General features: G+C 44.4%; 5 protein-coding genes and 4 pseudogenes across 7 annotated transcripts; 3 read left to right on the top strand and 6 right to left on the bottom strand.

Annotated features, from left to right (window-relative positions):
• Positions 1–17,362: 17,362 nt before the first annotated feature.
• Positions 17,363–18,187, top strand: LOC123792779 (large ribosomal subunit protein eL8 pseudogene; annotated as a pseudogene).
• Positions 18,188–37,776: 19,589 nt separating this feature from the next.
• On the bottom strand, positions 37,777–37,934 carry LOC123792791 (putative ribosomal protein eL39-like 5; annotated as a pseudogene).
• A 9,954-nt stretch (positions 37,935–47,888) lies between these two features.
• On the bottom strand, positions 47,889–48,251 carry LOC148108359 (ubiquitin-ribosomal protein eL40 fusion protein pseudogene; annotated as a pseudogene).
• Positions 48,252–49,873: 1,622 nt separating this feature from the next.
• CCR4 (C-C motif chemokine receptor 4) lies at positions 49,874–54,487 on the top strand. The gene is made up of 2 exons (XM_045798138.2): positions 49,874–49,920; positions 51,997–54,487. The coding sequence occupies exon 2, from the start codon at positions 52,044–52,046 to the stop codon at positions 53,124–53,126; it is 1,083 nt and encodes a 360-aa protein (XP_045654094.1). The 5' UTR covers positions 49,874–49,920; positions 51,997–52,043; the 3' UTR covers positions 53,127–54,487.
• A 5,198-nt stretch (positions 54,488–59,685) lies between these two features.
• Positions 59,686–60,838, bottom strand: LOC123792793 (E3 ubiquitin-protein ligase RNF138-like; annotated as a pseudogene).
• Positions 60,839–77,352: 16,514 nt separating this feature from the next.
• On the bottom strand, positions 77,353–160,512 carry GLB1 (galactosidase beta 1). Of its 2 annotated transcripts, none has more exons than XM_045798300.2 (16): positions 160,378–160,512; positions 137,401–137,570; positions 135,944–136,094; positions 135,331–135,391; positions 133,415–133,509; positions 127,459–127,639; positions 124,929–124,987; positions 123,512–123,633; positions 123,386–123,426; positions 118,509–118,621; positions 105,689–105,763; positions 103,389–103,478; positions 99,981–100,094; positions 98,558–98,689; positions 96,585–96,839; positions 77,353–77,933 (listed from the first exon to the last, which is right to left on the bottom strand). In XM_045798300.2, exons 1-16 carry the CDS (start codon positions 160,453–160,455, stop codon positions 77,664–77,666), a joined length of 2,007 nt encoding a protein of 668 aa, XP_045654256.1. In that variant the 5' UTR covers positions 160,456–160,512; the 3' UTR covers positions 77,353–77,663. The 2 variants fall into 2 exon arrangements, with proteins under 2 accessions (XP_045654256.1, XP_087726190.1); XM_087870064.1 differs by lacking the exon at positions 160,378–160,512 and adding an exon at positions 160,084–160,208.
• TMPPE (transmembrane protein with metallophosphoesterase domain) lies at positions 146,628–160,502 on the bottom strand. 2 transcript variants are annotated; one of them, XM_045798302.2, is made up of 2 exons: positions 160,378–160,502; positions 146,628–158,154 (listed from the first exon to the last, which is right to left on the bottom strand). In XM_045798302.2, exon 2 carries the CDS (start codon positions 158,043–158,045, stop codon positions 156,702–156,704), a length of 1,344 nt encoding a protein of 447 aa, XP_045654258.1. In that variant the 5' UTR covers positions 158,046–158,154; positions 160,378–160,502; the 3' UTR covers positions 146,628–156,701. The 2 variants fall into 2 exon arrangements, with proteins under 2 accessions (XP_045654258.1, XP_045654257.1); XM_045798301.2 differs by lacking the exon at positions 160,378–160,502 and adding an exon at positions 160,084–160,165.
• Positions 160,513–172,021: 11,509 nt separating the features above from the next.
• CRTAP (cartilage associated protein) lies at positions 172,022–193,648 on the top strand. The gene is made up of 7 exons (XM_045798304.2): positions 172,022–172,577; positions 176,470–176,619; positions 179,378–179,549; positions 184,412–184,540; positions 188,129–188,274; positions 189,221–189,304; positions 193,284–193,648. The coding sequence occupies exons 1-7, from the start codon at positions 172,107–172,109 to the stop codon at positions 193,335–193,337; spliced, it is 1,206 nt and encodes a 401-aa protein (XP_045654260.1). The 5' UTR covers positions 172,022–172,106; the 3' UTR covers positions 193,338–193,648.
• An 8,700-nt stretch (positions 193,649–202,348) lies between these two features.
• Positions 202,349–259,871, bottom strand: SUSD5 (sushi domain containing 5). The gene is made up of 5 exons (XM_045798139.2): positions 259,739–259,871; positions 249,644–249,821; positions 244,653–244,771; positions 225,521–225,709; positions 202,349–206,359 (listed from the first exon to the last, which is right to left on the bottom strand). Exons 1-5 carry the CDS (start codon positions 259,827–259,829, stop codon positions 205,056–205,058), a joined length of 1,881 nt encoding a protein of 626 aa, XP_045654095.2. The 5' UTR covers positions 259,830–259,871; the 3' UTR covers positions 202,349–205,055.
• Between the last annotated feature and the right edge of the window lie 23,988 nt (positions 259,872–283,859).

Below are 283,859 nucleotides of genomic sequence, written 5' to 3'. Positions count from 1 at the left end.
CCTTTTCTTCTCCTTCCTTTCATACTTCTTTTGCTTTGATTAAGGATTTTAAAAATTTTATTTATTTATTTGTCAGAGAGAGAGAGCACACAGGCAGGGGGAGTGGTAGGCAGAGGGAGAAACAGGCTGCCCGTTGAGCAGGGAGCCCGATGCGGGGCTTGATCCCATGACCCTGGGATCATGACCTGATCAAGGATTTTTAAAATTATTTTTGTCCTATTATTTTTGCAGCTACACATCCTTTTTCATATTGTAGTGGCTACTAGTGACAGATCTATAACTCATGGAGCCTGAAGCCTATACAACTTCCACGGCTCTTTTTATAAAAATATAAACACAAAATTACGAATACAAAAATAGGTATGGAAGTGAATATGCAGGATGGGAAAAGTCACAACTAATTAGAACTTCTAAAATGCTGATAAATACCACAATTATCACAAAATTAAAGGGAAACATTTATTATTAACTGTCAACACATCTCTATAATACTTTCCCCCCATATATTTTTGGCCCCAAACCCTTTAATTGCCTCTTCATGGGGCAACAATGTATTAAAATCTCATGTTATTCAGAGGGAAAAGAAAAACCCTCTGGCGGGGTTGATTTAAAATTTGTTTTTTCTTATTCTTGATCATTTAGGAATATTTCTTTCAGCTTCAGAGCTCATGCTTGTGAATGTCTCATCTCGCTTGTTCAGCGTGCTCAGGATGGGGAGCGGGAGAGAGCCGAGCCGCGAGGGAACGGCAGCCCTCGTCCTGCTGCACAGGGTGCGCACTGTGGCCCAGCAGGTAGTCCCGGTCCCCCTGCTCCTGGGATTCCTCTTCGGCTGCATCCTCCCTCCTTGTCTTGGATGAGGGGCAGGAACTATGAAGGTAGTCTTTGAGTTGGAAGCAAAGAAGCCTTTAGCAGAAATCCTTCTTGGGTTAAATGCATGGTGTGCTTGCTCAGTGAGACCCGCGGTGGGCTCTTTGCTGCCGACCGACACAGTGAGCGCGCTGGCTAACCGCGCACCTGCCTGCAGCTTCAGGACCACCACCAGGGCGAGGCTGACTCCCTTCCTGAACAGAGAAAAGATAGACCTCAGCGGCTTTGTGGTAAAACTGCATCTGGTCATTTTCCAACAATTTTGGAAAAATTTCAGTTAGTATCTTTTTTTTTTTTTTTTTTCCAAGTGAGCTCTATACCCAGTGTGGGGTTTGAACTCACAATCCAGAGATCAAAAGTCCAATGCTGTACGGACTGAATGAGCCAAGCACCCCAGTCTATCTATCTTTTTAAATCTTGCTTCTGCCTCTCTCTTCTTAGGAGTCTCATTAAATGTATGCTAGATCTTCTCATGTATCATCTGTATCGCTTACCTTTGCTTCTGCATTTCCATCTTTTGTCTTTCTGAGCTTCATTTTTGGATTTTTTTAAAACCTATCTTCTAGTTCACAAAATCTCTTTTAAGTTGTGTTTACCCTGTTATTAAACTCATCTATTGAATTCTTTTTTTTTTTTAGATTTTATTTTTATTTATTCGACAGAGATAGAGACAGCCAGCGAGAGAGGGAACACAAGCAGGGGGAGTGGGAGAGGATGAAACAGGCTCATAGCAGAGGAGCCTGATGTGGGGCTCGATCCCGTAACGCCGGGATCACGCCCTGAGCCGAAGGCAGACGCTTAACCGCTGTGCCACTCAGGCGCCCCTCATCTACTGAATTCTTAATATTTAGTTTTTATATTTTTCAGTTTGTGAATTTTAATCTGCTTTTTTTTTTAAATTGTGGTTAAAAAACATAACATTAAATTTACCATCTTTTTTTTTTTTTAAGATTTTATTTATTTATTTGAAGAGATAGAGAAAGCCAGCGAGAGAGGGAACACAAGCAGGGGGGGTGGGAGAGGAAGAAGCAGGCTCATAGCGGAGGAGCCTGACGTGGGGCTCGATCCCGTAACGCCGGGATCACGCCCTGAGCCGAAGGTAGACGCTTAACAACTGCGCCACCCAGACGCCCCTAAATTTACCATCTTAACCGTTTTTTTTAAAGATCTATTTACGTTGAAGAGAGACAGAAAGAGGTCGAGAGAACAAGCATGGGGAGGAGCAGAGGGAGAGGGAGAGAAATCCTCAAGCAGAGTCCCTGCTGAGCGCAGGGCCTGACATTGAGGCTTGATCCCCACATACTGAGATCATAACCTGAGCTGAAATCAAGAGTGGAAGCTTAAACTGCTGAGCCACGCAGGCGTCTCATCTTAACCATTTTTAAGTTACAGTTCAGTGATGTTAAGCACATTCACGCTATTGTACAACTGATCTCTAGAACTTTTTCATCTTGTAAAACTGAAACTCTATATCCACTAAACTCCATATCCATTAAACATTAAAATCTCCTCTCCCACACCCCTTGGCAACCACCTTTCCACTTTCTGTTTCTATGATTTTGACTACTTAAGGCATTTCATATGAGTGAGATCGTGCAGTATTTGTCTTTCTGTGACTGACTTATTTCACTTAGCGTGATGCCCTGGATGCTCACGTGTGGCATGTGACAGGTGTGACAGGACATAATACTTCAGTTTATGTATATACTGCATTTTCTTCATTCACTCATCCACTCATGAACATGTGGATTGCTACCTCTTGGCTCTTAGGAATAATGATGAAAGGAGCATGCGTGTGCAAATATATCTTTGAGAGCCTGCTTTGAATTCTTTGGGTATATACCCAGAAGTGGGATTGCTGGATCATATGGTAGTTCTAGTCTTCGTTTTTTGAGCGTTTGCTATACTGTTTTCCATAGCAGTTGGACCATTTTACAATCCTACCAACAGTGTTTTCCTCCTTTCCTTTGCTTTTCTCCTCCTTTCTTGTTCCTTCTTCTATTTTTTTTTTTTACTTATTTTGAAATAATTTTAGATTTACAGAAAAATTGCAAAGGTTGCATAGAGGGTTCCTGTATTCCCTTCACCCAAAGTCTGCTAATGTTAACGTATTTATCAAGCAAATACATTAACATTGGTTCAATACCATTAACTAAATTACAGACTCTTCTTGGATTTCACGAGTTTATCCACTACTGTACTTTTTCTGTGATGGGCTAGTTTTATTATTAGTCATCACGTCTCCCTAATCTTCTCCAGGCTGTGGCAGTTTATCAATTTTTCCTTGTTTTTCATGACTTTGACACTTCTGAGGAGTATCTTCAGATATTTCCTCACTTGGGATTTGCCTGGTTTACTCATGAGTAAACTGGTGTTTTGGCGTCTCGGGGAAGAGTATCTCAGAGGTCAGGCTCTTCTCATTGCCATTGCTGTTGCTGCTTCTCACTGCTGACAGGAGGCTCATGTTGTCAACATGGTTTATCAACTAACCCTGCCCTTGGTCAAGATGGCGTCTATAAAGTTATTATTTTTCTTTTCCATAATTTATTTGTTAGATTATTGTTTCTGTTTTAAGTATAATGAATGTTTTGCTAAATAAAACTCTTATTTGGTCTTGGTTTTACTCAGAGGAATTGTGAACCTATGAGATTCTCTTCAATAGTGGGCAGTCTTGTTTTCCCTATTAACTTTCTTATTGGCTGTCATTAAACCCTGAAATTCTCCATAGAAGGCCCAAAAACTTACCAATATTTTAATGCAGAAGGACTTGAAATTTTCATTTTTTGGGGAAAATGGCTTCTAAATTTTAACTTGGAAGGTGGTTAGAATATTCTTAAGAGAAGAATTTTTTTTTAAGACTTTATCTATCTATTTGACAGAGAGAGAGCACGCACAAGCAGGGAAACAGCAGGCAGAGGGGCAGAGGGAGAAGCAGACTCCCTGCTGAGCAAGGAGCCCCATATGGGCGCCATCCCAGGATGCTGGGATCATGACCTGAGCCAAAAGCAGATGCTTAACCGACTGAGCCACCCAGGTGCCCCTCTTGAGAGAGAAATTGTATTTACATGACATTAGAAGTTCATGTTTATGTTAAGAATCAAATATAAATTGGGACACCTCTCTCTGACAAATAAAGAAATCTTAAAAAAAAAAAAAAAAGAACCACATGCAAATTATTCATGGTGTTTGCACACTGATCACCAAATATCAGCCAAATCTTGAGTACAAAATAAGGAAAGAAAAACATGTCTAAATTTTTCCCTTTATATCACACTGACCACAATAAATACAAGAACAACACAGGGTGAGATGCTAGGGCACCCAGTGGTTGAAGTAGACAGTACAGCATCCAGGTATGGGATGGCCTTGGGTTTGGCCTGTGCAGCTCAGAAAAGTGGTCTTTCCTCATTGCCTCACTCCCCAGCATTAACCATTTGCTCCCCCTAAAATGCACAAAATGCCACGTCTTTCATTAATTGTAAAAAGTCAAACTTCTTTTTTTAAAAAGTTTTATTAATCTATTTTTAATTTTTTTGTATCTGGGCCATCTTAGCAGGCTGGTGAAGCTCTTAGGACCTCTCTTCTAAATAACGTCTTTTTGTTTTTGTTTTTTGTTTAAATTTACTTGAAAGAGAGAGAGAGAGAGAGGGCATGAGCAGGGGGAGGGGCAGAGGGAGAGGGAGAAGCAGACTCCCCGCTGAGCAGGGAGCCTGACATGGGGCTCAATCCCAGGACTCTGGGATCATGATCTGGGCCGAAGGCAGACGCCTAACCAACCGAGCCACCCAGGCGCCCCTTCTTTTTTTTTTTTTTTTAAGGTTTTATTTTTAAGTAATCTCTACACTAAGTGTGGGGCTTGAACCATAGAGCCACAGAGCCAGTGCTCTGCTGACTGAGCCAGTCAGGCACCCCTCAAACTCCTTTATTATAGAAATTAGTGAAGTAATTTTAAAAATATGTTATTTTCTTGATTGTAAAGAACCATCAAATAAGATTGTCTTTCTTCAAGCTTAATTTTGTGTGTTCATTGAATTAGCATTTCCCTGAGGCCTTCTCTGGGCCATTTCCACAGAGGGACCTCCTCCGTAGGTGTTCCTCCTATAAAAAAAAAAAATCTACTGTTGTCTTTTTTTTTTTTTTAAGATTTTATTTATTTATTTGACAGAGATAGAGATAGCCAGCGAGAGAGGGAACACACGCAGGGGGAGTGGGAGAGGAAGAAGCAGGCTCCCAGCGGAGGAGCCTGATGTGGGGCTCGATCCCATAACGCCGGGATCATGCCCTGAGCCGAAGGCAGACGCTTAACCGCTCTGCCACCCAGGTGCCCCTACTGTTGTCTTTTTGTATATAAATTTGTGGGCTTTATTTCTCGTTATGGACTTTCTATATCCTTTTTTTTTTTTAATTCCAGTGTAGTTAACATACAGTGTTGTATTAGTTTCAGGTGTACAATACAGTGATTCAACAATTCCATACATTACTCAGTGCTCATCATGGTAAGTGTGCTCTTAATCGCCTTCACCTATTTCACCCACCCCCTCACGCCTTTCCCCTCTGGTAACCATCTGTTTGTTCTCTGCAAAGAACAGTCTGTTTTTTGTTTGTCTCTTTTTTCCCCCTTTGTTTTGTTTCTTAAATTCCACATATGAGTGAGATCATATGGTGTTTGTCTTTCTCTGACTGACTTATTTCCCTTAGCATAATACTCTCTAGATCCATCCACGTTGTTGCAAATGGCAAGATATCATTCTTTTTTTATGGCTGAGTAATATTGCATTCATCTATCAAGGACACTTGGACTAATTCCATGATTTGGCTATTGTACATAATCCTGTAGTAAACATAGGGGTGGGGGTGCCTGGCTGGCTCAGTCAGTGGAGTGTGTGACTCTTGATCTCGGGGTTGTGGGTTCGAGCCCCATGTTGGGTGTGGAGCTTACTTAAAAATGAAATCTTTTAAAAATAATAAATAAATAAAAACAAACAGGGTTGCACATATCCTTTCGAATTAGTGTTTTCGTATTCTTTGGGTAAATACCTAATAGTGTGATTACTGGATCATATGGTAGTTATATTTTTAATTCTTTAAAAAAGATTTTATTTGAGAGAGAGAGTGAGAGAGCGTGGGTGCAGGGGGAGGAGCAGAGGGAGAGGGACACAGGGCTCAATCCCAGAACCTTGAGATCATGACCTGAGCCAAAATCAAGAGTCAGATGTTCAACCAACTGAGCCACCCAGGCACCCCCTATTTTTAATTTTTTGAGGAATCTCCATATTGTTTTCCAGAGTGGCTGTACCAGTTTGCATTCCCACCAACAGTACAAGAGGGTTCCCTTTCTCCACATCCTCGCCAACACTTGTTTTTTGTGTTGTTGATTTTAGCCATTCTGACAGATGTGAGGTGATATCTCATTGTGGTTGTTTGTTTTATAAGATTTTATTTTTTTAGGTAATCTCTACACCCAACGTGGGGCTCGAACCCACAACCCCGAGATCAAGAGTCAGATGCTCCACTGAGCCAGCCAGGAGCCCCCTCATTGTGGTTTTGATTTGCATTTCCCTGTTGATGAGTGATGTTGAGCATCTTTTCATGTGTCTGTTGGCCATCTGGATGTCTTTGGAGAAATGTCTGATCATGTCTTCTGCCCATTTTCTAATTGGATTATTTGGGTGGTTTTTTGATGTTGAATTTTATGGATATAAGTTCTTTATGTATTTTGGATGCTAACTCTTAATCAGATATGTCATTTGCAAATATCTTCTCCCATTTACTAGGTTGTCTTTTAGTTTCGTTGACTATTTTCTTTGTTGTGCAGAAGGTTTTTATTTTGATGTAGTCCCAATAGTTTATTTTTGCTTTCGTTTCCCTTGCTTCAGGAGGCATATCTAGAAAAACGTCGCTATGGCCGATGTCAGAGAAATTACTGCCTGTGCTCTCTCCTAGGATTATTATGGTTTGAGATCTCACATTTAGGTCCTTCATTCCTTTTTTTTTTTCTTTAGAGAGGGAAAGAGAAGTGGGGATGGGCAGAGGGAGAGGGAGAGGGAGAGAGAGAATCTTAAGCAGGCTCCACACTCAGCATGGAGCCGACATGGGGCTTGATCTCACAACTCTGAGATTATGACCTGAAATTGTGTCAGATGCTTAACTGACTGACCCACCCAGGTGCCCCTGTCCTTAATCCATTTTGAATTTACTTTTGTAGATGGTGGAAGAAAGTGGTCTAGTTTCATTCTTTTCCAATGTAGCTGTCTAGTTTTCCCAACACCATTCGTTGAAGAGACTGTCTTTTTCCCATTGCATATTCTTGCCTCCTTTGTAAAAAATTAATTGACCATAAAATTTTTTGTTTATTTCTGGGTTCTCTATTCTGTTCTATTGATCTATGTGTCTATTTTTGTGCCAGTACCATGCTGTTCTGATTACTACAGCTGTGTAGTATAACTTGAAATCTGGAATTGTGATGCCTCCAGTTTTCTTTTTTTCTTTTAAAGATTTTTAAAGTTTACTTGAGAGAGAGAGAGCACAAGCCAGCAGGGGGTGAGAGGGAGAGGGTGAGAGGCAGAGGGAGAAGCAGGCTCCCGCTGAGCAGGGAGTCCAGTTCGGGGCTCAGTCCCAGAACCTGGGATCATGACCTGAGCCAAAGGCAGACACTTAACCAAAGGAGCCACCCAGGCGCCCCTGTTTTTCTTTTTCAAGATTGTTTTGGTTATTTGGCATCTTTTGTGTTGCATACAAATTTTGCGATTGTTTGTTCTAGTTCTATGAAAAATGCTGTTGGCATTTTGATAGGGGTGGACTTCCTATATTCTTTCATAGTGCCCTCTCCTCAACTCAAGTACTGTATGCATTCAGAGTGAGGAATGAATAGTAGATGGTGTGGAGGTGAGCAAATTCAGGGACATAAGCCAAGTCCATCTGGGATCTAACTTCATGCCTGACCTGTAGCATTCTTCATTTGGGTGGGGGCCGTGTTCATATCTGCAAAGGATTTGGGTGTGTTGGCTCATTCTTTCTATTTCTTCCTATTCTGGAAGTGGTAGTTTCATTTAGGCATTGTCTAGGACAATTTAAAACCAATTATAGTCACTAATACAACAAAATAAAAATTATAAAAATAAATAAAAATAAAACCAATTATAGTCTTCCCAATTAACTCACCATTTCCAACGTTGGCCTTCCCCCCCAACAAGACTATGATTTTTAAGAATTTTTTTCAGAAGATTTTATTTCCTTGACACAGAGAGAGAGAGAGAGAGATCCCCAGTAGGCAGAGTGGCAGGCAGACGGAGAGGGAGAAGCAAGCTCCCCACTGGTGAGAGAGCCCGATGCGGGGCTCGATCCCAGGACCCTAGGATCATGACCTGAGCCGAAGGCAGACACTTAACCAACTGAGCCACCCAGGTGCCCCAATGATTTATTTTTTTAAGGCAGGGTTATGATTTACATTTACTCTTGACCCTCTGTGCCCAGCCTAGTGCTAGAATGAAGGTACTTCTGGAAGAAATGAGGAGAAGGAGAAGGTAGCCCTTTAAGAGGAAGATGTATGGAGTTTGGAGCTGGGTTTGGGAACAAATACTTCCAGCAGCATTGAGAAATGTGAACGTGACCTTTTTAGTCCAAAGTCATGCAGACACATGGTTTTGGTTGGGTATTCACACATTTATGCCTGGTGGGTTCGGTGATGTGATGTGTTTCTGCTCGACCAAGCCCTTTTGGGGCCTGCTAGGACAGGTGGCCTGACAACTTTGTTTTCTTGGGTGGGGTAATTTCCTGGTGTTTCACTCAAAAGATGTCAACTTTGATTTTAGTGATGGAGGCTTATCCTGGCAACTTTTACAGTTAAGCATTCCCAACATGTTTTAAAATGGCTATCACATGTAACATCCAGAATTCTATTTATAGTAATATGTGCTATCCTTGTTACAGAAGGATAAAGACGGAGTATTTTCTCGGACTGTGCTGTCACGGAATCTGAAATTTTTTATTTCCAGCTCTGTGTTCTGGGCAGGGAGAGACCATACTGCCTGGGATTTCAACAGCAGCATGGACCACCTTCTCCCAGATGAGTCACTGGTTCTCCGTGTGGGGCTGGCCCGGAGACTGGTGCTTAGTAAGAATGGGCTAGGAGGGGGCCTCTATCCCGGACTGATTTACCAGGTCTGGGAACTCAGTTTTGGAATGTGCCCACCATATTTGGGTTCGATGTGGGAATGAGGAGACAAAGGGTGAGGGATCCACCCAGAACACACTGGCCCACGCCCCTTGTGCGAGGAGGGCCGGGCAGGTGCCAGCATGTCGTGGTTCTCAGCCAATTCCAGCAGAATCCTTGAGAAACAGGCTGTGTCAGGATTCCCGCGCTGTTATCGCTACACCTGCCACAAAACAACAATGTCAACTCTCCCGGAAAGATCTCCCTTCAGGACATTTTTCCTAAAGCATGGCAGACTAAGAGGCAGGCAGAAGCCAAGCTCAGAGGAGGTAACAGTGCTGGAGACAGAGGAATGGCCGGGTGTGTGCCGTTCGTAGGTGGGGGGGTTTGCCTGGTTGGGACACAGGCCGTGTAGCTCCCTCTGGTTTCAAGAGCCACTCCCTACTCATTTGGGTTCTTTTCTGCTTCAAGTCTTTTTATTCTTGATCATGCCAGATATACATGTATCTGTATATATGACCATGCAATGCTCCGGGAATCCCTGGAGCCACCACACTTAACATGCTGTAAAACTGAACCCATCTTCTCTTTTTCCCACCAACTGGTCTCCCTTAGCAGCCTCTTCATGCCCGCCAGGGATGCTTCCATTGTTACCCTCTCACACTAGAGGCTTTGGCATGCCATTTTATTTATTCATTAGTTATTCAATAGTCGAATATCCAAATATTTGTTGCATTTTCTTTGTTTTCTTTCTCGTTTTTTATTAGCATTTATCAAAAGCTTAAGTTATCTTGTTTATTTAGTTGTTGTTTTTTTTTAATCTCCTCCCCTTCTGGGCTCATTCACTGCCCTATTCCCGGGGCCCAAAGTGTCCAGCATGAAGCAAATAATACGTAGTTGAAAAATGAACAAACAAATCTATGTAAGGTATTTAGAATTTTGTAAGCAAGATACATTTAAGCTAATTAAGGTTTTGCTTTCGTCTGCCATCACTTCACTCTGTGCATTGTCTGCTCTAGAACAAATCTTTCTTGAATGCCTCTACGAGCCAGGCACCGTTCAAGGTGCTAGGAATACTGCAATGAGCAACACGGACATGGCCACATGCTCCCTCATCACCCACCCACCAAAGCCAAAGCGCTCGGCTGAGCTCCAAGGACCCTCCCCCTTCCTCAGAGCCCATTCATCCTGCCCACAGGGAACTCCTGGTGGGTGGGTGATAAGGGAGCAGGGATGGCCAGAGGTTGGGAGCCTGGTTCCGTGGCAGGTTCAGGAAGCTGGGGTGAAGGTGAGTGACTGAGAATCAAGAGGCAGGCCCATGGGGAGACAGGGGTAGGTGGTGATAGCGTGAGCTAAGAAATCCAGAGGGGAAAACATGCCAGTGGGGATCTGGAAGGCTTATTGGTGGAACCGGAGGTGGAGAGGAAATGGGAGGTTCTGCCTCTGACTCAGAGGACCAGCAACTTGCCTGAGGTCGGAGAGGAGCCCCAAACCCAGGGAGGTCTGATTCCACCTGTGCTCAAGACCCTTCTCTGTTCTGGTGTTGGTGAGTCCAGGGAGAGCTTTTCTCCTCCTCTGTCCCGGATCTTGCCATCCAGCCTTCAGGAAAGACCTCTGTGGGCTGAGGCCCAGATATCCCAGCTCTCTCAGGCCCTAATCCTGACCCTGCCACCTCCTCACCAAGGGAAGCTGTCTCTCCTCTGGGCTCCCATTTCTCATCTACTCTGCACCTGCCTGACATCCCCGAAAACCATCTCCTCTCCTGGGTCTCACTTCCTCCTGGGTTTGCCACTTCTGAGCAAACCAAGGCCCTGAGCCCTGCCCTGCCTTACCTCACGGGCCTGCCAGGGGCCTCAGAGCCACGGAATGCCCGGAAGTGGCCACATGCGGGGAGTCAAGTGTTGCTGTTAGTTCTGCAGCACAGTGAACAACATGGGTATGAAGGGGAAGGGGAGGCCCTGTCCAGCACCTGGTCCCCAAGTCTTGGCATCACCGTGACCTTGGATGGGTTATTTCACCTTTCTCAAGTGGAAACTAGAGTAGTTCTTGTGCAGGATCGCGGCAAGAAATAAGGAAATGACGAATGGAAAGGGCTTTACTGGGCGTTTAAACCTCGGTGGCTGGTGGCTTCCTACTTTGGGATCAGGCATTGTCCCACTCTAGCTGTTGGCAATGGGACAACCCCTTGACCAGTGGTAGGTTTGTAATCTACTCACATTCAGGAGGCATCTCTGAAGGATGGTGTTGGTTTGATAGACTGGGGACCCATTTCATCCCCGACCCCTAGTGCTGCAGCACTGTTCGGTAGGCCCACTCACTGGTCACTTGAGATGTGACAATAATCAGACCCTATAGGCTTGGAGTTGACAGCTGTACATGTGGTCATCCAGTCACCAAAGATACACAGGTGGCAAGTAAGCATTTAAAGGTGTGCTCAGCATCACATGTCATTAGGGAAATGCAGATTAAAACAACAATGAGTTACCACCACACACCTATTGGAATGACTAAAACCGAAGCACTGATAACGTCCAATGTTGGTGAGGATGTGGAGCAACCGGAACTCCCGTTCACTGCTGGTGGGAATGCAAAGCGGCACAGCCACCCTGGAAGACAGTCTGGCAGTTTCTTACAAAACTAGCCATGCTCTTATCATATGATCCTGCGGTTGTGCTCCTTGGCACTTACTGAAATGTCCATACAAAAACCTGCATGCCCAGGTTTATAGCAGCCCTGTTCCTGACTGCCAAAACAGATGTCCTTCAATAGGGGAATGGATAAACTGGTACGTCCAGACAATGGACTATCACTCAGCAATAAAAAAAAAATGAGCGCTCAAGCCACAAAAAGGCGGGGAGAAACCTTAAATGCACGTGCTAAGTGAAAGAAGCCAGTCTGAAAAGATACAGACTGTAGGATTCCAACTGGAAGTCAGTGTTGGATATAGATTGGTAGCTCTGAAGTTCATTCAATTTGGGAGCCCTCTTTAAGAGAAAAAAGTACAGAACTACAAATACAAAGTTAGATTAAAAAGAAATATTTCTTAATTGGCCGCCAGGTCAACTACCCCTATGGTTGCCCCCCTAGTCTGGGATGGTTCCATAACCCAGGAAAGACCCTGCTATCCAGCTGAGGAGAAACAACGGGCAACGGAACAGGGATATAGACTCCCAGGCAGAGGATGGTAGGCTTTACCTGCCAACTCCAACAGCAAAGTGAACCCCGAATCTACCACTCCAGAGTCAAACCCTGGGCCCCAACAGGGCCTAACAAGGAACCAAAATTCCTCTGTAAACCCAGAGAGGACCTCAAACTAGTCTTGATCCCATCAAATTGTAATCTCTCACAGGACCCCTGGCTGTCCTCGGTCTTGCATTGTGCTTTGGGCCTTGCCTCCTAAATGCCCTAACCCGCTTTTATCTTCCAGAATAAAGGTCATCAAACTCCAAATGGTGGTGGTTCAGAGGGAGCCTCACATGGAAGTCAAACCAGACATCTACAGGGGACCCCTTGATAGATCCGGGTGAGAGGAACCCTGACTGGTTGCAACGCCCCGGTGACCAGCAGGAAGTAGCTAGGACCGGTCGTTGCCCTTCTTCCCTAGAAGCAGTTAGGATTACCTCTTCAGAGGCGGGAATGATAAAGGATAATTGGAAGGCAGGCAGGCAGGGACAAGGGGCCCCCACCCTATGAGGAAACTACCCTTAAAAGGATTTTACACCACCCTGGAAGGAGACCTCCACCCTTTCCCATATGATAGATAGGTGACAAAAATCTGATTGGGTGACGGGTGCAGCCCACCAACAAGCCCATAAAAACCTCTAGACTTAGAAACTCCAGTGGCAACCCTTTCGGGTCCCCTCCCTTCTTGGGAGCTTTGTACTATGACTTTGCAATCAATAAATCGCTCAATAAACCTTAAAAATTTTTTCTTTAGCGTGTTACAGGAAATCATCACAAACTATAAATCTGAAAAAGCTGAAAAATACCACAAACGTCAAAAATCTTCAAAAATAATACACAATTTGTATTGTTCACAGCATTTTTATAAAAATGTACCCCCCCACATATTTTCTACTGCATATACTCTGATTATTTCTTCCTATAACAATGTTTAAAATGTTTTCTACAGGGGCACCTGGGTGGCTCAGTCGGTTAAGCATCTGCCTTTGGCTCAGTTCATAATCTCAGGGTCATCGGATCGAGCCCCTCATCAAGCCCCTCTCTGAACCCTGCACAGAGCCCCACATCAAGCCTCCAGGCCTGCATCAAGCCCAGAGCCCCACATTGTGCTTCCTTCTCAGAGGGGAGTCTGCTTCTCCCTCACCCTCTGCCCCTGCCCACCCCCTCTTCATCCTGTGTGTGCTCTCTCTCACTCTCTCTCCAAATAAATAAATAATCTTAAAAAAATGTTTTCTACAGAGAGAATATAGAGGTAGTTCAATCTTTCTTCTAGCATGGTTGATCAAAACGTTTTCATTACTGATAGTTCAGAAAAATTTCTTTCAGCACCATGGTTCATTATGCCTTATAATGTGTCTTGCGAATTCTTGAGATTTGTCAAATTGTTGTCAAATATGAGAAACCTGTATAATGCTTCTTTCATTTGAGGGGTAAAATCTGGGGATCCAGTAATTAATCTTAAATATTATTTAAGTTGGTGATACCCAGGGGCAAATTGATTGTTGATGTTGCCATGGAATGGCCTGAATTTTGGATTGGGCCCTGAACCTTTGCCTCATGTTAGGAAGGTAAGACTCTTGCTGGAAGCCATTCCTGTACCATGACAATTAGCAGTGACTTAATTATACTCAGAGGTGATGAGGGACCACATAAATATGTCCTGTTAAATGCAATCTAAGTGTATTCCCAGCTCAATATGCCCTTAGTTGTGTCCCCCAAAATGTCAATGGCCACCCCTGAGCCTCTGACACGAGATGTGCAAATTCCGAGTGGGAAGAGAGCAGCCTTAACCAACTGCAGTCAAGCTATCTTACTTTTCTGTTTTATTAAATACAAGACATAATTATGTGCGCACTGCTGCACTGTGGAGAAAAATCTGAGCTTCATAGAAAACTATAAGCTACAACACGTCTTCTGCATTAGCTGATTCTGATCGTATGCGAGCTATTTAACAACTCCAGATTGTAGACAACTGAGAGCAATGCAAGATGATTTTTTAAAAATATTTATTTATTTATTTATTTGAGAGAGAGAGAGAGAGAATGAGCAGGAGGGAGGAGCAGAGGGAGAGGGAGAAGCAGGCTTCCTGCTGAGCAGGGAGCCTGACATGGGGCTCGATCCCATAATCCTGGGATCATGACCTAAGTCAAAGGCAGATGCTTAACCGACTGAGCCACCCAGGCGCCCCAATGGAAGATAATTTTTATTTTTTATTTTTTAAAGATTTTTTTTATTTGAGAGGAAGGGAATGCGCGCACACACGGAAGAGAGCATGAGCAGGGCGAGGGACAGAATGAGAAGCAGACTCTCCACTGAGCTGGGAGCCCCATGTGGAGCTTGATCCCAGGAGGCTGGGAGCACAACCTGACCCAAAGGCAGATGCCCAATCACCTGAGCCACCCAGGCACCTGTAAGGTAATTTCTGTATGTTGAAATGCAAATGAATTCTGCCCAGTGGAGGGAGCTTTGTCTCCATGTGTACATTCACTTCAATATTCCTGATCTATAAATGCGTCTGTTGTTTTTCCCTTTGACCTAGATATAACATCTGCCCAGTTCCCTCACAATGCTTAAAATAAAATCTTTAACATGTTTATTTTATATTTGTATGAAAGTCATACTTTCACTTAAAAAAAATATCCTTTAGTACTAGGGTCCTCCACAGGGCCTTCAAAGGAGCCCAGGCAAATTGTGAGGGAGAGGCCACAAACGGTGAACTTTACAGGTTTCATGGTAAATCTTCCACTGGAATTACAGATTCAGGTAAAGTGTGCAACATGAGAAGAAAAAAGAAGCATAAGTGGACCCACTTAAATGGGATGGACTGAAGAAGCAAACACTGTTGGAAGAAAGCCAGGAGTGGTCAGTGCCCTGGAAAGCAAAGGAGCATAGATTTTAGAGAATTAAATAATGGAAAACAGTATAAAATGCCTTGGGTTCAAGGAAGAATGGAGAAGTGGCAATCTGATTTGAAAATTAGGAGACCAAGGCTCTCCTTAACAGCAATATTGGGACAAAAGTGAGGAAACAGCCATGCATGGGGAGTGGATGGAGGTGGACAAAGTGAGTACAGTGAGCATGACCTCCTATTTCTAATAACTTAGCAATGGAAGGAAGGACCGAGATACCCCAGTAGATAAGAGCAGACACATGGACTCAGAGGGAATTTTCCCCTGTGACATTTCATATCATCACTGACATTTTCAGGTATCTGAGAACATCTAAAAAAGAAGTTTTAAAGAAGGAAAATGCCTATAATTTATAAGGAGATTATCATCATTTAGTTTCTACATATAATAGGTAAATGTGTATAATATATAAAATAATAAATATTGAGCCAAAGTTTTGTATATACATAAACATGATACAAAATTAGAATCATACTGTATGTATAGTATAAGAATATACTCATTACTTTGTCATATCTGGGAGAATGTTCTCATTTAAGATCCTTCCAAATCAGTAGCTTAAAGACTGTATAATATTCTATGTTGTGAGTGTTCATAATCACCTGATTCATTCTTTATTATTTGGCCTGCACTTTATTGATAATTTTTCACTGTTTCGATACTGCTGTCATGACTTTCCTTTACATTAATCTTTTTTTAAAAGATTTTATTTATTTATTTTATTTTAGAGAAGAAAGAGAGCGGGGTGGAGGGAGGTGCAGAGGGTGAGGGAGAGAATCTCAAGCAGACTCCATGCTGACATGGAGTCTGACGTGGGGCTTGATCTCATGACCTTGAGATCATGACCTGAGCTGAAACCAAAAGTCTGATGCTCAACCAACTGAGCCACCCAGGTGTCTCTCTTTTACATTAATCTTAATGATTAGTTCTAATTCATTCCAAAAGAAAAATTACTTTGAAGTAGAATTCTTGGGTCACACAGTACATGTTCCTGGCCTTTAATACATAGTCTCAAATTTCCCTATAAATAGGCTGACCCAGGTCTCTCACAAGTATGTGAGTGACTGTATGCTTATATCTCCCTTATCAATGAGAATTTTCATATTTTAAGAGTATTTGCCAATTTGTTAGGCAGATGTTGCACTATTTTAGTACATTTGATGGAACATTTACCATAAGTTTTTCTTTCACTCTTCCCATAAGCTAAGACTTCATTGTTCTTTCCGATTTTGCTAACCATGTTCTTACTTATTTAGAAATTGGTTTTGTATTGGGGAAAGTGGTGGTCGTTGGTGATTTACACAAGAACAGAATCCATGGAGTTGTGGAGACAAACCCAGACTGAACTGGATAAAGAGAGAATGGCAGGTGAGGACCACAAGCACAGACTGCTCTTCTGATGAATTTTGCTCTAAAGGAAAGCAGAGAAACTGGCTGTAGTGGAAGTGGAACATGGGGTCGAGTAGAAGTTGGTTTTTTTTTTTTTAAAGATTTTATTTATTTATTTGACAGAGATAGAGACAGCCAGCGAGAGAGGGAACACAAGCAGGGGGAGTGGGAGAGGAAGAAGCAGGCTTATAGCAGAAGAGCCTGATGTGGGGCTCGATCCCACCACGCCGGGACCATGCCCTGAGCCGAAGGCAGACGCTTAACCGCTGTGCCACCCAGCCGCCCCAAGAAGTTGTTTTTTTATATGGAAGTGACCTAGCAGAAAAGAGACACTGAGCAGTTGTTGACCTTAGTAAGAGCAGAGGAGGGCCATGCATTGTAACAGGACATGACGCAATGCAAGTGGGTTGGAAGATTTGGAAAGTGAGGTGGCTTTTCTATTTCTCAATGAATCAAGAAATGGTCAAAGCTGAAACGGGAGGAATGCTGGAATTCTGATGTAAAAGGAGGTAGGAAATGGTGTTTCAGAGAATGGAAGAGTAAACTGATGCGAGAAATCTAGTAAGACTGCTAGATAATGGCAAGGGCCCATATAAGATTCATGATTAGAAACTAGATGTGAGCTCAGTCTACACACATCTATTTTTTTTCTCCCACCACATTAAGCTGCTCAGATTCAGGTGACAAATAAGTAGAGTTAAATTGACTAGGGTTGGGGTTCTACAAGGTAAGAGGATTTAGGAACAGAGAGGAAAGGGAGTTGATGATGACTGAAGTGAACTGGTATAGTGATGGGGCCATAGCATCGTAACTAGGTGGAAAGCAGGCAAAGAAACAAAGCGGGTTATGGGTAGCAAGAGCGATGAATCACTGTCTCCTCCAGCCATCCAAGATCCCAAAAGGAAAGAAGGCTAAGGGGAAGAAACTGGCCCGGGTCCCTGCTGTTGTGAAGAAGTTGGAGGCCAAGAAGAAGGTCAATCTCCTGTTTGAAAAAAGGAACAAGAATTTTAGCATTGGATAGGACATTCAGCCCAAAAGGGATTTCAACCACTTTGTCAAATGGCCCTGTGACATCCAGCTGGCAAAGAGCTATTCTCTATAAACATCTAAAAGTACCTCCTGTGATTAACCAGTTCACCCAGGCCTTGGACCTCCAAACAGCCACTCAGCTGCATAAACTGGCCCAAATACAGACCAGAGACAAGCAAAGAAGAAGCAGAGATCGTTGGCCCAGGATGAAAAGAAAGCTGCCAGCAACGAGGATGTCCCCACTAAGAGGTCGCCTGTCTTTCGAGCTGGGGTTAATACTGTCACCACCTTAGTGGAAAACAAGAAGGCTCAGCTGGTAGTGATTGCACATGATGTGGATCCCATTGAGCTGGGGTTGTCTTCCTGCCTGCCCTGTGTCATGAGATAGGAATTCCCTTACTGCACTGTCAAGGGGAATGCCAGGCTGGGGCATCTGGTCCACAGGAAGACATGCACCACTGTTGCCTTCACACAGGTTAACTTGGAAGACAAAGGAGCTTTGGCTAAGCTGGTGGAACCTATCAGGACTAATTACAATGACAGATATGGTGAGATCTGCTGTCACTGGGGAAGCAACATCCTGGGTCCAAAGTCAGTGGCTCACATTGCCAAGCTGGAAAATGCAAAGGCTAAAGAACCGGCCACCAAATGGGGCTAAGTGTACACTGTTGAATTTTCTGTACTTAAAAGCAATAAAAAGTTCTCTTAAAAAAAAAAAGGAGTGGCGAACCAATAAGTTGGAGGCCACAAAGGGGTCAAGTCATTACTGGAGAAGAGCTATTAAGACGAGTGGTAGGAAAATAGGAAGTGGTTTTTGGAGAGTAGGATGCTTGAAATGGACATGTGAGAGGTGGCAAAGTTGATAATGACCAGGTGGGATGCAGAAAGGATTGATGAAAATGAGGTTGAGGAGGGTCCACGGTACTGGAGTGAACATCAGTGATCATGGCTGAAAAGCACGATGAAGAGTAATGTAATGAAAGAGCAAGACTGTAGGCCACGTAGAGTCTTCAGTGAATGAAGGGATTGGCAGACTGTGGGTAGATATGACTGCAGTATAGAGGTGGCAGAGTCTGATGGCCCATATTTCAGAGGAGATGGGCATTTGAGGGAGGAGGATAGAGACATGATTGAGAAGTGCAAATGAGCAGCAAGGGGGTTATCATTTTCTCCTCCAAATCCTTTAGAACCCAGTGTTTGAGAAAGAACAGCCACTCTAGAGAAGATTAAAGTCGGTGTCTTTAGGGGATAGTGAGATTTTAGCATTTTTTTTAAAATATTTTTTTTTATTATATTATGTTAGTCACCATACAGTACATCCCTGGTTTTTGATGTAAAGTTCTATGATTCATTAGTTGCATATAACACCCAGTGCACCATGCAATACGTGCCCTCCTTACTACCCATCACCAGCCTATCCCATTCCCCCACCCCCCTCCCCTCTGAAGCCCACAGTTTGTTTCTCAGAGTCCATAGTCTTTCATGCTTCATTCCCCCTTCTGATTACCCCCCCTTTCTTTATCCCTTTCTTCTCCTACCAATCTTCTTAGTTCTTATGTTCCATAGATGAGAGAAATCATATGATAGTTGTCTTTCTCTGCTTGACTTATTTCACTTAACATTATCTCCTCCAGTGCCGTCCATGTTGCAGCAAATGTTGAGAAATCATTCTTTTTGATAGCTGAGTAATATTCCATTGTATATATGGACCACAACTTCTTAATCCAGTCATCTGTTGAAGGGCATCTCGGCTCCTTCCACGAGTTAGCTATTGTGGACAATGCTGCTATGAACATTGGGGTGCATATGGCCCTTCTCTTCACTACGTCTGTATCTTTGGGGTAAACACCCAGTAGTGCAATGGCTGGGTCATAGGGTAGTTCAATTTTTAACTTTTTAAGGGACCTCCACACTGTTTTCCAGAGTGGCTGTACCAACTTGCATTCCCACCAACAATGTAGGAGGGATCCCCTTTCTCCACATCCTCTCCAACAATTGTTATTTCTTGCCTTGTCAATTTTTGCCATTCTAACTGGTGTAAGGTGGTATCTTAGTGTGGTTTTGATTTGAATTTCCCTGATGGCTAATGATTTTGAACATTTTTTCATGTCTCTGTTAGCCATTTGTATGTCTTCATTGGAAAAGTGTCTGTTCATATCTTCTGCCCATTTGATGATTTATTTGTTTCTCGCGTATTGAGTTTGAGAAGTTCTTTGTAGATCTTGGATACCAGTCTTTTATCTGTAGTATCATTTGCAAATATCTTCTCCCATTCCATGGGCTGCCTCTTAGTTTTTTTGACTGTTTCCTTGGCTGTGCAGAAGCTTTTTATCTTGATGAAGTCCCACAAGTTCATTTTATCTTTTGTTTCTCTTGCCTTTGGAGATGTGTCATGAAAAAGGTTGCTGTGGCTGATGTCATAGAGGTTGCTGCCTATGCTCTCCTCTAGGATTTTGATGGATTCCTGTCTCACATCGAGGTCTTTCATCCATTTAGAATTTATCTTTGTGTATGGTGTGAGAGAGTGGTCAAGTTTCATTCTTTTGCATGTAGCTGTCCAATATTCCCAGCACCATTTATTGAAGAGACTGTCTTTTTTCCACTGGATGTTTTTAACTGCTTCGTCAAAGATTAGTTGCCCAAAGACCCGAGGGTCCATTTCTGGGTTCTCTATTCTGTTCCATTGGTCTATGTGTCTGTTTTTGTGCCAGTACCATGCTGTCTTTGTGATCACAGCTTTGTAGTACAGCTTGAAATCTGTCATTGTGATGCCCCCAGCTTGGTTTTTCCTTTTCAACAATTCCTTGGCGATTCGGGGCCTTTTCAGGTTCCATACAAATTTAAGGGCTATTTGTTCCAGTTCTTTGAAAAATGTCATTGATATTTTGATTGGGATAGCATTGAAAGTGTAGATTTCTCTGGGTAGCATGGACATTTTAACTATGTTAATTCTTCCGATCCATGAGCATGGAATATTTTTCCATCTTTTTGTGTCTTCTTCAATGTCTTTCAAGAGTGATTTGTAGTTTCTAGAATATAGATCCTTTACGTCTCTGGTTAAGTTAATTCCAAGGTAACATATGATTTTTGGTGCTATTGTAAATGGGATGGATTCCCTAATTTCTCTTTCTTCAGTCTCATTATTCATGTATAGAAATGCAACTGATTTCTGAGCATTGATTTTGTATCCCACCACATTACTGAATTGCTCTATAACTTCTAATAGTTTGGGAGTGGATTCTTTTGGGTTTTCCATATAGAGTATCATGTCATCTGCGAAGAGAGACAGTTTGACTTCTTCTTTGCCGATTTGGATACCTTACATCCCTTTTTGTCGTCTGATTGCTGTTGCAAGGACTTCTAGTACTCTGTTGAATAATAATGGTGAGAGTGGGCATCCTTGTCCTGTTCCTGATCTTAAGGGAAAGGCTTCCAGCTTTTCCCCATTGAGAATGATATTTGCTGTAGGCTTTTCATAGATGGTTTTTATGAGATTGAGGAATGTACCCTCTATCCCTACACTCTGAAGGGTTTTAATCAGGAAAGAATGCTGTATTTTGTCAAATGCTTTTTCTGCATCAATTGAAAGGATCATATGGTTCTTGACTCTTTTCTTGTTGATATGATGTATCACACTGACCGATTTGCGAATGTTGAACCACCCTTGCATCCCAGGGATGAATCCCACTTGGTCATGATGGATAATCCTTTTAATGTACTGTTGGGTTCTATTAGCCAGGATCTTGTTGAGAATTTTGGCATCCATATTCATTAGGGAAATTGGTCTGTAATTCTTTTTGATGGGGTCTTTGCCTGGTTTGAGGATCAAGGTAATATTGGCCTCATAGAATGAGTTTGGTAGCTTTCCTTCTGTTTGTATTTTTTGAAATAGCTTTAGGAGAATAGGTATTATTTCTCCTTTGAATGTTTGGTGGAATTCCCCCAGGAAAACCGTCCGGTCCTGGAGTTTTGTTTTTTGGAAGGTTTTTTATCACTGTTTCAATCTCTTCATAATTAATTGGCCTGTTTAAGAAATCAATTTCTTCCTGTTTCAGTCTTGGTAGTTTATAGGTTTCCAGGAAGTCCTCCATCTCTTCCAGATTGCTTAATTTATTGGCATAAAGCTGTTGATAAAAGTTTCTAATAATCCTTCCAATTTCATTGGTGTTGGTTGTGACCTCTCCCTTTTCATTCATAATTTTATTAATTTGGGTCCTTTCTCTATTCTTTTGGATAAGTCTTGCCAGTGGTCTGTCAATTTTATTTATTCTTTCAAAGAACCAGCTTCTAGTTCTGTTGATCTGCTCTATTGTACTCCTGGTTTCTAATTCATTGATTTCTGCTCTAATCTTGATCAACTGCTTTCTCGTGCATGGATTAGGCCTGTCCCTCTGTTGCTGTTCCAGCTTCTTGAGGTGAGAATATAAAAACTGCATTTTAAATTTTTCTATTCTTTTGAATGAGGCTTGGATGGGTATGTATTTCCCCGTTAGGACTGCCTTTGCAGTATCCCGTAGGTTTTGGACCGTTGTGTTTTCATTCTCGTTGGTCTCCATAAATTGTTTAAATTGATTTTTGATTTCCTGGTTTATTGAATCATTCTTGAGCAGGATGGTTCTTAGTCTCCAAGTGTTTGAGTTTCTTCCAAATTTTCCCTTGTGCTTGAGTTCCAATTTCAGAGTGTTGTGGTCTGAGAATATGCAGGGAATAATTTCAGTCTTTTGGTATCTGTTGAGACCTATTTTGTGACCCAGAACATGGTCTATTCTTGAGAATGTTCCATGGGCATTAGAATAGAATGAGTATTCTTTGGTTCTGGGGTGTAGTGTTCTATGTATGTCTATGAGGTCCAACTCGTGGAGTATGGCATTCAAAGCTCTTGTTTGTTTGCCAATTTTCTGCTTAGGTGCTCTGTCTATTTCTGATAGTGGAGTGTTGAGGTCCCATACTATTAATGTATTTTTTTTAAAGATTTTATTTATTTATCTGACAGAGATAGAGACAGCCAGTGAGAGAGGGAACACAAGCAGGGGGAGTGGGAGAGGAAGAAGCAGGCTCATAGCAGAGGAGCCTGATGTGGGGCTCGATCCCATAACGCCGGGATCACGCCCTGAGCCGAAGGCAGACGCTAACCGCTGTGCCACCCAGGCGCCCCTATTAACGTATTTTTATCTATATGTCTCTTTATTCTGGTTAAGAGTTGGCTTGTGAGGAGTGCCTGGGTGGTGCAGTTGTTAAGTGTCTGCCTTTGGCTCAGGGCGTGATCACAGCGTTCTGGGATCGAGCCCCACATCAAGCTCCTCCGCTAGGAGCCTGCTTCTTCCTCTCCCACTCCCCCTGCTTGTGTCCCCTCTCTCACTGGATGTCTTTCTCCATCAAATTAATAAATAATATCTTTAAAAAATAAGAGTTGGCTTGTGTATCTAGCTGTTCCCCTGTTGGGGGCATATATATTTATAATTGTCATATCCACTTGTTGGATACATCCTTTAAGAATAATATAGTGCCCTTCTGTATCTCTAATTATAGTCTTTAGTTTAAAATCCAATCTGTCTGATATGAGAATTGCTACCCCAGCTTTCTTTTGAGGTCCATTGGCATGAAAGATGGTACTCCATCCCTTTACTTTCAGTCTGAATGTATCTTTGGGTTCGAAATGAGTCTCTTGTAGACAGCAAATGGATGGGTCATGTCTTTTTATCCAATCTGCAACCCTGTGGCACTTTATGGGAGCATTTAGGCCATTTACGTTGAGACTGATTATTGAGAGAGATGATTTTAATGATGCCATGTTTCCTGTGAAGTCTTTGTTTCTATAGATTGTGACTTTCTGTTCTGTATCACTCTTGAGGGCTTTTTACTTTTATAGAACCCCCCTTAATATCTCCTGTAGGGCTGGTTTCATGGTTATGAAATTGGTCAATGACTGGCGATTCAGGAAGGTCTTTATTTCTCCATCAATTCTGAACGACAGCCTTGCTGGATAAAGGATCCTTGGCTGCATGTTTTTCTCTGAAAGAGCTTTAAAAATGCCCCCCCAACCCTTTCTCTCATTCCAGGTCTGTGTAGACAGGTTTGATGTAATTCTGATAACTTTGCCTTGGTACGTGAGAAATTTCTTTGCCCTGGCCGCTTTCAATATTGTATCCTTGGATCTAATATTTGTGAAATGCACTATGACATGACGTGGTGTAGGTCTGTCGTGGTTGAGCTTGGGAGGGGTCCTTTCTGCCTCTTGGACACAAAAGCTTGGTTCCTTTCCTAGATTAGGGAAGTTTTCAGCTACAATTTGTTCAAATATCTCTTCTAGACCTCTGTTTTTCTCCACCCCCTCGGGGATGCCGATGATTCTGACATTGGAACGTTTCATTGAGTCAGTAATCTCCCATAACCTACATTCTTGAGATTGGATTTTTTTGATCCAAGTTTCTATTCTAACTTTCTCTTCTACTAACCCATCCTCCAATTTGCCGATATGTTCTGCCTCATTCACCCTGGCCGTCAGAGCATCTAGTTTTGACTGCATTTGCTTCATAGAATTTTAAATTTCTGCCAGATTCGCTCTCATTTCCGCCCTTAGAGTTTCTATATTCTCATTAACATTTTCGTTAATACTTTTTCCAAGTCTACACATCATCTTGATCATTGTTACTCTGAACTCCATTTCTGGTTATATCCATATCCATTAGCACTGTGGCAGAGGCCACAGACTCATTGTCTTTTCTTTGCTGGGGGGGGGGGGATTTCTCCTTCTTGTCATTCTGATAAGGAGAGTTTGCAAGGTTGTCTAGAGCCCAAATTATTGACCGGAACCCAGGCCGTGCACCCTTGTTTTATAGGGATCTTAGGGATGTGGGCTTCTTGATTTTTCAGCCTGCCTTCTGGGGGAAGGGCCTGCCGAGCTGATACTCAGGCAACCCTGTTTGGGTAGAGTCTCTGTGTCCCCTGCGAGGGGAGATGGGGATGGGCACACTGTGAGCCGGTATTTCCAGGCTTTTGTTCTCTGGTGGCTTTCCCTGGCGGTCTGCTGTGCCTCTTCTGAGAGTCAGAGCAGCAGCGGCCGAATCCCAGCCTCTGTCTCAGAACAGAGGGATTGCAGCCCATTCTCCACTGATGTTCTGGCCACTTTAACTCTGTTATTGTTGGTGCTGCTCAACCCTGCAGCGTCCCGGGATGTGCGCCCCACACCCGGCATCCCAGCCCTCACTTCCAGGGCCGGTGTGTCTCTGTCCTTTGTGTTTCTAACGCCGCCAGCCGCCCCCGCGCGCTCCCGGAGCTCCCGGTCTCAGTCTGGATCCAGTGAGTGCACTGGAGTTCCGTGAGAAGTCTGGTTGCTCGCGCTCCCCGCTCACGGTCACCGTCTGTTTTCTCGAGGGTGCCAGTCCACGAGTCCACCCGCTCCCCAGGGCAGGTGGCTACTGCTTCCCGTTGCCCGAACACGGCGGCTCCCTCCCCCTTCCGTTTATCTGCCGATATCTGTGCATGGTTTCATGGCTCCCCGCTTCGTACCTCAATACTCAGCGCTGGAGATGTTCATTTGTAGAGATCCAGATGCATCTTCCTGTGTCTCAGGCTGGTTCCGTGGATGTTCAGGCTGGTCTGGTACCTATCCAGCTTGAATCAGGGGACCGGCTAAAAAAGGGGTCCCCTACTCCTCTGCCATCTTAACTCCTCCATCCCAATTTTAGCATTTTGTACTTAGTACCTTGAAAGTGAAGGAAACACTGAGACAAATGGTAGAGGACATAAGTGTGGGTGGGAGAAGGTGTTCCTGATGAAAGGTCATGAGGTCAAGCATGTACAGTGGAAGGGTTTGGGAATGTTGGGCTTTTTCCCAAGGTTGAGCTGCCCTCCATAACCCAGTTGCCCCCCTCAGATGCCTAGCCCAGTCCTCTCATTTCAGAGACAAAAAGACTCAGGATCCAGAGGGGAAACTGCTGCAGAATGTGTTCCCTTCTCAGTCACAGGTCTGAGGCCAGAATAAAGTCTGAGGGGTCTTCTTGTTCAGCTCTATCTGTTCCTCCTGGTATGGTGACCTCACCCTATCCAAACCCATTTTCTTCATGCTACAGAACACTTCCTGGGGCTTCCATTTGCTGGGTCCAGTTTTGCCAATGCCATCTTGAGCTGCCCCAAATCTGGAAGTGCCTACTCCCGAGAAGCCTTTAGGTAACAGAAGGTGCCATCAACCCCCCTCCCACTCCCCAGCCCTGGAACTTCTCCCATTCTTCAGGTTAGGGAAGTGATAAGACCCTTTGTTAGGTTTATCTGCTTCTACCTACAGTTCAATTTGTCCAACAACCCTAATGAAGGCTTTTCCATCTTCCTCCCTTCTGCTGATGAGAAAGCTGATCACCGAGGGGTTCATTCTCTTCCCTGAGGTCACGCAGCATGGCAGCACTGGAACCTGGCTGTGAATGAAGCTCGCCCCCGACTCCAAAGCACTTGCAAGTCGTTTCTGTGCATTTCTGCCTCCACTTCCTGGTTAGTGTGACAAACTCCCAAGGCAGGTCAGTCTCAATGCAGGGTGACTACAGGTCAGATCCTCCTAGGCTGGTGGAGGCTTAGAGGAGAGATGGCATTGAATTGATCTTTGAATGAAGAACTGAAGTCAACTGGGAAGGAAAGCAACAGGGCATTTATGGAGGAAGGAACAGTGTGAATCAGGGGGAGCTCTTCTGTAGTTCTCAGCCTCTCGTTATTTATTCACAGCGCTGAGCCCTGACAGAGCACAAGGGTGAGAACTGTAGATGTTCTCGTGGCTCTCGCCCCGGATGAACCCCTAAGACTTGCCTCCTTTTCTTGGCCTTCACTGGCCACAAGGCTGGCACCCCTAAACATGTCACCCCAATCCCGTTCCTGCAGCTGTCTGGGCAGGACATGGAAGGACATGCCCCCTGGAGCTCATTTGGCTCTGATTGGCTGTGAGACTCGCGCCTCCAGGCCAGCCACTGAGAGGGGACCATCAGTTCTCCCTTGCCTCTGATTGGCTGTGCTAAGCATGTGCACAGATGCGCCCCTAGTTGGAATCTGAGAGCTCAGAAGGCGGTTAACCGCCCACCACCACAACGTTCCTTTTTAGGCTTGTTGGGTACTGACAGGTAACCGGGCTGAGGAGCCGCGGGCAGCCAGTCTCCAGGATGCGGGGCCAGCGATCCTGAGCCATTTCCCCTCCTCAGTGAGTCTCTCTAACTGTAGCTGGGGGTGGGCTGAGGGGTGGGGTCCGGGCTATTGGAGCCCCGGTCTTACCTGGCTTGGAAGGTTTACGGAGGGGGCTGGGAGGATTAAAATCAGTAATCCGCCATCGATCCCCTTTGCAGTAATTGGATTTGCCCTTTGATGAACACTTTGGCCCTTTTCTTCTTCCTCCTCCTCTTCTTCTTCTCTTTCTCCTTCTCCTTCTATCTCCTTCTCCTTCTTCTTCTTTTTTAAGATTTTACGTATTTATTTGTCAGAGAGAGAGACAGAGCGTGCGCAAGCGGGGGAGAGGCAGGCAGAGGGAGAAGCAGGCTCCCCTCTGAGCAGGGAGCCGGATGGGGGCTCGAGCCCAGGATCCTGGGATCATGACCTGAGCCCAAGGCAGATGTTTAACGGACTGAGCCACCCAGGCATCCCATTTTGGCCTTTTCTTAACTTCACATGATGCATTTGTTCATAATTAGAAAATAATGCATATTTGGTTCTTCAGATTTTAAGAAAAATTGGTTGTTACCCTATATAAGGTCCCTCGGGTGCAAAGAGAAAATTGGCGGGTGTCTACTATCCTCACTTTGATTGGAAGGGAGAATTGTTAGGATTAAGCTCCAAGAAGGAGCTGTAGCAGCATTCTTGGAAGAAAAGGAAGACTAACTTTTGAGGTAAAAGAAAACCATCAGGATCTCAAAAGATAAGGAAAACAGGAGTTGACCACCTCATAGAATGTTTCTAAGGGCCACCTGCGAGGTAACACCTGGCAACCACTAACCTGTTCTTAGTCTCCATCATTTTGTCATTTCGAGCATGTTATAAAAATGGAACCGTACAGTTTATAACCTTTTGAGACTGGCATTTTTCATTTGGCATAATTACTTTGCAGTCCAGCCAAATTCTTGCATGTATCAATACTTGTTTTCAGGAGAGGTTGGGGTTCTTTGTGGACCCATGGCCAAAGTGAAGTGATATGGGCTGACTCTTCTTAGCCAGATCTTAGGGGAAGAAAAGATAGCCCAGAGCACAGGCATTGGGTAGTAATCCAGACTCCATCACTTACCAGATTTATAATGTTGGCATGGCTGCTAATCTGTGTATATCTCCGTCCCCTTATCAACATATGAAAGATAATGAAACAACCCACCCCATTGAGTTATTGTGAGAATTGAAACAGACAGTAGATATATGCTCAGTAGAGTGTTTATGACAAAGTAAACATTCAGTAGTTCATTTACTAGGATTCTGTTTTTATCCATGTTGTTCATTTCAATGTGAGAACAAGATTGATTAGAGAACAAGATTAGGATACTGATGGCCAGAAATAACTTCAGCCTCTTAATTACCATTATTATGCTCTGACACAGTTAACTTTTTACAATCTTCAAACAAGATGTCCGTCCTCGGGGAGCCTGGGTGCCTCAGTTGGTTAAGCGTCCGTCTTCGGCTCAGGTTGTGATCTCCAGGTCCTGGGATTGAGCCCCACATCGTGCTCCCTGTTCATCGAGGGAGTCTGTTTCTCTCTCTCCCTCTGCCCCTCCCCCTGCTTGAGCTCTCTCTGTCTTTCTCTCAAATGAATAAACAAAATCTTCAAAAAAAAAAAAAAGATGTCTGTCCTTTCTCCACTCCTTGCCTCTGGCCCCACAGTTTTCTTTACCTTGGGAAATAGTCTTTAGCTCATGCATTCTTCATCTGGCCAATATATCTAGCAAATACCAACTTTCTCAGAAGCCTTTGTTCATTCCAACAAACAGCTACTTTTCTACTGTAGAACAAAATTCAATCCAACTCTATTTCAAATACTGTATTATCATATCTTTATCTCCCCCATAGACCTATGATCTTTTACCCTGAGATAATTAATACTCATCTTTAAATCCCCATTGTCCAGCACACTGCCAATCGTATAGGAGATGCTCAGTATAAGTTGTTCCATCAGTGAATGAAAATTAATTCCTATGTAGAATTGGGCACCCCTTGAATTTCTAGGAAAAGATTTATATTTGAAAGTATATGCACATTTTAAATTGGCAAATTGCCCTCTAGCAGTATCGTAATTTCTTTGTGGCTCTGTGATATTCCATTAAGTCATTATAGTTTAGTTATATAATATGATCACTTTGTAGAGCTTTATGGTGTGTTTTGTTTCATTACACATGTAAGCATTTTCATTTATTACTATACAATCTTCAGAAACATAATTTTTTAAAAAGATTTTATTTATTTATTTGACAGAGAGAGAGGCAGTGAGAGAGGGAACACAAGCAAGGGGGAGTGGGAGAGGGAGAAACAGGCTCCCCGCTGAGCAGGGAGCCCGATGTGGGGCTCGATCCCAGAACGCTGGGACCATGACCTGAGCCGAAGGCAGACGCTTAAGCCACCCAGGCACCCCAGAAACATAATTTTTTAAAAAAGATTTTTTCTTTTTAAGTACTCTTTTACACCCAACATGGGGCTCGAACTTACAACCCTGAGATCAAGAGTTGCATGCTCTACCAACAGAACCAGCCAGGTGCCTTAGAAACATAATTTTAATAACTAAATATGGTTGTTGTTCCTCAGTTTAAGTGTTTCACTATTTTTGGGATTTCATTTGTTTTCTCTGTTTTGGCATTCCACATAAAACTGCAGCGATCATCTGTACATAAAGTCATTTCTGTCTTTATGGGGCAGGGGAGGGGCAGAGGGAGAGGGAGAAGCAGGCTCCCTGATGAGCAGGGAGCCCGATGCAGGACTCGACCCCAGGACCCTGAAGGGAATTCTTAACTGACTGAGCCACCCAGGCGCCCCCCCCCTTTTTTTTTTTTAAGATTTATTTTGGGAGGGTGGAGGAGGGGCAGAGGGAGATGAGAGAGAGTACCCTCAAGCAAGCTCCCTGCTGACCTCAGAGCCAATCACAGGGCTCAACCTCCTGAGTCTGAGATCATGACCTGAGCGGAAATCAAGAGTCGGACGCTTAACCGTCTGAGCCACCCAGATGCCCCTGGATTGTTTTCTAAGAAAAGATAACTGGAAATTGGATTACTGGATCATTTTAGGACATTTGATACATAGTATTAGCATGATTTTATTACCATTTAAAATATGGTGAAAATGATAGGCTAAAATGGTATCTCAGATCACTTTTTACATTTTCTATTGGGATATAATATTGAAATTATGCCATCATGATTTATTACCAGTTGCATCTCCTTTTCTGGGAGTTTTCTTTTTTCATTTTGCCCAATATTGAAGTCTTAGTGTTTTTCTTATACTTTTATATATGAACCACTTATATTGTAAAGATATGTGCTCAACATACAGTTTTGAGATTCTATACATATGATATTGTTCTGTGTTCTGAATGTATAGTATTTAACAATCAAGCAAAATTTTTTGCACTCATTTAGCTAATATTCAGAAGTATGAGAAAATAAGTAAGAAAATAGAATATTTAGTATTTTAAGTATTAAGAAATGTGAAGAAGAAAAAGAAAAGCAGAGTGGAGATTAAGAGAACATATAAGGGGGTTGAAACTTTCATTAGGATAACAATGGGAAAACAATTTTTTGGTAAAAACTTGAAGGGAATGAGATAGCTTACTGTACATATCTGAAAGACAAGTATTTGAAACAGGAAACACCAAACACAAAAGACCTGAGGTAGCAACATGCTTGGCATCTTTGAAGCAAAGGCAGACTGGAGAGAGAAAGGGGAGATAGTGGACAGTGAAGTTAGAATATTAAGGGTAGATCATGTAGTCATAATGGGGTGCTGACTTTTCTGTATATTTAACAGCTTCATTTAGCTATAATCCACATACTACTAAATTCACCTTTTTAAAATGCACAATTCTGTGGTTTCTTGTATATTCAAAGAGTTGTACAATGATTATCAGAATTTTATTTATTTTTTAGTTTCAGGAGTAGAATTTAGTGATTCAACACCGACGTACAGCACCCAGTGCTTATCATGGCAAGTGCCCTCTTTAATACCCATCCCCCACTTAACCCATCCCCCACCCACCGCCCCTCCATTATTACAATTTTAGAAACATTTTCATCACCCCCAGAAGAAACCCCATACCCATTAGCAGTCACTCACCATTCTCTCACTCTTTTCTGCCCCAACCCTCTGTAACCAACTTTCTGCCTTTATAGATTTGCCTATTCTGGACATATATAAATGGAATACTCTCTGTTTTTCTGTGACTGGCTTTTTTCACTTACCATAATGTTTTAAAGGCTCATCCATGATATAACATGTACTAGTACTTTATTCCTCTTTATAGTTGCATAATATCCCATGCTGTGGATATACTATATTTTAATCTCTTCATCATTTAATGGGCATTTAGGCTGTTTATCCCTTTTTGGCTGTTATGTATAATGTTTCTATGAACCTTCATGTGCAAGTTTTTATATGGATATATGTTTTTATTTCTCTTGGGTGTATACCTAAGAATGGAATTGCTGGGTCACATGGTAACTCTTTTTAATTGAGGAATTGCCAAAATGTTTTCCAAAATGGCTGCACCATTTTTCATTCCTACTAGTAATATATGAGGGTTCCAATTTCGTCAATCCTTGCCAACACTTCTTACTATTTGTTTTTTTGTTTATAACCATCTTAGGGGATGTGAAGTTGTAAATCATTGGAGTTTTGATTACATTTCCCTAATGGCTAATGATGTTGAACATCTTTTCATGTGCTTATTAGCTGTTTGTATCTCTTCTTTGGAGAAATGTGTATTAGCTCCTTTCTCCATACTATATTTGGTTATTTGTCTTCTTACTGAGTCATAAGCATTTTTATATATTCTGGATACAAGTCCCATATCAGATATATGAATTACAAATATTTTTCCCCATTCTGTGGCTTCCTTTTTCTTACTTTTGTGGTGGTATCTATTCTTAAAAATTTTTATTTATTTAAGTAATCTCTATACCCAATGTGAGGCTCGAACTCATGACACCAAGAATGAGTCGCATGCTCCACCAACTAAGCCAGCCGGGCGTCTCTCACTATATACTTTTTAGAGAGAGAAAAGTTAAAATTATTTAACTTAGTAGTATTACAAAAATACTGGACACTTTGAAAGAATGTTGGAGCCCTTTAGGGATCCTCAGACCACACTCTGGGAATCACTATACTGTTAAGTTAGTTTCAGAAGTAGAATTTAGTGATTCATCAGTTGCATATATCACCCAGTGCTCATTACGTCAAGTGCCCTCGTTTATTTTTAGAGACAGAGAGAACACATGCATGCACACACACAAGCAGGGGTGGGAGTGGCAGAGGGCGGCAGAGAGAGAATCTTAAGCAGGTTCCACGCCCAACACAGCGCCGGACACGGGGCTCAGTCTCACGATTCTGAGATTGTGACCTGAGCTGAAATCGAGTAGGATGCTTAACTGACCGAGCCCCCTGGGCGTCCCAACTTTCAGTTTATTTTAGATGAGTACATTATATCTGTTTTTAACTTTTTAATTCTGATCTCTGTGATGACAAGGCTATACATTCATATAATCAATCAGGCTACGGCCCTTAAAATAACTGCCAAAATGAAGCATTACATTTTAGCTTGGGGGCAAAATCAGTAGGAAAGATCTGCCATATGATGTAACAGCTGGGGTAATATCTTTATCATGAAGCTAATCATGTGAATTTTGCCAGCTTTTTAGGTTATAGTAAGATTTTCTCCCCAAATATTCCAAGCTCCTTCATGATAAGCTATGAGTGCTAAACCATAAGGTGTGTGGTGATCATATGTAAGAATTCTGAAACAGCTCTCAATTTCATGAGAAGGAATATATTTTCATATATAAATTTTCCACACATCTAAGAATGATAATATTTGGATCCTCCAAATTCATTTTGAACTTCTGAATCTAAGTGTTAGATATAAATTCAGATTGAGGGTCGCCTGGGTGGCACAGCAGTTGAGCGTCTGCCTTCAGCTCAGGGCGTGATCCCGGCGTTACGGGATCGAGCCCCACATCAGGCTCCTCCGCTATGAGCCTGCTTCTTCCTCTCCCACTCCCCCTGCTTGTGTTCCCTCTCTCGCTGGCTGTCTCTATCTCTGTCGAATAAATAAATAAAATCTTTAAAAAAAAATTCAGGGGCGCCTGGGTGGCACAGCGGTTAAGCGTCTGCCTTCGGCTCAGGGCGTGATCCCGGCGTTCTGGGATCGAGCCCCACATCAGGCTCCTCCGCTATGAGCCTGCTTCTTCCTCTCCCACTCCCCCTGCTTGTGTTCCCTCTCTCGCTGGCTGTCTCTATCTCTGTCGAATAAATAAATAAAAAAAAAATTCAGATTGAACTAAAAACTGCTTACATTACCTCATAGCACACAACCCATGAGAGGTCCTAGCATGCAGATGAGGATGTGACAGTGAGTTTGGAGTTCACAGTCAACTCTGGAGGCAACTGAAGTGCCGAACAGGAACTCTTAGAGAAGCTGAAAGAAGCTAAAGCATTTTAAAACATACAAAATGGGTGAGTTTTAATAGTATAATTCTAATCTGGTTATCTCCTGGTTTGCAAAACTTAGTTGATTAGCAGATTTGCCCATGAATAAATGATGTTACACTCAAAGTGGAAAAGGCATTTCTTTGCTTCATGATTCTATTTTTATTTATTTTTTAATTCTTTTGGGGAGGAAGAGAGAGCAAGGGCAGGGGGAGAGGGAGAGAGAGAATCCCAAGCAGGCTCCACACCCAGTGCTTAGCCTGACTCAGGGCTTGATCTCACGACCCTGAGATCATGACCTGAGCCGAAATCAAGAGTTGGTCACTTAATCAACTGAGCCACCCAGGTGCCCCTGTTTCATGATTCTAAAATCAGTTTTGTATGTTAAAATATGCTTAACGTAGCTTGACTGACACTTTTGACCAAATCGGTTCCACTTCTCAATTATATGCAGGAGTGATCCTTTCCCAGCACTCAGTAAGCGATTACAACACTTCTTCATTTTCTCCTTAAATAAATCAAGGTATTCAAACATATCTTAGAACTGCTGATACCGTCCGCTTGTCTCATAAAGTGAAATGAGCCCCGTTTCAAAAAATGTATGAAGGAGCAGGGTTTTTATGATCAAGACACACTGTTGTACCATGGATAGCTCTTATTACATTAGCTTATTAGTAGTGCAGGCCGTTGTGTATGTGTGAGTATTGCTCATGTAATAATTTTTGTACCCAAAAGTATATGTATACGGGCACACACACATATAAGCTAACACCCCCCCACACACATATTTTTGCTGGATAATATCTTCACTATCATTTTGTGTTATTACATACAGTTTAAATATTTTCAGAAAAGAGCAAAAGTTAATACTTTCTACATTAAACCTTTTTAAGGTTTTTATTTATTTATTTATTTATTTATTTATTTATTTATTTATTAAAGATTTTATTTGTTTGTCAGAGAGAGAGAGCACAAGCAGGGGGAGCAGCAGGCAGAGGGAGAAGCAGGCTCTCTGCTGAGCAAGGAGCCCGATGCGGGACTCGATCCCTGGACCCCGGAATCATGACCTGAGCTAAAGGCAGATGCTTAACCTACCGAGCCACCCAGGCGTCCCAAAGATTTTATTTTTTTTAAGTAATCTCTATACCCAACATGGGGCTTGAATTTAAAATCCCAAGATCAAGAGTCATGTGCTCTACCAACTGAGCCAGCCAGGCACCCCTCTACATTCTGTCTTAAAGTAACTTTTGATAACATATGAAAAGTGTTTTTTGATTGAAAATGCATTTTGTTTTATATTAGGTATCACTTCTTATCTTGGAATGTTCTCGGATGTTATGGCACAAGGGAACCACGGTGACCATGTGGGTGTAAGGTGCATGCTCAGCCATTCCTATTACATCTCCCTCTCCACACTGACTTCTGTCCCTCACGGAAGCTTCGTACATCCCAACCCCGAGCCCTGTGGGGCTAACATTAAGCACATTCTGGGACTGAGTGTTGCTGTGGGAGTGGCAGGGCAGTGGCAGGGCTGGAGGAGGCTGGGGGAGAGTGAGGAAAGGGGTCTGTATTCCTCAGGGATGGGAGAGACAGTGTTTGACGCCCGGGGCAGTGAGGAGGGAGTAACCCTAAAGGAATATGGCCCAGGGTTTCTCCCACTGCTTCCCCACAGTCTCATTTTCCTTTGTTGCAAGCCTGGGTTTTGCACTCCGAGGCCCCATTATTTGGGTCATTATGGTGCCATTCTTTTCTGACATATTTTTTTTGTTTTGTTTTTCCTTTCCCCTAGACCAAAAAAAGATGGTGGCGACAGAGCATGGTGCCCCTCAGCAGCCTGCTTTCCAGTCTCCACAGCTGCCTCCTGCCTCCCCAGGTCCCCCATCAGGATTCTCAGGGCTGCAGGAATAACATTTTTTTTTTTTCCAATTTCCTTCCTCATGGTGACTCCACATGTCACCCTGAGGGCCATGGTAGCTCTTTCTCTGTAGTAGTTACTGTGATACTCTTTATTCCTCTCTCATATATAAAATGGCAGTATTAAAATTGCTTATACTGAATGTACTGCCATTTCCAAACCTATTTGCATGGTGAGATAAAAACATACTCTTTAAATATACAAATCTGTATTTGTGTGTTTTGTGCCTCCAACTCTGTGTAGCAAGGAAGGGACAGAACCTTGGGTTAAGGAGTGAAGACGCTCAGCCAGGGCTGGCAGACTTCAAGGTAGAAAGTCAGGTAGGAGGGAATTGGTTACTACAGACAGAATTTGGCGGATTGTGTGTGTGTGTGTGTGTGTGTGTGTGTGTGCGCGCGCGCCCCTGCACAGCAGTCCCTGGGGAGGAGAATGGGAGTGTGCAGGGAACACGCCCTGCAGAATTGTAACCCTTGTTGGGTATCTAGCTCTATGGAAGGGACCATTCTTCTTTGGGCTCTAGTTGCTGTTCCATGGAAACTCTGCTGAACATCAACAGTCTCCCACTGTGTTTTTAATAGTGGTTCCCAGGGTCGAACACCTGCAATTTCACCAACAGGGCTACAGTCTGGGGAGTAGTCTGGGGCTTCCTAATAATGTAAAAAGCGTATCTCTGGAACAAAGTCACTGAAATCGGTCTCCATAATTGAATGATTCAACAAGTAAACTCAAAAATCGAATGGTTACATATATGTTTCTCTTGATTAGGTACAGCAGATTAAGAGGCAGGAGTGTTTCCCCAGCCCTGCTCTAGTCTTTGGCACTCTTTATTGGGGGACTTTGAGAAAAGGGATGAGCAATGTTCTTAGATCAAGCATACATCCTCATCCAGACTCTCCCAAGTTGTTCATCACCCAGGGGTTAAGATAGAAGAAAGGGCAATGGGATGAGGAGCCCTACTGCTGGGGTGGATGCTGGGAACAGCGGCTGGTGTTTCCACTCTCCCACTGGTCTCAGTGTTGAGCCATGATTGACGGCATTGCTCACTCCACCAACGCAACCGCCTGGAGGCTCGTCCCCGTGGCACCTGCTTGGCTCTGATAGGCTGCAAGGCTCGTGCCCCTCCATGTGCCATTCAGACAGGGCCCTTGTGAGCTGAGACATTTCATCCTGAAATCTCCATTGCTTGCTATATAGATGTTCAGGAAATCTTGTTAATCACTGAATGAATGTTCACTTAAGAGAACTGGCCATAGCTTAAATTCCTAGGAAGAGATCTCTTGGTCAAAGAATATGAACGGTTTAAATCTGAAACATGTACTGCCAAATTGTCCTGCTGAAAGGTTTTTCCCATTTATATTCCCAAACAGAACTTTCTGTGGCTACATAATGTCCCAACGAGCTGCCTTAGCTTACTTTACATTGTTGTGATGATAGTTACGACATGCTTTGTTACATTTGATATGTAACCCTTTTCATTTATCACTGCATTGTCTTCCTAAACAATTTTCATGCCTATATAAATGGTTCATAGAGTGTTCCGCAGTTTACTTAGCTTTTCCCATATTGTGGAATTGGATTTATTATCATTCTTTCAATATTACACATAAAGGAAGCAGTGATCACCTTTAGACATAAATGTTCTTGTGTTGTTTTCTTAGGGAAAACAAATATTACCAGGTCATTTCATGACTCTCCATACATATCATTAGTGTAATTTGATTACCTCTTAAAGTGTTTGTGAATAGGATGGGATAAAATGGTATCTCAGAATAATTTTAGCTTTTTTTTTTCCTTTTTAGGAAGACTGAACATTATTTCATTATCATTTATTACTAATTGTTTTTTCTATTTGGTGAACTGGAATTTTTGTACCTTTTGCCCATTACTAAGTCTTAAGTGCCTTTGTAATTTCATATAAAGTAGTTCATGTAAGATATTCATTCAGCAAATAATTTTGTGCATTTCCCATGTGTATAACATTGTAATAGGTGCTAGAGATATACTAGTTAACAAAGAAACAAATATCCTGCATTCATGGAGTTTAAATTCTAATGTGTGAGAAAAGAAATAGAATATTCAGTCTTTTATTTGTTTATTTATTTTTAAAGATTTTATTTGAGATAGAGCAAGAGAGAGTGAGCACGCGAGTGGGGGGTCTGGGCAAAGGGGCAGAGGGAGAGAGATAAGCAGGCTCCCCCCGAGCAAGGAACCCAATGTGGGGCTCGATCCCAGGACCCCGGGATCATGACCTGAGCGGAAGGCAGATGCTTAACCGACTGAGCCACCCAGCCGCCAATATTCAGTCTTTTAAGTAGTGATAAGTACTTTTGAATTGAGACACTTTCATTTTTTATATTTTTTCTTCTATTTAAAAAGTTATATTCTATCCTTTTAGAGTTTTCCCTTAAAATTTAAACTACAAAGTTAATAAAGTTTTAATATAGGACTTTTAAAATGTGGGACACTTTAGTTCTGACCATTCTCCTGTTTGATTTATTTATTATTTTCAAACAAAAGTTCTCATATATTTATTACTGAACCAACATACTAGTGCAGAAGACTAGTAACAGAGAAAAGTCATTTCCCCAATAAAACATGCCTATTGTTCAGGTAGTAGTGATGTTTACAGAGTGACAGGATGTGAGCACGTGACCTTCATGCCGCATAAATATGTGTGCCATCTCATGTGCGACCCCTTACAGACCCAGCTTGGTTCTTTTCCAGTGCCTCCTCTTGGAGTTATACCCGATTTTTTAAAATCAATTTTCATCCGAATCCACTGGGGAATGGGACAATTTTGTTCTTATTTCTTGGCCAGGAATCCCTTGATCCCGAAGGTCTTGTGAGAGGACATGGTGAGGAACAGTCGACTGCACACACTGCGACGGCAGAGTGAAGGAGAGAGCTCCTGGTGGTTTGCATTTTATTTTCAAACAATATTTTAATTCTACCTCATATTTACTTACCTTCCAAATTATACAATTTATTCTTGTTTTATTCGGTTAGGTTTTTTTTTTTTTTGAGATTTTATTTTTAAAATTTATTAGAGAGAAAGCCCGAGCAGGAGAGAGGCAGAGGGAGAGAGAAAGGGAGAAACAGACTCTCTGCTGAGCAGGGAGCCCCACATGGAGTTAAATCCCAGGACCCTGGGATCATGACCTGAGCCGAAGGCAGACGCTTAACCAACTGAGCCAGCCAGGCGCCCGTATTCCGTTAGTTTTGCTACAGAAATAAATGTTTACTCATATTTTGCTCCATTGTTGCATCTCACACCTTCCAGGATCATTCATGATTTTCATTATGAAAACTTGATGTTTTAGAAATAAAATTCAAAACCTTTTCTCTGTGCAGTAGGTAAAAAATGCATTAACTGAGAAGCCTTAAGATGATATAGAGACGCTGAGGTCCAATGGATACGAATTTTTTTCTTTGTGGTGCTCTTCCTTAGTGCTCTGATAGATTTAATAAAGAGAAAGGGTAAAAGAAAGACTGATCTTTAAACTTTTTTTTTTTAAAGATTTTGTTTATTTGAGAGAGAGACAGCACAAGCTGAGAGGAGAGGCAGAGGGAGAGAGAGAAGCAGATGCCCCCTCCCCCCAGCAGGGAGCCCAACACGGCGCTCCATGCGGGGCTCCATCCCAGGACCCTGGGATCATGACCTGAACCAAAGGCAGACCCTTAATCAACTGAGCCGCCCAGGTGCCCCTTTAACCTTTTCTTCTTCATTGTTTTACAAAATATTTAAGTAATCTCTACACCCAATGTGGGACTCGAATTCAAGACCCTGAGATCAAGAGTTGCGTGCCCCTCCCACCGAGCCAGCCAGGTGCCCTGATGTCTTTAACCTTTAAAAGAAAAAAATGAGCTTCATGAAACTCTAGCCATGATCCCTTATGTAGGTAATCTCTGCAATTTTATAGTAACTCCAGTTGGTAGAATATTTAAGTTTGTTTTTATTTAATAAAATGACCAAATGGCTAGTATCGAAGCTATTTAGTGTTCTTAGTAAGAATGACAAAAGGCTTACAACCCTTCTGCACACTACAGTGTGGGGTTGTCTCAAGGGAAAGTTGTATACTTGTTTGAGGTGCGAGCTTACGTAGCACTTGTTTCATAGGATTCTTTTATATATTTTAAAGTATATTTTCTGGAAAGAAATGCTGTCTCTGAGCTTTGAAGGCAAAATTTTAAATTTATCATTAAATAACGTTCTTAAATCAGGCCAGTGTAAATTGGGAAACACTACTGTGCCTGCTGCTATCCAGTGGCAATTTTCCCTAAAATAGCAATTTTCAAAGAGTGGTCTTTGGACCCCTGGGGCTGAGAGACAGGAGGTCCCTGTGACCCTTTCCAGGGGATCCACTCATAATAATACCATAACTTTATCTTTTTCACTCTGTTAATATTTGCATTGATGGTGCAAAAGGAGGAGGATGAAGCCGCTGGCACCTTTAGGCAAATTGTGGCAGTACCACAAAATTGTACTAAAAGAGTCCACCCTCTCCTCCACCATGTGATCCCAGTGCCAGTTTTACTTAAGCATATCCTTGAGGACGCAGGAAAAATGGATTCTGTTATTTCTACCCTCGAATTTACATGGAATTCTATCTTACCTGGAAGAATGACTTTCAATGTGTAAGTATCCAAGTAAGTATTTTGTAGACATTTTATTGAGAATGAATGAGGCGAGCCTGTCATTTCAAGTAAAACAGCTGACAGTATTTGATGCTAATGATAAAGTTTGAGCTTTCAAGTGAAAATTGTAATCTTGGAAAACTCATATCCACTACTATGAAATGACAGTTTCTCAATACTTAGAGTCTTCTGATGAGATCAGTGGTGATATTACTGAATGTGATTTGGTAACTAGAGTAATGGCCCCTAAAGATGTTTTTATCTTAAACTCCACAACCTATGAATGTATTACTTTACATTCAAAAGATATTCTGTACATTTGATTTAAGAGAGGGAGATTATCCTGGATTATCTGGGTGGGCTCAGCGTAATCACAAAGGTCATTATAAAAAGGGTCAGAGGGTGAGAAGATGATATACTGCTTGCTTTGGAGATGAAGAGACCGGGAGATGGTCAGCAAATGTCGGTGGGCTCCAGAAGCTGGCCAAGGCAAGGAACAGATTCTGTCCTGGAACCTCTAGAAGGAACCGGCCCTACTAACCCCCAGTAGAAAATGAATTCTGATCTCTGCCAGACGGCCAGAATTGTACTAAATCCATGTTGGTTAAGCCACTTAGTTTGTGATAATTTGTTACAGCAGAAACAGAAAACTAAGATGGTGATATTTTGATATTGTGTAATTGAAGTGGACGATTTCACATTTTCTTAATTTTCATAATTCAGCTTAGACTGAATCTTGGCCGAATTGATCCCATTTCTCAATCATATGCAAGAGGGGACATTTATCAGCATTCAGTCATTCATAACATCTCTCCTTATTTTCCACTTTTAATAAGCCAAAAGACTCAAAGAAATACTATCTCGAAATTGTTAACAGTGCGTGCATGCCTCATAAAGGAAAATGAGCCCAGATCCTAAAAAGATGAGGGGTGAGGAGTTTTGTGATTGGGGTGGACTGTTGGACCAAGGATACATTTTATTACATGAGCTTATCACATCAGCTTCTTGTGTAGGTGTAAGTACGCTCACATAAGTGTCTTTGCACTTGTAAGTGTGTGCGTACACAGGTACACATACACACACACACTATATATATTATTATATAAAGCTGTAAATATTTTCGGAAAATGAAAGAAGTCATTTTGTTCTAAATTAAACTACCATTTTTCAGTACCATTAGAATTACATGAAAAAAGTTTTGTGATTAAAATAAATGTAATTTCATATGCAGTGTTACTTATCTTGGAAAGTTCTCGGATGTTAGGGCACGAGGGAACCACGGTGACCATGTGGGTGTAAGGTGCATGCTCAGCCATTCCTATTACATCTCCCTCTCCACACTGACTTCTGTCCCTCACGGAAGCTTCGTACATCCCAACCCCGAGCCCTGTGGGGCTAACATTAAGCACATTCTGGGACTGAGTGTTGCTGTGGGAGTGGCAGGGCAGTGGCAGGGCTGGAGGAGGCTGGGGGAGAGTGAGGAAAGGGGTCTGTATTCCTCAGGGATGGGAGAGACAGTGTTTGACGCCCGGGGCAGTGAGGAGGGAGTAACCCTAAAGGAATATGGCCCAGGGTTTCTCCCACTGCTTCCCCACAGTCTCATTTTCCTTTGTTGCAAGCCTGGGTTTTGTACTCCGAGGCCCCATTATTTGGGTCATTATGGTGCCATTCTTTTCTGACATATTTTTTTTGTTTTGTTTTTCCTTTCCCCTAGACCAAAAAAAGATGGTGGCGACAGAGCATGGTGCCCCTCAGCAGCCTGCTTTCCAGTCTCCACAGCTGCCTCCTGCCTCCCCAGGTCCCCCCTCAGGATTCTCAGGGCTGCAGGAATGATTTTTTCCGCCACTTCCTTCCTCATGGTGACTCATCCTGTCAGCTTCTCCAAGGCCATGGTGACTGTGTCTCTGTTACTCTCTTTCACTTACTGTCCCCCTCATATGTAAAATGAGACAATAACATTGTTTATACTTTAAAAATATATGACCCTGTATTTATATATATTGTGTCTCCAATTGTGTATAACAAAGAAAGGATAGAACATTGAGTTCAGGAGGAAAAACCCCAGTCAGGACTGACTGAAAGGTAGAAGCAGGGAATTGGTTATTCCAGAGACAGGATTTGGTGGTTTGTGTGTGTATTGGTTGGGTGGGATGGGACGTGGTACAGAGAATATGCCCTGAAGAATTGTGTTTTTTTTTAATTTTTAAATTAAAAAAATTTTTTTGAGAGGGGTGGAGGAGAAGAGGAAGAGAGAGAATCTTAAGCAGACTCTACACCCAGGGCAAAGCTCGATGTGGGATTTGATGTGGGGCTTGATCCCACAACCCTAAGATCATGACCTGAGCCCAAACCAAGAGTAGGACACTCAACTGACTGAGGCTGCCAGGCGCCCCTGCCCTGAAGAATTATAATCTTGGGTGATGAAGTATCTCTTGGGGGAATTTGGAGGAGACAACTCTTCTCCGGGTTTTAACCCATTAGCAGTCTCTCTAGTTATATTGTTATGTTAGGGTCTTGGCGGGGAGGGTGGCTGATTTCACATATGGGGTTTCACACATAAGGCTTCTGGGGGAGTAGGACATTATTTGGAGATTTTTTGAATAATAAAGAACATATTCAGTCTGTCTCTGGAACAGTCACTGAAGTTCATTTCTGCATACTTTATTCCCTTTCTGTTTTTCTATCCCTGTACCAGTACCACCAGTACCCAATAAGGTTATTTTTTCTGTTGTTGAGTTGTTGGAATTCTTCATATGTCTTGGATATTAACTCCTTATCAGATATATAACTTGCAGATAGCTTCTCCCATTCTAACTTCTACCTCCCTTCATGCACAAAAGGTTTAAATTTTGGTATAGTTCTTTAATCTATTTTTATTTTTGTTACCTGTGTCTTTGGTGTCATCTTCCAGAAACCACTGTTAAATCCATCATCATGAAGCCTTTCCACTATGTTTTCCTCCATGAATTTTATAGTTTTAGCTTTTATATTTAGGTCTTTGACCTATTTTGAGTTAATTTTTGTATATGGTGAAGCTAAGGATCCAGATTTATTTTTCTGCATGAGGATATCCAGTTTTTCCAGAATCATTTGTTGAAAGACTTGTCGTTTCCTTATTGAATGATCTTGGCACCCTTTTTGAAAATAATTTGACCATATATGTGAAGATTTATTTCTGGGCTCTCTATTCTAGTTCATTGGTCTGTCTGTCTGTCTTTATGCCAGTATCACACTGTTTTGATTACTCTAGCTTTATAATAAATTTTAAAATAAAGAACTGTGAGACCTCCGACTACAAATCTTCTCTTTCAAGATTATTTGACCATTTCAGGGTCCCTTAGATTCCATATGAATTTTAGGATGGATTTTTAAAAATTATTAATTATCTATTTATTTATTAGAGGGGGGAGAGGCAGAGGGAGAGAGAGAATCTTAAGCAGGCTTCACACCCAGCACAGAGCCTGATGCAGAGGTCAATTTCATGACCCTGAGATCATGACCTGAGCTGAAATCAAAGTCAGATGCTTAACAGACTGAGCCACCCAGGTGCCCCAGGTGGATTTTTTCTATTTCTGCAAAATACACTTTTGGAGTTTTAATAGGGATAGCATTAAATTTGTAGATTGATTTGGGTAGGGCAACAACTTATTTAGTCTTTCAATCCATAAACATGGGATGGCTTTCCATTTATTTGTGCTTCTTTAATTACTTTCAGCAACATTTTATAGTTTTTAGAACACAAGTCTTTGACTTGCTTAATCTAGCAATTATAAGTTTATTCCCAGTATTTTATTCTTCTTGATGTTATTATAAATGGAGTTGTTTTCTTAATTTTTTAAGATTATTCATTGTTAGTATATAGAAATACAACTGATTTTTGTGTATCGATTTTGTATCTTGCAACTTTATTGAATTCTTTATATCTTGTATTTAAAAATCGTGTCTTTTTCTACCAGCTCTGATAGAACCGGTGCTGATAGGCATTCTAGTCATGGTCCTGATTTTGAAAGGAATGGCTTTTGCTATTTACAGTTAAACATTGTTTTTCGGAGATTTTCTTTGTAGATACCTTTATCAATTTAAAGACGTTCTCTTTTGTTCTTAATGTCCTTTGGTGTTGTTTCTCCCCCCAAATCACGAATATTGTTCTACTTATTTAATGCTCTTTCTACGTCAGTGGCTTTTTGCTTTTATTTTGTTAATGTGGTGATTTGCTTTAATAGGTTCTAGAATATCAAACCAACTTTTCATTTCTGAAATGAACTAGTTTGGCCATTATGTATTTTTTCAATTTTAGCGTTTGGTTTATTAGTATTTTATATAGGATATTTACATCAATATATTCATGAGTGAAATTGAATACTTGTATTTTTTTATACAGTTTGGTTATACTACATAAAATGATTCAGGAGTATTCTTTTTTTGCAATTCTGGGAAAAAAGATGCATGAGATTAGACTTATATGTACATTGCATGTTTGGTAGAATTTTCTTTTAAATTTATCTGTCCTGAATATTTTTTTACTTTGTTTTTGTGCAAAGTATTTAAAGTTCTGATTCAAATTTTAAAAGGATTGTAAGTCAGATTTTGTATTTATTTTTGAGCCAATATTGGCAAATACGTTTTCTAGGAATTTATCCATTTTACCAAGTTTTTAAATTCATTGTGATGCAATCATTCATAATGTTTCTTATCCTGTTTAAAAAAATATATATTTATTTATTTATTCGACAGAGAGAGAGAGTATAAGCAGGGGGAGCAGCAGGCAGAGGGAGAGGGTGAGGGAGAAACAGGCTCCCTGATGTGGGGCTCAATCCCAGGACACTGGGATCATGACGCAAGCTGAAGCCAGACACTTAACCATCTGAGCCACCCAGGCGACCCTCTTATCCTTCTTTTAAAATTTTTATTTAATTAATTAGTTTATTTTAGAGAGAGAAAGCGTGTAAATAGAAGGAAGTGTAGAGGGGCTCCTGGGTGGCACAGCGGTTAAGCGCCTGCCTTCGGCTCAGGGCGTGATCCTGGCGTTTCGGGATCGAGCCCCACATCAGGCTCCTCTGCTATGGGCCTGCTTCTTCCTCTCCCACTCCCCCTGCTTGTGTTCCCTCTCTCGCTGGCTGTCTCTATCTCTGTCAAATAAATAAATAAAATCTTAAAAAAAAAAAAAGAAGGAAGTGTAGAGGAAGAGGGAGGGGTAGAAGGAGGGAGAGAATCTTAAGCAGACTCTGCATGGAGCACTGAGCCTGACGCAGGGCTCGACCCAGGACAATCAGGACCTGAGCCAGAAGCAAGAGCCCCACGCTCAGCACTCTGAGCCACCCACGTGCTCCTGTTTCTTATCCTTCTAATCTCTACTTTGTGTTTATATCTCCTTTTGTGTTCCAAGATTGTTTCCTTTTTTCCTTTACTTACCTTCCAAGAGGTTTATCAATTTTGTTAGTGTTTTCAGATACTATAATGGTTCTATCTTACTTTCAAGTTTTGTTTAATTTCTGCTTACATTTATTGTTTATTTCCTCATACCATTTTTGAGTTTATTCTACCATTCCTTTTTCTACTGTTTCTTTTTCTAGTTAAACAGTTCTCATTAATTTTCATCCTTTCTTCTCTTCTGATATAAACATTTAAGGGCTAAATTATCCCCTCAGGACCACTTCAGCTGCCTACCACAACTTTGGATAAGTGATATTTTATTGTTATTCAGTTACAAGTGTTTTCTATTTTCCATTATGATATTTCCTTTGACGTCCAGGTTACATGAAAATGTGTTCTTTTAATTTTCAAATGTGCAGAGAGTTTTAGTTTTCTCCTTAAAAAATCAATTTGTAATTTAATTGTTTGCAATTTTCTAGTTTCTTACCAAAGTTTTGTCTGTGTATTCAAACCTCCCCTGTAAAATGGGTTATTTATTTAAGTGCTTTCTTGATCCAGTTTTGAGGCCCTGGTTAGCGGCCGATCAGTTCCCCTTTTTGAGCAGTCACTTCCTTATCAGCCCCTCTGCTCTGGGGCTACTGTCCACCAGCCCTAATCACTCTGGGACCAGACACCAGAGAGCTAGGGACAGTCCCTCTGCCCCAAGACCTCAAATTATCCAAATTAGCCAATCAACAGAGAACCCATGAAAACTAACTAACCTCACCCTGCTTGTCAAACATAAGCTGCCCCTATAGTCCCAGCTTGCTGCTACTCTGTCCCAGGGTAAGATGCCCTGTGTGTCCCTGCCGGGCAGCCTTCTCTCCTTTTAAACGCAAGTAACAGGTCTGATTCCAGATCTTTGTTGCTTTTTTATTTATTTTTTATTTTTTTAAATTATTTTTAAAGATTTTAATTATTTATTTGACAGAGAGAGAGGCAGCGAGAGAGGGAACACAAGCAGGGGGACTGGGAGAGGGGGAAGCACACTTCCCACTGAGCAGGGAGCCTGATGTGGGGCTGGATCCCAGGACGCTGGGATCATGACCTGAGCCAAAGGCAGATGCTTAACAACTGAGCCACCCAGGCGCCTCTTTGTTGTTTTTTTTAAAAAAGATTTTATTTATCTGAGAGAGAGAGAGCACACACGAGTGGGGTGGGAGGGAGGGGCAGAGGGAGAGGAAGAGGGAGAAGCAGACTCCCCGCTGAGCAGGGAGCCCCAACATGAGGCTCTGTCCCAGAACCCCGAGATCATGACCTGAGCCAAAGTCATGCTTAACTGAGCCACCCAGACGCCCCAAAATCTTTGATGCTTTACTACCACTGCTCTGCAGCTGAGTCCCATGGAGCTCCCCCTGAAGGCCTTGGAAGTAGCTTCCAGTGTCAAATATACTGATTCCTATGGGTTGGTGTGGTATGCGTAGCCTGAGGAGTTGACTTTAACGGTTTTGGTGTTGCTATAAGGTTTGGTACACCAGAGGGCGCTGTAGTCTTATCTTATTGCTTTCCTTCCTGTTGGCAGCCTGTGCGGTGCGGCACACCAGCTTGCCTTGGGGAGGGTTTGTCCTGAGTGTATTTTGCCGGTCTGCTCCTCTCTAGTCAGGTTTGAGTTTTTACTCAGCGCAGTGGAAGATGGTGTGTATGAAAGTGTCAAGAGTGTACGTGTTAGCCCTGACTGCGTCTCTGGCTGTGCTGCCTTGAGCATTCCCTGTGCCCTCTCTAGGTTCATAGCTATTTCCCCATCTATGAAATAGACATTACTAAAAATGTGATCTTTTGGGGGGCAGGGTGGGAGTATTGTTTAGTTGTGAAACCCCTACTGGAGGGAAAACCTATTTAGTGTTTCTCCAGGACAGTTAACGTTATGACTTTGCAAACTTGAAGACTGACTTTCTCCAGGGCAATAACCATTGCAACTTGAAAACCTGAAACACGCTCTTCACCTTAACACTAACTCAGAAATGCAATGTGGCCTACTGAGTCTGCATCCAAATATCTCCTGGATTCCTAGCTGTGGCCCTGGGCCACGTGCCAAGCTCAGCTATTTCATGAGAGAAAGCTATTACCGTGCATTTTATCTTTGCTACTGATTTTCACCATAGTGCTATTGTATCAGGCACCATGCCAAATGCTTTACCAACATCAGCTCACCAGTCCTCTCAACAGTCCTCGTGCAGTGTCATCCCTTTTACAGATGAGAAGACTGAGGTTTCCGTAGCTATGAAGTGGTGGCACTGGGCTCCAAAGCCAGACGGAGCAGGCCTCCAAGCAAGGGCTGTCAACCACCACAGACGCTAGAACTCGTGCTCCCCCGCACTCGGACCTGGGACGCTTCTCATGCAGGCAGGTTCAGTCGAGGCAGCATTCACTGCCTTTCAAGGGGTCATCTCCAGACCCACAACGACCAATGATAACACATGCTCATCGGGACCTCTGGCTGTCACATGTTCTAGAACCCTAAAACCAAACTCTCCTCCCCCAAGGCCATGTCCACGGGGACTTAGGCGATGTGCTCCGATGGGCTTGCCAGTGCTTTCCCAGCCTCCTGCTATGCCCCCACCTCTCTAACTTGTCCCTCAAGGCCTGGGATTCCATGCTAGAAGCTTCCTCAGTCTCCACATTTCTAAAAATTGGGGCGTTTTTTTGTTTGTTTTGTTTTTTACTGCTCCAGTCAATGAAAGGGAAACAATTGAAGCCCCAGGGCCTTGGGGCTTGGGCAGGAGGCCACCCTTCAGGCAAAAGAAGAGCGGATGGAGGGGCCTCATCTGACCTTCTTCTTGGGGTGCAGGTTGTTGGTGTAGCGGCACTTCTTACAGCAGGTGACCGAGTGGGGGTGCAGGGAGCGCTGTGGAGGACCATCTTGCCGCAGTTGTATTTCTGGTCCAGCTTAGGGAGGGGAGGCTCAATGAGGCCACCCCAGGTGAAGCCCCAAGGGCAGGGTGGCCTCTTTCTGGGTATTGTGGTCTGAGAGAATATGGCCACCCTCCAGCCATTTGCTTGCAAAAATCAGACACCGCTGGTCAGGCAGGATGCCCTCCTTGTCTTGCATTTTGGCTTTGACATTCTCCATGGTGTCACCGGGCTCGATCTCGAGGGCAGTTGTCCTGCCCATCAGGGTCTTCATGAGGCTCTGCGTTTCTGCGTCTGCTGCAAGGCTGCCCCCCCCCCCCCCGCCAAGCATGCGGCCACCCTGTTGAAGAGAAGGAGGGTGGCAGGACCTAAAAATATGTGTATTCTATAAATTACCCTGTATAACGGGCCTAGATTCACTGGTCAAGTAGGTTAGGGACTTTTTTATTCTATATCGGCTTCCAGAGCTTACGATGATATTGGCATCGGAAAGCCCCCACGAGTGCTGCAGTGTGGAGCGGTGTTTAACCTGAACCCAAACCCAGAGTTCCCCGTACTGATTTGACCACAGATCTTCACTTCTTTTTCTCAGGGTATCTGTGAATCTGGTTCCCCAGTTACACGCTGGGGATGGCTGCCCCAGCTCAGGTCTCTGGGCCTCAGCTCTGTTGCTCAGGGGCGCTCTTGTTGTGGAGGGCTGTCCTCTGCCTTGTAGGATTTTAGCAGCTTTCCTGGCCTCTTCCCGTTAGAAGCCAGAAGCAGCTCCTCCCATCCCCCCGAGAAAGTGTCTGCAGATATCGCCCATGTGCCCTGGAGCCAAAGAACCCCCTGGGACCCACCACTCTAACTCATGCATTCTTAGTAAAGGCAGTATTGCCCTCAAGGAGGCAAAAACCCTGCTCTTTTTATGTCTCAAGCACTGACACTACATCATCAACAGATGTAGAGTTTGTTCGTGGTATTAATATTTCATGGGGAGGTGATTAAGAAAAAAATAACTGAAAAGACTCTTTGGGAGAGGTAATAACAAACAAAGGGTGATAAACATGGCTCTGGCTCAATTTTTTAGTTCCTCTTCATGCAAATTCCTTAGGAAAAATGACATCTGTGGCTCTTTTAAGCCGAACTGAAGAGCTAAGCAACTGTAGACAGCAGAGGGAAGAGACGGGGAAGCTGTGAGAAGCCGAGGTGATGACCGGCAGAAGACAGGACTGCTGTCAGCCCCGTGGCTGGGACTGTCATGCAAACCCAGAGGGACTTGGCCACGGTTTCTAGGTAGAGGGCTGTGGGGAGGGGTCCTCCTGTTGCAAAGGGGGCTTGAAGCTAGGTTGTCGTGGGCCACGTTACACCCAGTTATCGAATGGGGTTGACTAAAGGCCTCCCATTCCCTCGCAGACACGCACATTGCATGTCTGTGTCTCTCCTCTGGCTACACTTTGTCCCGCATGTGTCCGGCCTCCCCCTCTGACCTCCTCAGACCCCCTTGTTGGAGGGTATGGTGCGTCACGGTTGCCCGCCACCGCACAACCTCCACGGGGATAGAACGAACAGCCCGCTGATCTAGAATAGAAAGATCATTTCCACTGCATGTAGCTGGCCAAAGGTAATTTTTTAAATTAAAAATCCAACAAGTAAATGTTTAAAAATCAAGAAGTTTCTCTTTTAAAAGAAAACTTACTTCGTTTTCCTCTTTAATCTAGCAGAGAGCAAACGTTCCTAGCTTTCAGTTTTGGGAAATGAGTGACTTAGTCACCCGTTTTCTGCTTCTTACTTCTATCAAAAAAACCCGCTTGAACTCAGCATAGATGGGTGAGGGATAGAGCTGGTGCTCACAGGAAGCCACGCGCCCTTCAAAGGCACCTGTCTTTCTTAGCACTGTGCTTCTCGGGCACGCTTGGCACTGGCTCACGGACCTTCCTCAGAACCACTGTCAGAAAAGCAAGGTAAGTGGGGATGGGGCCATTCCCAGGGCCTCAGGCCACACACTGCTTTCTGGACACTAGACAGGTGTGTGGACTTTGGAAGCGCTGTAAGCTGGCCAGCCGCTCAACCAGTCCCAACACTCAGGCATCTCGAGCATTCTGGGGCTCACAGCTGGTTCTTACCTTGGGGCTCACACACCATCTACTTCTACTCACATCCTCCGAGCCCTCGTCTGAAGGGCTTTCACAGATGCAGGGCTATCTCCCTGCTCACATCTGGCCCACGGCCACATGCTCTAAATACACAGAGAATTTTTATCAAACATACACATTTTCCTGCTTCTATCAAGACTCCCAGGTCAAGAAAGCAAATAAGGCTGATGGAATAATTCCCACCATTTACCGGCTGTGTTTACTTTTTTTGTTCTCCTGATAATTTCCTAACTCCTCAGCTTCCTCTATTGCTTAAACTTTCACTGGCAAAATGGTGGAGAGAGACTAGGATTGTTATTTAACTAGAATTGATACTCATTTTACAACATAGTTTCAGGGACCCTGCGATGCCCCAGGTCCTCAGCATCTGTTTGCAGGAGGAAACCCAAATCTGTCTCTTGAGAAACCAAACGTAGTCTGTAGTTCACTTAAGTGTCTGGGGCATGTGGTGGTGAGGGCGGCAGGTAGGGAGCCGTGCGAATTACTGAGCAATGCTGTGATAGGGGACACAGGCTGCCATTAAGAAGGAGGCGAGGGAAGGTAGCCTGGAATCAGAATGCCTTCGTCCCTGAATTGCTCTGATTCACAGGTGAACATGGGTGTAACTTTGAGAGGTTTTAACCTCCTCACCTGCCAATTTAGATAGGAAATGAGGGTGGTTGGGGAGGTAGAGGGATTTCGTTTCTGGCCGTGCTGTGCCTTTTTGAGATCTGTCAGGCTAATTCCCACTGTGATGGGATCCAGTGCACAGGACTGATATTTGCATACAGTTTCGATGAAAAGACCAAAAAGTTCCGTCCAGTTACCATCTGAGTACTGTGAAATTTTCTGAGTTCCGTCACCTTCAGAAGGGCCTTGAGAACACATCTGCTGCATTAGTGTCAGACCGGCACAGAAGCAGCGGGCCACCAGGCCTGGCATGGTCCCATCCAAGATGGTGTTCTAGAATGAACACGGGACTTGGCAGTGTGTGCCAGAGACAACTTGCACCAGCTCAAGACTGCCAAGATTCAGAAATTTGTGAGGCGGTTGGCAGCTGGAGTTTTGCCGTGGTGGCAGTACTTGTGCCACAGAAACTAGCAAACACAGAAATCAGAGTCCCCTACCCCCCACAAGCCCCTACCGGGACTTGGGGCCCAAAGAAAAAGTTCTGCATATAGCCGTGTGGCCTCATTTAACTTCTCTGAATCTTTTATGAGTCATCTACACCACGGTTCGGTATGCTTGCTTGGCTTAGAGCACCCAGCTTTTGTTGGGAGGGTGGTGGGGGACAGGACCCTGTGAGTAGGATTAAATGCACAATACCAGGGACCGTGCTTTGAAATCTATGTGTCAATCTCGCAGGAGAAATCAGAATTTTTATATAAAGGCAAGTGACCAACCTTCTAGCCCAATGATTATCTAAGCAATTACTGAATTTTGGGAGTTACAATATGAAGGTGGAAACATGCATAGATTTTGCATCTTTTTGTTTGTTTGTTTGCTTTTATATCACAAAGGCAGCTTTGGGTGTAGGACTTTTGGGAATCTCAACTGGCCTGCAAATGATTCAGTAACCCCAGACTATTGTTTAGAAATGCATCCTTGAAAACGCCTCCTCGAGAAGGAGGCTTTACTGTCCCCACTTACAAATGAGAACGGAAGCTCCCCTCAGAGGGACAGGAGAGGGGCAGAGCTGGAACTTGGAATCTGCTAACTCCCAGGGGCGGGGTTCTTCCATTTGGCCGCACTGCCCTGTGGGAAATGGAGCCCTTCAACTTGGGAAGGTTGGGAAGGGTGTGTGATGATCTGGGGCAAAATATTAAGCAGCTATGCTCTGTATTCAACACCATTTCGATTTGGTTTTGTTCTTACAGAAATCTTATTTGCTCTTCCCCTCATTAGCTTCTGGTTGGGGTCAGACCTGAGTTGAGGAGCTATTAGATCTGAAAATGAACCCCACGGATATAGCAGACACCACCCTGGATGAAAGCATCTATAGCAATTACTATCTCTACGAAAACATCCCCAAGCCTTGCACCAAAGAAGGCATCAAGGCATTTGGGGAGCTCTTCCTGCCCCCTCTCTACTCCCTGGTCTTTCTGTTTGGTCTCCTTGGAAACTCTGTGGTGGTTGTGGTCCTGTTCAAGTACAAGAGGCTCAAGTCCATGACCGACGTGTACCTGCTGAACCTTGCCATCTCGGACCTGCTCTTCGTGCTCTCCCTCCCTTTCTGGGGCTACTACGCTGCAGACCAGTGGGTTTTTGGACTAGGGCTCTGTAAGCTTATTTCCTGGATGTACTTGGTGGGCTTTTACAGTGGCATCTTCTTCATCATGCTCATGAGCATCGACAGATACCTGGCGATTGTGCACGCGGTGTTTTCCTTGAGAGCGAGGACCCTGACTTATGGGGTCATCACCAGCTTGGCCACATGGTCCGTGGCTGTACTGGCCTCCCTTCCCGGCCTTTTATTTAGCACCTGTTACACCGAGCGCAACCACACCTACTGCAAAACCAAGTACTCTCTCAACTCCACGCGGTGGAAGGTGCTGAGCTCCCTGGAGATCAACATTCTCGGACTGGTGGTTCCCTTGGGCACCATGCTGTTCTGCTACTCCATGATCATCAGGACACTGCAGCACTGCAAAAACGAGAAGAAGAGCAAGGCAGTGAGGATGGTCTTTGCTGTGGTGGCCCTCTTCCTGGGGTTCTGGGCACCTTACAATGTGGTGCTCTTCCTGGAGATGCTGGTGGAACTGGAAGTCCTTCAGGACTGCACCTTTGAGAGGCACCTGGACTACGCCATTCAGGCCACGGAGACCCTGGCTTTCGTTCACTGCTGCCTCAATCCGGTCATCTACTTCTTCCTAGGGGAGAAATTCCGCAAGTACATTGTGCAGCTCTTCAAAACCTGCAGGGGGCCTTTCATGCCCTGCCAATACTGTAGGCTCCTCCAACTCTACTCCCCCGACACTCCCAGCTCGTCCTACACGCAGTCCACCGGGGATCACGATCTCCATGACGCTCTGTGAAAAGTGAAGAGGCAAAAGATGGAGCTGAGCTTCCCATGTTAAGAGCTTAAACTTGTATTATAGTAAGAGTTCCTGAGCAAGTGGCAGGAAGAAGACTTAACATCCACAGCAGGGCATGGGCTTCTCACTCCAAAGTCAGCTTTTCCTCTTGCCACGTGCGAGTTCAGTGCAGCAAGAGTTCAACAGGGCTGTGGCAGCCCTCCTCTCCCCAGGCTTGCCTGCAGGGATGAGTCAAGCGAAGGAGAAGTCAAAGCAGCATTTCAGTGAGGCTACACATAATACTGTAAGGGAAGGACCCTTTATTCCCTTCTAACCTGAGCTGATGGCGTTCTCCAGGCAGGACTGTGGAGCATTGACTGATGGAATCAGTTGCTACTCCTTGCTGCTTGCTGTGAAAAATGGGCCCTTTAATGAACTTCTAGCTTTTGTGGAACAATATAGAAAATTCTGACATGCTGTCCTAGAGTTTTCCTAATAATATATCCGAAGCATGGTATATTCCTGGAAGCCAGGTGCACACAGAAACAAATGGTGAAGTAATGAACCTGGATCTTGGGTCTTTTATTTTAAAGGATGATTTGTTAATGGAAGCCAAACTTTTGATGCTGATTACAAGTGTAACGATGTGAAGGCATTAGCATGGTCTGATTTCCAAACATGAAATACGAGGCATTAAAAAATCCAAACACGTTTGTGGAAATTCAAACACACTTTCATATGCTTGTGAGCATGTTTTGTTTTAATTATAACAGATGAATATTCAAATTTCACAAATAATATGTAGATGCAGATACATTTATTTAGGGTCTCTTGTGTACAAGCAGAGCCTTCAAAACTACAAATAACAAGGGCTAATAAAGTATGACAATGCTTCCTTAATAAGTTTGTGCCTTCCATCAAGCAAGGCGAGAATAATCAACTAAAGGTTATCACTGATGTGGCATAAACAGGGCCGTCAAAATTTATGAAGTTGTGAAAAATGTCATCCTCTCTTTTAAAATATCGGCCTCCTTTTTAACTATTGGATGACTCAAAATTTCAGTCCGTCATTTCTTACAAATCATTTTAATCATATAATTGTTTGACACCATTAAAATAAATCTGTGTTGTTACAGCCTTAATTAATCAGAATTAAGTAAAGACTTTAATCAAGTCGGGGGTAATCCCTTCCCCCAAAAAAACCTGTCTTGCAAACTATTAACTGAGTTATCTGTTTCAAATGCTTCTGTAAGTTTACACGTTATTACATGCTCTACATTTAGAAAGGATGGATTTCCAGAAAGTTGATTTTCAGAAAAGTGATTTTAAAAGGGTAAGTTGGTGTTGCCTTTTAGACAAAAATAAACTTGTATATAGTCTCACAGAGCCTTTTTTCCTAATTCTGCTTGTATTTGGTTTTATTTTATTTATGTATTTGAGAGAACACGAGCAGAGGGAGATGGAGAAGCAGACTCCCCGCTGAACAGGTCACGGGTCTCGATCCCAGGACCCCAGGATCACCACCCGAGCGCACGATAAACGCTTAACCGACTGAGCCACCCAGGTGCTCCGTGCTCGGCTTCCTGATGGGGCTGGTGATCCGCGCTGACGTGGATGTGGCGACGGGGGGGTGGGGGGGCCAGCGGGCCGAGGGCTCCCTGCCGAGGCGGCCACGTGGGGTGGGAAGGGCGGCGCGGGGTGCAGCGGCGGCCCGGGGGCGGCTTCCTAGAAAACCTCCCTCCGCTGGGCACGCCGCCAGGCCTGCAAACCTAGCTCCGCACTCCTGAGCGAGCCCGAGCACATTACTTGGAGCCTCCGTTTCCTCTCAACTGCAAAGCGGAACATTCCAGCGGGATGGAAAGAAAGACGGCTACCCCCTGGTAGAGCCTGTAATGAGACTCAGTTAATCACCGCTGGAGGGAAACTTTAGCGCCCGGAAGCAGGCCGACCGGAAGCGGGGGTTTCACTGTCGCTTGGTGCCTCCGCGCCCTCCGCGCGCACAGTGGTGAACAGGTTGGGTGTAGGCTGCCATCCCTCCTCCTGAGGGGGGTCATCCGTCACCTCAAGTCCCTCAGGCCTTCCCTTGTCCCAAACTGGGGCGGATTCCCTCAGGATGGGGAATTCGGAAACTCCAGTGACACTCAAACACTACAGTCTCACAACACTGACAAAGTTTCTTCCCCGTCAGCTGCAGAAACACGAAAAACAAAGCAGCGCCTTTTCTACACAAAGGTAGCACCACAAACGTGAGTTTAACCACAGGCTCTCCGACTCTGGACCCGTGCCTTCCTTGTGGCGAGGCGCCCAGCTCTGGGCAAGGCCGGCTGGGTGCGGTGTGTGTAGGAACCCCAGCCGTGGCGGTTGTGCAACTGTGAGTGTGCTAGGGGCCGCTGGATTGCACATTCTTAAATGATTGTTTACGGCGTGTGAAGTTCACGTCAACGAGAACGCTGGGCGATCGCCCTGTCCGTGTCTGCCCCACCGTAATACACGCCATCCTCCTGTGAGAAGAAAAACTACAGGGTGTTGGCAAACGGTCTTCAGACCGTTGGGAGATTTTCCTTGAGAAACTCTCTTCACAGTTTGGAACATCGGATGCAATTAACTCCAAATGGTTGAATGTCTATTTTGTGCTAAGCCGGATGCTGGGTTATGGGGAGACCAACAGGATAAAGAAGGAAGCCTGTGGAATTTAGAATCTGATCAAGGGAAAACACAAACACAAGATCAACTCTAATGCGAACAGAGTAACAAACACAATGCTCTGGGACTTTCCAGGAAGGAGAAATGGATTCAATTTCCAATTTTGTCATGCAATTAACCATGGTTTTGATGAACGAAAGGGAGGAAGGACATTCGAGGCTGATGGAAAGGCAGGTGGTGTTAAGAGCATACTGTGTGAGCAGGGAGTAGGGAGTGGTTAGTTTGGGTAGTTAAAAGAGAATATATGGGGGGTGGGAAACAGCAGCAAAATAAACGCTTGCCCTCTTGCCTTAGTTTGGGACAATTCTGACAAGCCCTTCCAATTCTGAGCTCCCCGAACGCTTAGCTGGGGTCTCCATTGCAGCTACACGGCAGTGCAGTTTTTCCTATTGTCCAGTCTTGCTTCCTTCACGCCCCCATAGGTGTTGTTCCCAAGAGGACTCCCCATTAAATCTGCTGTATGCTAATCTCAGAGTCCCAAAGGCTGTTTGCAGGAACCCCAGTCTAAAAGAAGGACTAGGACTTCAGGATCACGTAGGGGCAAATGAGCCCCTAATACACATGGAAATTGACCCCCAGGTGTGGGGAAATCAGAAGGCATAATCTCTGCCCTGGGGATGTCCTTCGTTCATTGCCCCCTGGCCATCAACCCATCTGACTCTTGGTTCCTATGCTTCCATTTGTCAATTGCACCTTTGATCCCATAATTTACCTACCTCACTCCCAGAGGCATATCCCTTTCCACTACTGTTACGGTCACGGGCCATCTCTACCTTTGGTTGTGCTATAGCCGCCTGACATCCTACATTCTGTACTGGTCAGTGACTTCCTGGGCTCAAATGAACCCATTCTTGGGCTCCACCCATTTTTGTGGTCATAACACTCCTTAAAAGCTTATAATGGCTCCAAATTCCCCTTTCAGAAAAGCAGAAATCCACCAAGTGCTTTCGTATACTGAAACTCAATTCAGCTTCATTGTAAAGTAGATAAGGTTGGGTTTACCCCAAAAAACTGAGGTTCAGGGGAAATAATATTCTAATCATGAATTAGACTAACTCCAACAGTAACCACCACCTAACTGCCTAGCAAAATGCCTAGCACAAAGCAGTTGTTCAATTATTTTCTAGTGAATGAGTGAATTTCCTTATCTCTTAATTAAGTCCTCTATACTGGCAATTCAAGTTTCTATTTCACTACCCAAAGTTCAGCGGTCCTCTCTCCAAAATCCCCACTATGTTTCTAATAAAACTTTGTGTGACAGAGTTCAAAGATTGATTGAATTGCCTCCTAGTTCCAGAAATCAGTGGGTGTTCTTTGGGTCAAAAATTACTTCATTAAGACTTTTGCTATGAGCACAGTTGCAGAAGTCTGCATTTTCACCTTCTCCAGGACCTGTAAAATAACAGCAAGAAGAATGAATTAAAAAGCCCACAAACTTCATTTTTTAATATTCTTTTTAAGTAGGCTACACACCCAGTGTGGGGCTCGAACTCATGACCCTGAGATCAAAAGTCACATGTTCTACCGACTGAGCCAGCCAGGTACCCCACAAACTCCATTTTCAGTCACACTTGGAGAGAGATTTTCAGACTTCAAAATATATGTAAAGACTACTAAAAGCAGCCACTCTCAGGCAAGAACTATGGGGGAGAATGTGAAGAGAAGGACAGTCCGAGGGGCAGCAGCATAGACTTCAGACAGCCTGCAAACACATGTTTCCTGAGGGAGGGACGCACCACGAGTAGCAGGAGCCGCTGACACAAACATGCTTAACAATTCAAAGCTAGTCACTAAGAAAAATAATATCGACTGTCATCAGGATAGGATAGAAGTGTAGGAATATCATATTTTATTACCATGATCAGCTCCAAATGCTTCCTGGGCCACTCCAGAGGTATTCCAGCTAAAAGCAGAAGAAAAGAAAACCTGCCATCACTTCTACAAAACATCACACTGAATATGCTACCTCCATGCTATAAGAGGAAGAAATCAGTGGTATAAAAAGTGGGAGAGGGGGAAATTTGACAAAATACCTGACCAGTACCTTTCAAAACTGAATGTCAAGTCGAAGAAATTGTCAGAGCCAAGAGGAGCCTAAAAAGAGAAGACAACTAAACCAATTAGTTCTGGAACGGAAAAGGACATTAGCCAAAAACTAAGGAAATCTGAATAAAGTAGGGGAATTAGTTAATAATATTGTATCAATATTGGCTCATTAAATATAATACACCATGAGGGGAAATTGCATGTGGGGTGTATGGGAACTCCTTGTGCTTTCTGCATGATTTTTCATAAACTTAAAACAGTTCTAACATATAAATTATTTTTGAATTGGAAAAGAAAAGACAAAGCATCTGTAGTTGTGATGATAGTATTGAATAACTGGAAAACTCCAGGGACTCACTGGCAAAAACTATTATGAATAACAAGATAATTAAGTGAGTTAATAGGGGAAAGTGCTAATACATAAAACTCAATTATATTTATATTTACAAATAACCACTAGTTAGAAGAGGTGATGGAAAAACAGACTTGCATTTTGAAAGAGAATAGAAAAAAATCCTAATTAAGATACATATTATATATCTGAAATATATAGAAAATGGGTATAAATATATGAAAAACCCCCACTTTAAAACACTATTGCTGAACACCAAAATGATCTAGATGAAAAGGCCTCGATGCTCTTTTGCAAGAAGACTCAACGTTATAAAAACGTCAGATCTTCCTAAGTTAATTAAATCCAATGTTATTCTTCAAGACACATCAATGGTTCTCTTTAAAAGCTCCTGTGAAAATGAACAAAAAATGAACACTCTGAAAACAAGAGCAATAGGGATGTCTATATTATAAATTACTATGCATATTAAATTAATTAGTTAATTAAAATAGTATGGCAATGCACCAGAAAATGGAGTGGAACAGAATGGGAAATCTAGTATTAGATAAAAACATACATGGGAGTTTAGCATATATTGAAGATGGCATTTTAAATCAAGCAGGGGATACATTAATTTCTTAAGAAGTGAGCCAACTGGACTGTCATCTGAGGAAAAAATTAAGCTTGATTCTTACATCACACCATACATGGTTAAACCTCAAAAAGATATTTAATTGTAAAGGTTGGAATAACAGAAGTTCTTTTTTTTTTTTTAAGATTTATTTATTTATTTATTTGACAGAGGGACAACCAGCGAGAGAGGGAACACAAGCAGGGGGAGTGGGAGAGGAAGAAGCAGGCTCCCAGTGGAGCAGGGAGCCCGATGGGGGGCTCGATCCCAGGACCCTGGGATCAGGCCCTGGGCCAAAGGCAGATGCTTAATGACTGAGCCACCCAGGCGCCCCGGAACAACAGAAGTTCTAATAGGAAAAACAGGAGAATTCTTTCATGATTTTGGCATGGGCAAGGCCTTTCTCAAATTCAGAAGCCTTAAAGAAAAAAACTAATAAATTCAACCATGTGAATATAAAAATATGCATAACACAAACATCACCAAAAGAGAAATCAGAAGACAAACAACAAACTGGGGGAAATATTTATATGCAATTGAACTTTTTCTCTAATAACTAAGTGGCACATGCATGTTTATGCCATTATTCTCAGGACTATTCTGTGTGGTTGAAATATTTGATAATAAAAACTTATTTCATTACTGTGTATCCATACTATGGAATGTGATGCTATTAAAAAGAACACTTTCCAGCTAGATAACCTACTATCATGCAGAAATGTCCACGATGTAGTAACATTTTGATTTTTTCAGACTGCATTACTTTTATTAATAGACACATTGTGTTACTGAAATGGTGACTTCATGTGGTTTTCCTCTTAAAGACAGTACTTGTAGGTACAAAGACCCTGAGACGTCTATAGCCTTCAGATGTTTACTTGAAAAGTTTGATATCGGCTGCCTCCTCTAGCTGAGCAGTCACAAATTCTCCATAATCCAACTGATGCCTTGGATTTAGATGACGAATGAAATTTTTACCAAAAAATTTTTAAAAGTTTTTATCCATTTATTTATTTGAGAGAGAGAGAGTGCTCATGAGCAGCGGGGAGAGGAGAGGGAGAGGGACAAGGAGATGGCTTGGTGAGCGCACAGCCCGAGGTGGGTCTCGATCCAGGACCCTGAGATCATGACCTGAGCCTAAATCAGGAGTCAGATGCTTAACCAACTGAGCCACCTGGGCACCCCAACCAATGAAATCTTTAGTAATTTGGCTAGGATCTCCCCAAGGAAGAGACACACAAACAGGACCCATCACAGGAACTATCTGGACTAGCAATTACAGTTACAGTGATCCAGTAAATGCTGTCTGGAAAAGTGTGATTCCTGACACAAGGGACACTTAAAGGGGATGCCCAGAAGAACTTGTATTCTTGGGGCACCTGGATGGCTCAGTCGGTTAAGCGTTGGACTCTTGATCTTGGCTCAGGTTTGATCTCAGGGTCGTGAGTTCAAACCCTGTCTTCCCTGCAAAGCCTGCTTAAAAAAAAAATTATTAGGGGTGCCTGGCTGACTCAGTCATTTGAGCATGCGACTCTTGATCTCAGGAGTCATGAGCCCAATGCCCATGTTGGGCATGGAGCCTACTTAAAAGAAGAGGAAGAAGAAGAAGGAGAAGAAGAAGAAGTTGTATTCTCTTGTGTTTTTGTGTTATCAGATGTAGATCTTTCACTCCTATGAATCTTGAGAGATCTGAAATTTTGGAATGATAGAGGAAACACTATAATCATCTCGATACTTCTTACAAGATTTGTAATGATGTCTCATGTGGTAGAATTTAATCTGTTTTGCACAGCATCTGCAGCTACCAGAAAACTTTCTCACGATAATTTCAAGGTCTGAGGCCCGTTCAGGACGTGCTCTTTCTCTCTTCTAGTCACACTTCCACAACAGAGGGGACAATGTATTCTGCTTTCTCTCATTGCAGTCAGGCTGGGTCCTCGTAGGTGCTTTGAGCACCTTCTGACAGGGCAGTAGAAATCAGACTGGGTGGGACGTGGCCATGGAGAGGTCCTCGGCCATGAATGGTGGGGGGGATTGGGGGCATGGTGGCACTGGACTCTCTAGGAGCACTACTAACAACCTTTTATTTTATTTATTTTTATTTTTTTATTTTTTAAAAGATTTTATTTATTTATTTGACAGAGATAAAGCCAGCGAGAGAGGGAACACAAGCAGGGGGAGTGGGAGAGGAAGAAGCAGGCTCCTAGCGGAGGAGCCTGATGTGGGGCTCGATCCCACAATGCCGGGATCACGCCCTGAGCCGAAGGCAGATGCTTAACCGCTGTGCCACCCAGGTGCCCCACTAACAACCTTTTAAAAACATGGAAGGATAAACCTCAAACTTAACCCCCAAAATGTTAGTTATTAAAAATTTTTTTTCCAGATTTATCAAACTATTACTGATGTTAGCTATTTCGTAGAAGGAAGAATTATACTTTATATTTTTCAGGCTTCTTTATTTCTTTAAACACACATGGATTACTTTCATAATCTGCCAAAACAATAGAAATATTTCCATTTTAGAAAAGAAGAAAAAAAGGGATCTTCGTGATTATGGAAAGCTGACTAATGAACCACAGAAAGATAGTCCAAAAAAGGGGGCTCACAGGTGAGGTGAGCAGGTGGATGCCCATGCTGACAACACGCCGCCTACACAGATGTCGGTGCGTGAAGAAGATGCTGACGTCAGTGCGGGGACGGGCCGCCGAGTTCATGGGGTGAGATGTGCGCCAAATAGCAGTAGGAGCCTGCCGACTGTTTGCTTTGGTTTGATCACACAGGAGATAAACGGGACTGGAACCGGAGCTCAGCCAGGCGGGAAGACACCCCCATCATCCTGCACTGTACGGCCTCCTCTCCACGGTTGCCGTGGTCACAGGGATTGCTCATAACTCAGATGACATCACCATGAAAACATCACATGTAAACAAAGTGAGCCGTGGTTCAGGTGATGCATTTTGTGGTCCGGCTGGGCTCCTCTTGAGGGAATAACTGAGGAGGAGTTCGAGAGGGTTTGTACAGTGGGCGAAGAGTGAGCTTAAGCTGAGTTAATCACTGGGAAGACTTCCAATCAAGGTGCAGCAAAAGTTCATGGTTTGGGGGTCTTCCTGTCTTCTGAAACTTACTGAGATGACAGATAACAGGTATTAAATTTAAAAGATTGTTCTGTACAAAAGCCACTTTGGGAAAATAGATTGACAGTTCTTTGTAAAGTTGAATGTATACCTACTCTGTGATTCAGGGATTCTAGACCCAGGTATTTACTCAGGTGAAATGAAGACCTCAGTCTATAAAAAGACTTTTTCAAGAATGTTCATAACATCATACTTAATGGTGAAACACTGAGTGCCTTTCCCTTCATAAGATCAGGAACAAGGCAAGTACGTCTGCTCTTGCCCCTTCCATTCATATTGCATGGGAGGTTCTTGGTAGGGAAAAAGAAATAGAAATAAAGAAAAAGAAATAAAATGCATCCAGATTGGAAAGGAAGAAATAAAACTATATCTATAAAATGACATAATCTAAGGAATCTGTAAAAAAGTATTAGAACAGGTAAATTCAGAGATTATAGGAAACAGCATCAATACACAAATATCAATTCCATTTCTGCATATTGATGATGAATAATCAAACGTGAAATCAGAAAACAATTCCACGTACAAGAACATACATAAATTTAACAAAAAAAAGTGCAAGACACATGTATTGAAAAACTAGAGAAGTCCTAAATTGATACAAGGACATTCTGTGCTCACTGATTGGATTTGGTATTTAAAAGATCTTTCAAAAATGTCAATACTTTCAAAATTGATTTTTAGATTTAGTAAAATCCCTATCACAACCCCAGCCGGCTTTTAAAATTTTTTTGAGGGGGTAGAAATTGACAAGCTGATTTTATATAGCAATGAAGAGGATTCAAGAAGAGCTAAAACAACTTGGAAAGGAAATAAAGTTGGAGCACTCACACTTCCTGATTTCAAAATTTATTACCAAGCTTCTGTGATTAAGACAATGTGATACAGCATAAGGATAGACATATAGATCAAGGGATTAGAGTTGAGAGTCGAGAAATATAAACCATCATGTTTATGGTTCATTGATTGTTTGACATGGGTGTCAAGATAATTCAATGGGGGGAAAGAATGGTTTCTTTCAAAACCGGTGTTAGAACAACAGGATATCCACATGCAAAAGAATGAAATTGTACCACTACCGACTCCATACACAAAAAATTAAAATAGATCCCAGATCTAAACATAAGAGTTAAAGCTGTAAATTTCTTAGAAGAAAAACATAGTTATAAATCTTTATGACCTTGGGTCAGGCAAATTTATAGAGACAAAAAGTCGATCAGTGGTTACCTAGGGCTAGGAGAAGAGGGAGATGGGGAGTGAGCACTGATGGGTATGGGTTTCTTTTGGGGGTGATGAAAAGCTTCAAAATGTAGATTGTAGTGATGACTGCACAACTCCGTGAATATACTAAACATCACTGAATCGTGCATTTTCAATGAGTAAATTTTATGGTATGTGAGTTCTATCTCAGTAAAAATATTTAATGAAAGGATGTATATAATAGCTTTATTCATAATAGCCAAACACTGGAAATAATCCAACTGTCCATTAGCAAGAGCATGGATAAACAAGCTTGGTATGTTCACGCAACGGTATGCTACTCAGTAATGTAAATCAAGGAATAAGTCATTTAAAACATTGATATGCCTCAGAAACATATGCTGAGCTAAAGAAGCTGGAACAAAAAGATACATATTGTAGGATTCTACACATATGAAGCTTTAAACCAGGCAAAACTAATGTATGGAGGAAAAAATTACAGCAATGGTTGCCTTTGAAGTATCAGCCGTGGAAGAGTAGAGAGCAATAAACTGGGGATGAAACTTTCCTATATCGTAGTGGGTGTGGGTCACTCGGGGAGATACGTTTATCAAAATGTATTGTACTATACACTTAACAATATGCGTATTTTATAGCATGCAAATTATACACCAATAAAAAATATCACAGACAAATTCTAGGATTAAGTATCTTGGAGGATCAGAACTGGGAAATGAAAGAGAAGTGGTGAGAAAAGCTGAGACCTCGTCTGCTGGGTCCTGGGAGCTGAAGCTGGCAGTAGCTGCTGGGAGTTCTGATCCTGCAGGGAAATTCTGCTCCATATGATATGGAGGGGGGGGGGTTGAAGCCAGAGGCTAGATCGGGGCAGGGCTCTCTCACCTCTGAAAGAAGAGGGAAGAGCTGCTAGTTGGCAGCTGTAGGCCTTGTAGGCTGGAGGATAAACACAGACTCACGGCTAAGATTTGAACTAAGCCCCAAGCACAGGGCTCAGTGGTCAGATCTGTGACGCCCCCACAACTGTAGCACTGGAGATTGAAACCACCAGTATAAGACCTGGTTGTAGACTGCAGCTCTAACCTGCTAACTGGAAGGAGTCATGAGTTGAATTCTCTAGAAGTAGAGCTTGGACAGGGGTTCCAGTGCAAGTGATTTACTGGAAGCTGCTCTGTGGAGAAGGGAGGAAGGATGTAGGGTAGGGAAGGGGAAGAAGGTAAGCAAGGATGTGTTCTGTATTAGGGTTCTCTAGAGAAACAGAACCAATAGGAGGTCATCTATCTATCTATCTATCTATCTATCTATCTATCTATCTATCATCTATCTATCTATCATCTATCTCTATCCATCCATCCACCCATTATCTATCTAGAGACTTTTTTTTTTAAAGATTTTATTTATTTATTTGACTGACAGAGACAGCCAGGAAGAGAGGGAACACAAGCAGGGGGAGTGGGAGAGGAAGAAGCAGGCTTCCAGCAGAGGAGCCTGATGTGGGGCTCGATCCCATAACGCCGGGATCACGCCCTGAGCCGAAGGCAGACGCTTAATGACTGCACCACCCAGGCGCCCCTATCTAGAGACTTTTCTAAGGAATGTTCATGTGCTTATGGAGGTGGACAAGACCCAAGAACTGCAGGGTGAGTTTGCAAGCTGGAGACCAGAAAATCCGATGGTATAGTTCTGGGCTGAAGGCCTATAGACTTGAAACCCAGGAAGAGCCAGTGTTTCAGTTTGAGTCCAAAGGCAGGAAAACAACCAATGTCCTAGTTTGAAGGCACTCAAACTCGTTGAAGGAATTTTGCCTCTTTTACTCACGGGAGCATTAGCCTTGTTTTATTCAGCTCTCCAACTGAAGGGATGAGCCACACCCACACCAGGGAGGGCAATCTGCTTTTCTCAACCTAGGGATTCAAATGTTAATCTCATCCAGACCTTCACCAGAATCATGTTTGACCAAATGTCTGGACGCTCCATGGCCTAGCCAAGTTGACACATAAAATGAACCATCACAATCTCCCTGCATGGGCTCACCCCCATGGGGCCTTCTCAGGCATGAATTGTACCACAGAATTAATCCCACTTTGAGGCAAAGGGTCTGGTCTTTTTTTTTTTTTAAGATTTTATTTATTTATTTATTTGTGAGAGAGAGAGAGAGAGAGAGAGAATAAGCTGGGGGGAGGGGCAGAGGGAGAGGGAGAAGCAGACTCCCCACTAAGCAGGGAGCCCAATGTGGGGCTCGATGCCAGGATCACGACCTAAGCCAAAGGCAAACACTTAACCACCTGAGCCACCCAGGTGTCCCGGGTCTGGTCTTTTGTGTCCCCATGTCAGTGAAGCATCTTCCTAATTAAGCCCAGAGTAGTTCTCTGGGGAAGGGAGCATCAGTGCTCACAGCAGATAGAGGAGGGGCACACCAGCAGGCAAAGGGTTCTGGGTAGGGCACCAACAACATCCTGTACAGAAGCAACCTCAAAATTCCTATATAGGGATGAAGGAGCTCAGAGAGACAGAGAGAGAGAGAGAAACAGACAGACAGAAACAAATCTTTAGGACAAACTAACAGAAAATTTCCCAGTGAAAATGAGCATGCAAATCAAGATTCCATAGTCCAAGGGAAAAAATACAATTCTCAAACAGTGAACAAGATCAATAATCAAAGTAAGAGCTCACTTGAGATGAACTCAATATAATAGAATAGTGCAGAAAATACTTTTAAATAAATATGCTGACCTATTTTTGAGGAAGTAATAACACCCACTAAAATAACAAAAGATTCTAAAACATTTACTGACACCAGGAAGGGCTGATCCTACCAGAGGTGTTAAACGAGATACACATGGGTGTCAACAGTAAACTTCCTTCTAGAACTGAACTTCATTTCTATTTTGAGACCCCAGTTCTCCCAGAGGTAAAAACATAATCTCAGTCAATTCAGTGTCTCACCTACTCCCCCTCTCCTCAGTACCGTGTGGTGTCACAGTTTTGGGAAAGGGACTCCGGTCTTCGTTATCTGTGGATGTCAGTACCTGCTGAGGTGGACCTCAGCGCGTTTGGGCCTCAAGCATCAATCCATGAAGGGACCCGCTGAGTTGACCCGCCCTTGCACCCAGGACTCTCACAGGCTGCTTATCAGATCCTTTGGCACTTCTCTCGCAACACAGGAGACACTCCTTTTTCTCCTGCTTTCTCTGTGGCCTCAGGAGGTTCAGTGAGGCTGTCTAGACCTTCGCTACTTCATACTGCTCCAGCTGGCAGGGGGACCTTCCTACTGCTCTCCACTCCAGGTCTGGCTCCTTGGAACCCTTGGAGGCTGCCCTGGCCCGGGTGTGGACGCCCATGCTCTGCTGCCTCCACCCCTGCACCGAGAGGGGGACCTCAGGGATCTTGCTTCTTCCCCAAGCTTGGCTTTGGGAATGATGGCTCAAAAAGCCCCATTTGCTGAGATAGCAAAACCTCGGTGGGGATGCTATTACGTTGCCTAACCCCGAGGACTTGGTCGTGGGAGGTGGCAGTGCTAGAACTCTTCTTAGGACTCAGGGATGCTCACACAATCTGCCTGTTTTGCTTTCCTTCTGACTCCTCTCCTCCTCCTCTCTCAGCCAGTCAGAGCCTCTAGGGCTTCTTCCAAAGAAGTTAAACCTGGAGGGCAAAGGTGAACATGTGTCATTTCAGGAATATAAATGGGACATGTTTATGTTAAAAACTATTAGAAATTCAGAGGTGGAGGGCGCCTGGGTGGCTCAGTCGGTTAAGTGTCTGCCTTCGGCTCGGGTCATGAGATCCAGGGCCGCAGCAGACTCCTTGCTCAGCTCTCCCTCTGCCTGCTGCTCCCCCCTGCTTGTGCTCTCTGTCTCTGTCAAATAAATAAAATCTTAAAAAAAAAAAAAAAGAAAAGAAAAAAATTCAGAAGTGGGAGTAGACAAGAGGAGAGAAGATAAAAGGATGGGCAAGCAATATGGATGATGGGAAAACGTCCTGTGAAAAAGAGAATATCTCGGGGCGCCTGTCTGGCCCAGTAGAAAGAGCATGTGGCTCTTGATCTTGCGGTTGTGAGTTTAAGCCTCATATTGGGTGTAGAGATTACTTAAAATAAGATCTTTAAAAAAACCCTGGAATAGCTAATCTTCAAAACTACTGAGCTTCTGCTGTTGCAATATAGACCACCCCTAGTCTCTTCAAAGCTTCTAAAAAGTTCTTAAGATAAAAAGGCCCGATGTAGGTGAGGTTTTTGTGAAACTCAAGGGACTCAGCTCCACATTTGAGTCAAGATACTGCAAAAGGGCATGTGGGATGGTGAGATCGTTCACGAACTGAACTAATTCAGTGGAAGCAGAGGCAGAACGTCTAGCCAGAGGAAACTATGAGAAAGTGAGCCCTCCAGGGGTTCACAGAAACTTGGGAAGGTTTTAAAGACAGATCTTATCTAGATTCCTCAAGAGAAGGACACCTGCCCTCACATCTGTGTCAGACATGCCGGAAGGAATGCTGGAGACACGTGGACGCCCTCTTAATCTGTGGACACAGTCACGGAAGCAGTCTTTCACCCACAAAGTGTCGACTGAGAACCTACTAGGGGCTAGATGTGCTGGCCTGGGTACCGAGGATACAAGAATGAAAATCACAGGGAACTCGCGTGTAGGCTTTCTCGGTCAGTGAGAAACAAATACGTAGATTATTACGAGCTATGTGCCATCGAGAGCGATCTAACTGGAGGAGGAATTAGCAGCCACTGCACAAATCAACTTCAGGGCAACCTAGCTCTTGGAGCACACGTGGGAGCTTACTACCTGCCCTACGCATTTCCTCTTCTGCCCCCAAGGCTCACGGAACGTTTGCCAACGTGGTCCTAATCTGCAAGCCTGCATTTCTGGCACCACGCCCGGATATTTATTTGTGTCCTCTGCCCAATTAAAAGTGGGACGTCTCTTCTTTGTCGGTTATTGTGAGCATTGTGAGAACTGCATCGGGAGCCCCCGGCCAAGTGGCAGAAGCTCCACGATGACCACTCTCTGACATCAGGAGAGTACAGGCCAAGTATTACGAACATTGTCGCCAAGACAGGAAATTGCCCCTCATCTCAAAAACCCTTGCGTCAGAGATGGTGTCCAGAGTTAGGACCAAGAACAACAGGCTCTCTTTGGAGAGGGGCCTCTGTCAAAGAGACGGAGATTCTCGGCACATTTAGTGTGAAGATGCAGGGATTTTCAGGGACATGTTTTCTCCAAGTGGGAGTTGAAAAGAACAGTTCTCCCCTACCATTTTCCATAATAACAGCAATCGAAATAAAACAAATGTAAGTTTCAAGAGTTGAGGAAGGAAATGAGCCCGTGTATTGTAGATTTCTACAACAGAGGAATTCATGGGATTCCGACACAAAAGGAATTTTGTAATGAAAATTCCTGCAAGAAGTCCAAGCTTCTACTTCCCTTTCTTTTTAATGGATGAACCAATCCAAGGCTGTTTGAGACAAAGCAGAGAGAGGCAGCTCTGCCCAGTGGAGGCCTTGCTTACCTGCTGGAATAACTGGGGAAGGCTGGGGAGGGAAGGACGGGGGAGGCTGGGCCTGAGCTCTGGCTCTGCCCGTGTTGCTGACTGGCTGTGTGACTTTGAGTCTGCGTTTCCCCTCTCTGGACTCAAAGTTCTCTGCCTTCATGGTACAGATTAAAATTTGGCTATTTTATTTTGTATTTGTATTTTGTATTTGGCTGTTTAGTTCTTTTACAGGTCCGTGAGGTCTCATCATAGTCTCCTATCCCCTGCAGACATTGTTTATTGGTCTTCAAATATTGTATTTATTTTAAAATATGCCTCGTAACTTCAGTATCTGAAGCCTGTGTGGGTCTGTTTCTAGTTTATATTGCTTTGTTTTCGTGTGTGTATTTGCTTATATTTGACTGTGCCTGCTCTTTGACCCTGAAAATTATTTGGGGGGATTTCCCAAGATGTGGGATGAAGCTGCCCTTCTTCCAAAGATGATTTTGAGTTTGGTTCTGTCAGACACAAAGGGGCATTACCAGTTTTGCACGACACTTCAGCTCACAGCCTGATGCTTGGCAGACTACCTCAGTGATGCAAGTTCAGACCACAAATCCACACAAGGGCTAACCTGTGCTCCCAACCGCAGGGGGTCTTGTCCCTTATTCCTGCCTTACTGCACATCCAGGCACTTGTCCCTACATCCCCTGGGATTCAGACAAGGGAAGGCGGTTTCCCTTTGTTCCGCTTGTACCCTAAGGATGAAAGCCCCCCAGTGTAATCTGGGTCTGGCTCCTACTGGACATCCCAACCTTGAAGACCTCTGCCTCATGAAGCCACCCCGACAGTTTCTAGTTTCCCCGTCAGTTTACTTTGGATCGCCAAATGCAAACATGTCTCTAATGATTTATTTATCTCTTTCTTACTATCCCATCAGCTTTTCAGGGCTGCCTGATAAAGCGTTGTCCATTTCTCTTTATTGTTCTATCATTTTTCTCTTTATATATTTTATTTTATGCATACATGTTTAGGACTGATCTATCTCTTTGATGAAGAGTAATTTCAGCATTTTTGTGGTGACTTTCTATTCCTAAAGATGCTTTCAAAATTAAAGTCTGGTTTTCATTTTTGTCTGGGGGGGCTATCACTGCACTTTGGCAACTATGGGGGGAAGGCTCTGGGTGGTGGCTGCTCTGTTGGCCTGGAGCCTAGTGTGAAAACAACAGGAAACCGAGACCCCCAACTGATGGCAAAGGATGTATAGCAAGAATGAGGAATAATCTTGTTTTAAACTACAAAGATTTGGGTGTTGTTTGTTATGTGATGTAACGTAGCCTAGACTGACTGATACAAAAATATTGGGCTAATGCCTCAAAAATGTTATCCTCATTATACAATCATATGAGGCACTTCAAACCAGGTTCCCGGACACCTCTGCACCCCATAGTTCTCAACACTGTCCATCCCCATCACTCACATGTCTGGGACTGCCTTGCTGTCTCATGGCTCTGGCCATCTGCAAATATGGTCGGCTTCCCCCAGGACACTTTCCCCACCCTTTGGGTGGCCAAATCGTACCCTTTAGGCCTCAGTGTAGAGACCTGGGGCAGGTGCAGATGATGCTTGCCCAAATCTCCATCAGGGAATAGTGTACCCAGTCTCCAGCGTCTGTGAGCACTGGTTGCAATCCCACAGATCCTCCTCTTCCCTTGTTTTTGGCTCTGCTCCCTGAGTCCCCCAGAGAACAGCTAGTTCCCCTCCCCGATGATAGCCAGCAGCCAACAGCTGGCTGACATGGCTTTGGGTAACAAGTCTGGCCCCCCTGACTCAAGGTGAGACCAACTTGGTGGTACAGTGAATATGTGCGTTTCTCTGGAACTAGCAGCCTAAGCTGACTTACCGCCTGACCTCAGACATGGGAGTGAACCCAGCCAACATCAGCAGAGCCTGGTCCCTCAAGGGAACACAAAACTGTCTCCTTGCAGCCTAATCAATCAAGGCAACCTGTCTCTAGGGAAAGAGTGGGGGATTTGTGGGCAAGAGACTTGACTTTCAGTTTTAGCCCCCATAATTTGGGGTAAATCACAAGGTTTCCTACTTCTCAGTTTTCCCAAACTACAGATTGGGCTGCATATCACTTGGCTTATTTCTTCAAAATGTTCTTTCAAAGATTCAGTACTGTCTGCAAAATAAAACCTTAAAAGTACTTTACAGATATTCGTTATTGTTGTCATTGTTGTTTTATTACTATTATTAAAGCAACATCAGAGTTTAGGGCAGGAGCCTAGAAACCTCAGAGGAGAACAGATGTGTGGACACTAAGTTCAGGACCCTACCATCTAGGTGGAGAGAGCTTCAATCCCTGCATCATTCTCCACTCCAAACTCTAGTCAGACTGAGCTGCGTGGCATCAGCTTCTGGAATTCTCCGTCATCTCTCCAGACCCTGGATCTCTTCAGGGGCTGCTTCCCTCCCCAAAGCACCTTTTGCTGTCTTCGTTTCTATGTCTTCTCCTCCTCTGACTCCCCACCTGGCTCAGCTCTGGGAAGCTAGCCCTGAGCAAACTGGCCTCCGCATTCCGTCTATGAATAGATCCAGATATCACAGTGCTCTGGTCTTGCCCCCCACCCCCCCACCCCCGACACCATATTCCCAGCACAATGTCGCACTGTCCGTTTACGCATGTCTGTGCTTCCCGAGAGGCAAGAATGTGTCCTACTCACTAGCGTGGGGTTCAGAATCAGTATTGAATAAACACTGAGTAAATGAAGAAAAAAAAAAGCCCACTCTAATGGTTAAAGCTGAGGAGCCCACTCCCCCTGACAGTGATCAGACCCGAAACCCTAGCGCTTCTTCACCGGCACTTCTCAGGACACTTCCTGGTTCAAAGGCCACGGAAAACAGCACAGGTGCACCACAGTGGCCTGAGCGCACTGGAAAAAAGATCCCACTGCTGCGCAAGAACTAAAGTTGAAGCAAATTGGGCAGTCTGCCCCTCTTGCTCAGAAATCTAAATCGAAAGATGTCACCAAAGAAAATAAAGGGGGAAACCCGACTCAGCTTTAAGGGCAGTGCCCACCCTCTCACACCAGCATGACTATGGCTGGTGGCTGGTTTACACAGTGGATTTCTAGTCTGGGTTCAGAGTCACAATTCCTTTTTAGTTAATACCTGTGGGATCACCAGGGGCCAGCTAACCTGCAAAAGAGAGGAATTCAATTCATTAAACACAGGCTAAATGCATGTATTGTGGACCAAGCACACTGCTCTGCCTGTGGGGGCTTGGGCCAAGGGTAAATAGGACTCAGTTCACGCTCAGGCGGTTCTTAGACTTTCAGGGGAATGGACAGAAATACACAAAACTGGCTGTGCTACAACCCAGCACTGTATGTACTTTTGAGAGGGCTATTATTACTATTTTAATGGCCACAAATTCTTTGTCCTTCCTCCTATCAAATGATGGGATCTCTGTGCCCTCTCCTTGAATCTGGGTGTGCAGCAGAGTCCATGGAATTGTGTGACGCCTGAGTCTGGGTCTTATGGGACCATGCAGGTTCTGCCTGGTTCTGCTGGAAAGCTTGCTCACCCTCTGAGAACCTGATCTGGGCACTGGAAGCTGGAGCCACATGGAAAGGCCCCATGGAGTTGCTTCAGGGACAGTGCCACTGGAGGGACTTCAAGTCATCCCAGCCCCGATGCCAGATGGGCGTGAAGGAAACTCCAGATGATTCCAGTATCCAGCAGAGGCTCCAGCTATCACAGAACAAAGACAGGCCATCCTACTGCCCCTGTCCTGATTCCTGATCCACAGAACCACGTACATCACAAAACAGTTGTTTTGTGCCACTGACACAAACGTAATAGAAGTGCTCATATGCAATAACAGACAACAACCAAAACAGCACACAATGATGAGAAATGCCCTGCGGCTAGGAATTCGATCCATTGGCGCTGGAAGGCTTCCCCCCCCAGCCCTGTCCTCCTCTTCTGTAAAGGTTTTATTATGCATAGTACTAGGAGGGGCTGAGTCCTTCCTGGCAGGTTCTTGAGTGTCTTGTGGCCCTCGGTAAGACCCACGGCCATGGGTGGCACAGAGCCATGGCTGCTTCTCTTCAATGGCTGCTGTGGCAGAAGGGCCCTACTTAGATTTTGAGAACAGGAGTCTTTTCCATAGGCTGGGGCTGCCCTGCAATTGCTGCCCACCAATCCCCTCCCCCCTCAGTGTCATGTTAATGCTGGAGGGTCTTGACAGATGACACACCTTTGCTTTCTGTGGAACCTCCTCCTCCGCGGCCAGTCTGTGTCCATGTTTTACACTAGACTCTTTCCCCTTTGCTTCCTTCAGCCAAGCACAGTGCCTGGTCAGGAGAACCAGCTTGTTGAATGGAACACAAAGGGACCCAGGGAAAGGATGGTGTGTTGTAGGTGGCATTTCTTCTCCCCTTGTCCCTCAGGCTTCCAGATGATGGCTTAGCAGCTCCTGTGGAGCAATGTCATAGGAAAGGATCCAACTAGCATTCAGTAAGCACCTACTACATGGCAAGTGCTGTCTGGGGTGCTTTTATGATTGTTGCATTGGATTTAAAACCCCATGAGGTGGGGACCCACATGTAGCAGATGAGGAAATTGAAGCTGATAAGTGAGTCGCCTTTTTTAGACCGCGCCAGTGGTAAGTGGTGGAGTGGGAACAGGAACCTGTGTTTCTGTCTCAGAGCCTGTCCTGTTTCACCTGGGGACGCAGTGCTTCTGCCTGGGGAGTTCAGGGGAATGAAGCTCGTGGGAGGCTTCCTCACATGTGGGAAAGCCCCTTAGGATGCAAGCAGAGCAACTGTGTGGTGGGGAATCTGTTCAGAATCTTCATGGGGCATTTACACAGCTGCTGGGTGTCCAGTCAACAAACATCACTGCCACAGGCTGGAGGGCCAGGGACGACCCAGAACCTAGCGCTCAGTCAGACCAAGAGCAGGGCCAGGGCTCAAACCCAGAGCCACCCCCTCCTGCAGTCTGGACACTGACTGGACTTTCCTCACAGCCCACGAGTGAGTGGCTCACATCAGCCATCTAGTCTATCACAGACCAGACAGAATCCTTCACGGTGACTAAAATAGCGATTTCAGAAAATGACTTTTTTTCTCCTAAGGCAAGAAACAAAGACCACACAAGATCATTTCCTATTTGTGTCATCTGACAGAAGATACATTGCTTGTTGGGGAAACAATGAAAAAACCCAAACTCAGATGAGCACCAAACAATCTCATTCTGAATAAACTGAGTTTGCTGAGAAACAAAGACTGACAGGTTGACAGACGCAAACAGTCAGCCGCTCAGGGTGAAGAGAGAGGACAGAGAACGACTCTGGACAGACCGCACTGTGCCGAGTGCACTCTGCTGCTGCTTCGGTCCTCACTAGCCTGAAAGACGATATTCAGAGATTGGCAGTTTCTTAAAGAGTTAAACACACGTTTACCGTATGACTAAACAATTCTACTCAGGGGAAATGAAAACATATGACTACACCAAGAATTGTATATAGACCTTCACACCATCATTATTCAGAATGCTCCACACCCGAAACAATTTACATGCCGCCAACCGACAAATGGATAAACGAAATGTGTTGTGTCCACACAATGGAATACTCCTCAGCAATAAAAAGGAGCCGATTCCTGGACACACTACAGTATGGATGAACCTCAAACGCCTGATGCTACGTGAGAGCAGTCAGACACGGAAGGCTGCACATCGTGATCCCGGTGATAGCAATTCCTGTAAAAGGCACAACCATAGAGGCAGCAAACAGATCAGCGGTTGCCTGGTGTGGGAGTGGGAATGCACAGAGAACTTTCTGGGGTGAAGTGTTCTAAAACTAGATTGTGCGGATGGCTGCACAGCTGCATAAATTTAGTAAAACTCATCAAACCGTACTTTCATATGGGTGAATTTTATGGTATATAAATTTCTTTTCAATGAAGCTATTTATTTATTTAAGATTTTATTTATTTGAATGAGAGAGAGAGAGAGAGAAAACGCACATGCAGGGAGGGGGGCGGGAGGGGAGGGGCAGAGGGAGCAGACTTCCTGTTGAGCGGGGAGTCAGATGCAGGGCTTGATTCCAGGACCCCCAGATCATGACCTGAGCTGAACTCAGATGCTTAACTGACTGAGCCACCCAGGCATCCCCAATAAAGCTATTTATTTTTTATTTATTTTTTAAGACTTCATTTATTTGAGAGAGAGAGTGTGCAAGCAGGAGCAAGGGAGGGAGGGGGAGAGGGAGAGGGAGAAGCAGACTCCCCACTGAACAGGGAGCATGTCCCAGGACTCTGAGATTATGACCTGAGTGGAAGGCAGGTGTCTAACAGACTGAGCCACCCAGGTGCATCCCTCCCCAAGCTATTTAAAGCTATTTAAAACAAGACGTTCTGTAGGGCATACAAATCTGGGGTACATCTAAACAAGGGTACAAAGGAAAAGGTCACAATGTTCATTACAAGGATGACTGAGAATGTGCTAAAAGTCCCAGAATATTAAAATCAGCTTAAAGATAAATTTAATATAAAAGGTTTACATCGCAGGCAATAAAGGTGCTACTCTTACTATCTTCAGAGGCAGAATCCATACACAGAGTTGAGAAATCAGGAGTGCCTGAAGCCACCTATTTTTTAAGATTTATTTATTTATTTATTGAGACAGAGAGAGAGCAGGGGGAGGGGCAGAGGGAGACAAGCAGACTCCCTGCTGAGTGGGGAGCCCGACGTGGGGCTCAATCCCAGGACCCTGAGATCATGACCTGAGCTGAAATCAAGAGTCGGACACCTAGCCGACAGGTGCCCCATATGTTTTTTAAAAGATGTATTTGGGTAAGAGAGAGTGCACGTGCAAGTGCAAGCAGGGGGAGGGGCAGAGGGAGAGGGAGAATCTCAAGCAGACTCCCTGCTGAGCCCAGAACCTAGCACGGGGCTTGATCCCAGGACTCTGAGATCATAACCTGAGCTGAAACCAAGACTCAGCTGCTTAACCGACTGAGCCACCCAGGCACCCCGAGGCACATCATATTTTAAGAATGGCATCATAGGTGAAACGTATGCCCCTCCGAGGCGGTATGGAGAGCTGGATGGGATGTGAGGAGTCCACGGTGGTACAATCCATGTATCAAGATCTGGTTTTCCGGAACACAACACTCTGGACAGGGGATGTCGGGATGCTGTAAGAGGGATTCCCTCGCACTGACCCAACACTGGCTTTGGATGGAGACAGACCAGATTGCAATCCAACCCCGCCTCTCACTGAAGCCTTCCATATTTTCATCTGTCAGAGGGGCTTGCTGCCTACCGGAGTGTGGCTCTGAAGACGGGGCGGATAGAATGCAGGCACACGCTCTCGCGAGGAGACCCGGCTCCATGGCCTGAGTCTTCTGGAGCCTCGACAGGGAGTGTCGGGAACAGGGGAGGTGCAATTACCAACACACATAATGCTTTGCAAGGAACTGTCTTCCATTTCTTTCCAAAGCTTGTAACAGGGCACAGTTCTGGAGTATCATTCTTTAAGTTGTTGGTGACCAGCAGTGAAAGTAACGAGAACATGGATCCACGCAGCACCTCCTTTGCCCTGCGGTATGCCTCAAACATCAAGTGCAGGACATCGAGACAAAGACGCTACGGAACACGATCCTAAATAAAGTTCTAGGCTCCGTTTGCCTCAACCCAGAGGTTCTCGCTTGGCCAGAGCTCTGGTCCTCCCTGGTGAGTCCCACATACTGAGGTCTGTGAGACGGAAAATGACTATCGTGACAATATGTTGTAGATTGCCATCAAAACTCTTTCCTTTCTTCCTCCTTTAAAAACTTTCACATCTTTTCTGTAAAGGATTTAACACACGGGTGAGCAAAAAAGAAAAAGTAAACCCTCTCTCGACTCTTTACCACCCAGATACGATCAAGTAACGTTTTGGTTTACATCATTCCCATCCTTTCCCGTGGGAACATAAGCATGTATTGATACATTATGTGTGCAGGGCACACCTGGACACTCGCACCGGAGTGCCTGGGCTTCCAATCCCGTCTCTACCACCTACAGCCTGCGTGGCTGGTAAATCGGGGAAGACGATAGTACGTTCCTCAGTTCTCACGAGGGACGAGTGAATGAAATATATAATATGCTCGGAAGGGGGCATGGTGTAGGACAAGTGCCCAACAAATGAGAGCTACTGCCCCATGGCAGGACATGCATAGTCTGCAACGCCACGTCCCCGTGTACCCGTGTGCACACACACTCACGTGTATGCGTATCAACTGTCTGTGTTGCGTGAATATGTGCAGTTCTGATGTCTAAACACACCAACGGGACCAAATTTAAGGTGATCTGCTTTTTTCACACAGCAGATCACGAAAGTGTTTTCATTTACAGATTGACATCAGCTTTTTCGTGGCCACGTGGCATCCCACCATGCAGAGGTGCCACGTTGCGTACACCCTCCATGGCTGGGTTTTGAGTTGTACTTATGGGCCACCTAATAGACATCACAGAAACACAAAAGGAAGTCAAATGAGGATCAGAGAAGCAGCAGTCCACTAGATCAAACCAAGACGATTTTCCATTCCTTTGAACTGCAAGTTAGTGAAGTGGCTTATTCGACCCACTCAAGTCTAGTTACAATTTAAATCAGAACCTATAATTTAATACCTGCTCAACATGAAAAACAGTAACATCATTTGAATACAAATTTTATTTCACAAAAAGACATGATTCCTCCAAAATAAAAATCAGGAACACCTTTAAAGCTTTCATTCCAACCGCACAGGCGCATCGTGCCTTCCCGAGCCACCACGCTCATCACGCGTGCATGGCGGCCCCCGCTGGTGGAGGGCTGGCCGCCACAAGGCTGCCCGGAAACCTCCAGAGAAATGCACATGCTAAATCTATTTTCCAATCGAACTTTCCAGTGAATGCTGGCATTACACGGGGGATATGAGAGGTATGTGTAAGGCGGAAACTCCAAAGGGTCACAGCGGTTAGCCATCAGACATAGTCCATTCCTGACTGTTGATCAGGCAGGTGTGGAGGGGGATGACCAGAGGTCAGAGTGGCATTGATCACCGGCCTGTCCACAAACTCCACGGCACACAGCTCCGGGCCGTTGTCGCCACAGGGCGCGTGCTCCAGTTCCAGCACCATGATGGTGTTTGGGGCCGATGTCACCAGGATGTGCCGTGGTACAAACAAAGTCATTTGGGGGCCCCGTGCTGGCCAGTATCGCCCGAGGTTAAAGCCATTAATCCACACCTGACCCTGGAGAGAGAGAGAGAGAAAACCATCAAGCCCAGGACACGGACGGCCCTGGGGAGCCTGACGCCCGGGGCCAGCAGCGGCAGAGGCAGGAAATGCCTTCGCAAAGGCGCTGAGACCCAGGCCCACACCAGCCTTGGCTCCTGAACCCTGCTGAGATGACTGGCCAAGTCGGGCAGGGGGTGGAGGGCAGAAAACACAAAAAGTTGCCCCAAACATCTGTTCCTGCCTCAGGACAATACATGTTTGGTTCTTCTGACTGGTCAGTATTGGCCAGTACTGGACAACACTGTGGCAGTTTCACTGGGTTTCGCAATGTTGTCCTGGGTCCTGGGGGACTGCTGCCTCCCTGACGTCTCTGTCCACACAGGAGAACTGCTGAGCTGTCCCCAAGGAGACGAGCTCTAGTTCTTCACTCCCCCTTCCCGAGGCAGGTCTCAACCACGGGGTCTGCATGCACGGGATGAGCACAAGGTCTGCAGCAGCTCGGGAACCCAGGTCCCAGGAGCCATCGTCAAACACGGTGGGGAGGCCACGCTTGCTCCCAGGAGCAGATATGAACTTACATGCTGCAAAGACCATTTCTGTGAGTAGAAGCTCCTTCCCCTATAAAACTGAGAGGAGAGAAACGCCTAATGAATAGGGACCACGTTTGGGTGTGTCTACACAGCCCCCCTGCAGGGGCTAGGGTTTGCTCACAGGGGAGGACTTAACAGGTGGCTGAATAAGTGGAACATTCTATTACAAAGAAAGGCAGGGGGGTTGAGGGGAGATCATACACATGAAAGAGAGAGAATGAATACACGGGAGATGAAGGAAGGGAGGATAAAGGGAGAAGGGGACGAGGGAGAAGTAAAGAAAACTAGGGATGTACTGTATGGTGACTGACATAATACAATAAAAATAAATAAATAAATAGTAAAAAAAAAAAGAAAAGAAAAGAAAAGAAATTGCTATCCACAGTGGCCCATATCCTGGGGCCGCCCCGGAGGAGGCTCAGCCATGGAGTCACCTGCTGAGCCCTGACCCCTGCCAGCTTCATGACTCAGCTGCTCACTTGGGGTATTTTTCAGCCTCCAGGTGTCCCCTTTATCCTCACTCCGTCTGAATTTCCTCCCTGGGTTCCAATCGTAGTCCTGCTACTTCCTGGCTACCGGACCTCAGCACACGCTGGTGACTGGGCACAGCGGGAGGAAGCGGCGCGGTCTGGCGGTCATCGCGTGGCTGGCGCTGGGGGCAGAGCCCAGGGAGCGGCAGCGCTCCCCACACTAACATGAGAAAGATCTTGGTGCTCACATGCCTACAAAGGAGGCCAGTGATTGAAAACCATCTGTCTGTTGAATTAAGTCATTTAGAGAAAGGATGACAGTTTCACAGTTCTCAGAACTATTTTACTCTTGTTTTTACCGCGGGATATGCTACCTCAATCCTTCCTACCAGGCATAGGCAATGACAGCTCTACTGGGCTCTTATCAGTTGAAGATCTGCCAGTGCCTTGTTTTTGCAGTTGTAGAGCAGAGCAGCACTTTACTTTGAGGCCGAGGGGGAGACAGGTTCAGAGGGAGAGCGGCGGGAGGGCTATGAGCAACACACGGGCTTCACAGTATGTCCTGACAAAAGCCGAGCCCACTCCGACCCAGTGACGAGGTAGACAGTGTGGAGGTCTGATCCCTTCTCTTGCCTGAAATTCCCTTTCATGAGGATACAAGGGACTGTCCCTCACTTCCCTTGTGCTGAACCGGTCATGTCCTTCTGGAAAGCTGGGAACCGTTTCCCTGAATCCCCTTCGCCAGAGGGTTCTGGGTTCAAGTTGGTTGAAAGAGGACCCTGTTAGAGACTGGGCAAGGGGAAGGGAAGCTGAGGTCATTGCTCTTGGGGGGGGGGGTTATCTCAGACACAGGGCTGACAGAACCAGGGGCACCTGCAGGTTCAGCCTGTCCTCGGTCCTCTGCTCCATGTTGGGCTCGTCTTCCTAAATGCTGCCCTGCAGACCAATTGTGCAGTAGCCTCACCAGGCACCAGTCCCAAAGACCTCCCTGTGAGTTCCCCAAAGTACTACTCTGGCAGCTAGACTTGCTTCTGAGAGCCCCAGGGGCCGGCTTGACCAGCTTGGCAGGGATCTTGGTGTGTCTGCTTTTGACTCCCTGGCCCCTCTCCAACTTTCACTTTTCTGGCTCATCCCACATTTGTGTGAGGTCTCACTCCTCATATCTCACTCACTCATATCTCCACAGACTGCACTGTGACAGACAGACATGACCTTAAACTGCCGATCCTAGTTGCTGATCAAAGTTGATAGGATTTTTCTCCTAACTGCTTCCTTAATTCTGGACACAGCATGATCTAGTCCAGGTATTCTTTTCTCCCCCAAACGATCACCGTGGCCCATTGTGGGCCTTCCACTCCCATACGAACTCTGCCTCCTGGCCCACCCAGATGACTCTGCAATACGTGGGGATCAGTGCCTTGCATATCCCCTCTAACTTTCCCTGAACCCAGGGGTATACCTTCCATGGCCTTGGTTAATTCTAGAAAGCCATGAACTTCTTCAGGACAAAATGTCCCTCCACTCTCAGCTCCTAACAGAATGGGCATTAAATGAAGTTTAAGGTGGCCTAATTGCCCTTCCAGGACAGGAATAAAGCATTTGGAAAGAACAAACAAGGAATTTGGAAAGAATGGGTCATAGGCCCACGCTCTGAAGCCCCCCCGTTGAACAGAGCTCCCTGCAATGACAGCATGTGCCACACTGCCCCACACATTAGCCACATGCACTTGGCAATGGCTACTGAGGGCTCGAAATGTGGCTACTGCAAGGAGGAACTGAATTTTTGCTCTTCATTAATTCATATTTAAACCTAAACAGCCACACGGCTAGCACAGTGGCGGAATGGTGAGAAACCTGGCATTTCATCGTCAGACCACAATGTCTCCGCTTCCCTCCGCCCGCACAGCCGTCTTCTAGAGAAAGTCACAATCGATGCTGTCTCAGGCTCCTGCAGCTTCCTCACAGGTCCCCCGCCTCCCTTCATGAACTGTGCCCAGCTCCAGAATGAAAATCAGATGATTTGTGTGCCCTTGCCTCCGACCTCCTCCCCAAGGGCCAACGACGACTCGGTGCCTGCGTCCTCCCAGCCTGGTCTGCGCCACTCCCCCCACCTGCCCACTCAGATCCCCCCTGGACTTTTCCCTGTCAGCTGGACACACCAAGCTTGCCTCCCTCCCGGCAGTAACTATTCCCGCTAGTAACTGTTCCCGCTGCCTGAAGAGCTGGTCTCCCAGATCCCAAGCCTCCTGACACAGAGATCTCAGCCCCACCAGCACCTCAGGGACAGGACCTGTGGTCATCCTCAATCCTGGGCCTTCCCGTCCACGTCACACACTACCCCCTCCTGCTCTTTTTCTTCTAGTCATTGTCATTGTTTGGTATTTGTATAATTTGTGGGATTACTGGCTTATCAGCTATTTCCAGCACAGACTCTATGAAGGAAGAAACTTGGTCCATCTTGCTCACAGTGAGACTCTCAGCGCTCAGCAGAATGATACTCGGTATATATGTAGCCACACCCATTAGGGAAGACTGGCTGATAATTCTGCCTGAGAACACATTCTAAGAAGGGGTGACATGAAGTCCTACGGAAAGAACACTCCAGGCTCCTCTGCTCCCAGCTTAACAGTTTTAGAGAATCTTGTTCACTGGAAGAAAAATAAAATACTGCATTGCTCCTTGATTAGCGCTGTGATTTTTTAGTTGTAAAAAATTACTTTAAAAGACTCAAATTTTAGGGGCGCCTAGGTGGTTCAGTTGTTTAAGCATCTGCCTTCGGCTCAGGTCATGATCCCAGGGTCCTGGGATCCAGCCCAAATCAGGCTCCCTGCTCAGCGGGAAGCCTGCTTCTCCCTCTGCCCCTCCCTGCTGCTTGTGCTCTCTCTCTCTCTGTCAAATAAATAAATAACATCTTAAAAAAGAAAAAGTCAAATTAAAAAAATTCTACTTAAAAATATACACACTAAAAATGTTCAAAATCATTAGCCATCAGGGAAATTCAAATCAAAACCACACTAAGATACCACCTTACGCCAGATAGAATGGCAAAAATTGACAAGGCAAGAAACAACAATTATTGGAGAGGATGTGGAGAAAGGGGATCCCTCCTACATTGTTGGTGGGAATGCAAGTTGGTACAGCCACTCTGGAAAACATTGTGGAGGTCCCTTAAAAAGTTAAAAATATAGGGGCGCCTGGGTGGCTCAGTCGTTAAGCGTCTGCCTTCGGCTCAGGGTGTGATCCTGGAGTTCTGGGATCGAGCCCCACATCAGGCTCTTCCGCTGGAAGCCTGCTTCTTCCTCTCCCACTCCCCCTGCTTGTGTTCCCTCTCTCGCTGGCTGTCTCTCTCTGTCAAATAAATAAATAAAATCTTTAAAAAAAAAAAGTTAAAAATATAGCTACCCTATGATCCAGCAATTGCACTACTGGGTATTTACCCCAAAGATACAGACGTAGTGAAGACAAGGGCCATATGCACCCCAATGTTCATAGCAGCATTGTTCACAATAGCTAAACCGTGGAAGGAGCCAAGATGCCCTTCAACAGATGACTGGATTAAGAAGCTGTGGTCCAGGGGCGCCTGGGTGGCTCAGTCGTTAAGCATCTGCCTTCGGCTCAGGGCGTGATCCCGGCGTTCTGGGATGGAGTCCCACATCAGGCTCCTCCGCTGAGAGCCTGCTTCTTTCTCTCCCACTCCCCCTGCTTGTGTTCCCTCTCTCGCTGGCTGTCTCTATCTCTGTCAAATAAATAAATAAATCTTAAAAAAAAAAAAAAAAGAAGCTGTGGTCCATATAGACAATGGAATATTACTCAGCTATCAGAAAGAACGAGTTCTCAACATTTGCTGCAACATGGACGGCACTGGAGGAGATAATGCTAAGTGAAATAAGTCAAGCAGAGAAAGACAACTATCATATGATTTCTCTCATCTATGGAACATAAGAACTAGGAAGATGGGTAGGAGAAGAAAGGGATAAAGAAAGGGGGGGTAATCAGAAGAGGGAATGAAGCATGAGAGACTATGGACTCTGGGAAACAAACTGAGGGCTTCAGAGGGGAGGGGGGTGGGGGAATGGGATAGGCTGGTGATGGGTAGTGGGGAGGGCACGTATTGCATGGTGCACTGGGTGTTATACACAACCAATGAATCATTGAAATTACCTCAAAAAAATAAATAAACAAAAATTTAAAAAAACATATACACACTCTGATTATTGCTTCTCTTTAAAAAGTTATGCTGAAATTATTGGGGGCAAGAGGAAAGTATGCACATGTTAGTAGAAGTAGACTCACTCTTAACTCCCAGCTTTTCTGGAGTGAATACCAATGGCTTCTGGGGTTTCATGGGGCTGTCCCAGCTAAAACAGTTCCATGACAAAGTCTGACTTTCTCTGACCATGGCTTGACCTCTGGCAGACTCCCCACTCTGCTATTATCACCAAGGTGATAATAGTTTCAATAAACATTAGGTTCCGGGAAATGTGTGACCTGCTTCTTTGTTAATCAGACAAATGTGTGTCTGTCTGTTTTAAATTCTCTAGATAAGCACAATCCTCTCCTAAGAACTTAAAGCAAAAATTTCAATGCTGTTTTAAGTCACAATTTCAAAATTTTCAAATGTGCGGCAGTGTTCCTTCAAAAACAACAAAGTCAAATTGTGAAAGGAGCCGAGATGCCCTTCAACAGATTACTGGATTAAGAAGCTGTGGTCCATATATACAAGGGAATATTACTCAGCTATCAGAAAGAACGAGTTCTTAACATTTGCTGCAACATGGACGGCACTGGAGGAGATAATGCTAAGTGAAGTAAGTCAAGCAGAGAAAGACAATTATCATATGGTTTCAGTCATCTATGGAACATAAGAACTAGGAAGATAGGTAGGAGAAGAAAGGGATAAAGAAAGGGGGGTAATCAGAAGGGGGAATGAACCATGAGAGACTGTGGACTCTGGGAAACAAACTGAGGGTTTCAGAGGGGAGGGGGGTGGGGGATTGGGATAGGCTGGTGATGGGTAGTAAGGAGGGCACATATTGCATGGTGCACTGGGTGTTATACGCAAGTAATGAATCATGGAACTTTACATCAGAAACTTGGGATGTACTGTATGGTGACTAACATAACATAATAAAAAATTATCATAAAAAAAAACCCCAACAAAGTCTGGTTGAACGCTGACTCTGTCAAACGCTGAGAGAAGTCATGGAGACAGTTGGAGGACTTCAAGTGGAACAGACCAAGGTTCAATTCTCAAGGTTAAAAGGTTCTCCCCCCACACAATTAATGAGTATTTTGATGTTAATTTGGGAGAAAGAAAAGAAAAAGAATTTTTTTTTTTTAAAAAGGTAAAATAGTGAGGGGCTTGCTTAGATGCGATGGTAAAGAGATCTCACTGCACAGCAGTGCCTGGGAGGCAATGAATTCTCTGCTTCCTTTAGACCCAAAAGGGTCTGCGGCTGGTGCGAAACACACTCCCTGCTTCCTCCTTGGTCTTGGGGCAATAAATAACTCTGTGACCTCCCTGTATTTTATGACAGACGCAACTAGAATTAAAGCCATGAAAACATAAAATATTAGCATAAAAGATGAATCACTTCTTTCTTTTTTTCAAACACCACACATAAATTCCTTTCTTTCTCAGCCCCCAAAGTTCCAGCACTGCTTGACCTGTTCAAGAGCACCCCACCTAACAACGGGCATCATGCCGCCTTGTGAATCTGCAGCAAAGCTACAAACTGCTCAGTGAAAACTGCTGTGTATTTGTTACAAGATACCATGCACTCATAATTGCAGGAGACCCCCCCTCCCTTCAACTCAGAGCCTCTTTATTCCTGTTTACACATAATTCTCACAAAATTGTTACTAAATTTTTGAAGCATTTTTAAATTTTATTTATTTTTTCTAAAGTAAGCTCTATGCCCTAATGTGGGGCTTGAACTCATAACCCTGAGATCAAAAGTTGCATGCTCTATGGACTAAGCCAGCCAGGCGCCCCGTTTTGGTGCCAAATTAATATATATTGGTGGAAAGAAGTTTGATTCTCTAGTTTCCAAGCTCACAGGACTTGTGACTAGGAAACAATGAATTAGATGGAAATAGTAGACTTTGTAGGGGGTAAAAATAACTGTAAATCAGGCCCATAAAATATAAAAAGCATTTCAGATTCAGAATGAAAGTAGGGTCAACAAGGCTAAGACTTGTGGCAGGTTGCAGAAATGGCCCCAGTTCTCCGCAGCTCCCCCTATCAAGAGGCAGAATCTGGCTGGTTTAGCGCCTTGCTCTGACCAAAGAACATGGAGAAGTGACTTGTGATTTCTGACCTGGGCCTTAAGAAGCCTTGTACATTGGCATTCCTCCTCTGAACACTGCCGGTCACCACATGAACGAGTCCGGGAGAGCTTACTGGATGATGAGAGAGACATGGCCCGATCTCCTCTGTCACCTCAGTGGACAGACAGCGAACACCCGGGAGCACAGCCCCCTCGCTGACCAGGGCATGCCCGGCTGAGAAGAGCAGAAGAAGGGCGCAGTTTGCCAATACTCAAAATGACGAGCTGAATTGTTGTTACTTTAAACCGCTACGGTCTGATGGTTTGTTATACGGCAAAAGCTAACTGATACACATCGAGGTGCATTAGCATGCTACTTTTCAGTAAAGGAAATGATGTTTATAAACCCAATTTAAAAACAGTAGAGTCATTTTCTAGTATTCAGTTCCTCTTTTACTAATCAGTCACCAGATCCTGTCAGGGCTGCCTAGTGGTATTTGTGCCCCTCTCAGGGTTGTTATAAATGACTAAGTGGAAGGACACACGTGAGCTCTCAGCCCAGTGACATGCAGTAAGCGCTCAATAAATGCAGCTGCTAGTGTAATTTCCCACGGTGGGACCCTCCCCCCGCACACCCCCACTACACTGAAGTCCCAGCTTCATTCTTTCTCCCTGGACCCCTTCTCCAGCAGAGGAGCAGATGTCAGGGCTAATGAGGAGGAAGAGGTCTGTTTTATATGTAGCAGGTTGGAGGTGCCTGTGAGAGCTCCAGTGGCAGGCTCAACACTGGTGGCTGGATGTGGTTCTCTGGGTCCTCACAAATGCTGAGTTGGAGCTGGGAATTGGGGTATTCTGGCACATCTGTGAGGATGACATCCCTTGGAAGTGTTAGAAGGGGACTCAGGACCAAGTCCTGAGGACTGAAGCATAGGAGCTGAAAGAGAAGCCTGGGAAGGAAGAAAGAGGGGAAGGAGACCCTGGAGGAATTTCTCACGGAAGTCAGGGGAAGAGTTTCCAGGGAGGGGGTGGTTACTCATGTCAGACGTTACTTGCCAAGACGTCAAGTAAGACAAGGCCTGAGAAATATCTGGGGGACGTGTCAACAGGTGGCGTTGCAAGAACAGCTTCAGACGAGTGTGGGGGCAGAGGGTAATTCCTCCCCATGGCACCCCGCTTGGAAGTTAGTTCTACTGACTGAGTCCTCTCCCAACAGCTCCAAACCTGGGATGGGTACCCCACCTTTGCATTCCCATTACAAGCACTGAATATATGAATGGATAGCTTTTTTTTTTTTTTTAAAGATTGTATTTAATTAATTATTTATTTATTTAGAGAGAGCGTGAGCTGGGTGGGGGGCAGGGGGAGGGAGGCAGGAGAGGTAGAGGGAAAGAGAGAATCTCAAGCATACTCTGTGCCCAGTGCAGGGCTTGATCTCATGACCCTGGATGATGACCTGAGCCAAAATCAAGATTCTGATGCTTAACCGACTGAGCCACCCAGATGCCCCTGAATATATACCTTTAACTTGCATTGCAGCCCACCTCCTGATTTGTGCAGACTTTTATGTACAGACTCAAGACCCATAGGTCTTCTATAGGATAGCTATTAGGTCTGACAACATAGAGAACATTATTTCATTGCACTGAATGTGGCTTTACTTATGTATTTATTTTTGCTATGTTCCAGACTTCATGGCCACTTCCTCTTGGAGATTAGATGATTAATAAGTACTTGAGGTTGAACATGTCTAAAACAGAGCTTCTGATCCCCACCAGCACCTCACCTGACCTGCTCCAGCCTTCACACCTCAGAAGCTAACCACACCCACCCTTCCCATTACACAGGCCCCAAACTCTGGCATCCTCCTTGACTACTTTCTCTTGAACACCATACAGGATCCTTCAGCAGACCCTGCCTTTTCTTTTCAGTATGAATCTTGCACTTTTCTTCACCAGCACCCAAGCCCACGGTTTCTTGTAGGATTGCTTTACTAGCTTCCCATCATGAATTCCTGCATCAAGCCTCAGCCTCCTATAATCCATTTCCACTGAGAAGTGAGCTTTTCAAGCCAGTCAGCTCTTTGACTTTCTGCTTAATGCCACCACGGGAGTGAGGGGAACCTAAAATCTCCACCTCCTGAGCCAACCCCTCATCTCCCACACTCTACCCCTTGCTCACAGGATCTTTCGCTCTAGGCCTTCGCACTTGCTGTTCCCTGGTTCCGGAATGTTCCTCCTCTGGCTCCTCACATGGATGACTTGGTCTCATCCTTCAGGTCTCAATGGCCACCTTCTCCTAGAGGCACCCTTGACTACTCCTTATGTGGTGGCTTCAAAATCCGTCCATATGTTCTTAACACTTCTCCTTTCAAAAGGCAGAATCTAATCCTATCCCAAGAACAGGGACTGGACTCAATGACTCTCTATTAACTAACCAGATGTGATGAAGGCTATGTGACTTCCAAGGCTCATTTTGGCCTGGCTCTCCCTTTCTTGGATCGCTCCCTCTGGGGAAAGCCAGTCACCATGTCATGAGGACACTCAAGCAACCTACGGAGAGGCCTATGTGGGGAAGAACTGAGGCCTCCTGCCAAGAGCCAGCCCCAACCTGACAGCCATGGAAGCAAGCCACCCTGGAAGTGGGTCCTCCTGAGCCAGTCAAGCCTTCAGATGTAGCCCTGGCTGACAGCTTGACTATAACTTCATGAAAGACCCTGATCCAAACCCACCAGGTCAAGCTGATCCCAAATTCCAGACCCACAAAAACAGTGAGCTTAATAAATGCTTATCATAGTTTGAAGCCACTAAATTTTTGGGTAAAATTTGTTACACGGCAATAGATAACTATTATGCCATATAAGATAGCAAAATCTTCACCCTTATACCTTACTTTAGATCGCATCGTCACATTTGATTTCTTCCTAATTGTTACCACTATCTGAAATTACAGCATTTAATTATGATGTCTTCCCCAGTAGCAGTGCCCTTGCCTTCCTGCTCACATGCTGAATACCAGTCATCAAGTACTTCGTGGTTTCTGGTACTTTCTACACACTGTTGCCATATTTGATCATATCACTTTGATGCTTAAAATTGCCCCTAGTTCTACAAAGGTCTCAAGGTAATATCCAAATTCCTTGATACATGAGTCCATGAAACCACCTTTCCAACTGCACTTTCTATCACTCCCTTCCCGGCTCCTTCTAGGATGTTTTCTGTGACACCAACCAATTCTCCAATTCTCTGGACACCAGACGCGTGTCCAACAATTCAATTATGACATCACCTACCTAGAGCTGGGGTCAGATCTCACAAGTTAAAAGGGCTCTGACCCATACTTCTGAGCTACCACCTACAAATTGGGGGTTCCCATAACCTCCTCAGGTTCAATAATTTGCCTGAATGGTGCCCAGAACGCAGGAAAAGATTTTACTTACGTTTGCCCTCTCCAGGTGTACTTTCCAGGACCTGGATGTGTTCACTCACCCAAGAAGCTCTAGAGTTTTTACAGAGCTCCATCTCCTGCCCCCAATCCCTAGCCCAAGAAGCCGGAGGTTGGGGGGTGGAGCTGAAAGGTCCAATCACTTGATCACTTGGTGTTTCTAGTGACCAGGCCCCACTGGCACCAGGAAGACCAAATGATAAGGGCATTAGAAATTTCAAAAGCAAGATGCAGAAATAATTTACACATATGAAGGGATTTTTGTCAGCCCCTTTTTAAAAAAAGATTTTATTTATTTAAGAGAGAGCGTGCATAAGCATGAGCCGGGCGGCGTGGGGAGGAGCAGAGGGAGAGGGAGATGCAGATTCCTCCCTGAGCAGGGAGCCTGAGGCCGGGCTCGATCCCAGATCAGGACCTGAGTTTAACCAACTGAGCCACCCAGGTGCCCTGTCAGCCCTTTGTTAGAAATCCTTTTATTTCATGATTTTCTACATCTTGAAAGAGGGAATACTTGCTTTAAAAAATAAAATTACTTTTAGTCAGTATTCTATTTTGATTCTTAGCTTTCAAAGCATAATTCTGGTTGAGGGAAGTGGGACATGCTCTGTGCCGCACCCACACCTACCACGCTCATATGCCTGCGGTGGGTGCTGACACGGGACTCGGGCACAGTGTACGAGGGGAGATAAAAAGCACAAATCCACTGCGCGGGCACAACAGGACACTTGAGGTAAGGCGCTCACGACACAGCCAGCACACCGCCGCCTGCCTTAGGAGCTCGTGGTCAGAGAAGAGTTCTGTGCAGACAAAATGCTGGCCTGTGTCTCCTAGAAAGAGTAAAACATACCTGACCACTTCCCACTGTAATCCCAGTCTGATGGTTGGGCATTTAACCAGAAAGCCGCATCCTGGGGCACCTGGGTGGCTCAGTCGTTAAGCGTCTGCCTTCGGCTCAGGGCATGATCCCGGAGTTCTGGGATCGAGCCCCACATCAGGCTCCTCCACTGGGAAGCCTGCTTCTTCCTCTCCCACTCCCCCTGCTTGTGTTCCCTCTCTCGCTGGCTGTCTCTCTCTCTGTCAAATAAATAAATAAAAATCTTTAAAAAAAAAAAAAAGAAAGAAAGCCACATCCTAATCAGAAATGATTTTTTTAAATCTCGTGAATCACCCTTATCAGTGACTTTGTTCACTAAATCAAGGCAGTTTCTTTATATTAACTGAAGAGCACAAGCCCAGAGGCTGGGACAGGGCCTCCCTGACGGAGGAGGGTGGCGGAGGGTTGGTGTGTCCAGAGGCAGGGTCTTCGGAATGGCTCCAGCTTCAGGTGTCATTCGGTCCACCCCTACCCCCACCCCCACATCTGCCAAAGTGTTCATTCTCCCAAAAGTCAGAACTCGGTGCTCTGTGGAGGGATGGCTTCTGTTTGTTCTGCATCTGATGGTCACTCAGAACCTTGGGAGCTGGCTGGGACTGTCCTCAGTAAGAGGGACCACTGTTCACCAGAAAATAACAGAGAACAGAGGGGTGCTTGGGTGGCTCAGTCGTTAAGCATCTGCCTTCGGCTCAGGTCATGATCCCAGGGTCCTGGGATCAAGCCCTGTGTCATTGGGTTCCCTGCTCAGCGAGGAATCTGCTTCTCCCTCTCCCTCTGCCCCTCCTCCCTGCTCTTGTTCTCTCTCTCTCTCTCTAATAAATGAATAAAATCTTAAAAAAAGAAAGAAAGAAAATAACAGAAAACAGTTTGCACTGTCTTACGTGTATGTCCTCTGACCTTCGGACCCATGTGACCCAGGTCCACAAATCCGGTGGATGGGTCTTCTTGTCTGCTTTACTGAGCTGTACTTCACACCCCATACTCATCTCAAATGTACAACCCAGTGGCTGTGAGAACACTGCAGAGCGATGCAACCATCACCGCAATCCATTTTAGATTATTTTCATCACTCCAAACAGAAACCCTGCACCCTTTAGTATTCACTCCCCACTCCCCCTTCCAACACCCCCTTTCCCTGCTCTACACAACCACTGATTTTTCTGTCTGTAGATTTGCCTATTCTGGACATTTCATATAAATGGAACCTTCCACATGTATGGTTTGTGATTGGTTCCTTTCATTTAACATGCTTTCAAGCTTCATCCATGTTGTAACATATATGACTACCTCATTTCTTTTTACTGCCAAATAATTTTCCATTATTACATATATAATAAACATTTTGTTTATTCATTCATCAGTGGACGGACATTCGAGCTTTTCCACCTTCTGGTTAATTTTGGAGAATTTTGGGTAATGCTGCTGTGGCCATTGGTGTACTAGTGTTTGAGGGGACATATACATTCCATGGGCTTTTGGGGTTCTAAACCTTCTGGCACATTTGTAAATATCACGTGTCTATGGACCTTCCAAACGTGCAGGTGCGGCCCATCCATCGGATAGGCAACATTAGTGAGGAGCCCTGTCTCCATCCTTAGCACGGCTCCTCACTGGCCTTCCAGGCCCTGTACGCTGCGGCCCGCCTTGCCGAGTGGCCTGCAAGTCGGACAGACTTGGGGCTCAGGGAGCTGGGCTACCACCTACTTCTGCTCCTCACGCAAGTCCCTCAGCTCTCTCGAGCTGCTCCCCTGCAAACGAGAGGTAACGACAGGGTATCGCACTACACGTGCTCTTCTGGTGATTACAGAGGCCGTGTCTCTGAAGTGTTGAGCACCACGCCTGGGCCAGGCACCCTCGGGTGCGACACCTTGATGACCTGGGCAAGGTGAAGCCTCATGCTTTTCCACGTCTGCACCTTTGCATCTACCGTTCTCTCACTTCAAATTCCCTCCCTGACAAAACTCCCTCTGCCTCTGGTGAAGGGCCGTCTGTCTGTCAGGTCTGCTTCCACCCGAGCCACGCCACTCTTCTCCTCCTTCCTGTCACGCATAGCTTCTCTTTCTGCTTCGCATCCCCTAAAAGTTCTCTCTCTTAAAGCAAGAAACTGATACCACCTGGTGAGCAATGGTTTGTCTTCTCGGCAGCCTTGGCCCTGTAGCCACAGCACCATGCAAAGCCCCTCATCACCAACAGGGCTGCCCGAGGGCCTCCACACCTCCCACCTGCTTTCTTCCCCGCCCCCCCCCCCGCCCCTGGGGCGGGGGTAGGTGCCCAGGGGGTGGGGGGTGGGGGAGCTTAGCAACACAGCCACCTGGGCACTCTTCCACCTGAGAGCATTTACAGAGCAATCGGGTCCCAGGAGATGAGCAGGATGGTGGAGAAGCTTTTAAAAAATGCCCCTTCTGAAGCTTATGACCCAGCGGGTGAAACCGAGGTGCCAGCTGAAGTGTGAGGAGTCTGGGTGGGGCACAGAGGGGGCTCAAGGGAGGGCGGGGCCAGGCCTTTCCTGGATGAAGGGTCTTTGAGGAGAAAGGCTGGTCTTGACAGATGACTGTGTGACGGCCGAGTGGGCAGTGTGAGGGAGTGAAAAAGCATGAACAAAGGAGATACTTGACACAGCAGGACACCAAGAGGGAAAAGGGGACAAGGAAGGAGGGGAGGAAAGGAGGACACAAGGGAAGAAGAACAAGCCCGCTGGCTAAAGTGGGAAGATCCAGAGAGGGTTTTACTTTGTTTTGGGGTCTTAGAGACCCCAGATGTCACTTCTTGGCTGCAACCTGGAAGTTGGCAGAGAAGACTGAAAGGCTGACAAAATTCAGGACAGGAGGCATGAGAGCAGGATCCTGGCCTGGAGGAAGAAGGTGGGGAGGGGATTCAGAGCTTAGACTTCCTCTTAGGGCCACTGGGCAGGAAGTAAGGGTAGAGGCAGAGATAAGTCTGACAGGAAGCTGAGGGAACAAAGGAGTTACACTTGATAGCAGTCAAGGAGGGTGAGTGGGTGGGGGAGGAGTACGGTGGCTTAGGGGAGAGGTGAAGGTTAGAAAGACCAGCTGGGGAAGGGGGAAGAGACCAAAGACTGCTGGGTAAGTTGGGGGACTCCAGAGCCCCAGGAGAGAGTGTGAGGATCCGGGTGCTGATGAGCATACTGGAGAGGCCCCCTGGCAGTGCTCAGTCACTGGTGAAGAAGCAAAGGCCAAGGGTGGACCCACTCAAAATAGAGGATGAACAAGGAGACACAGTGGAAGGTCAAGGGGGCCACTGACAGCTTAAAAAAGAATAGTGGTGATGTCTGGGCCGGATAGGGAAGAACTGTGGCCTTAATGGTGGAGAGTTTCAGGTCATCAATAAGATCCAAGAGCAGGCTGGGGAGACATGAGAGTTTCGGGGATAGAAACACATAGCAAGAGAGAAGATATCACAGCTGAACATTCTGGAGGTATGTTCACCAAGATAATACCATATGGTCGGTCATGAAACAAGTTTCAATAAATTAAAAAGACTGTGGAACCATCACCACGATTTAATTTTGGAACATTTCCATCATCCCAAAAAGAAACCCCCTGTCTACTTACAATCACTCTCCATTCCCACCATTGGCCCCAGACAACAATCAACCTACTTTTTGTCTCTATAGATTCGCCTTCTCTGAACAGTCCATACAAATGGAATCCGACAACACGTGGTCTTTTATGTCTGGCTTCTTTTACTTAGCATGTTTTTCAGATTCATCCACATCATAGCTTGTATCAGTAGTCTGCTCCTTTTTACTATGGAACACTATTCCTTTGCATGGGTATACCACATTTTTTTTACCCACTCATCAGTTGATGGACATTTGAATTATATCCAGTTTGGGGTTATTATGAATTATGCTGCTCTGAATATTTGTGTATAAGTCTTTGGGTAGACGTAAGTTTTCATTTCTCTCAGGTATACGCCTAGGAGTGGAACTCCTCAGTCCTATGGTAATTCTGTGCTTAACCTTTGAAAAAACCTCCAAACTGTGTTCCAAAGTTTTGTACCATTTTACGTTCCCACAAGTGATGTAGGAAGGTTCTCATTTCTCCACATCCTTGCCAACGTTTGTTATTGTCCACGTTTTATTAGTACAGCCATTCTAGTGGGTGTCAAGTAGTACTTCACTGTGGTTTGGATTTGTACTTTTCCAACGATTAATGATGTTGAGAGCATAATGCATGTACTCATCACCATTTGTTTATCTCCTTTGGTGAAACTTGCACAGTTTTTGATTGGGTTGTTTATCTTCCTATGATTGAGTTGTAAGAATTCTTGATGTATTCTAGAAACAAATCCTTTGCTAGACATATGATTTGAAAATATTGTCTCCCAGTCTGTGGCTTGGATTTTCATTTTCTTGATGATTTCATTTGAAAAGCAAACATTTTTAATTTTGATGAAATCCAATTTATCACTTTTTCCTTTAAGGACCATACTTTAGGTGTTCAAATCTAAAAAGTCTTTGCCTAATTAAAGGTCATAAAGACTTTCTTCCTTCTTCTAGAGGAGTTTTATAGAGGAATTAAATTAGAAATCAATAAAAATAAGATGCTGAAAAAAACCCCACAAATATATGAAAATTAAATAACACATTTCTAAATAATCTATGAGGTTATTTTTTTGAGAGACAGAGAGGACATGGGGGGGAGAGGGAGAGAGAGAGATTCTTAAGCAGACTCCACATTCAGTGCAGAGCCTGACATGGGGCTCAATCTCATGACCTTGAGATCATGACCTGAGCCAAAATCAAGAGTCGGATGCTTAACTGACTGAGACACCTACACACTCCAAAAGGGCATTTCTTAAACAGATGTTATGTGCATCTTTTACCCTCTTCTCTTCCAGCTATTTACCTACTTTCCGCCTCTTCCCCTTCAGAGTCAAAATTCTCAAAAAGAATGTTCATATTCAAGTATCCAAGTTTATGTTCACAAGTTTCCTTGCCTCGCCGTCCTCAGTAGCATGCAGTGCAGCCTGCGGACACTCTGCTCCCCTGGCCTGCGCTTCCTGACGGTCCCAGCGAGCTCCTTATGCTAAATCCAGTGTAAGAGCTTCTATCTTCCTCTCACCCATCCCCTCTGCAGTGCAAATCACTCTCTGCCTGCCATGTTCGTGCCTCTTTCCTTCCTTCTGCCTCCTTTCTCCTTAGAGGATCTCCTCTATCCCATGTCTTCAATGACCATCCACACACAGATGATCTGAGACATATATTCCCAGCCCAGACCCCTCCTCTGACTTCTCCCTCCACAGATCCCACAGCCCTCCTCCAGTATCTTCTCTCAGCTGTACTCAAAGGGCTCTCAAATTCAATCTGTCCAAATCTAACTCATGATCTCCCCCTCCTAGCCCATGTTTTCTTCTGAAATTTCTTCTTTCAATAAATGGTACCATCTGCCCAGGTACCAGCCTGGGACCTAAGAGTCATCCAGGATATGTCCTTCTCTTTAAACCCCAATATCTAGGGGCGCCTGGGTGGCTCAGACGGTTAAGAATCTGCCTTTGGCTCAGGTCATGATCCCAGGGACCTGGGATCGAGCCCCAAATTGGGCTCCCTGCTTAGTGGGGAGCCTGCTTCTCCCTCTCCCTCTGCTGTTCCCCCTGCTTGTGCTCTCTCGCTCTGTCAAATAAATAAAATCTTTAAAATACATAAATAAATAAACCCCAATATCCAATCCATGATTACATCTCATTGATTTAACTTCACACATCTCTCAGATAGTTGATATCATCTCCACCTTGGCTACCAGCATCCTAGTCTCTCACTGAGACTACAGTCCAGTCACCAAGATAGCTTTCCCAAATCCACAGGTGCCCTCACCCAGCCCTCTCTACACCCTGGGGTCAGAGAGGTTTCTCCCATCACAATCATGTCATGGTACCCTCCTGCTTCCAAGGCTCTCAACACAAAGACAAAACTTTAATTGGCTTATTCCAATCTCATCTCTGCCCACTTTCTAGTCTTCTCTCTGAACCACACTCCACACCCAAACCCTGTATTTGGGTCCTTTACCAGTTCCTCATGCTCCTCATTTCCCCTCTGACCACATGGCCTTTGCACATGGTATCTCCTCTGCCTGGAACATGTTTCCCTCTCCCTTTTGCCACATTAATTCCTTCTTATCTTTCATATCTCTGTCAAGCACCACTCCCACAGGGAAGGCTTCACTGACATTCCTGACAAGTTCAAATGCCCCAATTATTATCAACGCCTATATTTCTTCTTAGCACTCATTGCAGCTGCAGTCTCGCCATTTAATTTGGATAATTATATGATTTGGGTCTGTCTCCGCAACTAGCATTAAGTTCCATGAGGGCAAGTTGTTGTATCCTTAGCGTTCATCGTTGTATCCTTAGCACCTGGCGCAAAGCTTGGGCACATAGTGGCCACTGAAAAATACTTGTTGAATGAATAACTGAGTCATGGTAAGGTCACCCAGGATGAAAATAGGACTGAAGTAAAGAAGACAATGGTGAAGGAAGATATGTGAACATCTTCAAAGAATAAAGGTGGGGGGGAGGGTGACCAGGCAGTAAAATGGCAAAGGAAGAGCTGAAGATCATGGAGACAGTGGTGGACAGCCCCAGGGTATAAGGCTGGTGGGGTGCTGTGGGGGTACAGAGGTAGGCATGCACAAAAGAAAACAAGTTCTCCCACTGATTCACCCCTTTGCCTGGACTAAATTTTCTTCAAGAGAAAGTGTCCCTCATAAGCAGTATCCAAAGGAGCTATAGTTTTTCTTACAGGAAGCAGGAAAGCCATCATTTGCTCAAGGAATTTGTCAGTCAGTGAAAATGGGGCAGATGGCACACATTCAAGCTGGCCACTGAGTCTCTGAAGATTGGCCTAGGTCCACTACTGAGGAATGGATAAACTAACACGGAGAGCTCTCCACTCCCCAACTGCCACACAGCATCTCATTAGCAGCTCTTTTTGATTCTTTATCAGAAGCTGAAAAGCAGATATTTGAGGCTTGAATTAAAACACTTTCCATGAAGATACATACCTTGGTCCACCCAGGAAACTGGATAAAGGTGTCCTGGGGCAAGTCTGGGATTCCACTGGGAATAGAGAAGTTCCCCATATAAAAGGCCGGCAGTTTGTAATTTGATGAGCTGTGGTCCAAGGGCTTATCATGGCGGCCATTGTTATGGCCATCCCAGCCTCCTAGGTGTTTGCGCACCGCATTCTCAGTGTCCAGTGGGAAGATCATCCAGTCCGTGAGGATACTGGAACCAAGGGTCAGGTTAGAAATAAGACCCTGCAAAGGAGAAACAGAGCAATGAGCTGGGGTGGGAAGCTAAAGGCTTCAAGTGTCTCTGTGTCCCCGCCCTGAATTCTTGGGGAGAGCAAACTAGGATATGAAACAGTAACAGTAAGTGAGACTCAAACTGTGTGTACATCAAAGTGACATCTAGCTTGAGGCCACAGCTTTTGACCCCATGCCCCCAATCTTCAGTGTTTGTTTCAGAGTCATTGCTGAATGGAAGGGATGATGGAATTGGAGGCATGGGAGAATGAATGGAGTCCGGAATGCAGAAGAACATTTAGCCACTGTGAAGGGGGTTGGGCGGACAGACTCTGCCCCTTCATATAACCAGGAGCAAGCCTTGGCATTGAGCCCCTCACCAGCACTCATGGGATGATCATGCCTGAGCCCGTTCACCCCCCGTGGGACTCAGTGAGTCAGCATAAATGAGGGTACTCGGATAGCTGTGAAAGGATAGAAAGGGAAGGATGATGATGGTGAACAGTTGCTCTATTTGTCCAGTGGGGTCAGCAGGCCGGGGTGTCCGCGGCACCGGCCCCTGCATCGAAGCCTATGCTCACGGCTCACCTAGCTTCCTCTTCCCTGCCTTTTACGTGGCGAACTTCTCCATTCCCCGTGAGATCCCAAATCCGTCCCAGGACAACTCTCAGTGCCAAGCCTCAACTGCTCACTTAGTAATTCAATGAACATGAACCAGGCAGCTGTGTACCGGGCTCTTTCCTGGGTACCAGGGACCCAGAGACTACACAAGAATCCCTGTCACTCCACGTGTCAACACGGCCTGTGACAGCCAAGCGGGAAGACCACTAACTACAGCCTGAGCACCAGGACTTCAACAGGGACCTTTCTACTGGAGGTAACGGTTACCCTACACGGCTGTTCTCTGAGAGTGTAACTGCCTTGCCTCTGAGCTGCACCCAGAGGGTCAGGAAATGGCCCCGTACCCTGGTTCTGTCCTCAAGCGGGGGTACCATCAGTCCTTCGATGCGGGCCTTCTCTCCTCCACCAGATGGTGAGCTCGCTGCGGGGAAGCCTGCATCTCAGCATCTCTGCATGCCCCAAAGCACCTTAGGGAGCATCCGGCAGAGTATGAGCTTAACACATGTTGGCCGGATAAAGCTCAAAAAATGTTTTCCAAGGAACATTTGGGCTAGGGCTCGACACCTGGACACGGAGTAACCAACGGGCTGAGAGGCCGTGCACTGAGGGAAAGGCTATGATTCAAGACTTTGTCATGGATTGTCCATACCTAGAAAACAGAGCAGACCAACTGCTAGGCTGGCTTTGTCAGTATACACACAGGCAATATACACATAATATCCTTGCCTTTTGAAAGCGAGGTGGGTTTGTTAAGCAAAGGAGCAGCATGGTGCAGTAGCTTCCTCCTTCTGTTTCTTTCTACCGGGTGACTGAACCTGAACACAAGGGAAGGGTTCTTTTTGCAAAACACAACTTTCTCATCACCTGCAGAGGAAAACAGGTCTTCAAAATAACCCTGAAGCTCTGAAGGTGCAAAACAAATCACAGTAGGTCCACTCGCCAGACTTGCGAAGTGTGCATGCTTTTAAACATTGCTACGTGAACCGGGCTGGAGGAAAAGAATGTGTATGTGAGAGCTTTTAAATGGCTTTACAGAACCTTCCTCGGATGGCACAGTCACAGTCCTGTGAACCTTTGAACCTCACTCCTGACAGTGGGGCCGGGCCTACCTTAAAATCATTGATATATCTGCCATAGTTCACTCGTCCCATGTTCTCCACTAGAAGGTCCAGAGTGGCTCCAGCTTTCCCGGTGATGTTCAGAGTGATCACGTCACTTCGCTCCAGGACTCCCTGGGGCACCTGTGGGGTCAGAGTCCAGTGGGAATGAACTGGGGTGAGAAGGTCCGCAGAGCACGGCTCGCTCAGGGGTCACACGCATTTTCCTGTCTTGAAGGGTCACCGGACTTGGGAGGCAATGCTCTGATGGCCCCTTTGCCCAAGTCACCGGCTGGGTGGTCCAGTTCCCCCAAACACTGCTTCCTAACCAGGCAGCTCAGAGCAAGGGAAGGGAAGCTCTAGGCTGGCTTCCTTGGCTCTGGGGTGTTTTGCTGCACATCTATTTTTAATAGGAAAGGAATGGAGGCAAAAATTCCAGGAGGGGATCCCTGCCACAGGAACTGCTTTGTGTTCTCACAGTACAACAGGCAGTCATAAAAAGTGGCTTCTAAACAACGCAGAGGAATGAGACAAAATCAGATAAATGAGATAAAATCAGAGACTTAGGTGGAGTAGTCTCGCCTCAAAATACTGATATGGTGCATTAACCACGTCCATTATGTAAGAGAGGGAGAAAAACAACATTTTAGCAGCAACATATTCCTAACTTTTTAAAAGGGGAGGTTTAAAAAAAAATTGAAGTTACACTGGCTTAATTCACTAAGACAACCCCTAAAATGGAATTCAAAAAACTGCTATCAGTATACACACGGGCAATATACACATAATATCCTAGAAACTTGCTCCCACTGAAATGAAAGCCTTCGATCACAATCGAATGGAAACATTTTAATTTAAGATTTTCTGAACAAATTTCCGCGGTTAGAAAAATCTCTTCATGTGTTCTTTCACATGATTATTTCAGAGGAAGGAATGGAAATCCTTCCAGTGTGTCTTTGCTGTGTTGTGAGACAAAGGTCTCTGTGTATTGTAGCTACCGTTCTCACGAACAGTCCTTTAGAAAAGGATTTCTCATGCAGGATGAAGGCTCAGGGTTACATGAATCGCTGCTCTGGCATGTACAACATGAACCCTGTTCTCAAGGAGCAAAGGAGACGCGGGCAACATTCTGCGACTGGGCCGAGGATGGCGTGGACTGGGTAGACCGGGAAGGCTTCTGAGAAGAGGGGTGCCTTGAGCACACCCCTCCTGGTTCAGATAGGTGAGGGGGTATATTCCAGACAGAGAGAGCATGGGTGAGGCCACATCGGCAAGCAAGGGGACACAGCCAAGGGACATCAAGAGGACGTCAAGAGGAGGGACAGAGCCCGAGTTTGGAAAGGTGGACAATGGCCTCGAATGTCACATCACCAAGCGCAGACCACACGTCGTCCTGTTGGGGCAGACAGGCACACAGCTCAGAGACAGTTCTTACCCCATCCACGGCGACATAGGCCCGGTCGTGGACTCCACTGAGGGGTGACGACAGGGGTGTGGGGTCACGGCAGTCTTGAGGAAGCGTTGTGCGGTATAGCACAAACCCAAAATACTGGTTAGAAAAAGGTGTAAGAAAAACACGTCACACTTTTTAAAGATAACCTGGTCACTCTGATCTGTGTGAAAGTGATGTTTCTAAAATCATAAGGAATAAGAGGTTTCCCCAGCCTCCCACAAAAATTCAGTCTGAACGAAGGGAACTGGCTTACATTTTTAGATCATACGCTAGCATAGCAGTAATAGCAAGGAACCCAGAAGAGCATTTTATCAGACAACCCTTTCTCACATGAGGAGACCGGACTCTGGAACATGTTCAGTGATTTGCCCAGAATCACTCAGGGGGATCCTATCATACACATCGAAAGGTTTTTTTATGTTACCTCAGAAACACAACACAACAACAAAAAAGACAAACAGGGGCACCTGGCTGGCTCAGCGGGTACAGCGTGTGACTCTTGATCTTGGGGTCGTAAGGTCAAGCCCCACATGGGGTATAGAGATTACTTAAAAATAATACCTTAAAAAAAAAAAAAAGGCAAACAACAACAAAGCCAAGAATGTTCAGTGAAACATCTTCCAGGATCTTGGGCTACATGTGCTCTAACATACAAAACAAGAGTCAACCAGAAACTGTTCAAAGTGGAGGCCGGGGGTGTTGGGGACAGAGGTAGTGAGAGATGGGGGTGTAGCCTGTTGCTAAGTCAGAAAACAGTGGTAGAGATGCTGGTATCCCTGGTCGGAGAGGAAGGCGCCGGTCTATGAGCCCCCGCGGCAACGCTCTTGCGGTGGACTTTGGCCAGGGCGAGCCGGATCAGACCCCGTCACACGAGAGCATCCAACAGCCAGCTGGCATGGTGCAGAGAAAACGTTCCTCACGTCTAGGGCCCAGAAAGCAAGGAAGTGCATCTCAGCAGATGCAAAGGTGATTTGGAGGAGCTGAAAAACACCCCACGCTAACCCATGTTCCTGTGTTGCAGGAAGGGCTGAACTCAAGAAATGTCACTGGGGCCACCACCCAAGTGAGGCTTCAGGCACGACGCCTCCCCTCCCAGACCCCAAATCTCCATCTTTTGTTTCTTTGTTTTTGTTTTTTTCTTTTCAAAGTAACCAAAGTGGTAAGTCCTAACTCAGAGGCTGAGGAACTCTTTGCTGAAGGGCTTCGAGGAGGGGAGTGCAAGATGCAGTTCTCCCTGCGAAGGCGGCTGAGGGGGCCGCAGCGTGGGGTGTGGAGGGCCAGGCAGCTGCAGAGGCAGCAGGTCTGCACCCTACTGTCTGCAGCCGTGCCCTCCAAGGGTTTTGCTGGAAATAAACATTCAGCGGCCTTGCCCCAAACCTGAAAAAGCCAGGCCCACGGGGTCCCGCCAGTCCTACAGCACTGCCTTGGCCAGAGATCGCAAAGCAGAAGGGTCTGGCCAAGAACAATGAGTACAAGTGTCTATATATCAGCCTGGAACTTACTTCCCAGGTCCCAACTGCTCTAGTGACCATGTCTTGTCCGAGGTGCTCCCCCGCGAGGTGAAGGCGGGTTGCATTTTCTAGACAGATACGGACACACAGCCGCTGTTGGCTGGAGCTAGAGCAAGAATTCTGCCCAGTGTTCTTGAGATGAGGGTTCACTACTCATTTTATTGATCACGGAGTTGTTGGAATAAAAATCACAAGTGTAAAAAGAGTCACCGGGGCAAAATACACTAAACTAAGATTAGATATGCCATTGTTTTATCACCTTATTGTTCAGACACCTTCCAGAAGGGGATCTCCACAGAGAGTCAGTTAAAGGGGTTCCAGATAAGTTTCCATTTCAAAAAATGAGGCTGAATTCCTAACTAAGTGTTCAAACTTAACATCACAACAAAGGGACAAACGGACCTCATGGGCATCCTGACACGGCGCTCTGAGACAGGCACATCACCTCTGTCATGTTCATGCCAAAAATGTGTTACTGAATCTAATTGGTGAGGGGCAGTCTAGAAAATAACTGGCCCAAACTCTTTAGAAATGTCCACGTCGTGAGAAAGAGAGGAAAAACAAGACTTGGGGACAGCTACAGATGAAAGAAGACTAGAGAGACATCATAACTAAGTGCAATGTGTGGTCATGGACTGGAGACTGGTTTGGAAAAAAGTGAGCTATAAAGGACATTCCTGGACACTTGATACAGAATGCATACTAAATAGGAGGATTATATCAATGTTAAATTTCTTAAGTGTGACCACTTTATTATGATTATATACGACAATGTCCTTTTTCTTAAAAGATACATGCTGTAATATTTAGGGGTGAAGGGTCAGAATATTGACCACAAACTCAAACGGTTAAAAAAAAGGCAGTTGGGGCGCCTGGGTGGCACAGCGGTTGGGCGTCTGCCTTCGGCTCAGGGCGTGATCCCGGCGTTATGGGATCGAGCCCCACATCAGGCTCCTCTGCTATAAGCCTGCTTCTTCCTCTCCCACTCCCCCTGCTTGTGTTCCCTCTCTCGCTGGCTGTCTCTCTCTCTGTCAAATAAATAAATAAAATCTTAAAAAAAAAAAAAGGCAGTTGACTGCATACATACACTCAGAGGCAACTGTTAACACTTAGTGAATCCAAGTGAAAGTGATATGGGTGTAATTATGCTTTCTTGCAATGTTTTTAGATTTGAAAATTTCTAAAATAAAAAGTTGGGAAGAACATTTTAAATAAATACGAGAGGCAGCTGGCTGGCTCAGAGGGCAGAACATGAGACTCTTGATCTCAGGGTCATGAGTTTGAGCCTCATGTGGGGCATGGAGCCTACTTAAAAGAAAATAAATAAATAAAAGAAATATGAGGCAGTGCCTGGGTTAACCACATACACGCATGCGTGCACACACTGACACACACACACACACACACACACGCGCGCAAATGTGCTCTGCTCTCTGTTCTCTTCAAAAGCCAGAAAGAGAATCTCCGAGAACTTATTCTATTAAGAACACAGTCCCTACACCTTTGAGTTAACAAGGGCAAATAATTAAACTGTCCTTTTTGCACATTAAAATGTGGTTTTCCTTTAGTAATAAGATTAATTAGCTCAGAAATGCACTCAGTTTATAGCTTGCACTACAGAATTATGTTGAATCAGGCTGAGTTACTACCTTATTTGAGTGGTAATAAGAAAAGGGGAGGTGGGAAGATAGGAAAGATGAGCCCACCATGCGGTACTCAGAGCTGAAGAGAGCCTGGAAATCTGTGGTGAATTTACCTGGGATCTGATTTATTTGCTTACCGTTCTGGTCCCTGCGCTCAGGACAGGCCCTGCAAGGCACTGCAGAAAGCACATTTTTATAAGTAGGGAAAGGGTGAAGCATTACCTTTGGAGGCCTACCTGTTTCACCTGGATAAACGTCAAGGGATAAAGGCTTTTTATGGGCCCAGGCGGACACAGAATGTTCAGTGCATCCCCCACTGTCTTTAACTGAAAAGAAACAAAAGCAACATATACTCACTGCCACCCCTCCCTGGCGATCAGGGTGGAGGGTAACACCATTTGCGAATTATCACACATTAGTGGATTTGCCCAAATCCCTAAAGAGACCTAAGTGATTCAAATTCCGTTCAATGCTGCACCCCCCAGTCACCTTCAATCATGTCTATCCACGAGTTAGGGAACTCTTGATGAAGAATGACCGATGGTAATCATAAGGTTTCAAGCATACCTATTAGCAAATACAATCTCCTTTGTATAACAGGCGCTTAAAATGAATGAAAATCAAGGCTCAGAGGCTGCCTCCTCTGTAAAGCCTTCCCCAGCATCCTCGAGGGAAGTAACCATGACTGTGCCTTCCTCCGAACTTGTCTCGAGCATATCTTCCATGCCTGCATCACTGACTAGCTGCTCACCTTTGCCGTCCTTGCCAGACTGTCAGCTCCTTAAGGGCAGGGTCTGTACGGCGTGCTGTCACTCAATACCCAGCACACAGCAGACTCTCCATAAATACTTACTATATGCAGTCCAAATGACTGTGTATTCCTGCACCCCAGGGAGCTTATTCTGATGTGGTAACAAGGATGGTAACAGTTACCAATCACTGAGTGCCTACCAAACTCCAGGTGAGAGCACCTTGCACCACACCTCACTGAATCCTCACACCACCCAGGGAGGCGGCCCTTGTTGCCCCCAAGTTAGGGATGAGGAAACAGGTTCTCAGACAGGCTCACTGGAGCAATGGCAGAGCCAAGATTTGCAGTTAGGTTTGGCTCCAAACCCAGGACTACCTGTGACATGATACTGTTTGGGAATTTTATAAACACTTTCCAGGTTACCTTACCTTACTGATGTGCGGCATCAAGGAAAACAAAATCTTAAGTATAATTCCATCAATTCAGCTACTCACATGGATGCTTTTCTGTTTGGACAGCTAAAGAAATTCAACTCACAGTAAAAGGTTTTACCCTATAGGACCGTGTCATACAGGATAAATTTAGTTCAGTTATATGCTAACTTGCTACCTTAAAATGTACACATTTAGTTACTAATGAGAAGCTATTTCTGCTTACACAATTTTCTTTCATGGTAAACAGAATGTATTTTTGGTACTAAGGTCAGTTTTGTTTTGTTCTGTTTTGCAATGTTGGTGTATCAAATATTTGCAGTTATTTTCTGTTACATAAAAATAAATTACTCACAGCTCCAAAACAAATCAACCTTTGCCTTAAGTAGCAACAGCAATGAAAAAGTAGAAGGTGCTCCCTTTACAAGTGTGACTGAAGTCTGATTAAATTAAATAAAGATTCCTATCAGGCAGACAGACCACATTCTTTGTAGAATGTAACACACGTATCTGACACTAGGTGGAAAATGTTACATGAGTTCAACCAACCATAATATCAAAGGGCTTCAGGAACGGAAAAATTATACAATCATGTTTGGCATTTTGGTTAAAGATAAAAACTTATGCTATTTTAGAATATCAAGATTCTTAAGAAATATGTAACTGCTCGTGGGTTTTTTTTCTTTTTTCTTTTTTTTCTTGTGAGTTAACAGATGTAGGAGTTAGGGATTATAAAAGGGGAAATCCTGAAGACAAAGATGGTCAAAACAAATTGATTTTGGCTTACGTCACTCCTGACAAGGAAATGAAATCTCCCCTCTTTTTCTTTCCTAGAATAAAATGTCTCTCTTATTTATGATTGATTTCTAGCTTTTCCCCTTGATGTCCCATTTACCATATAAACCACAGAGCACAAAAATTAGGACATGATTTTGAGATGGAGGGGAGTATACTAAATTGTGCAAAGATCTATGAAAATGCCCGTGACTTTCGAGAACCTCGAAAAAAAGGTAAATTATGGAAAAGAACCTCACCAGCCATAACAAGGGGCCATGCTATTTCCACAGTTTCCCGAAGCTGCTTTGGATGACTGACCATGGAACCAAAAGGACCTGAGCGATCTAAGAGCGCCCACCTCCCCAGCTCATGCCCTGTGTGCTCACCCTGTCAACCTGCACACATAATCTCTCACCTCTCACGGCCCCGTTTTCCCAGAAACATCACCCACCCCATCAGTCTCACAGAAAACAAAGTCACAGAAAAATAGAACCAAGGCCCCAGCGTAACACTTTCACTCACAACTGCTGAGTTCCACTTCCCCACTCTCAACAGCTCTGTTTATTTGCTCTCTTACCTTCTTCAGAACAACTTTTCCATATGCAAACTTGGGCGTAGACGGAGGGATAAAACCTTCTGGTACTTTTTCAAACTATAAACCAGAGCGGAAAAAGGGAAGATAAAAAGCTGTTAAACCCTCAGAAACACAGTGATACAATTCATTTTTCAAAAGGAGGCTCAAACACTGAAACGATAGCGCTGATAGTGCAGTGATTCTTGGAAAGGCAAAGGAACAGAAAGACTTTCTCCACGACAGGGTCTGGGTAAAGTTTTTACTTCACGTTAAGCTCCAGGAATCATTCAAATAATTCTAGAACAAAAGATTTCGAACCAGCAAGGACAAAGACAGAGAATGAGGTGTTGGCAGAAGACTGGAGTGGGGGGAGAAAAGGAAGAAGGCCCACAGCAAGACTGACTCTGAAGGGAAGCAGCCCCAGTAGGGAAAAGTGTTGCTTGCACGTTAAATCTTACTGATAGATTGAAGTTTTGTATCAGTGTTAAATCTCCTGTGGTTATATAAGAGCATATTCCTACCTATTACGAAACACACACTGAAGTATTTAGGGGTAAAGGGTCATGACGTATGCAATCCTCCAGTCGTTTAGAAAACCCAACGGGGTGGTGAGGGGCAAATGATGAAGCACAGAGGGCAACACTGACATGGGAGAATCTGGATGGGGGACACTCGAGTGCTCTTTGTACTACTTTTAGTCTTGAAACTCTTCTGTAACTGAAATTATTATTATAATTGTTTTTTTTTTTTAAAGATTTTATTTATTTGACAGAGCGAGACAGCCAGCGAGAGAGGGAACACAAGCAGGGAGAGTGGGAGAGGAAGAAGCAGTCTCCCAGCGGAGGAGCCTGATGTGGGGCTCGATCCCAGAACGCCGGGATCACGCCCTGAGCCGAAGGCAGATGCTCAACCACTGCGCCACCCAGGCGCCCCTGAAATTATTCTTAAATAAAAGGTAAAAACTAAAATAAAAATGAAACCTTACTAAATATTAAACACACACACACACACACACACACGAGTCAGAAGGTATAAGTGCCAGGTCTTAAAAGTCTGTGTCCATCTCCAAGTAGGTCACATTATGATCGCTCAGGCTCCTTACATTTCTTCCCTCCTCCCTTTCTCCCTTCCTTCCTGTTGGCTTCCGTTTTTAAAAGTAATTTAAGAAGAAAGATAACAGACTGCCATAATGAAAAGCAAAAGTCTCCTGACTCATTATTCTCTTAGTTCTATTCTTCAGAGGAAATCATTTCAAATTCATTTAATTGCTCCATTTTTGAATCTTTTGGTCTCTAAATAATACACGTACCTGTGATTTCTTATTTGATCTATTTAAAACATTATCATTAATTTCTTTAATACATGAAAATTTAGCTCTGTTGTACTATTCTGGGTATCTCTCTTTCTTGCCAATGTGGTTATATCAGCATTTTCGGTTTCTCTACTGGTTACCTTTGTAGCTTAAATAATATACCTTTATTTCTTAGTTCCATCAATTAAGATTATCCTTTGTATCCATACCTTTTAAGATACGGCTATTTGCATCCTTCCCTGAGCTCTCTTCCCTACTCCCACCCCCAAACCATCAGCTGTACTTCTGCACTGTCAAGGTTAAAACAATCTATCCGGTACCCATACATCTTCCCTTCACCTGTATATTGACTCTAAATTCAAAACCAATCAATAGTGCTCATACTCACATGATTATAAACATTACTCCCGCAAAATTAAGTAGTATATACCGTGATGGCATGTTCTGTCTCGTTCAGCTTTTTGTGTTTTTTTCCCCCTCTTCTGATGTTTCTAATTGCCTTTCTTTTTTCCTGTCTGTCTTTAGGTTAACACCTCTACAGGTTGTTCCGAATTTCCAAAGATGGTATCAAGTTTCTCCAAACACCATTCCCCCCCCCCCCCCAGGAAACTCCCTATTGGAACTCTCAAGTCTTCTTGCTCCAAGGGACTGATTCTCCTCTAGGCTTGATATTCTGGGACTTCATTATTCTCCTGGTTTTAGCTCCTGTTTCTAGGATCTTACACCTACCTCCTTTCACTGGAGCAATCTCAAGTAACTTCCGTATGTGGAAGGAAAATTTTTTGAATCTTTGGATGTCTAGAAATGGCACATTTAGCGGATAATTTGGATGATTGTAGAATTCTATGTTGAAAATCATCTTCTCTCAGAAAGGAAGATGTGTCCTCCCTATTCATCTAGTATGACTCATACTAAGTTTATTGCTGTTCTTTCGAAGGTGATTGGCTTTTTCTCTCTAGAAGCTTGTGAGTGCTTTATTCTGTTTTAAATTTTTCCAAGGGTGTGTTTGGATACGTATGTTTCTTACATTTATTATTCTGGACAACTCAAATATCCTTCTCTGTTTTGGAAAAAAAATTCTTTGATATTTTCTTTTTCTCCATCTTCTCCCCTTAAAGGTAAATTAGACATTCTAGATTGCCCCTCTGCATCTCTCATCTTTTCTCTATTTCCATCTCTGTCTTCTGGTTCTACTTTCTAGGAGATTATTTTTTATTTTCGGGAACTCTTTTTTGTTCTTTAGTGGCTCCTTTTTCAAAGCATCCCATTCTTACATTGTGGAAGCAACATCTTTTCAAACATCTCTGAAAGATATAAATTTGAGAGGGTCTGCTTTGCTTTGCTTAAGGTCTTTCATTCCTGCGCCTGAATTCTCTGTTGCCCTTAGGTTATTTTTCTGTTTATTTCATTTTGGTCTTTCTCTTTTCTTTTACAGGTTTTATGGATGTCCTCAGACAATTGGCCACCCTTGGCCGTCCATTCACATTTAATGATAATGCAAATGAATGCACCAGCATTTGCATAACTATCTTCTCTATGCCAGTCCAGCTCTGTGTACAGGAGCAAGGCTTGCCCAGGGGGGAACTTTGTTTTAGGAACTTTGATTTGGGAGGGAATCAGACATATGTAGGTTCTTTGCTCTCATGCTGCACACTTGTTTTTAAATTCTGGTTTTCTTTTTCTTTTCTTTTTTTTTTAATTAATTAATTTATTTATTTGACAGAGATAGAGATAGCCAGCGAGAGAGGGAACACAAGCAGGAGGAGTGGGAGAGGAAGAAGCAGGCTCATAGCAGAAGAGCCTGATGGTGGGGCTCGATCCCATAACGCTGGGATCATGCCCTGAGCCGGAAGGACGCTTAAGGACTGCGCCACCCAAGCGCCCCTAAATTCTGGTTCTCTGACTGTTAAAAAGATGCTTCCCTGATGGACAGTCTATTTGAAAGAGGGGTGGAAGAGTGCAGGACCTGATGGGAAGTATGCAGCGTTTCATTAGCCTTCTCATTTTTAGCTCTGTTTCATTCTGTCTTTTGTCACAGCTGCACTTCCAGCACCCTGGCTCTCCAGGGTTCTTTAAGGGCAATCTACTCCTGTTACCTGTTTCTACAACCCCCTCTCACACTCACTGGGGACCTAGAGATCCTCATGCTACTTCCTCAGTCACCTCCACCTATTTTTGTTTCCCAGAAAGCTTTTGAAATCTTTCATGCATGGACAGCTTCCCTCATGTTGGCTTCTTTACAAAAAAAAAACCACAAAAACAACCTTTTTTTTTTATCATTTAATAACATTTTGAAAGGCAGAAGAGCTAAGTATGTGGTCAGAGAGCCATCTTGAACTAGAAGTCTTTTATATTCCTAATATTCTATGAATCAGTATTTCTGTGAAAGTTTTAAAAGAGTACATTAAAATGATCTTCATGAGTCATATTAGCATGAATGTGAGGCCAGGGAGTTATTCCTGTTGATCTCAGACAGACAAATGTGAGCTCTCTTCCAGCTTTCCCTACAGTCCTAGAACACATTCATTCTCCTTTGGCAATTTAGCCACCTCTTCCTCCTCCTCACCTCCTGGTCAAGAAAAGCAGAAAATACAAATCCACAGAGGGGAACTGAGAGTAGTCTGATTTGTTTTCTGAGGTCCCCTATTCACCTGCACTTGGTAGTGACCACGTCATATCTAACTCCGAAAGTCAAAGTGGATTCTGGTGTAACTGGGACTGCAATCTCATCTACCACATTGGAAGAAAAAGTCCCTGCAGAGACATCTTTCTTTAACCTCCATTCACCTAACACTGATGGAGTGCTTCTCTGCCAGTTCTGTTGTCTCATTTGCTACTCACAAAGACCCTCAGAGCCAGTATTGTATTTCCTTTTTAGGGGTGAGATTAAGAAACTTGCTCGAGATTATCAAGAGGGCAGGGGCGCCTGGGTGGCACAGCGGTTAAGCGTTTGCCTTCGGCTCAGGGCGTGATCCCGGCGTTATGGGATCGAGCCCCACATCAGGCTCCTCTGCTGGGAGCCTGCTTCTTCCTCTCCCACTCCCCCCGCTTGTGTTCCCTCTCTTGCTGGCTGTCTCTATCTCTGTCAAATGAATAAATAAAATCTTAAAAAAAAAAACAAACATTATCAAGAGGGCAAAGGAGTGAGCTGGGTTCCTGACTCTAAGTCTAGTGTTGTTTCTACAGCTCCATCTGACCTCCTTTATTGTACAACAGTAGTACAATAGAAAGTGCCTGCTATTAATTAAACATAATTCCAAAGACAAAAACACCCCACAAAACCTTTTCTCTTCCAGTTTTCCTGCTGCAGCCCCCCCTTATGCACATATACTATGTAAGGTTAGAGATAGTTTTGTAATTTGCTACTGCTACTTACCAAAAGTACTTTCAGCAATACCAAATATCGATAATAATTTTATTGCATATTATATTCAAATGGATATGACCATCCTTTCAATATTGAGAATTAGATCATTATCAATTTTTGATATTACGAATAACATTGCTATGAACAACTTTATGTTTATAGCATTATCTTGGTTTAAAAAAATCCTTTTTTTGATTTTACTTATTTAATTGAGAGAGAGAACACAAACAGGGGAGCAGCAGAGGTAGAGGGAGAAGCAGGCTCTCCGCTGAGCAGGGAGCCAGACGTGGGGCTCAATCCCAGGACCCCAGGATCATGACCCAAGCCAAAGGCAGACATTCAACTGAGTCACCCACGTACCCCTAAAAGAAGTCTTTTAAATAAAGCCCGAAGTGAGGAGTTACTAGGTCAAGTGATATGAGCATTTTTTATGAATCTTAATATAGTGTATCAAGGGGCGCCTGGGTGGCTCAGTTAGTTAAGCATCTGCCTCTGGTTCAGGTCATGATCCCAGGGTCCTGAGATCGAGTCCTGCATCAGGCTCCCTGTTCAGTGGGGAGTCTGCCTGTCCCTCTCCCTCTGCTCCTTCTCCCCCTGCTTGTGCGCTCTCTCAAATAAATAAATAAAATCTTCAAAGAATATGTAGTGTATACTAAAGTTTCTACCAAATGTCTCTATTTGTTTATGTCTTCCACCCAGTTGTCTATTTGGATTTGGATTTTTTTAATCAGTGGTATGAGACCATCTTCATATTAAGTCTCCACCTGTCTATCCCATATGCCCCAATCTTTGGTCTTTTCTTTTAAATTAGTTTAGTGATGTTTTCATTGATTATCTTACAGTAAAATCCTAATTTTCTATTCAACTAATTTAATGTTTCAAAAAGAAATAGATGCATATTCCAAAACACTGTATCTCAGAACCTTTATTTCTCCATAGTAATTTGTGCTTTGATCATAGTTTTCAAACCAGTCACAAAGTGGTCCTTCTCCAGCCACTTTAGCTGGATGAGTGTAACATAGGAAGCTACTCTTTCCCATCTAATCCAATAGATTCAACAGGGATCTTTTCCCAGGATGTCTACTGTTTTCATTCATTCTTTTAACAAATTCTTATTAAGAAACTACTTTGTGTCAGGTCCTACGGTTGGTACTGGGGATATAAACAACTCTTAGATCATGAGAAATGTGTGTGTAAATAAATCATATCAACACACTACAGGAAGTAGAGTGTTCACGATTTCCACACTGTAAGGTGGTGGGAGAAAACAAAGTGTGACTAACTCTGCAGAGAGACAGATCAAAGACAACTCCCCAGAAAAGGTAACTGAGGTGTGTTCTCATTTTCCAGATGGATTAGGGCAGAGGGAACATTATGTACTGCCCCATTCATGGAAGTTCATGTACCTTCATTTTAAGGCCAGAGAGTCACGTGCAGGAAGAGGAGAACTGAAAATGAGGGTTGAGGAAAACAGGAGGCCAAGTCATAGAAAGCATCTGGATCAGATCGGCATTTTAGAAAAATCACTCTGGAAGACAGACTAGAAAAGCCAGGTCTGTAGGAAAGGAACAGACTAGTGCCACAAGACTGCAGGCAATGCTTTAAAAGTCTAACATTTGTTATGTAATATTCACTTTGTCATCCTTAATTATCAGACATAAAACACTGTGTTTCCACCAGCACCATGGAGCAGCAAGAGACAGCTTGTGCCTACTCACTGAGCTAATGTCATTCCATCCATAAACCAAGAAGGACAATCAATCAAATCAGTCAGGGTAGATTGGTGCTCAGTCAAGTTTCAAACTTCGTTAAGCTTTTTTTGGGGGAAGATATTTATTTGTTTGTTTGTTTGTTTATAGCATGAGTGGTGGGGGAGGGGCAGAGGGAGAGGGAGAGAGAGACTCTCAACCAGACTCCACGCTGAGCGTGGAGCCTGATGTGGGCCTTGATCTCACGACCCTGAGATCACGACCTGAGCTGAGAGCAAGAGTTGGAAACTCAAACAAGTGAATCACCCAGGCACCCCTTCATTTAGCTTTGAAGAACTAAAAGTGACTGGCCATTTTTGCATTCTGAGTCACCACCCATGCCCAATGCCCACCTCAGGGAATCCTAAGATTTGCTCCAATTATCAAGGTCCTCAACATACGACTTGATTAATTTCTGTAAAATGACCCATCTCCAAAAGCCATCTGGACTTTTACCTTTGATAGGATCCCTATGAAGAACTGTAACAAAACTCCTAAAAAATGGGTCTTAAATTCATTCAAAAGCTTACAAAAATAAATGCACCACGGCCCCTCTTGGGGATAGTAGGGAGGAGGAGGAGGGCGCTGCCCTACAGTCTTATGGTTCAACCTCGAGGTCAAAGTGTTAACCATGTCTGGTTGAGTTTTACCCACACCAAAGAGAATACCTTAGAAAATGCAAATGTCATGAGCTTTGTCATACCTTAAAGAATCATATGCAAAGGGCCACCTGGAGCCTTTATCAATGAGCACAAGTCTGTGCAGTCTGATGGGAAATTATCTCTGGGCGTCCATGTCAGTGAAAGATATTATCCACTGACACTCAACTTACTCTTGAAATAGATTAAAAAAAGAGACCCATTCCATTTTTTAAGTCTCTGCTGAAGGAAGAGACAGGAAGAGCTATATATGGGGGTATTTATGATCCCATTCTTTTCCTCAATACACGAAAATATTTCGAGTATCATTTAACAAACCACCCAATTGAACGTCTACAAAGTCTCATAAGAAAGAGCCCACTTTTAAAGTAGTTTATTCTCTCTTCCAAACCTAAAAAAAGAGAAGAGGGAAAACTTTCTGAAGACTGTCTCCTTCATGGGTTCGTCTTACTGTGTCCACTGGTTCAACGCTTGGGACCCCTGGATTTGTCTTTGCTTGGCCCACTGCCCTTCTCACTGATCTCCCCATGGACGATCTCAATCTCTCCTGGACTTCAGCCTCTACTTCCACTGATAACCCTGCCCTAACGACTTCTTCTGGAGTTTCTCCCTCTTAAGTGAGGTGCTTGCTGGATAGACACCTCCCTCCAGATGTCCCCAGAAGCATCTGGAGCTGCACAAGCCCAGAATGGAAGTTGCTTCCCCCTCTCCCTTCCCAGCCTGTGCCTTGTGCCTTGTCTGCAATCCTCTATCGTGGCTGATGTCCCCAGGACCCATCCAGTTATCCAACCGAAGCTGTAACCTGGACAAATCAACATCAGGAGACTTTGGAGTTGCTACAGGCATTTTTGGAATTCAACCAAAGGAGAGCTGAGGTGGAGATTTATTTAATTTGGGTGTAGAATATATCTACATAGTTCATTGTCACTTCCATGGATAGGTCAATTATCACTAACAGATTATTATTATTTTTTTAAAGATTTTATTTATTTATTTGACAGAGATAGAGACAGCCAGTGAGAGAGGGAACACAAGCAGGGGGAGTGGGAGAGGAAGAAGCAGGCTCATAGCGGAGGAGCCTGATGGGGGGCTCGATCCCATTACGCCAGGATCACGCCCTGAGCCAAAGGCAGACGCTTAACTGCTGTGCCACCCAGGCTCCCCTCTAAAAGATTATTTCTAACACCCAATATGCTGACTCACTTGCATATCACTTGATGGGGCCCTGGGGCAACCAGCCTCAGAAGTATGGGGGTTCTAGAGGAGTCACAGGGTTTCAAATGTATGGGGCCGAAACCTGTATGTAGAAATTTCTTCCAAATACTGCAGCTCACGTAGGAAGGAACTGGAGAGAGATTGCCCCAATTCTGATAACAAGCTTAACCCTTTATATAACATCATCAGTAACAAAATGTGAAATTTTCTGTTTTCTAAACTTGCAGTACATACTAAAAGACAAAGTTCAATCAGCCACGCTGAAGAGAAAGATCTCCATTCTCTCTAGAGAAAAAGATTACAAACATAACAGAGACAAAAAATAGCATGCAGCCAAAAGAATGTAAGGAAAAAAGGACAGCAGATATATATTAAACAGTTAATAATTAAGTCCAAAATATGCTTTTAAGTTTTGTGATATTTGTGATTATTTTCTTTAAAATTTTTCAATTTGTAATTTTTTTTTTTTTTTTTTACTCATTTAAATACACATTTGGGGTTCCTGGATGGCTGGGTTGGGGGAGTATGTGACTCTTGATCTTGGGGTTGTGAGTTTGAGCCCCATGTTGGGTGTAGAGATTACTAAAAACAATAAATACACATTCATTTTTGTTTCCTTATCCAATACCCTTTCTGAAATGCATATCTGAATACATCACTTCTTTAGGTTCCTCTACAGGGCGTATGCAACAGCATTAATGTTCTTGGTGATAATGTCACCTGTCTATTAAGGAGAGAATGTAGCAGTGATGGTTTATTGTGCAAGTTTACTGGTAACCTAAGAGATGAATAAAGCTAAGTCCCTACCTCACTGCCAACAGCAAAAACAGCAATTCCATGTACATCAATATTTCAGTGTAAAATATGAAATCACAAAAATTTTAAGCACTCCACAGGAATTTATTTACACTACTAGACTAGGGAAGCAGCCATGAAGGAGAGAAGTGGTAGATTTGACTATGTAAAAATTCAGGATTTTTTTTACAGAAAAAAACAATGATGAAACCCCCAAAACTGTTAAAAATGCCACAATAATAGAACTCTTGCAAATTACAGAGAAGACAAATAGGGCAAACAGAGAAACTGTGAAAGAACCAGCATAAGTAGTTCATAGAAAAAGAAATGTGAGTGGACAATTTATGCATGAAAGGGTGTACAACTCTAGTACTCATCACTAAAGAAATGCAATGTTTTCTTTTAAAATGATCCTTTATACCTGTGAAATGACAAGGTCAAAAAGTCTGATAATTCACAGTATTGGTAAAAGTGTAGGGACATACAAATTCATTGAAGGGTCATTTGGTAATATCTATCAGAATGTCAGAGGCAAGCAACAATGACCCACTAATTCCATTTCAAGAAAACCTTCTACAGCTATCCTTGAACTGGTCCAATCCCGTCTCACCTAAATGGTTGCAAAAGCCTTTGAATTGGCTTTCCTATTCTAACCTTGTCTTGCCTCCCACAGTCTAGTCTCCCTGAGTAATCCTTTAACTGATCTGTTCAACGCTACAATGGATCTCCATTTCACTTAGAGTCAAAGCCAAAGTCTTACAGTGGCTGATAAGGCCCTACGGGATCAGTTCCCCACTATCTCTCTGACCTCACCTCCTACCACTCTCCTCTTGGCTCACGAGGCTCCAGCCACACTGGCCTCCTTGCCAGTTCTTTAAAATGCCATGCGCATGCCCACCCTCTTACTGGCGACATTCTGTTTGAAAGCTCTTGCCCTGGATGTCCCACATGGCTGTCCTACCACCTTAAAGTCTTCATTCCAGCTTCACCTTCTCAAGGAGGTCTTATATATTACGAGCGGCTAAAACCATAGCTGGCATACAGAGGGAACTTGCTAAATATTTGTGGAATTACTTGTGAAAAAATAAACAATGCGGGTCAGGTCAAACTGCGTCTGAAACAATTATAATAATGCCTTCTAGGGTTTTTTAAAAGAAAGAATTGAAATACATGGACTCTAAACCCAAGAGAACTAAACTACATGGCATTAATACATAGAAGTCAAGAGGGACGTAACTGGGGTTAATGTGAGATAAAGTTTTGGTTGGATGGTTGTACTGATTAATTTTTTAACTATTATAAGTTACAGCTGAATGTTAAAGTTTTTTGACAGTGGGACATAAAGGCGTGCATACTGTATGAACCCATTTATATAAAGTTAAAAAAAAAACAGCAAAATTAACCTAAGGTGACAGAGGACATGACAGTGGTTAGCTCTGGGGATGGAAGGTCATGACTAGGCAGGAGCACAAGCATGGCTTCTGGGGTGCTGTGTTGGTTACAGGGGTGTGTTCACTTTGTATAAATTCACTGAGTGGGTACTTAATGAGTTGTGCTTGGCGGGTACATATTGTACCCTTCAGTAGGTAACCGCTGCAAGAACAGAAATACAGTGAATAACTTCCAAACTGGGAGGAGGATGTGGGGGGCGGGGAGGAGGGATAAAAATAAGAAAAAAAAATGACTCAGAAAGTAATCAAGGGAAGACAGAATGGAAAACGTGGAGAAATAGATTATTATAAAATAAGACAGTTGAAAATAATCAATGTGTATCAAGAATCATAATGAATGAAATGAATAAATGCACCAGTTAGAAAACAAAAATGCTCAAACTAGATTTTTCAAAAATCCAGTTATAACTTGTTAACAAGGGACACATTAAAAAAAAAAGATAAGATTGAAATTAAAGTATTATGAAAGATACATCAGGTAAATATTAACCAAAAGAATGCAGGTTAGCTTTATATCAGACAAAAAAGACTTAAAAGACAAAAATTATTATTAGAGATACAGGGTTACCACATAATGATACTAAATAAATGATACCAAAGGATTTAATTCTCAGTTTGCATACCTAATAACTTGGCCTCAAAACTGACACAACTAGGAGCACATGGGTGGCTCAGTCAGTTACACGTTTGTCTTCGGCTCAGGTCATGATCTCAGAGTCCTGGGATTGAGCTCCCAGTTGGCTCCCTGTTCAGTGGGAAGTCCTTCTCCCCACTCTCTCTGCGCCCCCACCTGCTTGTGCTCTCTCGTTCTCAAATAAATAAAATCTTTTTTAAAAAACTGATACAACTATAAAGAGAAATATGTAAACACAATTCTTTCAATAAATAATAGAATAAATAGATAAAAAGCCAGGAAGATATTAACAATATCAACAGCACCATGAATAAGCTCGATCTAAGGAACAGGTATATAGATTACATCCAACAATTTTAAAACATACAGCCTTTCCAAGAACGCATGGAACATTCATTCATATTGATACATGCCAGGCTCTAGGACTGGGTTCGACACATTTCAAGGGATTGGTATCATACCAACCATGTTCTCTACCCAGAATGCAAATACATTAGAAACCAGCAAAATAGAAAAATACTTATGTTTAATAATTGCTATTTTTGAACTACTTCTGAACATTTCTAGGGCCAAAGAGAAATCCAAATAGGTGTTATTAGGAGGAAATTATAACAACCATATTACATATCAACACTTAGGAGATGGGGCTATAAAGGTACTTGAAAGAAATACATAACCTTAAATATTTATATTGGGGAAGAAGAGAGCCTGGGTTACAGAGTCTCAGATAAAGGAAGGAAACACCAATGATAGGAACAGAGAGCTTTGAAACAGAACAAACATACAAGAGAGAACTTGGAAGTCATCGTTATAAATTGCGCAGAGATGAAACCCATAGTAAAAATTAGCGCACACAACATTTCAAACACAAATCTGAAAATTCAGATGAAATGGACAAATTCTATGAGTAGTTATGTACGGATCATATTTTTCAATATGCTTAAAATATTTCATAATGTAATTTTTGACATGTAGTCTTAAATAGAGACTAAGTCATACTTAAAGGTCCATACCATTTATAGGCAGAAAACCTTTGTTTTTTAACTTCAAAACTCAGGTGACTGAGCAGAAAAATTGTGGGTTTTTTTTTTTTTAACCCACAGCAGAGACAGGAAACCCCACCTGGGTGCTTTAGATGCCTCAAAAGGTCACAACGTTACTGGGACTGAGCAGTTGAGCTTGCAGGCCAAGAGGAAACAGCAATGACTTGCCCCAAATTAAAAAAATGAAGTATTGCTGACAGCTCACCTTTGCACCGTGCTTCATCGAAGCCCACGGATTTGCTCTCCTCCATGCTTCAGCTCACACATTTTCTCACCTTCAGTATAAATAACTGTAATAGCTACCACTTGGTGCACAAAAGATGTACCGGGCCTATCCCGGATGCCCTACGGATGTTCCTTTTTAATCCTGATAACCCAACAAGGCACTATCGCTCCGGTTTTACGATGAACACACTAGTGGAAGAACTTGCTCACAGACTCGGTCTTAATCAGCTGGGGGCTGAGACTCTGGGCCAAATCCGTCTGAGCCCTCCCTTCATACATCCTTTTAAATACCAGGGAGTCACCGACAGAGCACGATGTGTCCAAAGCAAGCTCGGGCCCAGACCAGCCCACTGCAGCCCGCACCAAGCACCCACCTTCCGAATAACGTCTCGCAGAGCAAAATACTTCTCAGTGAGGTCCCCTGCCTCGCTCAGTGGGGCGTCATAGTCGTAGCTGGTGGGCTGTGCTTGGTAGGGCATGTTGGCCCCTAGAAGACAAAAATACACCACTAGTTACTACCAAGGGCCTTCCCCCGGGACAAGCTCTCTGGGATTTACAGGCTCAGGGTTGTGGAGGAGAAAACAAAGGACACGTTAAGAACCAACGTCTGCCTTCGGCTCAGGGCGTGATGCCGGCGTTATGGGATCGAGCCCCACATCAGGCTCCTCCGCTATGAGCCTGCTTCTTCCTCTCCCGCTCCCCCTGCTTGTGTTCCCTCTCTCGCTAGCTGTCTCTCTGTCAAATAAATAAATAAAATCTTAAAAAAAAAAAAAATTGTTTAAAAAAAAAAAAAAAAAAAAAAAAGAACCAACTGTCAAGCGATATATAGAGGTGGCCCTGAGGAAGTGAGTTTCTTCCTGCAGGTGGCCCTCACCAAGCATCTGAGAGTCTACAAGTCTCTGCCCCAGCCATTCTCTCAGCGAGAGCTCTTAGCGGGGACCCCAGCAGATGTCCCCACCACTGAACCAGCAGGAAAGCTGAAGCTCCCCCCAAACCAGCCCACTGTCTCACAACCAGGAGTGGCAGGGCTGCCGGCATGACCCGCACCTCCGACTGGTAACCCTGAGGTCTGTGATCTCTTCCACGCCCTGGGACCAAGGACCAGCCAAACACAACCGAGCGGTTATCAGAACACACAAAGCGGGAGAGGACTGTGACATACATCAGTCCACAGATTCAAACGTAACCCTAAGGTCTTTGCAACATCTGCAGAGTCAGGGCTGCTGTGGTGTCCTCTCCTATCCTCTCTAGGAGCAAGTCATGCCCTCATTCCCCCAGCTGCCGGGAGGGTTAGCAGACGCGTCCCTCGGCTCACGGGCCCCTGCTGGGTGGCCCTGCCCTGGCTATGGTCCTCTGGGGATAGCCCATATCCAGCGACTGACCCAGGCGGGCTCAGACCCAGCCCCTGGCTGTCCCAGCTGCAGAGCTCCTCCAGAATCAGAGCTGCCTCTTTGCTCAACTTCTTCCCCTGCCCAGGGCCACCCACACTCTCTAAATATGCTGCTCCTGGGAACGTGCCCCGATAAACTTCCTGCCAGGTCATCTCAGTCTGTTTCCCGGGGAATGACACCCACAACAGAGACCGATAAATAATGCCAAACAAGACTAGAAAAGTAGATGGCTTTGCAATTGTTGTTCAAGTGGCACAGTCTAGAGCAGACAACGTCACAGACGATGTTCACAGGTAGGAGCCTGGGTGCAACAGTGGGCAGTGACCCTATGCTCCTACTTAGAAAACTCACCCCCGCAACACGGAGAGCTTGTCCAGACTCCTCAGCCCCCACCCCACCTGAGACTCTGCATCCCTAACGGGCTCCCAGGTGGTGCTGATGCTGCCCTCTGTGGACCAGCCCAGAGAAAGTCCTTTCTCTTCTACTCCAGAGACCGTTTTACAACGCAAGGGCGTGAGAAAAAAGTTGCTTTCGGATCATCTTATAGCTAACCTAATTTTTAGTAAATGAGGCACAAAATCTGATAGTTCGCCCGTGATTTAGTAACCAGTTCCTTCGACTGATCCGCCAGCCCACAAACGACGGAGCCACTCTGGGTGAGCATACTGGTGGTGAAGCTGACAGAGGAGCTAGGCTGAGGATGGTTCACTCCACCTCCCACCCCCACCCCAGCCCCCAGTTCTCGGTTTGTTAGTTCTTTGTGCAAAATCTACATTTCCAAAGGACCTGGACCACTCAGGCAACTGAACCGACCCAGTCCTATTACCTTCACCGTCTTCTGCACTAATAAGAGGCCGCGGCTGCCAACAGGCCCACCTGCCTGTGGCCATACATACATTAAAGCACATCCTCTGCTGTGAGATGCAAAGAAAAATAAAACCACATCCCTTGTTGCAAGGAGCTTACCTCTTTTGTGGCCCCTCCTCTGGCTCTAATGTGGCAGGCACCTTGCCCCCCGCCCCGGGCCCCCCTTCCTATTTCTGTGTGCGGCGCCACACGAGTGGCCTGCACCTCGGAGGCGGGCACGGCCTCACTTACCGAGCTGAGCTCAATCAGTGGTCACCAAGTTGAAGTGAATGATGCACTCCCAGAAACAAAAGGAAAGGCTGAGGGAAGCGGACAGGGAAACTGGCCAGTGGGTTAAAGGATGGACCGAAAAACTTAGTCTTTGCTCTAGTTCCATCAGCAGAATCTTTCCCTGGGTGCCCTCCGTCCACCACAGGGCAGTATCATAGAGAAACAGTGCTAACTTAAGCGTCCTCTCTCTACAGTAGCAAGTGCGAGGTGGGAAGGCAAAGGAAATGGCCAAGCTTACCACTCTGCACCTCTGCACGTCCTGTGAACGGTCTCGGATGGCCTGGATCCCACAGGAGGCCTCCCAGATGGGGTGCACCCGGTCAGACCGCGGTGCACATGTCTGCACGAGCTGGTGCACCGACCGTGGGCAGGATGGGTAGGGAGCTCCCGCCAGGGGCTTTTCCTCTTATTGCCCTCCTCTGGGAACTGGCCCGAAGAGCAGCTGCTAAGAACCAAAGACTGGCCCTCCCCTATGTCCCCAAAGAGACTAGGGCAGGTCAGAGAGGCCCACAAACACAGGGGGAGCTGGTGCAGGGCTTCAGGATGCAAGAGGTGACCCGAGGGTAGTGATCGGCTTTCCAAGGCCCACGTTCAAGGCCAGCCCTATCCCCTGCCAGCTGAAGGGGAAACGTGGACTTTTTTGTACCCTGCTTTTCTTATCTGTAAAATGGGTCCATAATCTCTGGCACAGATGAGACTGCTATGAGGACTAAATGGGAAAACAGAGGCAGAAAGGAGACTTTTATGGTTTATGGCAGGGTCAGGAGCAAGGGAACGGACTTTTTCTGGAAGGACAACTTCCATTTTCTGAGTGGTTGTTTTTATCTATTTAAATTTTAAAAAAGAAGAATACAAGATAAAAAAATTATATCATGAACTGTAAAGTTTCCCAAGATATCAGCCTTTATTCCTGGACTGGATGCTTGGCACAATTCCATGAATGGAAGGTAGGTGGAATCCTTATCTACTGAATGAAAAAGGCATCACAAAGTCTTAACTGTTTCTAATGAGAAGAGGGACACACAGACATGATCTAAGACTTCAGCGAGCAAGCTTGGCATACTGTGATCTTTTAAGAAGTGACATCTGAGTTTCGCAGTATCTCCATTTCTCGGCTCTAATAACAGTAATAATGTCAGTTACACTTGTAAGCAAAGTCTTCTCCTAGCCCGTCCCACACTGCACAAAAGAGAGCAGTTCATAGGAGCTGGTAGTACCCAATTACAGATCCTAGGAGACTCAGGCCCAAATGAAGTTTCCAAAACTCAGCACTGAGGGGCATCCTCAATGATTCAGAGAGAAAAATGCAGATGTGGAGAGGGGTGAGCGATGAACCTGAGGAAAAAAAACTAATATAGCATGATCTGTCTGCAAAAATCAAGGGCAATGAAGAGAATTTTGTCATAATTTTTCCCACTAAAAAAATAAGAAGACACCATGTAGGAATTGAGAGTGGTACAGTCATTTTGGAAAACACCGGGGCCATTCCTCAAACTCTAAACTCAGAGTTGGTTATAGCACATGGTCCAGCAAATGCACTCGGGGGTACGTCCCCACAGGAACTCAAACAGGGATTCAAATGACCCCTGCACGTCAGCGTTCATAGCAACGTTATTTAGAATGGTCGGAAAGTGGAAACAACTCAGCTATCCAACAACTGATAAAGAGATACACAAAATGCTCCATGTCCATACAATAAACCATCCACATCAGTACAAAATAAAGAACTGACCCCCACTACAACATGGGTGGACCTGGAAAAGATTACACTACAGGAAAGAAGCCAGATACAAAAGACCACAGAGTATATGACTCTATTGATAAGAACTGTCCAGAACCGGGAAATCCACAAAGACAGAGTATAGATGAGTGGTTGCTGAGGGCTGGGAGGAGGGAGAGTGGGGAGTTTCTCAGGTAAGGAGTTTCTTTTAGGGTAGTGGAAACATTCTGAAACTGGATGGCGGTAATGGTTGCACAACTTTGTGATAACTAAATACCACTACACTTAAAATTGTGATTTTTTACGGTATGTGAATTATATCTCAACAAAATGCTAAAAAAAAGGAAAGAAAGAAAGAAAGAAAGAAAAAGTTCATAGCAGAATACACGAGCACATAAGCTACCGCCAGAGACTATGGGAGCTGCCCAGCTACTTGGTTTGAAACAATAAGGTTTCTGGGGCACCTGGGTGGCGCAGTCATTAAGCGTCTGCCTTCGGCGCAGGGCGTGATCCCAGAGTTCTGGGATCGAGTCCCGCATCAGGCTCCTTCTCTGGGAGCCTGCGTCTTCCTCTCCCACTCCCCCTGCTTGTGTTCCCTCTCTCGCTGGCTGTCTCTCTGTCAAATAAATAAATAAAATCTTAAAAAAAAAAAAAGAAACAATAAGGTTTCTAGGGCGCCTGGCTGGCTCAATTGGAAGAGCATGTGACTCTTGATCTTGGGGTTGTGACTTTGAGCCCCACACTAGGTGTAGAGATCACTAAAAAAAAAAAATAAGTAAACTTTTAAAAAATTTAAAAAAGAACAATAAGGTTTCTAAGTACAGAAGTTATGTTCCTTAAAAATTTTTAAATGATTTTAAAAATTATATAGGCAGTTTTTATCTATCAGGAATTTAGAAACAAAAATAGAAAATAAAAATTGTCTATAGGTACTCCCTACCCCCAAATCAAGCACCAGAAACATTCTAGCGTAAGTTTCCACAACCTGTAGGATTGTTCTTACCATTCCAATAGGCAAAATTGGTCCCACCTATAAACATGTACCTACAAGGAAACAAGAGAATAGACATACTTCACTGTGAGCCCACAGCTGTGGAGGGTGCCCTGCCCTCCAGAAACTAACACTCACAAGTTCACATTCGCCCCACGGGAAAGTATCTCATGGAGGGAGGAAGCCACGACTTCAGTCCTCACTGTTGAGTGAGGTTGACCCCAATGGTCTAACCAGCCGGTATAGAATTCAGAATTCACCTAAAAAGAGAAAAGGACATGGGGCTTAGGATGGACTTATGACCTTCAAAGGTTGGCACCTCCCTGTAACCATCGCCCTCTCTCCTCCACCGAAGGAAGGATGGAGAGCCGTGTGTTACATGTACTGCTTAACCCAGAGCTGGGGGACCAGTGGGAGGTTCCAGTCACAGCACTGCCTGAATTCAGTTTTTAGTGCCGACAATACAGGTATTCCTGAAAAGTTATCCCTGCAACAAAATTTTGTTAGCCAACCCCAAGTTTAAATGAGGTAGGAAAGTCTGCTGGGCAAAAGAATTGGATGGCAAAATATTTCAATAAAATTATCTGATCTAAGTTCATCCTTTGTCCAGATTTTTAGGTTCCACGTTGACCTAAAGTGAGGTGGACTCATCCAAGTATTCTGCAAAGCAGGCCCCGAACACTTCGTGTTCCCTGCCACGCCCTTCATCTCTAGAAGGACAAAGAAGTCTGGACATGTTCTGGGGCCTTCTTGCCCCAGGGTCTAGGTCTAGGACATCACCCCCCCAACTCTGTGAATGCAGGTTCCGCAGGGCTCAACAAACAGCAAAGGCTCTGTGCACAGGCGGGGCAGCCTGACCTGCTGAGAGCAGGCACAGGACATCGGCCCTCAAACTGTGCCCAGAAACACCAGGAACAAGTACAGAGAAGAGAAGAGCTGAGAGTGAAGAGCTGAAGGACTGTTCGGACCTGCCCAGGCCTTGCCATCAGCTCCTCCTCCGGCTGCTTGTCTGGCTGCCACAGAGCCCCGCAACTCGACATGTGCTCGCCTGGCTACCTGTCAGAAGCGCAGAACCTCAGGCCCCACCCTGGGCCCAGTAGCTCAAAGCTGGCATTCTTACCAAGACTCCCACGTGATTCAGAAGCATAGGGAAGATGGAGAAACTCTGTCACAAAGAGCTCTCAGGAAACACCGTGCTGATCACGGATCCTGGCACTGCCACTCACCAGCCATGCGACCCTGGATAAGTGACGTGTTCTCTGAGCCTTAGCGAAAAGGGAGACCACGATGCTACCTATGAGAGTTGCCAGCAAGGCCAAATGGGTTGAAGCATGCAAGAGCACAGCCTGATTCATGGCAGGACTGTCACATTTGTCCCCATTCTGTTCCACTCCGGTGCAGGGTCACGGTTTCCAGTGAGAGCACAGCTGCCGTCACTCATGTGTCCAGAGGGCCATGTGCCCACAGTCCCATCAGCCGCTGATCCCACGGCCAGAGAAAGCAAGGTCCTACCCCCTTAGTGCACGAAAACCCACACCTCACCCCCAATTCTTACCAATGGTCCTCTGGGCTCACTCTTTCTCTGGATTTCGAAAGCAGCAGTGATGTTGGCACCTGAAAATTACAAGAGGGAGAAGAAAGGTCAGTCATGGGAATGATAAATAAAGTAAGAAGAGTCCTTCACAGACCTTCAGCCTGAAGCCCCACCCTTCGCCACATGCCGGTAGGCCTGGAACACTGCCCGGCCAGCTGCAGGCTGGCCTCGCACCATCCACCCGACAGACGAGTGGGGACCGCGGAATACTGTTTCCTTTCTCCGCAATCCCCTTGGTGTCTCCTGACTGCACTGCCTCAGGAGATCATGTCACAGGGTTGTCTCCTCTGAGCTTCCCCAGGGCCTGGACACGGGTTCTGTGTTCTTCTCTCTTCACGCAGACATCTGACCCGGATGCTCCCTACAGGACCAGCCTGCTTTGAAGATCCTTCCTTGCAGCCTCCACAGCACCCCACACGTAACAGCGCCATAGGTATCTGCCCAGGAATTAGCAAGCCAAAGGGATGGAAGTGGTCTAATTGTCTCTCTGCCTGAATAATGGCGTATATGCTGATTTTGAATTTGTACATCATCGGCCATCCCAGGCTAAGATGCCTGTGTGTGAGCTTGCTCCTGGTGTCTTCTTTCTCCCTCCCCCTGTAAAGGGAACGACGTTCTCCCCACAGAGGCAGAGGGCTGCCCTCCTTCAGTGACCAAGCAATCACGAAGAGTATCTCCCTAGCCAGAGCAGGGGACACCCTGCCCCAAACTTCACGATCCACTTCCCACAGCAGGTGCCTAGAGTGGAAATGACAGCAGCCAAGACCTCCAAATAACCCCTTGCTCTCCGGAAGCCCAGGTTTCAGGAGATAACATGCTCATCGAGAGTAGAATCTCATTTACTTTATGGCTGCAAATGTCTCACTATTAAGCGTCGGGTGGCATTCAGATCTCTCAATTCTGTTCTCAAGAGCTTCCTCCCGTGACCTGACCCTGGGCACCGCCGCCGCCACCCCACACACATGAATGAGGCTGCCACGAGCCCCACCTGCCCCGCGTCCACGGGCCTTCCAGGAGGCTGTCCTTCAACCCAGAGCCAGAGCCGCTGCACGTAATGCTTACGACAAACTCGGAATAACCTCCACGTTGTTTCTCCCAACAGAAAGGTACTGCACTTGTCATCACTGTGATGGGAAGTGCGCCAAAGCAGGAGGAAACCAGCGGGCCACTTCCTGTGCCACTCTCTGTAGCCGTGTTAGTTCATCACCAAATGCTCGCAGCAACACACCATGTGTCTAGAAACACTCCATTCACTTAAAGCCAGTCCTTTTTTTTTTGCTAACATAGAGGAATGCGTTTAAAAGCGCAACTTCAGTCTTCCGTACATCTGTCTCGAGAGAAAGCCAGTACTGGACGCGTAATGCGGGCAACTGTCTTAGACCTCAGCCAGGAAGGCAGTGGGGTCTTTATGCCACTTGAAGAGCAGGTTTTTTTTTTGTTTGTTTGTTTGGGGGGGGAGTTAACACTTATTTTGAAATAATTTCAAACTTATAGAAGAGTTGCAAGACTAGAACAAAGAAATCATACTCCCAAAGAACCCAGATGCCCCAATTGTTAATATTTTGCCACGTTTGCTTTATTAGTTTCTCTCTCTCTCTCTCAATATGCTTATTTTTTCTGAACCATTTATGAGTAAGTTGCAGACATGAAGGCCCTTTATCCCTAAATATTTCAATGTACATTCCCTAAGAGCAAGGGCATCCTTTAAATAAACATAGTACAATTATTAAAAACCAGGAAATTAACATGGATACAATCCTATTATCTAATCTACAGAACTGATTCAAAAAATTCAATTGTCCCAATAATGTCCTTCACAGCATAGAAAGATAGAAAGCAAGCAAGTCCAATCGGGGACTCTTTCCAGGAGCACACACTGCCTGTCGGCGTCATGTCCTTCACGAAAGCTGCTCTCTTGATGCTTACGACAGCGAGGAGCCTCCCGGCCACGCTGTCCGCCCCCAGAACCTGCGTGGAGCCTCTGCCGCACGAACCAGTCAGGGAAGACCCTTTGTGCCCCATCTACCAAACCACCTGCGGGCCGTCACGGCTCATGGCGCTGAGTTCCGCAGAAAGAGAAGGGAAGTGCAGGGAAGTTCCCCGCACTCCAGGGCACACAGGCCCACAGCACCCTGACAGTGGCTGACCTGAAGTGGCAGCCCTGAAAGGCGACAGCTTTGGGGCAGAGCTCCTGGCAGCAGCCCTAAGAGAACAGAGCGCCAGGCTCCAGGCTCTGAGCTCCAGGTGGGCTCACCAGTGCTAAAAACGGAGCTCTTGCCCTAAAGGGATGATCAGCTTAAATAAAATCACCTTGCAATGGAGTGGGCGCTTTATTCATTATTCCATGTCACCTGCTACTTAGTAAAGGAAAATCTGAGCGATCTCATTCAACGTACCCACTTAACACACAGCTGCCCTGAGCAACTGACGGAGTGCACTGCCCAAGGCTGCGTGGCCTGAGCTGGGTTTCGCTGTGATTACAAACACTAACCTGGTCCGAAGTCCACTGTGGCATAGAGCCCCTGCAGTGCCCCACACTGCAGGAACATCTCATGTGCCCCATCAGTGGTGAACAGCAGCACGTCATTGCCCAGATGGTAGTGGAAGAGCTTCTGCAGGAAACGCAGGTAGTCATAATCACAGCTGAAGTAACTGCCATATTCATTTTCAACCTACAAGTCACAAAAGAGGTGGGGGAAATCAGGAGAGCCCAACGTACTAATCCTAGTGCTTTTGTTTGCAGACAATATCTGAGCATCTGTGAGATGACAGGGCCTGACGATTGCCAAAAATACTTCCTACACTCGATCCTCAAAACTCAAAGAGCAACTCAGCATCAAAACTTACCTTCTACTACTTCCCACTCCACCAAAGTAAGAAAAACAAAACCGCCACGTCAGTTTTGGATTATAGTGATGTTCCAGCCTGTACTAGGTGACAGATACTTTAAATGTTACATAAATAAGATCTTCCCATGGTAGAATATTAGAAAATGGGGGTAAATGCAAAGAAAATAGAAAAATCATGTGTTAATCCCTTAAGCCAAAGGTAAGTGCTATGAGCATTCTGGCTTAGCCTTCCAGATTCACACATGTACACACATCCTAAAAACACACAATACACAGTCATTGTTCTCTGTTCTCAAACCTGGTATCCTATCACTTGCACCAGTTGTAACATTAGTTTTGTACCTTCACATATTATGCAAAATGCCCACGGCAGTAACGAGGGCAAATGCTGGATAAGGACATACCATCATTTCCTTAATCTACTGTCAAACATTCAGTTGGTCCTCCTTTCTGTACTCCATCACCAGTGCTCAGTCTGTGTTCAATAGCATCCGTGGTTTTCAACCAGGAGTTACTTCCCCCCCCCCGCCCAGGGAATATATGACCGTGTCTGCAGATATTTTGGGTTGTCACACTGGCGGGGGTGTGTGTGTGTATGTGCTGCTGGCACCCCAGTGGGTAGAGGCCAAGGGTTGCTCCTAAAACTCCTACTTGTCAGCCTCCACCACAAAGGATTACACGGTGCAAAATGGCAATTGCTGAGGGCGGGAGGCACGCATTTTCACTTTCTCGAATTCTCAGTGGGGGAGGACAGCATCCCCAAGGAGGTGAAAATTGATTCTTACAGGAGAAAATAACACCTTACTCATTCTGATCTGTAAAGCACAGATATACAGACGCTTATACAGAAGACAGAAGGTATTAACATTTCATGGGGAGGCGATCAGAAAAAAACGTCTGAAGAGACTTTTTAGGGGCAACAATGAACATAAGGTGAACAATGAACATAAGAGTCCCAGAGATGTAACTTCAAGTGAGGGAAGCAATACAGACGGGATGCCCCCCACAGAAAATTCCCAACAGCCCCAACCAAACCATAAATCTGGATACCTACATAGGTGTTAAGAACAGAGAACGACCACCAAGAGACGAATGGCCTTGAAGGTCAGGACAGTGGGAAGAAGTGGGGAGGTCATGAAGGACAACAGAGAAACTTCTCGGGGGCTGGCCACGTGCTATTTCCCATCTCGGGTGGTGGTTACGTGGGCGTTCTCCTCATAATGCTTCATTATACCACATATTGGTGTTAGGGTTCACGATTTTACAAAAATGAGAAAAATACCCCGCCATCCAATTTCAACTTGCACATAAGGCAAAATCAATTTTTGCCATTCTGGGGATCCACAGTCATTAAACATTAGCACAATAAACTGTGAACCCCAGAAAAAGAGGTGCCCGACCTGACCGTGGCTGGGAGAGACGGGTAAGGAAGCTTCCCTGGAGCGGCCGTCCAAGGTAGCTCTAGAGGGAAAGGCTGTCCAGGCAAGAGGACAGGGAGAGAGTACTCCCTGTTTGCTAGACGGCCAGTAGCTTTGTGGGGCCTGTGGACAGTCAGGGAGTCGGCAGGGGACAGTGAAGGATGGGGATGAACTAGACAGCACCATCATTCTCTGCACAGTGCTGCTTCCCACATAGTTTAATGAATGGTTATTTCCCCAGACGGAGATCCCTGTGCTAATACCGTCATGTTACAGGTTCGGACTGTAGCGAGAATGCCCAGCACCAAGAGCTTCACTGGTCCTGAAGCCACCTTAAAAAAGGAGGTGTTTGCCCCTCATACAGAGCAGAAACCCCCCCAGGGCAACTGCTCCTGACACTTTAATTACTCCCACAGGCATCCCCTTGGAAATGCTTGAGAGCAACTTGAAGAAAAGCTTTGCAAATACTGTCAAGACACTATCCTCCTCATTTTCTTTTTCCCCCTCTTTTAATAAGATCTACTTGAATGTCTGTGTGTTCCTTGGTCCTTTGGCCATCCACAAGTTCAGGGCTAGTTCCAGGGTCAGCCCTAGCAACTAAGTGGGCCCGGAAACTTTGCACCTCGTGTTCCTTTCTGTCTACCCTCACACCCCAACCCAAGGCTCATTTAGGGTCACTTATTTTTTCAAGATTTACCCATGATCATGATGATGATTATCATGATTGTACATTGAAATAAACGGGCTTGTCATAAATGCATGAACACAACTTCGTTAGGTTGGACACATTTGCAAGACAGCTCAGGGCTGTGGGCACGGGGCACCGGAGGCCCAGCTGTCCACGTGCAAGTGCCCACTCTGCCATTTCTCGTCCTTGGGGCTCCGCCCGTGAAACAGTACCATCTCCGTGAGGCCAACGAGCCTCCCTCCCTGGGCTGCGATGAGGATTAACTGAGTCAACTCGTGAATACCTGGCACCCAGTCAGGGCTCACCAAGCTACTCACATTCTATGTTAGTCAACCAGAGAGAAACAGGGGTGGTCGTAGACAGGGAAGGTAAGAAGGAAAACACAGACCAGTCACAGTGAGATTCAGAGGAACGCTTGAGTTTTCTAGAGCAAGGGATCGGTCAACCTTTTCAATCAAGGGCCACAGGGTGGGTATTTTGGGCTCTGTGGCCACATGTGTCTGTGCACCGCTGAACTCTGCTACTGATGTGCAAAAGCAGCCACAGCTCACACACGGACGACTGGGCGCGGCTACGCCAACATACCTTTATTTACAAAAACAGGCCATCGCGGGTCCTTGTTCGAGAGTAACCGTCTCATCCTGTAAGCTCCTTAATGAAGCAACCAGGCACCATGGACTTTTAAAGCTGTTGATCTCACACAACCCCGGGTAGAGGTAGGGCTGTCACCTCAGGACCAATACCCCGTAAATCGGATAAAGCGAAGTTGTGGGTGAAAGGTCCCCACTCCTAATGATTTTCACCTTGGATATTATTAATAGGCGCTTGTGGCTTTACTTATTTCAGGTGTGGTCTTGGTACAGACTGAGATAAACACCCACACAGACAAACCAGCTTAGTGGTGCTGGTTTAGCTAATCCCTCCAGAAGAGAACACTTGCATATACGGCCGAGTCGTAAGGACGAGTTAAGGACCAGGCTGGGCTCTCTGCACCTCTACGACAATAGCCTCAGTTTTGCCCTGCCTGCAAACACATAGGCAAGGCCTCTTCAATCTCCCCAGGCACCCAGACAGAGCACCAACACGGTGAACTAAATAAAGCATCATTTTGCCCCATGGCCTGAATGCAGACAGAAACAGAAATCAGCTTGTTAAAAAAAATAAGATTTTATTTATTTATTTGACAGACAGAGAGAGCACAAGCAGAGGGAGCAGCAGAGGCAGAAGGAGACGCAGACTCCCCGCTGAGCAGAGAGCCCGCTGTAGGGCTCAATCCCAGGACTCTAAGATCATACCTGAGCCGAAGGCAGTTGCTTAGCTGACTCAGCCACCCAGGCATCCCCAGAAACCAGCTTTTACAGAAACGTTGGCACGCCGAAATACTGTCTACCAATGCCAACTTTCTAACTCATCAGCTTCTATTCCATTCCAGAGCCACTTGGTAGGCTTCTGAGGAATACCCACTGGCTGCCAGTCACATATGTGGAGAGCAGAAGAGAGTGGAGACACCTGTGGTCAGGGATGAACACTGACAAACAAGTACCTCACAAACGGAGGCTCTAACAGAGGTTCTGAGAGTCATGTGGATGCCAACTAAGCCAACTAGAAAGGCTTCCAAACGGCGTACCTATGGGCACTGCCCTCAAATGTCAAGAGGCCACCATGAATTTGGTATACAGTAGGAAGAATTTTTTTTTAGATTTTACTTATGAGAGAGACAGAGGGAGAGAGAGAGCAAGAGCAGGGGAAAAGGGAGCGGGAGAAGCAGACTCTCTGCTGAACAGGGAGCCTGATGCGGGGCTGGATCCCAGGACCCCAGGATCATGACTTGAGCTGAAGTCAGATGCTTAACCAACTGAGCCACCCAGCTGCTCCAAAGAATTTTTAATGATATGAAAAAATGCTTATGACATCAGACTAAAGTAAGAAAAGTCAGGTAAGAAACTGGTCACACAGTTTAAACTGACTTTGTAAAAAGAAATTTTTTTAAAGGCATGAAAAATTTCAAGGAAATCTCCCCAAAATATGAAGAACTTTGCTTCTGGCTCCTGGCATCTAAGTGACAATTACGGTTTTTCTGTCTTCTTACATTCTTCTATACTTCCCACACTTACTTGTTAATTTAGTAGTCAAGGGGCAAACGGACTAGGTGGCATTCAAGCAGGTGGAGTTGTGAAAGGCGGAAGAGGAGGAGGCTGAGTCCCCGGGGAGGACCCACAGTCAAGTTCAGCCCATTGGAGGCTGCCAGGGATTCATGCAAGAAATGCCCCCAGTGCAGCCAACACTGGTCTCCTCTGCGGAGTTCATATTTGATTATGCTTTTTGTGGCATTTCAATAACCAAAAGGTACAGAAAAGTTGTGAGCAAAAATTAAAAGTTACTTGGAAAGAAGCAGAGACTAAAAAATGAGGAAGACTAAAAAAAAACTAAGATTAAGAGAAAGGAAGAAGACCCAACCACGCAAAGACACACTCAAGTTGCAGCCTTGAAGTCTTCGTACAGAAAAATGGGCTCCTGTACGCTTAACCAGTATAGACTCAAGACAGGTGGAGGGGCATTCGGGAGTCCTTGGACATCCCTCTGGGAGCAGCAACCTGGCCTCTCTTCACCGTGTAGGGTCGGAATGGTCCCTCTGGCCAGGTCTGCCTTCTCATTGCCTCATTCGACCTATACCTGCAGGCCAAGACAGTGGCCATGCTCCCTTCCCACAGTGAGCATCCCTACAACTGTTCATGGTATCACTCCTAAGAAGGAAATCTTGGCCACACTTCTGTAGGGAGTGCCACACTGCACCCCATTGTTTCAGGATGCAGCCAGTGTTACATTTATTCCTTGGCAAATGACTAATGAACATGCTTTAATGTTTTACCTAAGGAATTCTGCAAACATCACAAATTGTTGAAGGTCAAGGGTCCCAAATTTTCACATGGAAAATACTTGGCGCATGATCTCCCCGCTATCTGTCTTTGCAGTACAAAGAACAGATGGAAGAAGGAGAGTGGGGGGCAGGAAGTGGGAGGGGAGCTATAATGCCCCCCAGTTCACCACATCCTCTTTCCAGGCCAGCATGAACAGACAGCCTAAGCAGGGCAGACACCACAGCATCTCAGTCTGTACTGCACCCCGCAGCCAGAGACACTAGAGAGGCCACAGGCTCCATGGACCTTCGGGCCTATGCTGCAGTCCGGATTCTGCTACCTGCCAGCTGGGTGAGCTTGGCCAAGTCACTCAACCTCTTTGAAGTTCTTCTTTTAAAAGAGACAGTGGTTGGGATAATTGAATAGGGCAGGGCTGTCAGCACAGAGCCTGGTGTACAGCAGGCATCCAAAATGATAATGCCTCCCCAAAATGCAGCTTCAGTAAAATCACTGGCTGTGGCATTGCCTCGCCAAGAAACAGACTTGTGAGGCTCAGAGCTGCCTCACTCCTGGATATACCGTGGAGGATGAAAGCCTTCCCCCGCCGCCTGCCCTTGCTCATCTCTGAGGTTACCTGCACGGTTATGATCGGCCCTCCATTCTGATAGAGCAGAGGCTTCATCTTGGGCAGGAGGACTCCCAACCACTTGTCCACGGCTGCAAGGTAATCTGGAAAACAAGACAGGTTAACTCCACTCCACACCTGTGCCTGCCAACAGACACAAGGCTGCCCCATTACCCTAGAGCTGGCAGCTGAGACCAGCATAGGCTGGATTCAATGACTACGTGAGTTGGGGTAGCTGCATGCACTGCAAGTCTCCTAGAAGTTGTCCTTCAAGGAGCCATCTACTCAACGAGCTCTCAGTGGACAAGCAGCCGTATGCACGGTATCCCTCCTCGCCACTACACACCAAGCCTGGAGCGCAGGATGCATCCAGCCCGTGTTTGTTGAATGAAGAAAAGAGTGCAGGAATGATGTGTCTTTCTCTCTGTCAGAGTAGGGTGGGTTGTTTTTCCTTTTTATTTTATTTTATTAATTTATTTTCAATTTTTTAAATTTAAATTCAATTTAGTTAACGTATAGCTATTAGTTTCGGAGGTAGAGTTTAGTGATTCATCAGCTGCATGGAACACCCAGTGCTTGTTATATCAAGTGCCCTACTTGACGCCCACCACCCAGTTACCCCATCCCCCCACCCACCTCCCCTCTCCAGCAACCCTCAGTTTGTACTTTTTTTTTAAGAGTCTCTCATGGTTTGCCTCCCTGTTTTTGTCTTGCTTTGTTTTGCTTTGTTTTTCCTTCCCTTCCCCTATGTTCATTTGTTTTGTTTCTTAAATCCCACATATGAGTGAGATTGTATGGTATTTGTCTTTCTCTGACAAACTTATTTCACTTATTTGTCTTTCTCTGACAAACTTATACTCTCTAGTTCTATCCATGTCATTGTAAATGGCAAGATTTCATTCTTTTTGATTGCTGAGTAATAGTCCATTTTGTGTGTGTGTGTGTGTGTGTGTGTGTGTGTGTATACACACCACAACTTTATCCATTCATCTGTCGATGGACATCTGGGCTCTTTCCATATTTTGGCTATTGTGGACATTGCTGCTATAAACATTGGGGTGCAGGTGCCCCTTCACCATTTCTCCAAAGAAGACATACGAATGGCCAACAGACACATGAAAAAAATGCTCAACATCACTCGGCATCAGGGAAATACAAATCAAAACCACAATGAGATACCACCTCACAGCGGTCAGAATGGCTAAAATTAACAAGTCAGGAAACAACAGATGTGGGCGAGGCTCTGGAGAAAGGGGATCCCTCTTACACTGTTGGTGGGAATACAAGCCGGTGCAGCCACTGTGGAAAACAGTGTGGAGGTTCCTCAAAAAGTTGTAAATAGAGCTACTCTATGACCCAGCGACTGCATTACTGGGTGCTTTTCCTTTTTATTTTAATTTAATCAATGTTAGCTGCTTTTATCACCATCTCCAACCTGGCATCACCAGGAAAAACAGAAGTCTTCGGAAGATAGAAATGCAGCTAAATGAAACCTTCTGATCTGGGTTTACAGCTAAAATAATTTCTCGTTGTTTAAAAAGACAAGAAAAAGACTTCATTTATAGATCACTCTGTAAAGGCAGACAAATGAATGGCTATTTTGATTAGCAAGATGCTATCACTGGCCATGTAATTTATTGAGAAAGTAGGAAGAGAAAGCATTAAAGTGAGTTGGTAAACCACAAACAGGGCCCAACGCCAGTTCAAAGTTACCAGTTTATCAGCAAGATCTGGTCAAATGGTTCAAGCGAGCCTTATTTCCTACACATGCGTGCCTGCAGTGGACAGTGATTAACCCTCGCGCTTCCAGTAAGCTTTCAGAGGTGCCTGTACAGAAGTATCCCAGCCTTCAAAATACCTGACGCTTGTGATATAAAATGTCTAAAGACATCATAAATTCTCTTGAGACACCTGTGACAACTTACCTGGATCCGAAGAACGGAGAATAATAGATTCTTTTAATAATAGCCAAGCAGGTAATCCTCCCTAGGGTGGGGGGGGAGAAAAGAAGAAGAGAAAAGCCATTATAAGGTCTGGGGACGGCGGAGGAGATAGGAATGACTCTTGGCAGTGAGGGAAAAGAAGGAAAGTTTCACAGAGAAGGGATATGAACTGGGCTTTCTGGTTTATAACTTTCAAGGAAATTAGAAACTGTAACACAGTGAAAGTCAGATGACTTCACATGAATGCAGTGTTTGGAGAATCAAAGCCTTTGTAGAGATTATTCCACTTAACTTCACCACTACCTTATGAGGGAACCAGAGCCCATACCATTAACTGCTTTTCACGGTGGGGCAACAGAGCTACCTGAGCGAGCACCAAAGGAGGACACGTGCCTCTGACCCTTACTGGGTCCTCCCTGCCGAGGCACCTCCTGAGTAAAGGACACCTGTGCTGGCTACAGTCACAGGCTCAGCCGTATCTGGAGTTAGAGACTTACTTAAACTGCTTTACCTCACTTTCCCCCAGACCCCTGCCCGTCAGCCCACCCCTGTTGGGATGCACCAGCCAGGCAGAGCCCAGTCTAGACGTACTCACCATGTCCCACTCTGCACAGATGTAGGGTCCAGGCCTCAGGATGACCAGCAGTCCCAGCTCATGGGCCAGCTTAATAAAATATTCCACATCGTGTTCCCCAGAAAACTGGTACTGTCCTGGCTGGGGCTCGTGAAAGTTCCAGGGCACGTACCTGCCGAGACACACAGCCCCTTCTTGGAAAAAGCTCAAAAATCCAGCAATTTCTGAACTGGCGGTAGAAGTGTAAACCCTTAGACACTCACACAGCTCCCTTTAGCAGCCCCTTGGGAAACAGGCCTTGTTTCAAGTTTTCTCAGCAGCTACCCAAGTGAACCAAACTTGGTTTAAGTTTATGACCCACAAAGAATACCCATTCCTATTTAATGACTTAAAAAAAAAAACACAGAATTACATGACCATGAATTACTACTATGTAAAAATCAGGTATGCCTGTGTAAGGCTGAGGGAAAATGAAAATATCTATGCTAAGGTAATAAGAGGTATACTTATTTTTTTGAAAATGCTTTTTAAGAAAAGTAAAAAAAAAACTCTGACCCCTGTGTCCTCCTGTAAAAGATTTTGTCAGGAAGGGCACGCAGGAAGTAAAGTGACAAAAACTTCTACCAGTTCCCCTGGCTTCCTTCAGCATAGGCCACGAACTGCATTACAAAGCTACCTACTGCCATCACATAGGTCTCTGGATGACCCCTGGTTCGTGGCCTTTTCCCACAATCCCATGGCTTCAGGGCTCCCTGGGACAGATAGCCGTGGTCCCCCAGAGGTAAGTGTTAAACTGCAGGTAGGTCCCTGGGGCCCCAGGAATCTGCCTCTGCATTCTTCTCACCCCTTATCTTGAAAAGGCTATCAGCAATCCTCATCAGTTGTGCAAAAACCAGAGTGGCCAGCCACCCCAACTTTCCCCCAAGTTAGTCACCATGCAACAGCAGAAGAGATGAGAGATAGTTATTGGGGGTAATTCTGTAACTCTAGGCTATAGAATTACCCCAGCAGAACCACAAAGAGAAACTGGGTTTCAGGAATCTACCTAACGTGGCATATGCCCCCAAGAGCCGAGGGAAGCTTGGCTGCCTACACCACCACTACCTTCAAACTCTAGGGAGACCTCTGGCCAAAAATAGGCGCTTGGGTAGATTTCAGTTTCACCAGCTGTAAATGGGAATGAAGCACTGGAATCCTTCATGGAAAGCGCCCTGCACAAGATAAATGCTCAATCACTGTAACTCGCCTTTGCCTTTTTAAGCGGAGGTTCATTTTTTATGATTTCCAGTGACAAAGTTCAAGAGCGGAAGAAGTAGTTAATCCAATCGAGCTCTTGCCAAGCCCCTCCCAGAACACAAGATTATGCTGTGTCCCATTCTGAAGAAGGAAAGAGCTAGCTGCACAGAGAAATGCAGCCGCGCCCTCTCTCCAGGTACAGGTGTCTAGGCCCAGGGGAGAGCCCAGTGCTTCCTACTTACGTCTGGATGGCGTTCAACCCGGCCATCTTCATCTTCAGCAGCCGATCCTTCCAGTAGAAGCGGGGCACGCGCGCATAGTGAATGCTTCCCGAGATGTAGCGGAAGGGCTGGCCATCCTTCAGGAAGCGGTTGTGACTGTAGTCAATCTCGAACGTCCTTTGGGAAGCTTTCTACAGAGCAAGGATGGGACCACATGAGAACTTCCACCTTCTGCATTTCGGAAGCAGACACTCTGACCATGGCAAGCGGCTACCTGCCTCTTTCATTGGCAGAATTTACTGATGGAGTTAATGCCTGGCTTCTGGGCTATAAAACAAAGCACTGTGAAGCCAGTGGCTAGTGCACCCAGGCAACCAAAATCATCAGGAAGGACCCATGTGCAGGACTCCAAAGGGTTTACCTTCCAGAGACCAGCATCAGTGTGACAATCGGTGGCTGAGACACAGAAGCTATATTCCTGTTGGAGGTGCCTCTCTTCTTGGTATAGCAAAGCCCAGTGTGCTGGGAGTAGAACACATACATAGATACCCTCCCTCCCTGTGGCTGTGACCAGTTGGAGCACTAGATGTACCTTGACAGTCATGTCACTGGGCTGAAAGCAACAGATGAGAAGCCTAAAGTCCCGGCTGGGGCTCTACGTCCTGCAGTGACTAGGCAAACGCCCTCTCTAACTGCATCTCTGCTTCCATAAACACCCAGGATGTCAGACTAAATGAACTCTAAGGCAGTATGTTTCAAATTACGGGCTGCAACCCAATTTGTGAATCATGAACCTAATTTGAGTGATGACTGGCACTTAAAAAAATTTTTTTTTGATTGGCACTTTTTTAAATGAAAGAGAATAGAAAATATCAGTGTACTGCACAAGTATTATTTTATGAAACTTTTGTAATATAAACATATACAGAGTTGCATTTGATGTGTGTCTCTACTGGGTTGCAATGAAACACATATTTCTAGCAAAATTAAAAAAAATCTAGGCAAATCAAATTTCGAGAAACACTGGGGATCAATTCAGAAGCTAAAATGCTAGCATTTGAAAGGGAAGCCGAAGGTTAGGTAGAATAGAACACTGCCCTCTGGTGGATGCAAAAAGGCAGCGAGGGGTCACAGGTGCCAATGGAGAAACCGGTTAATTGCTTTCCTCCATTGCTGGTAAGATTCCTTGTGCAGCTTTAGGCTTTTTTAAATTTATTTTTATTTTTTTTAAATTTTTTAAAAAGATTTTATTTTTTATTTCACAGAGATAGACAGCCAGCGAGAGAGGGAACACAAGCAGGGGGAGTGGGAGAGGAAGAAGCAGGCTTCCAGCGGAGGAGCCTGACGTGGGGCTCGATCCCATAACGCCAGGATCACGCCCTTAGCTGAAGGCAGACGCTTAATGACTGAGCCACCCAGGCACCCCAACTTTAGGCTTTTTTTAAAAAAAGCTTTTTTTCATAGCAGCACCACAGTCCATGACAGCTTTGGAGGCTTCCCTTGAAGCCATATCTGGAAGCAACTCTAAGAGCGTAAGTCCTAGATCACACCTGGTCTGAAATCCAACTAGGGAGTTAAAGCATTGTGATGGAAACTTAAACAACACAGAGTAGATCGCTCAGGGGCAAATGGAAAGCTATACTGTATGTGAGTTCACTTCAATAAAGCTAACCATAAATAAATAAATAAATAAATAATGTAAGAATCATTTCTAAAAAAAGGGCCAGAGCACCAATCTAATACCACTTTGTTCTTCTCGTAAACAAGGCTTTAACTCTCATTCAAAGGCGAGAAACTCCTGAAGAAACGAAAAATATAAAAGTTACTTCTTTTTTTTTTTTTAAAGATTTTATTTATTTATTCGACAGAGATAGAGAGAGCCAGCGAGAGAGGGAACACAAGCAGGGGGAGTGGGAGAGGAAGAAGCAGGCTCACAGCGGAGGAGCCTGATGTGGGGCTCGATCCCACAACGCCGGGATCACGCCCTGAGCCAAAGGCAAACGCCCAACCGCTGTGCCACCCAGGCGCCCCTAAAAGTTACTTCTTATACCAGTTGCCCCAATGATTTCAAAAACATTTTCACAGCACATATAAGATTAGGTGCCAAAAAAGGGTTTCCTCCACATTCTGTGAGTTCAGAGGTGGTGTATGAGATGGGGAAATTCCTTGGACAGGTAGAAAGGGGGTAAGCCACTGGGAAATGCAGAGGGCTGTCTGTAGCCCACTCGTCTAGGGGAAGGGGCTCAGAGGAGCAGAGGAGGTTGCTGAGACATGATCTTAGCAGACAATGGACTCTGGCTTTTGTCCCACTCAGCGGAGCACCACCCCTGCATTCAAACAATCCCAGAATCCAGTCCAAATATCTCCCTATCGTCCAATTACAAGTATTACCAATCACCTACTATGTGCTGAGTAATATCAGAGGGAGCCACATAGATGTGGCCACAGCCAAATATATACATATACATGTATATGTATACATACATACATGTAGAAATGATTCTACATGAAGCTTCCATGTCACATGGAACAGACCGGGTGTCAGCATCGTGAGACCAGACAAAGTAAGGACAACACCATGATGCTGCACAGTAAGTTACACAGTATTAGTATCAATTATACCTCAGTAAAGCTGGGGTCAGGGTTAGAGCAGAATGCTGCAGTGGTGATAAAGGGCATGTAACCCGGGAGTGGGGCATGAGGACAAATTTCCCAGATGGAGGAAGTCTGGCTCTCAACCTTGGCCACACATCAGAATCACCTGTGCAAACTTTTAAAGATAGCAAACTCAGGCCTCACCCCCAGACGTTCAGATTTTAATTGATCTTGAGTGGAGGCATCGGCATTTCTTAAAACTGCCCAGATGATGATGTCAGGTACAGCCAGGGTTGGGAACTTCTGGTCTGAGCTAAGCCCCAGGGTGAGGAGGAGCTGGGCGAGGCAAAGGGCACAGGAGGAGACAGTGTGTGGGGTGCAGAGAAGGAGCCCTAGAACGTCAGTACAGACAGCGCACGGCAGGGAGCTGACGCAAAAATGGACCAGACCAAATGTGCCCTGACGTCCACATTCGTGGGCCTGGGCTTTATGCCAAGAGCTGCGGAGAGCAACTTACACAGAAGACCACGTGAAAACATGCGGTTTCAAATGTCAGACACTCTGGCCTTTTCCTGAAGTGGCGAAAAGGAAACAGAGTCATGGCCCTTGGTGGCAGCAGTGAGGTAGGCAGCGGACAGGAGGTGGAACCCACAGGACCAGGGGGTGGTTGGATGTAGGACACAGGGGCTAACCTGAAGAGGCTCCCACAGTCTCAGGTGGAAAAATTGGGGGCGTTTAAAAAAAGAGAGACAGACTTAAAAGAGGCCTCAAGTGGGGGAAATTAAAGACTGCGTGGATATTAACACCTGTGAGTTACATGTACATGGCTCCTCTGCTCAATGTCAGCCTCTTAACACTGGAACAAGCAGACGTTAGGTCCCTCATGTTGTGATTCAACAGGAAGCAGAGCCCCACCTAGAAGCCGTCCTCATTAATGAACTTGCACTCAACCAAACCTTAGTCTACGGATAGCTCAAGCAAGCAAAATATGCCAAATCCAACGGGTAGGACATTCTCGAAGTCCAATGATAGAGCTGCTCCAACAGATTGATGGCATTAAAATCAAACAAAATAAAGAGAGTATTGTTAGAAAATAAAAGAGAGTTTAAGAGGCATAATGACCCTAATGCAACATGGGAACCTGGTTTGGATCCTGATTCTCATGAACTGCAAAAAAACCCCCATGTTGAGACAGGGAACATCTGAACAGAGACCAGGCATTAGGTGGAATTAAAAGAATTACTGTTCATTCTGTTGGGTAAACAATGGCATGCTGATTGCACAACAGAAAAAAAAAGTTCTCATCAGTTAGAGATACAGACAGACGTTTCTATGAGTGGAATGACACAACTTCTGAGGTTACTACAGATGAAAAAGAAAAAGAGCAAACAAAAGAGCAGAGGCACACAGCAAAGCTGATCACTGTTGAAGCTGGATATAGACACATGGTATTCTCTCTTTGTTCATTCGTGTATTTGTTTTAATTGCAACACTGTTTAAACCAAGTTGTACCTCAAAATAAAGCCTTTTTCTTGGTTGTAAGAAAAACAAAACCATACGTTCATGAAAAGACTTGTAAGAAATGTTCACAGTAGCTTCATTCATAATTGTCTAAAACTGGAAGTAAGCAAATGTCCATCAACAGGAGAAACAATGTGCAAAGTTTGGTGTGGTCATACGATAGAATACCTCTCAGCAATAAAACAGAACCATTGGTGCTGCCAATGATATGGATAAGCATCAAAATTGTCATGCTGAGTGAAAGAAGCCCAATGCAAAAGGTTCATACTGTATGAGCCCCTTTATATGGGGGCTCTAGAACAGGCAATCTGATCTACGGTGGGAAAAAAATCAGAGTAGTTGTTGTCTTGGGGGGGGGTGGCGAGGCACATATTGCTTGGTAAGAAACATGAGGGAGCCTTCTTCTAATGGTAATGGTAATCTAGCTGAATACGGGTTTCAGATTATACAGGTGTGTGCATTTCTCAATACTCATCAAAGGGTGCCCTTGAGATTTGTATATTGCATTGTATGTAAAGTTTACCTTAGGGGGAAACAGAGCTACAAAGAAATTTTCACCTCTAATTAATGATAGAGGACATGCTTGGAGGGGAAAGCACACCGATGCCTGCCACTTACTTTGGAACACATCCAAAAAAGAAGATGGATTGATGGGTGGATGGGGGCATAGATCGATAGTAATATGTTAATGGTAGAATCTGGATGGTGAGTATAAAATTCTTTCAACTCTATGTGTGAACATGTTTCCTAATAAAATGTTGACACAAATAAAGAAGGGGGATTGAAGAAAGGTATTCAAAAGGTACAAACTTCCAGCTAAAAGATAAATAAGCACTAGAGATGAAATGTACAACATGGTTAACCACAGTTAACACTGCTGTGTGATGTATAAGAAAGTTGTGAAGAGGATAAATCCTTGGGGCACCTGGGTGGCTCAGTCAGTTGAGTGTCCAACTCTTGGTTTCGCTCAGGTTGTGATCTCAGGGTTCTGGGATTGAGCCCTGTAAGGCTTGGCACTTGGCATGGGGTCTGCTTGTCCCTCTCCCTCTGCTCCTTGCCCCCTCTCATAAATAAATAAAATCTTTTTTTTAAGATTTTATTTATTTGAGAGAGAGAGAGAGCATGCACATGAGCAGGGGGAGAGGAAGAAGCAGACTCCTCGATGAGAAGGGAGCCTGGTGCAGAGCTCAATCCCAGGACCCTGAGATCATCACCTGAGCTGAAGGCAGCCGCTTAAGTGACTGAGCCACCTAGGAACCCCTCATAAATAAATAAAATCTTAAAAAAAAAAAAAAAAAAAAGGAGGGTAAATCCTACAAGTCCTTATCGCAAGGAAAAAACTTTTTTCCTTTTCTTCTTTTTTTCTTTCTTTGCTTTCCATTGTATCTATATGAGAAGACTGACACTAGCTGAACATACTGTGGTGATTTCACAATATATGTAAATCACAACATCATGCTGTACAGACTTAAACTGATGGGGGTGTCTGGGTGGCTTAGTTGTTCAGCATCTGCCTTCGGCTCAGGTCATGATCCCAGGGTCCCGCATCTAGCTCCCAGCTCGGCCGGAAGCCTGCCTCTCCCTCTCCCACTCCCCCTGTTGTGTTCCCTCTCTCGCTGCCTCTCTCTCTGTCAAATAAATAAAATAAAATCTTAAAAAAAAAAAAAGTGGACTGATGAGGGGTGCCTGTTTGGCACAGTGGGTTGAGCGACGGACTCCTGATTTCGGCTCAGGCCATGATCTCAGGATCATGAGATCGAGCCCTGCACCACGCTCCATGCTCAGTGGGGAGTCTGCTTAAGATTCTCTCCCTCTCCCCCCGCCCCTCCCCCTGCTTATGCATGCACAGGCACACAAGCGCACTGTCTATATATAAATAAATAAATAAATAAATATTTTTAAAAAAGTGGACTGATGAAATAAATTATGGTTTCTATGGTAAGGGCATTGTACATGAATGTATGCATATGCACATACACACCATAAAGTATTATGTAGCTCCTGAGACTAATGAGATGCTCTTGACCTTGCAGAAAGATCTTTGATACATAAAGAGTAAAAAGAGAAGGTTGAGAAGTGTTTTTTAAAGCGTACCTATGTCAGCTGCAGCCCTTATGGACAGTCGTGTGAGCTCAGTATGCTCTGTTCTGACAGTGTCTCAGCTCAGACCCACACCCTGGGAATTTGTGCCTTCCTGCCCCACCAAAGGAACCTGCTCGCCCCAGGATCCAGGAGTGCTGGGGTGCCCATGCCCCTCGGGCCAACCCTCAACCAATGGGGGTGGACAGCTGCATCTTTTAGGCAGACAATGCTGGAGATGCTCTGTGTACCTTGCAGGAGATCCTGGCAGAATCCTGGCCCTACTGCCCACAGCGAGAACCATGATACATCCACATACAGACTTCTGCTTCTTGCCACCTCTGCCTTGTGCCTGCATTCTTGGATCACTTCTCAGATCACCCGCACTCAAGCCCTTGTTTCACGTTTTGCTTCTAAAAGAACCCAAATTAAGACAGTGGGTACCAGGATCGGCCTACACAGCAGACCCTCAGGCTGTGAAGCTATACCTGGATTTCTCATTTCCATCAAACAGCAACAAGAACCCTACCGTGGTGTTAAAGTGGGTGGTGATACCCCACATTATGCAAATACGAATTCTAAGGTCCTCATCTGTGCTGGACTTGGGTCGAGGTGGGGAGTGGGCACTTCCACGATTTCCACTTGGCTCTTCCCTCCATAATGCCTCTGACTGACGGTGTGCGTTCTGGGGGCTGTTAAGTAAAACCATCCCAGTTTGTAGTCAGGACCAAGAGGAGGTACAGGTGGAAGTGGAGGAGTTGGCATCGACATTAGCTCTACCCCTGGAATGGGGTGGGTGGTGGTAGGTACTGGTAATTACAAGGATTGTGAAGTTGGCTGATTTTTATTAACAGATTTGGAAGCTTTGAAGAAAGATTGCCTGATGGGATCAACATCCTCTCCAGGCATTCTGTGATGCCGGAAGTTTCTGTGGCCATATTTAAAGAGACTATGTCTCCAGCCAGAAGGGTAAGGCTCAGGAGTTAACCATGTGGGTACACTGGGAGAGGACCTTGAGGGGCAGAATGTAAGGCCGGCTAGAGGGAAGTTTACGGACACAGTGCACTTTCCCATGACCTGTGAGTTACCACCTTGATAAAGGTATCTTAACCCAGTTCCGATGCTGTTGGAACCCACTTCCCTGGAACCTGGGCATGATGCTGGCCTATGGGGAACGAGGTGGAGATGCCGGGATGAGCTTGGCATCCCGAGGGATGTGTGAGATGTCTCAAAGAGATGGGAATGTAAAAATGGTGACCAGACAACCCACCACCCGACTATATCCCCAGGACAGGCCAGAGAACACTCCCTTCAGGAAGGAGTGCACTACTGAGGAGGGCCCCGGCAACCTCCAGAAGCCCAGTGAGGCTGTCCTCTGTAAGTGAGGGATGACAGAAAATGCTGCTGTGGCACTAAGAATGACGAGACTCTGGCATAACCAGAGAGGGACCACATAACCACCACAACGACCAGCTAGGCCAGAGTGCAACCAGGGTGTGTCGACCAGTGGCGATCTCAGGCAAAGCCTCATAAACCACAGCATTTCCAGTGGGTGGGATGATTGGGTAACCAGCAAGGGTGCTGCCTGACGTGTCTAACAAGGAAAAAAAAATCAAGAACTCATGAGCAACAGGCTGATGTCAGCCACTGCAATGGAAAATTCTGATTCCTTCCTCCAGTTCCCAGCTCTGGGGCAGCCTCTCCAACAAACAGCCAATTGACTGAAGAGAGGGTTAGACGGATCCCTTGAGGAAGAACCCTGTGATGCCACTCCAGTACACACAATGAATAGTCCCCTAATCCTTTCCCAATAGGACTCGGGCACCTGCGTCCTCAGGAAAATGGCCCCCCAGACCCTCTGGGGTTGGTTGGATACACCTGAGCTGACATACCAGGGTATTCTGAAATGTGATGGCATTCACTGCTCTTTAGGAGACTGGGGAGAAAGGAAGCCACGGCCCAGGTCTTTCTATGTGGGTCCAACAAGTCAGAGGGCCTGTCCTATGGTGATTTCCCTGGTCCTGACTACAAACTGGGATGGTTTTACTTAGCCCCCAGAACCCACACCGTCAGTCAGAGGCATTATGGAGGGAAGAGCCAAGTGGAAATCGGGGAAGTGCCCACTCCCCACCTCGACCCAAGATAAATCTGAAGCAAGCCCACAATTCCTCCCAGAACGGCAGATCCTCATATCCGTTCCACAGACTCACAAAACATTCTCATCATATCCCTATTCCTATCACATGTGCGCCCCTGCAAAAAGCAGACAGATCATGGTGCATGATGGTGGGCTACTAACTGAGCCAAGGGGAAACCCAAGCGGCACCTGCCGTGTGGGTGCAGTATTATAACCGGAGCAGTCAATGCAGCCCCTGACGTTTGGTCTGTGGCTAATGTTCTACTCTTTTCAAAACCATCAGCAGAAAGGATCAAAAGCAGTTTGTTTGTAAGCGGGCAGGATAGCAGTACACATTCTCTCTCTTGTCCCAGGGCCCCCCTAACTGCCTCACTCTCTCCCATGAGAGACCCTGGTCATCAGCACATCCCATGGGCTGTCACACTGGTCTGATAGATAAACAACATCATGTTTTTTGGACAAGTCTCTGAAACTGAGGCTTGGAAAAGCAGCACAGAGTGGAGTGACAGGGATGGCCACAGAAGCAGCATGACCTAAGAGACAGCTTCCAAATGGTGACTGTCACAGCCAAGGTCAATAGGGAAAATCCGCCTCGGGTCTCCAATGTGACCCCTCTCCACATTGAAGGACCTGAGAGGATCCCGCCTAAAAGGGCCAGCCTCCTCAGTATCTCTGAGCTGTGGGACCTCTGTCAGAAGTAAGGTAATTGATGTACTGTATGGTGACCAACATAACATAATGAAGAATTATAATAATAATAATAAGAAGAAGAAGAAGTAAGGTAATTGAGAAATGTCGGGGGAGAAGGGAAGAGGGCACCTGCTTTCAGAGCATATTCCCCCAAAATACAAACAACTTAAAATTTGACCGGTGGGCAGCTTCCACCCCTTCTAAATTAATTGGCACGGGAACGGAATACTGAAGAGCCACAGTTTTATTTCAAATGTGCAGGAGTGTGGTAGCATCAGTGTTTACAATGCGTGAGGTCACAGAAACTTATAAAAGAAAAAGCAATTGCAAGCAAGGCAAAGCACACACCTTCCCAAGACCCCTGGGTACATAACGCAAATAATATTGGAGAAAAAAGACAGCAGTACAAACAAAATACCCTTGAACCAATTACACAGCAGAGACCTAATACTGTCCTATGTAACATTTTTAAAGTCCTTTCTTTCGTTTAAATTATTTCAGTGGTAAATAAGCGTTTCTTTAAGAAAACCAAACATAATACCAATATTTATGTCACCAGGTAAGGTGAACATTCCCCAGGTTTCCTAATACGCAGGACTAAAAATCATTATATTAACATTACTTTACGCACATCCTCTCCTAGAACAAAGAAATAAAAGGAGCTCAGGGGCATCACAAGTTAGGGGTTATGTTGACCATATGAAGACACTACATCTTCAAGCCCTTCAGTGTGTCTCTGGTAAAGCACCTACTCAAAGGATCCGCATCCCCGGCACCCTGTATGCCCTTTCGCTCACCCCGGAGGCGCAAGAGCCTGGAGAATTCCTGACCATGAGCTGCTCAGCTCCAGAGTGGCAGAGACCCAACCCTCCCAGGCTGCTCGTGCCCTAGGGCTGAGGGACAAGGGATTACCGGGAGTGGAGAAGATAGGGATGGAAAGGTGTTTATACACCTGGGTTTCCCAGATCCCTCAGCTCACAGAAGAGGAAGACAGAGGGGTATTTCAGATGACTATACAACACACTTTGATTGTGTCAGAGTTAGGAGCCTTTCAAACATCCAGTGTCACGGAAGCACCAGACATCAGACAAGCTGAAGAAGCAAAACAGCCACAGGGAATGGTGACAATCGATATGGCTCTGGGGGAAGTTGTGGATGACCTGCTATGGCTCATGCATTCTATTTTTATCAGTGTTGTTATTTATTTATGCCTGTCTTGTTCCAGAATGATTTTTGTCCAGCATTCCAAAAGACAGTGGCTGAAGAGTATAAATTACAACGGAGCACACATTACAATGAAGAGGAAGGAAAATGGCTGAATGGAGGAGAAATGAACACAGCTCGGGACCAGCTCCCAATCCTCCAGGATTCACAGGCAGTTACAGATTTAATTCTGCCTCCTCAGCTCAGAGAAAAGGAAAGTACATAGTCTAAAAAAAATAAAAATAAGTTTTAAAATTATAAAACAATTCTCAAAAGTTAAAATCAGACCTAACTTTCTTTCCACACAGGAAAGAATCATTTCAAGTGAATTTGAAATAGTATTTTGACGGTATCTAGCCTAAGGATAGAAATATATCTTAAACTGCATTCAGGTAAAACAAATGAACAAACAAAACTGCATCCAGTAGATTTCATCCTAGTAATAATATTTTATTGCTATTTTGAATCCATAATATATGTAAGTAGGATAAAGTAAATAAGTAATTGCATTAGTTGTTAGGAACCAAAAATTTCAGTGTAAAACAGAAACAAACATAAAATCAGAGAAAATTAAGTAAAAACCCTATAATCAGGGTTCTGTGAGAAATCTCTGTACCTTCCATTCAACTTTGCTATGAAACTAAAACTGCTCTAAAAAATAAAGTTTATTTTTTTAAAAAGCTCATAATCTGCTATTTCAACTGGAAATACTAATATAACTAACAATTTTTTTTCTTTCTAAAAAAATATGTATTTCCTAGCAACAGCCACTGAAACAGCTTAGAAATGACAATAGCTAGTAACACTTAGCTCCTCTAGCACTTAAATTATGGTCTCTAAACATTCCCCACGAAAAGGAACCAGAGCTCCTTCAAGAAATTACTTAGTCCAAGTCTAGGGCAGAATATGTACAAAATAAGCCTAAAACTATTAAAAACCATTGCGGTCACAACAAAATGATAAAGAAGCAATTTGGCTCCAACCGGCCAAAGGTGGGAGATTCTGAGCATCAAAAGATTTATCACTCAGGGGTGCCTAGGTGGCTCAGTCAGTTAACTGTCTGCCTTCAGCTCAGGTCATGATCTCAGGGTCCTGGGATCAAGCCCGGCTTTGGGCTCTGCTCAGCAGGGTGTCTGCTTCTCCCTCTAAATCTCCCTCTGTTCCCTCTCTCTCAAATAAATAAATAAATCTTAAAAAAAAAAAAGATTTATCACTTCAGTGGACTGAAACACATCAGACACATGAAAAGAGCCAAATTCATGATATTCCCTCCTACCCCAAAGAAGAGCTTATTGGACATCCTTGGAGTTTGCTGGGGGCACAACTCTTTATTCTGACAGTTGATGAATAAAGGGGAAGAGTCTAGCATCTGTCTTGCCTTTGTTATAGTCCTTTTCAGAGTAACCAATTGATGAGGAGAGTTCTTCTTCTTTTTTTTTTTTTTTTTAAAGATTTTATTTATTTATTTGACAAAGAGAGACAGCCAGCGAGAGAGGGAACACAGCAGGGGGAGTGGGAGAGGAAGAAGCAGGCTCCCAGCAGAAGAGCCTGATGTGGGGCTCGATCCCAGAACACTGGGATCACGCCCTGAGCCGAAGGCAGACGCTTAACGCCTGTGCCACCCAGGCGCCCCTGATGAGGAGAGTTCTTTGTAGAAGAACCACAGTTAGTAAACACAGAAGAAATGATAATATTTGACACTGGACCCGTAAGTCAGTCTTATCATCATTGAAATCAATGAAGTCTTCCTGCCCAAAAAAGAAAAACAGTTGAACCTGAATCTATCCAGCCTCTAGCTGTACCTTTTATAGATCTCTAGCTCTACCAGTTCACAGACAATATGAGGGACAGTACAACACGTTAACCACCACAATTCCAAAATGTAGGAAATACCAAGATATAATATTCAGATAACTTGAACAAATAAATGACATAAAGAGGGGAGGATGTTTTATAGACTTAGAGAGATTTAAGAAATATATCATATACAGTATATGGGTCTTGTTTTTAGATTCTGATTCAAGCAAAAGGACTATAAAGAGACATAATTCCTCAAGAAACCAAAGAACAAACTAAACCCAAAGCTAGCAGAAAGAAGGAAATAATAAAAATCAGAGCAGAGATAAATGAAAGACAGAACAAAAAAACAACAGGAAAAAAAAAATCAATGAAACTGAGAATTGCTTTTTTTAAAAAGATCAACAAAATTGACAAATCTTTAGTTAGATGAACTATGAAAGAAGACTCAAATAACTCAAATCAGAAATGAAAGAGGAGATAATACGACTGATGCCACAGAAATAGACAAGATTATAAGATACTACTATGAACAACTGTATGCCAACAAACTGGGTAATCTAGAACAAATGAAAAAATTCCTAGAAACATACAACCTACCAAGACTGAATCAAGAAGAAACAAAATCTGAGGAGACCAATAACTAGAAAGAAAATTGAATCAGTAGCTGAAAATCACAAAGAAAACCCAGGGCCAGATGGCTTCATTAGAGAATTCTACCAAACATTTAAAGAAGAATTAACACCAATTTTCTTGAAACTTTTCCAAAAAATCAGAGAAAGGCTTCTAAACTCATTCTATGAGGCTAACATTACCTTAATACCTACTCAAGACAAGACACAACAAGAAAACTATAGACCAATATTTCTGATGAATATTGATGCAAATATCCTCAACAAGTACGAGCAAATTGAATTTAACAACATATTAAAGGGACTGTACACCATGACCAAGCGAGATTTATTCCTGTAAAGCAAGGATGGTTCAACATATGAAAATCAATCAATGTAATACACCAGATTAACAGAATAAGGGACAAAAACCACATGATCATCTTAATTGAGGCAGAAACAGATTTGGCAAGATTCGACACCATTTCAACAACAAAATACTCAACAAACTAGGAATAGAAGGAAATCACTTCAACGTAATAAAGGCCATATATGAGAGTCCACAGTTAACATCATACTCAATGAAGAAAGACCACAAGTTTTTCCTCTATGATCAGAAACAAGGCAAGAATGCTTGCTCTTACCACTTCTATTCAACAGAGTATTGGAAGTCTTAGCCAGAGCAACAAGGCAAGAAAAAGAAAGAAAAGATTCCATGTACCCCCCCCACACACAAAATTGTCATGACTAATAAACAAATTCAGTAAAATTGCAGAATACAAAATCAACATATAAAAATCAGCTGCATTTCTATACAGTGACAATAAACAATCTGAAAAGGAAATTAAGAAAACAGTTCCATTTACAATGGCATCAAAAAGAATAAAATACTTAATAAACCTAACCAAGGAGGTGAGACTCATACACTGAAAACTACAAAACACTGCTAAAAAAAATAAATAAATGGAAAGATATCCTGTGTTCACAGAAGACTGAGTATTAAGATGTCCATTCTAACCAATGGGATCTATAGATTCAATGCAATCTCTAGCAAAACTCCACTGCATTTTTTTGCAGAAATAGAAAAATTCATATGGAATTTCAAGGAACCTCAAGTAGCCAAAACAATTTTGAAAAAGAATAAAGTTGGAAGACTGACACTTCCTGATTCCAAAAAATATTACAAAGCTACAGTAATCAATATGGTGCAATACTGGCATAAAAACAGACAAACAGGGGCGCCTAGATGATTCAGTCAGTTAAGCGTCTGCGTTTGGCTCAGGTCATGATCTTGAGTCCTGGGATTGAGCCCCATGTTGGGCTCCTTGCTCAGCAAGGAGTCTGCTTCTCCCTCTCCCTCTGCCCCTCCCCCACCCCACGTATGCTCTTTCTCTCTCTCTCAAATAAATAAAATCTTTAAAAACAAAAACAGAGAAATAGATCAATGGAATAGAGTGGAGAGGCCAGAGATAAACCCTCACACATATGCTCAAATGGTTTTCAACAAGGACCCTCAGACAACTCAACAGGGAATGGACAGTCTCCTCAAGAAATGATGCTGGGGAAATGGGATATCCACATGCAAAGGAATGAAGGTGGACCCTTACCTTACACCATATACAAAAATTAACTCAAAATGGATCAAAGACCTACACATAAGACCCCAAACTATAAAGCTCCTAGAAGGAAACAAAGGGGAAAAGCTTTAACATTGGATTTAGTAATTATTTTTTGGATATGACACCAAAGCACAGGCAACAAAAATGAAAATAGACAAATAAGACATCAAACTTAAAAACTTTTGTGCATGAAGGGACACAATCAACAGAGTGAAAAGTCAATTTTGGAATGGGAGAAAATATTTGCAAATCATATACCTGCTAAGGGGTTAATATCCAGAATATATAAAGACCTCCTATAACTCGGTAACAACAAAAATCAAATAACCTGATTTTTAAATAGGCAAAAGACCTGAACGGACATTTCTCCAAAGATGATAGGCTAATAGCTAATAAGCATAGGAAAAGATGCTCAACATCACTAATCATCAGAGAAATGCAAATCAAAACCACATTATCACCTCACAACATTAGCAAAAAAAGAAAGAAAGAAAGAAAGAAAGAAAGAAAGAAAGAACGAACGAACGAACAAGTTTTGGTGGAAATGTAGAGAAACAGAGCTCTTGTGCACTGATGGGTGTGTAAAATGGTGCAACTGCTATGGAAAATAGTAGGGAGGTTCTGCAAAAAAGGAAAAATGGAACTAACATATGATCCAACAATCCCATTTCTGGGTATGTATCCAAAAGAACAGAATTCAGGGGCGCCTGGGTGGCACAGCGGTTAAGCGTCTGCCTTCGGCTCAGGGCGTGATCCTGGCGTTACGGGATCGAGCCCCACATCAGGCTCCTCCGCAAGGAGCCTGCTTCTTCCTCTCCCACTCCCCCTGCTTGTGTTCCCTCTCTCGCTGGCTGTCTCTATCTCTGTCGAATAAATAAATAAAATCTTTAAAAAAAAAACAAAACAAAACAAAACAAAAGAACAGAATTCAGGACTTCGAAGACATATATACACACCCATGTTCATAGAAGCACTATTCACAGCAGACAAGAGGTGGAAACACCCCATATGTCCACTGATGGATGAATGGAACAAAATGTAGGATATATATATATAATGGAATATTATTCAGCCTTAAAAAGGAAGTCTTGTCATACTGCAACATGGATGAACACTGAAGATGTGATGCTAAGTGAAATAAGCCAGTCACAAAAAGACAAGTAATGTTTGATTCCACTTATATGAGGTACCCAGAGATGGTGGTTGCCAGCAGGGAGGGGGAAAGAGGAGTTACTGTTTCATGGGTGGGGTTCATGACAATGTGAATATACTTAACACTATCGAACTGCACACCTAAAAATCATTAAGATGGTGTTTTACACTACCTGTTTGTTTGTTTTTTATCACAATAAAAAGAAAAAGACAATTGACATAATCAGGAAAAACGGAACATGAATTCTCTGCACAGTTACTTTCATTCAATCCTGTACTCAGATACAACTACTTAACCATGAGTCAGGGGAAAAACACACTTTTATTGAGAGGTAGGAGACCTAGCTTCAGCCCCAGACCTCCTAACTTGGTATTAAATAATATTAAAGAATTACTATTACCTTTATTGGATACAATGACATTACGGATGTGCTTTTTAAAAAAAAGATTTTATTTATTTATTTATTTGAGAGACAGAGAGAGAGAGAGAACGTGTGCACATGGGGGGGAGGAGCAGAAGGAGAGGGGGAGAGAATCTCAAGCATGAGCGTAGAGCCTGACGTGGGGCTCGATCTCAGGACCCTGAGATCACGACCTGAGCTGAAATCAAGAATTGGATGCTCAACTGACTGAGCCACCCAGGTGCGTCTAAAGTTATGCTTTCTACAATTTGGTTTAACATATTCCAGCCAAAAAAGAAAAAAGAGTAGTGGGCAGTGGTACATGAGAACGTACAGCAAGACAGTCATAATTATTGAAGCTGCATGATAAACCTGGGGATTCAGTATACTGTTCTCTCTACTTTGTGAATATTTTTACTTTTTCACAATAAAGTCTAAAACAAAATAAGGGGAGAAAAGGATGGCTGGATGTTTGGAAAGGATGACACAGCATTAGTTTATTGAGATTTTATAACAATAGTATATTTCACATGCTATTGTTAATTTTTAAAAAGCATTACATTTCATTTTAACTTGTGTTTAACAAATTTTAAAAAAAGAAACTAAAAGGAAATTGAAAGAATTTTCAAGCTTCAGAAATGTTCCTCATCACCTTCCCCAGCCATAAACAAGCAAAACAACGAAGGTAAGTGAGTGAGGAACAGGGAACAGGTGCAAAGGGTGACGTGGAGAGCGGCCTGCCAGGGCCACATCTGCACAGGAACGGAGGAATCTCTGCTGGGAACAAGTCAACCTCACCATGGGATATAAACCATGCATGAGCAGACGCTGCTCAGTATTCCTGAGACACATAGGATGGACCTGTCTCACTGCCGGGAGTAGAAAGAAATCAGTCAAGCAAGGACTTCAGAACAGGACGAAGGGTACACAAGACTGCAAAATGATGGCCTTCAGGAGAAAGAAGAGACAAAGATGCAAGATGAAAAAGTAAGGAAGCTAATTTCATGACACTCAGAACACTGATGGAAAAGATCCAAAAAGATAGGCACGTCAACCACCACCAGCTGCACCTCAGGCTGGACGACAAATGGCACCAATGAGAACAGTCTGGTGAGATCGAAACAAATGGGAACTGGAAAGTCAACTGGAATGACCCAAAAAATGGGGTCCGGTCACAAGGAACGGAGAGGGTTTGGAAGAGCAGTCCTCGTGAGGCACGTGAGGGGTGGCCAGAGCCATGGAGGAAGGAGTCGGAGTGCGGGAGCTGGGCCGCCGCCCCGGGTGAAGCACTTCACCTCCCTGTAATCCCACCATCTGCAAAATGTATTAAAAGAAAAGCCAGGGTTCCTTTCTTCAGTTCTGAATAAGTTGTTCTGCAAACTTACTTCTGGCTGCAAGGACGATGAAGCACAAGGGGATACAAAATAAAGAAACCACTGAAATCTCAACTCAAAGACAGATTTTAAATTTGCCTGGAAAGCTTGCTGTCAATACCTCAACTGCCTGCAAACAAGAAAGGTGGTCTCCGGGATCACCTAGGATTCTGTTATACACCAGGAAGACAGGAGGAAAATGAAGAAACTCCCTCTGGCCAGGGACACAAGGATACTGTAGCACAAGCCAAGGAAAGCAGACCCCCAGCAGCTGCTGCTTTAACAGGTCACTGGACCTGGCTGCAGGCAGCATCGCCCAGGTCTGCCACCATAAATTCTCTGGGCACCTGTGCCCAGCACAGCAACCTAGCGTGCCCCATGTGATGTTTAAATATTACCACCCCCAAGCGCTTCCTGTGGGATTGGGCCACATGTACCTTACTCCACGTCTTAATACCAGCCCCATGAAACAATCTTGAGGTAGATAGAATTATCCTCATTTTCGGGTGAGGGAAACCGAGGCTCAGTGAGGTCAAGTCATCTGCCGGCGCTACCTGACCCATGAGCAGCACGGTGAGCTTCTCCAGGCAGAGTGGTGTTTTTGTTCCCCGTTGGAGAAAGACTCTCAATTACAAAAAAGTCAATGCTGAGCCCAGGTCCCCAGGCTTCTCAATGAGGCCTTTTCCAACAGGACAGCTTATTGATTGCTACCCTAGGCTGAAGGGTCTCTTGCCTCTGGCACAAGAGGCTTGCCCAATGGGGTAAGGTCACTCCAGAGGGTCCAGAGCCCAGCAGCATGGTGCTATGGTTCTATGGCCAGAGCCCTAGGACAACACTGATGGGGTCAGGACAGGGTGAGGGGTGGAGTGGTGGGTGTTGGCGTGGAAGTCACCCAGCAGGGAAGACAGTCCCGGCATTCCACAGCCAGGGGCCAGGGGGAGGGAAGGTCTCGAGGCCCTGCTAGAGCACAAAGCCCCGCCACTTCCCCATGCAACCCAACTTCCCGATAGAGAATGAACCTCAGTTTCTCATAAAACACATGACCCAAACCTGGGGGGGTGGGAGGGCTCCACTTTCTCTACTCTTCTTCCAACGTTACAGACATCATACGCTGAAAGGAGCCAACCTCCTTCCAGGCCCTGAGAGACCATCAGGTTCTGGAGCCCTGTTCATTCTCTTTGCACAGTTGCATGTGTTTGAGTCCTACACTCACTTGTCACGGGTAGTGCTCCTTAAGCATCAGACTGTGGACAGGGAGGCGGAAGACCCGGCTTCTGGCCAAGAGCCTCCTATATACCCTGTCATGTTGCCAGCGCCCTGCTTCTCCCTGCCTCAGTTTTCTCACCTTCAAGGAGGCCAAAGTAGCCTACCCTAATTACCTCACCCAAGTGTTGAATGAAAGGAGACCAGGGAAGCAAACCCCCTCCGAATTCCTAAGCAGCAGTACTATTACCAACGCCCCCCACTGTGCTCCTGTTTCTTTCCACCCCACCCCGCCCCCGATCCCCAAGAGCACAGGCAACAAAATAGCAGCACTCCAGGCCTGGAACAGCCTGAGCCCGGTGTCCCTGTGGGTTTGGCTGATGCCCTCAATAAAGGTGACTCTGACAGAACCAAGAGGGAAAAGGAAACATTCTTCTCCAGCAGCCAGAGGGACCTCCCTCTTGCCTGTTCTCCCAGATTACCCAGCAATGCTGCCCCTTCCCCAGAAAGCTCTGGATCAATGATCCTGGAAACCGCCTAAGTCCTAAAGAGGGTTTAAAAATTCCAGTGTTCCTCTCTGTTCTGCTTTCTAGAGGTATCCCTTTCAAGCAACCCCATGTTTCAGTTCAGCCTTGTGAGCTCTGCAGAGAAGGAGAGCTTCCTCCACATCATCTGGGAAATAGTTGCTCGTTCTTATATATGTGACTTGAGTGGCCTCCCAGATACGTATAAAAAAGTAACTGGCCTTCTGCAGAGTCCACCAGCCTAGACTTGCCAGGCAGCCCCAGCACAAATCACTGTTCAAGCCAGGCTTGTGACCAAGCGTGTATTGGCAGGGCTTGGCAGGAGAGGCTGGAGGGGGAAAGCAGGAAACCCGCCGTAAGGAGGGATGGATGGTGAAGGGCAAGGGCACTGAAGAGGCATAGGAGGCAGGGCCGGGTTCAGGGAGCCCGCTGCAGGATGAGCTCCGTAATCTCCGCCCTGCTACCCAATCTCATGGGTATCCCATAGTAGGCTGTGCCTGGGCTGACATATACAAATGTAGTCTGGGCCACTTGGTAGAGGCCAGCGAAGAAGGGGTTCAAGAGATAGGCCGCCACGTTCAAGGGGAAGATTTGCCCAGCATGCGTGTGTCCAGAAAGAATCAGGTTGATATCTGGCCGAGCCTGCAGGGCTCTCTTGGCAGCCAGTGGCTGGTGAGCTAGCAAGACAGTGGTGTGGTCAGGGCTGCAGCCCCCCAGGGCCTTGACGAGATCCATGCCGTGGCCGGAGTAGTGCAGGATGTCTGCTTCGATGTCGTCTACCCCAGCCAAGCAGATCCAGTCCTCATCCTCACCACCCCCGTGCTGGGCCCCCGTGGCCGAAATCTTCACATTCTCGTTGTGAAGGGGCTTGACGTTCAGGGATTCCAGAAGCGCAAACCAGTTGCTGACGTCTGACGTGTAGTACTCGTGATTCCCCGTGACGAAGTAGGTGCCGAGGCGTGAGTGCAGCCGGCCCAGAGGAGCTACAGCGGTGCGGAGGACAGAGGCTTCTGAATCGCAGAGGTCACCCACGATCACAGTGACATCTGGGTCCAGCCCATTCACCATCCTCACGAACATCTCCATCTTGGTCCTGCCCACCGTGGGGCCCAAGTGAATGTCTGAGAGGAGCACGACCTTGAGCCTGTCCATCGAGGGAGGCAGCTGATGAATGGGCACCTCCACGGTTTTCACGGCTGGGGGCTGGGCGGCGTTCAGGAGCCCAACCACGCTGAGCACAGCGGTCACTGCCACTGCCAGGGCCGGCCTGACCGCCAGCTTCCTTGTCTTGTCAAGGCTGCCCACGACCCTACCACTGTGCCAGGCCAAGAGCTGGTAGGCCTGCTCCATGCCACTGAGGGTACAGAGGAAGAAGACCATGATGATGTATGCCCCAAGGCAAGAGTAGGCTGCCAAGGAAAAGAGATAGGGCTCCTCGGCCACTAAAAAGAGCATGGTGAAGAAACTGGAATGGGCCAGGGCCAGAAATGCTACAACAGCCATCTTCCAAAGCTGAAAACAGGCAGACTCTGCGACTGGGGAGTGGCTGAGGTTGCTGACTGCGCTACGCCAGATGTAGAGGGAGCCAATGAGCATGAGCGAGTTGGCAAACAGGGCAAGCTGCAGGCGGAACAGCCAACGCCAGGCCCTGAGCTCAAGGCTCCCCGCCAGATAGGAGCGGGACACAATCATGGACACGAAGACAGTGCCAGCAGCCAGGGCAGCCTTTGCACCCAAGGACAGCTGCCTGAAGATCGCCATTTTCTCTGCTCCTAAGAGGGTCCCCTGCCAGTTGTGTGTGGGCAGGCTCTGGAAGGTGAGTTCCTTAGAAAGGACAGTGGCCAAGGAGAGGTTTCCAGGTCAGCTCCGCCTGCAACCAGGAACCGGCGTCAGCTTTGTGGGATATTAGAGCTTCCTTGTCCCCATTCAAAACCTGACGGCCACTCACATCTACTCAACCCGCCTTGAATCCAAGCCACTCAAATACCAGTTGGTTGCTACACTTTATTATTGAAATACAAACATAGCGGATTGTAACATGATGGGCAGTTTTCATTTTTTTACTTATAGTTTTTTAAAAAGTTTTTCCACAAAGCATATGGACTTCTTTTTAAATAATAAAAAAAGTTACTCTAAATTAGCGGTTCTCAAAGTATGGTCCAGGGAGACCCTTTCAGGAGGTACATTTACTCAAAATTATGTTCATAATAATACTAAGCTATAACTGCCTTTTGCATTCTCATTCTCTCATGAGTGTACAGTGGAGTTTTCCAGAGGCTCCATGACATGTGATATGGCAAGACTGAATGGACCCAACTATCATCTATTATGACAGGCGCAAAAGAAGTTTGCAAAAATGTAAAACAGTGCCACTCTTCCCCCAAGGTTTGGGGAGAAATATTGTTATTTTTCAAAAGATATAGTTTGTTAACATATAATGAATTATTATTTCTTAAATAAATTAATAAATATTTTAAACTTTTCTATTTTAATATCTAGGACAGTTAAAGTCTGAGAACCGCTGTTCTATATATGTGTAAACAAGGAAATCATGGAAAGCTAGTTTGCTGGTATCTTTCTGAAGCTCCAGGCCCAGGAAGGACACCTAGACCCCTGACGTAAGAATTCCTGGGGTGAAGCTGGCCTTCCTGTGTAGGCTCTGGGTACCACCCTGCTGGATGGTGCTGCACCTCACCCGTTTTCCAGGGGGCTGTCCTTTCCACCAGCTCCTCATCCATAAGCCCTGATCTCACTCCTCCCACGACCCTCCCAGATATTGGTTAAGATCTGCCGCCACCCCCCCCCCCCATCTTCTCTGCCATTGTTCCCTGCAACAGTTTCCCAACTCCACCCTGGCCAGTGGTTCTCACAGCTGGGTAGCTCTCACCCGAGGGCTCCTACACACACACACACACACACACACACACACACACACACACACACACACAATGGGGCAGGGAAGCCAGAGACGAGGTAGACAGAAGTTAGCAAACACTCAATTTGAGGTGACTTTCCCTAGAACCCCAAATTAAACTATTTTCAGCAGCTGTTTTTCAACTACTTAAAATTTTCAACCTCGATTTTAGATAAATGTATGACTTTTCTCTGACTAAGCACTTACGGAAAGCCTTTTATCAAGGGATGCAATTTACAAGTAAACGGGCCCAAATTTCCCTTCCTTCTACTGAAAACGCGCCCTAGCATCAGCCCACCCAAACTCGGGGGGAACCACAGTCAGTTCGCTAAACGTGCAAAAGGGCAGGTGCCCATTTCAATTACCTGCCCGCCCCTCCCCCGCCCCCATCTTTCCGCGACTGTGACGCTGACCTCCCCAGGCAGCGGTCTGGAGGCCCCTCGGGCCCGTGCTTTAGCTCTGACTAGATAACTGAGGCTGTCCCGCTCCCGCCAATCTTGCACTCCCCCACCACCTCACCTATTTGCTCCGCCCGACCTCCCTCCAACAACGCCGGCTGCCACCTGCAGCCTATCTCTTGCCCACCCTTGGCCTGCACCCCCAAACCCTGAAGATCGGGAAAATCCAAGCCAAAAAAGTAAGCAGCAGGGAGTGGCGAGAAAGGGACGAGATGTTTGAAAAGAGAACACCTCGAAGAAAATCAATCCAACGTTCCCATCGCGGGGGCCTCTCCTGACCCCATTTTCTCCTTCCGGAGCGCTCCGCAGCGCCCGAACTGGGCAAGGGAGGGCGCCTCAAGCCACAGCCCAAGGCGCCCTCCAAAGCCGCGGGCTCCCTGGAATCCCCCTCCCGGAAAACTGCAAAGCTGGAAAGGTTTGGGCGCACCTTCTCTCACCCCGTCCTTGCACCAACGGGGAAGTGCGTCCAAGCGAAAGGGGCGACCGGGGCTGAGCACGCGAGCGACAGAGCTTACCGGGAAGGACGCGCGCCCCGCCCGGCCCGCCCCCGACGGGAGGGCCGGTCCACTGCCTGCGCTCCTCCAGCTGCCTGCCTGCCGGGGCGCACTCCGGGGTCCCAGGTCCACGCCCTCCAGGACTCCGGGTGGCCGCAGCCCCAGCCCGGTCCCCCGCCAGCCTGCGCCCTATTACTGCACCTCCGCGCGGGGTCCTGTGGACTTACGCTCAGGCCGCGCGCAGAAGCCAGCAGCAGCGGCACCAGCAGTAGTAAGAGAATGCGAACAACCCCCCGCAAGTCCATTCTCCAGCCTCTCCGCTCCGCAGTCGGCGCGCGGGCCAGCCGCTCCGCGTCACTTGACTGAGGACCCGGGGCCTGGCGCCGCCCCTCACCGGCCCCGCAAGCGGCCCCACGCCTGCTCCGCCCCTCGCTCCGCCCCGCCACCGCAGAGCCGCGGGCGGGAGAGGGGAGGGGCCTGGGCGAACCTGTGGGCCCCGGGCGGTCGCGTGACTCCGGGACAGTGTTATCTGGGTTTTGCGGGCAGCTGCCTCCGGGAGGGACCCTTTGGACAGGCAATCAGGAGGCCTGACTTTCAGCAGCTTGATAACGCGCCCCGGGGTTGGACTTTAACAAGGGTCTCCTTGCTCCCGTGCTGCTTTGAGAGGACAGAAGGGGAAGTTGAGACCAGATACACCTAAGTGAAGGAGATGGAATGCTAGCTCTGCGTCCCGGACTGTCCGCAAAACTAATCCAGCAGTCCGCGAAGTGTGGCCCCTGGACCAACTGTATACCTGGTACTTGTCAGAAATGAAAGTTCCAGGGCATCACCCAGAAACACTCAATCAGAAACTCTACGAATGAGGTTCAGAAATCTGCATTTTTCCAAATGTTCCAGGTTATTCCAGCGCGTGCTTAAATTTGAGAACTACTGTGCTAGTTTTAGAGGTATGGTTTAACTATGACAAAATCAATTTTGATTACCAACCTGCAAAACACCTGGGTTTGCAGAATTCCTACTTCACGGTTGGGTTTTGAGAGGTAAGAGAAGCAACACCTCCCACCTTTCAATTTTTGCACATGAGTCTCCCAGCATCCTTGCAATGCTGGGAATCTGTCAAATGGGAGTGAAATAGTATTATATCTTTTTACACTTGGGAAGAAAAAGTCTCTGCAGCCTCAGTTAACAGAATCTTTTCCTGGGTGGTTCCCCAGGAGCTCTGAAAATCCCACTTCCCTTCACTGACACTGCAAGAGTTTCAGCTTTAATGGAAACTGAGTTTCAGAGGGAAATCACTTCTATTTTTTTTTCAGTTTATTTATTTAAAATTTTTTATTTTAATTCCAGTTAGGTAACAGAGTGTTATATTAGTTTCAGGTGTACAGTATAGTGATTCAACACTTCCATACCTTGCCGTGTGCTCATCACTACAAGTGAGTTCCTCATCCCCATCACCTAGGTAACCTATTCACCCACCACCTCCCCTCTGGTAACCATCAGATTGTTCTCTAGAATTAAGAGTCTGTTTCTCGCTTTGTCTCTCTTATTTTTTTCCCTTTACTTCTTTGTTTTGTTTCTTAAATTCCACATATGAGTGAGTTCATATGGTATTTGTCTTTCTCTGACTTATTTTACTTAGCATAATACTCTCTAGCTCTATCCATGTTGTTGCAAATGGCAAGATGTTATTCTTTATTATGGCTGAATAATATTCCATTATATATATACACGATGTCTTCTTTATTTATCAATTGATGGACACTTGGGCTGTTTCCATATCTTGGCTATTGTAAATAATGCTGTTTTAAACATCAGAGTGAATGCATCCCTTTGAAACAGTGTTCTTGTACTCTAGAGTAAATACCCAGTAGTGCAGTTGCTGGATCATAAGGTAGTTCTATTTTGCTTTTCTATATATATGTATATACATAACTTTTAAATAGATACATGTATTTATTTTTTTCCAACTTTATTAGTTATAATTGACAGCACAAAATTCATTTCTTTTAGACGTCTTATTTTGTTAACTCCTTATTTTGAAAAATAAAATGTTAGGTTAAATTATGCCATTAACAGATTCCCTCCTGAACTTTAGTTAGGCTCCTCCTGTCCTTGCCTGGCCTGCATTGCCTGGTCTTAGCAAAGAATCCTGCTAAATCAGTTTAGGGAAAATTCCCTGAGTCTTGATACCTGATCAAGTTCCTCATCCCCTAACTTTGACTGCTAAGTCTTTGACCTGCCCTTAGCAGGAATTTTCTGATAGCCCCTGTTGTAATTTTCTACCCACAACCCCCTCACTCTGCTGGTCAGCTATAAACCTCCAGCTGTCTTTGTCTTTGCTCTACTTAGAATTGAAACAAACAAAAAGCAAAAACAACAAGAACAAAAAATTGAAGCCTATGTCTCTCCCCTATTACAACATCTTTTTTTTTTTTAAGGTTTTAGTTATTTATGAGAGGGAGAGAGAGAGAGAGCGCGCGCGCGTGCGAGCATGTGTGTGGGGAAGGGTAGAGGGAGAAGCAGACCCCCCCCCCCAACCCCCCACCCCCGCTGAGCAGGGAACCTGACACAGGGCTCCATCCCAGATCCCAGGACCCCGAGATCATGACCTGAGCCAAAGGCAGATGCTTCAGCCATCGAGCCATCCAGCTGCCCCCACTACAACATCTTAAAGGAAGTCTTCCTTACCATTTTAACAAGTGTCAGAATAATTTTTTTCTTTAACTGTTTTGTACAACTTGTGGATCCTTAAAAAAACCTCAATTTGGTTTTTAAATGCTGGGAGAAATGACTATAAAAGTCAAGAATCGTGGTTACCTATGGGGGTGAGGAGCTGAGATTGGGACCCAGCCCATGCAGGGGCTTTTGGGGGTTGGGAGGCAAGAGACTTTTGTTTCTTGAACTGGAGGGTGGTTGGAAGGGTTTTCTCCATAATAGAACTCATTAAGTCGTGTATTTGTTTTGTGTCACTTTCTGTATCTGTTTTCAAAATAAGTTAAAAAGTTAGATTTTACTTTTAAAAATGTTTCAAAAACCTTTTCTATTATGTAACAAAATAGCTAAAATTCCATTTGTGCACACCTTTCTCTTTTCCCACTGGGCATTTCCTTGAGAAACTGAGAAATAGTCACTGGCTCTCCCTTCTCAGGTTCTTTTCATGCCTGAAACACCGACTGCTTCTCCTTGTATGGTGAAGTCCCTTTCAAACTCTGCAACCCTGGTCCAGTACTGAAAAGCTGGGCTTCGGAAGCTGACACACTTGAATTAAAATTCCAGCTATGCCACTTAATATCTGTGTGACTGTGGGCAAGTTACTTAACTTTTCTGAGCCTTAGTTCCTTCATTGGTAAAATGGTATCATTTTTCATTGGTAAATTGGTAAATCATTTTATTTCATTGGTAAAATAATATCAGTCTCACTGGGTAGTTGGGGAAGTTAGCAGAAGTGATGAGTATAAGACATTTGCCACATACAGATGTTAGTAGGACAGTTGATGAAGTCAGAATTAGGTCTGTAAGTTAATATCTTGGGTTTGATAAGGATACAAAGTCTGAAGATTAAATAATAGTTTTGTATTAATTTATGGATTTGGATACTTGCACTGTGGTTATATAAGAGGATGTCTTTGTTTTTAGGAAACAAAAGGGCATCACCTTTGTAACTCTCAAACAGTTCAGGAAAAAATGAGTATATACATAAATACGGAACAATAAAGCAAATATGGTAAAATGTTGACATTCAGGGACTCAAACGAGGAATTCTTTGTACTGTTTTTTTTCAACATTTTTTCTAAGTCTGAGTTATTGCAAAATGAAGTTTAAAATATTTTTTGAATCCTTAACACATGGCAGATTCAGTTTTTCCCACTTTCCCAGCCTTTAGACCCAAGGCGATAATATACAGCAGGCATTTTTTTTTCTCAAGATTTTATTTGAGAGGGAGAGCTAGCAAGAGAGAGCATGAGCAGGGGTAGGGAGGGGGGAAACAGACTCCCCTGCTGAGCAGGGAGCCCGATGCAGGGCTCGATGCAGGGCTCGATCCCAGGACCCTGGGATCATGACCTGAGCTGAAGGCCGACACTTAACCAACTGAGCCACCCAGGTGCCCCCAGCAGGCATTCTTAACTGAATTGAGGCACAGGGGTTGACAAAATCCAGCAGCCCAGATCTGACCAGCTGCCTGTTTTGGCATGGTCTGTTTGTTAAGAATTATGTTTATATTTTTAAATGGTTGGGGGGAAAATCAGAAGAAGAAGAATATTTTGTGACATTCGAAAACAGTATGAGATTCCAATGTCAGGGTCCACTAATAAAATTGTATTCAGACACAGCCTACTTCCTATCCTCCACATTTTGTGTATAACTGCTTTTGTATACTGGCAGAGAGGAGTCATTGAAACAGACCGTAAAGCCCACAAAATCTAAAATATTTTTTATCTGGCACTTTACAGTAAAAGCTTGCCCAGGGAGTCTGGATTGTAGTTTGTTTCTGAGATTTGAGTACTAGTTTTTGTGTTGTAGTCGAGCTGAGTGCTGTATCAGCAGCGTGTCACTTCTGCCTCACAATCGTAGTTGCATGTTATTATCCACATTTCACCGAAAGAAAACTGAGGCACAGAGGCACAAATGACTCGCCACAGAGCTAGAAGGTAATGGAGGCTCTAAAGTCGTTTTGCCTGACTTTAGAGCCTGAGTTATTTTTACAAATATAAAATTTGTATTTTCTTCCTAGTCTTTGTTTTTTAGTTCCTGCCCAAATGTGCACATAGAGTTTGCTGGGATATAAAGCCTCCTGCTCCAGGTTGTGGGGGATATGGAATGACCACAAGAAGGCTGTTGCCCTGTAGGGATAGGGACTCATCTCCAGCGAGAAAGATGTTTACGTATACAATTGAATATCGTGCATGTTAAGGGCGCCTGGGTGGCTCAGTCAGTTGAGCATTTGCCTTTGGCTCAGGTCATAATCCGAGGGTCCTGGGATGGAGTCCTGAATTGGGCTCCCCGCTCAGCGGGAAAACTGCTTCTCCCTCTGTCTGGCGCTCCTCCTGCTTTTGCACTCTCTCTTTCACACACACAAATAAATAAATAAAATCTTTTTTTTTTTTTTAAGTATGGTGCATGATTTAATACAGACCAGTGCTACTCAGTGTGGTCTGAGTACCAGTGGTGTGAAATACGTTCCGAAATTCAGAGTAAGTCTTTAGAAACCTGTAGCAATTTGAGAAAGTTTGTCAGGAGAATCAAATAATGAAAAAAGAAGATGTGAATTTTGTAATCTGTTTTTATTTCTTTTCCTAGATCAGTCCTTGACACATGGGGAAAAGCACTGATAACCACAGAAACAAAACTGATCCTTCACCAAAGGTAGTTTGAGAAGCACAGAGGCCTCATCTGTACCCTAAGAACAATGACGGGGGGAGAGAGATGTGTGGCCCAGTAAAACAGAAGAAAACCCTGTGTTTCTACGCTAACAGGGCTTTGTGCACCCAAGAATCCATCTCAGCCCCTTTGACCAGTCTCGTTCCCCTTATGGTCCTAACAAAGCTTTGCTATTCAGCAAATTTCAAGTCTCTATGTCAGTCCTGACCTGTATTTCAGCATAAAAATTCAACAAACTTTACTTTTCTAGTATTTAGAAAATTCTATTGCAATACTTGTAATTTGGAATAGCTTTTAGGAGTATTAAATGATCCGTGTTAAAGGCAAGGAAAAAACAAAGCCTCCACTAAGAAGACATGGTGCCTAAATACAATGCATGATCTCGGCCGGGGAGGGGGCGGGGGGGATAGCTAAGCAAGACATTATTGGGACAATTAATGAAAGTTGAATATAGACTATGGATTAAAAAATAGTATTGTATCAATATTAAAATTCCTAATTTTGATAATGATACTGTGGCTATGTTCTTAGGAAATACACTGAAACATTTAGGGGTAGAGGGGTATAACTTACTCTCAAATGGTAATAATAATATGTATCTATTTACATATATATAAATATGTATTATCCATAGTATACACATAGATTACATGTCTATGATGAGACAGCAAATTATGGAACAAATAAGGCAAAATGTTAACTATTAATGAATTAGGAATAGGGCATCCAGGAATTCTTATGTCAAAATACAAAGTTATTTAAAAAACAGAAAAATAAAGTCTCCAGCCTACTGATGTGGGTAGTTCTGCTATGTAGCAAATCCTTATCTTTCCCATGTCTTCAAGTTTTCTGACAGAGAGAGTCCTGAGACTTGTGTCCCGGGGTTAGGTTGTGCAACCAACTGATGGGTATGGTTATGAAACAATAAAAAGATAAAATTGTGAAATAATTGGCCAACAGTCTGTCTACGCTTCCAATAAAAGTCAGCAACTGTTATCAGGAAGTGGATCACGCCATATGGCAGTCATAAGTGTTAGGATATCTTTGTCCCCTTATCCCCCTGTCCCCATGTCCCCATGTCCCTTGTTCCCCTTTCAGGAGTTTGAGATGTCTAGAAACAAAAGGTCCCAAGTGAGACCTGACTTCAGGGGAAAAATTGATGACTTTTAGACACTCTGTTCTCCTATCTTCTTTCTGTCGCCTTACTGTCAACAGCATCTGCTTCCCCGGAATGTCTCAGCTGGACTTTTTGGGGGTGTTTCTTTCCCTCTCATGTTTGGTCTTCTTCAGGGACCTGTAGAGTTAGCCCCTGTGGCTAACTGTGGTTTATTTCTCTGAAAGATCGAGTCATTTGCTGGCTCAATTGAAGGTTGTAACCAGTTATAGCCAGAATGGCTATTTGTTCTGACAACGACCATGTTGGTCCATAAGTGTCTTACATTTTGTATAATTGCTAGAGTTGTCAACATTTAATCAGGGGAATTTATGTAATCTGTATTTCTAGTTCCTTTTCAAAGATCAGAAGGTCTCATGACACCACATCCTCAGCCCCTTCAGGGTAACAGTAGTCAGAGATGTGCATGGGGACGTTTTTTAGGCAGGGCTGGCCCCCCTTGTAGACAATAATCTTCATCCGTCTGGTCCACTTCACTTTTGACATAACTGAACATCCCCATGAGATATTTCATTTTCTAACTCCTAGGTATCGGTGGTAATGTGATCACAATCTATAGATTGTTGTATCAAACTCCTCTAAGTGACACCACAGATTTACGAGTCACCTGTCTCCTGAGCCCTAGGCTGCCTGCTCCAGACCAGATTAGTGCTACAGACTGACTGTCTGTGTTCCCACCCCCAGAGGTAGGTGTTGGCAGCTTATCTGTCATGTAATGGTATTGGAAGGTGGAGTCTTTGGGGGCCGTTTGCATGATTAGATCATGAGAACAGGGTTCTCATGAATGTGATTAGTGCCCTTACAGAAGAGACTTCAGAGAGCTCCCTGGCCCTTTGCACCCCGTGAGGACACAGTGAGAAGATGGCTATCCATGAACCAGAAAGTGGGCTCTCACTAGAACCAAATCTGCTCGCAACTTAATCTTGGACTTCTCAGCCCTTAGAACCGTGAGAAATAAATCCCTGTGTTTATAAGCCACCTATTTTGTTGTAGCAGCCAGAACAGTCTAAGATGGTTACGCAGCCCTCTTTGGGGCCCACACAGTGCTCTGTCCACGTCTCCAATCCAGCTCTAATGGGAGGGTCATTGAAGGCTTACTTCTCTGTCTTCTCCAGACTTTGAGTTCTCTGAGGGAAAAGCTGATAATCGTTTCTCTAGTATGAACCTGGCATGCAATAGTTCACTATAGGTTTACCTAACAAATAAAAAACAATGGATGTCTTATCTCTACTCAACTTGAAGTTCCTCCTGGTCAAGTATGTATGTCTGATTCAACTTTGCATTCCAGCACCAAGGGCAGGACCTACTATAAGGGAGATGCTGAACAGTGCTTTGAAAGAATGAATAAATCATGATACAAAAGAGAATTTGTCATTAAAGTCACATGGGGGAAACACTGGCTCCTATAATGAGGAGACACTGTTAGACATAGCTCTATTAGGGGTCAGCCATATGAGACAGTGTCTGGTTTCACTTCCTTCTACAAGTTGTGTTCTCCCTCTTCAAAGGCAATACACTGAACGTTTGCTGTTCCACACTCCCTTCCCCCTACTCTTCATACTCAAGTGCCGGTGGCCTTCTTTCAATCTTTCATGTCTCCTCCTCTACCCTTCATGTCTACTCCCCTAGAGTTACTTTCTGTGGGGCTGGCGAGTTGACTCGCAATATGTGGAGGTAACCTGGGATCCAAGCAGCTCCCAAAGATTTCCCAAACCCCGCTGTCAAAGCTGAGTGGCCTGGAATGGCACAGAGCTGCCGGACTTGGAGGGGCTTGGCCAAGGGTAATGAGAAATGACTCCTCAATGGTGACCAACCAGGACCAAATGATGTTTTAGCAGAGGTCACAGCATCTATTGGACTTAATGGGATTGGCAGGCCCCAGGGGACCAGGCAAACTCTACTCCCAGCTCAGCTCTCTCCACAGCCTCCTTCTCTCCATTCAGAATGGATGGTTCAAAAATTTTGTTCAAATAACAAATAACTATAAGATAATATCTTAAAACATATGTGGCATAAGAAAATGATGCTGTGGACATCCTCATAGTCATTCCCATCCCCTCATCCCCATGGGACTCTCCCAACTCCATGCCCTTCCTTTCACCTTACAGGAAACCACTTTCCAAAGTTTTAGTTTATGGTTCCTTTCTCATTATGGTTTTACCCTGTGTGTTTGTATGAACCAGACTATATTATTTGCATTCCTAAAGAATATTTTGTGTACTTCAGTGTATTTTTAAATCCCAGATAAATGGAATCACTCTACGTTTGTTTGAGATTTTTTAGATTGAACTGTTGTTATGCGTAGCTGGGTTCTTTCATTTTCTCCTGCTGTAAAACACTCTACTATGTGCACATACTTAAAAAAAAATCTACTCTTCTGCTTATTGGACAGGTTATTTCTGCTGTCTCCTAGCTGCTGTATCTTATCAAAAACACTTTCTACTTATAAAAAAGAATGAAGTGGAGAAAATGCATGCAACCCTAACAAAGTAACCAAAATTAACATCGCTGATAAAGGCAGACATTGTGTTCCTCCCATGTGACACCCGAGAAGGATGCAATATTACTTCTGTGGTGTTCCAGTCAAAAGCACTTAATATGTATCTAATCAGGAGGAAACATCAGAGAAGCACCAATGAAAAACCTTGTATAAAATAACTGGCCTGTATTCTTTTTAAAAATAAGACTTTATTTTTTAGAACAGTTTTAGATTTGCAGCAAGATTGAGTAGAAGGTACAGAGATTTTCCATATACTGCCCAGCCTCCCTTGGTTCACAACCCTCTGGGGAGCTTCCTGGGTGAAATCTGACACTGGCCCCTGAATTGGAGGAGGAGGGGCAGGGAGAGATGGAAGAAAGAGGCCATCCACTCCAGGCTGGTGGGTGGCAGTTTTTTAGTTGTTTTTTGTTTTTGTTTTTTTGGGTGGCAGGTTTAATAGCAAAGGGAATTTACACGTAAGGCTTGTCTTGGGCAGCAGCAAGACGAGTGGATCCCCGCACCTGCCCGCCACATCTTAAATTTATAAAGAGGCCTTACATGGGCTTTGTCAGGTATATTGTGCAGGTGTTCTCAACACCACATCACTATCTCCAGGCTGTGTCCTTGGAGTAGCTTCTGGGAGCAGGAAAGGCATGGGGAACCCACATTTCAAAGACAACGGAGTGATCAACTCACAGGTTGATAGGTAGTCACGTCTTTTTGATGACCTCCTCCGACACCCCTGTCACCACATATGCACAGCCCTCCCCAGTACCAAGATTCTGCACCAGAGTGGCACCTTTGTCACAATCAGCAAAGCTACATTAACACATCATCGCCCAGAGCCCAGAGCTTACATTAGGGCTCACGCTTGGTGTTGTACATTGCATGAGATTTGACAAACGTATGATGACACTTATCCCCCATTACAGTTTTGCTGCCCTAAAAATTGTCTGTGCTGTGCCTATTGCTCCCTGTGTCCCCCCAGTGCCTGGCAACCACTGGTCCTTTCAGTGCCCACCTTCATAGTTTTGCCTTTTCTGGAAGGTCATACAGTTCCAATCATACAGTATGTAGCCTTTTCTTATTGGCTTCTTTCACTTAGTAAAATGCATTTACATTTCCTCCATGTCTATTTGTAGCAGGATAGCTCATTTCTTGTTAATGCTGAATAAAGTTCCATTGTCTGGATAAATTATACATTTTCTTTATCCATTCACTTACTGAAGGACACCTTATTTGCTTCCAAGTCTCAGTGTTTATGAATAAAGCTGCTGTCAACATTTGTGTGCAGGTCTTTGTGTGAAAGACATAAATCTTTCACTCATTTCAGTAAATACCAACAAGTGCGATTGACTGCTGGACGGTGTGGTAAGAGTATGTTCAGTTTGGTAAGAAACTGCCAAACTGTCTTCTCAAGTGGCTGTTCCGTTTTGCATTCTCACCAGCAATGAATGAGAGTTCCTCTTGCTCCACGCCCTCGTCAGCATTTAGTGTTGTCAGTATTTTGGGTTTTGGCCATTCTAATAGTCGTATAGTGGCTGCCTTGTTGTTTTGGACTGTATTCTTTTTTTTTTTAATATATTTTTTTAAAGATTTTATTTATTCGACAGGGATAGAGACAGCCAGCGAGAGAGGGAACACAAGCAGGGGGAGTGGGAGAGGAAGAAGCAGGCTCATAGCAGAGGAGCCTGATGTGGGGCTTGATCCCAGAGCGCCGGGACCACGCCCTGAGCCGAAGGCAGACGCTTAACCGCTGTGCCACCCAGGCGCCCCAAGTTTTGGACTGTATTCTTGAAAAATGTCAATGGCATAATGAGAAAACCTGAAGAAAAGCAAAGCTAAAAGATTAGAGACCACTACGCTGAGGAGACAAATAGATACATGATCCTGGACTGCATCCTGTCCAGGGAAAAAAAATATACAGAAAAGACATTATTAGGACAGTTGGCAAAACTGGAATAGGGAATGTAGATTAAATTCTTCTATTAATATGAAATTTCCTGGGTTTGGTCATTGTCTAGTTTTGTTTTTAGGACCTACAAACTGAAAGATTAAGGGTCAAGTGGGCTTAATATATGCAACCTGCTTGCAAATGATTCCGAAAAAATATAGATAAATATAAAGAAAGGAACTGTGGCATAAAATTAGCAATTTGTGAACATGGATCATGATACATAGGAGTCGTCTGTACTATCCTTGCACCTTTTCTGCAAGTTATTTAAAAATAAAAGTTGAAAGAATTAGAAAAATAATCGTTCTGCCTTTAGCATTCCATCCATATCTTTTGATGCACACATACAAGGTTCTCGATCATATTCCGACAAGTGAAATTGCAGGCTCAAGGTGTGTGCGCCTTCAACTTGATCAGCTAAACGGTTTACAAAGTGCCACTGAATCCTTATTAATTTTATTTATTCTTTCTCTCTCACTGAAATGTAAGGTCGTTGGCAGTGTTATCAAAGTGTAGGCCTTGGCATCAGCCTCACTCGGGTGCCGGTTAGAACTGCAAATCCTCAGACCCTCACTCCAGACTTGCTGAGTCAAAAACTCTGAGCACGGCCTAGAAATCTGCGTTTTCTAGTCTTCTAAGTGATGAGAAAGTTTAACTTGTGCTGTGATCCGTTAGGGCCGCGCCTGCCTTGCAGACCGTCAGCTCCAAACGTGAACGGAGCGGAGCCCAGGAGCCCGGGTTAGACCGTGCAGAAGCAGAGGGCAGCGCGCCACCCGAGGGCACCGTCCCTGCGCCGGCAGCTTCTCCCGGACCCCCCAGCTGGGTGGGGAAGGGCTGCAGGACGGGGCGGGCCGGAGGCTCGTGTCCCCGCCTCCCAAGCCTTGGGCTCGCAGCGTTGCGCAGTCCTCCGCCTTCCTTGCCTTCTCGTCCCCTTCCTTCCTTTTTTCCTTCCTTCCTTCCGCCGGGCGCGATGGAGCTGGGGCGCGGCGCGGCCACGGCGCTGCTGGCGCTGCTGTGCGCGGGCTGTGTGCCGCGCTGCGGGCGCGCCCAGTACGAGCGCTACAGCTTCCGCAGCTTCCCGCGGGACGAGCTGATGCCTCTCGAGTCGGCCTACCGGCACGCTCTAGACCAGTACAGCGGCGAGCACTGGGCGGAGAGCGTGGGCTATCTGGAGATCAGCCTGCGGCTGCACCGCCTGCTACGCGACAGCGAGGCCTTCTGCCACCGCAACTGCAGCGCGGCGCCCCAGCCCGAGCCCGCCGCCGGCCTCGCCCACTACCCCGAGCTGCGCCTCTTCGGGGGCCTGCTGCGCCGCGCGCACTGCCTCAAGCGCTGCAAGCAGGGCCTGCCAGCCTTCCGCCAGTCGCAGCCCAGCCGCGAAGTGCTGGCCGACTTCCAGCGCCGTGAGCCCTACAAGTTCCTGCAGTTCGCCTACTTCAAGGCAAGTCGGCTCGCCCCGCCCCCAGGCCCGGGCCCCGCCCCCAGGCCCGGGCCCCGCCCCTCCCCTGGGCCAGCCTGGCACCGCCCCTCCCCTGGGCCAGCCTGGCACCGCCTTTCCGTGTCCAGCCTGCTCCCACCCAGCGTTGCCAGAGGACGCCTCCAAATCCTGTCCCCCTTCTTCATCTTAAATAGGGATGAAAATACTTTTCTAGAAGGGTTACTCTGGAGCAGAGAATACGTACACAGAGCGTCTAGCCACCCAACAGTGCCTGATAAATGTTACCTGTTATTTGAAGACAGACTCCTCTTTTCTGTGCATACCATTAAAACCCCTTTTTCTCAAGGAAGTGGCAACTTTCAATGATAGAGGGGAAGAGGACCTGAGGTGCCGGCTAGTTCCTTTTAAAGAGAAGGAAGTTGAGGCCACGCCAGAGCAGGGGCTCGTTGGGAGCACACACCCCAGCCTAGAGGAGCAGAACCGTGCACTGTGATTCATCAGGGTTGGCGCCCCCCGCCCTCTTTCATCTAGAATTTAACACGTTGTCTTCCTCCTTCTTTGTGGCTGCTTAAATTCTGTGGTTGCTGGCTAAAAATAGCCACAAATTGCTGTTCTTGATCCTTGGAGTCCTTTCTCTGGGGACCCGCAAGTTTTAAGAACGGGCTGAATGCCCTGTTCCTGGATAAAGCGACTTTATCTTGGCGGGTCGTTACCAGATTTTGCCAAGAGAGCCCTCTCAAAGTCCAGTTTCTACTTTATCTAATTGAAAACGATTTTTAAAGGAATATATTGCATTTATTTTAATGACTACAAAAATAGATTCATGGCATATTCCAGACTCCTGTGCTAGAAGTTGTTTTGTTTTGAAACTTTGCTTTGAGTCTTTGGACTGCAAGATCTGTTTTTCATGTTTCTGAAACAGAGCCACCTTATGCTGCATTCATAAGAGCAATAAAATAGCACAAAACCCTTAGTAGGTGAAAAGCTGAGTTATTTCTGTGCTTACATTTTTATATAAAGTATCGGTTTTGTGAATGTTTGTCCTGGCAATAAAAAAATAGTTTAAAATAGAACCAGGGGATAAGATTAATAAAGTTCCAGGACATTGAAAAATGATGCCTGGCTCTTAAAGGACTATGTTTTATGGTAAAAATGACTCAATTTAACGCTCTCTTTTTCATGTAGCTTTTGCCAGATACAGTCTGAAAGAAATCTGAGTCCTATAATGAAGGGGGAAATGTTTTATTTTTAACACCGGAGAATAGTAGAAGCTGATTTATCTACAGATGAGTTTGAAACAAGTGATATAGGGAGGAGGAGAAGAGTATTTGACTTAATGTGACCAGAAGGCAAAGGTGTTCTCTCCTTCCTGATGATGTCCTCAAAGTTCAGGATGGTCACAGCTATTCTTCAAAACGTTTCACAGGTCTCGTAGCAATCACTCACTTAGAAGTCGATGAAATACCATCTGTCTTGGCATTTTGGGATCTCTTAAAGGACAGAAAAGGTTCGGCATTTTAGTAGTAAGCCAGGATCCTCACTTAGTTTCTTCAACTGAAAGTCACTGAAGGAGTGATTTTAGGTGGCGTTACTGGGTGGTTTCTTGTTTTCCTTCATGATGTGTCTCTTGTCAAACTTGGTGAATGGGTGGGGAGGACATGATTCGTGGCAGCATGTACACCGTGCCAGGCACCCAAAGGCTGGAGGCTGGTGCTGGAGACCACGCTGTTTGCTGTGGCGAGGCTGAGCACGTGCTCTTGTGCTGCTCTGATTTGCAGGCCTCTGTTTCCCTGATTAAGGACAAATGTCTGAGTTGAACACGCAGGTGAGGATGGTGGGGTTGGCCTGTCAGAGGGAGGTAAAGAGGCACTGTTGTGTGGTCATGCAGAGAAGGTGCTCCTGGTAGGTAGCCCTCAAGCCCACCATAGGTTTTATGTCATCAGCCTACCTTAGGTCTACACCTTCAGCTGTGGGTTCCCTCCATGGCTGCATCTCTGTGGAATGCCCGTCTTCCCCGTAGCCTGAGCAAAAAGTGGGCCCCCACACTTGATCAAATCCTTAGTGACTGTTAAACTCTGAGTGGGTAGAGCTGGCCCCCTCCCAGGCACTCCTACCTCCCACCCTGCCTGGACAAGGCCTCTGTCTCCCCACCCCCAGCCACAGGGCCTGCCACCCCATTGAGGCTGATTTAGGAGTGGCTCCTTTGGTAGGTAGGTGGGATCCTCTCATTCAGGTGGCTGTCTCTCAGGAGCATCTGGGAAAGTAGCGCTCCCACCACTCTTCTCCAAAACCTGCCTGGGTTTCTGTCAGAGGTTTAGCTGCCAAGATGTGGCTCCATGTTCCAGCTGGCAGGGCCCAAGTTAAAGTGAATAAATCAGCCTTTCCTCTCCAGGAAAGGGTTCCATTTTGTTAAAACTCAGGTCCTAAGTTAGAGGCCTTAAAAATCCCTTTCTGTGCCCCTTTTTCTAAGTGCTCTTCTGAGAATTAGAGAATCTCATTTTATTGGCAAATGCTTTAAAGGGCTGCATTCATACATCCTCCCCTCCTTGTAGCTGGCAGACTAGCCTTTTTCCGGCCAGGAGTGTAAGGCGTTCTGTAGAACTCTTTGAAAGGCATTCCCACACAGGCCACTGACTGGCCCTTTCCAGAACATCAGCATTGACATCTGGGAGTCTGCCCTCATTACCACCCAGCCCTTCTCCAGCACACCCACCGCCTTGTCTACAAATGACTCGGGGCCAGTCCTGTTTCATACAGATATATGCTACCCTCTGATTCTCAGAAATCCAGAGTGTACCAAATATCCCTTTATTTTCTCTCTGCAAACCTAATTCCCTAATTCCCACCTTTGAGCCTCCCTCTGCATTGGCTGAAGGAGTCTGTGCACATGTAGGGTGCCTCCCCTTCCCCCAAACCAAGTTGGGCCATGATTCCAGGGGACAGCCGGAGACAACACATCGGCGCGGGGACCCTCTGCTTGTTGGCTGAGTGTCCACACAGGGAGGTGTCCATATCTCTGGAGTCCATACCCCTCAAAACACGGTTCCCCCCAGACTTCTGCCTTCCTGGGCACTGTCCACAAGGGGGCCAGACGTGAAGCTCCAGTGTGCCAGAGACCTTAATCTAGACAAGGAAATATACTGGAGTGTATCACACATGGAGGCAGGGTTTTTCCCCCCTGTTTTGCTCATTGTTATGGACCCACGTCCTAGGACAGCACCTGACATGTAGGAGGCCCTCGACAAATGTGTGCTGAGTGAACGGATGAGTGAATGGTGGTGGGGGTCATCGAGAATGGCAAAGCAGGAGGTTCTGCGAGAGACTTGCGAAAATAGTAATATATTTGGGAATATATTATATATACATATATCTCATATATATATATATGAAAATATTAATGTGTTTTTCCAGCAGAAAAGGTGTGATGTAGTTCCACTGGATAATTGGAGGAATGTTGTCAGGTGGTTATTTACAAAGGCTAGTAATGGTGGGTGTGACTCCCCCTGGGCCAAAAAGGGCATGGAGAGGACAGTTCCAGGAAGCAGGAAGGAGAGAGACTGTCCAGAGAAGGCCACCTCCAGGGGAGGTGTGACCTTCAATTAAGGCCCAATAGCGGCCGAAGGTGACTAAAGGGAGGGAGCCAGGAGACTAAGTAATCCAACTTTGCCCTCTTGCCTTCCTTCAGGCTCCCACTGGGGCTCCTCACTGGTGAACCCCTTTGGAAGCTGGAAAGCAAGAGAGTGCAAGTCTTGATGGGCCACGGAAGTCACTGACCCCTCAGCTGAAAGCACTGTGTTGAAACACAGAGTTACTTGAAGGACTGAACATTCTTGTTTTGCAAAAATCACTGCCCATCCTCCATTGAGTACACCTCCTCTTTCTTTGTTGTACTCAGGCGAATAATCTTCCAAAAGCCATTGCGGCCGCTCACACCTTTCTACTGAAGCATCCTGATGACGAAATGATGAAGAGAAACATGGCGTATTACAAGAGCTTGCCTGATGCTGAGGACTACATTAAGGACTTGGAAACCAAGTCATATGAGGTATATTTGGGTTTTTACACAGCAAGTTAGTTGCAGTGTGACTGGCTAAAGAAGTGGATCTTGATGAACAGCTGTTGACATCTAAGGACCTCTAAAGATTTTTGATGGCATTGATGAATATTATGACAATGGAAATGATTGACTTTTTAGCACAAAGTTGACCCATTTGAGAATGAGATTTTACATTCCATGATGCACTTAAAGCCACCTTTCCTTTGAATGCTGTATTTTAGAAATAAGGTCATTTTGGGGAGCCTGGGTGGCTCAGTCAGTTAAGTGTCTGACTCTTGACTTCTGCTCAGGTCATGATCTCAATGTCATGAGATCAAGCCCCACATCAGGCTCCTCACTCAGTGGGGAGTCTGCTTGGGATTCTCTCTCTCCTTCTGCCCTTCCCAACTCTTGCTCTCTCTCCATCTCTAAAATAAATAAATAAAACTTAAAAAAAAAAAAGTCATTTGATCATTTAGTTTTAAGATAGAGGAATAAACACATGTCTTGGAGATCCTCCAAAAATGACCAAGAACACAAGAAACAGGAGCATAAGTTTCCATTTCTGATGAAACTAAAAGACACATCTTTTTTACACACACACACACACACACACACACACACACACACACACACACACTCCCCATATGTATTGAGGTGGAAAGGGAATCAAGGAGCTTGGAGGACTGACTTGACACATTAGAGGCTACTGAAGTCTATGCATCTGCAAAGGGAGTCTGATAGGAATGAATGAGGAAGAATCCAACTCCTTTGAGTACTTACTGTTGTCCAGACCTATCGAGCTTGGGCTCCAGGGGCATGGCTACCAAGGAAGGGTTAGGGCAGGGTTGAAAACAGAGGGATGTGTTGAAAGTATCCATGGGGAGCTGGTAGATCCCAACCAAGGGCTGACTTTAGGGTTACCTGTCGTGTGATCAGACTGCAAGCTCACTTTGTCGTTGGTGGTGACCCTCAAAATATAGGGTGCAGGGTCTCTATTCTGGTGGCCCTTCAGTTTTCCAGGGAAGAATTCTCTAGCCTTCTGCAGGACTAGTGAAGTGTCATGCTTGTCTGCCTGTGTCTGAGAACCAGTCTGGGGAGAAGGGTGGGGGCCTCACAGCTGAGTCAGAGACATTACCTGCTTCTTGGTTCTTAGCTTCATGCCTCAATCCCCACTCTGCTGTGCCTGATCCCTGACCCTCCAGCCGTTACAGATAGAGTCTCTAGAATAAATCACCAGTGTTTGGTGAGGAGTGGCTTTGGAAGGTTCGATCCCTTGGGTGGACAGATGGTTGTGCAGGGAAACCTGGGGCTCCGACAGCCCTGATCAGACTTTCAGCCCTGCCTTCTGTTCTGTGCCTAGCACCAGTCTCCGTGGTCGCTAGTGCCTGCAAATGCAGACAGGCGTGTGATGTAGTGTGGTGTGTAGTTGGGGGGTTCGCTTCCCCCCAGACCCTCCTCTGTGATAATTTAGCTTTCTGTCCTTGCAAAAGTTGTTGAAATGTCTTGTCTGTTGCTGGCTCCTTTTCCATTCTCCTGTGAAAAGGATTTCTGCCTTTGTACTTTTTCACTGTGGTCTTCATTGGGCGTGGGGAGTGGAGCTGAGTGCTCGTGGCCAGTGCACTGTGCCTAACTGTAGGTCGGCCAGACCATTCCTTTCCTCTTTGGAGTCCTGCTGGGTGTGGTGGGGCTGCCCTGCTGTGTGCCCAGGGGTTCCCTCTCCAGTGCATGGCTTTCTTCTTGCTGCCTCCACCCTGCCGCCCCTGAGGACCCAGCTGCCTGGAGTTGCTGCTCGTTCACCCGGCCTCTAGGCAAGTGGTTCAGTTCTCTGCCTGCCTTATTTCCAGGGGGTGCCGCCTCCTCGGGAGGTTTAGGGAGATCAGCCTCTCTACCTGACAGCTTAAGCTTGGTGAAAAGTTCAGGTCTGAGGGGTGGTCCTTAGACACCCCCATTCTGGAGCAGCTGAAAAAGAATTCCAAATGGAAATAAGCCATGCTTTTTTCCAGGCCTGTCCTGGACCCTCCACGTGAGCAGGGTCGTGCATGTTCCCAAGATCTCTACTTATTTCTTGGGAGACCAAGCAGCTTCCTCAGCCTTAGTTATTTCTCTTTTATCTGGTCCAGCCAACAATTAGCAGAAATTTCTTGCAGTTCCACCACCCAGCACATGGCCGCCCTCCCCAGTAACTAGTACTGATGCATGGTATCCCTACTTCATACTTAACCGTTGGGGGAAGGGTATCTGCCACCTGCTCTCAAGCTTGTATCTTTTCTCTGCTTCAATTTTAAAAATCAGCTTTATTGAAGTATAACTTATTTAACATTTATTTACCAATTTTAAGTGTATCATTCAGTGAGTTTTGGTAAAGGTATGCGATTGTGTAACTACCACCATGGTCACAACATAGAATATTTTCATCTCCCCTAAAATGTTCCCTCAGGCCCCTTTCTACCTTTGTCCTAACCTCTGACCTTTGGCAGCCACTGCTCTGATTTCTGTCACTATAGTTTTTCTTGATTTGAATTTGATTTTATTATCAAGCACTTCCTACTTTTTGAATTAAACTAAAAAGAAGTGTACCATTGTACATAGGATAGAAAAAGCTAGATATAAGTCAGTTCCTGGTTGGCTTCATATTTAATTAGGGGTCGGTGTGGTTTCCTTGGGACTGATGAGAGTGGAACTCCGTGATGGTCTGACTCCTTCCGGTCGGACAGCCAGCCTCCCCCCGGTCTGGGAGCTTCACCCACCTCTCCTCGCTTTCCAGAGCCTGTTTATCCGGGCGGTGCGGGCCTACAACGGCGAGAACTGGAGGACGTCCGTCACGGACATGGAGCTGGCCCTTCCCGACTTCTTCAAAGCCTTTTACGAGTGTCTCGCGGCCTGTGAGGGCTCCAGGGAGATCAAGGACTTCAAGGATTTCTATCTTTCCATCGCAGGTGGGTGGCGGGGGTTCTGATCCACCCATGAGTGGGGCAGCTGCCCCGTGGCGTCTGTGTGCCTTCCTGATGGCTTGAGTGACTGCGAGGAACTTCTGAGCTTCTGTATGAATGGTGGCTGGGGAGGTAATACGTACGCCAAACGACCAGCCTTTGACTTACTAGGGGCTTCTGGAAAAACACCTGAGTACAGCGTTCAATCAAGCACAGGCCTGGAAAGGGGGTCGAGCAGACCAGCCCTGCCTGGTTACAGATCCTCCACAGGCTTTTGGAAAAATAAAAATGGGCCCAAGAGCGGCTCACGATTCATGTTACATAACACGTTACTGGTTTCGCCACCTTGAAGGGTGCAGTCCAGTGGCATGCGGTCACGCCCACGTCCATCTCCACCACCCATCGGTTCCTCTCCCCAAACGGACGTCTTACGCATTGAACACCAGCTCCCCGTCTTCTGCCCGCAGCCCCTGACAACCACCACTCTGCTTTCTGTCTCTGTGTATTGGACTACTCCGGGTACCTCGGATAAGTAGAATCCTATAGCATTTGTCCCTTTGTGACTGGCATATTTCACTTAGCATAATGTCCTCCAGCCTTGAAAGTATTGTAGCAAATTGGTTGTCTTTTAAATCTCTCTCTTTTAAAAAAAATTTATTTATTTATTTATTTATTTATTTATTTATTTATTTATTTATTTCTTTGACAGAGAGAGAGAGTGGGGCAGAGAGAGAGCACAAGCAGGGGAAACAACAGGCAGAGGGAGAGAGAGAAGTAGGCTCCCTGCTGAGCACAGAGCCCAACGGAGGGCTCGATTCCAGGACCCTGGGATCAGGACCTGAGCAAAAGACAGACGCTTAACCATCTGAGACACCCAGGCGCCCCCTTTTAAATCTCTTTTAATTGGTAGCTTCTTCCTTTGTGTCCATTTTTCCCCTTGGCTATTGAAAAAACTGGATTGTTCGCCCTGTAGGGATTCCCATAGTCTGGATTTTGCTGATTGTATCCCCTTGGTGCTCTGTTCTTTGTATTTCTTATAACTTGGTAGCTGGATGTGGAGGCATGATCCAGCTCAGGTTTGATTTTTCTTTTTTTGTGGAGGTGGGGGCACAAGATGGCTTCCTAGTTGGTGCTCAGTTCCCGTGTCAGGAGGCACAGGATTGTCTCTTTCTTTGTAATGTTGGCAGCTGCTGGTGCTCAGGCTGGACCTCACGTAGTACCTGTTAACTGGTGTTCCTCTGCTGGTGAGAGGTCATTCCCTCCAGCATCGTTTCATGCCTCTAATGTCAGGAAGTACTCCTTACACTCAGACTAAAGGAGGGGGACAAAAAGGGTGCTTACTCGGAGCTGCAGTGTTTTGACTATAGATAAAAGACAGTTACTAGAAAAAGTAACATTTATTATGCTCTAACTAGATGCCAGGCCCTGTTTTGTGCTCTTTATGGGTATTATCTCAATTTTGCAACCCTATGAGGAAGGTACTAGCATTCTCTCCATTTTACAGCTGGGAAAGCTGAGGCCTAGAGAGATTAAGTACTGTGCTTATTGGCCTCCAGGGAAGGGCTGGGATTTGAACCCAGGCAGTCTTGATTAGAGTCTTACCTCGTAGTCCCAGTGAAATAGTCTCACCTCACCTATGTTATACTTAATCTTGAACTTTATTTTATTTTTGAATAGGTAACATACATGAACATAGTATAAATTGTGAAAGACACAAAAGGATATACTATAAAAAAATAAGTCTTCTTCTGTATATGGCAGACATGAGGATACCTCAAGATGGATTTATTTATAGAAATGTGGGTGAAGGTGAGCCCCAAGGGGACGAAATGGTACCCTGGGGCTACTAATAGCTGAGTTATTATCTCTTAGGCTGAAGGGGAGGAAGTCTTGCTTCTATCCACATCTCTTCTACCCATTCCATTCACCCCAAAGGTAACTACTTTTATTAGCTTCTGGCTTATACTTCTAAAAGGTTTTTTTTCCTACAAAAATAAGCAAAGATCACTTTATCTTTGATCTACCTAAGATATATCTCTATAACTTTATCTTTATATGTAGATAGACAATTGAGAAATGTTTTTTGTTTTAAATTTTTGTTTTTATTTTAAAATAACTTTTTATTTTTTATTTTAATTTTTTATTTTTAAGTAATTCCAAACCTATAAAGAAGTAGCAGGAGTAGTACAAAGAACTCTCATAAACTCCTTATCCAGATTCACCAATTTTTCACCTTGTGCCATATTGACTTCATCATTCTCTCTGGATGTGTGTGTATAATTATTTTTATTTCAGAACCACTTGAGAGTATGTTGCATGTATCATGACCCTTTATCCCATAAACTTCAGTATATTTCCTAAGAATAGCAATATTCTGCATAAATCCACAATACAGCTATTAAGTTCAGGCAACTTAATATTTAGACAATACTTTTATCCAATCTATAGTTTATATTCCAATTTTGCCCTTTATTCCAATAATGTCCTCTAGCAACTTTTTCTTTCTTGGTACAGTCCAGTCTAATATCATGTTTCCTATTTATTTGTCATTTTTCTTTAGTGTTCTCTAATCTGGAATAGTTCCTTGGCCTTTCTTTTTATGCTCTTGAATATTTTTATGCCATTGATATTTTTTTAAGAATATAGGCCAGTCACTTTATAGAATATTCCTCAGTTTGGGTTGTGCACTTTGCCTGGAGTCTGCTTCTCGGGGTATCCCATCCAGATGTGCGTGGTGTCTGTTTGCCCCTTCCTGGTGATGTTGATTTTTTAAGCATTTGGTTAAAGTAATTTCCAATTTCCAGCTTCTCAGCAATACTGTTTTTCCTTTTGATATTAATAAATAATTTGGGAAAAGATACTTCAAGACTAGGATAATTTGCTGTTCATCAAACTGTCTTCACCCCCGCCCCTACCACCACACCTATACCAATTTAGTGTGTACTGAAGATTCTTGCCTGATTCTTTTCTCTCTCTAAAGGTCATATATAGGGGCACCTGGGTGGCTAAGTTGTTAAGCGTCTGCCTTCCGGTCAGGGCGTGATCCCGGCGTTCTGGGATCAAGGCCCGCATCAGGCTCCTCCACTGCGAGCCTGCTTCTTCCTCTCCCACTCCTCCTGCTTCTGTTCCCTCTCTCGCTGGCTGTCTCTCTCTCTCTGTCAAATAAATAAATAAAATCTTTTTTTTTTAAAAAAAAGGTCATATATAGGTAAATCAATTTTTCTGTATTTTCTCTTTGCTTTTTTCACACTGAATAGGTACATACTTTGTATACTGTTCCACTTAGCGGTACGCCCTAACTGGCGGTAGAGAGAGTCGTTCCTTCTTGTTGCTGACTACGCCACCGAGGGGTGCGGTGCACCACTGTTTATTCAGCTCTCTGCCGGACGCTTGGTTTGTACCAGTCTTCTGCTGTTACATGTAATACTGCAGTGCGGAACTTTAGGCCTTTTTTTTTTTTTTTTTTTTGCTACATGTGGAGGTATGTTTTCAGAATCAACATAAGTGGGATTAATAGTTCAAAGAGTAAATGTCTCTGCAAATTATTTAGTATTTTAAGTTACCATTTTGTATTTCTTTTTTTTTAAATATATATTTTTTAAGATTTTATTTATTTATTTGACAGAGACAGCCAGCGAGAGAGGGAACACAAGCAGGGGGAGTGGGAGAGGAAGAAGCAGGCTCATAGTGGAGGAGCCTGATGTGGGGCTTGATCCCAGAACGCTGGGATCACGCCCTGAGCCGAAGGCAGACGCTTAACGACTGCGCCACCCAGGCGCCCCCCATTTTGTATTTCTAGCAAAAATGTATGAGAGTGCCTGTCCTCCACAGTCTTGCCAACAGAATGTAGACCATCATCCTGGAGTCTTTTGCCGCTAGCCGCATGAAGGGAGAAAAGGGAGGGGCCGAGGATCATGTGGGAGGATTTTAGGGACCAGTCCTGAAAGCGGTGGAAGGAGCATTCATTGGTTGTTGTGGTCCACATTTTATTGGCACCACTAGTCATATGGTGCCAACCCAACTGCAAGGGAGGGTGGGAAATGTAGTCTTTGACGTCCTTCTCTGTTATTGTATTTAGACCGACCTGTTCTCTTTCAAAGGCTGTATAGATTCTGTTGTTTGTATGTACCATAATTGATTAATCACTATCCTACTGACTGGCATTCAGGTTATTTCCAAGTCTGTTTGTTGTTGCAAACAGTGCTTGTGTGTGCCCATGTCTAAAGAAAATTTCCTAGAAGTAGACTGCTGGGACAGAGGGTATGTGCATTTTAACCTTTGATGCTTTTTGCCAAATGGATCTCCAAAAATGTGTTCTTGTTTTGCTTCTACCAACAGAATATGAGAGTGTAAGTTTCACCATTTTCTCCCTAACAAATTTTTTAAAATTTTGCCAATTTAAATGACATGTGGGAGCTACACTCGTGGTGAGCACAGCATAACGTATAGGCTTGTTGAATCACAATGTTGTACACCTGAAACTAACGTAACGTGTGTGTCAACCCTACCTCAACAAAACAGGTTTTTGGTTTGTTTTGTTTTGCCACCTTAGCAGTTAAAAATATTTTAGGTGGGATTGTGTTTCTTCATTACAAATGAGGTTTAACATCTTTTCACGATGCTTATGAGCCATTTTTATAATTTCTTGTCTGTGAATATTCTTTGGCCATTTTATATTGGGTATTTGTCTTTTCCTTGCGGATTTTAAGGGACTTTATATAGTAAGGATTTTAGCCCTTTTATCATACGTGTTGCAAGTATTTTACCTTTATCATCTTTACCTTTTACCTGGATCCTTGAGGGGGGCAAAAGTAGTATTGAGAGGCTGATGAATGCACTGCTCTGAGAATTTGGGTGTCTTCTTTCAGATCATTACGTAGAGGTCCTGGAATGCAAACTACAGTGTGAAAAGAACCTCACCCCTGTTATAGGAGGCTATCCAGTAGAGAAATTTGTGGCCACCATGTATCATTACTTGCAGTTTGCTTATTATAAACGTAAGTAATTATCTTCTATGAGATCTTGGGCAAGGGCCTTAACACTCCTAAGACTCATCTTCCCCATCTGTAAAAAATAGGGGTAGTAACCCTTACCTCTGGTTTTGAGAGAATTCATGAAGGTCGCGTTGACAGCCCTGGTGAAGACCTGGTGATTCAGGGCACGGACCCTAGAGCCGGACTGCCTGGGTTTACATTTCAGCTTCATCACTTCCTAACTTCTCTGTGCCTCAGTTTCCTCACCTGTAAATTAGAAATAATTGTACTAACCTCATGAGATGGTCGTGTGGGTGAAATGAGTTGATACGTGTGGAATGCTTAGGGTATTTTTACACTAGCATGTGGCATTATCTCCTCCCTATCATCAGCCTTCCCTTTCAGACTGAGTTTTATTCCATATGGTCCTCCTTGGGCCTGAAATTCGAGTTAATTGATCAGAACATTCCAAGGAGTCGAAGGGAAACAAACGTGAGAGAGAAAGTCATTCAGAGTTCAGACTTCAGAGTCTGTCTTCTTGCCTTTTCCTCCTCTCCCTGTAACTGACATTGTCTGAGTGGCGGGTACCTTGGGGGTGACAAGCACAGCAGGATCCTTCCCACTCAGGGGGGTGGCCCTCAGGGATTCAGGGATGTGCTGTCAAGAGTGACAGGTGACCTTGGCTTCCACATCCCTCCTTCCCCGCTGTGGCTGTTTCGTTCTTCGTTGAGTTCCCTTTTCTTGCAATAGCAACGCGCCTTTTATCCTACCTCCTGTCCTCCGCAGGATACACTGAAAGATTTGCCTGCTGAAGGTTAAAAAAGGGACAAAAAAAGAAAAAATGTTATAAATATATATATATATATATATTTAATTTTTAATTTTGCTAATCAGGCTTGTTCCTGAGAAGGCTCTGTAGCAATCATTTACACCAGGGCTTCGTGAGTAAGGGAACTTGCCTCTTTGCACAGTAAACCTGCTATTACGACAGCCTGGACCTCACCTAAGGATGCGATGAGGTAGCCTGAACTGTCCCTTGGTTGGGACTTTCTGAGATCGACAGGAGGGTGAGGCGTGTCTGGAGAACACCTCCTTGCCTTTGCACAGAGGGCAGGGGTGAAGTTTTATTTGCCACTGTAATCCTGGCACTAGCTGTTTGGTAAAGGACTATTTAGCATAGAGGACAACAATTTTATTCTTTTTTTTCTTTTTTTGAGAGAGAGAGAGAGAGTAAGCTGGGGATGGAGCACAGGGAGGGAGAGAATCCTAAGCAGGCTCCATGCCGACATGGGGCTCAATCCTACCACCCCAAGATCATGACCTGAGCCAAAGTCAGGAGTTGGATGCCCAACCGACTGAGCCATCCAGGCGCCCCAGGTCTCAGTCTATATAGTCTAGGAACGCACTTTCACACGAGACACACTAAGCTCACAGTGGGTCCCCAGCAAATATTTATTTGGCTGCATTCTAACGCCAAGGGGACAGTTTTCTACTAGGCAGTGTTTTTGAAGAGTCCTCTTTTTTAAGTATAAGTGTTGATTGGTGCTTTCTTATGAAAAGACTTGTAGTATAGGCTTGTTACAGCAAACCAAACATCTCAGAGATGTACAGAGAAACACCCAAAGCAAACCACCCGTTCCCATCTCCCCTCTCCTTGTCCCTCAAATCCTACTGTTAACTGTTGACTTATATTCATCCACACTTGGAAGAGCCTTATTTTAATGAGAATTGTGGAAAGTCATGTACATTTTTTTAAAGATTTTATTTATTTGAGAGAGCGGGAGCACGAGCAGGATGAGTGGCAGAGGGAGAAGCAGACTCTCCGCTGAGCAGGGAGCTGGATGTGGGCCTCGATCCTGGGACCCTGGGATCATGACCCGAGCCAAAGGCAGATGCTTAACCGATGAGCCACCCCAAGTTATGTACATTTTAAAAACTTATTCTGGAAAAAAAAAAAAAACCCTTATTCTGGAAATTTAAAAGTGTACATTAGACAGGATAGTAAAATGAACCGTAGTATGCCCATCACCCCACTTGAACTTTGATCAACACTTTGCCAGTCTTAAATTCACAGTTTAAAAGTTTTCTGTTGGGATGCCTGGGTGGCTCAGTCGGTTAAGCATCCGCCTTTGGCTCAGGTCGTGATCTCAGGGTCCTGGGATCGAGGCCCACGTCGGGCTCCCTGCTCAGTGGGGAGAATCTGCTTCTCCCTCTCCCTCTGTGCCTCACCCTGCTCATTCTCTCTCTCTCAAACAAATAAATAGAATCTTTTAAAAAAGGAAATAAAAGTTTTCGGTGGATGAAAACATAAGCTAGTGTTGTTGTTTAATAAGCTAGCGTTTTTATTTCATTTTCATGAAAACTTGTATTGGCACTTCCTGAGTTAGGCCCTGTGTGGGACTCTGAAACACGGGAAAGAACCCAGCAGGCGTTCTAGCCTGCTGAGCAGGGCTTGGCTCTATGTGCACAAAGCCGGAACACTAGGAGTTTTGAAGTGTTCCAGATACATCTAGTCTCTGGCAGTGCACTGGTCCTTGGAGTCCTCACATGCTCTGAAAATCGCCCCGTGTATCAAAGACTGTGGCAGTGACTTCTAGACACCAGGAGACCAAAACCCCGAGTGCTGCTGGCTGCTTCTCGGGAAATCTTTGCTTTCTGGGTTTAGAGGTAAACAGTATGAGTAAGATGGGCTTCTTAAAAGTCAGCCCTGTTGCGAACTCTTTCAAAATTATTTCCCACACTGAGTTTTTTGAGGGCAAGTATTATTTATACTGGAACCCCAGCCCCATAGGCCTTGAAATAAATACCTTTCCCACCTTGTGGACCTTGTGAATAGCCTGTGCCCTGCACTGCTGTTTTCATAGTTGTTGTTACAGGAGACAGCCACTGGGTGGCACAATTTATTCATACCCACGGTTTGGTTACTCGGCCAACCAGAGCTTTAGCAAAGGTAGTGGATTGTAAATTGGAGTGTAACGTGCCAGGATGAATACCCAGGGGCTTGTGGCTTATCACCTCTTTCCCCTTGCCCCCACCTCCAAAACAAATCCCAGCCCCGCAGGTCCCCCGTGCTGAAGGTGCTGTCATAGGTGGGGCAACTCTAAGGAGGGAGGCTAGAGGTGGGAGATGTCAACTTGAGGTGGCTTCAGGTGTCTTCCAGCCCAGAAGGCCCACCATCCTTTGGGTCGTCTAGGTTTAGGGTAGCTGTAGGAGGGCTTCCTGGGTCTGGGGATTGTGGTGCCATCCAGATGGGACCCAGGCACATCCTCCCTACCTCCCTCAGCCCCAGGACAGGCCAGGGCACCCAGCTTCCCAGCTCAGGTCAGTGGAGCCTGAAGTAGAATATAGTAGACGTTTCCGCAAAGGCATCTGCCTAATGAGGAACTTCCATGTTTCAAAACGGCTCCCCAGGCTGCCATGGAGACCCAGTCTGTGACCGGCCCCCCCCCCCCCCCCCCCCGGGGATGATTCTGGTCGGTCACAGGCTTTCCCGAGGAGGGGCTGTGGAGAAGGGGCTTGCCCCTGGATATTTTCTTTAGGAAGCTGTGCTGCTGAGGGGCATTGCAGGGCACGGTTTGCTGATTTCCTGTGCCTCTTTTCTCCCGGCCTCAGTGAACGACCTGAAGAACGCGGCCCCCTGCGCCGTCAGCTACTTGCTCTTCGACCACGACGACAAGGTCATGCGGCAGAACCTGGTGTATTACCAGTACCACAGGGACAAGTGGGGCCTCTCGGACGAGCATTTCCAGCCCAGACCAGTAGGTGGCGGGGCGCCGGGCCCACACTGGCGGGCCTCCTCTTCCTTCTCATGTTAGGGGACTGCTTTGCACCTGATGAGAAAGAGTTTTTACAGAAACGAAGGGAACTCCTTTTTTTCTGGGTGGTTTTTGTTTTGTTTTTGTTTTTTTTGGGTCTTTTAACAGTTTACTGCTCTATTCTGATTCCTAAATCAGTAAAAACAACAAATTTCAAATATTACAAAAATGTTTTATTTAGAAAGTGAAAGTCCCTCAAAATCGCATCCCTTTTCTTCACCCCCTGCCTTATCGCTATGCATTGGCTTGTATATACTGCATGTATTTATTTATTTTTACAGAAACAGGGTCACACTTTACCTGCTGTTGTGCAACTTGCTTTGTCTTTCCAGCAATTCATAAGGAACGTTTTCCATGTCACACTTATACACTGACTTGTTTTTTAACACCTGCAAGATAGATTTGTTTGTGGATGGACCATCATTTAATTCACTTGATGGACAAGCTAAGTTTTGCATGTGTTTGTTTTCAGGGGACTTCAGGGATTATATATTACTTTTAAGAGATCTTTTCTAGTTGGTCTTTGCCTTTAACTTGTATTTTCATTGGGATTTTTATATACTGTCCCGGTTTGCCATACCCATACACACCTCACTCCCCTGCCAACACACACACACACACACACACACAATCTCTCTCCGTCTCTCTCACTCTCTCTTGGGGTTGGCTACTCTTTCTTAATTGAGATATGTTTCATATACGGTACAATTTATGCTTTTAAAATGTACAGTTTAGTGGTAGATTCACAGAGTTGTACAACCACAACCACTGTCCAATTTTAAACATTTTCATCAGCCCCAAAAGAAATCCATACCCTGTCTCCCCCTCCTCCCAGTTCTGACATCAAAAGGTTGGTCATAGAAACTGTTCTGTGTTTGCATCTTAACAGGAGGCAGTTCAGTTCTTTAACGTGACTACACTCCAAAAAGAGCTGTATGACTTTGCAAAGGAAAATATAATGGATGATGATGAGGTAAGTTTTCATGTTTAGCGCACATCTGGCTAAGAGAAAATATTACTCACAGCTTTGCAGAAATCACTGGAAGGCCAAGTCATCCCAGAAACAGAAGGGGACCTTGAGAAATACAGTTTCTGTGGGCGTTTTCATGCAAGTCAGAGCGCTGGAGGGGGGAGCACGGCTTTCTAGGAAACCCAGGTCCTGGCACCACATTTCCTGCCAGTGAATATGGAGGAACCCATCATAGAAGTCATCCAGTGATCATTTTTTAACTTCATAAAAACGCCGTGGATTTTCAATGACTCAGCGCTCTGAACACACTTGGAAAGCCTCATCCCAGTTTTTCTGGGATATGATTATTATCTTTTTTCTTCTTTTTCTTTTTGTAAATTCGGTCCTTGCTGTGAGTCATTTTATCGTTCTCTGAGATTGTTTGAAATCCCTGATTCTCACTCAGCCATCTCTTTTTTTTTCAAAGTTTTTATTCAAGTCATCTCTACCCCCAGCATGGGGCTTGAACTCATGACCCCCATGATCAAGAGTCGCATGCTTCTCTGACTGAGCCAGCCAGGTGCCCCTCAGCTGACTCCTTTTATGACAGAGACTCCATGGCTGATGGAGGAGTCATTTTGGGGTGGGGCAGCCTCGTCCCAGAAAGTCCTCGTTGCGGGGGTATTTAGAGAGATGTGTTAGAAACAAAACCACAGAACGTGCTTCCTGTGGCAGCTAGCGATGGGCCGGCTTTTGCAGCTGCCTCTGGTCTGACCCCTCACTTCATAGATGAAGAGCCTGGGGGATAGGAGAGTCTATGAGCTGCTAGGCCAGGCCCAGGGGCCCCGAGCCTCCAGGTGCTCTGTTTCCACTGCCCTGGTTTTTGGTGAAGCACTTCTAAATAGATATGACCATGGAATTTGCTTTCCATGCACAAATTTGCATGGGGTGGACCCATCACTAGTAGGCACTGAATTCCCCAGGGCTTTGGGCTTCCATCTATAAAATGGAACTAATAACGTTGACCTCACAGGGTTGGGAAAATGAAATATCACACTGCCTGTGGAAATGCTTTATAGACTAGGAAGTCATCACTGTGTCGTGAGTCTTAGGTTGGGTTAAGAAGCAGAGCCTGACATAAGGTCACAAGGTCCTGCAAAGGAAGGTGTGCTGGCTGGATACAAGCACGGCTGGCTGCTCTAGTTTGGAAAGTGGACAAAAGTATATTTAGAAAAAGGAAGAGTTGAGTTCCTAATGGTCCAGAGCAAGCCACCCTTGATATTTTGATATAGATACTTCCAGGGTTTTCTATACATTTTCCAATATATATTCATAGTAACCCCAACTGTAATAGATATCATGGCTTTTCCATTTAACAGTGTAACATGAGAAGTTCCCCTTGCGATGTTTTCCCAGGACAGCTTTACTGAAATATTGTTCACACACCATACATTCTCCTTTTTAAAGTACACAGTCTAGTGGTTTTTAGTATGTGCACAAAGTTGCACATCCATCCCTAAGAATTTTAGGGCATTTTCATCCCCCCAAAAAGAAATCCCAAACCTGTTAGTAGTCATTCCCCATTCCTCTCCTCTGCCCCTCACCCCACTAATCTACTCCTGTCTCTATCGATTTGCCTGTTCTGGACATTTCATATAAATGGAATCTTACAGTACGTGGTCTTTGTGACTGGCTTCTTTCACTGAACATAACGTTTTCAAGGTTCAACCATGTTGTAATATATACTAGGTTACATGCAACATTCCTTTTTATTGCTGAATAATATTGCACTGCATGGATAGACCATATTTTGTTTACCTATTCTGTGTTGATGGACATTTGTACTGGGTTGTTTCTACTTTTTGACTATTTTGAATAATGATGCTGTGAACATTTGTCTACATGTTTTTATTTGGACAAAAGTTTTTAATTTTCTTATATACCAAGAGTATACACATGGAAGTGGAATTGCTGGGTCAGATGGTAACTCTGTGGTTAACTTGTTGAGGAATTCCCAGACTGTTTTCCAAAGTGGCGCACCGTTTTACATTCCCACCAGCAATGTATGAAATTTCCAACTTGCCACATCTTTGTCAGCACTTATTGGTGTCTGTCCTTTTTATTATAGCCATTCTAGTGGGTGTGAAATAATATCTCATTGAAGTTTTGATTTGAATTTCCCTAATGACCAATGATGTTGAGCATTTTTTCATATGCTTTCATATGCTTGGAATGCTCTCAGGTAGGAAAGAAGTGAGGGGCAAGGGAAGGAGCCACAGAAGTATATGGTCGCAGCTGGAGTCGAGCTTAGCCTGACCCCACGGGAGCTCTGGAGCATGAATTGTACCGCAGGGCTCTTCCTGCATTTTATAGGCAGCTTATCCTTCTCTCCTCGGTTGTTGGCAGCCCAGAGGGGTTGGTGTGTAAACTCCCTGGTGGGGCTGCTCCTTTTCGCCAGGATCAGTTGTCCAGAGAACGGGCAGCTACCAGCCATCAGTAGTCAACACTCCCAGCGGCTGGGGAATGGGTGCATTCCCAAGGTAGATCTGAGCCAGGCTGTTGGTGCCTCCACTGTACCAGGCCACAGAGAGGGTTGTGTTTCTTTCATCTGTATTGCCTTGAGTACTTATTAGTGAGCTAAGAGCAAGCAATCCCATCATCCCCCTGTCACAGCGGCCACACAGCAGGAAACAGTAACTCTGGGAACAACTGTCATGGCCATACATATAATCCCTCTACTGTGTTTTCCTTTTGGGGTCCAGAAAGCAACCAAAAATGCTGTTTTTTTCTTTTTTTTTTAAAGATTTTATTTATTTACTTGAGAGAGAGTAGAGTGAGAGAGAGAGAGTAGAGCGAGAGAGAGAGAGAGAGTGGGGGTGGAGGGGCAGAGGGAGAAGGAGAAGCAGGCTCTCCACTGAGCAGGGAGCCTGACATGGGGCTCGATCCCAGGACCTGGGATCATGACCTGAGCCAAAGGCAGACGCTTAACCGACTGAGCCACCCAGGCACCCCAGACCATCGTTTCTTCAATCAGTTGTCTTCCGCTTCCGTAACTTGAGTTACTAACCTCAGGCATGACAACGTACAAGTATTTGATGAAAACAGTAAGACCCCCTTTTGCGTCTCATGTACTCGGGAGATTTCCCAACTATTCTCAGATGCTGAGATTTTATAACAGAAAGTGTGTTAAAATATCAAAAAGAGCAATTAGGCTCTTGGCCTATGATGGTGACCCCTGTGAAGGAGGCCAAGCTTTAGCAGGGGTGGTTAGCATCAGTGGGACTGACCCTCATGGGAGCAGGACTTGGCCTCCTTGGTGATTCACTCATTCTTGGCAGTAAAGAGAATGGGTGTCATCGGCTGGGCCCTGGTGTGTTGTGGGAGAGAAATCAATGCCGAGAAGGAAATCAGAAAGTGTGCTGGGCTATTTCAGGTTGAGGCTTAAGGCTGATTGCAGAAGGCGGGAGCAGGTGGGCTCCTGGTCCTGACAGTGGGCAAGTGGGTCCCCCTGTCCCCAGGAGACTGTCTTGTAAAGGGAGTGACTGCTTGAGTCACACCATCACTGTGCACACATACGCTCAGTCATTCTTCCTTCAGTGGCATTCCACCTTCTGCATGCCATGTCCTGGGGAAGAAACGCAACTCAGGTCCTGGTCCTTGAAAACCTCATGGTCTGCTGATCAAGGCAGAAGAACAGGGAGTGTTCCTGTGGAATAACCGCTAAGGGGTTGGGCGGGAATCCCAGAAAAGGGGGCACTAAACAGGTCTTTCAGAGGGTGGCTGGAGTGCCCCCATCCCATGGGCCATCTGTGGGGGTTCACATGGAGTGGAAGCCAGGTCCCTCCTAGGGGGAGGTCAGGTCCTCTGGGCCCAAGGGCAGTGGGGAAGGGCTGCTCCAGCCCACACAGGCAGCTGGCGGTGGCGTCTAGAGACAGTCTCTGCTTACCAGCACGTTTAAAGTCAGGTAGCCCACCTAACACAAGTATCCTATCGTCTCTTACAGGGAGAGGTTCTGGAATATGTGGATGACCTCTTGGAGCTGGAGGAGACTGGCTAGTCCATAGCAGAGAGACGGCCTCAATTCAGGAGACACAGATTCTTCGTCTTCCTTTCCCCAGTAGCCCACGTTGTTGATACCTCAAAGCCTTCTCTTTGCTCTTGAAGTGAAAGGGAAGCCTCTGCTCTCACTACATACCATAAGGGGTGAGCCTGCCTTCCCAGTGACCACACCTGCCTCCCCATGGTCTGCCCACATTCACACCTGTCTCGCTCCCCATCTTCATACCTGCCTTCTCCATGTTCACACCTGCCTTTCTTACCATTTTGGTTGGAAGGACAGTCTTCCATTCCCCCCCACCCCCCAGAAAATCACTACTATTCTTTAAATAAGAAAAATACTCCTAAAATTAAGGAATTGTGAAAACCTGCTTTGGGTTTTTGCTCTTCCAGATTTTAGACTCCTTTATCCCCATGCCCTGATCCAGGAAAGATAGTGGAAGACAAAGGCCAAACTCCTCTACTCCCCGTAACAGCCTACACATGGTCTGACCTGCGCATTTCCAGTACTCACTGAAAGACAAGTTGGGTAGATAGTGCGGACTACAGGAATAGGGCTTTTGCCCTACACTTCCGCATCTCCAAAGTCTTACAATGGTTAGTCGGTCCCCCTTGCGGACAATAGTTACAAGCATCAAAGTTGGGAATGGAAGAAAGCAGAGGGAGTCTAGTTTCATTCATTCTTTCAATAAATATTTATTGAGCACCTGCTACATGCTAGACATTGACCTGGGCACTGGAAATACTGCACAGAATGACAGAAAAAAACAACAACCCTGCCCTCTGGAGCCTATGTTCTGTAAAGAGAGACAGACAACAAATAAATCAGAATAAATATATACAAACTATCAATAGTGATAATTGCTATGGAGAAAAATAAAGCAGGGAAGTCGGTGTGGAAGCCCAGAGATGAGGCTGCAGTTTTAAATAGGCTGGTCAGGGAAGACTTCATTGAGAAGGTGACATCAGAGCAGAGACTTTGGGGAGCAGGTTTCAGGGAAAAGCATTCCAGGTAGAGGGAACAGCATATGCAATGCTTTGCAGTGAGAACATGCTTGCCTTGGTGGGGAAATAGCAAAGAGGCCAAGGAGAGGAGTGGGCAAGGGGAAGAATGGAAGGACGTAAGGTGAGGGAGGCAGGAGAGAGGACAGTCGGCTTAGGCCAGTGTTAAGGCCTTTGGCTCCTACTTTGAGTGAGATGGGAGCCACTGGAAGGTTTGGGCAGAGGAGTGCCTTGGCTGACTGGAGCCCTCCAGCTGTCATATTGTGAGCGAGGGTGTATGCAGGGGTACCAGGCAAAGGGAGTGCTGACTTGAACCTGAGCCGTCACGGTGGAGATGGTGAGAAGTGGTCAGACTGGGGGCTTATTTTGAAAGCAGGGCCCGTAGGATTTGGTGACAGTTTGGATATGGAGCATAAGAGAAAGAGGGGTTCACGGTGACCTCAAAGGTTTTTGGCCAGACTACCAGGAAGGATGGAGTTGCCAGTTACTGAGCATGGAGAAGTTGGTTGTGCATGGTAAGTAAGGAATTTGGTGCAAAGTAGGCTGTCTGAGGCTGGGAGGGGAGGCTCAGGATGCAAATAAAATTTGAGAGCATTCTCAGATCCGGTCTTCAACAGAGCCTGAAACAGGGATGCAAATGCATGTGGTTTATTGTGGGGTACATTCAGAAGAAACCTGTGAAGGCCTCCATCGATCAGTTATTGACTGTCCCATGGGGGCAGGGCTGTACCTTTGAAGTGTCTTGGTCAGCTGAGGGCAGTTCTCTGGAAGAAGGACTGTGACCACTGGCAGTGGTGCACAGTGAGGGGCTGGGAACGGGGATGTGGGTCCTGGCTCTGTGAAGGGGGTCTGGGAGGAACGCCACCCCCCTGCTAAATCATCAGCACATACCTGGTATGTAGGGCCATGAGCCTGGATGGGGTCAGTTAGACTGTGTGTACATATTGAGAAGCGAGAGACAAGGGCCGAGGACGGAGCTCTGGGGCTTTCTGGGACATAAGAAACCTACCAAAGAGACAGAGAAGGAGCTACCTTTGAGGTTGGAGAAACCCAGGAACGTGGTGTTTTGGAATCTGTGTTTTCTTTTTTCAACCTTATTCCCTCTTCCAATAAGCTGCTTAGTTGAGCTGGGACTCTCTCGGGATGGAGGCTGGAGGAGGCTGGCACAGCATTTGGAAGACAGGCGTGGAGTGAAGGGAGATAGAATTTGGGGTCTTTAATGTAATGGTGAATAACGGGGTGGAAAACTCCTATATTCCAAGCCCTGGGAACGGGCCCCCCTCTGTTCCTCCTTCCGTACTGTTCTGCTTCCCTCACCCCTTTCTCCTGAGAGCACTTCCTCTTTTACCTGCACAAGAATCTTCCTGCCCGGTCCTCCTTCTGGGGCACTCAACTCAAGACAGTAAGCTGCTACTTACTCTCTGGCTGGACTTGCAGAGCCTACACTCCCAGGGGCTGTGTGGCCAAGGAGTCAGTGTGATTGGCATTGTGAGGGCCGCACTGGTGTCCCCAGCAGCCCCCAGTCAGGGCACCCTCCAGCCCAGCAGTGAGTCAGATCCTACTGGCTCCGCCCATGGAATGCTGGGTCCTTCTTCCCTCACCCAGCCCCCCGCTCCACCAGAGAAGCCTCCTTTTGAAGTCAGTGGGGAGGAGAGTCGTAGGGCAGGACTCTAAAGTAGAGGGGACCCCAGTGAGTGGACGGCCTGCCCCAGGATGCCCGAGTCAGTGGAGACGGTGCACCTGGCAGCTGTTTACCTCCCGGGGAGCTTCTGGCTGCAGCTGTCCTTCCCAGCTGTGGGAGGACAGCCAAGGACACCAGCATGGGGACCAGGCTGGGACCCACTCTACCTCTGTGTGCCTGCAGAGCTTCCGTTTTGTCCTGGGGTGAGCTCTCTGTGGATGGTGTTGTTCCACACAGAGTGGGGTGGTGGTGGTGGTGGTGGGAGGGGTCCTCATTCACTCTCTGAACTTGGCCCCTCTTTATGGGGGGCGGTGAAAAGCACCTCCACCCCCATCCTAGCAATACCTCTGAGGAAGAAGCCCTGGGAACAGGATGGGCAACGTTATCCGCACTTTGCTTTGATTGACGGCTGTGGAACCTGGTTACTGATCTTTTTATTCCAAAGGAAACCAAACCAATAAAAAAAAAAAAAAAGGTGGGCCAATTCCTCCACACCTACCTGAAACCCAGTACGCAGGCTGCACTCAACGACCTCTGCCCACCATCTCCCTGAGCGTGTTTCTTGGAAGAGCCTAGAAGATTCCTGGATTGAGACTTCATGGGTTCAGCGTGAGTTGGGCCTGTCTTTTGAAAAAACAAACACATTGGTAAGCTTTGTGGGAGTTTCCAGACCCAGCCTTGCTTGTCCTCTGACCCATCTGCATGGAGCCCAGCAGGGAGGCAGCCCGCCACAGGGACCGGGTGACCTGTCCAGCCACCTTGTCACTCGGGCAGCCCGGGGAGGGGGCACCCACTGTGGCCCCGTTAACGTTCAGTCTCCATGCTAGCAGTGGAGCGCCGAGGGGAGGCTGTGTGGATGCGGGTTTAAAAGGGACTAACTGAAATGTCTCACATACCGACACATTCAGTGTGCCAGGACCTCTGAATTCTGAGCCTTTCTAATGGCGGCCACTAAGCTGTTGTGCGCACCTCTGGGACCCAGGAGAGCCACGGGTCTGCGGGCCACGAAGGCCGCCTTGGGAAATGCAGCTTTTCGGAGTTCTTACTAAGGGAATTTTAAGAGCACAAACATTTTATTGAACCAAACTCAGCGGCAAACAGAAAATGATCTGTTAGATTGTCAATGGGGAAGGGTTTATTATGACTGCTGGTGGAATAAACAGTGGCCGGCTCCTGCCAACATTTATGGAAATAATGTTTTTAAGTTTTAAATGTGAGCTGTAAACCTAAGCAACTTCAGGTTTTTTTTTTTAATTCAATACTGAAACTGTGGAGGAAAGGTGGGTTGGTGCCAGAGAAAACATTCTCATTTAATAGTGTTTGCACATGGAACTGCAACCCAGTTTGTGGCGAGGCCCTGAGAAAAACCCACAACTAATCCTTCATCACAGCTGTCTGCACTGTTGATCATCTGCCATCCCCCGAACAGCGACTTCTTTTTTCTGGTGACTGCAGGCTTGAATGACCCAGTGTGGAGAGTTTAAACTATATACAAGGGGGGAAAAAAGGGAAAGGAACCTCCAGTAAGCCTCAGCCAAAGGTTTTGTGCATAGGACTTCCTGTGCCTGCAGCCCGGAGCCGGGCTGCTCCCCGCCCCGTCCCGTCCCCGTAGCGTGTCCCCGACAGGGAAGCCACCAGGACAGCCCAGCTTCGCCTTGACTGACCCACTCCCGTCCCCGAAACGAGTCAGGAGTGCTGTGGTTTGTGCCCCACAGGAGGGGGCTTCTCCCGCTGGGGCAGGCGTGGGAGCAGCCAGACCCCCAGCCCCTCCCAGTGCCCCCAGTTCCTCCCTCCAAATATCTGGCCTTGGTGGTTTGTTGAATGAACAGGTTGGCTCACTATTCTCTCGGAGCTGATAGGGTAAGATACTGGTGCCTCATTTTTTGAGAAAAGAATAAGGAAGTAAGCAATTTGGCCAACAGATACAAGATGGATCCATTCTAATGCCTACTTGAAGGTGGCAAACAGGAGGCCAGACTCTAAACATCGTTGCCAGTGTCTCTCTCCCTCCCATCCCTTGGCCAGGGCTGTGTGTGCAATCCCATTCTTAAAGGAAATTAGAACTTGGAGAGTCATTGAAAACAAAGATTTAAAAAAAAAATCACATTAAATGTTTTATTTTGCTTATTTTCTACTGTTTATCTACTGGGTGGGACTGAGCCACACCCCGTCATTTGAGGATGTGTGTTGTAATGAGCTCTGTTTTCTCAGGTCCCTGAGATTTCTGACAATCGTCTAGCAAAGCAGAACCCTCACCCCAAGGAGTCTGGGATCTTACTCAGCAGAGGGGATCCGTGTTAGCCTCGCGGGCCGAGGGCCTTTTCAGGAGATGGGGGCTCATTCCTCTTTCCAGGAAGGTTCTCTTGTAGAGGAGATCTGGGATCCCACTTAGAAAAACATTTGGGATCCGGGGCGTGCTTTTGATCTAAAGAGCTGGTCCCTTGCTGCCAACATTGGAGAAGTGGTAAAATACGTACTGTTTCAAACAAGGACCCAACACCTCCAGGCATGACCGCTAACAGCTCCCACGCTCTGTGCACGTCAGCAAAGGGCAAGAAAGGAGACCAAAGGCCAAGAAAGCAGGTCAAAGAGTGAGGGACCAGCCAGGGCAGCAGTGGAGGCACGGCCTGGAGCCTCCCAACAGCGGCAGTGTGAAGAGAGGTGGGGGTATTGGGTGTTTCGTTGGCGTCGGCCCAGGAATCCACAGGATACAGCGGAGAAGTAACGGATTGAGGAGGAGGGAGATGGAGGGATTCAGAGCTTGGGAAGGCTTGTGTGGGATGGAGTGCTCTGAAGTGGGTTGTGAGGGAAACCAGCCTTAGCCTATCACATGGCTGCTCAGGAGCACGAATGATACCGAGTTGTCCCCGCTGCAGGCAGGGAGGCAGGTCTGAGGTATGCCCATGGCAGTCAGAGCTGCAGGCTGCCCTGGGGGTGACGGGGTAGGTCTGACTCCTGGGGGAGGAACTCCCATCAGGCCGAAGGCAATCCTCTGGATCAGAAGGTGTTTTTGAACATTTTAGCAGCCAACATTCAGGGCAGCTGGAGGATGGGTTCACCTGCAGAGCGAAGAGGGTCTGGTGGGGCGCAACAGTGTCCATGACATTGAGGAACCTGGGAAGCATGCATGGCCTCCTGGAGGTCAGAGAAGTAAAAGGGGGCATAAGGCAGGTGGGATTGGTGCTAATGTTCTCTGAGCTGCCTCTCTCCATTTGTCTCTCCAGATCTCTTTTTCAGCCTGCCCTGCGCCCCAGGGGCCTGACCCTTTTGGTCGACATTGCCTGGGCTCCCTCACCCTCTGACTTTGGGTTGCCACTGGGACGTGCTGGCAAGAGATTGCAGGGTGAACCCTGCTTCCTTCAGGCCACTGTTGGACGGTGGCTGTGCTTCCCTTGAGGCCACAGGTTTGGTCCCGAAGAGTCGTTCCTGTCACCAAGCTTTCCTCCGGTCCCTTAACAGGTCTCCAGCACCCCTGCATGTTTCTGTTAGCCCTGCCCGTGCTTTTATGACTGGTCTCTACGTCTAACTTTCTTGAATCATCCCTCTCTACGTCCAGTCAGGAGAAGGAGGGTAATCAGCTCTGGACTGTCAGCCCTGCACACCCATCACCTACGCACCCTGTGAAACGCGGAGTCCGGGTCAGCAGGTCTGGGGTGGGGCCCGGGATTCTGCCTTTCTTTTTTTTTTTTTTTTTTTTTTAATGATTTTTTATTATATTATGTTAGTCACCATACAGTACATCCCCGGTTTCCGATGTAAGGCTCGATGATTCATTAGTTGTGTATAACACCCAGTGCACCATGCAATACGTGCCCTCCTTACTACCCATCACCGGTCTATCCCATTCCCCCACCCCCCTCCCCTCTGAAGTCCTCAGTTTGTTTCTCATAGTCCATAGTCTCTCATGTTTCATTCCCCCTTCTGATTACCCCCCCTTTCTTTATCCCTTTCTTCCCCTACTGATCATCCTAGTTCTTATGTTCCATAGATGAGAGAAATCATATGATAGTTGTCTTTCTCTGCTTGACTTATTTCACTTAGCATTATCTCCTCCAGTGCCGTCCATGTTGTAGCAAATGTTGAGAACTCGTTCTTTCTGATAGCTGAGTAATATTCCATTGTATATATGGACCACAACTTCTTAATCCAGTCATCTGTTGAAGGGCATCTCGGCTCCTTCCACGATTTAGCTATTGTGGACATTGCTGCTATGAACATTGGGGTGCATATGGCCCTTCTCTTCACTACGTCTGTATCTTTGGGGTAAATACCCAGTAGTGCAATGGCTGGATCATAGGGTAGCTCAATTTTTAACTTTTTAAGGGACCTCCACACTGTTTTCCAGAGTGGCTGTACCAACTTGCATTCCCACCAACAATGTAGGAGGGATCCCCTTTCTCCACATCCTCTCCAACAATTGTTGTTTCTTGCCTTGTCTATTTTTGCCATTCTAACTGGCGTAAGGTGGTATCTCAGTGTGGTTTTGATTTGAATTTCCTTGATGGCTAATGATTTTGAACATTTTTTCATGTGTCTGTTAGCCATTTGTATGTCTTCATTGGAAAAGTGTCTGTTCATATCTTCTGCCCATTTTTTGATTTGTTTATTTGTTTCTCGTGTATTGAGTTTGAGAAGTTCTTTGTAGATCTTGGATACCAGTCCTTTATCTGTAGTGTCATTTGCAAATATATTCTCCCATTCCGTGGGCTGCCTCTTAGTTTTTCTGACTGTTTCCTTGGCTGTGCAGAAACTTTTAATCTTGATGAAGTCCCATAAATTCATTTTATCTTTTGTTTCTCTTGCCTTTGGGGATGTGTCATGAAAAAGGTTGCTTTGGCCGATGTCGTAGAGGTTGTTGCCTATGTTCTCCTCTAGAATTTTGATAGATTCCTGTCTCACATTGAGGTCTTTCATCCATTTGGAGTTTATTTTTGTGTATGGTGTGAGATAGTGGTCAAGTTTCATTCTTTTGCATGTAGCTGTCCAATTTTCCCAGCACCATTTATTGAAGAGACTGTCTTTTTCCCACCGGATGTTTTTTCCTGCTTTATCAAATATTAGTTGCCCAAAGAGCCGAGGGTCCATTTCTGGGCTCTCTATTCTGTTCCATTGGTCTATGTGTCTGTTTTTGTGCCAGTACCATGCTGTCTTTATGATCACAGCTTTGTAGTACAGCTCGAAATCCGGCATTGTGATGCCCCCAGCTTTGTTTTTCCTTTTCAACAGTTCCTTGGAGATTCGGGGCCTTTTCTGTTTCCATACAAATTTAAGGACTGTTTGTTCCAGTTCTTTGAAAAATGTCCTTGGTATTTTGATCGGGATAGCATTGAAAGTGTAGATTGCTCTGGGTAGCATGGACATTTTAACTATGTTAATTCTTCCGATCCATGAGCATGGAATATCTTTCCATCTTTTTATGTCTTCCTCAATGTCTTTCAAGAGTGATTTATAGTTTCTAGAATATAGGTCCTTTACGTCTCTGGTTAAGTTAATTCCAAGGTAACGTATGGTTTTTGGTGCTATTGTAAATGGGATGGATTCCCTAATTTCTCTTTCTTCGGTCTCGTTATTCGTGTATAGAAATGCAACTGATTTCTGAGCATTTATTTTGTATCCTGCCACGTTACTGAATTGCTCTATAACTTCTAATAATTTGGGAGTTGCTTCTTTTGGGTTTTCCATATACAGTATCATGTCATCTGCAAAGAGAGACATTTTGACTTCTTCTTTGCCAATTTGAATACCTTTGATCCCTTTTTGTCGTCTGATTGCTGTTGCAAGGACTTCTAGTACTATGTTGAATAATAGTGGCGAGAGTGGGCATCCTTGTCGAGTTCCTGATCTTAAGGGAAAGGCTTCCAGCTTTTCTCCATTGAGAATAATATTTGCAGTAGGCTTTTCATAGATGGCTTTTATGAGATTGAGAAATGTACCTTCTATTCCTACACTCTGAAGGGTTTTAATCAGGAAAGGATGCTGTATTTTGTCAAATGCTTTTTCAGCATCGATTGAGAGGATCATATGGTTCCTGAGTCTTTTCTTGTTGATATGATGTATCACACTGATTGATTTGCGAATATTGAACCACGCTTGCATCCCAGGTATGCGGGATTCTGCCTTTCTAGCAAGCTTCCAACTGGTGCCTGTGCTGGTGGCCCAGGAACCACACTGAGCATTGATCCTGGGCTTTCTGTCGTGGTGAAGGGGCTGGTCTCCGGGTGAGGTGAGGAAGAGGAAGGGAGGCAGGGGGAGGGCCAGGAGCTGTGCACACATCCCTGAAATCCTGCTGCAAGAGGTGGTAACAAGGCGGAGACTCCGAGAGGGTGGTCTTAGAGCAAACAGGAAGACATGATTTTCAAGATTACTAGAGACTCTTTCTTTTTAAACCATCATGATGTAACCTGGATATAAAATACATTTGGCAACTGTTCGGGGGGAATAATTATTTATTTTAAAGATCTCAGAAGCTCTGTGTTAATGGACCATCCGACCCTCAATTTTCATGAACATTAAAGGGTTACCAGCCTCAATTTAGGTTTACAAATGTTTTCATCATTCCCTTTTTAGATCCTATAACATTAATTTACGTGACAACAAATCAATAAAAACTTAAAAAGTGATGTGTTGCGTTTGTTTTCATGTAGTTCATGTCTACAAAATAATACATTTACATGTATTAATGTATCTGTAATAAATTTATTAATACATTTGTATTACCATTACCTATTTTTGTGTTGGTATTAAGTCAGTGTTCTTGGGTTATTACATAATAATTGAATAACACAACCCCGATGTTGAGATGGAGGTTATTTTATATAGTTAAAAATAGAAAAGTTATCTTGTCATAGATTAGAAAAGAATCTAATTTATAAATATGCACAGTCTCTGGCTTTTTTTCTGTCGTGTTTTGCTTTGGCTACATGCAGAAAGTATTTCGGTCCTATTTTAGATTTCATCTGACGCAGAGGTATCCCATCATAGCTTCAGGACTTCATTTCACCCAGTAATGGGGACTGGGGTCTTTGATTTTGCTGCACTGCATTTCTCGCTACTTAGCCTATTATTTGTCCAAAGCTTGCACCGGAAAGAGGTGGCAGGGTGGAAAACATGTTATGCAAACTCCTTCTTCCTTAGGTCGAACACCACCACCAACTTTTCAGTTGTAAAGATCAGGGTTTCTCTCACGCCCCAAAAAACCACGTTGGACACTGAGTGTCTCAAAATTCATGTACGGGCTTCATCACTTTTTACCATTGAAAACGATTTCTAAGAAGGTGACTCACGTTGTAAAACGTAGTTTCCTTTCTGCGCACGGGAGCCCCCTGGCGATAGCGGCTCCGCAGCGTCGACTGCGGCCGCAGGTGCACGTAGCGGTGCCTGACTTCCGCGGGAGGCGGGGCCGTGTTGCTCACCTTCTGTGCCTCCAGAGCCTCCGCTGGCTCAAAGCCCGCAGTGTTTATGACAAAGCCATGGTTCTCAAACGTGAGTGTGCGGGAGACTCCCCTGCAGGGCTCCTCACGGCACAGATGGCTCAGCCCCACCGCCGGGGCTCCTGCTTCGGGCTGCGTTGATACTGCTGGTCTGGGGACCGTGTTTTGAGAGCCGCCGTCGGACACGTGCTGAGCCATCCTAAGATGATCCAGATCCCATGAAATGCGTTGCTCCACAGGCAGGAGGAGTCCATCCGGGGCTCATAACGATTCCGTGGAGCTCCCAGTTGCCACAACGGAGTACAGAAGAGGTCAGCACAGAGCATTTCGTACTTTTTAATTCCTCGGCTTTCCCATCGAATAGGTACCCATACTTGATATCCTAGTCCTCAAGCCTCTTAAAACATTGTTTTCCTTCTATGTCGTTCCCTCTTACTTGGGTTCAGAGAAATGGTTAATCCTGAGAGAGGAAACCAAAAACTGAGTTTTGTTAGTTCAACGAAAAAGTCTATGACATTCTTAGGCACAGGCTGGTCAAGGACAACTAGGCCACTGCTTCCAAGAAGAAATGGTGTTTACAGGTACAAAACTAACCGTGTTTTTATTTTTTTCTTTTCTGTTTCAAAATATTTATTTATTCATTTGAGAGAGGGAGAAAAAGAGCATGTACTTATTTATTCACATGAGAGGGAGAGAGAGAAAAATCCTCAAGCAGACGCCCTGCGGTGCATGGAACCTGATGCGGGGCTCGATCCCAGGACCCAGAGATCATGACCAGGGGTGAAATCAAGAGTCAGACGCTTGACTGAGCCACTCAGGCGCCCCTAAAACTAACCTCGTATTTTTTAAAAAACAATGGTCTGTCCTACAAGATGGAAGGAACAAAGGTGGATGTGTCTTGCTACTCCTCACCACCCCCCAAAAAAGCATCAGTCCTAAATTCTCTTGGAGTTCCCTTTCTTTCTTTTTCTTTCTTTCTTTCTTTCTTTCTTTCTTTCTTTCTTTCTTTCTTTCTTTCTTTCTTTCTCTTCTCTCTCTCTCTCCCTATTTCAACAATTAGGAACCTCAAAGCTTCTAGACTGTGTCCTGATTCTCGGCTCAGTTGCCCTCACAGCATCACAACATTAAAGGGGAATAGCCCATTATTTTTCTATGTCCCGCCACCAAAAATTAAATATCTCTATCCTAAATAACACTGCTTTCAAGTGCTCAGTTTATCACACTTTTTCTAAAAATTTCAGGTCGGGAGTTATTCATTTTTTTTTTTTAAAACAAGGGAAACAAGACAACAGCGTGATGAAGTGAGAGGTAAGTTTTGACCTCACACTGGAATTAGGGCCTGAGCACAGGTCTGGGATCAGCACAATACGTTCTAGGGCAGTTGGTTAAAGAGATATTGATGCATGTGATGATGCCACCAAAGCCTTCTTGTCCTGCCAGGTGCCTCCAGAGACACTTCTCGGCCTGTAGAACAAAGACCTGAGAAAAAGACAGACAAGCCCTACTCCACTTGTTTCATGCTCTAGTGAATTATCAGTGTTTAGCAATGAGATGTGGCAGTTTCTTTTCCTCCTAATGGCTTCGGGAGAGCCTGCTCTGCAAGTGGCTAGACCTTCTCCATCTCAATCTGCTGGTGGTAGTGCCGAGCCTGCCGTTGGCCAACGTTCAGCTTGTACACAGAGCTCTTGTGCTGGCACTTACGGTGGCCCCACACTGCCCCTACAGCTGCCAGGAGCAGCAGCAGACACAGGACAGTGACAATGGTGGCAATGACAGGGCCTCTGCTGAGGCTGGGACACCCATCCCCTACACACGGTTCCACAGTTGGAAGCAGCTCCTCACTTGCACTTGGGCCAGGGCTTTCCTGTCCCAAGAAGTCTTCAGACAGCAGGTATGGGAAACTATCCTGGACCTCAGGAGCAATGGTTTCCACTGGAGTCTGGGTGGCCGCCATGATAGTTGAGGGAATGTGATTCGGCATCTGCTGGACAGCAGTTGTCACTGTCTCCAGGGTAGAGCTGGTGAGTTCATAGGGTAGGGTGGCCATGGGAGACTTCTCTGTGGCAAACCTCCAAGGAACAGTTGACTGGTACCTACTCAAGTGACCATCAGCCTTGCTGGGACTCTCAGTTTCAGACACGTTTATTGGTCTGAGAGCCAAAGCTTCTACCTCTAGTGTTGGAGATGGAAGACCTGAACTACGGGTCATGTCCTCACTTGGTGTGAGGGTGGTACTCCCGGGCTTCTTAACTTCTACAGGAATGGGTTGATTGGGAGTAACTGGACCCCTTTCTTCCAGTCCTACAGACACATCTCCCTTGTCCCCATCTTCTTCCTCTTCCTCCTCTTCTGCCTCTATCTTCCTCCAAGCCCCATCGGTCACAGGGTAGCCATCTAACCAGGACTCATCACTGCTGCTCACCATTGGGTCCCCTGTCCTGCTGTCAGTCCTGCCCACAAATGGCCCTGAGGGACCTTCAGTGTTGCTATAGATCACCCTGGCTTCAGGTTCACCTGGAGCTGGTGTTGGGCTACTATGGTTGTCTCTAGCCGGAAACGGCTTTTTGGTGCCATCATTCATCTCCTTCTCCAGCTCAGGCTTGTGGAAGTTCCCAGCAGGAAACCAGAACAAGTACTTCTGGTTTAGCTGGGATCCTGGCAGGTCCGTGGGGACACTGCTTCCCGCGGTGAACAAGCCTGTAGTTGGCACAAAGGCTGTATCCTGCGCTATGTTTTCTCTCCCCACAGAAATGGAGACCAGACGGTCCTGTTTTGGAGCCTCCTCAGAGGCCTTTCCTGGACCTCTGTCCTCCTCTGCCTCTGTCCGGGAGTCCTCCATGAGCTCCCTGAATGACACGGATCTGTCATCCGGGAAATTATCCTCGTAGTCAATATGTGCCTCAGCTGCATCTGGAAGGGGAGAAGGAAACACCTCATTAGGTCCAAGGTTACAGAGCCAGCAGGGTAGAACATAAGAAAAGGGAATAAAAAGCATAAGGACTGGAACAGATGAAATAAAGCTGTCATTCACAGATGACATGACTGTGTATCACAGACAAACCCAAAGAATCTACATATAAACTGTTACAGTTAATATGTGGATTTATCAAGGACACTGGGTCTATAGTCAATGTAAAATATCAACTGTATTTCTATAAACCAGCAATATACAGAAACAAAAATTTTAAAGGACACCATTTGCCATAGCATTAAAAAAAATCAAACACCTAGGAATAAAGCTAACAAAAGATGTGCAAGATTTGAACATGGAACGGTAGAGAATATTGCCAAGCAAAATTAAAGATCTTAACAAAGGGATATATCATGATCGTGTAATGGAAAGCTCAAAATTGTTAAGTTGTCGACTCTGTCCAAATTGATCTATGCAGATTTAATACAACCCTAATAAAAATTTCAGGCATTGACAAGCTGATGTTAACATTTATGGAAATGCAAAGAACCAAGATTTCTTGAAATCTACAAAATTGCCAAATTTATTCTACAACTGGAGTACTTTTTAAGACTGTGGTATTGGCACAAGGATAGATAATTGGATTACGTTAACTTTAAGAACTTGTGTTTATCAAAAGCCACCATGAAAAGAGTTAAAATGCAAGCCACAGACTTGAAGATATTTGTGACACATACAATTCCCAAAGGATTCATATCCAGAATTCATAAAGAACTCCCACAAATCAATACTAAGTAGGCAGAAAAGCCATAGAAATTTGGCAAGATACGTGAATTGGCACATCACAAAAAAGATATCTAAGTAGTCATTAAACATGTGTACAGATACTCAACCTCATTAGTAATAGAGATATGCTAACTACAGCCATAAAAATATGCCATTCCATAGCACCACAATGGCTAAAAGTAAGCAGACTGACAATATCTAGTGTTAACTGGTGATAGCTAGTGTTTGGGCACCAAAGGACATGCACATGAATGTTCAGAATAACCAAAACCTGGAAATGATTCAGGTGTCCCTAAACTGCAGAACTGTTGTAAATCAGCGTATTTGTACAAGGAAACTCTGTACATCAATGAAAATGAACCAACCATTACTTCTGACAAGGACATAGATGAATCTCACAGCCATAATGTTGAGGAAAAGAAGCCAGACACAAAAGAACACACTTTGTGTGATTCTATTTATATAAAGTGTAAAAATAGGCAAAGCTAAACTATGATGTTAAAAGTCAGGTTGGTGGATGGAGAGAAGGGGTAATGACTAAGTCTCAGGACAAGCAGGGCTTTGGGGATCCTGGCAACATTTTACTCGATCTGTGTGGTGGCTAATTTCTTTCTTTTTTTTTCTGATGGTTAATTGATCTGTTCCCTTATGATGTGTATGTATGTTAAGTAAAAACGTCTTTTAAAAACACTGATTTGCTCTTTGTAAGACTGCTTGAGACTATGCTGTGAAATATTCTAAATCCAGCCGAGTAAGAATGAACAAAAGGCCCCACAGTTAGGAGACCAGAATGTAAGGACAGCAGGTCAGGAAGGCTCAAAGAGCTGCGTCCTGGGAAGAGAGCAGCCTACTGGGCTTTCCCCATTCTCAATGGTCTTTGAAAGTCAAGTCGTACTGGAAGTCATACTTGGTTATTAAAACAGAAAGGCTCCCTATGACATTGCTATATATTAAGAAGTATGTTTAGTCTTTGCCCCTGGTTCCTGGCACAGAGCTCCTAAAACCCTTGGAATTCCCTAAGCAATGGGGGTGATAAGAACATCTTTTGTTATTCATAACAAGCTCCTTTCAGCCTTACCTGAATTTATGCTAATGAGATGACCCCTAGATAGCATTGGGATGGTGGCTGGTTACCAGAGCAACCAACCAAGTGATCAGAGGATTGGAACTTGCAGCCCTAGCCTCTGACCTCTGAGGAGGAGGAAGGGGGGCTGCAGGAGGAGTCCATCACCAATGGCCAGGATTGAATCAATCATGCCTAAATAATGAAACCTCCATAAAACCCCTGAACTACAGGGTGAAAAGAGCTCTAGGTTGGTGAATGCATCCATGTGCTGGGAGGGTAGCTCACCCCAATTTCAGCGGGACAGAAGCTCCTGTACTCAGGATCCTTCCAGACCTTGCCCTTTACATCTCTACATCTGGTTGTTCTTCTGTATTCTTTATAATAGCCTCTATAATAAATTGGTAAATGTAAGAAAAGTGCTTTCCTGAGTTCTGTGAGCTTTCTAGCAAATTACTGAGCCTGAGAGAATGGTCGTGAGAATCCCCAGTTTATAGCTAGTTGGTCAGAAATACAGGAGGCTCAGGATGGAGGATTGGCGTCTGAAATGCGGGCAGTCTTGTGGGACTGAGCCCTTAACCTATGAGGTCTGCACTAATTCTGAGTAGTTAATGTTAGCATTGAATTACATTGTAAACACTGCGTCCAGAGACTTGGAGAATTGGTTGTTGGTGTGAGAAGTGTTCTGTGGGAAGAAATACATCTTAGTAGTCTTTTCCCACTTCACTTTGCAACTTGGAAAGCACAAACTCAAAGAGCTCCAGAACCAAGGTCTGGATAGAGTGCTGAGGTGTCATGGGGTACGCTCCTGGGCTCTGAAACTGGATTAGTGGGCATTTGGCTTATTTCTTACAAGTCTCTATATTTTGTTTCCTTAATGTGAGTTATGAATTAATTTAAAAGTTCTTTCTGTTCCGTTCCTAAAATTTAAGCCTATGTGCTTTGTGTCTTCAGTCAAAAATGCAAAAATGGTGGATAACAAACAAACATCCCTGATAAATGTCAAATGCATGTCATGTTCTATGCTTAGAAAAAGATAGCTGAGGAGATCCTGCTGGCTCAGTCAATAGAGCACATGACTCTTGATCTCAGGGTTGTGAGTTCGAGCCCCACTTTGGGTGTAGAGATTGCTTAAAAATAAAATCTTTAAGAAAAAGCAAAAAAAGAAAAAGAAAGAAACGAAAGAAAGAAAAAGGGGGGGAGGAAGGAAAGAAAGAAAAGAAAACAAAAGAAAAAAGAAAAAGAAGGAAGAAAGAAAAAAAGAAAAAGAAAGAAAGAAAGAAGAAAGAAAGAAAGAAAGAAAGAAAGAAAGAAAGAAAGAAAGAAAGAAAGAAAGAAGAAAGAAAAAGATAGGCTAGAAATTATTTCAGGAGACCCTTCCACCCCATAATGTCCTGTTCACAATCTCTAGACAAAAGCCACATCGATGGAGGGACCATGCTTAGGAGCAATACAGAATTCCAACACAAGCCCCCAGGGTCTGGGCCTGGCTCCCTGCACACTCACTGCTCTGTCATAATGCCTCATTCTCTGCTGCACTGCCCTTCCAAGTACTGTAGTCACCTACTCCAACAGTCAGCAAACTTCCCCGAGTGCCCACTAACTGTCTGACACTGTGGTGAACAGGACAAGCAGTCCCAGCCCTCAAGGAGCATAGGGGATGGAATTCCATGGGCCGGAGACCCACCAGGTTGAATTGCAAAGCTTTTGTATGCGCAAATTCTCACCCATCCTGCTGAATAAAGACTAGGTTTTGTATTCAAGTACCATCTTTTCTTAAAAACACAATAGAATGAAAAGCCACTACAACACAACTTTTCTCTAAAATTTACCCAAACAAGTCATACTGAATCCAGCTGGACATTTAAGAAGATCATGACTTAAATCTCTGACCTTAATGTGGTTATATTGCCTGGTTGAACGTGTGTGTGTTGACTGACTGTGAGAGGGTGAGCACAAAAATGGCCACAATTCTCCACTTTTTACTGCACTGAGTCCTTATGCAATGTGATTGTGTAACTAATCCCTTCAAGAAGTGGTGTCTCTTTTTCCAGCTCTCAAATTGGGACTGGCCTGTCGCTTGCTTTGACGGGATACAGTGAAAGCCTTGCATGCTCTCGCTCTCTCTTTCTCTGCACCCTGCCAGCGGCTGTGTGAACGAGCCTAGAACAGCCTACTGAGGGGTGAGAGGCCATGTGCAGGAGAGGCAAACTGTTCCCACTGAAGCCCTCCTAAACCAGCCAGCTCCATCAACCTGGTTACTGACCACATTCACCCGAGTGAGCCCAGCCAAGACCAGAAGAACGAGCCAGGTAAGCCCAGCCCGAACTGCTGACACAGAAAATTGCATCCAAATAAATGAGCGTTCTTCAAGCCGTTACATTTTGGGGAGTGGTTTATTATGCAGAAAAAACTGATAAACTAGCCATGAGCTCACTCGAGGACAGGGACCAAGTCACTGCATCCCTAGAGCAGAACAGTGCCCATCCCGTTATAGGTTTCTTATACGTATTCCTTTTTTTTTTTTTAAGATTTTATTTATTTATTGGACAGAGATAGAGACAGCCAGCGAGAGAGGGAACACAAGCAGGGGGAGTGGGAGAGGAAGAAGCAGGCTCATAGTGGAGGAGCCTGATGTGGGGCTCGATCCCGTAACACCGGGATCACGCCCTGAGCCGAAGGCAGACGCTTAACCGCTGTGCCACCCAGGCGCCCCCCATTAGAGGTATTCTTAAATGAGTGAAAGATTAACTGGCACTGGGAGAAGCAAGAGGGAACATCTACTCAGATCCCAAGATTCTCCCGATCCCTGCCTTATAACAGCTCAGAGCTAAGATCTAGTGCCAGGAACACAGTGCTCAAAACACAAGAGGACTTTGGGCTCATTTCCAATTTCTGAGGAATTAATGACATATAACCATAGTCTCTTATACCACCTCCAAAAGATGCCACCGTTGAAGTACTACTTGAATACAGACGCATACATGAGAGCACAACACACGCACATGTTCACCTTTCTCACGCAGGTGAGCAAATCAGTCCACAGCCTGGCCCATGAGAACACCAACTCTCCTCCCAGCCATTCCTTGGTGTCCCTGCAGCTACGATCGTGAAAGGACGCCCCAGGAGACTCTCTCCTCAAGGCCAGCAGATTCATCTTCATGAGGCTGGGGAGTGAGCCTTCCCCACCCAAGCTTAGTCCTAATGCAAAGAAACGTGGCATTTCACACATCTGACAGATCATTTCTGCCTCAAATCTGCTGTATCCAACTTGGGTTTTATTTTAAAAAAACAATGTATTTTATGGAATTGCGGAAAAAATTCATGTGTTTGCAAAACAATATACATATGCCAGTTGTCTCCCAGAGGTTCTGCTGTTGAGGATGAATACGCCTGTGTTCTCAGCTAGAACACAGCCCCCTTTCACGATGGGGAAAGGCAGGAAGCAGGTCTCTCCAAGACCATTTTTCTTCAAGAAGCTTGCCCCCACTTGAAATCGCAGGCTATTACCTCCTGCACGATCTGCAATGGAGGGCCTCTGACCACACGTTATTTTACTAGGGAGTATTTCTTGGTTGCCTCATTGCAACCCCAAGACACCAAACTGTCGAGAGCCCACAAACGGTTCTGTTTCATTCCATGGAACTTCTGTCCCTTCTGGTTCAATTCTGACACTGCGTTTAGTTTCTTTCAGGTGGTCATCCACCGGAGCTCACTGACCGTTGGGGATATGAGCTAAAGGAGCACACATTTGCAGAGTCGTGCCGGAGAGAAAGCTGGCAGGGGGCCCATGTGCAGGCGGGTGGTGGGTGGGTGTGTTCTCTCGTGGTCCTCACAGCCATCGCCTTACAACCCCAGCAGGCGCCAGCACCGATGTGGTCCATGGGCAAACAGGCAACAGCTAAGAAGTGTATGTAAGGTTACTCAGAATCTTCCAGTGCTTCAGGGTATTCGTTGCCTGAAACCTCCGCTCGGGCTTCTTCCCTTCTCTTCTGCCCAAATCCTGAGTCTGTGTCCTCAGCTGCGGTTCCATGTGCTTCCTGCGCTTCCGACGAACCCTCCCTCTGCTCTGCCTTTTCTTTCTTCTACCTCACTGTTCACGCTCCAGACCAGGGGCAGAAGTAAAGACGACCTTATCATTAGGCTGGATGATAGGCCATGCTTGAAAATATCCAAATGGTACAGCTGAAACAGCATCACATATTTTCTCTACCCTATACCTTTCAAAATGAGGAAACTCCACATTTTTTAAAATACATGTGTGTGTGCACATGTGCACACACACACACACAGCTAGGCTTGTTGAATATGAATTTTTTAAAATGCAAAAACTATATTAAACATCAGGAAAAAGTTTTTACAAACAACCACCATGCATGGAAAAGGACATAATATTTTGCAACAAATTTCAAAAACCAGTTATCAGAGGAGAAACAGAAGATTCTGGAGCAGAGTAGAGAAGGCCAGCATGGCTCCACTCCTAACCCACGCTTACCCTTCAAGAACTGTACCAAGGAGTCAGCAAATCCTAGACAGAAGTCAAGGGGGTGGAGAGAACCAGACCAGTAGGCAGCAGGGCTGATTGTTCCTGATGGAATCCAAGACAGCAGGACTTCGCCTTCTGGAGGTGAAGTAAATCTCGCCATAGGACCCTTAACCTTTCTGAAGAGGGAGCAGAGCCCAGATATTTTAAAGCAAACAGATAAACAAAAGGAAAACTACATACCCCTTCCACTAGTTGTCCCCTTCTAGCTACCATTCTCTTTTCTGGATGAAAGGAAGATGCGTGTAAAAGGCAAAGAACCTAACTTAGAAGAAAGAATTTATGGAACAGAATGAATCCCTCACAATGGCTCCACATTACAGAACTTAAGAAGAAAGTGGGTGCAATAGAACAAAAGTTCAAAGTGTGTGGGGGGGTGATAATAGAATATCATGAAAAGTATGATTTTAAACATCAGGAATCAAATTGAGGACCAATGTAACATCAAGACAGAACTAAAAAATAAACAGAAACTGTGAGGAATGGAATAGACTGAGAATTTTACAAAACTGAGAAAAAGACATAAAGACTCAAATTCAAGAGTCAATGCAAACTTCAGGCAGAATAAATTCATAGAAAATTATGTGCAGGCACATCAAATTAAAACTGCTGAAAACCAAAGAGAAAAAAAAAGTAACCAGTGAAAGCAGGCACATAACCTTCAAAAAAGCAATGAATAGACTGAGAGTGACTTAAAAAGTAAAAAGAAGAAGAAGAAGAAAGCCAGAAGACCCTGTGATACCTTTAACGTGTTAGAAGAGGAGCACTTGGGTGTTGCCGTTGGTTGAACAACTGACTCTTGGTTTTGGCTCAGTTCATGATCTCAGGGTTGTGAGATCGAGCCCCACATGGGGCTCTGCACTCAGCACAGAGTCTGCCTGGGATTCTCCCTCTCCCTCTTCCTCTGCCCCTCCTGCTCATGCCCGTGTGTGCTCCCTCTCTCTCAAATAAATAAATCTTGAAAACAAAAAAGTGTTAGAAGAAAAGAACTGCCGACCTAGGTAGAATTCTTACTCTGTGAAAATATCCTTGCTGAAAGCCCCAAGATGTAGGAAGGAAAGAATAATGAAGCAGGTAAATACGAGTTGGGGGCAGATCTAAGTGAATAATACTGCCTGCATAAAACAAGTACACTAATTAATTAATGAATTAATTAAAACAAGTACACACACACACACCCTTATTATTTGAAACACATGACAGCAGCATAGAAATTGGGAGGAGGTAATTGTAGTCAAAATAGCTGAAGGTATTTAAATTGTCCAGGAAATGGTATCAACTTTGATAAGTCAAGGATACCTGTTATAATTTCTAGGGTAACAACTAAAAGAAGAGTAAAAGAATGTGTTAGAGGGGCACTTCGCCGGCTCAGTCTGTAGAGCCTGCAGCTCTGATCTTGGGGTTGTGAATTCAAGCCCCATGCTGGGGGTAGAGTTTATCTTAAAAAAAGAGAATGTGTTAGAATATCATAGAGAGGGTAAATATAATCATTTTAAAAATGCTTAGTCACTCCAAAAGAATGCAAGAAAGTAGAGAATAAAGAACAAAGAAAGCTAGGACTGAGAGAAAACAAAAAGGCAGTAATGTTAAACCCAAACCTATTGATGATTAAATGTAAAAATGGATTAATGCTCCAATTGGTTCTATGATACTTTTAAGAGATATACTTTAAGTAGAACTGTACAGGGAAGTTGAAACTAAAAGGATGAAAAAAAATATATTCTATGGAAAGACTAACCAGCAAAAAAGACCATAAGCCAAAAAATAATACTAGAGATCAGGAAGGTCATTTCATAAAGATAAATGTTTCAATTTATCTGGAAGATATTAACTTTTAAATGTGTATGTAATTAACAGAGCTTCAAAATATATGTATCTAAAACATGTGAACTAAAAAAAGAAGCACATGAATCCATGAGCATAGAGAGATGTTTTAAATACCTTTTTCATTAACAATTAGAGCAAGCAAAGAGCTAAGAATATATATCTGAAAAACATGCTTAATTAATACATTTGATCTACTCGACATATGTAGGTCACATCCAACAACTGCAGAAAAACCACTCTTTTCAAATACACACAGAATACTTTTACAAAGTTGACCATAAATGCAATGTCAACAAATTTAAAGAATTAAGTTCTCCAGCCATAGTGAAATTAGGCAAAAGATTACTAGGAAATTCCTGTATTGCATAGAAATTGAACAAAAAATATTTTTTTAAGATTTTATTTATTTATTTGATATAGAGAGAGAGGCAGCGAGAGAGGGAACACAAGCAGGGGGACTGGGAGAGGGAGAAGCAGGCTTCCTGCTGAGTAGGGAGCCCAATGTGGGGCTCGATCCCAGAACTCTGGGATCATGACCCAAGCCGAAGGCAGATGCTTAACGACTGAGCCACCCAGGCATGCCTGAACAAAATATTTCTAAATAATTCATGGGTCAAAGGAGAAATTACAATGGAAATTAGAAAATATTTTAACTGAATGATAATGAAAAGTGACATATCAAAACTTGTGGGAAGCAGCAAACACTGTGCTAACAGGGGAAGTTATAGCTTTAATACCTATGTTAGAAAAGAAAAAAGTCTGAAAAATCACATTGATTTCAGGAAGCTGGGGAAGGAAGAGTAAGTTAAACACAAAGAAAGTAAAGGAAGGAGGGGCACCTAGATAGCTCATTCAGTTAAGCCCCAACTCTTGATCTCACTCAGGTCTTGATCTCAGGGTTGTTAGTTCAAGCCATATGTTGGGCTCCACACTGGGGGTGGAGCCTACTTAAAAAAGTAAAGGATGGAGATAAAAAAGAGCAGAAATTAATAAAATAAAAACCAAACATACAATAAAGGATCAATGTAGCCAAAAGTTCATTCTTGGAAAAGAACTACTGATTGATAGCTCAAAACATTGATAAGTCCCTAGACAAGACTACTTCAGAAACATTTAGAAAGAACACAAATGAAAACATCAGGAATAGAAAGAGGCATCACCACAGATCTTTCAGATATTGTCAGAAAAGACAGTAACAAGATTATGATAAATTTATGCCCCCCCAAATTCTTTAAGTTTATTTTATTTGTTAAAGTTTATTTATTTATTTTTTTAGTAATCTCTACACCCAACATGGGGTTCGAACTCATGACCCTGAGATCAAGAGTCGCATGGTCCTCTGACCGAGCCAGTCAGGCAACCCCTCAAAAAATACTCTGATGAAATAGACAAAATCCTAGAAGAAGGTCATCAAAGGTGCCACAAGAAGAAAGAGAAAAATTTTATATGCCATTAACTATTACTGAAATTGAATCTCACTACACACAGAAAACTAGGCACAGGTGGCTTTGCCAATGAATTCTATCAAAAAATTTAGGAGTATAATTCCAATGTTACACAAACTCTTCCAGAGAACCGAAGGAGAGGAAATACTTCCCAACTTATTTCATACATCTGGTGTAACCTTGTACCAAAACCTGGCAAGGACATGACAAAAAAGTAGTTTTGCAGACCATTCTTAGTAAACATAGATGCAGTATCATAAATAAAATATTGACAAATAGAAACCAGTAATATATTAGTGTTGATAGGCTGAATAATTAAGCATTATATTAAAAGGATAATCTATCACACCAAGCTAGGTTTACCCCAGGAACTCATGATTGGTTTATTTGAAAAAAGGAGTTTCAGGGGCACCTGGGTGGCTCAGTTGATTAAGTGTCTGACTCTTGATTTTGGCTCAGGTCATGATCTTAGTGTTGTGAGATAGAGCCCCACGTTGGGCTCCTCGCTGGGTGTGGAGCCTGCTTAAAATTCTCTCTCCCTCTCCCTGTGCTTTCCCCCTTCCCTCCCTTACCCCCACTCACATTCATGTGTTTTCTCTCTCTCTACAAAAGAAAAAAGGAAAAAGGGAGTTTCAGAAAAGCATCTGACTAAAGTCAAGGTAAAAACCCTTAGGACTTAGGAATATAAGGAAATTTCCTTAACCTGATATTTAAAATAAATAAAAGCTGATGTGGAAAGGATTACTATCATAGCCTACAACCCGGATGAACCTTGAGGACATTGTGCTAAGTGAAATAAGCCCATCACAAAAAGGCAAATACTGTCTGATTCCATTTATACAAGGTACCTAGAGTAGTCAAATTCACAGAAATGGAAAGGAGAAGGGGGGCTGTTGGGGGCTCAGGGGGCAGGTGGGAAAGGGTGGTTGTTATTCAATGGGTACAGAGTTTCAGTTTTGCAAGAGGAAAATGTTCTGGAGATCTGTTTCACAACATGAACATATTTAACACTACTGAACTGTATACTCAAAAGTGGCTAAGATGGTAAATTTTGTGTTATATATTTTTCTTTTTTTTTTTTTTAAAGATTTTATTTATTTATTTGACAGAGAAAGACAGCCAGTGAGAGAGGGAACACAAGCAGGGGGAGTGGGAGAGGAAGAAGCAGGCTCCCAGCAGAGAAGCCTGATGTGGGGCTCGATCCCAGAGCGCTGGAATCACGCCCTGAGCCAAAGGCAGACGCTTAATGACTGCGCCACCCAGGCACCCCAATGTTATATATTTTTCACCATAACCTTTTTTAAAGGAAAAGATTAATAAATTAGACTATGTATACATTCCTTTCATCAAAGATATTATGGAGAAAGTGAAAAGGCAACTTATCAGCAGAAGATATTTGCGGCATATATAACCTCAAAAGTTCTGGTATCTAGAATCATATAAAGAACTCTTACAAATCAATATGAAATAAATGGACAGCCCAGTAGAAAAATGAGTGAGAGAAATGAATAGACACTTCAGAAATGAGATATTCAAATAGCCAATAAACATTTTGATAAGGTGCTCAACATCATTAATAATGGGGGAATTAAAATTAAGTGGTATTATGACCTATACATTGGAATGCTTAAAGTCAAGAAGACTGATAATACCAACTATTGGTGAGGATATGGGGCTCCTGGAACCCTCGTACACTGCTGCTGAAAGCATAACTTGGTACAACCATTTTGACAACTGGCTAAACATTAACTACTAAAAGTTGAACATATCCATACCCTATGACCCAGCAGTTTAACTCCCATATGCTTAAGAGGAACACATGCCACACAGACACCAAAAGACCTGCACAAGAATGTCCTTATAATAGCCTCAAACTTGAAACAACAAAAATATTCATCAACGGTAGAATGGAATATTCCACAGCAAGAAAGAAGAACGAACTACAGCTTCATGGAACAATATGGATGTGTCTCACAGACATAATGTTGGACAAAGGAAGTCATACCCAAGACGTCCTTTATGCTTCCGCTGAAATAAAGTTTAAACAGGGAAAACATAGTTCATGGTCTTGGAAGTCTGGAAAGTCTTAGCAAGGCAATGATAGGAAGATGACGCTAGGAGTGTTTTCCATGTAATTCAACAATATTACATTGTTAAGTTGTCATTCAATCATAAATACAGTAGGCATTCATTCTTCCTAGGATGGTTGTACTTTTTTTTTTTTAGTTTTTACACATATTGTATTTAGTTGTGATATTTACAAAAAAATATTTCAAGAAAATATTGTTTGATGTTATGTGTCACTTACATTAAGCTGTAAAGCAGTGGCTGCTGACATTGCAATCAAGAATTCACAGTCCAGGGGTGGACACTCAGCATTCTCATCGGGAAACTCACCCTCTGGATGTGCCTACTACAAGTACTTCTATTATCTGTACCTTCCTCAAAACCACTGCTATGCTAATTAGTGCCCTGAATATTTGAAATGGCTATTGGCAAAATTAGTGGCCTATGAACTATGATGATACGTATTAGGAATGGGCTTTCCTCTGGTAAAATGCAAGGGATTTCTGAATGTGGATGGGCTAAGGATAATTTGGAGACACTTCTCATCCTTATATGGACAGGGTAACTCCAGTGTAGACCTTGATGGTGCTTGAGACTTAAACCTTACATGTCTTCTTTGGGAATCACGTGTTACGCACAGGAATGATGGGAGCAGCATCCGTCTATGCACTGGGTCCAACACTCTGCTCACTGCAAAGCATGCCCGGCCCCTCCCAGCCCAGGAACGCCGAGAACGAGGAATTCTGCCTTGGCATACCCTGCACACAGGACGGTGCTTGGCACACAGTAGACACTCCAGACACGTTTGCTGAGTGAACAAACGAGTGAGTGAAGAGGTGAATTAGTGAGTGGTAGAAGCCCGTTTTGATAAAGCGTGATTCAGTCTGGAAGTCCATCAAGCCCCAGGGCATTATTTGATTCGTGACACTAGCAAAGAAGAGTAAAGGAGGTCTTAGTTCCAGTACCGGGCATAATCAATGTCTGCTCAGTCCCTTCTCCTGTATAACCTACCCCATGAGCTTAACTAAATATGTCATGAAGTCAAAAGGCACCTGGAATGCGGGCAGTACCTGAACCATGTTTTCTTCCCCCACCCCCTGTCTTGCAGGAAACACTGGCCTCATGCAGAGTTAGAGCTACAAGTTTGGGAAAGGTCAGTGCACTGTGGCTGTGGGGGGACCTCCCTTGACTGGACCCCTACAATCAGTGTGAGAGTGTGAGTTCTGTGTGTGGGTGCGTGAGGGTGTATGTGCACGTGTGTGTGTGTCTGTGAAGGCTCCACCTCCAGAACCCCCCGAGCCTAGAACATCTCTGGACAGCAGCCTGGGGCTGTTTCCTCTCTCCCCAGGTTCTCAGGCCAGGGTCCTGGCTCAGAAACAGGTTTTCACCGTGTCACAGTTTTCTCAAACCTCAAATGAAGACAAGGACACCAACTGTTTACCAATAGTCTATCCCTGACAAAGTATCCCAAGCCTGTTTTTCTCCTCATGAGTAAGAGTCAAGTTTGTTATTCACTGAATTGCAACCCCAAATTAAATTCTGCCCGCAAGCAGGAAAAGCCCAGCTCTGTGGCTGCTGAGATGCTCGTTCTCTCAGCTCCCCTCTGTTATGTCCACACTCCCCAAATCATCCAGCCATCCTTCTTGCCCTCTCCCCTCTCCCACACTCTCCCTGAAACCTGGGCTAACACAACACGGGGCCTTCTGATTAGATCAACAAGTCCAGAAGATGTAAACTCCATGGGAAAAATCAGGTCATCACCTGGGTGTTTCTATTTCACTGTTACTTTGGGAAAACAGAAGACCATAGATCAAGAGAACTCGGGAGTAAAAGCAGAAGGCTTGCTGGTGTCCTGCCCACGTCTATCCAGGTGTGACCGGGCTGAAGGACACAAAGTCACAGCCCAGAACCCTGAGGCTCTCTCTCAGGGCGTCATGCTAGTGCATTTCCAGAAGCCCACACATACCTTCTTTTTTCTCTGGTCTTGGCTACATAGTCTTTAAAAATAGTAATTCTGAAAAAGACAACCAGACAAGCCAGAAATAACCACTGGTTCAATGAACCTCTGAACAAATATGGCAATATTGACAAGGAAATTCTAAATTCAGTTGTCGTCTCATGCTTTATTCTAGGAAGGAAGTTAAATCCAAAAAATGAAGACAAAGAGAAATTGAAGTTAATTTAAAAAAAACAAAAGGAAGGCTTTAGAAGTGAGATAAAAGAGCAAAGGAACATACGGAGGGAACCACTAGTTTGTGGGGCCTTGCACTGCCCTGTGGCTTTGTTCTCCTCGAGCGGCACAGGCCCCTGGAGGAAACACAGAGATGAGATGGATGCTGGAGCGAGGCATGCCTGCTTTTGTATCCTGGCTCTGCTGCTTTCTAGCTGTGTGACGCGGGTAAGTCACTGAACTCTTCTGTACCTCAGTTTTCCCATCTGTAAATTGGAGCTAGCCATTTCTGCCCTCAGATTTGTGCAGATTAAATGAGAAAAAATATGGAAGACACTTCTCATTGAAATGTTCTCTATTTTGGTTGTGGTGATGGTTTTGTGGTTGTTTGAACCTGTGACAACTCAGAGACTCTTGTAGTTGTAACGGGCACAGTTTATTGTATGCAAATTAAACCTCAATCAAGTTATTGAGAAAAGGGAACAAAAACATGGGATGCCTGGGTGGCTCAGTCGGTTAAGCATCTACCTTCAGCTCAGGTCATGATCCCAGGATCCTGGGATCAAGTCCCTCATTGGGCTCCCAGCTCAGTGGGGAGCCTGCTTCTCCCTCTGCCTGCCTCTCCCTGCTTGTGCTTGTGTGCTGTCTGTCAAATAAATAAATAAAATCTTTTTTAAAAAGCAGGGGAAGCATGTCCCCATGTCCTGAGGGCCTGAGGGAAGGAGGGTGAGTAGCCAGGCCCCAGTACAGAGGGGACAAGCACTCCCTGGAGGAGTGAGGCAGCTGTGGCCCCAGCTTCTGGTCTCCAGGACCTGAGACACCCGCTGGCAAAGGCTAACTTCTCATTCAAGGAACAGACAGTTCTAAGTCAGAGGATGCCTTTGGTTACTTGTGGTAATAGGGGCTGGAGTCAATAACACACAAGGAAGCGGGGAGGGAGCCAGAGTTATGCACAGAGCCCCTAGATCCCATAAGTGAGGGGGCCTGAATGCCATCCCGGATCAGCATGAAGGTGAAAGGGAAAGAAGAACACTCCTGAGCCCAATCATCTCGAAGGTCCTGTTCTAAGTGAGGCACCTGCAGGAACCCCATGGGGGAATCTATGTGAAAACTAGTATCCATGTTTTCATATGAACAAATTAAGGCTCAAGGAAGTCAAGAAAACAGTTCAGTTTCCCCTTCTCTACCAAGCCTTTATATTGTCATTTACGTAAACTGAAGTTTCTCCCACCTTAAAATAACAGAAGCAAGCAAGCAAACAATACAAACCCCCACAATCTCTTTGGTCCCCCATCTTCTTGATCTCTGCCCTATGTCTCTGCCTAGTCCTCTTCATGAGCCCCAGAGATTCCAGAAGGAATTGTCTGCCCCCCACCCCCTTCCTCATCCTGATTCATTCCTGCACTCACTGCAGTGTGGCCCAGCTGCATCCCACTCCCCACATTCACACTGAAAATATGAGAGCACCAGAACCTTTGCATGCTGTGAAGCCAAGGCACGCATTTGTAGCTCTTCATTTACTCGCTGTCTGCAGCCTTTCACATCACTGAGCACGTCCACATGCTTCCTTTAAAATTTCACCTTGCTTTCCAGCTCTCCCTCCCACTGTGTCCTCTACAGCTTCTGTCTCCTTTGAGGCACCTGGTGTTTAGAGTTGCTTTTAGTGATGGGACAGCTTTGCCCCAGTTTGCACATGGCCCCTAGGCCCCGCCATGGGCAGGGATGTGGGTAAGTGGCCAGTCAGCCCCTACAAGGAAGAGCTGTTATCCAGACCCGCCTGGGTCCAGCTCCAAATCCTCGTGTGGCTCGCTCTCCCAAGATGACTCTTCCCCCATTTGAAGCCGTTCCCTCATCAAAAAAGTGGATATTTACCATAAAAATAAATGTGCAAGAGGGAGTGAAATCCCTGGTGAAGACAGTCTTGTAACACACACACACACACACACACACACACACACACACACACACACACACACCCTTACAGTGACACAGCTAGTTCAAATGTTAAATCTACAGGGGAACGAAAACTGTAACAGTCTGTATACTAAGCCAAGTACAGGAACCAGGATTCCTGGCCGCCAGCTGAAAGCTCCAACAACTCTGCCTTGCCGTGAGAAAATAAACACCATTGCAGACACACAAAACCTGCATTTAGTTCTCAGGCGGCTGGGGCCTGCGCAGCCCTTTTGGCTGGTGGGCGTGGCTCCTGAGCCGGCCGCTTGAGCCGCACCAGAATAAAGCCAGCTCCTTACCGATCTCAGGCTGGGTACAGGTCTGCGCTGAGGGGACATAGTCCACAGATGCGAGCTGGGCCTCAGGCCTGCTTTTCTCCTGCAGGCGAATGATCAGTATTGGCAAGGAGCTCCTGCCTACCACAGTGACAGCAATGTTATAATGAGGTGGAAAGTGCCGGAAGATTGATCAAAACAGTGCTTCTAGTGCTTGTCCCCGTCTGTAACTTTTGCTGCTAGTCCGCAAAGAGGCACGTAGATACACTGAGAGGATGTTTTTAGAAGCTTTCGTAACAATCTGGCAGGGGAATTTTATGTCTATTTAATTTAACAAAAAATAGTGTTTATATTTGGAATATCTTTATTTTAGCTTCATATATTTCTTTAAGATTTTATTTACTTGTCAGAGAGGAAGAGGGAGAGAGAGCAAGCATGAGCAGGGGGAGCGGCAGAGGCAGAGGGAGAAGCAGACTCCCTGCTGAGCAAGGACCCTGGGACCCTGGGACCCTGGGACCCAGACGAGCTGAAGGCAGACGCTGAACAGACCGAGCCACCCAGGCGTCCCTATTTTAGCTTTATATTAATTGATTCTTACTGCGTTTTGCTAAAGTATCAGTCTGCCAATACCAGAAAACAATTTTTAATGGTCCACAGAGTTTGAGAAGCAGTGAAATAAACAATTAAAAGACAAAAACCTATTCATTAAAAGATCCTCCAAGAGGAGAAAGACAAGCCACAGAATGCGAGAAAATGTTTGCAACATAGTACGAAAGTTTTATGTAAAAAAGAAACCCTACATTATGTAAATAATTGGAATCAATTAGAAAAATGGGCAAGAAACTTGGATCGCCATTTTACAGAGGAAATGCTGGTGCCTGTTTAACATATGGTAAGTGCTCAAGCAGACAAATGGACATCACAACTAGTCACCCAGGGTGGTCGCCAGGTTGGCAGAGGGGAAAGTCTCCCAACCCCAGGGCTGGTGAGGACGCGGAACAACGGGAACCCTCGGACAAGACAGTAAAGTGGTTGGAATGCTTGGCAGCACCCACTAACGCTGGAGACACAGCGACCCCATGGGCAGCAGTTCCACTCCCAGAACCAGCTGAAATAGGTCCACATGTGAACCAAATGGCCTGGACGAGCACAATCACGGCAGGGTGGCTTGTGATGGCCACCAAACGAAAACAAGCCAGATGTCCACCAGCACCTGGAGAAATAAATGGTGCTGCATTCACACTTAGTAAGCAGCAGTGAAGACAACACACCCCCGCTCGGCAACAACGTGGATGAATCTCAAAGACGAGACGGCACCCTACTCTTATCATGGTCCCATGAGATCTGCAGGATGTTCTAGGGACACGCTGTCCAATACATTCAGTTGTGGTGCTGGAGTCATTCACCCTCCGTGGAGCCAGCCTCTGCTTGGTAACCAGATATCATGGAGGTCAGGAGGTGGTCCCTGAAGGAGTCTTGGGGTAAGAGGAGCCCTGTGAGGTCAGGGAACAATTCAGAGTCTGGCATGAAGCCATACGTGCAGGTCAGGCTGTGGCTGGGGACAGTGATTTCTGCTGCCGGGAGAATCCCTTGGGGGCTGGGCGGAGGTGGGATGCAGAAACCTGTGACCCCCAGGTATAGGACAATAGGAGTGAGGACATCTAGGGGAGCCAGATCAGGTTTCTGTCGAGGCCCACTAGGAGTCTTTTCACTCTCAACTAAACATGTGAGTTCAGTGACTGCCGTAGGCTACAGGCCAGGAAACTGGAAGGCTGCAGGGCAGCGACAGGCAGCTCTCAGTGGGGCCAGGCCACACAGCTGTCTTACTCTCCCTGCCTCACCCTTTACCCCCGCAACCCGCCCCTCTCCCAAGACTGCTCTGGGGCAAGGGAGCAGGACTTCCATGTGTGGCTGTGGACCCGCCCTGGTTTCCAAGGGCCATGCCTCCCAAGAGCCAGAAGCTCCTGTCACAAGCCATAGCAAAGCCCGCAAGGTCCCCACAAGGGTTATGCCCAGTCACCAGATTCACCACTCAGGGAAGCCCAGCTTGCAGCCTACATTCATGACAGCCCTCCCAGCCCAGGTTACCAATCCCAGTCCCTTTCACCACAACCATTGTTTCGCAGTACCGTCTCCTGATTGGATTTCCAGGTTAACTTTCTTTTTTTTTTTTAATAATATTGTTTTATTATATTATGTTAGTCACCATAGAGTACATCCCTGGTTTCTGATGTAAAGTTCCATGATTCATTATTTGCGTATAACACCCAGTGCACCATGCAATACGTGCCCTCCTTACTACCCATCACCAGCCTATCCCATTCCCCCACCCCCCTCCCCTCTGAAGCCCTCAGTTTGTTTCTCAGAGTCCATAGTCTCTCATGCTTCATTCCCCCTCTGATTACCCCCCTTTCTTTATCCCTTTCTTCTCCTACCGATCTTCCTAGTTCTTATGTTCCATAGATGAGAGAAATCACATGATAATTGTCTTTCTCTGCTTGACTTATTTCAATTAGCATTATCTCCTCCAGTCCCGTCCATGTTGCTGTAAATGTTGTGTAAACGTTCTTTCTGATAGCTGAGTAATATTCCATCGTATATATGGACTACATCTTCTTAATCCAGTCATCTGTTGAAGGGCTTCTCGGCTCCTTCCACAATTTAGCTATTGTGGCTAAACTTTTTTTTTTTTTTAAGATTTTATTTATTCATTTGACAGAGAGAGAGATAGCCAGCGAGAGAGGGAGCACGAGCAGGGGGAGTGGGAGAGGAAGAAGCAGGCTCCCAGCAGAGGAGCCCAACGTGGGGCTCGATCCCAGAACACCAGGATCACGCCCTGAGCCGAAGGCAGACGCTTAACGACTGAGCCACCCAGGCGCCCCTGTGGCTAAACTTTCTAAATAAGTTAGAATGGAGCTGTTCAGGAGAAAGGTCTGAAAGTGTCTTTCAAAGGGGCCGTTGTGGAGAAAAGCCCACCCAAACCAGCCAGCACATGGGGTGGCTGTGCTCCCCGTGCGTGGGGGCGGCTTACCTGTCCCGCAGGCCTGCGCCAAGCCGTACCACTCCCCACAGCTGTCACACAGCAGGGTGAAGGCGGTTTCGCGGTGGCCCGTGACGTGGCCCGGCGCGCACACGTACAGCAGCTCATCCCCCATCTCCAGGCCCGTGCGGCCCTGCAGGATGGTGTGTGGGAACGAGGGCGGGTCTCCGCACGGCTTCTCTGAGGACAAGGAGTCACAATCAGCTTTCCCAAACTAGGCAGCGCTTCTGCAGCCTGGGAGAAAACCAGGTTAAAAACAGCTCTCCCCCTCCCCGGGGGCTGCCCGCACCCTGCGCAGGCATCACAGGGGCTGCTTCTCCTCACCCTCGGCATCCCCAGAGCCTGGACAAATGCCTGGCCCAAAGGAGGCACTCAGAAAAGGACTTGTTGAATGAGTAAATGTGCTGTGAAGTGCTGCAACTTTGTAGTTTGAGATCGCCGGGCAACGTTACCCTCTCATGCCTCCTTGAAAGGAGGACTCAGAGACACAGGCCTAGCAGCTCCTTTTTGTCTTCCTTACTACGAGAACGGGTACTCTACGCCGAGAAGCTGAGAGGCTACAGACTCTGAAGTGCCGCAGAAGGTGCCTCTCCCTTCCCCCAGGCTCAGCTCTGAGGGCGACGCTGCTACCGGTTTGGTCTACACACACAAACAGACATAGGTATAGACACGCACCAACAGACATACAGACTTAGGTAAGTGCAGTTCTTTTTTTAAAAAAAATTTTTCAAGATTTTATTTATTTATTTGAGAGAGAGAGAGAGAGAGAGAGGGAAACCACAGAGGGAGAATGAGAGGGAACAAGCAGGCTCCCCGCTGAGCAGGGAGCCTGACTCGGGGCTCAATCCCACAACCCTGAGATCATGACCTGAGCTGAAGGCAGACACTTAACCAACTGAGCCACCCAGGCGTCCTTAGACGGGTATAGTTCCGTGTGTGTGTGTGTGTGTGTGTGTGTGTGTGGTTTTTAACATAAATAAGATTATATCATATGCATTACTGATACCTGCTTTTTTAAAAAAAAAACCCTATTTTTTCAGAGCAGTTTTAGGTTCACAACACAACTGAGTGGAAAGTACAGAGAGTTCCTATATGTCCCCTGTCTCCATACACACACAGTCTGCCCTATTAGGAACATCCCACGGCAGAGCTGCACGGCACTTCTCTCACAAGCTGTGAACCTACATTATTGACACCTCATTATCACCCAAGTCTGCAGTTTTCATTTGGGTTCACTCTGTGGGTGAGCCCCATGCTTGGATCTTAAGATGGAGAAGAGCCCCTGCCACTCCCTGGAACTTCCGCAAATGCTGTGCCCTCAAGCTGTCCCCGAGAGTCACTTTAGGGGGATGGGGCCCAGGTTTCCTTTTAACCCCCCTGTTCTAATTCTCCTGTGAGAATGTTTTTACTGGTACATATTTTCTTACTGGAAATGAGCCTTTTAGGAATGACCGTAGATTGGTTTGTGTTAAAACTTGCAAATTTCTTATGAAAAACCCAAGACTTCAGCCAGCAAGGAAGCCCCTAAGGTGAGGAGGGGAGAACCAAGCCTTCCTGCTCCCGCATCGGTGGGAGACCCTTGGATTCAGAGGTCTGTGGGGCAGACCCAAACACAGAGCTGTCATGTGGAGTAACGCTTTCACTGGTGTTAGCGGAGGGAAGAGGCTAGCAGTCACAGAGCTGGGGCCTAAGCCAAAGATCAGACTTCCAGCCCCAGCGAACGCCGGGGGTGCTCCGGCTGTGGTCGGAAGCGTGCCCCCTACTGCATCCTCTCAGGTGGTGACAGACAGAATAAATTCCATTTAAAGTATAATGAATCATGGAACTTTACATCAAAAACTAGGGATGTACTGTATGGTGACTAATGTAACAAAAAAAAATTAAAAAAAAAGTATAAATATCTTCATTGGAAAGCTTCAAATTTCCCACCATTAAGTTCAATGTTAGCTCTAGGTTTTTGGTAGATGTTCTTTATACAGTTGAAGCAGTTCTCCTCTGTTCCTACCTGGCTAAATTTTATTATGAATGGGTATTGGTGTTTTCAAATGTTTTTCTGTACCTATCAATATGATCACACATTTTTTCTTCATTAGCCTGTTGATGTCATGGGTTATATTAATTGATTTTTGAATGTTGCCCCAGCCTTGCACACCTGTGATAAATCCCACTTGATTCTGGTGTATAATTCTTTTTTATATATCACTAGGTTCAAATTGCTCATGTTTGGTTGAGGGTTTTTACATTTATGTTCATTAGTTATCAGTCTGTAGTTTTACTTTCTTGTAATGACTTTGTCTCATTTTGGTATGAGGGTAAATGCTGGCCTCGTAGAATGTGTTAGGAAGTATTCCCTCTGCTTCTAACTTCTGGAAGAGAGGCCTTAACCACTGGTATATAATTTCTTCCTTAAATGTTTGGTAGAATCTCCAGTGAACTCATCTGGGTCTGGTGCTCTCTGTTTGGCAAGGTTATTAATTATTGATTTAATTTCTTTCCTTACATGCTGGGCTAGAAACTAGAAGTCTGTTTTTTTCCCTGATGTTCTAAAGCTGTTTTTACATAAGTACCATAAATTACCTCAATCTTTTGAAAGGCTATCCTACAGTACATTATTTAGTCATTGCACAGACATTTTGCTGATTCTAAGCTTTCACTATTATAAACAATGCTACAAAATGAACAGCTCATATGTACATTTTGGTACATACTTTATTAGGATAACCTTCTAGAAGTGGAATTTTTGCATCCAAGTGATGTGGTGATGTTTTTGTTTTTTCTTTTCAAAAAAAGGAAATAATTTTTAATTTGAATTTCCTCTTCTAGTTTTATGCTGGAAAGGAAAGCTTTTAGTCTATATGTAGTCAAATCATCTAAGAAGAACATTGTTTAAAAAACGAAAATATGCTAAGAAAAAGATGAAAATAGAACACAGAACTTGTGCCTTAAGCCACTCCTATTGGCCTGTCAGCTTGCAACTTTGGTAGCACTTTCTCAAGGACAGTCATTGCTATGCATGTTCTTTAACACAAGAGATTCTGGGTGAAAAAACGGGGTGTCTGCATTTCAGAGAAGTTAGCGCTGAGTGCTGCATTTTAACCCAAACCATCTGGACTGCGTAGCCCAAGAGATCAAGTGTTTGCCTCATGTACGGGGCAAGTAGGGACAGGCAGCCATCTGCAGTTGCCACAAATCCAGGGCTGCCCCCACTGAGCAAAGAGGTGTCGTCACTCAGTCCGAGCAGGGCATCCTGAGAAGAATGGACCAAAGCCTCAGTCAAGCAAGGCTGGCCTGACTTCCTGCTAGCACGTCAGGGCCAACAGGCTCCATCTCTCCCTCCACCATCCTCAGCTGGCTAGAGCTCATGCTGGACACCCTAATTTTCTCTCCTCTTACCAGGACCTAATTCTGGGAAACTGGAGGCTCTTCGTCAAACACTATCACCAGACCGGTAAATACCATCAGTCTCACCCAGCTCTATCTGTGGGACACAACACCAGCTCCTTGGAAGGAAACTCCGGGAGTAGAGTCACTGTTCTGAGAGTAGATGAAGGGGAACCTCAGGCCAGATTCACACCCTACCACATTCATGGCACTTTCTCCCTCACAGTGAATTTCCAGAACAGCACAGGCAGAATCTGGCTCGGGAAAACCACAATCACACTCCTGAGAGTCTGCGTACACATACCACGTATTTCTGAATTTCCCACAAATGTCCAAGACAGGAAACACATGGCTTCTTAGGTGGTGTGATTCCAAAAACTTCAGGACAACAGTTCCATGTGTTAACATAACCAAGGGTGTGCCAAAAACACCACTCATGTCCAGGCTCATCTTGAATTAGTTCCTCTCATGAACCTTCCCATCTTAAATCTCACAAGGGAGTTCTGAAAAACAGCTGGCTATAGACCTAGATCCTATTCTCTTTAGGGAAACGTACATTTGGGCAGCCTTCACTGCTACTTCTCAATTATCCTGCTGGTAGAGACTAGTTTGTGAATTTCTCAGACCCTAAAGCTGGGTTTCAGCAATTTCAACGTAAAGAGCAATTTCTGTTATTTTTCTTTCCAAAAAAAGAGATTTTATGGAAGTTCTTGTCTAGAAAATAATATTAATAAATGACTCATTTGCCAATTACAGCTTCTGATAACCATTTTCCACAGAATTTATATGGAAGTTATATCAACTTATATGAAAGTTGATGGTTTTCTTCTGAGAAATTTTAAGCCTACAGACCCTCATAATTACTTCGCAAAACCAAGATGAAGGCATTCTGTCACAAACGCTTGACCTTTCCTCCTTCTTTTTGGTGTTATGTAAGCTGTGTGAAGAAGCTGTCTTTTGTGTCCACCTGCCCAGCTCCCTCCCACCCTACTCACCCCATACACAACCAGCACTGCTCCCCCTGTTCTGTCCAATCTTATTGTTAGTTCCCAGGCTCTGCATATCAGTGCTCCTCAAACTTGAACCTAATCAGAATCACCCAAAGGCTTGTAACACACACACACACACACACACACACACACACACACCCTCTCACAGAGACTGCTGTGTTTTTGAGTTTCTAACTCAGTAGTAAGTCATATTTCGGGCCCAAGAATTTGCATTTATAACAAGTTCCCAAGTGATGTTAATACTACTGGTCCGGGGACCATTCTTGGAGAAGTAGTACTCTAGATAAAAACTTAGATTCAAAAACAGGCAAAACTAATATATGGTGATGGGAATTAGAACAGAGATTGCCTTGGCTCTGTTGGAATGAAGAGGGGCAGAGGATCTTTGGAAAAGGGTTCTGGGGAACCTTCTGGGGTAATGTTCCTTATCTTGACTGGGTATTGATTGCACAGGTGTATATATTTGTCAACACTCATCAAACTTAAGATCTTTGCACTTTGCTGGTATAAATTATACCTCCATGAAATAAGTTAATTTGTAAAATATCCCCCCTTCAGAAAACCTGCAATTTATTCAGCATGAGGTATAAATGGGTGAAAATTACTCACAACCTCTCCCAAGGGGAACTGCGCTTGACAAGGATCCATGACTGAAGGCAGTGGTTTCCAACTTGCAGACTTTCTACCCTGGACGTACAATAAGCATGTGGGCAATTCATATGCAGTTAAATTCTGTGTCAGTCAATCAATTCAAATCAATGACTGTGACATGGTATCTACATGATGCTAGTTCCTGAGTTTCCCCCTCATAGAAAATAACTTTTAAACGTTCTAGAATAAAATTTACAGTGTCCAGCATTTGCTTTAAAAAATTTCAATAGGAGGAAAAAAAAATCTCAATGGGAGAAAAACACTGGGGAAAAAGATGAAATCAAATTGGCAAAATATTGACAATTGAAGCTGGGTGAGGGCACATGGGGATTTGTGATACTATTCTTGCTACTTCTGTGTTTGCTAGAAAATTTTCATGGTAAAAAGTTTTAAAACTATCAATATAGATATTTCTTACACAAGCCAGGAAACTTGAAAAACCCACAGGGAAAAGCATACCACAGGAAAAATAAAAATTCTCCTTGAATTTCACCAATGATAACCACTGTCAACATGGGTTTTGTTTTCAGTTTTGCGCACACACACACGCATAAACACGATATTTTGCCACACGATGATGTAACTGCTCTGTTTTGTAGTTTGTTAATTTAACATTATATTGTGATATTTTCCCCCATCAACAAATCTGTGTATCATTTGTTGTTCTTGTTTTTTAAAGATTTTACTTATTTGTCAGAGAGAGAGAGGCAGTCAGAGGGAGAAGCAGGCTTCCTGTTGAGCAAGGAGCCTGATGAGGGACTCGATTCCAGAACCCTGGGATCATGACCTGAGCCGAAGGCAGACACTTAACTGGCTGAGCCATCCAGGCATCCCTGTTGTTTTTTAGAGTGGGAGAGAGGGGTGAGTGGGGATGGACAGAGGGAGAGGAAGAGAATCTTGTTTTTAAAAATTTAATATAATTTTTATTATTATTATGTTTAGTTAGCCAACATATAGTACATCATTATTTTTTGATGTAATGTTCAACAATTCACTAGTTGTGTATAACACCCAGTGTTCAGCACCACATGTGCCCTCCTTAATACCCATCACTTGGCTACCCCGTCCCCCCACCCTCTCCCTTCTGTAGCCCTCAGTTTGTTTCCCGGAATCCAAAGTCTCTCATGGTTTGTCTCCCTCTCTGATTTCTTCCCATTCAGTTTTCCCTCCCTTCCCTGTGGTTGAGAGAGAGAAATTTAAGCAGGCTCCACGCCCAGCACAGAGCCCAACGCAGGGCTCAGTCTCACAACCCTGAGGTCATGACCTGAGCTGAAATCAAGAGTCGGACCTTTAACTGACTGAGCCACCCAGGTGCCCAAATATTTGTATTATTTGAATTTACTTGTAAATGACTATATATTATTCCATTTTAGGGATTTACCATAATGGACTCCCCAGTTGCTAAGACATTAACTTTGTTTCCAATTTTCCCTACTAAGTAATGAACATCTTTGTAACATACGTTTGTACTTATCCGTACTAATTCACTTAGAGTAAAATACTCAAAGTAGAATTGATGGGCGAAAGGCATTTGTATTTTTAAACCTTCTGATGGTTTGTGCGAAGTTGAATATGAATGTTTAAGAGTCTATACCCCTTGGTGGTATATAAACTTGCCTATTTCTCCTCAGCACATTAGGGACTACCATCTTTGTATACTTTGACAACTTCATGAGCCAAAAAAGGTGATTTCTTATACTAACATGCATATCTTTGAATTGGTAAGAAGAGTTGAATATTTATTGACCAGTTGTATTTCTTAAAAGTATTTCTCTATTATGGTCTTCACCCTATCAATCTATAAGAGATCTCCACATATCAGTATAACAATGCATTGTCTTATCTTCCCAAATTCTTTTTTTTTTTTTTAAAGATTTTTATTTATTTATTCGACAGAGATAGAGACAGCCAGCGAGAGAGAGAACACAAGCAGGGGCAGTGGGAGAGGAAGAAGCAGGCTCATAGCGGAGGAGCCTGATGCGGGGCTCGATCCCATAATGCCGGGATCACGCCCTGAGCCGAAGGCAGACGCTTTAACTGCTGTGCCACCCAGGCGCCCCATATCTTCCAAATTCTTAACCAATCACTTAGTACTATCAATCCACCCATCCTTCTCCCACTGACTGGAAGTCTCACCACCCAGCTCACTATAAACTTATACTTAAGGGGGACTGGGTGGCTCAGTTGGTTGAGTGGCTACCCTCTGCTTGGTCATGGTCCCAAGACCCTGGGATGGAGCCCCCCATTGAGCTCCCTGCTTGGCGGGGAGCCTACCTCTCCCTCTGCCTGTCACACCCCCTACTTGTGCTTTTCTTCTCTCCCTCTCTGGCAAATAAATACAATCTTTAAAAAAAAAACCAACTTAGGCACATTAGGTGTGTTTTTGTACTTCCAGCTTTTTGCATTGAAGCGTTTATCTACTTGTGTTTCTCTACAGTGCCAAACGATTTTGTTTACTATAGCTTTAAAATATGTTTTGATATCTGAACCTTTCTCATTATTTGAGGAATGGCAAGAAGTTAGTAAAACTGAAGCATAAAGTACAAGGGAGGTAGGCAGGCATGAGTTTATGGGAGACCTTTGTAAGCCAGGGAGGAAGTCTAGAATTTATCCAGTGACGAAGGGGGGACAATTAAAAACAGGAAATAACACAGTCCCCTTGGCACGTTAGAAGGAGAACTGTTGCAGGGTAGAGAATGGATTGAGAAAACACCCTGGAAACTGAAGGCCCAGTTAGGAGGCCATTTGAGATGCCCAGGAGAACAGGCCAGCAGCTGAAGTGAGGTGCAGAAGGCAAGAACCAGGTGGATCTGGGAGATACTGAGCAGGAAGTTTTTTTGCAGCACTTATAATTGAAAAGTTGTGGGAGTAAAGGAGAGGATGGGGCAAGGGAGGGGTTAAGCAGGTTAAGGGATATGAGCACAGTGCAGGACTGGTGGAGTTTGAGGTTCTAAGAGAAGCATCCTTAAGTAGCAGTGTGTATGGAATCTGGGGCTTAGTGGGGAGACCTAGGCTTAAGATAATGACTTGGGATTAATGAGCATTTTTAAAAAAGATTTTATTTATTTATTTGAGAGAGAGAGAGAAAAAAAAGCACAAGCAAGGGGAGTGGCAGAGGGAGAGGGAGAACCAGGCTCCCTTGACGTGGGGCTTATCCCAGGACCCTGAGATCATGACCTGAGCTGAAGGCAGACCCCCAACTGACTGAGACTCCCAGGTGCCCCAGATTAATGAGCATTTAGATGAAAACTGGAGCCACTGAAGTGTTGAGTTGGGGGAGATAAGGGCCCAGGTGAGAGCCCCAGGAGGTGAGTGGAGAATGAAGAGTTCACACAGGTCACCACTGCAGCCAGACAGAGAGGAAGAAAAGCCAACGGAAGTCAAGGGAGAGCATGTTTCAAGGGCCAAGGTGTGGTGAAGTACTTAAGGCTGCAGAAACAGCAAGCACAATGCTGGCTGAGAAGCAGCCACTACAGTTACCCACAGGGAAGCTACCAGAAACCTCGGTGAGCACACTTTCACTTGTGTGATCAGACAGAAGCCAGAAAGCAGTGGACAGAGAGATGGAGCAATGGGAAGTGAGATTGTTGAGACCATGAATGTAGAGGAAGCTTAGGGCCATGAAGGGGAGGAGTGAGATGAGATGGTACCTAAAGGGATATGGACTAGCTGCTCAATGAGAATATGAATTATTTTCTGAACAGTTTCAAACAGTTTCATTTGTTCTGACACCTTAAAGGGATTCCCTCTCTTTTGAAATGTTGACACCTTTTGTTTTTCTTGTAATTCTTCCCTGCTTGTTTATTCCCCTAATTGACCATGGCATGCTGGTAAATACTAACAACAGGCTCTTGGGTGGAGGACGGTACTGTTGAAGGAAGGGGACGGGGACTCTCGCTGTGCAGGTAGTTGACCATGTCTGATGCAGCACACAGTAGATGAGGTCTTAGGGCATCCTCTGACACATAGCTCTCAGTACACTGTAATTATAAACAGAGGCTAAAATAGTTAAAGGTGGACAGAGAGATATATGTATGAGGATGTTCAATCACAGTATTGTTTATCATAATGAAAACCACAAAACTACCAAAATGTCTAATGACAGGAGAATGTCTAATTTACATTACATTCATATGCTGGATTGTCACAATAGCCATTAAAAAAACTATCATTTGGAGCACATTCAGCATCATGGGAAGACACATATTACTGAGTGAAAAAACAGACTGCACACCTAGGTATTATCCATAAAATCCCAATTTGGTGACTAAAAATGCAGGGTAAGCAGGACTGATGCTGAAGTACTTATTTCAGGGCAGACTGATTATAAATGATTTTAATTTTCTTTAGACTTTCCACTACAGTGACCACCCATTCATGTTTATAATCGGGGAATATATTAAAAATGTAACATGGAGCTAATGACACCTATCTTATAAGGTTTTTACCAGAATTAAATGTCCACTACATGCCTGGAACTTAGTGGGGACATAAATAAAAATGAGTCCCATTTCCCAAGCAAACAGTTAGAGACTGATGGTCTTTGGAATCATTCGTCAAGTCACGATGGTAATTGAATGCCCAGTTCCCTCTAACCAAATATAGCCAAGCACACGATGGCCGAACAGGAACTGAGTGCCATCTGTGGCCACGAGGAAGGGCGAAACAAATTGGTTCATAAGAAGATCAGAACAGATACGGGCCCTTGTTTCCCACTGTTGATATGGCAGCAGTGGTCAGTGACAGAGGCTAGGTTCAAGGTGAGAAAAAGCCAGCAGAGTTGGAACACAGAGGGATACAAACTCCAGGGGTCAGGCTTTGGCCGGTGAGAGTACCAAATAACCAGTTTAAGTTCGGATGGTTATAGCAGAGGATGTGTTGGAAGGATCCCCTCGCCCCGCTCTGGGCATGGCTGCATTTCTGGATCTGTCAGGTTATCTGGGCTCCAACAACGACCCTCTGTGATTAGCAGGGTAAAGCCCAGATCCACGCAGAGCTCTTCTGCCGTTCACACACACTCCCCTTTTGGTAAAGAGAGTTCCCAGGGAGAATTTTCTTCTAATTCAAGCCTATCCTGATAAAAGCTAGGGTGACCATATAATTTATTATCCATATTAAGGCACTTATAAAAATGAGAGGGAAGCCTGTTAATAATTACAGTGGGACAATAAGCGTAAACACAAACTGTCCTGGGGAAACTGGCAGGCAGGGCCACCTCGTATAAGCACCGCACCTCCCAGCTGGAACAGCAGTCCCAGAGAAGATGAGCTGTTCCAGGGTAAAAAGAAGAATGCCTCAGAGAACAAAATCCTTTAGAGTCTGGGTTTGACTCCTTGCTCCCCTACCTGCTAGCTGTGTGACTGGCAAGTTACTTAACCTCACTGCAGTTTCCTCATCTGTAAAATAACAATAGTAACTTTCCGTGGGGTTGTTGGGAGTGTTAAACAAGTGAACACAGGTAACACAGTGGTGCTACAGCGGGTGGTAGCTCTTAATATTCTCTTCCTGAATCAAAACTCTGAAGCACATGCCAAGTCCAGATTAGAGCCGCAGCCTCAGCGCCAGCAGAAGTGGTGATGGAGGCATCAGGCTTGACTGGCCCTCAGGACCTGCTGCACAGAGCCTGGAAGAGCAGGAACAGGAACGTGTTTGGGTGAGAGCGCTCACATGCGCCTTCCAGGAGCTGTGTGACTGAAAACAATGCCTCAAACCTCTCTGTTCTTCAGCTGCGTCACCTGAAAACAAAGAATGATAATACCCTCCCCACAATATAGCCCTGAGAATTAAAGGGGATAGTATAGGCAAGAAAGCTCTGGAAAGAAAACATTTTGGAATTCTAAAGCTGCTCAATATTTTTTCTTGTTCTTTTTTGTTTTATTAAACATTATTTATACAAATAAAACTTGCCAATGTTAAGTGTACAGCTTAATAGTTTTTGGTAAATATATACAATTGTGTAACCACCACCACAATTAAGGTGTAGAACAGCACTCCTAAACTACTTCCTCCTTGCTCCTGGCTTTGGACGCCCTCCCAAACCCCAACCCAAGCAACCACTGTTCTACTTTCTGTCACTGGTAGTTTTGCCTTTTCTGGAATTTCATTCAAATGGAATAATATAGTATATAACCTTTTATGTTTGGCTTTTTAAGGTTAGCATAATGTCATTCATCAATGTTTTACGTGTACTAATAGTTCTTTTCTTTTCTTTTGAAATAAAAATTTTATTTATTTGAGAGAGAGGGAGTGCAAGCAAGACAGAGTACAAGCAGCAGGAAGGGGCGGGGAGAGGCAGAAGCAGGCTCACAACTGAGCAGGGAGCCCAACGCAGCTCACAGCTCGATCCCAGGACTCGGAGATCATGACCTGAGCCGAAAGCAGACACCTAAGTGACTTAGCCACCCAGGTGCCCTAGTTCATTCTTTTCGTTGCCAAATAATAACCCATGAAATGGATGTACCATAATTTTTTGATCCATTCACCAGCAGATGGACGTTTCGGTTGCTTCCGGTTTTTGGCTTTTATGATAAAGTTGTTATGAACATTTGTACACCCACTTTTGTGTGGTCATATGTTTCTCTTGGGTCAATACCTTGGCATGGAGTTGCTTGGCTGTATGGTATATGCATATTAAATTTTGTTCAATGTTTTTGAAAGAAATTAGGGGTTGCTTTATTAGAAACAGTGTGACATCAAGGTGAAGAAACCATGCCACTGTCACCTTGTATTGTTAGAATTTGTGTGCAACTAGATACTAAGCCGTCACTGCTTGTATTTGCTAGGTCTGACCCTGTGCCAGGCACTGGGCTAAGTGATTTACTTGCATTGTCCTATTCTGTCTGCTCGACATCTCTACATCGTGAATACTAATGTGATTTCCAAGGCAGGTAAGTAATAGAGCCAAGATTTAAACCCAGGGATTCTGGGTACAGAGCCCACAGGTCTAACCACTGTGCCCTGCTGTGTTCGAGGTGTTGCTTCCCTTGAATACAACATGCTTTAGTTCCAATTAACCTTCTTGTCATAAACAGAGGGCTCAGAGCACTTTGCACAATGTTTGGAGGTTTCTGATCTCCTGTTGGACTGCACACTAGCAGCCAAAATGATCTTCAGAAGTTTTTAAAAAATGGTTTCCCATTTCCCCTTAAAACTCAGCCCCATGTTCTTACCCTGCATAGCTAGCTCTTTGCCCCACCTCTCCAGCCCTACCTTGGGCCACCCCTCTGTCACTTGAATAATCGAGGTACACTGTTCCTCAAACACACTAAGCACTTTCCTGTACAAAATACATTTTTAAACAACATCAATTAGGTCATGCTATACACATTCTGAGATCCGTATAATACGTCTTGGAAGATTTTCCATGTCATAGCTCTCACTTCATTTTATTTGCTATTTCTTCCTTCCCTTCTCCCTCCCTCATCAACTTTTTCCCTTCCTTCCTCCTCTCTCTCTTTTGTGATCACTCAGTACAGTAGTGTTAAAAGCAGAAGGTGAAAACATCTCTTCCCCTAGATCAGCCCTTTCCACTGCCCCAAGGTGACACCATTCACAGTTTGGGTGTAAAAGGTAGTTCGGGCAGTTTTGACTCTTCTCCAAGGCCTGCGTGGCCCCCAGCTCTGACCACCTCCCTTGCCACAGCTGCATCAACCCAGGCCCTCCTACGCGTGAAGTCATGCATGAGTGCTGCTCCTTCCATTGAACACTTTTTTTTCTGTAGGGGCGCCTGGCTGTCTCGGTCGGTGGAGTGTGCAACTCTTGATCTCGGGTCTGTAAGTTCAAGCCCCACGTTAGGTATAGAGGTGACTTAAATTTTTTTAAAAATTTTTTTTTAAAAAATTAAAAAACCAAAACATTTTTATCTGTAAAGGACACCTGAAACTCTTGGCCCCTACAAACGGAGAGGAATGCTCATGTATGCTTTACCGCAGGGAAATGTCAAGAGTCCAAATGTTGCTGTAAGTTGATGAGTTGCCCAAAAGAGAGCTAGCTGTGTAGATCTGAGTCCCCACATCTGGGAAGACAGGACTTTAAATGACCTTACTATTGAGTAAACTGAGGCAGGTCAGGCCTTGATGGATATAGAGAGGTGCCCAGGAGAAAGAAGGAAGCAGCTCTGCAACCGAACTGCACAGGAGTCAGAAATCCTGGTGGCTTTGACTGCAGCCTCCCGAGGAGGGAGCATGCTGGAGTAAATACTCGCCATCACAGGCGATGGGATTCTGGCCACACAGAGGGGTGACCCCGGCCCTCTTGCCTCTGGCGCTCAGGATCCTCTCCACAGCCCGAACTTTCTCTCACCTCATCTTTACCAATGGAAAATGAGACGTGAAGGGCAGGGAATCTACATTATCAATCCTTTTAAAGCATTAACAGAAGTGCACCTGGAACCTGGAGGCCCCAAGCAAACACTAGACAGGGATCTGGTTCTGAGAGGAGGACTGCCCACCCATTGCCACTCTGCAAGGCCGGGTGGGGTGCCTGGGCAGCAACTGCCCCTGTGGAGGGCCAAGGAAGCTGCTGGTTCCCATGGCATACTGCGTGACAGGGCAGAAAACCTGGGCGTTAGAGCGAGAAGGATCCATACTCTAATTGCTGCTAACCATGGATTGGGCAGCTGATAACTCTCTGGGCCTGTACGAGCCGGGGGATTTAGAGAGGTATTGCAAACCCCTCTGAGGATATCCTGTAATTGTTTGTGTGGCCTCTGCTCTACCTGCAGCACACCTGGCTCTAGGTCCTCTTTCTGCAGAGCTCTGAGTCCCATGAGAACACTCTCTAGGAAAGCGAGTGACAGATGGTCACGAAGTGACTCTCATGGAGCTGTTGTGGGACAGTACATAGTTAAGGACCATGAACAAAGAGAACAAAGCTGCCGCTGGAGTGCTCAGCTCTGGGAGCCCACGGGTGTGTCTGTGAGGCAGACTTCGGGCTCCTCCTCCCAGCGCATACAAGAAAGCCAAGCACAGGCTCCCTAAATGCGCCAATGGGTTCAGAGTGCAGCCGCAGGTCTTCTGAGTAGCAGGGAGGTGGAGAAGTCTGTCCAGATTGTTGGTGTGACCTGAGACATCACCGTTACCTGCCCCAGGGGCTAAGGACCCATTGGCATTTTTTCTCTGGCTGCCCAGACACCTAGCATCTCTGGGAACTGGCTGTTTGTGTGTCAGGACTGTTCTCGCCCACTTTTTGGAATAGAAGACCTTGGTCTTGGGAAAACAGACCCGATGCTGTCTAGGCCTGGGGGGTGTGGGTGACATAGGAGGAGGCATCACTGCTTCTTGCAGTGGGGATTATTTGGGCTGCCTTCTGCAGCCACTTCAGTTCTGCCCGCAGGGATGCTCTGAACCCAATTCACTCCCTGAAGCACTAGTACAAGGCTCTCCCAGAACTGGTCTCCCTGGAGCCGCTGGGATCTACGCTTCTAGCCACTGCTCCTCCCGTTCTCTCTGTGTGCAATGTCCTCTCTTCCCTTCCCTAACCATTATCCCTACAAAACCAACTCCTTCCAACTCCACCTCAACTGCCACCACCTCAGAATCTCCCTGATTACCCTCCTAAACACGTTCGTTTCTTACCTATCTTTATACACTGTCAGCTCCGCGAGGGTGGGGTGAGTCCCCCCCCCCCACAAGTCTGGGCACTAGACTTTGCATTACCCTGGACAAATAAATAAACAAATGGCCAATAAATAGCAGGTTAATGCTAATAAGCTCAGAGCCTTCCACGCTCCCTCGGAAGAACCTGAAGTAGATCGGTTCTACCAGCTGTTCAAAACATTCAGTTAATGGGTTCCAGTCTCCTCAAAGCAGTGGGAGAATTTCCCCAGAGTCAATCCTGAGGCACAGGGCCTCCTCTAGGCAGACTTGGGAACTGGCTGTGCTCACAAATTCCTGATTGCTCTCAGAAAGGTGAGCATCCAGCTCTCTACTTGATGACATGAAGGAAGGGAATAATTCCTTTTCTGTTTTTAGGGAAATACAGGCAACAGGAAAGCATGCAGGGAAAGTGGCTCGCAGTGCTAAGCAGGTGAGGTGGGCTGGTGCGAAAGCGCAGCCAGGGCCAGGCTGGAACAGAAGCACACCTGACATGGAGCCTTGGGGGTGCAACAGGGAGAAGGCAAGAGGACACGTGAAGCCTCCAGACCCCGTGCTGTTGACCCCACAGACAAGCCGCCAAGAGAGGCAAAGCCAGAGAACCCAAGCGGAGGCAACTTATTTCATCAGCATCCAGCTGGTTAAAAATAACTTCACTTATTAGTCTAAGTGAGATCACCACAGGGCTGGAAATTCACTGTCAGTGAAACAAAAATACTGGAAGGAAAATGAGAAAAGTCTACATTCATGATGAGCTTTATTTCAAAAAAGAAACACAGGAAGGAAGCTGCCTGGATATTCCACAGGCTCTGTTTTCCTTCTGGGCTCTTTATGAGGCAAACTTCTGTCATTTTTGGAGTTAACACGCTTCATTCTTCCCGTCTTGCCTAAGAGAAGCAGCAGCACAGAACTAAGGGCCATGAAGCATCATCGGGAAAAAGGCCACCTCGGGAGATGACACTGCCCTGGTGCGGACGCTGAGCCAGACCTCACCTACACTGTCACGGAACCCCAAGGAACCGCCTGTTCTCCTCGGCCTCTGCGGAGGCACCACACCTTCCTTCAGGACACACATTTCCCTTGTTGACTGCACGGCCAACAAAGGCTCCACTGAGGAAAAGCACTGGCTCCACTGAGTAGGGCGAGGGCTGTGTGGGAGCGGTTTCCAGGCTCCACAGGGACAGCGTTCTCTCTGGGTGACTTTGGGCAAGCCACCCTGCTTTTCTGGAATGCTCACGAGAGAGCAACCCTCCAGCCCTAATCTCCTCTCAGCATGCATCCCTGAGTCCCCTTCATGGCCCACCTGAAGCCTCCTCATAAATGAAGCCTGCAGGACCAACACTCCCATCTTCCCCAGATGAGCTCATCCACACTGACCTGGAGGGGAGGGGAGGCCAGGCCAGGCTCAGGCAAACCGCTCTGGGGGGCCGGGCTCTGGAGCACTCTGACACTAACGAGCCACACGCAGCGGCATCGCTCCTCACACTGGTTGACAGCTGTCAAGGACTGGCTTCCCTTGTTGGTTCCCATGATTCAGAGTGGTTTTGTTTTTGTTTTTCCTGTCGTTGTTTTTGGAGAAAAACAACATGTAGACTATTTGTACAATATGTATAAACGATATGTACAAACAATATGTGGACCATTTTTTGTCAGAAGTTTTTCATTTTTATATAATTTCAGAATTTCAGGAAAATTTTAAGAATAAGGATTTCCCATAAAACCATTTATCCAGATTCACCGATGTGTTTTCATTTTGCCCATTTGCTTTACCATTCGTCTCTCTCTCTCTCTCTCTCTCTCTCTCTAGATAGACGGATGATATAGATATCTGTTTATACAGAGACAAATATATATACGTATATATACATGCATACGAATACATATGTGTATCTATACCTGTAATTCTTTCTGAAACATTCAAGAGTAAGTTGTAGTGATGTCTCCTCGTCCCTAGAACCTTGGTACACATTTCCAAGAACAAAGATATTCTCTTACAGGACTGCAGTACAGTTATTTAACTATTCTCTAATTTACAGTCCATATTCAGATTTTATCAATTATAGCTATTTTTTTTCTGGTCCAGGATATAATCCCCGATCACAGGTTACATTTTGCATTTTATTGTCAAGTCTTTTTAGTCTATTTTAATCTAGAAGAGTTGCTTCACCTTTCTCATCCTAGACATTTTTAAAAGTCATTTTGTAGAATATTTCTTAATTTGAGTTTGGCTCATGTTTCCTCCTGAGTAGAGATCCAAGGTATGCGTTTTCGGCAGGACAGCCACTGAGCTGCAGTTGTGTTTGTCTGATTCTGTATATCAGAAGGCACACTGTATCAGTTTGGCAAGAACCCAGTTCTGGAGTCGCGGTTATGGCTTTGAGCTTGGGCCCTACAGGATGTGAACGGATGCTTCCAACCCCTGGCTTCATACACTACAACTGTGGGCAAAAGGAGCACATCCTTGCATAGACACAACCTGTCTGAAGGCCAGTGAGGTGGAAAACCCAGACTATGCTGTTGGACGACGATGAACATATAGCTCAGCGGCCCCCAGCCCCCCAGCCAACAGCCACCAACTCCCAGAAGCAAGGCCACCTAGCCAGAAGCTGACTGTAGACGCAGGGGTGAGCCCAGCCAAGACCAGCAGAAAAACAGACACTGCTGATCCAAAAAAAAAAAAAATAGTGAACTAAATACATAGTTGTTTTAAGCCACTACATTTTGGGGTGATACGTTACATAGCGACAGCTAAGTGATACCCCTGTTCAGCAGGGAAAGAGAAGACTCCGAAGCCCCACATATTCATTGAGATCACTGAAGAAAGAAGACCCTGCTCCTTTTCTTCTGGCTCTGCCCTGTCTTTCTCAGGGATCTGAACTTCTGCCTGTGTTTGGGATTCAAAGGATCATTTTAATTTACTTACGTGGTTTTGAAAAACAAACCATGGATATTGTTCTCGCCAAGCTTATAGAGCAAGGCCACATCATTCAGTAGCTCAACTGGCCAGATATCAGGAGACTGTCCCAACACAATCGTCCACAGCAATGAACAAAGGAAGTCTTTCTGGAGGAAGTCCCCATCGCAGCAGAGATGCTTGTCACTGATAAGTATCTAACAAGCACCAGTCAGGGCCTTGGGGTTCACCTGGCTCTCTGATTTCCCAACTGCTCTGACCCCCTCCCTGGAGATCAGGATTTGATGCCTCTGGGATACAGCCTGAGGGTCTGCATTTCTTACGAGTTCATTTGGTATTTCTCATCGTCAGAGAGGTTTGGGAAACTCTGTATTAAAAAAAGTAGTTCTCAAACTGTGCTATGTGTTAAAATCACTGACGAGCTTTAAAAAAACCCTAATGCCCAGAACATTGATACGGAATCTCTAGGGCTAGCACCAAGGAATCAATATTTCTTTTCTTTCTTTCTTTTTTTTTTTAATATTTTATTTATTTATTTGACAGAGACAGCCAGCGAGAGAGGGAACACAAGCGGGGGGAGTGGGAGAGGGAGAAGCAGGCTCCTAGCAGAGGAGCCTGATGTGGGGCTCGATCCCAGGACCCCAGGATCACACCCTAAGCCGAAGGCAGACGCTTAATGACTGAGCCACTCAGGCGCCCCAGGAATCAGTATTTCTTAAAAATTTCCAGATGAGACCAGTGTGCAGCCATGCAGTACTTACACCGATTTCTAGGACTGAGAGTAAGCAGCTGGCTTTCTCTCCATTTGCATGTACGTTCCCTTTCAACAGCATGTGTTTCGGATGATGAAGGTATACTGATTTCAGTGCACACGAAATGCCGCCCTGGAGACTCCTTTATGCTTGTCTTCTTGCCACTCAGCTGATTTAACAGAGGGAAGCTGGATTTCCCTTCTTGGGAGCAGTTTCCTAAATCCTATGAATTTCCTTTTGGGGAAAAATGATTTTTTCCTTGTTCGTGTGTGGTCCACCTTGAAGACAGACTGGAGGGCAAGCTGCATCAGCAACTGCAGCAGATGCTGTCAGGGGTCTGCCCGTATTGCCTACATACCTTTACCATTTTCACGCCCAGGGGTTCCCGGTGGGCGTCTTTGCGTCTTTGTTGGAGGGTGGCACTCAGGCTATTGGCACCCTTTGCCGGCACACAGCATAAACCAGAAGTGCCTGGGGATTTACATTTCCCCGAAGCAACCCTTAACCAATGACTAATAGGTGCAGTGGCATAAATACCCCTGCTCTCTCACCTCTGATCAGAAAAACTGGTGACCTACACTGTCTCTAGAGAGCTCCTGTAGGACTGAGCCAAGGTCACCCCCCACCTCCCCACCACTGTGGACTTTGCTCAGCATTGCCACACTGCTTGGTCTACCTTCTCTCTCTGCCCACTGCCCCACTGTCCTATTGGCTTTTCTTTGGAAGACTTTCTCATCTCAGGGGCTGCCTCTGGAGAAGGCAACGTAACATGGTATCACCGTGCGCACCCCCCAGAACCTTGACAAAGGCTCCGGCACTGACCTTCATCCTTAATACAAAGGGCATTGTACGTGCCACCAGGAACTGGGTTGCTTTCAATTCTCACATCAACGGCTCTCGTGATTTGCTGTTCATCACTCCCCTTGTTACACACGGTTGTCCTGAAACAGACAAAGAAGACGCTGTGTTAGGAGGACTGGCTAAGAATAGGAAAGAACAATTCTTTTCTGCCGTCTGTTCTGAATCAGCAGAGATTTTTCTGAGTTAGAATCTTCGGCTGAAAGCATCAGTAGGGAAGTACTCTCCCCAAAGGCCTCCAATCAGGAGGACACAGGTGAGGCTTCAGCTGAGGCCACACGTATCAGTTCAAGTTTCAGAGCCAGTACGTTGTTGATCTTTTCTAGTGTGTGTTTGTTTTATTTCACAAAATGCTGCTCTTCTTATTAGTGCCTTTCCTTTTGAGGGGGTTTGTCCCTGTTCTTTTTCAGATTTCTTAAAATGGATCATCACTTAGCTCATAGACCTTTATTTAGTCTTTTCTCTGCTCTAACACAAGCATCTAAATGTTTTAGATTTCCCTCCAGGCACAGCTTTCGTAGCATCGTAGGAGTTAGAGTATGTTATAGCTTTGGTAGCATTCAGTTCTACATACGTGCTACTTAACAAACCATTATTTATTCTTCTTCCATGATTTATTTAGGAATACCTTTGGCAAACAGCAAATAGAATTTTAAAAAATCTTTGTTTTCTAAATGGAGCATCTTGTCTATTTTAATCTAATTTAATCACAGATCTCTTTGAATTGAAATCTGCCATTTTCTATTAGTTCTGCACATTTTTTCTCTCTCTCTTTTCTTTCCCCTATTTTGATTGCTTGAATCTTTTTCTGGCATTCTCTTTTTCATATTGGTCTGGAAGTTATATATCCTTTTACTACCCTTTTAGTGATTATGACATTAATATTTAACATTACTTTTACCCTCTCCTCCAACAACTTAAAAATACTTAAAATACTATGTATTAGCGTACTTAAAATACTTCCTGACCTATGTGCCATTTTTTAATGTTTAGTATTATTGTTATTACTGCTTTATATAATTACATAATTTCAATTTACCCCCATATTTACTCTTGCCATTCATTGCTTTTTTAGGGTCTCCAGCCTTCCACCTGTAATTATTTTTCTCCGGCCTGAATATTGGCCTTTAGTGTTTCTTTTAGTGCAGGTCTGATATCATGGATTTTCTCACCTTTTGTCTGTCTAAAAATGTCTTTATTTTACTTTTATTACTGGAAGATATTTTCACTGGGTATAAAATTCTAAGTTGGCAATAATTTTCTTGTAGCACTTTGAAGGTATCATTCAGTTGCTTGGGGGCTTTCCTTGTCTATTTATTGTCGCTCCTTGGAAGGTACTTGTTATTACTCTTAATATTTTTCCTTTATATTTGAATCTTACCAGTTTCACCATGATGTGCCAAGTTTGAATTTATCTGTCCTACTCAGGTGTTGTAGGGCTTCTCAAATCTGTGCCTGGATGTTTTTCTTCAGTTGTAGGTAAGTCTCATATTGCTTTTGCTCCTTCTTTCAGAATTCCAATTACATGCATCTCTTCCTTTGACCTTTTCTTCTGTATTTTTCATCCTTTTTTTTCTTCTGTTCTTTATTCTGGATACTTCCTCTGAAATATCTTCTAGTTCATTAATTTTTTTTCCTTTGGCTCTTTTTAAATCAGCGGTTAGATATATCCATTATGCTCTTAACTTTACTTATTGCATGTTTTACTTCTAGAGTTTCGATTTGGTTATTTTCATAGTTTCAGTCTTTTGCCAAAATTCTCCTTCTCGTCTCCTGTATCTTTGAACATTTGAAAAAGTTATTTAAAGTCTGCATCTACCAATGCAAATATTTAGAGTTTCTGTTCGCTGTCTTATTCTGGTTGCCTTATCTCCTATGTGACTGGTTATTTTATACGGTGGGACAAATCATATATTTTCTAAAATCGTGGAAATAAATTGCTTAAGATAACGTTGCCTCTTCTAGAGAGGATTTTTAAAGTCAGTTCTGCTAGGTATGAGGTACACTGGACCTCCAGTATTATCTCAACCCACATTCGTGGCTCCAGAGGATTTTAAGCTATGCTGCGGCTATTATGAGGGCCTGCATGCTTCTTCCAATTTACTCTTACTCCTGGGGTACAGCCCTGTAAAGTCCCAGCCCAAAGCAAAGGACTCTGCAGGCCCTGCCTACACAAAACCTGAATTCAAATCTCTGTCCTAGTCCCATGAGGCTATCTAAACTGCTGCTGGTTTTCAGCCATCCTTTAGGGAATCTGCAAAAGCTTCTAGGAGGCAAGTGGTTCCCAATTCTGTATTCACCACTCTAAGCCTCCATCCTCTTCTGGATTTATGTGTACACTCAATAGAAATTCATGGACATACAGACCAGATCTACTGTATGTATACTACGCTATCATTTGCAAGATGCACCACGCATTTAATAATCGGTTTTCAGTGTGGAGGGGGGGATGGCTGTATAGGAAAGACCCACAGTGAAATGTATATACTGATGATCAGATACTTCTTGATTCCAGAAATATTTTTTTAATGATTTTTAATTATATTATGTTAGTCACCATACAGTACATCCCCGGTTTCCAATGTAAGGCTCGATGATTCATTAGTTGTGTATAACACCCAGTGTACCATGCAATACGTGCCCTCCTTACTACCTATCACCAGCCTATCCCATTCCCCCACCCCCCTCCCCTCTGAGGCCCTCAGTTTGTTTCTCATAGTCCATAGTCTCTCATGTTTCATTCCCCCTTCTGATTACCCCCCTTTCTTTATCCCTTTCTTCCCCTACTGATCATCCTAGTTCTTATGTTCCATAGATGAGAGAAATCATATGATAGTTGTCTTTCTCTGCTTGACTTATTTCACTTAGCATTATCTCCTCCAGTGCCGTCCATGTTGTAGCAAATGTTGAGAACTCGTTCTTTCTGATAGCTGAGTAATATTCCATTGTCTATATGGACCACAGCTTCTTAATCCAGTCATCTGTTGAAGGGCATCTTGGCTCTTTCCACAATGTAGCTATTGTGGACAATGCTGCTATGAACATTGGGGTGCATATGGCCCTTCTCTTCACTACATCTGTATCTTTGGGGTAAACACCCAGTAGTGCAATGGCTGGATCATAGGGTAGCTCAATTTTTAACTTTTTAAGGGACCTCCACACTGTTTTCCAGAGTGGCTGTACCAACTTGCATTCCCACCAACAATGTAGGAGGGATCCCCTTTCTCCACATCCTCTCCAACAATTGTTGTCTCTTGCCTTGTCTATTTTTGCCATTCTAACTGGCGTAGGGTGGTATCTCAGTGTGGTTTTGATTTGAATTTCCTTGATGGCTAATGATTTTGAACATTTTTTCATGTGTCTGTTAGCCATTTGTATGTCTTCATTGGACAGAAATATTAAAATAGTTTTATTTTTAGTATTAATATGTTGTGTAGTAAATATATCAAGTAAGTATGTTTGCTACAAAGAAATATCATCTCAGCAATGCAGAGATCTATTAATATGTCCTAACACTTTACAGCAAACCTAGGGAGGATGGACCTTTCCAAAGACGCAGTCCTGATTTGTAATGCCTGGGAGACGGAAGTCTGGCTCCAAGCTGGCTCTTCAGAATTCCCAAATACTCTGGTTATCTGATGCAACGATAATAACAGAGTCATGAAAAACATCCACGTTTGACTACACTGTGGAAACATGCATGCATAGGACCTCTTGTGTCTCCTCAGGAACCTGAACATAAGACATCAGGCAGAGAGGGCCATGGTTCCAGAGTCACTGAAAAGCTTTGGATGTAGCCTAGCTGTCCTCTTTATTCAACTGCTGCTTCACACGTGGCACAACAGCAGACATAAGTCAGCCTGGTTGTGTGTGTTTTCTATGGCCATCTGCCAGCCCATCTTCAAGGTTATTATCAGCCAAAGTAGTTGTTGCAGCCCATTTTGCTCTTTCACATTCCTGTGGCATGAAGGAGACAGTGGAATGGCTCCTGCCTCTTCTGAGTATGACTAAAGAAGCAGTTAGCAGAACTAATGGGCAGTTTTCTCCTACTTGGCCACAAGAATTATTTCTCCGCAAGGATCCTTGGGTCAGGAACTCAGACAGGGCATGATCCGAGTGGCTTGTCTCTGCTCTCTAGTCTCTAGTCTAGGGCCGGAGCTGGGAAGACTCACAGACTGGCCAGAACTCAACAGCTGGGGGCGGGAATCACACTGAGGCACCTTCACTCACATTTCCGGCAGTTAACACGGGCTATGGGTTGGGAGACCAGTGGGGACTGTTGGTGAGGGCACCTATGTGGGGGATCTCCCTATGGCCTGGGCTTCCTCACAGCATGGCCCGCTCAGGATAGGCAGACGTCTTACATGACATCTCAAAAGTGACTGTCCCAGAACTCTGGGCATGGATTTTTCCGACCTAACCTCAGAAGTCACATGGTATCACTCCTGCTGTATTCTATCGGTCAAGGCGATACTATGCTGTCCCTGATTCAAAGGGGGAGGACACAGACCCCACTTCCCAATGGGAGTACTGTGAAAGAATTGTGCCCATACCATCCTCCTATTCATATGTATGTAGATGAATACCCAAAGAGAAAAAGAGATAAAGGATATATACCAGTTAAGAGTCATTACCTCTGAGGCAGGGAAAAAGAGAGAAACTCACTTTGTACTTTACACATATCTGTATTTGAAATTCTTTACAAGCATGTATTATTTTTATAACTTAAAAAGGAAATTCAAAATAACAAAGGGGGGGAAAACTGTGACAGAACGCCACAAAAATGTTTTTATTTGAGAACTCAGAACGAGATTGTGCTGGAAGCTACTGCCCATTGCACGTTGCCCATCCTGGCACCTCAATAAAATATGAGCCTATGTGAGCTCCCACATAAGCCCTGGTGGGGTAGCGGGGGTGAATGGGAAGGATTGCTTTCCCCAGCACCCCTGACTTACCCCAGGGTGCCATCCGCCAACCAGCCCGTGGTGCACACCGAGAAGGCACAGTCATGGACCACCCTCCGCAGCTCTTCCGCAGACACCAGGTGAGCGCCCCTGCTCTTGCAGGAAAGCCGAGCCGCCTCCAGTTCTAGGCCCTGAGAGCCATTCTGAGACTCCAGCACAAAGAGCTTCCCTGTGTGGGGACAAGCACGAACACAGGCTTACTCCAGGATCCGAGGAATTTAACCTCAGCAAACTCACTCTCTGGCAGATACCTGTCAGAACTGGAGTTTCCCGCTAGCCTGAAGACCGAGTGCAGCGGCTACCCCATTGCACTCATCCTGGGGACTAGATGATGACAATTACTTTGGTGTTTTAATCTGTTTTTTGCTCCTGTCTTCTTTAAAAACAAAAAAAATTAACCATCTGCTCTGGCATGTTTATCCGGATAAACCTTCAAATCTTCCTTTTTACAAGCTATGTTATAAACACCACGTGTTAAGGCTCAGTGTCCTCTGTTCCCCTGAGTTGGGTCAGTTGGTGTCTGGGGTACTGATTCAGGTCTCAGTTCTGCCTTCTTATGCCTGCCCCAGCTCTAGGGTGACCCCATACACAGCTCTCCCCACTCCCTTCTCTCTGTCTATTGTCTCAGGACACTATCAGGCCCTTCCCACAGTGAGTTCCTTGTGCTTACTGCCATTTTCCCCAGACTGGACGAGTAGCAGAGGCCATGTCTGGTGCACCCTGGCTCCCTGCAGCACAAGGGCATGTAGTGGGCCTCAAAAAATGTGTGGCAGATGAGCAGAATGGGAACATGAATTCAGGCAGTGGTGGAAGCTGAGGCTGAAAGCAAAAAAGAGCTTTAGGCAAGAAAACCATGGAGGAGGAGGGGAGAACTGCGGTCCCTAGGAGCCTCCCGTAGAGATGAAGCAATGCCTTAGATAACCCAACCAAGTTTAAGGTAAAGGCAGCGGAGCAAAGCACCCAGTTGGAATGAGATACTTCGCTTCTATTAACAAAATTATCATAATACACTGATTTTATTAGAATGAGACACTTTAACTGTTATCAACTGCAAAATAACTATAATAATATAACAATCCCTCAGCTTGGCAACCAAAGTTACAAGAAAAATGCAAAAATGTTTCACAATAAACGTATCTGTAGGTGACTGGTCCTCTCCTAGACTTGGTACCAGTGTGCAATACACAACCTGAACAACTATACTTGATGGCCCTGCCTGGAGAAGCATGTGCCCCAAGACACTTTTGTATTAATGGCATTCGCCTATCTGGAAAAAAAAATATTATGAAATTTAACTGAGGTGTTGATGGCCAAGCCCCTGAGCAAGGGGGATAAAAGTGAAAGCCCGGGGCTCACAAGGTAGGGAATGTGATAGACCTCTCCTCCCCCCTCCACCACCATCTCATGCACACATAAATACACAAAGCTTGGACCCTGAAGGGTTAAACTCTCAGGATAAGAATGAACAAGGATAAACAATATTCCCTCCTATCATTCTCAAGGGACTGTTGGAAGAGTTGTCTTGGTGCTAGGAACCCAAGTGCTAATCTTCATTGGGAATTGCAGTCCTAACAAAAACTGGCCTCTAAGATACTTTAAGCCATGAATTTAGCTTAAAGTGGCTTGAGATTGATATTTACCCAGACATTTGGTAGGAACAAACATAAATCTTGTCTGGAGAAAAAAAATTTTTTTCATCTTAGGCTTCAGGAAATCCCATGCAAATATTTTTTCAAAGGCAATGACAAGGACAGTAAAATACAACTAAGTGTATAGGAAACAAGGCACCACAAGTGAGAAGCAACATATACAACATTCAGCAGACACTGACCTAAATATAAATCCGATACTGGTATTAATAGACATAGATTATAAAACAGTGATGATTACTACATTTAAAGGAATAAGAGACAAGTCCGAAAATACCTGCAAAGAAGAGAAAACTATAAACTGGCTTAGCTGATTTGAAAAAGAACCAGACAGGACTTCTAGAAATTAAAGATACAATGATAAATTAAAAATGCAATGGATGTTTTTGGCTGCATATAAGACACAATTGAACAAAGAACTCATCCTTGAAACAGAAATCAGAAGAAATCATCCAAAATGTAGTAAAGAGACAAAAAGGATAGAAAATAATAAGATAATAAAGAGACATGGAGGAAAGAATAAGATTCCAGAAATAAACCTTCACATTTACAGCCAATTGATTTTCAACAAGGGTGTCAAAACCATCCAATGGGAAAAGAAGAGTCTTTTCAAGAAATGGTGCTGGGACAACTGTACGGGCACATGCAAAAGCGTGAAGCTGGACTCCTGCCTCAGCCCCTACACGATAATTAATTCAAAGTGAATCAAAGACCTAAATGGAAGAGCTTAAACTGTAATACCTAGAGGAAACATGGGAAATCTTTGTCATCTTGGATAATGCAGTGGTTTCTTAGATAGAACACCAAAAGCAGAAGCAAAGAGAAAATACATAAATTGAGCTTCATCAAAATTAAAAACTTTTTGCTTTAGAGGACAAAATCAGTAAAGTGAAAAGACGACCCACAGAATGAAAGAAAATTTCTGCAAATATACATCTATTAAGAAACTTGTACATATAATGGGTAAAGAACTCCAACAACTCAACAACAACTAAAGAAACCAAATAACCTGACTGAAAATGGGCAGAGGACTTGAAAAGATGTTTCTCCAAAGAAGTTTTACAAATGGCCAATGGAACGTGAAAAGATGCTTAGCAGCACTAACCATGAGGGAACTGCAAATCAGAACTACAATTAAATACCACTTCGTACCCATTAGGATGGTTATTAATAAAAAAAGAAACAACAGAAAATAACAAGTGTTGGCAGAAATGTAGAGAAAAACTGGAATCCTTATGCATTGCCGGTGGGATTATAAAATAGTGCAGCTGCTGGGGAAAACCGTATGGTGATTCCTCAAAAAACTAAACATGGAATTACCATGTGATCCGGCGATTCTATTTCTGGGTATATGCCCTTAGAAGTAAAAGCAGGGACGTGAATGATATTTGTACAAATTCATAGCAGTATTATTCACAACAACCATAGGTGGAAGCAACAGAAGTGTCCATCAACAGACGAATGGATAAACATAATGTGGTTTATACATACGATAGAATATTAATCAGCCTTAAAAAGAAGAAAAGTTTGACACATGCTACAACATGGTTAAATCTTAAAGACATAAATCTTAAAGACTGAAATAAGTCAGTCAAATTACAGAGACAGAAAATAGAAGGGGGGTTACCAGGGGCTGGGGTGGGGAGGAAAGAGAACTAATGCTTAATGGGGACAGAGTTTCAGCTGGCAAAGATGAAAAAGTTCTAGAGATGAACGGTGGTGATGGTTGCACGACAATGTGAATATACTTAACGCCACAGAATTGTATACATAAAAGGGGCTAAAATGGTATTTAAAAAATAGGTAAAGGATCTGAATAGACATCTTTTTTTTAAAGATTTTATTCATTAATTTGAGAGAGAGAGTGCACAAGCAGCAGGGGGCAGAGGGAGAGGGAGAAGCAGATTCCCTGCCAAGCAGGGAGCCCCACACGCAGCTCAATCCCAGGACCCAGGGATCATGACCTGAGCCAAAGGCAGATGCCCAACCAACTGAGCCACCCAGGCGCCCCTGAATAGATATCTTTAAAGAGATGCCAATCAGCACATGAAAAGATGCTCAACATTATTAGCCAACAGAAAAATGCAAATCAAAACCACAATGAGATATTACTTCATATCCACTAGGATGGCTATCATCAAAAAGACATATTTTGACATAAGTGATGGTGAGGCTATGGAAAAAATGGAACCTTCAAACACTGTTGGTGGAAATGTAAAAGAATGTAGCTGCTTTGGAAAATAGTCTAGCAGTTTCTCAGTTAATAGCTGTTTCTCATAGAGTGACCATATGACCCAGCAATTACGCTCTAAGGTGAATAGCCGAAGGAACTGAAAACACATGTTTATATAGAAACTTCTGTATGAATGTTCATAGCAACATTATGTGTAATAAATAACAAATTAAGTTCATAATTATAAAATTGGGTTTATAATAGCCAAAAAGTAGAATCCATCCAATGACCACCAACTGATGAATGGATCAACAAAGTACGATATGAATATCCATACAATGGAATGTTATTTGGCAGTGAAATGAAATGAAATGCTGATACATGCTGCAAATGGATAAAAACATCATGCCAACTGAAAGAAGCCAGGCACAAAAGCCCACATATTGTATGATTCCATTTACATGAAATGTCCAAAACAGGCAAATTCACAGAGACAGAAAGTAGTTGCCGAGGACTTGGGGGGTTGAGGAGAAACAAGGAGTAAATGCTAATGGGTATAGGGTTTATTTTGGGGCAAAAAAATGTTCTAAAATTGTGTGTAGTGATTCATAACTCTGTGAGTATACTAAAGACCAGTGAATCACACACTTCAAATGGGCAAATTGTACAGCATATGAATCATATTTCAATAAAGCTGTTATTTAAAAAGGCATCACTAGAGAGGAAAGGTTCTGTTATGATGATAGTTATTTCATGAGTAATAGAAAATAATTTTAAACAAATATATAACAACTCTAGATTGGAAGAAGGCAATATTAACAAAACTACAGAGAGAATTGGAAAAATCCACAGTGCTTTTAATAATTTTAAGCACTGTCCTCCTCAGTAATTGATAAAACAGGAAAAAATTGGAAAGAATATAGAAGGTTTAAGCAACAAAATTCACACACTTGATGTAAGGACCAATGCACAATACTGCAAACTACAAAATACACATTCATTTTAGACACACACAGGACATTTGTAAAACTGATCAAATACTGAACTATAAGACAAACTGAAAAACATTTCAACACTCAAACCATACAAAGCGTATTTTTAAACCACAATACAAACAACCTAAAATCTCTTTTATTTATCAAACACTTATATAATATTTACTACGGGCCAGGTGTTATTCAAATTGCTTTACAAATATTCATTAAATTAATCCTTAAAACAACCTATAATGTAGGTGTTATTATTATCCCTATCTTTTTAAAAAAATATTTTATTTATTTATTTATTTATCTGACAGAGAGACAGAGAGAAAGCGTGCAGGGGGAGTGGCACAGGGAGAGGGAGAAGCAGGCTCTCCACTGAGCAGGGAGCCCAACATCAAACTCGATCCCTGAATCTTGTGATCATGACCTGAGCTGAAGGCAGATGTTTAACTTACTGACCCACCCAGGCACCCCATCATCCCTATCTTATAGTTAAGATTTAGTATTAATGATTTGTCCAAGATCACACAGCTGGGATACAAAACCAGGTAGTCTGACTCTATATCAGTGATCCTAACCACTCTGCTATACTGCTTCTCAATAGCAAAGTAATAACTAGGAAAATCCCCTTGTGCATGGACGTTACAAAATATACTTCTAAATGAACCATGGTTCAAAGAAGAAACCACAATTGAAATAAAACATTTTTATGTAAGTGACAAAAACTGGTAGAGAAACTAAAGTAGTATTTAAGGGACATTTATAGCCTCAAATGCTCATATTACAAAAGAAGAATGGTTGATAACCAATGATCTAATTTTCTATCTTAAAAACACAGAAGAACATAAAATTAAAGTTTCTAAAGAAGTAGAAAGAAGGAAATAACAAAGATAGAACAGAAATCAATGAAATGAAAAGAAAACATACGATAAAGAAAATAAAGCCAAAAGCTTCTTCTTTCTAAAGAATGATAAAGTTGATAAATCCCAAGCAAAATTGATCAAGACAAAAACGGAGAAAATAACAAATTACCAATATCAAGAATGAAAGGGGACATCACTACAGATCCCATGGACACTGAAAAGATAACAAGATTATTATATAACATATGCCAGTACATTTGACAATTTACATGAAATGTATCAATTTCATTAAAAAACAAACTTAACAAAACTGACCCAAAATGAGTAAGAAAATCTGAATACCTCTTTATCTACTAAAGAAATTAAATTCATGGGGCGTCTGGGTGGCACAGCGGTTAAGCGTCTGCCTTCGGCTCAGGGTGTGATCCCGGCGTTCTGGGATCGAGCCCCACATCAGGCTCCTCCGCTATGAGCCTGCTTCTTCCTCTCCCACTCCCCCTGCTTGTGTTCCCTCTCTCGCTGGCTGTCTATATCTCTGTCGAATAAATAAATAAAATCTTTAAAAAAAAAAGAAATTAAATTCATAATTTAGGGGCCCCTGGGTGGCTCAGTTGGTTGGGTGTCTGCCTTCAGCTCAGATCACGATCCCAGGACTCTGGGATCGAGTGCCAAGTCAGGTTCCCTGCTCAGTGAAGAGCCTGCTTTTCCTTCTCCCTCTGCCCCTCCACCCCTACTTGTGCTCTCCTTCCTACTCTCTCTCAAATAAATAAGTAAATAAAATCTTAAAAAAGAATAAATTCATCATTTAAAATCTTCCCCTAACTTCAAACACATACGACCTCACTACCAAACACTAAACAAAACAAAACAAAATAACAGCTCACCTTGCAGCAATCTTTTCAGAGAACAGAAAGGAAACAACTTCCCAAGTTATTTTTAGAAATCATTATAATCCTAGGGGCACCTGGGTGGCTCTGTCGGTTAAGCATCTGACTCTTGGTTTTGGCTCAGGTCATGATCTCAGGGTTGTGAGATCAAGCCCCATGTTGGACTCTGCACTCAGCAAGAGTCTGCTTGAGACTCTCTCCCCACAACCCTCTCTCTATATAAAATAAATAAATAAATCTTTAAAAAAATCGTCACAATCCTGATGTCAATACCTGACAAGAATATTATAAGAAATGAAAATTATAGGCCAATATATCTCATGAACAGAGTCCATAACCCTAAATCTTCACTCCAGGCTCAGTTGTAGGTCATCTCTTCTCACTGTGAAACCTTTCCCTAGGATTCTATCCACACACATGGTTTCAACGACTACACTTACACAGATGATTCACGTTTTTCTCTACAGTCCAGACCCTATTCATTCACCCCTCCACCTCCATACCTCCACTCTCTCTCACCTGCACAACTAAAATGGCATCCTATACGGTCTCTCTATGTCTAGTCTTGCCCTGGTGCCATCCATTCTCCCTACATCACAATCAGGGTGATCTTTTCAAAATGCAAATCTTATCAGTCACTCTACTACTGGAAATCATCCAGTGGCTTCCTTCCCTTTTTTGGATTAAAACAAAACTTTTGTCTATGAGGACCCACCTCATTGCACCCACTCCAATTTCCCTAGCATCATTTCAAACCATTTCAACTTTGGACTCTTGGCTCCAGCCCTTCTGTCTCTTATCACATGGCCCATTTTCCCTGCTCACAGTTTTTTTTTTTTTTTTTTATACGCTATTCTTTACCCAGAGACTCATTCTTTCCCCTCAGATCCTCCCACACCAAATCCAAACTTCCTAGTGTATGCTTTGCTCTCATACCACCTCTGTCCTTTAATTTCATCACCTATCAAAATTGCAACTTCACGTTCCATTCGTGTAATGATTTGTCTGTTGACTCTCTAACCCATTGGATTTTGAGCTACCTGATAGCAAGGACCAATTTCTCCTCACCATTCTATCCCCAACAGTGAGGCCTGTACCTAGCTTACAGAAGATGCTCAGTAAATCATCTGTTGAATTCATGCATCTTTTCCTGTGATGCAGTTAATTTGCGTTCAGTTAATGTGAAAAATTTTCAGTTTCAAAAGCATTTTAAAAATACAGTAGAAAAGAAGAAAAAATACAGATCTCTTTCATGTATGAGATGCATATCTTATTAGTCAAATGTAAACTAAATGGTCTTCATCTGAATTTATCTCATTGACTGATTTTTTTAAAAAATATTTTATTTATTTATTTGACATAGAGAGAGAGACAGCCAGCGAGAGAGGGAACACAAGCAGGGGGAGTGGGAAAGGAAGAAGCAGGCTCCTAGAGGAGAAGCCTGAGGCGGGGCTTGATCCCAGAATGCCGGGATCACTCCCTGAGCCGAAGGCAGACGCTTAACGACTGTGCCACCCAGGGGCCCCTCATTGACTGATTTTTAATAGGTCCATAGAGTTTTTCAGAACTCCAAGTCTCTCTTCAAATGTCTATAACACATCGCAGTTTAGCTGAACATTTCTTCTTCTTCCTTTCGTTACTGTAGAACACAAATAACCAAATGTGGAAAGTGGTAGTAGTTAAACATATATTTGGTAAAGAAAAGAATCCGTTTATAATATAGGTTCTAATTCTTCAATGGCTCTATTATAAAAGTTGGAATTCAGCAAATGGAATTTCTTGAAAGCAAGTGTACCCATAATTGGGGAAGGGGGGAGAAGGAAAGAAAGGAGAAGGGAGAAACAGAGGCATTTCTGGCAAGGGGCAACAAGAAAACACGCTCTCATGCTGCTGTTACTCGCTCCTTCTCCAGTGATATTTCTGCCTCCACTTTTCCATGACCCATATCAAGCCAGGTAGGTGCAAAATACTGATTCATCTCCATCTGGCATTCCATTTAAGCAGTAACAATAGGGTGAAAATCTAAAGCCTCATGGATTGCAGAGATATTTCTTTAAAAGGAATTAAGTTGGTACAATAGTATACATTGTTCAAAAGTTAATACTAGCTCCAATTTATTCTACTTGCATACTTTAAAATCAGCTTAATTTTCATGACTCAATGTCAGACAAAAAATACTACAGTAAAAAATGAACAGCGGACTGACTGCTAATAGGTATGGGATTTCATTTCAGGGGATAGGCATTTTCAGGAGTTAGGTCATGGTGATGGCTGAACAACATAATGAATATACTAAAAACTACTGAATCGTAAATTTTTAAATGGTAAATTTTATGTGAATTACATCTCAATTTAAACAAATGAACAGTTATCATGAGGAGCCCTCAAAGTTAAAACTGTTTTCTTCTCTAACACTCTGGGGATATGAAGAAATAAGACATTCATCCTTAATTAGGAGCAACGAGTTTTTCAAGCTGGCACTTGGGACAAAAAGTACCAAAAATTCTAAGATAATATCTGGAAGTTTTTTCTTACTTTCCCGCTTTCCCTAACCACCATGCTTCTTTTTGTGAAGTCTTCTCATTTCGCCTGATATTGCTTACTAAAAATCAATGACATTTAAAAATACACATAGCATCCCAAATCAGGCAAGGGTTTTTCTCCTTCATCAATTTAATTTGTCCCAAGCTTGGATTTTCTAGAAACTGCTCAGGGATGTGAGAACTGCTGGCTTCTTTTCTTTCAGATCCTCCTCTACCAAGTCAACGGAGTTTTGTTCCAAAATCAAAATACAGCTCAATTCGCTTTTTGAAACTTAGGCAATACATGGCTCTGATCCTGCCAATTTAAGAGAAGTACTCAAAGCCTAATTGAGGTTCAAGAAACAAACAAAAAAAACAAACAAAAAGCAGGTCGATTCTTATAACCTGCAATAATCTCTTCCTTACCTACTTCTCCAGCCCTCGTATCAAACGACTTCCTCACCTTGCACTCTCAGCTCCAGCCACTCTATCATTTATCCCGTTTTCCTTGCCACTCACAGGGCCTTTGCACATGCTATTCCTTCCGCACAAGACACTCTCCTCTCCCCTTTACCTAGATGATTCCCACTCACCTTTCAATATTCTTGGACCAAGCCAAACTACCGAGGAACTCTTCTCCGCCATGCCGCCAGGGGTACATTTAATACACGTGAAAAGTTCTCTCTCTTCAAAAGAGTAGGTTCTAGGGCACCCTAGACGTGACTTCACGGTACAGACCTCTCATAAAGATCTTCGGAAAGCTAGCGACGGGCTGCCGGACCATCGCACAAGCTTTTTGCGGGGCTTGGAGGAAGGTTTCACAGGCTGAGGTTGGGGTGGGGGGCGCTGGGGCTAGCGGAGACTCGGTGAGTCAGGCGAGGGACGCAGGGTCGCCCCAGCGCCACTCGCGTCATTCCCCGCCAGGCTTGCCGGAGGGAACACCCCAGCGAGCGTCGCTTTCGCCACCCGGACCCCACGCGCCAACCCCCGGCACCCCGCGCACACTCACCGTCCGCCCGCACGGAGAGGCGCGGCAGACCGAGCAGGAGCAGCGCCACCGCCCAGAGCTGGGCGCGGGGACCGCGTCCCTCCGCAGCCATGGTCCGGGAGTCCACGCGCGGCGGGCTGCAGGCCGGGCTGCGGCGGCGGGCGCGGCCGCGCGGCCACTGCCCCTCTTGCGCCACTAGGCTGTGCGCACTGCGCTCTGCTCCGCGGGCTTCGCGCCCCGCGCCCCGCGCGCCGGAGGGAGGAGGGCGCACGGCTCGGGGAGGCCGGGCGCCGGGAGGCGCCGCGCTGTGGCCCCCGAGCTCCCGGGGGGTCTCGTCCAAGGCGCCGGGGAGGTGGCTGGACCCGGCTTCGCCTTCGCGCCGGGCACCTGGAGGCCTCCAAGCTCCCGAGCTCCCGGGGCACCGCCGGGGCGGAGGGTGAGGGCGCGGGGAGGCGGGGAGAGTGCAGAGCCGGCTGCAGGGAACCCCCGCCTGCCCGGGGGACCCTGGCGAAAGGGTGACGCAGTCTGAGAGGCCGGGCCCTCCGGGAGGACCGTTCAAAACCAAATGCCTAATTCTGCCCTCTGCCTCTTGCAGTTGGCGTCCTCCCACAGAGAAGGAACATGTTTATGAAAAATTAGAATCTAACTTGCCAACCTCATTCTAAGGAGTGAAATGCACGGAACAGCGAGACTCCTCCTCAAAGCGTAGCTTGGAAGTCCCTCACAAAGGAGCATCTTCGGGACGCTTCCTTCTCTACTTTTCAAGGTACGCCCTGGCATTTCAGTACCGACGGCGCTGGCGTGGTTGTCACTATTTTCACACCTCCCCAATCAGGGCTTCCTTGACCTGGAGAGGGCCTGAAATTCGGATTCTGTTGGTCTGGGCTGGGAATCCACGTTCTAAAGTGTCCCCCCGCCCCGAATTCTGCTGCAGGAGCCCCTGCTCTGGATTAGTTCCTTTTTCCAGCTCACCCCCTGTCCTGTTCATAGCATTAGCATCGTTCAGTAAGGGAAGGAGGATTTGCATTCTTCGCGCATGGCGCAATAGATATCAGTATTGTAACTGGAGCACCCGTGACACTGTACAGTTTACGAGTCCCTTCCACCTTCAAGTACTGGTCAGCAGATATGTAGTGAGTGCCCCCAGTGTGCCTGACCCTGTGGGAGGCTCTGATCTGTCCAAACAATGCTCAAACTTAAATAAGACAGATACTTAAGAAAGATGAACAAGTGATTGGTGCTAAAAGGAACAGATGCCTGTCCCCAAGACAATGAAAAGTAGACACAGACATTGAAAGACTACCTACTTTCTTTTTTAAGGTAAAAAATGGAATTTGAACCCACATCTGATTTACTCCAGGGGTCAGTTTTCAGCTCATAATTTTTGAAGTGTTCCGAAAAGATATCTCCTCTCCTTGTTCCAAGTGTCAGGGACAAGGCTATTATTAGCGATTAATTCCTTTGTGAAATAAAACTTTGCTTTTAGGGGCACCTGGGTGACTCAATCCATTAAGTGTCTGACTCATGATTTCAGTTCAGGTTATGATCTCAGGGTTGTGGGATTGAGCCCTGCTTTGGGCTCTGTGCTGAGCATGGAGCCTGCTTAAGATTCTCTCCCTCTCTCTCTCTGCCCCTACCCCACCCTCTCCCTTTAAACACACACACACACATACACACACACACACACACACACACACACACAACTGTGCTTTTAAAATAAAAATGCTCTGGGGCATTAAATGCAGTGAGGCCGGACAGTCATTCACATGTAAGTGTAAATCAATTTACTTAGCTACTTCTCTTCTAACAGCTAGCTGGTAACCTAAGGAGTGAGACTTCACATGTCTGAGTTGGAGGGGACCTTTTAAAGCCCGATTGTTGCTGAGAATGGAGGGGAGGGGTCAGGAGGCACCTGCAGGAGCTACTGACTAACTCCTTCAGGAGCTGCGCCCAATGTGTTTAGAATAGTCAATTGACTATTACTGTGTGATCCTAATGACGTTTTAAAGTTGTCCTTTTTCAGATCTGTCTTGACCTGTCCTAAAATGGGGAGATGGCATGCTCTAAAGTTTTGGTACAGCTGATTTAGAAAACTGGCGCTTTCCTGTACAGTTAAATATACACCTCTCCTATGACAAAGAATTCCATCTCTAGATGTATATCCAAAAGAAATAAAACTCATATCCACAAAAATATTTGTATACAAATTTCATAGCAGCTTTAGAGACAATAGTTAAAATTGGAAGCAACCCAAACATCATCAACAGATGAATTTTCTGTTCATGACAAACTGTGTCATATTCACACAATGGAATGCCATTCAGCGATCAAAAGGATGAAATACTGATACACTCAATAATGTGGTTGTGAGTGAAAGAAGGCTTAAACACAAGAGTTTATACTTCATGACTCCATTCATATGAAGCTCAAGAGCAAAACTAATCTGTGGTGACAGTAAATACTGTGGTTGCCTCTGACAGGGCGGGAACACAAAGGTCCTTCTGACCTAATGGGAATGGTCTATATCTTGATGAGGATGGTGGTCACATGAGTGTATACATTCGTTAAACCGCACTGAACTGCACACTTAAACTCTGTGCGTTCTCTGGAATGTTGTTTATACCTTAATAGCAAATATTTCAAAATTTGCCCCAAAGAATGAACAGGTTTAATAGAAAAAAGTTTAATAGAAGGACCACATACAGAGCTATGGGCAGGGTTGAGAGAACCAATAAGATATGGTGGAAGTTTTGGGACTGTCAATAGTAGGAAGCCATCACAGCTCTGAGGTCTGAAGGTAGGAGGGGACGTTGAGGTGTTGCCAAAACTCAGCAAGAGCCATGGCCACGAAAGAGGTTGCCTGAAGGGAATGTTAGCCATACATAGAGTAACAAGATCGCTGCCACTTATCTGGTACGAAGGGAGTGGGGAAGAAATACCCCAACATGTCTCGCCTTCAACCCTTCAGATTCCGCGTTATGCCTCCTATGGGCGGACCCACCTGGTAGCTGCAGGGCAGAGGAGCACAGGCACCAGGGTCCTCACAGGTCATCCTCTCATGGTGCAGAGTTGGGCAGAGAAGGGCAGAAGATGGAGCTGGAGAGACAGTTGAAAACAACCACACAGTCCATCTATTCTTTTCTTTCACTTGGATGAAGAGAATTCAAAACAAAATGGGAAACACAAAGTCCTATCGGTTTCTGTATGTCCATTGAATCGTATTCTCACTTGGAGCTAAACTGTAGTATTAATCACTGTCAGTGGTTATTTTCACATAAGTGCTGTTCACATAAAAGGAAAGGAGAGGGGCGCCTGGGTGGTGCAGTCGTTAAGCGTCTGCCTTCAGCTCAGGGCGTGATCCCGGCGTTCTGGGATCGAGCCCCACATCAGGCTTTTCCGCTGGGAGCCTGCTTCTTCCTCTCCCACTCCCCCTGCTTGTGTTCCCTCTCTCGCTGGCTGTCTCTGTCAAATAAATAAATAAAATCTTAAAGAAAAATAAAAGGAAAAGGAGAGAAGTAAATAATTATAAAATACGGATGCTAGAGACCCATTTCCATAACTGGTCATGAGGCCTTATTTGATAACCATGGCAATGTTCCCTCCTTCCATTCTCTGAGCATCTTGGCCTGCATGACTTTTTTTTTTTTTAACTGGTGGGAGGGACCCAAACTTTCTTTCATACTAAGGATGTATCTTTGTTAGTTTGCCATGGTTTCTCACTGACTGTCATCATTGGACATGGGAGTTCTCAGGGATCCGGACATATTCATGCTTTATTATGTAGCAACAACCCAATTCTCCCTTGGTAATCAGGACCAATCACCAACCAGTACAGTGACCGCCCCTGTCTGTTGGAGGGCAATCTTTGCTTCCAGGTTATTAGCACATGCCTGTGTGTTTACTGGTGAAAGTATGTCTCCTTTGCCCACTCAAACCTCTCGGTTCACCAGTCTAAAGGTTGACGGGATGGTATGCACAACTTTGGTAGGTGGGTTATTACGTGTAATGGAAAGGAGATCATTCCCACTTTTACTCCTTTTCTGTCTATAAGAGAAATGACACTGTGTATTGGCTGATGGTTTAAGACACATCTGTATCCTGGGTAAATGCCCTAATCTCTCAAGGTGTTGTCACCACCTAGTGACCTCACCTGCTTCTGGGTAATGAGGCACATAGTAAAACTCATGGACATGACTACACTGCCCTACTGCCTTTGCTGCAAAATCAGTTTCTTGGTTCTAGATGATATAATGCATGATTCCATGGCAAAGGATGAGGCATTCTAGGAGTTCATGGTAGTCATGCTAGTAGAAGCAAAGCAGGCAAAGAAGGCAACATCATATCTAGATTAAGGATCTATTCTGATGAGAACAAATACCTGTGACTGCGGAAAAAGGATCCAATACAAACAACTTTTCCTCATGTAGCCAACAGGACGGGCCAGCTCGGGAATTAGGCTGTATAGCGACTCATGGCGGCTTCTGCTGTTGGCACGTCGGACACTCAGCAGTGGTGGTAATCAGATCAAATCTAAGAAGAGATGTTTGTACTATTCCACTCCTGCATGGCCCCTATCTCTGCTACCATCATCTCTACATATATAGTTCCATTATAGAAGCACAGATGTGGCTGTAGAAAGAGGCATCTGACAACTAGAGAATGAGTCCAATTCTCCAAGGTGTCCACCTGATTATTAAGGGCATCCTCTCCACTCAATGCCTCTGGGGAGCATAGGCTATATATGTATTCACAGGCTTCTAATTCCAAGAGGTCCATGCTGATATCCTTGTTGTCAGACTTCCAGGCTTGAATTTTTCAGGTCTCCGACCAACTATTTTAGGCATTATCTATAGATCAGTACAGATTCATGAGTAAGGCCATTGGTCATGTTAACCACAGTTCTACCCATTGGGAGAATTTTCTTTTGCTACTTTTTTCCCCCATTGTGGTAAAAATATACTTAACACGAAATCTACCACTTTAGTCATTGTACAGGTAATCCGTGACATTAAGTACGTTCACACTGTTGTGCAACCATCACCACCATCATCTCTAGAACTTTTTCAGCATCCCTAACTGAAGCTTTGTACTTGTTAAACAATAAATCCCATTTCCTCGGCCTACCAGAACTGGCAACCACTGTTCTACTTTCAGTCTCTCCAAATTTGATTGTTCTAGGTACCCCATGTGAATGGAATCATATAATGTTTGTCCTTTTGTGTCACTACTATTTTTAAAAATATTTTATGTATTTATTGGAGAGAAAGAGAGCAAGAGTGCACAACAGCAGGGTGGGGGTGCACAGAGGGACAAGCAGACTCCCTGTTGAGTGGGGAGCTGATGTGGGGCTCGATCCCAGGACCCTGAGATCATGACCTGAGCTGAAGTCAGACGCTTAATCACTGAGCCACCGAGGCACCCACTACTGTTTTTTTTTTAGTGCTGTACCACAGTGGGGATGGCTAGTGCCATGTTGTGGACATGCAAGTGTAAAGAAGGTGCAAGGTTTTTCCTCCTCTGTTAAGTCCCTAGGTGTGGGTTCGGTAGAGGCAGCAAAGCAATACAACCAAGTGCTGTGGGAATCAGCCCCCTGCTCATTAATTTACATGTTCCTTTCAGACCTACTGATGTACATAATCATTTCCATTTAAGAGTGGAATTCTGCTATACAATTCAAAATAGCCCGTTCATAAGACAAGCTAAGGTCTCATACTCTCATGGTACCTGGGGTCAAGTAGTCAACCTCCACCAGGCCCAACAGCAGGATACGAACTGCCTGTCAAATGGAGAGAAGTTGATTCAACTCAAACTCGAGGGGTTTGCATTGCCATTCTACTATCTGGTCTGCCCAAGCTTCATACGGCATCCCTACCCACCACACACACTTAAAGTATTATGTCTTTTGTGACATGAGGCCAAAGTGGCAAGGCAGCTTGTACTGCATGAAGCCTGGTTGCTCCAGAGTTCCCTATTGTTATGAAATGCTTTCAATACTGTAAGCCTTATGAGTTTCCACCTATGATTGTATTTGCTGATGGAATTAAAAATAAACCATTTACTCAGTTAATCACTACCTACAGGCACCAAAGCCTGTATTGATTTGTTCTAGTAATGACAATATTCCCGGAAGAACAGGTATCAACACCTGATTATTTTGAAGACAAGCCACTAATATTTTCCAAACTCTTCTGGTTTTTGCTCTGGCAAACAGGAAATACTAAATGACCAAACATCCTGGTTCATACCTCCAGTTGTCCCAGTATCCCACCCAATTTCATATTTGACCCCGATTTTTCATTTTCTGAGGAAATATTAATAATAGAATTAACATAAGCCAGAATGGTAATCCTCAATCTCTTATTTCTAGTTTGTGAATGTTCTCATCTAATAGTGTAACATGCATGTATAGTTCTCACTTGAAAAATGATTAAACATGGAAGCTAAACAGTGACCCATCTCATTTTCCCTGATCTTTTTCTGATGCCATTGTAACCAACTTCTCCCTTTCAAGGACAGTATGCAGACCAATCAATTATATAATGAAATGTGCTCAGTCCCAAGTAGCTAGGGAAAGCTCACTCCTTATGGTCTGTGGTCATTGTGGAAAAGTATTCAAAGCTCCTGCCAGCCACTTAGTTTATTAGGCAGTTTTTCAGTGGCCTGAAAGATGCATGAGGCCATCAGTAAGCAGGTCAGTAGGAAAAGCGGGATATTACAGGTTAGGTTTATGTGAAAAATGTCCCTATAAGCGCGGCATTATAGGCTAGGTTGGACCTGGAGCATTTAGTGTGTAGTTTGAATACTCTTACTGTTTAGAATGATCATTTATTGTATGGTGTAAATCTACAACTGTTTGGTTATTTATTTTCGATAACTACTTTGCAAGAAACTCTTTTGGTAGCAATGAATTAAGAAAGGAGGAGCACCTGGGTGGCTCAGTTGGTTGAGCGTCTGCCTTCAGCTCAGGTCATGATCCCAGGGTCCTGGGATCCAGCCCATGTTGGGCACCCTGCTCAGCAGGGAGCCTGCTTTTCCCCCTCCCTCGGCCTACTGCTCTGCCTGCTTGTGCTGTCTCTCTCTGTCAAATAAATAAATAAAATCTTTTAAAAAAAGAAAAGAAATGCATATTTCATGAAAATCAAGTACTGTATTTCCATTTCTCAAGATAGTTAATAATAAACATGTAAGTTGCCTAAAATATTCATCAGCATTTACCACCCGTCATGGACCTGAGGGATATCTCTGACAACATGAAAATCAGAACACATGAATCTGCTAAAAGAGCATTGGCAGTCGTTCCAAAAGCTCGAAAACAACATTTTAATATGTACAATGTCCATTTACAATTATTCCATGAAACATGGCTTTTCGATTCAAATGATTTTTCTTTTAAATTAATTTTTTCATTTTTTTTCAGGTTTTCTTGTGCATATACATTGATTTCATCAATGGTGAAATGATGCCAGCTTCATACAATGTTATCAGATACTTTAAACAGAAAATCTGTCTACTCCAATAGTGGTCCAATTTTTTGCATCAACTGTATACATGAAATCAAGATAAATTTTTTAGATTCTCATTCTGTCAAAGGAGAAACACTTGACATTATTTAAAGGCTATAATAAAATGTTTTATTTTTTCCTGGTCATTATATAAATATAAATTTTGGTGATAAAAATAATATTTACACTAAATTAAGAAATCTCTGGATGTTTCTAGCATTCCTGAATACATTATGATGCCCATATAATCCATAATTTCAAACAAGCTGTGATATCCTATAGACCTGAGAAATTTGCTTGGATTATCTATTTATTTATTATTGAATATATTTGACCTATAACATTGTATAAATTTAAGGTGTACAAAATGTTACTTTGATACATTTATGTATTGTAATATGATTGCCTTTGTACTTGATCGTATTCCATAATTATGGCACAATATTGTCTGTATTTCCTATACAGTGCATTACATCACTGTGGCTTATTCACTCCTTGTTGCAAGCAGCAACAGGACATTGTTAAATGTCAATCTTATCTCCACCTCCAACTTGTGTTATTTATTTGATGTTTCCTCCCCCTGTCAAATCTCTTCTTTTGGATTTTCTACTTTTAACATGCTGGGTCTCCTGAATTCATTGTCTAATTTTCTAATTTTTTTCCCTCTGGTTATGAGGAAGGCTGAACACATGACATCCAACACTAGACAGATGAGATTGACAGCAGTTTAACAGTCACCTGTACTCACAGCATAGGGGAGGACACTGCATGCCATGCAGGGCCACGTAGGGGTTGGCACTTAGGAACAGAGTGAACAAGTAGGGGCTAAGGGACATAGGGTTTGAAGGAACAAGAAGGCCAGGTGACCTCTGGTTCCTCTGGGAGGATGTGACTGTCCTGTCGAATAATTTCCTCAGGCTGGTGGAGAACTGGAGCCTGCTACTCAGAGAAAAGCAGAAACTGTGCCTGGTCCCCGTGATAAGGAGGGTTGTTTGGCTAGGGGACTTTATCCTTGGGATCACAATGGGGAGGAGAACTTGAGGTTAGCCCTGTGAGGGCCTCCTGATTTTACCAGATGTCATGACCTTGGGAAAACAATCTAAGGCTGGGTATCACATCCTTGTTTGTTAAATGGGGATAATAGTGCCAACACCTTATAGTTCTCACTGCGATTAAATGAGATATCCCAGCACACTGTAAATGCAGTGAAGTAATTGGCTAAGCAATAGGTCTGTAATTCATTCATTCATTCATTCATTCATTCATTCATTCATTTTCATTACTTGGGAGACACACCAGGAAAGAAAGAGGGCGAGCCAGTCAAGTATTTTTATAAACATTTAATGACAGACCTCCTAGCAAACAAACTAATGGTATTGCTAGTGGGAGAGTCTTATCCTTGGAAAGCTTTTAGAAGAATATACCTGGTTATCTAGGATTGCTTATGGTAAACAAACCTATAATCTATGGATTCCTGGGGTATGTGTGCCTGGAGATACCATGTAGGTTATATAACTTACATAACCATCTAAACAGAAAATGGAGTTGTGTCATGACTTAGATGGCTCCTTACATGTAGGTGTTGTCACAGCACACATCCCTTGATGACCTCATCTGTTGAAAATGGACAATGCAGGATCACTAGGTATCTGAGGAAAACCTGTAAGATGATAGATAGAGACCTAACTAAGGAAATGAGAAATGGAAAACAGAACAGGAAAGACAGAGACAATGCAGGGAAAAGAAACCTTCAACACAATGACCTTACTGCTCTCACGGAGATACTGCATTAAAAAATGTAGAAGAGGGTGTTGTATTCTGTTAAGAAGAAAATCACAGGCCCAAAATGGCGCCACTAAAGTCAAATCACCCAACCTGCACTTAATACCTAATTGCAGTTTCTACCTCCCCCAAAATGTAGTCTTAATTGGTCAGTCAGGAATTTTCTGATCAGCATCTATGAGGAATCTGTCACTGGGGCTCTTTCCATCCCCCCAAAAGAAGATGAGGTAATCCACCTAGTAAGACCTGCTGTCCTTTCCCGTAAGGACACAATCCTTTCTTTTCTTTTGCTAATAACTTCTCGCTCCACCCTCCTTCCTATAAAAACCTATGAAAACCTTCCATTTTGTACAACTCCTGAGAGTTCCTCAACTAGGTGGATTGCTACCCATCTAGTTCATGAATCATTCATGAATCATTTAATAAAGCCAATTAGATCTTTATGCATTTACTTGGCTAGATTTTCTTTTTAACAGCCCTTACGCCCCCGCCAAAGGACTATTTAGAGACCAAAAAAAAAAAATTTCTTAAGAAAACTTATGGGAAACTTCATAGATGGGTTTGAAGATAAAGTTGAGAAATCTCCCAGTTAAGTATAGTGAAAAGACAGAGATAGCAAATATGGGAGAAAAAGTAACACCCAGGACGCCCTTCGCCCGCACTGCTGTCATCTTTCCACCTAGACCCTTGAGGCACGCCAAGTACCTACTCCAGGACCTGCAAGTAATAAACTTCCGTTTGTCTTTACTTAACACATGTTAACTTAACAAAGTCACAAGTTTCTGTGAAAAGTCCGAAGTCCACCCAAAGGTTTCTAAAAATTTCTGAGACATGGGTTTTTGAATTCCTGCCCCCATTTCTCGTTCTACAGAAAGTGGCTCACCTTTATTTTCACCCTAGTGTCCTTTCAAATGTGGAATTCATGTTGGAGTACCTTTTTCTTTATTTTTACTGAAACTATTCAATTAAGGCTCTACCTATGAAATAGTCTTTTATCAAAGGATTTAGAAAAGTGGAAGGATATTTTTGCATAAATGCAAACAACATAAAACAGTATTAGACTTCCTTATTCTTGGGGCACCTGGGTGGCTCAGTCGTTGGGCGTCTGCCTTCGGCTCAGGGCGTGATCCTGGCGTTCTGGGATCGAGCCCCACATCGGGCTCCTCTGCTGGGAGCCTGCTTCTTCCTCTCCCGCTCCCCCTGCTTGTGTTCCCTCTCTCACTGCCTGTTTCTCTCTGTCAAATAAATAAAATCTTAAAAAAAAAAAAGACTTCCCTATTCTTAATTGTCCCATTGGTCACTCTGCCATTTTCTGTGGCTGCCTTCTTTTGTTCTCTCCTCCATCCCTTGTCTCCTCAACCCTCCCCCACCCCCAAATCCATCCCCTTTTTAGATCCCCCGCCTCCCCTAATTTCCCATCATCACATTTAAACACACCACTCATAAACATTCCATGGTAATTAAATTTGTATATGAGAAATGGAGTGAGTTTAGACCCTCCCTGATAGTCCGATTGTTTATATTCAAAATATTTTGCTTTGGTTATGATATTTCAGAGTTCACGCATTCAGACGAGATCGAGTGCGTTCAGTGTAGTATGGCCGTAGACCAGAGTTCATGCATTCAAAGAGCTGTCTGGCTATGCTCAAATCCCTAGATAATCCATAGACTAGTCTATATTGTCCAACTTGTTATCTTGGTTGTAGGGCAAGTTGTTTTTCTGTTTAAAACGTAGATCATTAAGTAGGATCTCTTAGAATAACCATTAAAGATTTTAAAATTTAATTAGCTTACCTGGCCTCATTTGTATCTTGTTATGTCCAGATTTCTCCTGGGCACATAGAGTCAGAAGGCCAAATATTGATCATAGTTTTCTTAATAGTGAAGTAATGAATAATGATTGTCCTAAATAAACTTAACATATCACTTTGGTACTGGAAATTCACTTCTCAATGTTAAATGTGTGCTAAGAAGTAATTGCCTTTTATTGATCATCTATGATAACCAGGCACTTTAATACATATGTTATCTCTAAACTTTGCAACAACTCCATAGTCAGGTAGCAGATGAGATAATGGAGCTTTTTTCTATATAGGTTATGCAAATTGCCCAAGGTCATGCAGCTAGCTTGGCGAAAGTGGGATTTGAACACAACTGTATATGATTCCAAAATCTCCACCCTTACCTCTTATACATCCTGTAAGCATTTCTTCCTATTAAATTATGGTTAAATCCTAGAAAGACAAACTCTAACGTTGACAGTCTGTGTCCAGAGGTGAGAAAGAAACCGTAAGTAACCTCTCAAGCACCCTGTGATGGTACAGCTCAGGTCATGTATTGTGACTATATATTTATGGGTCTGTCCCTTTCTCTGGAGATGTTTCCAGGGTCTTACCATCGTCTGTATCACCAGTCCCTACTACAGCCCGTATTCCATGCCTGGCACATAGCAGTAATCACTAAATGTCTGGTGAAAGAATGAGTGAGGTACTTTCCATGGTACTGGAGACACTCCATTCCCACAGTCCACCTGGATGAACACCTGCTCATCTTTCTTGAGTCAATACCAGCATCATCTCCTCTGTGAAGTCCTCTTCATAACTTAGTCCAGCCTCTCCACTGATGACTCTGTCCTTTGTGCTTCCTCTGTAGCCTGAACAGTTGTCTCTTAGTCATTATGGCTCTTTAATGCGACTGTTGTTCTGCAGATCTGTCTCTCCCACTAGTCTGAATATCCTTGAGGACTGAGTCCGTGTCTTTTCTGTGTTGTTATCTCTGCTGCCTTGAGAAGTATCTGGTTCATAGTGGGTTCTCAACCTATGTTTGATGAGTTAATCATATACCCTGATCTGTTGTTAACTCATCAAAGGATCCCAAGAAGAGAGCATGTCAGTTGTCATGGTAATGCTCTCAATATAATAAGGAATTTGCCAGGGGATTGCATGGATCTCTTATTAGCATCTTCTTTTTAGGGCGATGGCTATGTCCTTTCATATCTCCCTATCTCTAGTAGCTAATACAGTACCTAGCACATAGTAGACATTTAATTAAGCTTTGATGAATAGAAGGATGAATGATTGATCCTCAAAAGTAATACATACCAGCCAATGTAGAATTTCAAATGTGATGGATCTGAAGCAGTCTCACAAATCATCTGCCACCAGCCTGAAGCCACATAACCAAAAAATCACTGAACAATGTAGCATTTACATGTAGGCTGCCTTTGGGGCTGTGGAGGTTGTGGGCTGGTCCTGAATAAACACAGGCTGCACTGAAGAGCCATTGTGGGCACTGGTAGTTCTTTCAAGTTTCTCTGGGGTCTGAAGTTGATTTGCAGCTGGGGCCACGTCCCTGCCAGCCCCCCCCCCTTTTTTTGGCAATTGAATTATTAGCTAAAAGAAAACCATCCAGGGTGTAGCTGTTAGCAGTGGACTGCCAATGCTAGGGAATTTTTATTTTGTTTACTCAGAGTGTTTACACCTAATCTAATGAAAAGTAGGAATGAGCCCGCAGAAAGCAATTCAGAAGCCCTGGCCCCAGAGGAAGACTGGCTTTGGACTTGGCAGGAAGGCCATTCTGTGCAGCCAAGGAGTGGGCTGCAGTGATACCTCTCAGAATAAGACTTCTTTCCAGGGGTGTGTTATCACAGGTTACTAGTGTGCTGGCTTTGCAGGGAACCGGGGAGGGTCCTTGTGCTCCAGTATCCCAAATATCTCCCGAAGTCCTTGGTTTGAATCCTGCAGCTTTCATGGAAGACGTTGATCCTTGTTGAGATGCAGATGCCACTGAGAGGGATGACTCTGGAAAGGAGTCAGCAGAACTGAGTTTAAGTTTAACTTTTGGGACTTAATATCCCTCACGGAGACATCACTTTACATCTCTGGTCTTAGTTTCTTTCCCTATAAAATAGAGATCGCAATACTACCTAACATTCAGGGTTTTGGGGATTGGAATTACTTGGTAAATCAAAAAACTTCCTACATATAAAATGGTTATCCATAATAATTTCTACAGGCATGGTACCTTAGCACGTTGCCTTGCTCTGTAAACAACGTGAGGGCAGAGGCTGTGTCTTCCTCTACATCTGCAGCTTCTAGCTCAGTACAGGGCACAGAGTAGGTGCCCAATAAAGGGTAGGTCACTTGAGCAAGGAAAACTTGTGGCAGCAGGAAGGATTAGTACACTCCAATCTTCTATCTTGTCTGATGTCAAGAACCTCACTTCCTTAAAGATCATAGAGGAACTGCTGAACTACATCCTTTTGCTCTGGGAAAGCGGGGCACCTCCTGGTCAATTTCCAGTGGAACCGTCAGCCATTAAACAAGATGACTGCTATTCTGGGGACCATTCATCCTAGATCTCCTTCAGATAGTCCATGCATTGTTAATAGAGAGTACTATTGTACCCGTTGGTATAAATATACTTGTCAGGTTATGCACCCAAATCTTTATTTCCAGAAGAATGGTCATCATATACATGAAACATGGTGACAAGACTAGAAAAACCCAGCCTAATGATGTGACATGTTAAATACCTCTCATCTTAGCCCACATGTTGATTTTGCTTTTTACTGAAGTAGAGGGAAGATATAGATATTTTAAAATTTACTTCAAGAAATGGTGTTGATAGAAGGGCCCAAGATGCCTGGCCATCAGAAAACTAGATTCGGGGGGCACCTGGGTGGCTCAGTCGCTTAAGCATCTGCCTTCAGCTCAGGTCTTAATCCCAGGGTCCTGGGATCAAGCCCCACGTCAGGCTCCCTGCTCAGAAGGGAGTCTGCTTCTCCCTCTCTCTCTGCTCCTCTGCACTCCCCCCCACTGCTCCTGCTCTCTCTCTCAATTGTTCTCTCTCTCTCTCTCTCAAATAAATAAATAAGATCTTAAAAAAAAAAAGAAAAGAAAACTGGATTCGCCCTCTTAGACTGTCATCAAACCTACTGTTAGGTTAATTATTCTGTTGCCCTCCCTTTGCTGTTCAGTAAACCCCAGCAATGGAAAGATGACTGCTAAGCAGAATAATTAAAAGCCCACTGTTTTTCATTACATTATATATTAAGACAGCAAATTTTCTTGTCTACTGACTTTTAAGAGGGCCCTGCCAGATAGTCTGTGTATGAATAAATGAGCAAATAAAAGGATTGTTCTGTAGGTATTTGGATTTGGTTTTTAAGGAACTTCATCTTCATTCATATGAAAAAATAATAATATTGTCTAGAATGTATTTTAATATTTTTACATGAATGATATAATGTGTAATCAGCAAATTTCTTTATTTTCCCAACAATTACTTGTTGGGCTTCAATATTAGAACAATACCACCTCAGAATGATGGATAGGTAGGTAGGGTAAGGTTTGCTCTTTTATATGGTTAGTAGTCAAAGGGTACTTTGGATTTTCCATAACATTTTGATTATTTTATAAGGTGAATGAATTTGTTTTCAGTTATATAATTAAACATTTGAAACATGAGTCGTTATACTGGTGAAAAGGAGATTTTGGAGTAAGAACAGAAGACCTTTGGGTAAGACAGTGTCACTTTGCCAGACAACTTCTTTGGCATTTGGGGTTGTGTTTATTTTTTTTAAAGATTTAATTTTTTTAAAGTAATCTCTGCATCTAATGTGGGGCTTGAATTTACCATCCTGAGACCAAGAGCTGCACGCTCCCCTGATTGAGCCAGCCAGGCACCCCTAACATACTCTGTTTATAGTAACTTTTACTCTGTAGCATTTCAAAAGATCCTACTCCTTCATTTTTTCTCAGTAATTTGGTCAATATTACCAGCTAGTCAATCCATATAATCCATTCACTAATAACAGAATCTTCCTCTGAATACTGAGTCATTCTTTCCATTCATTTTCCCCTTTGGCTTCTGTAGGCACACATTGTGCATTTTTGTGGGACCTGGAAGCTGAAATTAAGAGATTTGTTTGTTTGTTTGTTTGTATGTTTGGTTTTTTTTTTTTTTTTAACGCTGATCGTCATAGTATCTATGCCCATTTATTTGGGGTGATGTTAACCCTGATCATTTGGTTAAGGTGGCATTGGTAAGAAAGAGTTGTCCCTTCTCCCCAGTTTACTTATTCAGTTCAGTTATTCACTGTGTTATTAGCTGTTTGATGCCTTTCTGATACCAGAAGTTATTTATCTATAACATATCTACCTATCTATATTTATGGCTATGATATCTATTTCTGTCTCTATCTCTGGGACATAAACAGGAAAACTTTAAGGGAATTTTCACTTCTGGTAATGGTGAAATAAATTAGATAACTCTCTTTCTGAAAATGAGGACAATTTAAAAACTTGCATAAAATTTGGTAACGTGTACTTAAAAAGGCATCAAACAGCTAATAACACAGTGACTAATTGAATTGAATAAGTAAACTGAGGAGAACAGGCAACTCTTTCTTACCAACACCACCTTAACCAAATGATCAGTGTTAACGTCACCCCAAATAAGACTTATTGACATCATGTACTCTCTTGTGCCATGCTCGAAGGAGGAAACAAAGCGTCTGTTGTATTCTTCCCCCAAATCCATGGCCTCAATCTAATCATGAGAAAGTATCAGACAAACACAAATCTAGGAATATTCTAAAAAACACCTGATCAGTACTCTTCGAAAAGTATTAAGGTCATAAGGGGCCGTTGGGTGACTGTCTCTTGGTTTTGGCTCAGGTCGTGATCTCCAGGTCAGGAGATGGAGCCCCACCTAAGGCTCCACACTCAGCAAGAAGTCTGCTTTCCCTCCCCTCTGCCCCCACCCCACAGATACTTGCACTCACGTGCTCACTCTCTCTGAAATAAATAAATAAATAAATAAATAAATAAATAAATAAATAAATAAATCTTTTTAAAAAAAAGTGTTAAGGTCGTTAAAGACTGGAGAGGACAGAGGAATTGACACTGACAAGACAGGACAAGTAAATGCAATGTGAGATCTTGGATTTTGCTGGAACAGAAAAAGGCCATCAGTGGAAAACTGGTGAAATCTGAATGAAGTTGCAGTTCGGTTAATAGTATGATAGCAGCAGTAATTTCCTAGTTTTGATAATTGCACCATGATTATATAAGATGTCAGCATTAAAGGGAACGATAACAGCTCTGTCCTATCTTTGCAACTCTTCAACAAGTCTAAAAATCATTTCAAAATAAAAAAAATTTAAATCATTAGGCAATATAGTCAGCTGTGAGAGAAAAAACTAAAAAAAGATTTTGAAAATACAACACATAGTTGTTGGAATTTGTAAAAGCCCAAATAGATGGGTTGAATAACCGATTGGACATGGCCAAAGAGTAATTAGAGAACTAAACATCAAGCTGAGAATATCTCTTGGCACACAGCACAATGAGATAAAAGGTGGAAAATACAGGGGGAGAAAGACAAATCTTTTATAGCTTCCTATTCAGAAGTCCCACCATGTGTCTAATAGGAATCTCAGAAAGAGACAATGGAGAGAGTTACATCAGCACCGTGTGTTGGAATAGGAGTTTTTATCATCTCCCCCCAAAGAACATAAACTTTGGCAATCAGCCACAGATAAGAGTGACTTTGTGGACGTCCAAAAGTCCAGCGCTGCTGGGGAAAAAAATATCCAAAATTAAATGTATTGAAGAGTGTAAGAGGAACAGCTTCACTTTACCTGTGTCACCCACACCTCCCCCAAAGGCTGCATGGCTCAGGGCTAGAGAAACCTACTTAGCAGGTGATTTCTCCCATGGGAGAGAGTGAGAACATGGGAGTGAGCACCTGGCTTTCCCAGCTGTATGGGAGGCTGCCAAAGACACCCATTACTTTCTTGCTCCATCTGGAATACGGAGGTATGCTCCACAGCTTGGGTGGGGGGGACAAGGAGAGGCTGGCAAGAACAACAGCCAGGGCACTCCACAGCATCGAAGAGACACAGATCCTACTGGCTGCTTTGTGGACTCCACTGGGAAGTGTCTCACAAATTGCTGGGGATGATTCTCGCTTGTGGATCCCCCAACTGGCCTACGGGTATCCTCCCTATCGCCTATCCCCAGCCCCACACACCTCCCTTCTCCACACCACCACCCTGTGGCTACCTTCCTATGTGCATGAGCCTCCGCAAATGTCTAGTGAGCACGTGCAGAAAGCCAGCCAAATCATTTCTGCATTCTGTGATGAAAGCTTGATTATCATTAGTGATTTATTACTTTGCTGGAATTGATGTGCTAATGTTAATATTGAGGATTTTCACATCTATGTGTATAATTGAGATTGCCTTCTGTTTTGTTGTTACTGTTTTGCTCTTTATATATGTCTACTTTTTGTGACAAGATTATTCCAAACTTACAAAATTAGTTTTACCTGTTTTCTTTCTCTTTCTTTCTTTCTTTCTTTCTTTCTTTCTTTCTTTCTTTCTTCCTTCCTTCCTTCCTTCCTTCCTTCCTTCCTTCCTTCCTTCCTTCCTTCCTTTCTTCTTAGATTTTATTTATTTATTTGACACAAAGAGAGACAGCCAGTGAGAGAGGGAACACAAGCAGGGGGAGTGGGAGTGGAAGAAGCAGGCTCCCAGTGGAGCAGGGAGCCTGATACGGGGCTCGATCCCAGGACCCTGGGATCACACCCTGAGCCGAAGGCAGACGCTTAACAACTGAGCCATCCAGGTGCCCCAGTTTTCTCTGTTTTCTGTACTCTGGAATATTTCATGTAAGAGCATTTTTCTGTTCCCTAAAGTTTTTGCAAAATTGTTTGTAACATCATTTGATACATTTGGGAAGTTTTCCAGATCTTTCCATTTCTTGTGTGACTAGTTGTCTTTTTATGTTTTCTACACTTCCTTTACTTAATTTTTTAAAAATATACAATTTATTTTTGAAATTTACGACTTTATAGAAAAATGACTATTTTCATCTGAGGTTTCAAATTTATTAGTGCAAAATTGTTCCTAGTATTATGTATTGTTTTTCCCATACAATATCCTTAATATTTTTATATGTACCTTCTCCATTTTGATTTGATCAATATTATCAGGAGTTATCTGTTTTACTAACCTTCTAAAAAAACCACATTCTGGTTCTATTCAACTCTATTTTTCTCCATGTGATGAATTTCTGCCTTTATTTATTTTTTTAAATTAATAGATGATATTTTTTAGAGCCGTTTTAGGTTTACAGAAAAATTGAGGGGCACCTGGGTGGCTCAGTTGGTTAAGCGTCTGGCTCAACTTCAGCTCTGGTCATTATCTCAGGGTTGTGGCATCAAATCCCATGTCTGTCTCTGTCCTGGACATGGAGCCTGCTTGGGATCCTCTCTCCCTTTCCCTCTATCTCCTCACTCCTCTCCCTCTCTAAAAAAAAAAAGAAAGAAAGAAAAAGAAAGAAAGAAGAAAAAGAAAGAAAGAAGAAAAAGAAAGAAAGAAAGAAAGAAAGAAAGAAAGAAAGAAAGAAAGGAAGGAAGGAAGAAAGGAAGGAAGAAAAGGAAAAATCCAGCAGACAATACAGAGGTCACATATACTTTGTATCTCCTGCCTATCCCCATGCCACCCCACACCATCCCCTCACAGTTTCCCCCATTATTATCATCCTGCATTACTGTGGTACATTTTTTACACCTGATGAACCAATACATTATTATTGACTAAAGTCTGTAGTTTACAATAGGATTCAGTCTCTTTTCTTTCCTTTTTTTAAAGTAGGCTCCACGCCCAGTATGGAGCCCTGTGTAGGTCTTGAACTCACAACCCTGAAATCAAGACATGAGTTGAGATCGAGTCCCATGCTTAAATGGTTCAGCTACCCAGGTGCCTTCTTCTTTTTTTTTTTTAATGGAAGTATAGTTGACATGCAATGTTACATTAGTTTCAGGCATGCAACATAGTGATTGGACAAGTCTATACTTTATGCTCTTCTTGCCACAAGTGTGGCTACCATCTCTCAGCATACACTGCTACTACAGTACTGTTGACTATATTCCCTGTGCTGTACCTCCATCCAGTCACTGCCATGACTTCCTCATTCTGTAATTGGAAGCCTGTACCGCCCACTCTCTTTCACTTATTTTGCCCATCCCCCTTCCCTCCCCTTGGGCAACTTGTTTGTTCTCTTTATTTATGTGTCTGTTTCTGCCTTTTTTGCTTTTTTTTTAAGAGTCCACATATAAGTGAGATAATATGGTATTTGTCTTTCTTTGTCTGACTTATTTCACTTAGCATCATGAAGACTTCACTTTTGTGTTGTATAGTTCTAAGGGATTGACAAATGTATTTCATGTTTCCACCATTACAGTACCATATGGAATAGTTTCACTGCACTAAAAATCCCCTGTGCTCCCCCAGACTCCCGGGGACCACTGATCTTTTAACTGTCTCTTTTGTTTATTTGTTTTTAAGATTTTATTTATTTATTTGGCAGAGAGAGAGAGAGATAGGGAGAGAGAGAGAGAAGCAGGCATCCCGCTGAGCAGGGAGCCCAATGTGAGGCTCAATCCCAGAACCCTGAGATCAGGCCCTGAGCAGGAGGCGGATGCTCAACTGACTGAGCCACTAGGGGCCCCCTGATCTTTTAACCGTCTTTATACTTTTGCCTTTTCCAGAAGGTCGTATGCTTGGAGTCTTACAGTATGTAAGCTATTCAGATTGGTTTTTTTCACTTAGCAATATGCATTAAAGATTCTTCCATGTCTCTTCATGGTGGTGATAGTTCATTTCTTTTTATGCTAATAATATTCCATTGAATGGATGTAGCACAGTTTATCCATACACCTATTGAAGTGTATCTCGGTTGCTTCTAAGTTTGGGCAACTATGAATAAAAGAGCTATAACCTTCATATGCAGGTTTTTGTATAGACATAAGTTTTTGACTCATTTTAGTAAATACCGAAGAGTAGAATTGCTGGGTCATACTGCAAGAGTATGTTTAGCCACTGTCTTCCAAGTGGCTTTATCATTTTCTGTTCCCGACAGTTCTGTTGCTCTACAGCTCTATTCACATTTAACCATTCTGATAGGTATATGGCGGTATTTCATTGTTTTAATTTGCAATTCCTGTATGACATGTGATGTTCAGCATCTTTTCGTATGCTGATTTGCCATCTGCATATTTTCTTTGGTGAAGTGTCTGTTCAGATCTTCTGCACATTTTTAAATTGGGCTGTTTTCTTATTGTTGAATTTTGAAAGTTCTTCATACTTATGGATACAAGTTCTTTATCAGATATGTGTTTTGTAACATATTCTCCCAGTGTGTGACTTATCTTTATCTTTTCATTGCCTTAAACTGCTTTCATTCTTACTAGTTTTTTCTTCAACATACTTAAGATTTGTGTACTTTTTCTAGTTTATTCTGCTTTGTTTCAGCAGTTTTGTTTTTTATTTAATGTTTTTTATTTAATTTAATTAAATAAATAAATTTTCCTCTGCTGCATCAGCTGATTCCCACAAGTATTTATAGGTATTACTTCATTTTGTTTAGTTCTAAATATTTTTATTTCAATTTTTATTTCATCTTTCAACCATGATTGATTCAAATCTTCCTTTTAGCTTTTAAATTTATGGTTCTGTTTTGTCATTTGTCTAGTTTTATTGTACCATGGTCAGTGAATATAGTCAGTAGGGTTTTTTAAAAGAATTTCAAGCAAGATCCTTGATATCCTGCTAAGATTAATTTTGGACCAGGATATCATGTTGCACGACTCTGGGGGTCCTAATTATATCCTAACTTATGTGACTAATGCCCCTCATGGTTCATAGTATGTAAACTTTGTAGTTCTCCCTGATTAAGGAAATATTTTGTGTGTTTGAAAAAATGTGCATCTCAGTCACATTTGTCAATTTTTATGTTATGTAATTTAAGGCTATGTTGTTAATGGAATAAAATTGAGAGTCCAGAAATAAACCTATACATCTGTGGTCTGTTGATTTTCAATGGGGTGCCAAGATCATTCAATGAGGAAAATAACAGTCTTTTCAAGAAATGGTGCTGGGATAACTGGGTAACAGCATGCAAAAGAATGAAGTTGAACCCTTACCTCACATCATGTACAAAAATTAACTCAACATAGGTCAAAGATCTAAATATAAAAGCTAAAAGCTCTTAGAAGAAAACGTATGGATAAATCTTCATGACCTTGGATTTGGCAAAAGAGTCTTAAAATATGACACCAAAAGCACACACAGTGAAAGAAAAAAGGAAAGCTATCCTGATTAGAAATGAGCAAATGATATAAATAGACATTTCTCCAAGGAAGATAAAAAAAAAAAAAAACGGCCAGTAACCCTTTAGAAAGATACTCCACATCATTAGTCATCAGGAAAATGTAAATTAAAACCACAGAGAATTACCACTTCATACCCACTAGGATGGCTAGAATCAAAAAGTGACATAATAACAAGTGTTGATGTGGCTGTGGAAAAAGTACAATCCTCATACACCACTAGTAGGAATGTAAAGTGGGGGAGCCACTTTGGAAAATGTTCTGACAGTTCCCCAAATGCTTAAACATAGAGTTTGATTCATATGATCCAGCAATTTTACTCCTAGGCATATACCTAAGGCAAATGAAAACATTTGTCCCTACAAAAACATGTACATGAATGTTCATAGCAGCATTACTCACAATAGCCAAAAGATGGAAACAACTGAAATGTTTGTTGGTGGAGAAATAGATGAGCACAAAGTGGTATATCCATTCAGTGAAATGTTATTTGGCCATAAAAAGGAATGAAGTACTGATACATGCTACAGCTTGGATGAATCTTGAAAATGTTGTGCCAAATTAAAGAAGCCAGTCACAAAAGCCCAATTATATATAAATACATTCATATAAACTTTTAGGATAGGGAAATCTATATATTTTGCACAATGGAACATTATTTGGTCTTTAAAAATAAGGAAATCCTTGGGCCGCCTAGATGGCTTAGTCAGCTGAGTCATCTGGCTCTCGATTTTGGCTCAGGTCCTGATCTCAGGGTCATGAAATTGAGCCCCATGTTGGGCTCAGCATGGAGTCTGTTTGGGATTCTCTCCCTTTGCCCCTACCCTCATTCACGTGTGTGCTCGTGTGCTCTCTCTCTCTAAATAAATAATCTTAAAAACTAAAAAATAAATTAAAAAAGGAAATCCTAACATTTATGACAACACGGATGAACCTGAAGGGCATTATGCTAATCAAAAGAAACCAGATGCAGAAAAACAAATACTGATCTCACTTATATGTGGAATCTACAAATAGTCAAACACATAGAGGCAGAGAGTAGAATGGTGGTTTCCAGGGGTCAGGGGTAGAGGGAAATGGAGAGATGTTGGTCAAGGGTTACAAAGTTTCAGTTATGCAAGATGAATAAGTTCTGGAGATCTAATGTACAACAATGTGATTATAGTTAACAGTGACATAAAATTTGCTAAGAGGGAAGATCTTAAGTGTTCTCACCATACACACACACAGAGAAAAGAAAATGGTAACTATGTGACATGATGGATATGTTCATTTACTTGATTACAATGGTTCCTTCACAGCGTATACATGTACCAAATCAGAAAGTTGCACATCTTAAATATATATTATGTTTAATTATCAATTATACATCAATAAAGCAGCGGGAAGAAGTAAAGGGATTCAAAGCGAAAAGTTCAGGACCAAGAAGGATATTTCATATTGATACAAAGATAAATGACCAAGAATATATTAGAGTTAAGAATGTGTATGAGCCAACAACAGAGCTTTAAAAAAAATCTTTATTGAGATATAATTCACATACCATGCATTTCATTAAACTGTACACGTCAATGGTTTTTAGTATAATCACAGATGTGTGCAACTATTGCCACAGTTTTAGAACATTTTCATCACCCCAAAAAGAAACCTCATATCCCTTAGATATCATCTCTGTACCCCACCCATTCCTCCCCTAGTCTAAATCAACAAATATGCTCACCATCTCCATAGAATCTCTCCCTTCCCACAGGGCTTTCTGGTGTTGATTGTTGAAGGCCGCAGTTGTCCATTTCCAAACTATTTTTTGCAAAGATTGTAATCCTTGTCCTGTATGCTCACTGAAGCATCTGTTCTGTTATCTCAGCAGTCAGCTAGGGAACAGAATATATTTCCTTAAATGCTGGAGTTAAAAAGAAAGAAAGAAAAAACTCCCTTGGTCTTTGCATATTGGCTTTGGGCTAGGGTACTCCAATGCTAAGCCGAGCTGACTACAACTCTGCCTTAGCCTTCACCTCCTACTTAAGTGGAGTCCAAAGATCAGCCAGAGGTATAAATCCTAGGATCCTCTCAGGTCTTTTCTGAGTATGCGTCTGCCCCCGGGGAATGCACATTGCATTCCAAATCCCCCAGTGTACATGGTAGTCCTTCTCTGCTCTTGGTCCCCTAAGAATCTTCCTCTTCAGCTTCTTTATACCCAGGCTTTTGCACCTGTCTGTTATTTGCCTCATCCTTCATTCCCTGCCCCAGGCAGCAATGGGTAGCATATATCTTTAATGCTTCCATCAGATGCCACTCAGAAAGCCACTCTAACCCAAAGCAAGCAAAATAAAGATCAGTCTCTGTGCTGGTCCCTTAAGGAACCACTAGACAAGTCCAATGCATGACCACACTTTTTGAGAATAAGGTCTGTATTGCTTTCCCTGGCACTAATACATTGTACCAGGAATGGGCCATTGTCCACAAGGCTGCTGTTGATCTGGGGAATAAAGGATGCTAGACAGGTAAGCAAAAACCACACAATGTCTCCTACCAAAATTCAGTTGTTTGTTTCCTCATTAAGCACTTGTTGGTTGACACAGGTATTTGATTAGATTCCAAAGTTCTAAAAAAGTTGATTATGTCTGTTTTTGCTAGCAGAATTCTTTTTTTTTTCTTTTAAGATTTTATTTATTTACTTA

This window comes from Ursus americanus, chromosome 20, assembly GCF_024610735.1.
Source record: "Ursus americanus isolate L20-20 chromosome 20, mUrsAme1.1.p, whole genome shotgun sequence".
NCBI lineage: Eukaryota > Metazoa > Chordata > Mammalia > Carnivora > Ursidae > Ursus > Ursus americanus.
Note: the sequence above shows the minus strand (reverse complement) of the source record. Positions and strands in the feature narration are given on the sequence as shown.

What these genes read in the sequence shown, in the direction of transcription:
- CCR4 (XM_045798138.2), top strand. Translation starts at nt 52,044, where the DNA reads ATGAACCCCACGGATATAGCAGACACCACCCTGGATGAAAGCATCTAT.
- TMPPE (XM_045798302.2), bottom strand. Translation starts at nt 158,045, where the DNA reads ATGGCGATCTTCAGGCAGCTGTCCTTGGGTGCAAAGGCTGCCCTGGCT.
- GLB1 (XM_045798300.2), bottom strand. Translation starts at nt 160,455, where the DNA reads ATGGACTTGCGGGGGGTTGTTCGCATTCTCTTACTACTGCTGGTGCCG. An exon ending in GGGTTGAACGCCATCCAGAC is followed by an intron (nt 136,095 to 137,400) that starts GTAAGTAGGAAG and finishes GTGTCTCGGCAG; the next exon opens with GTACGTGCCCTGGAACTTTC. An exon ending in CACAGTGGACTTCGGACCAG is followed by an intron (nt 124,988 to 127,458) that starts GTTAGTGTTTGT and finishes TGTAATTTTCAG; the next exon opens with GTGCCAACATCACTGCTGCT.
- CRTAP (XM_045798304.2), top strand. Translation starts at nt 172,107, where the DNA reads ATGGAGCTGGGGCGCGGCGCGGCCACGGCGCTGCTGGCGCTGCTGTGC. An exon ending in TTTCTATCTTTCCATCGCAG is followed by an intron (nt 179,550 to 184,411) that starts GTGGGTGGCGGG and finishes GTCTTCTTTCAG; the next exon opens with ATCATTACGTAGAGGTCCTG. An exon ending in AGCATTTCCAGCCCAGACCA is followed by an intron (nt 188,275 to 189,220) that starts GTAGGTGGCGGG and finishes GCATCTTAACAG; the next exon opens with GAGGCAGTTCAGTTCTTTAA.
- SUSD5 (XM_045798139.2), bottom strand. Translation starts at nt 259,829, where the DNA reads ATGGCTGCGGAGGGACGCGGTCCCCGCGCCCAGCTCTGGGCGGTGGCG. An exon ending in CCTCTCCGTGCGGGCGGACG is followed by an intron (nt 249,822 to 259,738) that starts GTGAGTGTGCGC and finishes GTCCCCACACAG; the next exon opens with GGAAGCTCTTTGTGCTGGAG. An exon ending in TTGGCGGATGGCACCCTGGG is followed by an intron (nt 244,772 to 249,643) that starts GTAAGTCAGGGG and finishes TGTCTGTTTCAG; the next exon opens with GACAACCGTGTGTAACAAGG.